This window comes from Arvicanthis niloticus, chromosome X (assembly GCF_011762505.2).
Source record: "Arvicanthis niloticus isolate mArvNil1 chromosome X, mArvNil1.pat.X, whole genome shotgun sequence".
In the NCBI taxonomy this organism is placed as follows: Eukaryota; Metazoa; Chordata; class Mammalia; order Rodentia; family Muridae; genus Arvicanthis; species Arvicanthis niloticus.
Window position 1 is genome coordinate 50,368,028 of NC_047679.1, and position 288,358 is coordinate 50,656,385.

Consider the following 288,358-nt stretch of genomic DNA (forward strand, 5'->3'; position numbering starts at 1 on the left):
TTTAGCCATAGTTGAAACATCTATATGATATTTCTGCCACCTAAGGGAACATGATGAAAGAAGGAATCAAAAGAATGTAAGATCTGAAGGACAAGGAAAAAGGCTCTGAAATGTTGTTTTCTGAATGCAGCATGGCCATATGTACATTGCACAGCTGTACCTAAACAAGACTTGTACTAGATCAAGCCAATAAGAACTCAAGCATTGATTGGGGGGTGGGCCACTCCTAGCTGAGGAGCTATTGTCAGTTGATAGCAGTTGGGAAAAGGATTGCCACTTTTATTTTGGAATATGGTTACTGCTAGTAGGTTGGCCATGCTCTGTGGACAGCTCCGCATCTGTGTGCAAATGACCAACATTCATTGGACTCATTGGGTTATTCATTGGATTCATTGGGTTATTTTTAAAAGGAGGATATGGAAGTGGGAGGGAGCTGTGTTAGAGTTGGGTAGAGTTTGAGAGGGGAGGTGAGTATAGATTATTATCAAAACAACATCCACATCTACATGTCCATCTACACTGATAACCTTACCTCAACACCAAAACATAAATAATTGTTGAAGGTGCTTGCATTTGAGTTCATCATGAATGTACGAGAGACACACACACACAAATGCACACACATGCACACACACACACAAATGCACACACACATACACACACACACACACACAGAGAGAGAGAGAGAGAGAGAGAGAGAGAGAGAGAGAGAGAGAGAGAGAGATTTATTTAGGGGGTGTATTGGTATTAGCAGGAGGGACAGAAGTGACTGGGTTCATAATGGGAATTGGAAATCCCTGGTTTGCTCTCCGATGTCCTATACTTCCTCACTTTGTGGAAAAAGCAAACAACATCCAACCATTCAAACATGTTTTTCTTTTGGATTGAATGTATTCCTTATTTCTTTTTTTCCTTTTTTAAATTGGATATTATATTTACATTTCAAATTTTATTACCTTACCCTGTTCCCTCCACCAACCAGGAACCCCTTAGCCTATCCCCCTTCCTCTTGCTTCTATGAGGATATGCCCCCACCTACCCCCCCACTCCCACCTCTCCACCCTCGAATTCCCCCACACTCAGTGTTCAGCCTTCATGGGACCAAAGATCTTCTCTCCCACCTATGCCCAACAAAGCCATCTTCACCTACATGTACAGCTGGAGTCATGGGTCCCTCCCTATGTGCACCCAGGCTGGTGGTTTAGACCCTGGGGAGCTCTGGTTGGTTGGTATTGTTGCTCTCCTCATGGGGCCGCAAACCCTTTCAGCTCCTTCAGTCTTCTCTCTAACTTCTCCATTGGGAACCCCTTGATCAGATCAATAGTTAGCTGTGAGCATCTGCCTCTGGGTATGTCACACGCTGGGCGAGTATCCCTTATTTCTATTCAGCTACCATGCTATATATAAGCATTACTCACCTTACCCTTGTATATTACAATTATATAACAATTCACTATCGCTTAATAACTATCATCATTTACAGATGAGAAGTTAAGGCACAGGAAAGTAAGATATCCTATCCAATATCAAAAACTCATCAGTGATTATGTTGAAATTTCAGCCACCTTCTAGCTGGGTATGCTTTCCCACATATCATTGGTTAAAGTGAACTGTATATAATCATACCAACAAGAAAATGCAGATTACTGTGTCAGAGGATGTTCTTTAACATAAGGGTTTGTAATGTAGCCTTGAATTAAATATGTAGCTTAGGCTCGCCTCAAACTCATGATTCACTTGCTCTAGCTTTCTGAGTGTTAGGATTATAGGCATGCACCACTACATGCACCTAGGGGCTCTTTCATGTTAACTCGTTTAATATTTACAACAATTCCAGATGGCAGAAAGCAGTGTTATTCCCAATTCAGGATAAGGAAAGCAAACTGGTAAATAGATTGCTTAAACTAACATAGCTTCAAAATAGCAAGAACTGAGATATGAAACCAGGAATCCTTGGAGACTGTCTTTCTGGGGGGGGGGAAGGGAGGTTGTTTGAGAAAGCATTTCTCTGTGTAGTGTTGGTTGTTCTGGAACTTACTCTCTAGACTAGGCTGGCCTCAAACTCAGGCATCCTCCTGTCTGTCTCCAGAGTGCTGGGATCAAAGGCAGGTGCTACCACACCTGGCTTGAAGACTGGGTCTTAAACTGCTATGCAATATTGTATTTGGGGTCCATCTCAATTTCTTGAAAATTCTGAACTAGGTATTCTGTCACTGATAAGGTTTTTACCTTTTCTACTCTGGCCTGTTTCTGTTTCCCGGAAATAGAATCCTAGACCAACTGAACACTGAAGTCCTTTCAGTAACAAATTGAACTGGAAAATTGTCAATACCTATTTAAAACAGAAAACAGCATTATTAAATGTGTTGAAAAGTGTTTTAGAAATAGCCCTGCTTTGTAGATTTTATAATAATGAGATACATACGGGGGAGCCAGCTCTCTCTCTCCCGTGCTCGCTCTCTCTCAATCTCTCTCTCTCTCTCTCTCTCTCTCTCTCTCTCTCTCTCTCTCTCTCTGAAAAATGAGGCAAACATTAACTACTGTTAAAGCAATACTGGTGTTTGTGTTAAGTTCTTTGAAATTTTATTGTATATATCCATGATGCTCATTTTCCTATAGACAAATGAAGATATTGTAATATGGAAATTTTACTCCTTAGATAACACCCTTTAGACTTGCTGCCATTGCTGGCTTAAGCAGGATTACTAGCCCCAAAGCTGCCCAGACTACCCTTTGCCAGCATCAGCTCTTTTCAATATTCATAGACAACTAGAGGAAAATCATAGATTGGTTGCCATGGATTCTAAAGGCAAAGCAGCCGCTGCCAGAGCTGCTTCTTTTTGTTTAGTTTTGATCTTTCTGTAGCTAAGGACAGGAGAGCTACTTTGAATTCCTGTTCTTCTTTCTTCCACCACCTTCAAGAGCTGGGATTACAGGTGTGTGCTGCCATCCCCACAATAGACAACACTGTTTGAAACACTTTGTGCCAAACGTTTGTCATTGCAAGTCTAAATAAATTAGAGATGACACTGCAACCATTTCCATCTTTACCGGAGGGATTGCTTGTCCCCTGGTGTTCTGGCCAATTAAGAGTTGTGACTGGTGCTGAAGAGAAAAGCTGTGATTTTTTTTCCAAAACATAAACGTGAATGACTGTGATTATTCTATGAAGGAGGTATGTGGTTGGTCTAAATGTCTCTGATTGGTCAAAAACATACGGCTATTACTGGTCCAAATATACCTTGTTGATGTATAGAAACAGGCTGCTCAGGCTCTCAGTGAGATGCTTCTACCTTCCCTAGTAATGCAGCATGATGCCAGGTAAGTCTTTTTTTTTTCTTTTTGCCTCCCTTTATTAATAGTGTGGGCTGAGCTGATAACAGAGCTCCGAGCACAGAGAGCACTAGTAACAGCAGATACAGCAGAACAACCATGGCAGTAACAGCTGAGCATTTAGTAGGCCATCTTATAAAAGCAGCAAGGCAGCCATCACTTTTCAACTGGAGACTGCAATGGTCTTGGTGGTGGGCACAGCAGCAGACATAACAAGAGCAGCGAACTCTGAGCTTCTAAATGGTCTAGTTCCAAAATTTCATTTGCTGCTGTATGGCTCCAGTGTCTTGCCGAATCCCTGTCAGAGTCTCCAGGTAAAGAGTCTTGATGGAGAACCCCCACTACACACACACACACACACACACACACACACACACACACACACACACACATTCAGAGTGTGTAGCTGTGTGGCAGGAGTCAGGTATCCAGTTGTTCTGTAGCTGAAGAATCAGCTGAGCAGTTTAAGAGTGGACAGGGCAGTAAGAAGAAGAGCAGGAAAGAGAGGACAGAGAGCCAAGACTGAGGATAAAAGGCTATAAAGAGCAATAAAAGAAAAGCTGCAAGTCCTGGTCACCACAATAATTTCTGAGTTTTCATACTTTCAGGGACAAAGATGTCAGATCCTTGGCGAAGAGCTGTAGCATAGGCTGCTGCCAAGAGTCCTGAGGCACTAAAGATGCAGATACCTAAGGGCAGTATGAGGACTTAACACTAGGAGTGCACTGGCTCCCACATCTGCCTGACTACAGCTGCTACTGCAACCAAACACACAACTGAATAATTTCTAAATATAACTTGCTCAGTCTGTAAAATGGCTACCCCTGTGTATGTTTTCAGCATTGATTGTTTGACACTGGACAAGAAATTAGTGTGCTCTTCCCTGAGAATTGCCACCTCTCCTACTCCCAGCTTTACTTAGTTTCCTGTAGTTCTTTGAGTAGGGTTGAGGCTTTGTAGGCCTTTCTTTGTTCAGTTTGGTATGTTCATTGGTGTTATCTTTGTTCAACTTATATTTGAGTTGTCAGGGTGGTGAGATACTATGAGTGAAACTTCTGATACTGCTACTACCCTAAATTTCTATCTGGATAGAGCAAGAAAACTTCAGCCAGTTGATTGTGAATAAGGCAAAAATTTTTGACTCCTTTAACTTTACTTCATGTTTAAATATCCCATGACTTAGTCATGTGCATTTCAAATCTCAGTCTATAGAAGTATGAATAGATTGCTTTCACCCCTCAAGACACAGGGTATTTCTAGGGAAATACTAATCTTCTGTTCAAAAAGGCAAGCAGAATCCAAAGAGGTCACTGATTCAATGTTTTTTTTCTGGATGATATTATATTCCCTTGTACTCTAGCCTTGTCTCAGCCCATGAATACCTGTTTGGACCACATTACTGCCAATTGCAACTGATGAGAATTTCCCAGCACTGGGCAGCTCCATGAGGATGCCAAAGATTCAGAGAGAACTGGGTACTTCCTCTGAACACAGAAGTGCTTCTTTGTATAGCTTACTCTGGGAGGCCAGGACAAGTGTCAGAGGACTATTTGATGAGCCCTGGTATGCAGAATATTGCAGCTAGAGGAAGAAAAATGAATTAGAATTATTCGATGTGCCACATGGTAAAATTTGGTTTAAGCAATTGAATAGAGTAAGTAAACAGTGACAAGAGCTCAAAGATGCCAAGGTCTAAAAGCACCAAAGTGGAAGGCTTGCTGATATCTCTTTCCACTCCCTGAAGACTGAAAGGCATTTCAAGTCAAAATGTCCATTGCCTGTCATGTAAACCAGGCCTTTGTACGTGGAATTGTAAGGAAAACCCACAGCATCATCACAGGAAGTGTAAAATCCAAAATATTCTGCTCTCAACAAAAAACATGGTTCGAGTTTGATATCTATTTCTATAAGTATCAAGACCAAGTCAGTTTGGGGAAGAAAATGTAAACTCAGCTTAAATTTCTAAGAAACAGTACATCACCAAAGGAAGATAGGACATAGCCTAAAAGCAGGACTAGCTAGAAAACCATGAGCAACACTGCTTCCTGTCTCACTTTCGCTTGTTCAGGTAGAGCCAGTATTTGCACAACCCATGATGACCTGTCCAATTGGATAACCGATTGCTATGCTTTTCCCTGGGAAGGACTATTCCATTTTTAACATTCCTTAGTTGCCTATAGTTCTTTGTGTGGGGTTGAGGCCTTGTGGTGCTTCCCAGTTCATGTCAGCCTGTATGCTGTTTTTGTTCTTGTTCAGTTGAACATAGAAGTTTTCTTAGTGAGGGTGAGAACTACACTTTCCTGTGGATGTAAGGATAAATATTTGTTATGTAGTTAGAGATTCTGCTGGCTTAGTAAAGTGGCAGTTGTAGGTTCTACTCCAAGATTCATGACTTCACTAACCCTGGCTAGTTGGCTATGTTTGCAATACCAGGTGATTTCCCTTTTTTTGAACAAATCTTTTCATCATCATCATCATCATCATCATCAATTCACTTTACATCCTGTTCACTGCCCCCTCCCAGTTACCCCTTCCACAATCACTCCCCTTTCTCCCTCTACTTCTCCTTTGAATGGGTAGGGCCCTAACTAAATATTCACCCACTTTGGCACATCAACTCTCTGTGAGGCTAGGCACATCCTCTCCCATTGAGGCCAGATAAGGTAGCCCAGCTAGAAGAACATATCCTATGTACAGGCAACAGCTTTTGGAATCACCCCTGTTCCAGTTATTCATGACCCACATGAAGACCAAGCTGCACATCTGCTACATGTGCAGGGAGGCCTAGGTCCAGCCCATGTATGGGCTGAACAAATCTTAAGCCCATTCAGAGAACTATTGGTTACTGACAAGGTATGAATATCACTACTGCACCCTTAGGTTTATCATGACATGTTGGTCATTTTTATGGTTCATAGGCATCCTAGCTGGGTAGGAGTGGTGGTTGCTTCTAAGATCTGAAGTATATAGTGTCATCAACAATAGGGAATTATCTTTTAACTCCAGTGGGCAACCAAGGGCAATAGCAATAGCTTATAATATTTGAGAGTCTTTTGGACAATGCTGACCAACAACTCAAAAGACAGCTTCTCATGCCTGGTGTTGAGATTTTTTTGTTTCTGTGTTGTCAAATAGTCTTTCTTGGAGGAATCACTGTCAGCTCAAATGAATAAACTTTGTTTAAAGTAAATATGTATATATATATACTCACTTAAATATAGATATTTTAGGCAATATGGTTTTAGGTGATTTGGGTTTCTTATGACCTTTTCAAACATCCATTTCTATTTACCCTCATTCTGCATTTATCTTCCTCCATTTCTCTATTAGATACTCTGCATAATTTCCATTTTTCTAATCTGATTTCTTGTAGTTATACCAAGATGTATACTCATATCTGAAGATTTGGAACTAGGAACCACAAATGAGACAGAACATGTAGCATCTATTTTTCTCAGTCTGGCTTACCTCACTCAATCTCACTCAATATATTATATTCTAGTTTGGTCCATTTACCTACAAATTTCATGACTTAATTTCCCCTTATATCTGAATTGTATTTCACAGTGCATATGTACCACAATCTTATTATCCATTCAATCAGTTGAACAACAGTTTGACTGTTTCTATTTCCTCACTTTTGTGAACATGGCTAAACAAATACCTATGGAGTAGGATGCCAAGTCATTTAGGCACATGCCAAGGAATGGCATACCTGGTTTTTATGGCATATTTATATTCAGTTTATGTAGATTCTTCACATTGATTCCCAGAGTGTTTCCCAAGTTTGTAACCCCACCAACAGTAAATGCTGATCACCAAGTTTGTAACCCCACCAACAGTAAATGCTGATCCCCTTTTCCTGACATTGCTTCTAGCAATTGTTGCTGATTGCTTTGTTAATCTTTGACATTTTGTTCGGCGTAAAATGAAGTCTAAAAGTTATTTTGATTTTCATTTCCCTAATTGCTGTGCATGATGAACATTTTTTGAGATACATCTTAGCCATCTTTTTTTTGAGATCTCTCTGTTTAGGTCTTTGGTAGGTTTTTCAAATGCATCATTTGTTTTTAAGGCCCATTATCTTTTGAGTTTTTAAAAATATATTCTGAATATTAACCCTTTGCTAGATATATAGATGGAAAAGCTACTTTCCCATTTTGTGGACTTCTGCTGCACCCAACTGATTGTTTCTTTAGCTGTGCAGACCTTTTTAATTTTATGAAGTTCCATTTGTGAGTTGTTGGACTTAATTCTTGAGCAAATTGACTTTTTTTTTTTAAAAAAATTGACTTTTTTAAAGACGCACTTTCCTACATCTATCTTATGCCATGTAAAGCCAAGACATTTCTTTTTTTTCTTTTTTAAAAATTTTTTATTGGATATTTTATTTACATTTCAGATGCCATCCACTTTCCCCATTTCCCCTCCCTAGAAAACCCCTATCCCATACCCCCTTGTCTTTTTTGCTTTTATACATTTTTTTTAAATGTCAACCAAAGGCTTTATAAGTTTGGTAATGCTCAGTATCAATCAGAAGTGTAACCTAATACCCAATCTTGCTATATCAACTATCTTTGACTGGTGGAGACATGTGCATATCCGCCTCTATGTCTGGCCCCCCTTTCTCTTTCTCTCTCATCACCTAGCTCCTCCTCTCCTTCTCCTCCTCTCCTTACTCCTCCTCTCTGTACTCCTCTCACCTTAGCTCCTCCTACATATCACTCTTCCTGTTTAAATAAAACTTTTCTCTCAAAATACAGTTAGAGCATTACTATACTAATTTATGTCAGTAAGGTGCAAGATAGACCTAATACCCAGTCCATCATTTTGTTGACTAAGCAGAACCTCTGTCATCTCTCCTAAAGAAAAGACTTAGTTCTGAATCTGGCTTTTTTCCTTGGCTTTAGAATGAATGTCAGCTGAAAACCATCTTCTCAAATGTTTTCTCTCAAAGTAAATATCAAGGATTGGCTATGAGACTATAAGTTTTCAACCCCATCAGAAATCCAGAATGACTGAGTTAACTGAGATTATGGGAAGCACAAAGCATAGCTTCTAAAACATAGCCAATTTATAGAGACCGCTGGACACCTGGACAGTCCCTATACTACAGAATGCTGGAGCATCTGATCTTCAGCCTTCTGGCCCAGGATCATCTGACAGACCTAGTGATGCAGAATTATTAAGGGCTGATTACTCTGTCTTGGCAGATATAATCAGTCGACTATTCTGCAAGTGTGGCCAAGACATATTTCTTATAGAAAGCAGATAGATGAATTTAGTCTTCATACATTCAGCTATATTATATCTTTTGATATGAGAATTAAGGCCATTAACAGATAAAGTTATTATTGAAATATGTATGCTGTTTATGGTTATTGGACTGTTAGTTTTTTGGTATTGTTTTTATTCTCAGTGAAACTTTGTGGTTTTGTAATTTTATTTTTTCCTCAGCCTCTTGGATATGTAGTTTCTTCTCTTCAGCCTGAAGCATTGCTTTCTGTTTTTTCTTTGTTTTTTTTTTTTTAATTGGATATAATTTTTGGCTGTTTATATCATGAGAAATTTTTATTATTCATTCAACTATGGTAGGTAATCTTGCTGGCTAGGTAGATTTGTTTTGTTTGGCTATTATAGTCTTTTAGGACTTGGGGTGTACTGTGCCAGGTTCTTCTGGATTTCAGTGTTTCCAGTGAGAAATCAACTATTACTCTGATGTTTAAAAATTCTTGCAGCTTTTAATACACTTTCTTTGGTCTGTATAATTTGTGTTTTAACTATGAGATACTGTGAGAGTTTTCTTTTCTACTCTTGTCTATTTTGTGTTCTATATGCTTCCTGGATCTGTATGGCCACACCTTTTCTCAGATTGTGAATCTTTTCTATAATCTTGTTGAAGTATGATCTGGTCTATGGTGTTGATTTGGGATTCCTCTCTCTCATCTGTGCCTACAATGTGAAAGTTTGACCTTTTCATGTCATCCCCCAATTTCTGTATGTTCCTTTTCTGTGTTTTATTTTTTCATATTCTTTGCTAATTTGGTCTAAATACTCTACTTTATCTTCTAGCCTTGATATTCTGACCTATGTTTGGTTCATTTCTACTTGTGAGACTTTCCATTGAGTTTTCTAGTTTGTTCATTGGATTTTTATAAAGAAATTATTAAATTTATATACTCTCCTATGTTGAATTATTTTTGTATCTGCAGAATAAAGCCAACTTGTTAATGATGGATAATCATTTTAATATGTAAGCATTTTATTGACTATTTTTGAATATATGTTCATCACAGTAGTGGTCTGTAGTTTTCCTTCTTAAATTTTTTTGTTGTGTTTTTACCAGCTTTTAGCATTAGAGTAAAATGGCTTTGTAGGATGAGTTTGGAAGAGCTTCATCTGTTTCTGATATTTTTAAAATTAATTTAGGAAATATTGCTTGTAACTACTCTTCAAAATTTTTTGGTAGACTTTTTTTTTTTTTAAATTTTAGAGTTGGTCTATTAGTCAGTGTTCTCTGGAGGAACAGAACTTACAGAATAAATGTAAGTTCCTACTTAATCCTTTCATTTGTTTTTATTTTTTCACATTCTTTGATTGAGTGGTTCAATTCTTCTACTGCTTTATCTTCAAGTCCTGATAATATACCTTGTACTTTATCCATTCTACTGGTAAGATTATTCTCTGTTTTTTCCTAATTGTCATTGAAAATTTCAATTCACCTAATTTCAGCTTGAGTCTTCTTCAGTATTTGTATCTGAATTACTGAATTGCCTTCATCATTTCATTCAGTTGTATATTTGTGCTTTCTTGATCAACACTTGGGTGTTTATTGTTATCCTATATAATTTTAATAAGTTATTTCTCATGTCTTCTTTAAATTCAGTGAATTCTTTGATAAAGTTTAAGGTTGCTCCTTTTTAAAAAAGATTTATTTTATTTATGTTTGTATATGAGTGCTCTATCTGCATGTACACCTGCATGCCAGAAGAGGGCATCAGATCTCAATATAGATGGTTGTGAGCTACGATGTGGTTGCTGGGAATTGAACTCAAAACCTCTGGAGAAGCAACCAGTGCTCTCTCCAGCCCCAAGATTGTTCTTTTAAGTTCCATGTCCTATAGTTCATGTAGGTAATTCTCATTGGAGAACATTTCTTTAGGACTAGTGGATTTGCTGAGAGACTTTTTTTTTTTTTTTCGATGTCACCTTGGCGTGTGGACTTCTTATTTGGATTGTGTTTGATGTGAAATTATAGCTTGCCTTTGGTTGGAACAGTGCAGGAGCTGAATGCCCAGAGTCAGTGAGACTAGGGGAACCAGAGAAGTCACTGCATGATTGGAACCAGGCCAGAAGAAGCTGGTTTGTTAGTTGCATGTCTGGAGGAGAAAGGCTTATGAGTATACAGATGGCAGAGGGGTGGATCTTGCTGCTGTAATTTGGATCTGACATGCCATCAAAGACTCATGTGTTAAACTCAGTTTGTTCAGTTTGGTGCTAATGAAGGGAGGTAAAAGGTAAGGCCTATAAGCAAGATGGGGATAGTGGGAATCTATTCTCTCCCTGCTTCCTGGCCACCTTGAAGCAGCTTGTTCCCATGTACTTCTACTCTGATACAATGTCTCACTGTGGATGCTCTGTAATCTTCAAAACCATGAGCCAAAATAATTTACCCTGGTGTCTTTGATAGAAACTGTGGTGGTATGAATGATAAATATCCCCTATAGACTCATGTATTTGAACACTTGATCCTTGGTTACTGGTACTTTATGGAGAGGTTGTAGAAACTTTGGGAGGAGGAGCCTTTCTGGAAGAGATACATTATGGCAGACAGCCTTTGTTGAGTGTTTAGGGCCTCACCCTAGTTCCAGTTTGTTTTCTTGGCTTTGTGTTTGAGGTTGAGAATGTAACCTTTTGGCTTTTTTTCTTGCCACCATACCTGCTTCTTGCTACCATTCCCCACACCTACCCACCCGGTAACCCCAATAGAGTCTTATCCCTCTGTAACCATAATCTGAAACAAACCCTTTCTTCTACAGCTTGTTTTGGTCCTGTTATTTTACCACACAACAGAAAAGTAACTAATATAGAAACAGAAAGCTGACTACCTAGTGCTTATTAGGAGAGAAGTTAGAATTATGATGAGATGACTCACAGATTTTGGTTTTGCATAATTGTATGAGTGCTATTCACCAAGAGAAGAAAAGACAGGAAGCTATGAATTGACTATTCATTTAATAGTTTTGATTACATTGCTCCCCGAATCAATTATTTTCAATTTGCTACAAAGATAATTTGAGGGTCTTTGGAACAGTGTTTTAGAACTTCCATTATTGAAAATTTTCTACCTTCTCTGGCATCTCTCTCATTTTGAGTGCTTATACCACATCCGTTTCCTCAGACGCACAAACTATTTGTCTTTCCTAAAATAAAATCTCTATTAGTGAGCATTTGTACATTTCCTCAAATTTGCTACCCATTTGGAGATTACCAATCATATATAGCTTAACATATTGCAATTCTATATATTTTTACAAGCCCATTGAAAATGTTACACTTCTAGAGATAGTCTAATTTCTAAGTTGGGATGAATATCTTTTTACTCTATATGACCATGACATTTTATCTATGCTATAAGTGAAAGTATTTACTAATTCATCCTGGAGACTGTGTCTCTCTGCATAGTCTAAGTTCTTTGTGTCTAAATTAATTCTAGATCTAAGTACTTGTCTAATTAAATGAATTCTTCCACGCGTGTCCTTAAGTAAATGCCTCCTTTTTTTTGAGTCTTAGCAGTAAATTTTGTTCTTAAACAATTTCATATAGGCACCTTATATTTTAGTCCCTTTTCTACATACTCTCTCTCACTTTCCTAATGCCCATATCAGCTTTCCTCCTCCCCACATCTCTTTCTCATGTTTATTAGTTCTAGTTCTGTTTACTGTATCACATAGTTTAATACAGGCCATCTGTAATGATCCTGAGTTTGGGACCTAACCCTCAGAGTCTAGTGGGCTAACCAGTGGGTACACAGCTGAATAGTATGATTTCTTCCCTCCAGAATCTAATAAACAGATCAGGTATATGTGGCAGGGCCCCAATGAGTCCTTTCTCCACCAACTTCTGACTGATGGAGAGAGGCAGGTCTTCTGTAGACCCAGTGCTAGCATACACGGTCATTGTGAGTTGGTGGTTGTCATGTCCCTGTACTACTTCCTGATTAGAAGATGGAATTTTGCACTTGTATTCCTCCATCTTTCTGTCTCCTCTGATTTAGTGTTTCCTGAACCTTATGTGGGGTGGTATAAATGTCTTCTCTATGGCCAAACCCTCAACTATCCTTTTTTCTCTACATCTTGAACAGCTGTGGGTTTTTGCAATGATCATAATTCACAACAAGGAGATGCTCTCTCTTTAAGGGCAAGAGTAGTTTCTGGGTGAATATACACAGATATTCAGGGGGTAACTTGAGGCCATGTCAATTCAACTAAGCAGCCATCTTAGGTTTGTTCCTTTTACCTAGGGTCTTTAAATGGGTTTTAAATGAGATTTAAAGTATCAGGAATGGAATTTCTCTTGTAAAGGAAGACAAAAATGTAATTATGGAGCCATTGATTATCTCCATAACAATGATAACACCATTTCACCAAGGGTTCATCTTGCCTGGCAGGTTGGTATGATAGTTTGTAGAGTTCATGACTAGGTTAGTCTTTTGTCACCTTAACCCCCATAAAATCCTGCGAAGCATCATTTAGCACCATAAGAGCAACCAGCAGGGAGGAAACTTTCATCAATTCTGACTTGATTTCTCGATGCTTTGCATCCATGGTGTCTGGTATCTACAGCAACAGAGACTTAGCTCTTTCACGTTGGTAGTGAAAGCCTGTATTGTTTTTCAGTTAACTGGAGTCTTTCTTATCAGTGCCTCTTCCTGATATGTTCCACACTTTTAAATATTTTAAAATATTTACTTATTTTAATTTTATGTACAGGGGTGTTTTGTTTACATGTATGTATGTATGCATACTATCTGCATACATATACAAATCGGATGCCCACAGAAGACAGAAGCAGGTATCAAATTTGTAACTAGAGTTACAGATGGTTGTGAACTACCAGGTGGGCATTGGATACTGAACCCAGGTCTTCTGAAAAAGCAGTGTGTGTTTTTAGTTGCTGATCTATCTCTCCAGCTCCAGTCTTAGGATTAAAAATTTACCCATTGCTTCTAGAGCTTGCATTGTCTGGTTTTAGGTATTTTTACCTACAAATTCTCTTAAGGTTTTAGGTTATGTTACCAGATATGTTACCAAGTATTTTTTTTAAATCACACTCCTTTCATATTGTTTGACCCTTCCTAACTTGTATTTACTTGTCTTCTCTATCCTCTACCGTTCTTTCTGTCTTAATATTTTTAGTCCCCAAATCTCCCCTACCACTATGTGATACTCTCTGTCCTGCCTTAAGGTTCGAGGCCATTGCTGTTTCTTTGCAAGTAGTTTGGGTTCATTAAGTAAGCATACAAAACAGAAGCATTTATGAGTAGGATCCACATACAAAAGAAAACATGTGACATTTGTCTTTCTGGTTCTGGGATATCCCAATCAGCATATTTTATCAAGTTCCGTTCATGGTTTTTGGTAAATTTGTTTTTTTTAAGTAGCTGAGTAATATTCCCTTGCATATATGTAGTATGTTTTCATTATCCATTTATCAGTTTATAGGCATCTTAGATAATTTCATTCCTAGTTACTGTCAAAAAGCTTCCTTGAACATGGATGTGCAAGTTTCTCAGTTGTATCATATTTGTTCCTTAGGGTATATGTCTAGGACTAGTATGACTGAGTTCTATGGCAGATGTATTTGTAGTTTTTTAAAAAAGAAATTTCCAGTCTGATCTCCAAAGTAGCTGTACTAGTTTGCACTCTTACCAGCTATGTACAAGGGTTATTTTTTTACCTACTGTGTTAGTACTTATTGTCATTTGTAAACAAGTGTTCTTACTTTCCTACCATGTCAGCATTTGTCATTTGTATTCCGATGCTGCCAATTCTAAATGCATTGAGAAATGAGATGAAATGCTGAGTAGTTTCAGTCTGTGTGGACCTGATGTTTAAGGATGTTGAACACTTTTCAAAGTGTTTCCTAGACACTTAAAATTTATTTATTTATTTATTTATTTATTTATTTATTTATTCATTATGTGTATGTTTTGCTTGCATATATTTCTGTACCAGGTGTGTGACTGGTGTCTGAGGAAATCAGAAGAAGGCATTAGATCCCTTGGAACTTAAGTTATAGATGGCTGTGAACCACCATGAGGGTGCTAGAAACTGAACCCAGGTACCCTGCAAGAGTACTCTTAACTAACCGTGGAGCCATCTCTCCAACCCTTGGCATCTGTAATCTTTCATTTGAGAAATGTCTATTTAATCCCGTAGCTGGTTTTAATTGGGTTGCTTCTTTTCTTCACATTTAGTTCTTTGATTTCTTTGTATATTCTAGGTATTAATCTTTGACTAAGTGTACAACTGACAAGGTCTCCCCCCTCACCCATTTTTGGGTTCTCTCTTTACTTGATTAACAGATCAGGATTAATCCTTTGAAGAAAGGTAGGGAAAATAAACTCATCTGAAATTATGAGCTTAACTAGAGAAAGGCAAGAAGATAGGACTAGTGCACCACCATGCAACAGTATCAAGGTAGCATGTGGAAAAAGATTCTGAGGAGTTGAAGAGATTCTGTACGAAGGCTGCAGGTATGTAATAATAACTTTTCTATGTCTTTAGAAATTATTACAATAGGTAGTAGGGCTATTTAAAATAGTGAATATGCCAGCTTCAGATTAGAAGCATAATCAGTACTCCTACCTCTTTATTGCTTTCTGTTTTTAAAAATTAAATGTCTTCTCCATTTTCTGAGACATGATACTCTTTGATACAAAAATAAACATAAATACAATAATAGGAGCCAGCATTTATTTCACAAAGACTGATAGAATCCATGTCTGCCTATCACTGAGCTTCGGCCTTTTACGGGGTGGGCCTGATTGCAGTTGTCCTGGTTATGGACACTCAGGCAGATATACAGGGCTTCTTCCTTTGTCTTGATGGAGAATTCAGTAAAACTCTTGGATAACCCTTTAAAAACTTCTTCTTTCCAATGTGTTTTTTATGTTAAGAAATGCAATGTGATTGTTCATTCATGGACAAATTATTGGTGATGGGTTTGAACCTCTCTTAAGTCCCTGACTTAGTGTGTAATCCTAGTGCCACTTTTCTCATTTTGAAATGGATAAGCACGAAGTGGTTTCATAAACTATGTGACAAATAAAGATATGTGACACAGATCTACCTTTAAAGACTTTTCTTAATTCAAATTTGAAGACTTTTACTTTTTGCTTTTAATTTGTATTTTTGTTTTTTTAAGTTTTAACACATATTAACATTGTACTCCACTCATATTCACCTTTTCTTTATCCATTCAACTCCTTCCATATGCTTATATCATGTCTCTTTTCCAAATCTGTGTCTTTTTTTTAAACCCAATTAGTGCTATTCATAAGTGCATGTTTGTAGGGCTGTCCATTGGGGGCATGGGCAAAGTATCAGGGACTGTACCCACAGAGAAAAGTGACTCTTCCTCCCCTCAAAATCATCAACAGCCAATAGCTCCTCCCGTAGGGATGGGCCTCAGGAGCCTGTCCTCCACTCCCGATGGAATTTTAAGTGGCTTGATTTTGTGCAGCTGTGAGTTCGTGAGTGCAGCACCCATGTCATGCTAGAAGACAGCATTTTGCAGTCCTCCTCGCCGTCCTCCAGCTCTTTGATTTCCTCAGGGCACACTGGGAAGTGCTTTGTTTATGACAAAAGCTTTTAATGGCTTTATTTCTAATAAAATCAGGATGTCAGAATTAGAAAGGTTTTTAATCCCATAGAACTTTGTGAAAAAAAAATATTTCTGGGCTCTACTCCATATTCAATAAATACTCTCTGAGTCTATATCTGAGTTGTATGATTTGATAAGATGGTAGTTTTGTATATTTTAACAGAACACAGACAAGGCTAGACACTGTGCATAACCATAAAAGACTAGTTAATAGCCCAGCTTCCCAGCAATTTTATTCTGGTGGGCTTTCCATAAGGAGGAGTAAATGGATCCAACTCTATCTTTATGCCTTTTCAGACTTGCTTATACTATTATATACCTTTAGTAAAATCATTATGTAGATATAATTCACACACCATAAAACACACTCATTTAAACTGTGGAATTCAATACTTTCAAAAATATACTCACAAACTATTACTATTATCTGAGTTTAGAATATATTTGTCAACGTTTCTTAGCTCTGCACCCATAAATACCCGGTAAGCCCTCTCACCCGCAACACATCTCTAAGCCCTGGCAACCACTAATAATATGCCTTTTATCTCTATAAACATTGCTCTTTTGGTTATTTCATGTAAGAAGAATTTAGACAATAATAATTGAGACAACGTTTTTGCCAATCTTCTTTCACTTAACCCTAATTCAATGGTTCAGTCCATCATGATAGGAAAGAACATGAGGCAGCTGGCCAAATTGCATCCGCAGTTAGAAATCAGAGAGAAATAAATGGAGCTACTCCCCTGTCTTTCTCCCTTTTGTTTAGTCTTGTATCCCATACTCTGAAATAGTGTTGTACATATTTAAAGTGAGTCTTCTTACCTCAGTGAATCCAATCTAGAAAATCTCTCAAAGACATGTCTAGATTTGCTTTGATGGTGATTCTAAATCCTATTAGCATGACATTTAAGAATATCCACCAGAACTCAACCTCTATTCAACTTGACATTCAAGCACATCATGTTTAATATATAACCTCCCACTCGTTGTCTCTCTAGTCTTATGGGCATCTTATAATGAAAATTGCACTCAGTCCACAATGTTTAACAGTTCCAATGTTGTTTACAATTCCAAAGCCCACGTCTTATTTATAAAAATAAAAAGCAAATTACAAACTTCCAACATATATAGCATAGAATACACTTTCCCATTCCAAAAGAGGTGAAGGGCATAGCAAGAAATGATCACTAAAGCAAGACTGTAATGCAGCAGGGAAAATGTCAAGTCCTTTAGCCTAAGCATTTGGGACTCTTGATGGAATCAATGGAGATTCAAAGGGCTTGGGTATCTGTGATGGCTGATCTTGCTCATCAACCTGACTGTACCCGAAATTGACTAAAATACAAACAGCTGGGCACACCTATGAGGGAGTTTTCTCGATTGGATAATTTGAGGGGGAAGATCCTCTCTTAATCTGGGCCACACCTTCCTGTGGCAGCCTATATGAAAGGACACAGGAGAAGAAAGCCTCTTTCTTTTTTCCTCTCTCTCTCTCTCTCTCTCTCTCTCTCTCTCTCTCTCTCTCTCTCTCTCTTGCTCGCTCACCTGCTCGCCTGCCTGCCTGCCTGGCAAGTTCGTCTATTCTGTTGCTCAGGTAGTCCTTTGCTGGTGTGCGAGCCTACTTTTGAAGAATCCTCATCTATACTGAAGACCAACTGAGACATCCAGCTTCGTGGACTGAGTAAGTATCAGATTCTTGACCTTTTTGTCAAGAGACAGCCAATACTGGACCAGCCAAACCACAGCCTATAAGCTGTATTCCCTTTAAACATATATAGATTCAGTCTCTAAGTTCTATTCCCCTAAAGAACACTGACTAATGCAGTATTATAATCATTTCAGTCTACTTACAGATACATAGCATTTGGGGAGGCATGCAGCTTTCCTCTCTAGACATTTCTTATTTCTCCAATATTCTGGGGTATCTACTATAACTTTAGCTTACCAATTTCATTCAATAGACACTAAGGGCTCCTTTACAGGGACTCTAATGCTGCCACATATTACCTTGGCTCAGTTGTTTTCAGAAACCGTGATGAAAAGCTCCATGACGCTGTCAATCCTATGTATGATTCTATGCTTGCAAATCCACAATCATGTGGGTGAAACTGCTAAATTCTACCATCTCAGTGTAATGTCTTCTTATGCTCTCCCAGGGCAAACATTTCCCAAAGCAGTTGCTTTTGATAAGGGAGTTTCTTCAAGGATATTCTCAATTTGTCTTCTTTCAAATGAAGTAGTATTTTCACAAAATGAAGCTTTTAGCGTGTGGAGTCTTTCACTCAGGTCATCTTTCTGTTGTCTCAGTGTAAAGTACTATTTTCTTTTTAATGGCTCTAATCTCATTAACAATTACAGATTCTTTGTCAACTTTGAACTTTTTGTCCAAAGACTTAAACACCTTTCCTTACTACATTTCTTACTTACACACCTTTCCTTACTACATTTCTTCCCTTGTCATTCTGTCTGCACTTTCTGGTTATTCTAAATCATTCCAAGTTGGCAAAGGAGATGAACTATCATAGTGGTATTTAGAACAGAAGAATTATCTAGCAAAGTTCAGTGTTATGTCTTTGAACTTTTTGTTTCTCACCCAATTCATCAATATAGCTAAAGTCAATGAGGATAAGGAATGGGTCTAAACACAAAGCTGTGTACGTTTAAATGTAATATATGAGCCAAGAGAAGGTATATAATTGAAGCTTTATAGTCACTGTATTTTAGGTCTTGGGATGAATTCAGGATGAAAAGATGCAAGAGTTATTCACAGAAGCCAAGTTATGGAGACAGACTAGGTGTTCATAGGTGGATGATAGAGAAGGTCTCTCTCTCTCTCTCTCTCTCTCTCTCTCTCTCTCTCTCTCTCTCTCAGTGGAGTACTATTCAGCCATGAAAAAGAACAAAACCCTGCAATTTACAAGAAAATGAATGGTACTGGAGGGCAACACATTAAGAGAAATAATTCAGATTCAAAATGATAAATATTGCATGGAGAATTTAAATAACAAATATATGAAAATAGAAGGGTGTTTCATTAGGAAGTGTGGGAACAAGTAGATGTGAAGGAGACAAGAAAGTGTGGAGGGAAGTACATATGATCAAATTACATTATATACATGTGTGAATGTGTCATGAAATCTATTATTTTGCACAAATAGAATAATATTAATCATATTTTTTAAAGGTTCAAGCTACCCTCCTTCTGCTTTTCCCTGTCAGGCCAGCAGAGGGAGAAGTTGAGGAAGAATTGCCTCACTTTTATCAGTCTACCAGATTAAGAGTAGACAAAGTTACAAAGATAAACTGGGATCAGATTCTAGAGGGAGAAACTTGTATGTACTGTTCAGCTGGAAATGACCAGTCTTTTGAGGACCAACTTCTTATTCTCAATAAGGCAACAAAACTTTCTTTTGCTGCTTCTGTCCTGGGAAATGCCTCTTTGCATTTTGAAGAAGCATGTCTTACTTCTCAGAAGCATGGATCTATCATGTACAGTTTAGCATCTGGTTTTTGTCTGTTAGTGGTAGGATGGTGGGCCAGCATTCATATTGTGTCTTAAAGTTGATTAACTTCTTAAAGATATCAGATCTCCCCAAAGTCTTTGCTTTATTCTCTGGAGATTTTTTTTTTTTTTTTTGCCTGATGGTCACTAGGAAGCCTGGACCAATACACATGAGATGCATCCAGGTTGACTACAAGTAGTCTCCACCAATCACTTCTTCCTCTACTCTAGTAGCCCAATCCATATCCAACATTCAGCCCTTTTCAAGGTCCTACACCCTGTGCCCAGGTCCAGTCTGATGAGTTCCCTGAATCCTAGATGGCTTATATGCTCTCAAGTCCACAAATATAACCCATGTAGCAAATTCTGTGTACCATCTCAGTCTGATCAGTCCCACCTGAGCTGTTCTCAACCCCGAAGATTGGCTCCAATTCCACATCCCATAACCCAGCCCAGCCTGGTCAGTTCTGACAGCACCAACACTCTGATACAGTCTGGTGAGTTCCCAGAGCCCTGGGGGGACCTGTTTTATATGCAAGCTCTAGGCCTAGCCAAGGTTGTATTTCTGTGTGTGAATCCAGCATGATGTTCTAGGAGGAACATTTCTTGCCTGTGCCAAGCAAAACTCTCAAGGTTTGCCTTGACTGAATATCCTATATGCATGCCTAGCCTGAGATACCCTAAAATCTCAAATCAGAAACATACCAATAAAGAAGGCCATGTGTATAGATCTCACCATAAAAAGTCAAACAATATGAAAGACCAAGACAATACATATTCCCCAAACCCCACCAGTTACTGTAGAAATGATCACTAATGAGAATTTCCTACATAAAAACAAAAACAAAAACAAAACAGGAATTTCCAGGACCCAGGGACAATCATAATTTTCATTTAAAAAATTTTAAAGGAGTTTAAAGAACACATAGACTCAATGAACTTAAGAAGAAAAGCAAATAAGCACATCAGTGATATACAAGAAAAGAAAAATATGGCAAGATGGAACAACAAATTCAATACAGAATTGAAAACTGAATTCAGTAAAACATAGCAACATTGAAGAGAACTGAAATTAAAATCAAGATGAAACTGAAAAACTTAGTAACTTAGAAGAAATCCTTACAAGTACAATGAATCATCAGGTAGAAGAAAAATATCAGGACCTGAAGAAAAAGCAAAGAAATTACTTCACAAAAGCACTGGAAAAAATTACATGAAAGATACATGCAGGAATGATAGGACAGTATTAGAAGACTGAACATTTAAATTATAGGCATAGATGAAGGAAAACAAACTCATTCAATAACATAGGCCAGGTTTTCACAAGCTCATAGATGAAAACTTCCCCAAGTTAAGAAAAGACAAACCCACAAAGATACACGAAACTCACAGAATATCAAATAGACTGGAGCAGAGAAGAAACTCCATGTGACACACTATAGTTAAACATTAAATATTTAGAAAAAAGAAAAGGTATTAAAAGGAGCAAGAGAAAAACACAAGTCATATAAAAAGGAAAATACATCAGAAAAATAATCGATTTCTCAATGGAAACTTTAAAAGTTGAATTTTATGTCACCCATATCAGTCTTATAGAGAATACTGGAAGTAATACTTCAAATTGAAAAGAGGAAAAAGCATGGCTGCTGAAGGACTATAGAATGAAAAAAAAAATGAAGCTATAATTACTGAAGCATAAAATAGGAATAAGGACCTCAAATAACAAAGCAATCAAAACGTCCAAACAGCAAAATGGCAACAATTAACACACACCTTTCAATAATAGCTGTAAATATCAAGGGTCTTTCCTTCCAAATTAAAAAAAAGATGTAGGATTGATTGAGGAATGGACAGGAGCCTAGTATAACTGTCCTCCTAGGGGCTTCACCTAACAGCTCACCTAAACAGATGCAGATACCTATAGCCAAACATTAGATGGAGCTTGGGACACGTATGGAAGAATAGGAGGAATGATTGTGGGATCCAAAGGGGATAGAAAATCCATGGGAAGACTAACAGAGTCAACTACCCTGAATGCTTGGAGCTCTCAGAGATTGAACCACCAACCAAAGAACATTCATGGGCTGGACCTAGGCCTCCTGCACATATGTAGCAGATGTGCAGCTTAGACTCCATGCAGGTCCCCTAACAATTAGAGTGGGGGCTGTCCCTGAATCTGTTGTCTGTCTGTGGATCCCATTTCTCTAATTGGGCCACCTTGTCTGGCCTCAGTGGGAGAAGATGCACCTAGTCCTGCAGTGCAGGGGGTGGGGTGGATTATGTTGGGTTATAAAGTGAATAAATTAATTAATTAAAATAAACAAAATCCACTTTTATGTTGTCTCCAGGAAACTCATTTTAGCTTTAAAAAAATAAATAATACCTTAAAATGAAACTATAGAAAAAGTATTCCAAGCAATTGAGACCAGGAAGCAAGCAGGTATTGCTCTCTTAATATCAAATAAAACTGACTTCAGACTAAAAGTAATCAGAAGGGATAAATGGTGTTCATTCTAACCAAGGACTAAGCCATTATAAATTAAGCATATGCATGTACTATTCTCTGGCACACGCAGTTTTATAGAAGTATACTATTGGAATTAAAGAAACAGATTAACATCAACCCAGTAACAGCTGGTGTCTCAGTACCTCTACTTTCTCCAGTAGATAGGATATTTAATTAAAAAAATAAACAGAGAAACACCCAAATTAAATGACACCATACATCAAATGAGCCTAACAGATATCTACAGATTATTTCACAAAACACCAAAGAATACATATTTTACTCAGCATATTATGAAGTTTCTCTAAAGGAGGCCACATACTGGAACACAAAGAATTTTTTTAATTAGAAAATTGAATACCTCTGTGCATCCTATCCTACCTCAATGTTGTATAACTTAAAATTACACTTAAAAAGAATCTTTAGTAATTATACAAACTCATGGGGACTAAATGATGAATACTTAACAAAGAAATTATGAAATAAATAAAAATTCCTGGAGTGAATGAAAATGAAAACACAACACAACAACAATCTCTGAGACACATTAAAAGCACCCACTCCTAAGATGTAAATGCAAAGCTCTGAGATTCTACATTAAAAATCAGAAAGAGCCCAAATTAAATTATTTAATGATGTGACTTGTGAATTTGGTAAACAAGAACAAAACAACCCCAAATCCAGTAGTTGGAAAAAAATAATAAAAATGAGATTAGAAATGAATGAAACAGAAATAAAAAACAATGCAAAGTATCAATTAATTTAAGAGTTGGTTCTTTGAGAAGATTTAAAAAAAAACAGACTATAGACAACAAAATAAAAGAAAGAAAGATATGATCCAAACTAAAAGAATTAGAGACAAATGGGAAAACATTACAAGAGACATCAAAGATATTCAGAATATTATAGGGGAATATTTTAAGAACTTATATGGCAATAAATCATAAATCTAAAATGAATGGATGAATTTCTGAATTCATCTAAACTACCAAAGTTAAATAAAAAAGAGATCAATAACTTAAATAGATCCACAACAAAAGAGGAGGAAAAGGCTTCTGATTGAGAACAGTCTAGGCATAGACAGATTTACAGCTATGAAAAGCAAGTCAGTAGGCAGTATTCCTTCATGGAGAAAACACAGGCAGTATCATACAGGTGGAGGAAAATACTGCATTTGATCAGGAGTTGTCAAGGCCAACAATTGACAAGTGGTCCTCATAAGACTAAAATGCTCTTGTAATATATGGCAAAGGGAACAATCAATATAGTGAAGAGGAAACCCATAGAGTGGGAGAAAATCTTGGACAGCTACATATCTGTTAGAGATTAATATATAGACTATACAAAGAACTGAAAAAAGTCAAGAAAAAAAGCAATCCAACTAAAGTGCTGATATAAATCTGAAGAGAAAGTTCTCAAAAGAAGAAACAAAATGGCTAACAGATCACCCAAATGCCATTCAACAATCTTGGCAATCATGGAAATGCAAATTAAAACATCTCTGAGATTTCATCTCACCCCAGTCTGAACGGCTAAAATGAACAGCAGCGGCAGCAGCAGCAGCAGCAGCAGCAACAACAACAACAACAACAACACTCAGACAACAAATGAGAGAATGTGACAAGTGGAGAACCCTCATTCACTGTAGGTGGGATTGCAAATTGGTGTAGCCAGTGTAAGCAAAATCACTGTGAAGAATTCTCAAAAAGTTAAAAATGTATCTACCATATAACCCAGCTACAACACTCATTGATTTATTCTCAAAGGATTTGACATCTTATTTCACAAACACTAAGCCATATTTAATACTTCTCTATTCAAAATAGTTAGGAAATGGAAACAACTTAGATGTCCTTCAACTGATAAATGGCTAATGAAAATATAGCTCATATACATGTATAGAAAAATGAAAACATAAACATATTCACATAAATGAATACAAGGAGAAAACATACTGAGAGGTATAACCCAGACTGAGAAAACAACCACCATATGCTCCTTTATTTTTGGTTCTTAGCTCCGACTCATCAGATGTAAATATGTTACCTGAAGTAACAGCAGAAACCAGGAAAGTAAAAAGAGATCATGAGAGTATGGGGTTCTATGAGGAGAGTAGTAGGGCACAGATGCTATGAAGAAGGAAAGAGATCAGGAAGCTTTAACTGGGGTTCAATACGTTGGGATAAAGAAGTGAGAAATAACACTAAGTATGTATGAAATAGCCAAAAGTAACGATACTATTTTGTGTTTACTTACAATTATATTATATATAATACATTATATGTAAATATAGTATAATGTACATATCTTAAATAAAATTATGCCAATTGGGGTGATAATGCTCCCCTAAAGTGCCATAGACTGTCAAACATAAACCCTAGTACCAGCTGTGAGTAACCTCTTTTTGAGTTATTAGTCAGAGGAGTCCAAGTAACTTGTAGAACAATAAAGGCTATTGTTGATGCCCTTGGTTGCTCCCCAGAAGTGAAAGTAAGTCTCTGTTGTTGAAGCCATGATTATTTCAGACACAGGACTTGGAGAATTAGAGCTGGAGCTGTCCTAAATGCCTCCTCCCTGAGGACTAGCTTTTATACTATCTGAATGTTCTATGCAAGTGGAAAAAAAGAAAAAGCAATCAATAGTTCTATTCAGCTGCCTACAATGGCAAGCAAGGTAAGATATTCTCAAAGATATAATAGCGACATTTATATTTTGGTAGTATCCCACAAATGTCTAGTTGAATTTAGGCCTGCTCAGAAGAAGAAATTCATGTCTCTTACTATAAACCTGGTCAAGAATCCATGGCTAGTGAGAGGACCTATTACTGCCACTTTTCTGAATCAGTATAATCCCTAACTGCATTCTAAATAATTGTTATTGTACTAATGACAAACATAAACCCTAGGACAGTATTTCTCTCATTGCTCACCAAAGGAGCTTTTTTTTTTTTTTTTTCAACAGAAGACCAATATAGGAAAGCACAGCTAATCAAAATGCAGAGAATAGACCATTGGGTGCCCATATACAGTTGCTATATCTACAATGTAAGTCCTGCATAAAAGGCTCAAGGAAACATCATGGAAGATGGGGCAAAACAATTATAAGAGTCAGAGTATCAATACGTTTGCTTGAAGGCTGTGCCTTCTATCTATAACAAGGAAGCCACAAACCGATAGATCTCAATAAACATGGCTTTCTAGAAAATATTTGAACAATTCCAACATCAGTTGACATTCCAATATAAATGGGAAAAAATCTCATCAGGATCCACCAATAGACAAGAGCTACAAGCAATAAACTATTGAAAGGGAGAATTAGTTGTCTCCGGGGATGAGTCCCCTGATAGCATATGTAGTACCAAGGTGCCAAGCCCTAGAAATACACACATGTAGGCCACACAGAAGGGAACGGACTCATTAGGTTGTAAATATTTGCTTTTTAAAAAAATCTATGTTTACATAACAATGGTGGTTAAAGAGGAGGAAGTTGTGAATTTGAGAAGGAAAAGGGCCGGAGGGCAGTCGACATAGGATGAGCAGGAGCGAGGAGGGGGAGGAGGAAATGTTGTAAACAAAAATTTTAAAACAGGAAAGTATCTCAAAAATCATGAGACATAGCCTAGAAACTTGGATCAGATTTCATAGGTAATACATAGATAATTAATATGCAGACTATGGCCTGTTTGCTCTGATGGTTACCTACAGACAGAAAGTGGGTGGATGTGGAGGGTTACAACAGCCAAATCCTTCAAAATATACTACTTTGTAATCACACAGAATAACATTTACTTTAAATCACTAATGATTTTAATCTCCCAAAGTTTGAAGGATAGAGAAATTCAAGATCCCAATTTGTCTACGTATTACAGGTCTCAGACTGATGTGAGTTTCCTCATATGACTCAAGGCTCAGCTATGAATATGGCTGGGTTGAGATGAGCTTGGAGGATAGATATAATCTAGGGAAAGGCTCTGTGCCATCTCTAGGAAAATTTGGAGACTGTGGCTATCCTTCATTGTCAACATTTTTCTCAGAGTGTGATAATCAGAAGAGAAAAATATGTAATTACTAGTCTGATTAATACTAAATATAGGGATTGTCAACTCCTTGATTTTTTACCCTGCAGTTTTGTGCTGAAGATGCCATTAAACTTTTGGTTACAACAGCTCCCAACTGATATATTTTGATTATATGTATATGTATATATATATATTTGATTATATATATTTGATATATATATCTCAAGACTGTATTATACTTGCTGCTTATAGTCTACCTCTCTCTCCCCAACTCTGTGTGTGTATGTGTGTGAGAGAGAAAGAGAGACAGTTTTTTAAAATTAAAGAGTAAGATCATCTTGTGATATTAGAACTGGGCAAAGGAGATCTTATCAATTTAGTCCCCCAATTTCCATCAAGTTATGACATCTGACCAGCCACAAGCCTCAGAGGGTGGTCATCGTGGCTCCAGGTTCTAAATTCAACTTGTTTTGAGACCAGAAAGTCAGTCACTATAGTATCCTAAGTTTAATATGGCATGTGGCAGCCCTGAAACACATCCTCCATCAGCAAAGTTGAATAACCTACTTTTGCTATTCATACAAGTCTCTCTGCTTAGAGAGTACATGAGTGCAAAGGAATGCTTGCAAGGGGGAGGGGATATTAGGGCACAATGTCTTGAATACATTTTGTAACACTTTCTCTTGGGGAATTTCTCTGTAGTCAATTTGAGCCACAGACTCAGTGGCCTTTGTCTGTGGAGAGTGCCAAAGACTCATTTATTCATTCTTTTTGTTTTGTTCTTTGACATCCATGGAGATATACATTCATATACATATGTTCAGTTAACCACTCCACTGCTATGATAATACAATAGTAATAGAAGCCCAATTGTAAGATAATTGAGTAGGTTACTATTTTCTGTACATAAAATTTCATTCTTGTTTTGTCTTAGCAAGGATTAGAATTGGGACATCATGCTATCTCTTGATGGGACATCATACTATCTCTTGATAGAGACTTAAAATACATTCAACCTCCATTTATCAGTAAAAATCATTTTGTTATTTTGGGGGCTCAATTCTTCTTGCAAAGGGCTGAAGACATATGTTTTTTATTGGTTTTCTTTGACTTAATTTCCAAAGGCAGTTTGGTCTAACTTGGCTTCTCTTAGATTCAGTGGAGGATGGGTCCCTTCAAGTTTTGGCATATCTTTACAATAGCAATCAACAATTTAGCTCTCCCAGAATTGATAATAGTCAGTTCTTATACATCATTAAACTAATTATTAAAATATATTGGTGTCATATACATAGGAATACTGTTTATCAATGAAAAATTTGTGTTTAGAGAAACTGAAGGCTTAGCTTAAGAGTTGCAAGACTATTAGGGTATGGTGGTACATGCGCATGATTCCAGCATTTGGGAAGCTGAGGCATGAGGACTGTGAGTTCAAAGACTGCCTTGGCTGCATAGCAAGACTTTGTCTCAACACCTCCCCCCCGCCCCAAATGTTACATAACTGATCATGTGCAGAGCAGAACTCCAAGGATCTCTTGATTAATTTTAATTTTTCTTTATCTAAAATTTGGTAGGAAATTTTATCTTCTCTAGCCTATTTATGCTTGTCATGTCTCTTACCACTTCAAAGAATTTCACATGTTGAAAAATACGAGAGGCAGAGTCCTTAAATTCCTTATCCTACAAGAAGGAGAAGACAAAAGAAACACTTGGGTTCTGCTGCTTATGAAGTAACTTGGTCATACTAATGAAAGAGGATGTAAGATATTCTAATGGAGAACAACAATAACAACAAAAGCTTCTTTTCTCAAAATGGTCTCTGTTTGAATTGTTTTTGGTAAGGCTTCCAAACAGAATATCACAGATTGGTGTCTTAGCATAAACTATCTCACTACTTTTCTGGAAGCTAAATGCTCAATGTTAAAATGTTGGCTGGCTTAGATTTTTACAAGTATGCTGTTCCAGGCTTGTAGGTGTTTGTCTTCCTAACTACGGACTCACATGGCTTTTTTGTGCACCTGTGTACCTCTTATTCTGTTAGTTCCCCTTATTATAATAACATTAGTCATATCAGAATAAGGCCCTTCCTAAGAGCCTTTTTTAAAATTTGATTACTCTTTAAAAGCCTTACCTCCGGATACAGTTATATTTTGAAGTATTAGGGGATAAGGCTTCATGCATTCATACGATGGTGAAATTGAGTCCAACCATTCTTCAGATCTGGGGATAAACTAGTTGACATTTTAGTTTAAATAAATAGTTAAAATGAAAGACACACAAACAATTTTTAAATAAATCATTCTTACTTGGAAAGGTCAGAATATTATTAATTGCCCTCAGTCACTTACGCCTCCTCTTCCTATGTTCTGTTTCTTTCACTGCAAGTAAGTGAAGAGTTTCAGTAAACATGATTATATGCTGGCTGAAAGAATTGCTCATCATTTTAGTCTTTTTCTGCAACTATCTGATCCCTTGAGAAAAGTTTTGGCTCTTAGCTGTCTAGAGATAAGTAGGGAAAATGAAAATTCTGTCTGTATATCCCAAAATGTATTTTTTTTTTGTCTGTAGTCTATGACAATCATAAAAACGGTAGACATGGATTTAGGGTTTCCTAGCATCATCTCACATTGAAATTCTTGGTCATGCTGCTCCAGTAAGTACACATAAATTTATCAGTCTGACTTTTCTAACCTGAGCCCAGATATTATAGTTTTGGAGGGTGAGAAATGGATTTTAGTATTATCTTTAAAATTTTTATTTTTTTTTAGATACAGATACATCATACCATTAAGAATTCTCAGCTTATCTATTCAGTTTTATCTCCTATTTGTTACTCCTCAGTATAGTTCCTATACTCAAACAATACAAGATCTTAGCCATAAAAGGTTGCCATCTGCTTTATGTATCCATATCTTTGCACATGATGTCTTAGGACTCCTTTCATGTTCTTCCCATCCTTACCTGTAATATGCATGCTATCTTCTTATTTATCCTTCATGTCTCAGTTCAAATCTTTTTGTAAAACTGTTCCTACCTTCACAAGAAATCCAGTCATTTTTTTCTGTTTTGCCATTGTAGGTTGTATTTCTGTCTGCTGTATTTGAACATATTACAGTGGTGAGAAATGTGGACAAATTGGAATACTCTATTGTTTTGTTAACTTCTCCTCAGAGAGGAATCTCACTCGGTAGGTTATCATGTGTGTCAAATGAGTAAATTAAAGAATGAGGCATTGCCAAAGATGTATGTCCACCCCTTCTTGTCAACATGATCTACACAGTTTCTATGATTGAGATGGTGAGATGGAAGAAGTATAGTTCAACATTTGGTTCTTGCAGCTTGACCTAGGCTTCAGCTGTAGGAGCTAATCTAATTGAAGCCAAATTTCCAAACTTGGCCTTCTATAAGTGTAGTCTTACTTGTTATAAAAACCCTCTAAAGAGATAATTAAGTTTAAAAGAGGGAAAATATTCTGACAGACATATCTCTGGACATATTAAGTACTATGTTAAAAAATATCAACAAAATCTGTTTTCTCTTATGAGATGGTTACTACCCCTAAGATCTCTAAAGAAAGGCCAAGAGGCCAGAACATTGCCACATTGCTGAGGAAATGCTAGCATGAAAATTGCCACATATAGACTCTGAGAAGATAGTGTGGAGGGTGGGATGGGGCAGAAGGGCTGATGTAAAAACCAACTGTCATTCTTGAGTAACTAAAGAGGTATGGGTTAGAAGTCCAGACAGTTGGTGCTCAGACTTCCTTTCAACAATGACTCTGCAGTCTAGAGGGTAGGAAGGCAGTTACTGAGCCACTTGGTGCCAAAACTGGGCTAGGAATAATTGTAAATAAGCCACATATCCATGAATTCCCACCCCATCCTTTTTTCCCATGTATTATTACATCGAAGCTTAATGGCTTTGCATTGCAGGCACAGTAGGAATTATGATCTGTTTTATACTCGAGAATGTTATATCTTAATAAAGTGAACAACAAGGTAGCCTATTTTTCCACACTTACCTTGTGGACCCTCCGTGCTCAAAGCTTGAGGTATGCTCTGACTGAAGTCTTATGTTTGTGAAACTTCACACGTCCTTGGTCTTTCCATACATTCAACTTTTCCAATGTAGCAAAACTATAACATTAACTTCAGTGTTGTCAACTTCCTTAGTCTAATCCATTTACTCAGAACATTTATTCACTGTAATCTACCATGTACCATATACTATTCTAAGTGTCATTTGATCCATTAATGCATAAAACCTAGTCTCTGTTGGTCACATAGTTTTCCCAGTTGCAAATACATTGTCTCTAGAACTAGAGAGGTGACAGCAAAACAACATTTAAATTAACCTAAAATAATTTTAAAATTTATATTTTTATGTATATATGCATACATCTGTATGTATGTATGTGCACAATTGTTGTGTATATGTCTGTGGAGCCCATAAGAGGACATTAGATTCCCTACAAACTGGGGATAGAGAAGGTTGTGAAATGCCTAATTTTGGTGCTAGGAACTAAATCCCAGCCTTTGGAGAAATAGCAAGTGCATTTAACCACTGAACTATCTCTCCAGCCTCTTATTTTATTTACTATTTATGTGTATTGTGTTTTTTCTGTGAGTATGAGTGACTTCAGAGGCAAGAGGAAGGTAATTGAGTATTTGGAGCTGGTGTTACAGAAGATGTGAACCACTTGACATGGATGGTGGGAACCAAACGTAGATCATCTTCAAGAAGAGTAATTGCTTAGGCATTAAGTCATTTCTCAAGCTGCAATAATTATTGTAAAGAGTAAGAATTACACTGAAGTAAAGCAGTAGATTACAAGTAGACACAAGAAAAGTGATTAGGAAATCTATTTTAACTGGGTTTTACAGTGAAGACATGCCATGAAGAAGATACTTTTAGATCTAAATGATGAGAAGCAAGAAGCCATGCATAGGTTGAATGGAATTTCAATGGCCCTAGAGGTAAAAAGGAGTTAATAATATACATAGCTGAGGCATCAGCTGTGTGGAAATATCATGGTAGCCTCAAAAATATTGGATACATTTAGACCCAACCTGCTAAGAACTCTTTAAGTGGAATGGAAAGGAACTGGAATTTATTGTTCATGTTTATGTACTAGTCTAGATGTAGTCATTTTTCATAATCAGTTTTCAAGTCTAAGTATATTCAACTAGAATAGGATGAAACATACTAATTCAAACTAGAATTTTAAGTGAACCATTGATATTTGCCTGGAAGAAATTCTAAAGTTATGGATAAAGGGACTTTGTGAACACAGAGGGTAGACATTATTTGTTGAGACCTTTTAATACTATGGATGCTTCATTAGCTATAGAAAACTGCTCTTGGCAACAAATGTTTCCAGGAAGAGTAGAAATTGCAGCATAGAGTTGTGGCTAGATAAGCCCTATTTTGTTGGGGAAAGATACCTTGAATTAGGATTGAATATAAAGTCTAATATCTAGGAGGAAACTTGATATTTCAAAGACATTTTAATTTTAATTTTAATTTTTTTGAGTAGCCATTTTGCTACTCCTAAGACTGCCCCACCTTCTGATTTTCTGGCTTAATATATTTAAAATTCATGGAAGCTATACCAAATTATAACTCTAGGCTGAGGCTCAGTTGCAGCCTAACACTCATGCTAAATTGAACTAGACTGAAAGAGAGGAGAGAAGCAGGTAAAGGAGAAGAGGAGAGAACAGAAGAGAGAAAAGGACCACAAGATAGGACAAGAATAAATGGAGAAGAAATAGAAAGAATTTGAAATGAGAGGAAGGGAAAAGGTAACCTCTCTTTTTGGCCAGTAGACTCACCAATCCTACTTCACTCACTATGGCATTTCTCTAAAGTCTAAAGAATTCTTCATAGGATAGAACTTGATGTTGATTTTAAAAATCAAGCAAATGGATAGCTAAGATCATCAAATTGATTTGCTCAGTGAATAGCCTGCAAAGTCTTTGAATCAATCTTCCAAGATCTCAAAGCCAGAAGAGCCAACAGAGCTCTTTGTACATGGGGCAGTAGGTGACTCAGATCATCCTGCTACTTGTCACCTCACCCAGAGAAATAGCTTCTCTCATATAATAGGTTAGTTATCTGGAAAAGTCCTGAAAAGATAGGAAGCCTTACCAATTCAAGCAGGAAAGAACAAACTCTCTCTGATGTCAAGTAGCCAAGCCTTTTACTTTGAGATTTGGAAAATGAAGCTTGCAGCTTCTATAGCATGTCAGTAGAGAGTCCAGAGTTGTCCTAGACTTATTTTAGTCAATTCTGTGACTGAATTCTGCAATCTGTCTTAGGTCCTAATTGCGAATCAGTAGTTCTATAAGCTCTCTAAAAAAATAAATGTTCGATTACTTATTTATTTTAATTTAGGGGTGGGAGTAGAGTCTCGCTATGTAGTGTAGACAGGTCTCAAAGTTAATTATCCTTCTGTTTCATCTTTCCTAGGTATGAGAATAGAGGTATGCAGGTGATGTTATAAATGAATTGCATTCAACTTTTCTAGCATCTTTCTAAAAGACTAAGGTATAATTGCAACTTTGCTTTGACTTCAGATGATAGATTTCTTCTCTTATGCCCATCAACTTTTCCCATTTTCCCATTTTCTCTTTCGTTTTTACACACACACACACACACACACACACACACACACACACACACACCATTCACACAGAAGAAATGCACCCAAGGCCACAAGGCTAAGAAATGATGGAACTGCTTATGAACCAGGCATTGTGTTCAGAGTCAGTATTTATAGTCAACTAAATCCTGTTTCCTTCTTAGAAGTATTAAAAACATCAGAACTGCTCCTTTATACTTATACTTAATAATATCCTTAGTATTTTTAAACATTTTTTGCATATATATATATATATATATATATATATATATATATATATATATATATCTGGAGCCATGGGTCCCTCCCTATGTGCTCCCAAGCTGGTCTCTTTGGTTTTTATTTTGTTCTTTTCATCACTAAGGGTGATAAGAATGTAACTCTGGTTAAAGTTAGATTTGTCTTTTCTTTGCAACGTGTCTCATCATGTTCATGGGAAGAAAGCAGAGAAAAGATATCACTCCTCAACAATTGCTGCACTAGTAGCCGAACGTTCACTTCCAGTTAGATCTTAATGCTGGATTTTTCACTAAAAACTTCCTATGTTCTGTGTACAAACTCTACAGAAAGAAACTCTTGCCAGTTAAAGACTTTTTTACTTCAGTAGAATTGGAGTTATTGGTTTAACATGGATGAAAAATTTTCATGAACCAAGGTGGAGCCAAGCTACAGAAAACAGTTTATTTAACAAGCATTTTAGTCAGATTTTACTAATATGTATAGACTGTCTGCTTCACACTGGGGCTTGCTTTAAGCTCTGGAACTTCAAAAATGAGTAAAGCAAGGGGGATGCCTGACAGAATACATCTTCTTGCCGTGTAATCAGTTGGCACAAATGTGATATAGTCAGGCTTTTATTTAGGTAACATGCAAAGTGAAGGAGAGGAGGCATACATAGAAGGTTCCTAGATGACAAGCAATTGAGACAATATTTGAACATGGCTTGAAAAATAAATGCAATATATCATGACATATAGATGCAAATGAACCAGGAAGCTATCCAGATTCTGAGATGTGCATATGAAAGCCAGAGATGCACTAACATATCTGGCATGAAGTAGCTGGGATGTAGGGTAAGTAAAGACAGGGAAACATATAGCTTGTGGTAATACTGTGGAAAATCCCAGTCACTAGACTGACAAATTTAGTATAACAATAGACGGCCACTGATTCTTTTAAAGTGGTGTATCAGCCCATTAGCATTATGTGGCTGATGCCAAGATGTACTTACAGACAGCAGCCTGGTATAACTGTCTGCTGAGAGGCTCTGCCAGCACATGACTAAGACAGATGCAGATACTCACAGCCAACCATTGAATAGAGCCTGAGGACTCCAATGGAAGAGTTAGGGGAAGGACTGAAGGAGCTGAAGGGGATTGTAACCCCATAGGAAGAACAGCAGTATCAATTAACCAGACTCCCCCAGAGCTCCCAGGGACTAAACCACCAAACAAAGTATACATGGGCCTGTCCATGGCTTTTGCTACATACATAGCAGAGGACTGCCTCATCTGACATCAGTGAGAGAGAAGGTGCTTGGTCCTGTGGAGGCTTGATGCCCAGAGAAGGGGAATGCTAGAGGGGTGAGGCAGGAGTAAGTGTGTGTGTGGGGCAGCAACCTCTTAGAGGCAAAAGGGGAAGGAGATGGGGTGGGGAGCTTCTGGGGGGCAGACCAGGAAATGTAAACAAATAAAATAAACACTCTGTTTAGGAGAATACCAGGGCAGGAAGACAGGAGTGGGTGGGTGAGTGGGTAAACACCCTCGTAGAGGCAGGGTAGGGGGGACAGGATAGGGTGTTTTTAAAGGGGAGACCTGAAAAGGGAAAGCAATTGAAAGGTAAATAAAGAAAACATTCAATAAAAAACCACTCTGGCAATAAATGTGAGACATTTAGGATTAATACTTTGTTGTCTAAAAAGGAACATTATAAGCATATTTTCCTTTAATTTATATCTTTGTTATTAGAACCATATCATTTTGCTACTTCTATAAAGTATTCTGGAACTAATATCATCACTGTTTATTAATATTTTCTAAATAATTATTCTGGGTAAAAAAGATCTTTAACCTTCTTGAAAGAACTGCAGGCTACTAATGGGAAAAGAATTAGGCAGTAAGAGTTATAACTGGAGAATTAAAATATTTAATGACAATAAAATATAACATATTTATAACATAATATTCTTCCATGGAGATAAGGACATGATGATGAGTAGGCTTGTTTCTTTTGTTAAGAATTTGAAGACTTGGATTCTTTGGGCTTGGATTCTCATTATTTGGGCATCATAGGACTATCCCTCTGTCTGTTGATGTTTTGAAAATCATGCCGAACAAAAAAGAAGAGTCAGTAAGTATTCAAAACAATGAGACAAACAAGGCAAAAGTTCAGAAACATGTTAAATATCAACATTAATAAGGAGTAAGGGGCCAGAATGGGTAGGGGGATAAGTGACTATGGAAAGTATAGGTACACAAATTCAACAGTTTTACTGAAAGCTATTCTATCTGAATTGAACTATTGTTCTTTGACAATGAATTGATGCTTATACCATATTGCAATGAAACTTACTTGGCTTTTGATGATCAAATTGAGTCTGAAGAGGGGTTATGCCCTTTATTGTATCATTACATATTGTATTTGTACACATGTATCAAATTGTAATACTGTATCCTATTTGCAAGTGTAAACATAATACATAAAGAAGTAGTAGTTAATTGAGATATCAAGAGGGATGTGAAGGGGTTGTGTTATAATTTGATGATACTCGATTGAAGAGTCAATTCATAAATACAGAGAACACATAGTAACTAGATTATGGTACTTTAGAATGCGAGACAATGAGACAATTTATGGAACTTGTTTTTTTTTTCTAAAAATAATGGTAATGAATCATCTGAAAAATAATGTGGGCATTGTAAGGAAAGGAATTTTTTAAATGCTGTCTATAGCTGGAGTGTGCTTCTACTCTGCAATATCAACAGATGAAGGAAAAATATAGGTTGATGTCTCAGAAGGGTATTTGCATTGATAAAACTTGAGAGAAACCAGCCTGCAGTAGAAAAAAATGATGTGAGAGTGGTGATTTCCAGTTCTGATAGCATTTTTTGATTCAATTATGATGATCTGGGAGGTTCCTAAGAGGCACTAGAGTCTTGAGGCTGCAGCTTGCCACTCAGGGAAGAACATTTGGAGAAGTAGGATTAAAGGAGAGGAAACTGACTTAAACCGCAACAGGCATGGTTCAGATAAGATGTGAGGAGCAGCTTCCTGCCAGCAGAACATGGCTCATGGAAAGAGAAGTGAGAGAATCTCATTATTTATGATCTCCACCCCCAAACTTAGAATCAATTCTGCTTTTGAAAAGAACATGTTAAGGTCTCAAATGAGGATAGTGGAAAGGAATAGTGGTCCTTGGTATGTGGTATAAAAGACAAGAACGATGATTTGAAATCCAGCTTTGTTGACTGTTGAAAGACTTGAAATGTGTTTTCACTTTGGTACTCTGAGATTCTGTTTCATGATCCGTAAAAAGGTCATAACAATACTTACCTCCTAGAGGGCTTTGAAGATTGCAAAAAAAAGGATCACATAAACCACACAGCACTGTGCCTGACATACAGCCACTCTTTAATTGTTAGTTCTTTTTTCTCCTTTTGTTCTTCTAGTTCTAGCTACACAGGGTCCTGAAACCTCTAGCTCTCTCCAGCCTCTCTCACCTCGTTTTCTACTTAAGATTATTAGTAGATTAGGAAAAATTCATGGACTTATGGATGCTAAAGATTCTCTGGATGTCTAAGAGATAACATTTTCCAAGATAGACCCTTGCTTGCCAGACAGTCTTACAAAGAGTCTTCTCTTTCCCCTTCTGCATCTATTGCTAAGCTTTAAGGACCCACCAGAAAATGTACAAGCCACCCAGGAACATCAGTAAATCACAGGGATAGGCCTAATGTGTGGTTAGAGGCTCTGCTAAATCCTGGAACTTAATTTTCCTCACTAGGGATATATGACTACTACTTGCACTGGTAGGTTCTTGTATAATTCCCATGAAAACAGAAGATTCAGGCTTAGGCCTAGTCACTAAGATCTCTTCAATGAGGGCTATCAAGGAAATACACTAAACAAATCTATATGTGGACCAAAATACAAGATAAAATATCCCTCAAAATTGTGTAATCTTTTTATAGCCTTGAAAACACTTTTTATAAATGTTAAGATATGTATTTAATTTAAGTACTGTTCATAATAAAATTATTAACTATATAGAAAAGAAGCAATACTATTTATTATAATAAAATGAAATAGCATATATGAAAAAGACAAATGAATACAATTAATATTAATGTTTTATATGCATGTCATCTTGCACACACATACAAGGTTCTGAGAAATAACTTAGTCTGGCTCAACTTTCAGGCCTGAGTTTTAAACATTGATAAAAGACTTTCCTAAACTCTCTCTCTCTCTCTCTCTCTCTCTCTCTCTCTCTCTCTCTATATATATATATATATATATATATATATATATATATATATATATAGCTATATATATATAGTTATATATATATAGTTATATTATTTATTATTATATTATTTATTATTTCTCTTATAACTCTCTATAGTTAGCCTATATAACACATTTCTATTGCTAGATTATTTGATATCTGCTTCTTTTCCTCATTCTAGAAGCCAGAGTTCTGATTGTGCTTGTTGTCTTTGGTATCTATATCACTCAAATTGATTGCCAAATTCATCAGTGGGAGAAGTCCGGTACCCAGAACAAAGAAGGGACTTTCCAAATTTCACGCCACAAGCTATGACATAGATGAAGCCTAGAATTCAGGCCTTCTCATACTGTATATACAGTTGTTCTTACTGAAAAGGGTAAGGTGGTGTGACAAGAGCTACCTAATGAGTTACTGTTTTGGAGGGAAAGCCCTTCAAATTCTTTAGTTCAGCCATTTCCCTGAGCTCTAGAGAAAAGGGAGCTCTTCCAGTAGATCATAAGCTCTGCGAGGGCAAGAATGGTGTCTGGTAAACTCAGTTTCTATTTGAGCAGATAGTTTCTTTTTTCCAAACTGATTTTAGTTCTTTGTTAAAGAGAAGGTCCCATTGTACCTAATACATACAAGCATTTCTATCACCTGTCCTTTCTCTTACGTCTTTGCTTCTAGTTTTATATTTCCAAGTGTTCTCTATGTCTTCTACTAAAAGTAATCTCATTGAGGGTGATGATTTTTTAAAACATATTTTAAAATAGTGTGTGTGACATGTATGCATGACTGGAGTTTTCAGAAGCCAAGAGGCATAGGATGATTCTGTGGAGTTTGAGTTTGAGTAGTTTGTGAGCCACTTGACATGAGTGTTGAGAATTAGTCTTCACTCCTCTGGAAGAACAGCAAGAGCAGCAAGAGCTATTAAACACTGAAACGTATCTGCAGCCCCAATTATTTTTTATCTTACTCATAACAGGATGCCTTCTGCCTACTATTGCTTTCCCTATAGTAGATGCTCAGTTTTTATTGGTAAAAAATAACTTTATTCAATTTCTTTGAAATCCTATTATATTAGTTTGCTTTCTTTTGCTGTGATGGACAACATGGTTAAAAGCAACTTGGTGAGGAAATGGTTTATTTTACCCTGTGCTTCCACATTACAGACTATTATTGAAGGAAACCAGGGTAGGAAGTCAAGACAGTAAACTGGAAGCAGGAATTGAAGCAGAGATTATAGTGAAATGATGCTTACGGGGTCACTCCTCATGACCTCCTCAGCATGCTTTCTTATAGGACCCAAGGACCAGCCTCAGGGAATGTCATTGTGCACAGAGAGATAGCCCCCCCAACATCAATAATTAATCCAGAAAATTCCTCACATGCTTACCATTACAGGAGTATTTTTTTTTTTTTTGACAAACCTGACCATGTATTTTGGAAAGGATTCTGGAAGACTTCAGATTTTTGGGCTAGAAAGCCATTGAATGGTCAGATCTCAGTGGGGTGTTCTGTGTGAGCTTGGAAGATAAGCATGATGAGACTGGTACAGATGGTGGAGGCCTGGCTTGTAAAGTTTCAGAGGGAAGTTTTGAGAGTCCCCAAAAGACTCTGTTGAGGCCATTGAATTACAAACTCCTAAACTGAAACTTCTTCTTTACTGGGGCAGTTGATACTGGTCAGCTGGGGCTGAAGAATGAGGCGAAGCCTTCCGGGAAGTATTTCTTCAGAGTTAGCACTCAGAAGCAGTGTTCCAAAGGTGGCCAAAGCTGTATATACATACATGTATGTCATGTATGTACAGCCAAACTTGGTAGTGTAAGAGTCACCCAGGTAGGACTATTGTTTTAGACATGAAGGGGGTCATAGCAAGTAGCTGAAGCTTGGCAGTGTGTGGTGGGGTTGGAGTCCATGAAGAGAACCCAGGAGATACCATTGGTAAAATTGTAGTCTTAGTTGCAATAAAAGGCCTAGGATTGAAAGGGTCATGGAGAGAACTTGAGGCATAGCATCATGTAGCAAGATTAGAGTCCATTAAGAGAGCTGAGGAGAGGCTTATTGGTGAAGGTACAGCCTAGTTGAAGTGAGGACCCTAGCACTTTGGAGATAAGAGTACCATGAGATGATCTTCAAAGACAGCATCAGCTTTGGAATAGAGCTGATCTGAGCTTGGAAGACAAGTTGAGAGTGCTGTGATAGCTCTCTCTGCCCAAGCTCTATGGAGGAGCTCAGAAGTTTATAAGTGAATCCCAGATCTTGGACACTACGTATTTACATTCATCGAGTTTGGTTTTGCTTTGTTCCTATTATGCCCGTGTCCTGGTTGTCCTTGGAGTAATAAAGATTTGAACTTATTTTGCTCTTATAGTAAGCCACAGTTGAGAAACTTTTGGGTATTAGAGAGACTCTGGATACTTTGGAGACTTTAGCTAGTTTAGGAAGCCTTGAAAGTAGAATGAGATCTTGGATGATTTAAAGAGATTGATTTTTTTCTTTTGGCAGGGAAGTAGTTTAATTAATGATGACATATAAAGGCAATGGAATATAAGACAGTCATTTAAAACATGATGTAGACTGATTTGTATATACTGAAATTAAAGGTCTTCAAAAATACACTGATAAACCAGGTGGGAGATGAACACACATGATCCCACCACTTAAGACGTGGAGGCAAGAGGGAAGAAGCTCACAGTCATCCTCATCTATAAAACAAGTTTGAGGTTAGTTGAAGCCACATGAGACTATCTGAAAACAAACCATACCAAAACAAAGAAGAAAAACCATTCATTGAATTTTTAAAAAATGCATCTTGGGCTGGAGATTGAACTTTTAAAGTGTTTGAATTTGTAAAGACCATGGTACTTCAAACTACTAGAATGTTTCATATTATGATATTAATATTAAACATGAGATCTTGGGGATAAACAAGGGTATAAAGGTTATGGTTTAACAGTAATGTATTTGTATGTAGCATTGACAAGAGGTCAATCGTGCTAGCTAGTTTTTATGCCAAGGTAAAACAAGCTGGATTTATTTTGGAAGAGGGAACCTCAATTGAGAAAATGCCTTTTTCAGATTGACCTGTGGGTAAAACTATGGTACATTTTTTTGATTGATGCTTGATGTGGGAGAGCCTAGCTCACTATGGTCAGTGACACTTCTGGGCTGGTGATCCTGAGTGTATAAGAAAGTAGTCTGAGCAAGCCAGGAGAAGTAAGCAGTCCTCTATGGCCTCTGCATAGGTTCTTGCCTTTAGGTTCCTGCCCTGTTTGAGCTCCTGTTCTGACTTCCTTCAGCTGTGGAGTGTGACCCCAGGATATGTAAGCCAAAATAAACACTCTCTGCAAATTGTTTATGGTCATGGTGTTTTGTTACAGCAATAGACATTCTTAACTAACACAGAGGTGTTTTACTCAGTTGAGATTTTTCTCTTTCTAGATGACCCTGGCTTGTGTTAAATTGGCAAAAATATCTGACATACTCTAAAACCACCTGTTTATTTGGAATTGATTGCCTCTTAAATCAGTGTCAAACTGAGTTCTAGCAATGGTTAGCTATGGTAAGAACTCAAGTGTGTAGTCTGTATTTTCCTTCTGTTCCTTCAAAGGTGCTATTTTTTCCCTTCTTTCAGTAAGAGGGAACACAAGAGAAATGAAATAGTTTGCATCAACTCATTGATACAAGGGGCACCAAACCCCATCTGAACTGGTGAACACACACACATGCTTTTATTGTAAATTAATAATTTTCTGTATTTTAGGGATAAAATGCTATGATTTATAAAAACTCTGTAGAATAATTGAATCAGACTAACTACCATATTTATTACCTTAAATATTTACATTTTGACTATGTGATTTGACATCTGGTTTTTGTGATTTTAAGAAACACAATAATACTACATTTAACTGCATTTATACTCATTCCTTTGAGACTTGGTGTATTTTGGTTATTTTTTTTTCTCATCTCACATGCCAAGACTCTATAAACATCATTCTACTCTGTGCTTTTGAGTTTGATTGCTCCAGATTCTACAGATAAATGAGAACATAAAGTAGTTGCCTTTCTCTGCCTGGTGCATTTTATTGGGCATATTTTTTTCACACTATGTGTTGTAAATAATAGAATTTTATTCCTTTTAAGGTTGAGTAGTAGGAGGATATATTTTAAAGTAATGCAATTTTTGAGGGGAGGAGCAGCCTAAAAATTGCCACTCCTAGGTAAGCAGCTATTGACAGTTTGATGGACACTGGAGGAGGGAGAGTCAGTTTGTCTTTAATAAAAGTGTGGCTCTAGTTAGGTCTACTGTGCTCTGGAGAATATCCCTAGATCCATGAGTCTGTGGGCAGCAGGAAATGGAATCAGAAAGAGAGAGAGACAGAGAGAGACAGAGAGAGAGACAGACAGAGAGAGAGAGAGACAGAGAGAGACAGAGAGAGAGAGAGAGACAGAGACACAGACACAGACTCAGACAGAGACAGCCAAAGAAACATAAACAGACACACAGAGAGAAGCAGAGGCACACAGAGAGACATAGAGAAAGAAAGTTGGGAGTGGGTGTGTGGGGTGGACTTGGGCAAGCTGAGAAGAGGAGTGGGGAGTAAATATGGCCCAAATCAAAATTAATTGAATGAAATTCTCAAAGAATTAATTGAAAATACTGTATTAAAATAAAATTTTCCTCTTGAAATATTTGTAATAGGTCATTGAATGTTGGTTTTTGTCTTCCTTCCCTGATAAAGGCCCTTTGGTGGACCTTTGTAAGAAACAGATAAGCCTGTTTGGCTGGGACTCTGACCAAGAATATAGGGAGAGAAGAGTATAGTCAATTCGTTTTTTATTTTAAAACAATTCTCCTGACCCCTTTTCTTTCTTTCTTTCTTTCTTTCTTTCTTTCTTTCTTTCTTTCTTTCTTTCTTTCTTTCTTCCTTCCTTCCTTCCTTCCTTCCTTCCTTTCTTCTTTCTTTCTTTCTTTCTTTCTTTCTTTCTTTCTTTTTCTTCTTCTTCTTTTTTTTTTTTACAGCATTGAGCATTGAACTCAGGAATTTTCACATACTAGGCAAGTGCTCTAACACTGAACAATAATTACAGCTCTTAAAAACCCATTTTATTTGCTTCATTTATTTTGTCCTTTTAAGAAGCTAGGCAAAGATGAGCTCTAGCAAAGCTCTTACTCTAAGAATCATAAATTAGTGAGGCTTTCAGTATATGACCATGTTTGTAAGATAAAAGAATAACTGACCCCAGTTTCACATTTCTTAGCTATAGCTAATATGCATATTTATTTACATTACTGCAAGATTCTATTCATTCATGGATTGACAAAAACCATTGAAATCCTGCCTCTTCCATTTGCTAGTTGTGACATTACTTACTTCTTCCATTAAATAAAAATAGGGAGGTGGAGTAGATCTGAAAGGAGTTATAGAAAGGGAGTGAACATCAAGCACATTGTGTGAAATTTTTAAGCAAATAATAAATTATTTTAAAGGTATGATTACCATATTGCTCTCAAAAAGCTATGGTAAAGATGGTACTAGGCTAATACATATATAATATCTCTATCTTTCTATCTATCTGATTGATGCAATGGGCTCATAAAATTTGTTCATTATTGTGATTATAGTTTCAAACAATTGTTTTGGCAGATCCAATGATTTACTTGGTTTCACCAAGAAATATAGTTGTATTAGATTTGCCTTTAGTCAGGTCTTCATTATTCTTATATGTCTATAGGTATCAGTAGCTCTTTTACTCACATAAGCTAGTCATTCTATACAGGAACTTTTTCATTTTTGGTGCTTTGGTTGGAACCTAGAGTATTGGTTATACTAGGAAAGCTCTGAGCTATAACCCTCAACCCTCCATCTATATTAAAAATAGGATGTGGTGGTAGTTCATGCCTTTAGTTCTAGTACTCAGGAGGCAGAGGTAGGCAGATTTCTGAGTTCAAGGCCAGCCTGGTCTATAGAGTGAGTTTTAGGAAGAACATCCAGGGCTACACAGAAAAACCCTGTCTCAAAAAAATGAAAAAAGGTGTGGTTATTAACATATTACAGCTTACATTATATATTTCTAGTAAATATTGTCTATTTCTACTGTTATGTATTATTTTCCCTTGATATAAAATGCAAAACGTTGTATGCAGTAAATGTCTAAACACCCATTTTTGAATAAATTTTATCTGTTGTTAATGAGTTAAATACCGAAATTTATTTTATTGGTACCACTGGCTGTGTATGGACCCTCAGTGAAACCTCTGTTCCCAGACTCAGGTGTAAAATTTAATTCTTTAATTCTGATCCAAGTATACCTTACACATTGCGTCAGCCTGTAGGTTTCCTCTCACAGGAAGCCCTGTGCAATCCTGGACAGAGCAATCATCAAGGTTGGGGTGGAGTGTGTGGACATCATTCATCTCTTGCACAGGAAGTGGCCATAACATTGCAATTGTCTTTGGGCTCAAAGGTTTCTCAAAGTAAGTGGAGACAAATGCCCAAGGAAATGAACTCAAAGTAAAAAAAAATGTGCTTTCCTGGTTCCCACATACATGTAAAGAAGCTAAGGATCCTGGGGAGTTAAGGCTTATGTACTTAGTCATTCACTTAGTCACTTGATAGTCCTGGGGAAACCTTTTAACCCTTTGCTTTGGGAAGACAGTAAAGGATTAGAAGTAGTCCTGACTTTGGGTTCCTAATAAAAATGGAGGCTTAAGGGCAGTGTAGAAAACTACCGATTTTGCTGGAAGGGATCAAAGATTTTTCTTTTTTCTTTTTTTTTATCAAAGATTTTTTTTAAAAGACAAACAGCATCAGTTTAATCTCTCTATCTTTTAAGAGTAAGATAAAACCTTACTCTTCTAAGAATCCATCTAATTTGTCAACTCTTTATCCCTTGTCCTGGAAGAATTATGTATTTTAATCTATACTTCTAATGACACTTTGTACCTTCATCAAATAATTTGTCACATTCTATAGACTACCACAGGTTCTGTCATACATTTTTGTTTTCCCCTTTCCTATACTCTGAGAACCCTCAAATCTAAATAAACAAAAGTCACATAGTTAATGAATCACAGTGCTGAGGTGAAGGATTCAGTCTCCGTATTCTATCTCATCTAGCACTGAGTGAATATATGAACATTTATGCAGAATGGGTCTGCATCACAGCCTGTAAATTCCCCTTCTTACTCTCCTTTCTTTTTTTCATCTTCCTTTCTTCCCAAACACAGCCATGGAGGAAAGAATCTCAAATAGGAATCTCTTTGACTGTTCACTGCTCTGAAAAAGTGTGGACAACAGGCATAATAAATGAGGACACCTTCACTGGGTGTGGTGACACATCCAAGTAATCCTAGCATTTGCGTGGCTAAGGCAGGAGATTGCTGTTATTTGAATTTAAGGTTAATCTGAGAAAGGTCCTGAAAGCCTGAGATTTAAAAGAAGACTTTGTCTGAAAAAATAAAAATAAATTAAACAGCCCTTTGTGCTGTTGTTGCAAGTTTGGCCCTTACCAATATGTTTTGTGCTTGTGGAATAAGAGGAACTCTCAGGCCTTCAGTACCCTTTGTCCTAATTTATTTTCTTGTCATAGATGGCTTTTAGTTTTTAACCTATCTGTCCCCTAATAGTACCTTTTCTGGCCCTTCTATGGGGCTGAAAATGGACACCATTAATTATTCTTTTGTAGAGCCATTGTCTCCAGAAGATTCTTGTTTAAAAATCAGTGGTGATGGCTGGGAATGTAGCTCAAACAGTTTGAGCATTTTTAAGCATATGAGAAGTCAGGGCATTAATCCCTAAGACTACAAGAAAGACAGAATAGCCACTAGAATATTTTAACTTGGGGCATATAAAAGGAATGGGTTGCTGAACTTTTATTTTTCCAGAGTTCATTGAGAGAACATAGCCCCTTCTTAGAAAACTGCTGTATTGCTTTTCTTCTACTCCAAGACTTAGTCAGAAACCCAAAAGAAATGGGAGTCAAATCATTCTTGAACCCAAATCTGGAGAAATTAGTCTCAGGCCCTAAGCTAATAAATTATTTTGATGGAAAGAAGTTATTTGCAAAATAGTGTTAATGTGAATGGATCCTTATTGTAGGCTATCCTCAGAATCTTAGGAGCTGTAATCACAAGAGAGTATACAATAAATAATGAGAATCAGGGATAGAGTCATTGATAAAGGAACCATGCAATGCTTGAGTGGGAGAGGCTATGAACAATGACTCCCACCTCTGCTGTTTAGAGAAAAAAAAGACAGAGTTGAGACTAAGTCCTCACACTCCCAACTCTTAGGATGGTATCTTTTTGCTTGAGTCTGAACTTACAAAATTTTATATGACATGAACAGATTTACAAAAGCTTGAATATTACCCAGGGCTTTATTTCCACTAATTTAGGTGGAAGGTACTAAGTACTAAGTTAGTAAGTACTGCAAATAGTCAAACTTATTTCAAGAAGAACTTGAAAACATCACAGGACCTGCTACCATCTTTTATCCTCTATGTTGTTAGAATTCAAAGTCGAAGAACCTAAATAAGAATCCATCATCTTTCCTGTTGTAAATGAAGACTTCCTGGGGATTGTGAACACGGAGCTTCAGCATACAACTACCTTATTGTCTTCTCAAATTCTTTAGTTTCCTTTCTCATCCTGAAGGTCACATTGACTTAAAGATGTATAATTATCTTTTAGTTTAGCTACCGTTTAACTTTCTTTGTTGTTTATAAAATAGATTTTAAACCATCCTAACTTCTAGAGCAACAATTGAATGAAGATTCTGCTTTCACCATTAGTTCCTGGTGTTGTTTGCTTAGACAAGCCGTTTTAGTTACAGTATGTGCCAGAGACTTAGCAGCATATTCACTACATTAACTTGGTTAGAATGTGGCTTGTCCCCCTTGTGGTTTGGTATGCATTTGGAGTGAGAATGCAGACTCTCTGAGCCTCACAGGAAGGGAACAATACACTAGCAACATTTCTGACTACCTCAAGCCATGTTTGAAGTCTAGATCAAGCTGCATACTGGGAAGACATTCCACGTAGTGTTGAGAGGTCCAGCCCTAATGTTGAGAGCTCACCTACATCCACAGTGGATACATGCTAAATTAGATGATCTTCAAGATGACCCAGTAGGTGCTGACTTCTCAGGAGAACTGCCCTTTGTGATGTACTCAGGAATACATTGGGCCCCAGCCACCTGTGGCCTGATATTTACTTCCACAACTGTGCTGCAGCAAAGATGGAGCAAGGAGGAGCTCCCATTTCTGGAGATAAAGACCTAAAAGTGTCTACGTTCTCTAATTGTTAATCTTTCAAAACTTTTCTATAGTTAGGGATCTAGAATCATGGGAAAAACAGTCATACCCCAAAGAGAACTAGCTTGTTTTTTAAAAAGGGGTTGAAAGTGAATCTATTATGTTTAGTTTGTGCTAGGCCTTGGCAATTATGTAGCTGGTTCTGTATGTCAGGAGAGAAGTAAAAGTGCTATTCCAGGACCAGAAGGCATGTTCAAGGAATAAGACTAACACAGGTTTGATGGAAATGGTGCAGTATCAAATTTCAGATTTGCCACGTTTGCTTCAATTTTTACATTTTGACAATAAATTTTCATTAGATAGTGTCATAGCTCCAATATTTGAAAATTCCCTCAATTGCTCTAGGGAAACTTCCTTGCCCCTTGGGCAGAACCCAAAGGCAACTTGTAACTTCCCACTTTCCCACTCTGCAGCATGGGAAGTCAGTGTTTTTGGAGGTTGGTTGAGAATGGGTGGGGACAGAGCAGTAGGAGCTATTGCTGCACTAGCAACTACTCCTTTCACAATAGCTCTGTTTTGTCACTTTGTACCCAGATTTCCGTTGGTTAGCCTCAACTTTATCTTCCTCATTTCTGTTTCCTCTTCATGACACCAAGAGTCCTTCAGAACATGTGACCTTCCTGCTCACAACATAAAACTCAGCTTTCTGTGGCCTCTATAGTTCGGCTCAACACCTATATTCCATCTAAGACAAAGGCACCACTTCAATGACAGGTATAGTATCTACTTGTTCTCTTAGATTTCCATACTGAAACAGTGCCCAAAACAGCTAACAGTGTTCTGGATATGCCTAACTGACTCTCAGATCCTAGTTATTGATAAAGGGTCAAAGATAAGACTGATGTTTTCCATTGGCTTTCTATCCTAGAGTGTGTGATAGAGACAAGGGACACAATAACTTCTAACAAATAATGGCTTTTAGAAGATAGTCATATAAAAGTTAAATGCTCATCAGACCTAGGAGCTAGGAGTTCTGAATAGCATTTTAAATTTTGTCCTACATCTGTTACTTTTTTGGGGGGTGAGTTGTTTCTGCAGTCTAGCACTCAGTGCTTGAGTCTCTTTTGCAAAGAAGAGAAAGACAAAGGTGAGATGCTGTCTAATGTCTTAGTCTCTATGTCACTTATTTTGAAGATTACCAGCCTTTGGCTGGGAAAGATGAGACTGCTGCTTGAATGTAGACCTCTAGGCAGAGCTGAATATCCCTTAGAAAACTACTGGTGGGCTAAAAGGTATGACTGAAAGATGAAAGATTCTTTCTTTTCTAGTCTTATAAGTCACTACTCCAATTTAGAATTAAAAAGTCATATAAAATAAAGTTTGGAAGTATAAATAGAACAAAGGTCCAGAGAGAAGAAAAGGTAGTTGCCTAAGACCACACAGAAAACCTGTAGCACAACTCAGTCTAATCCCAGGCTGGTGCTCTTTTTATTCTGCTTTAGGAGGACTGAGATACCAAGAAATAATGGGTATTCTGCAACTGAGGCAGGTGACTCTCCTTATAGTGGAAGAAATCTAGATATTTGGACATGGTCCTGAGTACTTCTTTATCACCAAATATATTTTTTGATATGTGGCTTATTCTGGACATTTATAGATTTTTGGTAAAATCTTATACTTATTTTACCAATCTTATGCCTTGCAATTTCCTTCATGAAGACTGACTATTCTAGTTCTCATTAGGAGCAGCTTTGTGGAGCTATCCAATGAAATACTTTGCACTCTCATGGGAATAAATTCTCATGCCATTTCAAATCAGATAAATGACAAATAGAAGACTTTGGAGTCCTCCAATTATCACCCCATGTAGTCATCTATGTCTTCATTTGATGGGTCTGATTAACCTTAATCAACTAAACTTGATTTTCTTCTATGTATTTCTCTGAATAGGTGTGAACTGGAACATGAAGATTGAAAATGAAACAGGCATATATCCAGCTTAAGGACTGAGTCCATCCATCAATCCTGGAAAACAGTATTTATAATAATCTCTTAAGTCAATGCACTAGGACTCTTTAGCCCCTTTTATACGTAGCTCTTTTCTATTTTTTGTGGAGTATATGAGGTCACATAGGGCAATTGAGAGGCTATGAATACCTCCAAAGGGTCCAGCTCTTCTTACAGCAGGTGATATGCAGAAATGGTGACAGGAAAACCAAAACTAATAGTCCATTACTCCTTTCTCTTTTAATCACTTTTCTTGGCTTTTACTAGCTCCAGAGTTTGAAATAGGTCTCTTTAATCACACCTATAAAAAGCTCTAGAAATCTCATCCAACAATTTCCAAACACCTTGAGATGTAAAACTTCTGTCTCCATTTCTAGAGAAGACAATTGAAGCCTAAGAAAACATTAGATCTTGGTAGGACAGAATTTGATACTGTCAAGCATTTTAAGTAACAGGATCATGAGGTTAAATAAAATATCAAATAAATTGTGACGGCTTGGGTCTTATGGCAGCTACTTCACTGCCCTGGTAGCTATGAGTTCAAACATCTTAGTGCCGCCCTGCAAAATCCACTGCCTGTTTTGCTCTTTGTTGCTCTTCCTTTCCCTTTTTGCAGGGAAATATAAACAGCAGGCAAAAACAAGTGGTGGGGTGGTCAGCCAAGGGACACAATGAGCTGATGGATGATACAACTTCCAAACTGTAAACAGCTTATTTTATTTCCTTTCGCAAGTCTTTCCCTAAACATCAGACTTCATTTTCTCATTTAGAATCTTGAATCTGTAAAACTAGGTGACTTAAAAAGGCATTTTAATAGTATTAATTCTTTATTATTTATGAGAAAGGGCAGCCAAGTTAGACAAAGCCAGCTAAGGCCACAAGAAATTATTGTTTCAATTCTGTTAAATAAATTATCAATCGTTTTCTCTGTTATTTTTTGTTTATTTTAATTTTAAAATACATTTTAGCCACTTTTTTATGTATGGGAGATACAAAGGTACATGTTAGGTAAGGATTCTGCCACTGAGTTTTATCCCTAGACCTTGGTTGTTTTCTTTTTTGTTTGAGAAAGGGTCATATTACATAGTCTAGATTGACTTTAGGCCTGAGGTTCTCCTACCTCTGTCTATGAAAGCTTGTATTCACACATGTACTATCATACCTGGCTACAACCACAATTTTTGAGCATTTGTTAGGTAACACATACTAAATTAATGGCTTTATATGCATTATCACATATCCTCACCCTGATTTCTAGCACATTTTTGTGGCTATAAAAAACCTAGGTTTAAGGGACATAAACTCATTTATTTAAGGTGTTCAGCTAGTTAATGGTAGAGATCGAATTTAAGTATAGTTTTAAGAATCAATATCTAGGTACATAACTAAGATGAACATGGCATGAGAGAAGTTGGTAGGAGGAGGGAACACAGATATTGTCTCTGAGGCTTTTCACATCATGGAGGCAGAATGATGACAAAATTTTCATGTTTCACCTAAATACAAGAGCTAATTGAGGCATGGGCACTAGAATCTCCAGACAAACACTCAGGATCCTTGTTTTAGTTTGGAGCTTTAGCCTGTTTTGTTCACTTCCCTCTTTTGGTGTCTTAGCCAGTTATGTTAGTGTCTGCCATTTGTCTCACGCTCAGGGTAAGACATAATTGCCCCATTTTTTTCTCTTTTCAGGTGCACATCTTCCAGCATGTTCTTGCTGCCCAGTGGAGGCTCCTGATCTGGCCTTCAGCAGTGTCACGCTCCGTGTATTTGACAAGCTGAGTTGGACACTCTGTGTGGTAGAGTGTCAGTTTGTCAAATACCCCAAGTGTGGCTCATGCCTATCAGCTCCAGGTCCAGGACAGAGCAAATAGACTGCTGACTATATACAAATGCTTATGAAACATGAAGCTCTCTGGCTTTGAGGGAACTACAACATTTATTCAGAGGACATCAGAATAAGAGCGATGCAGCTTTGGGGGTCTACCAGTCTTGTATGCATCTCTGTACATTGTGAAGATGCACAGTGGTCTTGAAAATACATAAGAGATACTGGTAATGAGAGTATTATTTGATTTAATATTAATGTCTTCTTTCACATTCCTCTTCTTGCAGCCAGGACAGGAGAATTTTCATACAAGCATCATGAATTCCATGAGAAAGTAGGAAATAAATATTCACGGTCTGGCCTTTGGAGCACATCTTAACCTCACCTACATTTTCTCTTTTCCTCTTTGCTTTTATCCTCCTTAAAACAACCTTCTTATTTCTCTTCCCTGGACTTTCAGACCCTGCCACATTCTAATTTCTCTGGGCACTATTGAAAGTTACCCTATACTTTTCTTTACTCCTTGGCTAAATACATATTGATATGTGCTCTTACATGTCCTACCATCCAATATATCCTCTGACATCAGTGAATTTTTACCATGGTATGTTCTTGAATTCCCTATTATATTGTAAGAGTCTAGACCTTATTATACTTGCTTGATTGCTGTCTCTCCTACCATTGTCCAACATTTTAATTATTTAATAAATGTTTACCAATTAATTGATGTTTTACTAGTTCATAACTTTTGGCTATATAGGTCAAATACCAATCAGGGTCTTGTGAAAAAAATAAATCAAACTGTGGCTATTCCAATGCTATAGTGCATACAGGGTAGTAACCAAAAGGGTTTTTTTTTCCTCTGAGAAAAAATAATTAGGTCTGGGGCAGGAGGGCAAAAAGAAAAAATAGACTCAAAGGGAAATAGATTTTGGAATTATTTGTTCACATAGGTCTTTTTAAACAGAATTTTCTGAGCCTTTACTATTCTAATGCTGTACTGGGGTGAACTTCTAATACAAAATATAGAATGAAGCATCTTTAATAGCTCTCTGCAGAGTTGAATATATCATAACATATATTTTGGCAAGCTTCTCTAGAGAAATTCCATACTCTCCCTTGGTTCTGAAGATATTTACTTTCATTCTTTAACTTTTCACTCACCAATCAGTGACCTAAATAATAAGACCCATATTGTCAACCCGTTTTTGCTCAGAATCGTCGGAGGGGTGCATCTCTATCTAGGGACGACTTACTGGTTTACTCTGCATGGAAAGACATCATACTTTATGGGCAAAGACCATTTTCAGAAGATATCTGCAGCAAAGTACGTATACTGCTAAAAATCCATGAGTCTGACTTTCAGTCTTTGTTCTGCCATTGATTTAATATATGTTACTTTTGACAAGCCATCATTTCTCTCTGGACTTCAGTTCCCAATTTGTGGTATGTGAGTGTTCAGATAAGTAATCTGTAAACATTTTCACATGCAAGAATAGGAGACATTTCTGGTGTTTCCAGTGTAGGAGTTTCCCTGAATTTGTGACTCACTTTACTATGGCAATTTCAATAAAAATTCTCTCCTCAAGCCTAGTGATTAATTCAAAAGAGCAGAATAAATGGTGTTTTCAAGGCTTGCAGGGCTGGATGCACAGCTGTTTCATGAAGGAAGCTGAGGTTTCTACTGGGTAGGACCCAGGTTGTGGAGGCTTGTGAGTGAGATGGAGAAGAAGAAGTTGTCTCTGTCACTAATTATGTGTAGCTAGCATTTGTCAAAGAAAAAATGCTGAGGTTTCGATCATGGACTTGCAGCATCAGTGGGGGTGAAATAGGGAGGACTGTCAATCACTTTTGTGTACTATTTTGACTTTTGACTTCTGGAGTCATCTCAAAGTGGGAGCACCTCTTGTTGAAACCTGATCTGATCCTATGCATATATAGAATACACAGGCAACACGGTAGTTCTCATGAAAAGTAAGGAAGATGATTTGACATAAAATACATGGGGGAAAGGAAGCAATGCAAGCCTGGCCCCAAACAATTTCATTACAAGGGAGTTTCATTTCGAAGTACATAAAGAGTTCCTTTTCTCCTTTCTCCTCCCCTCTCATTCCCTCCACTTTTCTTCATTTCTCCCCATGCCCTCAATTAACAACAAAGAGAATCTATTACTCTTAACCATCTGTCTTCACAGTTCTTGTAAAAGAAGATGACCAATGCAACTAACCCAAAAATTTCAGTGGTATTATACACAGACTTTGAAAAGACAGAAACTACTTCATATGTACATTCATAATGCTTTGAGAAAAAAAGTGAGGTTTCTCAACAAACTTCCTCATGCCCTGAGAAGAGTCACAAAGTAGATCTGAAAGAAAGATGGAGTGGAGAGTGGACATTATGTAGAATACTGTTTAAGTAAAATTTGATTTGCTTTAGATAGGGCTATCCATGGTATGAGAAGGGAAGTGGCATGAGTTGGAAGGTGAAAGACCAGCCAACATAGAGACAGAGCCAAAAAAAAAAAAAAAAACCAACAACAAAAACAAACAAACAAACAAAATAAACACAACAAAACTTGGCTTAGAGTTACAGGTCTAGCATTCCAATTACTTGGGACTGTAAGGCAGGTGGCATTTTCAAAACCTACCTAATTTAGAGGGTGAAATAAAGGTAAGCCTGAATAGGTTAGTATGCTATCATCAAGATAAAAAGTAAAAAATTACAATAGTATAGTTCAGTGGGAAAGTACATGGTTAACTTTGGGTTAAATTTCCTGTAAAACACACAGACACAGACACACACATACAGACACACAGACACACGCAGACACACACACACACACACACACACACACACACACAGAGAGAGAGAGAGAGAGAGAGAGAGAGAGAGAGAGAGAGAGAGAGAAGAACAGAAAAGAGTATGATTTATATTTCTAGGGGTGCTTACCATTTTAACAATTTTGGATAGGTCCTACCATGTACTGAGAGAAGACCAACACAACTGAGGCTGCCATCATGATTAAATATTTATTAACATCAAAAGAATACAAGTGCAAGTGCATTAGATCCACAGTGTAGCAATATCAATATCAATTAAAAGCCATCTGGCCCCAGAGAAAGGGGAGTGATCCTAGATATGGGCATTTGTCTGAGTTCGTAGGACTGAGACTTATCTGATTTTATTCTTTCTGGTGAAGTCTGGAGGCATGACAAAGAACCTCTAGTGCTATGGGGATTTCTCTGGTGTTTGGAGAGGACTTGTGAAGGCCCCAGAAAGAAAAGTGTCCTGGGCCAAGCCCAGAAGCTAGATTCTAGAGGTGCATATAGTATATTCTTAGCCAAATCCAGGATTTCTCAGTGGCCCCAGAATTGGCAGACTAGATAGAGACTTTAGGTTGTCTAGGAAGAGAGGAAGCCAGAGAGAAAACTACATTGAAGGCAAGAACAGAATAAGTCACAGGCAATTATGCCAGTAGACCTTGACTTAGTGGGGGCATTTTAGCAGATGTTATTTTCTTCAGTAGCAAGAACTTCTTAGTTTCTGGGAACTGTGTTCAGCAGGCAGGAATAGTCATTGTTGATTTGGTGGTTATTTGGTACTCCTGGCTGAGGCAAGGATTATCAGAGTAGTCGTTGATCAGAGCCTGGGAATCTGATTCATTTCTGAAGTACTCACTTGCAACATCAGTCACCCGTGTGGTTTCTTCAGAGCTGCTTGTCTTCCTGGCACATACCCTATGAACCAAGACCCAGTTACTCATGAGAAAGGTCTTAGAACTTAGATCCTGGTTTTCTAGCATTCTACCACCTATGTTCTTATTCACTGAATCACAGGATCCTGCTAGACAGGAATTGAGAGAACAGAAATTTGGTACACTTAAATCATCTTGTGTGTTCACTGATCCAGGACATGATATAAGGACATTTATCTGAGAGGGTAAAATATTTTCTGATCCTTAAAGACTCTATTAGGACTAGTTTCCAGGTTTTCTGCCAATGACCAACAGAATAGAGGGAAGGCAATGGTTAATAAGTTAGAAAAGGAGATGATATCTTACCTGTTCACTTCATAGACATACTCTAGAAAATAAGGAAGATTCAGGTCAGAAACTTATATGGAGAGTATAATTGTAATTATACTCTTGTAATTATATTACAAGAGTATATGTCTTGTAATTATATTACAAGAGCTAATCATGAAATCTGAGTACCCGTCCAAAGACAGTGGCAGGAAACAGAAGAGAATTCTAAGTATCATCTTTCTAATATTGAGAGATTTTTGTCAGGAGTTGAAATACAGGCATGCAGATTTGTTGGGGAAGTGGAAGGTATACATGTTTGATTTCCATCCCCTTTGGCATTTCTGACTCAGAACACCAGACTGAAGATACTGCTTGGTGTTGGTAAAGAGAGAACACCAGACTTGTTCTTTACCCAGTAATCTCATCAAAGATTCTCAGAAAATTCTGTGGGAAATTTGATTGCCCAGGTGCAGCCCAGAAAAAATGCATTGAATTTGGCTCCATGTCAGGGATCATAGCTCAATCCATTTTCAGGTGCACTTATGCCCACTTAATAATCAAGAAAGGGTTCAGTTTATATATATATATATATATATATATATATATATATATATATATATACAACTGAATATATATATGAAAGTTGATGTTTCATTGAATTAATAAAATATAACTACATAAAATCTTAAAACTAAAAGGGCCCTAATTAGATAATCATCGCCCCTTAGTGTCTGTGGAGAACTGTCCTCTATTCCATAGGATTAGCTGGCCACAAGGATGGCCATTTCTTGATACCCCAATCTGCTCTCTAGCTAGTTATAATCTTTCAGAGTAGCAACTGTAAATTCATGTACTAGATTACAAGAAAGCTAACAATGTAATGTATGAGACCCCTCATTTTCATATTTTGTCTTTCCCACTGATTGGGAAATTCTGTATACCATATCTGTTCTTTGTGTCTTTATATACTCAGAATCTGTAATACAAACTATTCTCAGTAACTACAGACTAAATTGAAGTACTGCAGTGAAGCTATCTCTTTTAAAGTGAAGGGAGCCTTATAAACAAACATTCCAATCTCCCTCAACCCTATGTTTTCCATACTCAGTAAATAACTTTGACAATAGTATTTTCATCAGGCCATTTCCCTGATCAAAGCAATTAAGTTAATCTTAGAAATGTTGCAGCATCCAATGAAGAAATGATTTAGGCTTGAATTTAAAACCTGCTATAATTATAAAGGAACTTTTATTCTCCCGTGCATTTTATTATCACTTAACTATATGAATTTTTCTTTATGATGATCCACACTCATTTATAGTTTAGGCCTTTGTACTTACACTTATGTGGATTCACTTTCCTGGAATACTGTCCCTTCACATATTGTCTTCATTTAATATGACCTAGTTCTACTTAGACCTTCTGAAAGACTTTGTTGATTATTCTAGCTTTGACTTCTCTTCAGTTTTTGTTTAATATTTTCTTCTTTACATTTTGGATCACTACTCTTTCTGCTATGTGTGTTGCTGATAACTTCTATGCTTCAACCAGGAAATCCACACATAACTCGCAAGCAACTTAAGGGAAGCTTCTTGTGCATTCTCATAAGGTGACTTACAAAGATAATTGTACTTGGTTGGGCACACTGGACTTTTATATTCGGTTCCATAAACCTTACATCATTGTTTGCACGAACAATGAACATCTATCTCTTTTTATTTCTATCATTACTCTGAGACTGGTCTAACATTGGAATGTTAGACATAGAGCATCATCAGAATGTAGATCAATGTAATGTTGGAAAGAATGAATAAGCAAAAGCCAACTCTCCCTACTTATCACTTACCTTGTTGGAATGTCCTGCGGCAGAACATGATATAAGCTATGATGACAACTACTATGCAGCAAAAGGAGATGATGAAGATTATGGCAAAGATTGTCAGGTTCCTTCCTAAAAGATTGACCCGACCCGCGGGCCTAGTTATTTCGTGGGCACGAGAAGGACCGTAACCTGAAAGAAGAATGGGCAAGAGAGAGAATGGACTCAAGGAAGCAAATGCTTGTCAAGAGTCATATATTTGGGCGCAAAGCGCTTTTTTATAATACAGTTTGCAAAGGGAGGGGTAAGAGGGATCCAGGTGGTGGGAAAGTACAGAATCTTCTCGGCCTGTGCCCTGAAACAATGGCGGTCTAACTGCTTTTCTCAAAAGATATGGTACACCGCTTTAAATCTATAAGTCTATCTATAACTGTCAAGCAGGACCTTGTGGTTGCCAGGCAGAATGAAGCTGCAGAGGACATTGTGCAGGTGGGGAGAGGTAGGGGGTGAGGGTGAGAGGGGAGGGTCCTGGTTTCTGACAAAAGATAAAATAAGACTAAGTGCTATTTGGTTAAAAATTACATCAGTCAGTGGTCTTATTCACTGCTAGACCTTGTGTGTCATAATACTAACATAAACAGGCAAGATGTGCCCCTGGTATGATAGTAGCAAGACCATTATAGAACAACTAACAGCTTTCTGATTGGAATTGAGCACTCCACAGGAGGGAATATCATGCCTGTTACTGTAATCCTGGTCAAAATACATGACTGTGACTGTCATAGACTCTAGAATAGAACTTGCTTTGTTTATTTTATAAATATTCAATTTGCTATTTGAAAATTTATAATTATACCCATAGACAATAGGCTTCTCTCAATATTGGACAGAGAAGCTTATTTTTCATTGGACAAAAATCAATTCAGAGATGCATAACTGGTGAAAGTGCTGAGAAAACACTGAGTGCCCATTGCAAAATGGTATACCTTTATTAGCACCCAGAGAGGGGGAGAGGGAAGGGGACTCAGAGAACATCAAGAAAGAGAAAGCAGAAAGGTTAAGAGCCAGGCAGTGAGGAGGAGTGTGTGGAAATGTTGTTTTATAGACATGAAAGGGATATTGCATCCATGGATTTATAGTAGCTGGGGTTACCTGCTCAAGATGGACATAAGATCAAGCCAAAAGGCTTGCATAGGTGGCAGAGGTGCCCTTCAGTCCATACTCCTTACTGAAGAGCTACTGACAATTGATATATTCTGAAGGAGAGATATTCATTCTTTTTTTCAGTGTGATCCCACTGAGAGGTCTCCCATACCCCCACTGGATGGCCCCAAACTCGTGCACTAATAATATTTAATAGTTTATCTAAAAAGAAGACATGAAGTTAGAAGGAAGAATGTTGTGGAGTATTTGGTTGGAATTGAAAGAAATGTGAGGTGTATATGGTCATATTTCATTTTATACATGTATGAAATTATCAAGGATAAAGAAATTAAAATAAAAGTATTGAATGTTTATATAATATCTTTTAAAATACAAAATTTAGTGGAAATGGTGGTGCACATGTTTAATCTTGGCATTTGGGAGGGAGAGGCAGGCAGATCTTTGTGAGTCTGAGGTCAGACTGGAATACACAGCTGGTTCCAGGACAGCTAGTGCTACATAATGTCTCAATAATGCAATATTGTTTATTCAAGAATTATTAATAATGGCCCAAATAGAAAGTCTTGTAGTTAACATTCAAGAATAAAATAAATACATGTATTGTTAAACACACATACATACACTAATTACCTAGCAATGGAAATATATTTGCATATAATATATATATATATATGTATTCATATGAGACCACCATTGATTATGACAAACACCCTGAGAAAAAGAAGTCTGGTAAGAAAATGCATTATTTTATTCCTTTGTAAGAGTGTACAAAATAGTTTAAAATAAGTCATGGCAATAGTGTTTATGAAAAATAAATATTTTGGTGAGGATTAGGCCGCAGGAATTGTGGTTGTGAAGTATGCACATCTTCTCAGATTTTTAAATACTAATCTAGCCATATATTATTTGTATACTATGTTTCAGTAAAAGTTTACTAATTTAAAAAAGCAGCCAAATAAATGAATAAAAGTTGAGCCCTGGGGGAAACTCTAACTATTAGCCTAGAATGTCTTGAGGTTCTGGGCGAGCCAAAGAGTAAAATAAAATCCCACACTCTTAAGAAAATCTAGATAAGAGATTAGTGGGCCAATACCCTCCTATACCCTACAGCCTTTATTACAGCTTCCAAGGAGGCAGGCTCCAGTCAGAGACATCTAGGCCAGTTAACACCAGAGATAACCAGATGGCAAGAGGCAAGCACAAGAACATAAGTGACAGAAGCCAATGCAAGTTGGCATCCTCAGAACATAGTTCTTCCACCACTCTGGGGAGCTGACAGAAGACGGCTTGTAGCCATCTTGAGCCATATACCCTGAAAAGAGACTTGATTACATTAGCCTACAACAGCTGAGCACACTCTGATAACATCTTGCTTTAGATACCCAGGATTTTCCCTTGGGTGTGTGAGACTTAAAGGTGTGTGACTTAAGGGTGTGGCTTAGAGATCAGATTTAGAGACAAGCCCTAAGGGCATGATTAAAGGCATGACTTAGACGCATGGCTTAGAAGTGAGACATATAAAAGGCGAGAGGCAGACAGGAGAGTTCAGAACGATTTGGAGGAACAGAGAATTAGACACTTCAGACAGCACAACTTGGAACTAGGAATTAGGTTAGAGAGTACAACTTGGAGTACAACTTGGAGTAGGAATTAGGCATTGAGGAAGAAGACACTTGGACTAGAGAACTCAGAAGTACTAGGTAGTAGGCATTAGGCACTTAGCACTTGGAACTTGGAACTTGGAGGCACTAGGGACTAGGAACTAGGGACTAGGAACTCAAGACTTGGGACTTTGACTAGGAAGAGAGACTGAAGAATAAATGGGATTGAATCACACTCTGTCTGGTCTCCATTCCTCGAGTCTGTCCTCACTCTCTCTCTTGCTGAACCCTGACCTGCAGACTGGAGCAGCTTGAGGCAGTGCAGGCTCTAACAGTTTAGCCCCCAAGGCTTTTGGCAGTGTGGGTCCCAACACTGACAGAATGGTCAGAGACACTTGGGCCCCCAAACGTGGGGCAGCTCGGGCCGCAACACACCACAGCAAGCCCTGAATACCCTAACATTCCTGAAAATCAAGATTCTGACCTAAAATCTGATTTTATGAATATAATAAAGGCCCTTAAGGAAGATATAAATATCTTCCTAGGGTTGAATTAGGAGAAGGATTGAAGAAACTGAGAAGGGTGACCTTATAGGAAGACCAGCAGTGTCAACTAACCCGGACCACCCCTCCCCCCAGGGAGCTCCCAGAGACTGAGCTACCAACCAGGCAGCATACATGTGCTGTTGTTCCAAGGCCCCTAGCTCATCTGGCCTCAGTGGGAGAAGATGCCCCTAATCCTTGAGAGATTTGAGGGAAGGGGGACCAGGAGAAGGACAAAGGCTGGGATATAAATAAATAAATAAAATAATTAATAAAAAAGAAAGAAAAAGAAAATCTAGGTAAATGATCAGAGATACAAAGCCAGAACAATTTCTTGTATACCTCTTGGGGTTTTGTGTGTGTGTGTGCTTGTGTGTGTGTGTGTGTGTGTGTGTGTGTGTGTGTGTGTTGGCTATAACCAGATTTCCATGCTTTCCATGGGGCCAAGATAGGGGCCTTTCTTTTACCTTGCTTTAAGAAGAAAAAGTAGTATCAACTCAGCAGCTTTTGAAAAATGCTATGTTCATGTGATTCTGGCTTTAAGCCATAAAGGCATCTTGATAGTACTCCTCAGCCCAATTCCCAGCTTCCTCTTTTCTCAAAAATATTTCCACTCAGAAATCTAGGGCACCTTGAGAGTTAATACTGTCAATCTGAAAGGCTCTAGATGCATCCAGAAGACAAGCCTCTTGGCATTACCTTAACTGTGGGCACCGGTCTTCCAGAGCCTGGCATAATGAACAAAAGCAAGCAAGCTGAACACCAGCATTCTCTGCTGTCTGGTTGTGGATCTGATGTGATAATCTGCCATGACTTCTTGCTATGATAGACTGAACCTTTGAGCTATGAGCCCGGACAAACCTTTCCTTCCTTAAGCAGCTTTCATCAAATCCTTTGTTGTGGAAATAAGGTAAGTAATTAATACAGGTGTAGAAATAGATGAAGGAATATACTGTATAAAGATTCCAGTTCTAAGTCTTTTTTTTTTACTCCCTGGATGATCATATAGGCAAGATAATAGTCCTTCCTTCAAAGGTGTTTGTACTTCAAATTCTAGAATTGTATGTAATATGAAGAATAATTAAGTTTAAAGGCAGAATTAAGGTTGATAGCTATCTGCAGTTAAAATGGGAGATTAATAATAATATTTCTGATGGGCTCAATGTAATTATAAGAATCAATTTAAGAGTGGAGGTAGGAGATACAGGAGAAGATAAGCATCTGAGGGAGATATGAACCCATTATATTGCTAATTTTGAAAATACATAAAAGAGGTCATAAACCAAGGAATGTGGGTAGCTTCTGTACAGTAGAAAGTATCAGGGGATGGATCCTTTCACAAAGCTTTCAGAAGTAATATTGCATTCCTGCCACCTGATTTTATCTCACTAATAATTATGTCAGACTTTTGATTACCATACATATATGAAAACATATTTCTGCCACTTTAATATACAAAATTTGAGGTAAGGCTTTACATCAGTCACAGGAAAGTTAATGCAGCGAATTTAGTCAAATCATTAAGTGTCACTGGAATTTAGTTTTCTCATAACTTAAACAACACATTGAATGATGTCCAATATGCTTTGTTTTTTACTTTAATTTAGTTATAATCAGCATTCACAATAACAGATTCATCATATTTTGTTTTGATTGATTTTTTTCTCTATTACTGCCTGCTGCTTTCTTGTCACTTGTATCCTCCTCCTAGTAGTTCCCATTTCATGTTACATGTCCTTACCTCCTTCCTTAAACTAGTGTTTTTTTGGAGGCAGGGGTTAGGGAGATGGCTTGGTGGTTAATACACTTAGTATTTAAGCAACACCAGATTTTATATTCCCATCACCCACATAAAAGTCAGACATAGGAGAATCTGTAACCACAGTGTTCAGGGACAGAGACACATGACTCCTCTGGTCTTGTTGGCCAGCCAGTCTAGCCAATAAGAGACTCTGTCTCAAAAATAAGGTATAGAACAATAGAAGGTGCATCTAAAGAAGACCTTTTTTTCTCCATATGAGCATATACAGGCAAACCTGTGAACTATGTGCATATACATGTGTATTATACTAAACACATATATTCAAACACTACACACACACACACACACACACACACACACACACAGACACACACCTGCTTTTCTGTCTCATTAGCCTCTGAAGTGGAAACTTCTGGTTTCTTTGGGCAGTGAGTTATGTCAAATGATTTGCTGGGGCATATACATGAAAGGATGTTCTGCTAATGCAGACATATGGAAAAATGAAGCAGACACAGGTAAAAGGATGTTTTGCTATAGCAGATACATGAAAGAACATATAATGAAGGAATATAAATATGACCCCACAGACAGTGGGAGCTTGAGCATTGGTTTGGTTTGCTCCACCTCGCTATTCTTCGCTAAAGACATCCATGTATTGGTAGAGCCATGCGAGCTCTCTGACATCAGACGTGGAGCTATGGAGTTACAGAATTTTGGAGTTTGTCCTTCTGGGTTTCAGTCTTTCTTTGATCTAGTATTTCCTTACTCTGCCCCATTTCTCACTTTTATAATGTTAATCTATATTATGTGCTATTGTATATTCGATATAATTGCCTTTTGATTTTATAGGGCATTATAATTAAGAGATTGCCTTAAGTCTCAGAAGAGACTTTGGACTTTTAAATAGTGTTCTGACTGTTCAAGGCTATGGGGACTTTGGAAGTTGTACTAAATGAATTTTGCATTATGATGTGGCCAGCAGACTATTAAGGTTGTGAAGTAGAATGTGGCAGCTTGAGTGATGTTCCCCATGAGTCTTGGGAACAGGAATATTTGTTCCCCAGTTGAGTGCTGTTTGGGGAATATTAGAAGGGGTGGTCCTGCTGGAGGAAGTATGCCACTGGGGATGGGTTTTGAGGTTTCAAAAGCCATGTGCTATCTCCAGTTTATTCTCTTGGCTTCTTGTTTGTGGTTGGACTGATGTGATATCAACTGCCTGCTATGTGCTACCGGCTCCACTCCAATATCACGGGCTCTAATCCATTATAACTAATCTGAAACTCAATCCTTCCTTCTGTAGGTTATCTTAGTCATGATATTTCATAACAGAAAACTAATACACACATCAAGGTTCTAGGGAAACAAGAGGTCAATCCCAAACCCAGTGTATAACAAGAAATGATAAATATTAGGTACTGCCATAAATAAAACAAAGAATGAAAGGACAATAGATAGCATTAACCAAAAGAGTTCATTTTTAAGATAGATTAAGATTTATAAACTCCTAAGCTAAGCAAACCAAAAGAAAGCGAAAGAAGCTTTAAATTAATAAAATTAATGATTAAAAGAGACTTCAATGAAATTAGAAGGATCATTAGATATGATATAAAAACCTGGAAAACTTTAAAAATTCGATTAGTTTCCAGACACATATGACTTATATTAATAATTACATTTCTGTTGCTGTGATAAAACACCACGACCAAAGGCAGTTCTCAGAACCAGGAGTTTAATGTGGCTTATGGTTCCAGATGGATTAAAGACGGTCACAGCAGGGAGCATGGCAGCAAGCATGGACGTGGCAGCAGGAGCTGGAAGCTGTAAGATCATATCGTTCAATACCAAACACAATGCAGAGAAAGAAATCTGGAGCTTGGTTGAAGCTATAAACTCTAAATGTGGCGTACTTCCTTCAGAAAGGCCACAGTATTTCTTTAAATAGTGTCATTAACTGGGGACCAAAAACTCAAATAATAAACCTATAGAGGACATTGACATTCAAAACACCACATTTCACTCTCTGACCCTGATATGTTTAAAGGCACATACATCATAATATAAAATTTGCTTAGTCAGACTTTAACAGTCCTCACAATCCGTGACAGTCTCAAAATTATTTAAAAGTGTCTTCTCAGACTCAAGAAAAATTTCTTAACTGTAGCTTCTTGTGAAATCAAAATATATCACATACTTTTAAGATAAAATGGCACAGAATACACATTATCATTTCAAAAGGGAGGAGACGGAGTCAGGGCATAGTGAGAAAATAATGGACCCTGCTAAAACATAGCAGGGCAAACATCAGATCATTTCTGGTGTTTATCATTTCAGGGGTTATCTGACTCTGTCACTGCTGCTTTGCTTCCTACAACAGGCATTTCATTCTTGGGCTGTATCTACTGTTCTTCTTGGCAGATGTTTCATTGCTCTAGTGTCACCAGGATCTTGGGGTATCATTTAGGCTTCACTTTTATAGCATTAGACAGTGTACTTTGGGGGTGGGGGGGGAGGCATGTTGCCTCTGAGGCCGTTCATTCAGGGACTTCCCTGCCAAGCCATTTCCTGGTCTTAGTGGCTTTTATTTTCAATCAAGCCTAAGATATAACTTTGCTGACTACACGTATCTCAGTTGGAAGTGATTACTTTCAGAGCTGGAAATATATCATTCTGTGTTCTCCTGAGTTTTAGTGTTGCTGATGAATGATCTGATGTTATGTTTGATGTCTATGCGTCAATGCTTCAAATTGAGGTCTCTGAAGTAGTATTTTCGATGTACATCTTTTAGTTAGTACTTTTATGTGTATTTCTTTCTCTGGGTTTGGAAAATTCTTGGGTATAATTTCATTGAATATGATATCTAAGCATTTTTTACTCTGTCTGAGCCTTTTGACTTATTTCTGTTCTTTCTTTTACTGTATGGATTATTAGGTTTGATCTCCTGAATATATCTATGACTTCTCAAATATTTTAGTCATATTCATTAATGTTTCCTTTATGTATATTATTATGTTTTATTTTCTTTACCTTGTCATCCATCCTTGAAATTCACTTTTCTGTCTGGTCTTATCTTTTTATGATGCTTTCTGTTGTGCCTTTTATTATATTTATTAATAGTAAATTTGCCTAGCATGTTTGAGATCACTGGTTCAATACCCAGCATCACAAAAAGAAATATGCCTTCAATAATACAAAGGCAGAGCAAGAAACAGTGAGTTATAGTTATTAAACTATTTCATGATGAATAATCAAAATAGATACTTGATGGGTACCTGGAATTATAGATGTTTTGTAGTATATCTAGAACTAACAACTGCTTGTAAGACTATGAAAAAAGTTCATTATTTTAAGAATCAATTTAGGCATGCCATTGCAAATTAGCTGACTATCTGTTTGTGATGAAGTACACAACATTTTCTCTGGGATGTTAATACCCGAGTTCCTGACTTGGGAATTTTTGAGACTTTTGAGGAATAAAAATTAGCTGCAAGCTGCTGAAGAAGCCTTTAATCAAAAGTTAAAGTAGTGGGAGGGGGAGACTGCTTTGATCTTTACCCATTCCATTACCTGTCTCCTTAGGAGAACTGGCTGAGTTCATAACTATAGTTCTATGTTTTTCAGTGTTTGAGAAGTATATTGCCATGTCAATAGGAAACAAACTAGCAATGCATTTATTTCTTTCTTTAACCACAATCTGACTTTTTATGTTCTTGTATCTGTATCTTCCCCTTTCTATCTTACTTACCCAATTCAGCTCCTGGGATCTTCATTGATGATTTGTGGAGCTGAATTCCACTTAGAGTTTATGAATCACAATGTTCAGAGTCAAAGTAGAATGATATAATTTCTAATGTTACTCTTACCTGGGCTAGAAATGGTCTCCTCATGTTCTCCAGTTATGTTAATGATCAAGTAGGAGGTTGAACTCATTGTAGTTGTTGCTATGAAAACAGAGAATCAAGGTCAGAGGCCTCCCTTGCACTGAAGAGCTGTGAGGGTAGGAGATGGTAGAAAAGGCTTTATGTCTTTGCTAGAGAACTCTTCTGGGCTTTCAGGGTATCTGGCCATATTATTGATCTATACTGTACTATGAGGTAAAACATTTTGCTTTCTTACAATAAGGGTGGTCAGTAGTCCATAGTCACGTAGTCACGGTGCTTTCTTTTTGCTTCCTGAGTATACTTCTTCACTCTCCTTGCTACATTCCTTTATTACCATTATCTCCCAGAGTAAGACAGTAGTCTCTTTGCCAAACTCAGTGGAATTTCATATCCTCTGTTTTCATACATCAGTTTAAAGCACTGCTGTAACAAAGTCCTAATATAACTTACCTTCCAAAGAGAATTGCATGGTTGTAAGTGCTTCAGTATTGATTATAGGTGGATTATCGGGGTCTGTAAGGAAGAGAAGCCTGGTTAAAGAATCTGGTGACCTTAGATAAACAGTTGAAGATACTAGAAAACTTTGGAATTTTAGGTAAACATAGTCAGATTCATAGTTGGACCTCTCATGATGCTGGTAAGTGCTATTGCCTGTTCATTAGTCATTGCACATCACTCCAAGCCTGGGTTCATAAGCCAAGCTTCATAGACTTTCAATGAACCAGAATCTAGAGCGGAGAGGGTGTAAAAATTTGGCAGAGAACATGTATTTTAGTTTTCACGGACTTTAAACTAAAATATAATGATTCATTCTTGCTTAAGACTTCAGAAGTCTAACAAAGGAGGTGATAGTGGGTGACTTCAATAAAGATGGTGAAGTAATGACTTTAAAAAAAATTACCCCTGCACAGAAGTAAAGGCATAACTGAAATAGTTTGATTTTGTCACTTTCCCAAGAATTTTGAAATTGGTTCATAGAAATTCATGGTGTATTTATGAAAAAGAAACAGCTGGTTTTTGTAATAACATGAAGCTTTGTGGCATTTCAACTTACCTCACAGGTAATAAAAATTAATACTCTATTCCAGACGTACAAGTAATCATTTCATTCCAAAAATACTGTCTTTATTTGCCTTATTTAATGATTTTCTGGGGAAAAACATGACTTCAAAGGTTTGTCTTATTTAGTACCTATAGTAAAAAGTCTTTCCCTATGGCTAGAAGAATACTTGTTACAGAGATACCTAAGAAAATGAATATTTGTTTGAGGAAAGAAGATACTAACCAAGAATTTTTAAAGGAAATGCTCACAAATAGAAATTCCCCAGGAAGTTTGAAGTCTGATGACTTTCCAGAGTGAAGGATAATATATTCTTTCATAAAGTCTTTTGGAGATTCAGAAAAAAATAAAATAAAGATATAAGGGCACACTTACAGTTAGCCTTAGGTTTCATATTAGCAGAAAATAAAAATGTGCCATAACTGAAATGTGGTTGTACACTGATATCTTAACTAAACAAGCATCATTGCTCTCCAGTAAATAATACATGATCTATTTGCTCCTGGAAATTAAGAAAATCTCTAACCAGTCATTAACTGATATCTAAGTTAATCAAATAGTAAGTTCAGTGGTAACTTATGACAATGAATAAGCAAGACTATACAACATTGGTTTTTAATTTTTAAAAATCACCAAGTCCTGAACAATCAATCAATCAATCAATTGATGAATCAATCAAACAAACAAACAAGCAAACAAAAAAAACAGGTAAGAAGAACATGTACTTGTAGCTCTAACTACAAATATGAATTTAGTTTGGGCAGTATAGAAAAAAACCCGTCTAAAGCACAAAAAAACCCAGACGAAAATGAAGGAAAAAAATCAAGACATTTCCTAAATAAATAATGTGCATGAGAATATTCTCTAGTACATTTGACAAATAAGAAATGTTAAAAGGCATTCTTTAAACTAAAATAAAGGGAAATTGAATGACACTCAAAACTAATATGAAGAAATAAAAAAGCACTGGTAGAGATAACTATAGTTAAGTATTGAATCTAAACACATTTTTGTAACCTGACTTAAAGAACACTTTACAAAACAATAATTCAAAATCAATACTTATACCATTATAGTACACTAAGATGTAATTTACATTAATGGTAGAATTAAAAGGTAAGAAATTGAGCTGAATAGAAACAACCTTTTGTATATTATAAAATTAGATTGAAATAAATCCAATAAATTAAGAATTCACGATATCCCACTGAGAGAAAATAATGAAAATGCTTAGTAAATGTCTTAGTTAGAATTTATATTGCTGTGATAAAACACCATGACTTAAAGCAACTTGGGGGCAAAAAGTGTTTATATCAGCTTAGAAGCCTCAGGCCATACTGTATCACTTAGAGAAGCCATGGCAGGGACTCATGTTAGGATTTAGAGGTAGGAATTGAAGCAGAAGCTATAGAAGAATGATGCTTACATACTCAACCTACTTTCTCACTGCATCCAGGGATACAAACTCAGGGGCTGGTACTGTCTGTGGTAAATTGGGTCCTCTCAATCAATCCTCAAGCAAGAAAATATACCACAGGCTTTACAGGTCATTCTGTTGGGGACATTTTGTCAGTTTGAGGTTCCCTCATATAAAATGACTAGATTGTATGAAGTTGATATGAAACTAGCCATCCCAGTAAATTAAGCAATAATTGAAAAATATACACTATAAATTATTTATTAAACATCAAAGGTAGAAGCAATGGATGAATAAAGAAATAAATATAAAGGATAAAGATTACAAATATAAAATTGTAGACAAAATACTACTTTATTAAGGATTAGATTAAATACAAGTAGAGAATCTCAGATTTAAAGGCAGATTCTCAGATTATCATATCTAGCTATATAATATCCTTGCTTAGTGGTCAAAGGAAAAAAGGTTTTAAAGTAAAAGAATATCAAAAAGCATACCATGCAGTCTTTAGACAAGCTATAGATAGAATGACTATATAAAACAAATTAATGATATAAAACAAATTAAATTTGAGAAAAACATTTTATTAGAAATAAAGAAGTACAATTTGTAATCCTAAAAATTTTTTTGTGAAGGAGACAATTCACTTGTAAATATATACTGTTAGTAATACAGCCACCCCGAATTCATGAAGAAATGATTAGTAGAATAGGAAGGATGCATAGTTAAATACTAATAATTTGAATTCAACATCTCATTTTAAATAGTTTGCATAACAATGAGAAACAGGTTCGAAGTTTGAACAACACTGTTAACCAATAGTGACATATATAGAACATTAGATATAACAATAGCAAAAGTAGATACTATTAACAACTACATATGGAGAATTACTGGAAAAAGACCATGTTCTGTGTATAAAACATATCCCAGTAAATTTTAAAACTATCTGAAATAATGCATCTTCTCCAACTGAATGAAATAAAACTACAGGTAATGCCTAGAGTGTTGGCTCAGTGGTTAAGAGTTCTTTATGCTCTCACAGAGGACCTGGTTTTGGTTTCCAGCACTGACATAACCACACATTATCATATATAGATCAAGTCCCAAGGGAATGTATGTCATCTTATGACCTTCACAGGCACCAGACAGGTACTTGGTACTCACATATTATGGTGGCTTGACTGGAAATGGCCCCTATGGGCTGAGATATTTGAAACCTTGATCACCTTGGGTGCAACACCTTGGGAAAGATTAGAATGTGTGGACCTGTCAGAAGAAATATGTCTCTGGAGGGTGGGCTTTGAAGTTTCAAAAGACTTATGCCATTCCCCATGTCCTCTCTCTCAGACTCCTGCTTTTCAGATCAAGATGCGAGGTTTTAGCTGTTTCTGCAGCCATACCTTTGCTTTGGTGTCATGAACTCTAACCCAGGGAAGAAGGATGTCTGGAGTTGGGAGGAAACACCCTCTCAGAGGCAAAGGGGTTGGGGGATGGGGTGAAAAACTCTGGGAGGAGGTACAGGGGGCAACATTTGAGATGTAAATAAATAAAATAATTAAGAAATTAGTAAAAAAAGAAGTTATAAGTTCAAACTATTTACTTCATAGATTTGTTAAAGTATTTTATCACAGCAATAGAAAAGTAACTAAGACACATGTACATGTAGGTAAAACACTCATATGTATAAAATGATAAATAAATCTTTAAAAACAGAGATGTTAATTTAAAAGATGAACCAGGAAAAAATTACATAATTTAAATAAGTGAAAAATATTTGGATTGCTAATTAAACAACTACTAACAAAGAAAAGATCAAGCCCATGTGCCTCCACTACTCAGTTCTGCCAGACTTTATGCATGTTAAGAAATGTTTGCTGGGACATGCTACAAAACACAAGTACTAAGATAAAAAATGGGTTAGAGTTCAACAAAATTAAAAACTTTGGGGCCTTACAGGGTACTATAATAAAAATAAAAACACAACATGTTGGGGTAGAGAGATGGCTTAATAGTTAAGAGCACTAGCTAATCTTGTAGAGAACCTGGGTTTAGTTCTCAACACCCACATGGTGGCTTGCAAACATCTATGACTCCAGATCTAGAGCTTTTGATCCCTCTTCAGACTGCTTTAGGCATGAGACATACATATAGTGCATGGGCATAGGCAAGACACTCGAATATAAATAAATCTAAAAAACTGTAAAAAGACTATATGAGGAATGGAAAAATACTTACAAATAGTGTATTTCATAAGACCACAAAGTTTTATGGTGAACCGGGAAGTGCATTTGGTGGGAACTACATCCATCAGAATGACTTCAGTGAATATAGGAGAGATAGGGCAGCATTTTACAAGGAAATGCAACTGTATTTACCAACACTTTTTAAATTTCTAATGAAGCGGTGACCTCAAGGTGCCTGTGATTAGCAAATAGAATTACAGAGAAACAATATACATAGAAATCAAGGCTACTCAATTTCTCAGAGGTGTCTAGGATTACACTACTCTACTGTGTCTTTACTTGCCAGTGCATTTCTACTCTCACAGTGACTTACATTTCTGAACACGGAGCTCAATGATCTCATCTCTCGTTACTTGGTATCCATCAGGAGTCTGCCAGGTGACCTCACATGTGTAACGATTCCTGTCATCCATCTGTAGGGTATTCAGTTGGAGGGACACATCTCCTAGAACTTTTTGGCTTACTTTCAGGCGGCCTCTGTATTTTGCCTGCTGGATATGATCTCCAGTGGAGTCATGTAGGAAGATGGTGACAGGGTCAGAGCCACGTTGTACCAGCCATTTCACCAAAACTTGCCTGTAGCCTCTCAGGGGATCATAGGTGCACGGAATCTTCACATCTCCTTTCCAGGTCCCTGTCACACTCTCTGGTGCTTTTAGAATGGGATGGCCTAAAGAAAGAGAACAAGGAAGCAAACACAGACAAGATGTTCACTAGAGTGAGGGTGTGAGTGACAGGCTCAATTGGTTTCTGGGAAACACCCTTCCTTCAATCATCCTCTCTTCATCCCTGTGCTCTTCTGATCTGTTAACTTTCCCATCAAAGTGAGTCAATCCCTAGGACGAAGACTTGAAAACACTCTTTAGCTCTACTGCTTTCAATCTCCTTTTATGTCACTGTCTTGCTAGGAGGTGACCCTTGGTAAATCACTTCCACCATGAAGGATCCATTTTCCCCCTAAATATTATGTGGAGATTTAGGATAAATTAATCTTTAGAAGTTCTATAATATTTTACATATATATGATTTTTTTTTCAAAATTTTTAAATAGGAAGAAAAATGGTGAATAGTGGAAACCGAAGTACTTCATTTTGTACAGCTTGCTGCTTGAAGCAGACTCACTTAAGAGAAAGGCTCAGTGACTGGGACATAAAATCAAGTTCTTTTCCAGAAGGGTAAAGGAGATGAGCAATAGAAGACTCTAAAGGTGTAACATAGGGTGAAGCAAAAATCCTGGATGTATATTCCTATTTAACCGAACCATTAGCTATTAGATTTGAAACGTGTACTTTGAAAGCAAGTCTAGCTGATTTTTGTCCTTATTTCTCCTTTCTCTTTGTTTTTTTTTCATTTCCTTTAGTTCTTATCAAAAAGATAGTAGAAAATGATATCCCGAGGGGGAAAAGAGTTCATCCATGCTTGGTCTGGAAAAAAATAAAGAGCCTGAGTAACTCTCTAGCACTGTTTGTGCTAGTCATTGTGTGGTGAAAAAAAAAAAAAAAGAAAAAGAAAATTGCTTCTTGATGGGCTGAGGAGTTTCGGGGAAACCAGAAGCAAAAAGAGATGAAGGCCCATTGCATTAGAGTTTTTCATATGTGAGCGCATATCTTAATGACTTTGTTATTTTATTCAACTGGGGCAGTGGCTGTATTTCGGCAATGTCTTTCCTGGTAGATTTAGTTTCAAAATGAAAGTTATCACCCACAATTTTTTTATTTGGCACATATTTTAGTTAAGCAGGAAGAATATGATGCCTTATGCATGGAGAGAGGTTATGTTATCCAACTTCCAGGATACACTGCTAAGTACCGGAGCATCTACTAATGAGGACACTGAAGTTGAATCTATGCTCTTTGCCTCACCAGGAACTCTTAGAACATCCATGGCATATTTTAACCATTGGAGAGGCCAACTTTCAGTGGAAAACAAGCAAATAAACATAGCCCATAATTGCTAAGTATTTCAAATTATGTTTGAGCCAATGTTACCCTATAGGAAGATGAAGTAAGTAGAAATTCAGCAAGAACCTCTTTTACCTTATACTGAGTCTTCAGTAGTTATTACTTGTACTTAGTTTCCTGAAAAGGCATTTCATTTCCTTGAATAGAAATGAGTCTGAAAGAAGAGTTACAGAAATAATGCTATTATGAGATGTCCCAGACTCTGCTGGGCTGTGTATCTAGAATTAGATTCTTGCAAACAGATCCTACAACTGGGCTACTATGTCCACAGGGAAGTGAGTTATCTCAGCAGCTAGTAATATACCACATCCTGTAGTTGAAGAAGCTAGAGATATTTAACATAGAGAAGAGAGTTAAAAGGACAGTTTCTTTTCTGCTTCAGATGTTTTCAAGTGCTCACATGGAATAAGAAATAATATATGTTCTGGGTTGATTATGAGAAGTCCTAGTGTAGCATGAATATCAGTAAATGTCTGTGTTCTAAAAGTGCATGAATAGCAAATACTGAATGCTTGTAAATAATTGCATTTTTATTGAATATTTTATTTACATTTCAGATGTTATTCTGCTACCCTATTCCTCCCCCCTCTGCCCAGAAACCCCATATCCCATCCCCCTCCTCCTGCTTCTATGAGGATGTGCCCCCATCCAAACCCCCACTCCGACCTCCTCACCCTTGAATTCCCCCACACTCAGCACCCAGCATTCATGGGAACAAGTATCTAATCTCCCACCTATGCCCAACAAGGCCATCCTCCCCTATATATAATGATGGAATCATGGGTCCCTTTCTATGTGCTCCCAGGCTGGTGGTTTAGACCCTGGGAGCTTGGTTGGTTGGTATTGTTGCTCTCCTCATGAGGCTGCAAACTCTTTCAGCTCCTTCAGTTCCTTCTCTCTAACTCCTCCGTTGGGAACCCCATGATCAGTTCAATGGTTAGCTGTGAGCATCCGCCTCTGAATATGTCAGACTCTGGCAAACCTCTAAGGAGACAGCTATATCAGGCTACTGTCAGCATGTACTTCCAGACATCTACATCAGTATCTACCTTTGGTGACTGCAACATGGGGTGGATACCCAGGTGGAATGGTCTCCAGACAGCCCCTCCTTCAGTTTATGTCCCAAACTTTGTCTCCATATTTGCTCCCTTGAGTATTTTGTTACTCCTTCTAAGAAGGACCAAAGCACCCACACTTGGTCTTCCTTCTTCATGAGCTTCATGGGGTCTGTGAGTTGAATCTTGGGTATTTCAAGCTTCTGGGCTAATATCCAATTATCAGTGAGTGAATACCATGTGTGTTCTTTTGTGATTGGGTTACCTCACTCAGGATGATATTTTCTAGTTCCATCCATTTGCCTAAGAATTTCTCGAATTCGTTGTTTTTAATAGCTGAGTAATACTCCAGAATTCTATCAGACTTTCAAGGAAGACCTAATAACAATTCTTTTCAAACTATTCCACAAAATAGAAATAGAAGAAACACTACTCAATTTGTTCTATGAATCCATAATCATGCTCATACCTAAAACTCACAAAGACCCAACAAAGAAAGAGAACTTCAGACCAATTTCCCTTATGAATATCAATGCAAAAATACTCAATAAAATTCTCACAAACCAAATCCAAGAACACATCAAAACATTCATACATCATGATCAACTAGGCTTTATCCCACGAATGCAGGGATGGTTCAATATTCAAAAATCCATCAATGTAAGCCACTACATAAATAAACTCAAAGAAAAAAAAAACACATGATCATCTCACTAGATGCTGAGAAAGCATTTGACAAAATTCAACAACTGTTCATGGTAAAAGTCTTGGAAAGATCAGGAATTCAAGGCCCATATCTAAACATAGTAAAAGCAATATACAGCAATCCAGTAGCCAACAACAAACTAAATGGAGAGAAACTTGATGCAATCCCACTAAAATCAGGGACTAGACAAGGCTGTCCACTCTCTCCCTATCTATTCAATGTAGTACTAGAAGTCCTAGCCAGAGCAATTAGACAACAAAAGGAAGTCAAAGGGATACAAATAGGAAAGGAAGAAGTCAAAATTTCACTATTTGCAGATGATATGAGAGTATACTTAAGTGACCCCAAAACTTCCACCAGAGAACTCCTAAACCTGATAAACAACTTCAGCAAAGTGGCTGGCTTTAAAATCAACTAAAACAAATCAGTAGCCTTCCTCTACTCAAAAGATAAACAGACTGAGAAAGAAATTATGGAAATGACACCCTTCACAATAGTCACAAATAATATAAAATACCATGGTGTGAATCTAGCCAAAAAAGTGAAAGATCTATATGACAAGAACTTCAAGTCTCTGAAGAAAGAAATCAAAGAAGATCTCAGAAGATAGAAATATCTTCCATGCTATTGTCAGGATTAATATAGTAAAAATGGCCATCTTGCCAAAAGCAATCTACAGATTTAATGTAATCCCCATTAAAATCCCAAGACAATTCTTCACAGAGTTAGAAAGAAAAATTTTCAAATTCATTTGCAATAACAAAAAACCCAGGATAGGGAAAACTATTCTCAACAATAAAAGAACTTTTGGAGGAATCACCATTCCTGACCTCAAGCTGTATTACAGAGCAACAGTGATAAAAACTGCATGATATTAGTACAGAGACAGGCAGGAAGATCAATGGAATAGAATTGAAGATCCAGAAATGAACCCACACACCTATGGTCACTTGATCTTTGGCTTGTAAATAATTCTAATCAGTTGTATGTGTTACTTTTATCTGTTTGTTTACAAATGGAGTCTTAACATGTAGCCCTAGATGTCCTGGAACTTTCTATGTAGACCAAAATCTCTTGAGCTCACAGAGATCAGTGTGCCTCTACCTCCCAACAGCTAGGATTGAAGCAATCATCCTTGACTACAGGTTACTTCTAAGGTCACATCTATTAACTCAACAACATTTATTCATTGGGGAGGTATATACTGTAGCCAGAATCAAAGTTTGGAAATGGGAAGTTAGTCAAAATTATAGAATTTCAAGGGAAAAGGAGAACATGGGAGGTTTGCATGCCATTGGCATCCCTGAAACACTAGACAGCTATGCAGATACTTTCTAAGAGAAGAATCCTTTCAATTTCTATCCAAGGCAGCTTCTGGAACCTTTACCAGACTTTAATGACTTCCCTCCCTTCTGCCCAACATTCAGAAAGCCTGCAGAATTACAGGTAACTGACTGCCTATGAGAAACAAATTTTTCTCGGTAAACACTCAAAGTCAACACTCACATTCTCTGCCAGAGAAAGAAGAGTTAGTTAGATATCAATGTCCTGCCTTACCATAGGTGAACACTATTAGGTAGCCCAGGAACAGCAAGCCTGATGAGATCTTCATACGATGTGATGCCACTTCTATTCGTCCTTCCATCCTGCTGAGGAAGAGCCTGGAAATGCTAGTAGCTGCCAGTTTCTACTTTGCTTTTTGATTTTTTTTCTCACAATCGTAGTTTCATCACACACTACCCTGCCTTCCGTATTTTAGAGTTGTCAGGGTTTTTTCCTTTTACCCTGCCTAAGGTTGGAGATTTAAGAATGAATGAAAGTGTACCTCATTCTGGTAGGCTTTGACTTTCTCTGGGACCAATGGTGCTCTCTGGTCTTTAATGTTCCAGATTTTTGAGTCTGTTCAAAGTTTACCATACAGGGATGCTTTACTTTCTGGTTAGTCTAGGGAAATTATTTGTTCTGGCATATGCAGATTCCACCAGTTGTACCATTAACCCCATACCAGTCAATATAAATGGACAGTGTGTAAGTTGGAGGCACCTGAGTGCTTCATAGTATGAATTTAGTGCACTGGAAGACTTTCCACACAGAAAATTTTTATTAATTATCAAACCTAGGGATATAGTTGCTTTGAGAGGGTGTCCCATATCTCACAGTGGGAAAGTTTGTTGACTGACTTTTGCCAGTAGTCCTATCTCTGATGACAAGAAATGATTAGTTTTAATTAGTACTCCTCATGATGCCTTTGTATAGACATCTATATTTTATTTCTTTAAAGAGAAAGACAAGCCCTATTTGTAATTTGCTAGACTTAATAGGGGTATGCTTTATTAGCTTGAAAGTTTTAATTGATTTCACACTGATACAGGACAATAAAGAGACATTTCCTAAGTGTAGTTGCTGTAAATATCATCCTTCTTCACAGACTCCAGAGTGACAGTAATTTCATATACAGTATAATTATATATAAGTTTATAATGACCTTCAGACATGCTTTGGAAATGTAAGCAATTGCAAACCCAGAAATTAATGCTTCGTTGTAGGCAATGTCTAACATTTGTTTTCTTTTTTATTGGTTGGATATAAGAGGTTATGGATACAGACTTGTACAGAGAAGATTGAGAGTCTGTGGCAAGACTTGCTTGCTAAAAGATAGTTGCATATAGATGATGTGAAAATAACCTTACTATCATTTGGAATTCTTTCCATCTTGTGTTCATATAGAACTAATCCCCTTGGCTGGGTGAACCTCATGCTATGTCTAATACAGTCAGTCTACCTCACTAGAGTTTTTTTTTTTTTTTTTTTTAATTAACAGCAAACTTTATTCTAAAAGTTTTTTTTTTTCCCATTGAGTCTTTATGTATGGAATTCTGACCTTCAAAGAAACTTCTTCAGTAATTTAGAACCATTACTCTCTACCAGGACTACAATCACATTCTTTCTCTTCCTCCTTCTGACCCCCCTCTCTTTCACACATGCACACTCATATGCACATACACATACACACACACACACTTTCATTGTCCTAAACTGGAAGTCCATTGGATGGGCACCAATTTCTGGATGACCCTAGCCTCTAACTCAGCTCCTGTCTCAGCTCCAATGCTGGGCTTACAGCTTACACCACCATGTCTTATTATGATTATGTGACTTTTGTGCTACATCCTGCATCTTTTTAGGTGGGCTTGGATCTAAAGCTAAAATTTCCTGGTGCTCATGCATAGGATAGGATTTCCCAAAATTTTCAGTTATGCAGCAAACTCATCAGCCTGTTGATCATAAAAGAAATAGTTGGAAAGTCAATAAGTATGAAGATAGAGCAAGATACATAGCACCATATTTCTAGACTTCAGAAAAATAAAACCCTTCTGAATATTAGCTTTTTCAATTGTAATATGAACATGTTGAGACTTGATAATTGTATATTATAAATTAAAAAAATCAAACCACATTACCTATACAATATTAGCTATAGCAATAACAACTGGCATTTCTTCACCTTTTATTCATCCAGACACTGTAGTAAGATTAGTATTAGTGAACTTACTCTTGTATCTTTATCCATTTTATCTCTATTCTCTTATGTTTCTTCTCCTTTCTCTGTAGCGCTTATACCTGATATTTACTGTCTCTCTAATTTTTCACTTTACATTCTGTAATGTAGGTATAGCAAAGGCAGGACTTTTATATGGTCATGTTCATTAAAGATAGCAAAACATAATATAATTGATAAATATTATTGACTGAATAATAATTTATTGAGTTGACTGAATTAAATAAATTTCTATTCTAAAAATGAGCATAAGGACTAGAATTGTGAAATCATTAGAAGTAGTACCTAAATATTTACACTCAATACCTCTATATCTCAAAAATGACCTTGCCAAGTACCACACTGTTATGCTTGCTTCATATTTTAAATGACCATTTCCACTGTGAATGATCTGGTGGATAGAAGAAGTTTTAGGCATAGTATAAGTCTAAATAAGATTTAATCTAAGTACATTTAGATTTTAAATATAACAAACAATCTCACATATTAGTATAACAGCATACAGAAACATACACATGCTAATAGAAGTCAGATATTAATTGAGGTTTAAAAACTATGAAGTAAATAGAATCTTAAATTAGAGCATAATAGTGAAAAAAGGCTTCCTAGAGGAAATGATACTGAAATTAACATTTACAGGCCTGACCAAAGAAGTGATCCCTAGGCCTTACCTTGTAAGAAAGACATTGTGAATCTTTTTATTTGTGTTGCAGGGCATTGAAACTAGGGTCTTGCACTTTCTCAGCAACACATTGGTATGCTGAGTTACACACCAGTTCTTGAATATTCTTTGTTGTTAGAGGAAATTTATGTAGAGAACCTGTGTATAGAACCTATACACAGTCAAAATGTAATGGTAAATTTGCTCCCAGATTTGGCCTGATCTCAAGAGGTATGCCTTTTTTCTTCAATATAGCAGGCTAGTACTTGAGCTAGGTTAGAAAGGAAGTGGTATTTGAGTAGGAAAAGGAAGGAATACTTTAATACTTTAATCCAGAGAATTTAGTATTTCATGTTCAGTTCTAGCGCTTCCAGGGGTAGTGGTGCATGTGTTGAAAGAAGTCACATATTGTAGATGAGCAGCAGAGAAAATGATGCAAAAACTTCAAGCCTAGTATCCAGGGATCACCATGGCCTATTTTTACCCCTATATTTTACACCTAGAAAAAAAATTGAAAGGGAAGGCTGAGGCAATACCAGCAAGCATTAGCTGAGACTATTTCCTCTGTCTATCCACTTTTGTCTTGGCTATGCTAGAGGGCAATAGCAAATAAAGGCCCAGTTTATGCATATATATACACATTCAAGAGCCAAATTCAAATGAAGATTTAAATACATATGACCATATAAACTTACCTATAAAGATGTGTACATATATAAAATGGCCCCAAGTATAAAATGTGACCTCAAGGAAACACAAAACTCAAAACATGAACAGGCATAATGTAGGACACAAAATAGACATCTCTCCTTGCTTAGGTGGATCACTTTTCTGTTTAAAAATCTCTCTCTCTCTCTCTCTCTCTCTCTCTCTCTCTCTCTCTCTCTCTCACACACACACACACACACACACACACACACACACACACACACAGAGTCTTTGTGTAATGTTAAATCTAGGGTCACTATATGCAAGAAAACATGGTGTATGACTTTCAGATTCTGGCTTCTTTGCTTAAAATAATGGCTTCAAGTTGTAACAATTATACAAATTCAATTGTTTTGGACAGTTGAAGGTGATTTAGATAAGAGGATAGTAAGGCACAGATGCTATAAGATGAGAAATGGGAAAATGGGGGAGAGTGAGGGAGAGCAATATTGAAGTAAATGGAGAGGGAAGTAGAAGGGATAAAATACACTAAAGATGATTTTAAAAGTTATTTGGAAATATCTTATGTATTAAAAATACATATATGATATACAATTTACTTAAAAGTTTAATTTACTTAAAATATGTATATATGTATGCATATGTGCATGATAATGTTATTAGATTTAAACTTTAAAAACTTAAACTTTGCTATGAAAAATGTTGCAAACAAAAGAGCATCACATGCCAAAATTAACCATGCTCAAAGACTGTATAGTTCAATGTATTATTATTATACAGTTAAAGTGCTCATTCAAAACAGACACTATGTGCCTTAAAATTAGATTTTATACTTTGTAACTTTAATTTTTTCAAATCCTATTTTAATGATGGTTCTTAAATGTTTTAACCTTCCTTCTAGACCAACACTCACCAGGGGTAGTGGGAAAGAAAGGATAAAGGGGAAATGGACCTGTTTAGAAAGGTTCTTTGGAACAATTCCTGTCTGTGTTGTCTGGAAGTCAGCAATTCAGTTCACAGGTCAGCAGGCACTGGCAGCTCAATCCACTCAAAAACTCTTCACAGATTTATCAGCAGTCCAGTTTGGTAGAGTAGGCATTGCAAACATGAATCAGCAGTGGTGGCATTACCTAGCAGGTACAGCCAGGCCTTAGACTCGGCATAAGTCCGCAGGAGGGACCAGAGCCAACACGAAAGCCAGGGAAAGTTCTCAGCTGTGCTTCTCTCAGTGAAGCGAAGATCAGGGAAGACACAAGACCCACAAGCAGTGAACAGCTAGCTTTACATACCAGCAAGCCAAGCTCAGCCTCTGTCACTGTCCATTGAGTTCTATTTTTACTCCTTCTAAACATTGTGTGTCCTCCCTGGGTCTTGATTCAGCATGTGTCTTGTCTCAGCACATGCATCTGTCTCAGTTGACATCACTCTGCCAATCAGTCTGAGTCCATGGAAGTAACAAGAAATTTCAGTACACCATCAGAAGTTTTTTTTTTTTTTTTTTTTTTTTTTTTTTTTTTTTTTTTGGTGTATTTCTTTCTATGGAGTCCTGATAAATGCACCACAACTACAAAATGTAAGGCAAACCAATACATGCATGTCATTAGCAAACAATCTTTTATCACGTGTCCTCTCATGTGCTTGCTTTAGCAGAAATGTTCCTTCATGAGTCTGCGTTAGCCTTTTACCTGTGTCCACTTCAGGAAAACACTCCTTCATGTGTTTGCCCCAGCAAAACACCATCCAACACAACGGACTTTCCAAAGAACCCTTATGTTTTCACATCGATATTTTACCCATGACCCAAAACAAAACGCCCATGACAGACTTAGAACTAGAAACATACTTAGAACTAGGAATCCAAGTAGGTCTTTCATAACTTATGTTCTATACTTGCATTCTGTCCTTCCTCATCCTCTAATACTTAGACTTTCATTATGTTCTTTTAAAATGTTATACTACATGCATGTATATGTGCCATGTGCATGCCTGGTGTCCCCAGAGGTTAGATGAAAGTGTTGAATCCTCTAGTATTTTAGTTACAGATGGTTGTGGACAACTGTGTGGGTGCTGGGATCAAACCTGGGTTACCTGTAAGATCAACAAGAACTCTTAACCACTGAGCTGTCGCTCCAGCCCCATAAATGATTTAAATGAAGTTATACTATTTGGGGGTGCCAATTCTTCCCCCAAGCAGATATGTGGTTCTTTATTTTGTAGTAAGACATTCTCTTTCATTGAAAACAATTCTCCCAATATATTCCTTAGCTACTTTCACCAGAATTATCAGCCATATATACTCTATCTCTTTGCTTTAAAGACTAGAAATTGCAAGTGAAATTCCATTCCTGGGCCGATTTCAGATGTTGAGAACTCTTATGTAAACCTAGTTCTTATGTTTGCCTTGTTTGGGAGAAAAGGAGAAGCAGAAAAAGCTGACAATGCCAATGGATGTCTAAATGACACAAGTAATGTCCTTATGAATGTGACCAATACGAGTATTCTAAATTTATTCTAGTTTTTATGTCGCTACATTTTGCTGCGCTACATTTAGCTCTGGAAATAGTCTTCCCTTACCCTTTCTCATACCTTTCAGGTCTCTCATTATGTTGATCTCTTTTCTTGGGCATTACATTCAAATTTCTCATCGAGGTTATCAGCAGCTCACAAGTGGACCATTTCTTCTCATGGGCCTAACTATCTCAAATTTAGACTTAAATTTGTCCCAAAATTATTTGAGACAAATATATTATTTCGATAGTTCTTTAGGCTTTCTCAACTTCACTAACAATTAGTCCTCACAATCTATTTGCAATCTAAACACTTAAACATGGAACTAAATATCTCAGAATTTTAGTGGAAAATTAGGTGGGAGTGGCTAATGTAATTAACTTCCCTTTGAATATTTGGTGCTAGTGACTGAACTTGGTACCTTGAGAATGCTGAAACATGCTCCATCACCAGTCTACATCTGAAGTCCCATAATTTGCTACTGATTTTTATTGGTTGATAGACTATAAGTGCTATGAATAAAGTTACAGAATAACTTTACATATGTTTTTATATGCCTAAGGATGGTGCTTTGCTGACAGTTGAATAACTTATTAATCGAATGGATGAATGAGTGACCATTTTTATGTGTTGTGCTTCCTTTACTTTTTTGTAGTATTTAAGTGGGAATTAAACAGTCGTTTTAATGTTTATAGGATATACATTCTAAGAAAGAAGACAACAGAGAATTTCTGTGTCTATATGGTAAGGTGTGATCATGTGTGCATAGGTGCATAGGTATGAGGGTGTATATACACATGTGCATAAGCATGTGAAGGCCAAAAGTCAATATCTGATCTTTTGTTTAGATGATATCCCTCATTATTATTATTATTATTATTATTATTATTATTATTATTATTATTATTATCATTATTTTGAGACAGCATTGTTCATTACCTGGAACTCACTGAGTAGTAGGAAGGACTGGCTGGCCATTGAGTCTCATAGATCCTCCTATCTTTACCTCACTAGACTATTTATGGGCTTGAAAATTCACACCATCACAGCTAGCTTTTTTTAACACAGATTCTGTGATCAAGCTGTGGTGCTCATGCTTGTACCTCAAGCACTTTACTGATACAGCTCACACAGGTCCCTACAGTTATATGAATCTTTTCTAGTTTCTAAAGCTGATGTTTAGGAAATGTATTCTACGGCAATATGAATGTCACATATTCGTACTAATGGGAAACCCAGAATTCAGAATAAACATATAAAAGTGAACTAGACTTCTTGGCTGCATATATATTATTTTGTAATATATACTGAGTAATCCAGAAGTACAAAAGAAAGAGATTATTTGCAATTCTGCTATAAGAAGAGAAATGTGAGTCTGACACGGTATTTCATGACTATAATCTTGCCATTTGTGAAGCTGAGGCAGGAAGATCATGGGTTTTAGATCTGAGCTACACAGGAAACTTAAGCCAATCTGGGCCATGTGATAAGACTTTATCAGAAACAAAGAAGCATGGGAAGCAGGGAGAGAGGGTGGCAATGAGGAAATGAGGGACAAAATGGAAAGGAATCCAGACAAAAGATGTTTATTTAGCAGCATAAAATCTTAACAATGAATAGTTTAGATGCCATTGGTCTAATTTCTAAACTTTACAGATTGACAGCACGATACTCTTATATTTCCTTAAAGTTTTCTTCTGATTTACACATAAAACCATAGTTCTATTAGCGTTACTTCACAAATAATGGTCTCATGGCTTCATGTACTTCAGAGTAGGTCATTGGTTTTCTTGTTAATCACTATATTCTAGTGAGATATAACTGTCAAGCTCATGACAGGGTTGTTGGGAAATGCAAACACACCCAGACAGTATGCTGCTGACAAAAGTGGAAAAATGGTCTTGTTGACATAATAGCGAAATCAGAACTGCATTTCTATAAAAAAAATGAAGCAATTATAGAAGTACAGCAAGAGGATGAACACTGGGCTTCAGATGGGGCAAGTAAAAAAAGGAAATTAACAACCAACCAAGACTTGATAGGGGTCATCAAAGCCCTTAGAGTGGCAGAAGTCACCATCACTTTTGTTCCTGATTGTTTGGTTATTGTTACTTTCTTAGGTTTTCTATTGCTATAATGAAACATTGACCAAAAGCAAGTTATGGAGAAAAAGGCTTATGTAGCTTACACTTTCAGGTAATACACCATCACTCAGGGAAGTTAGGACAGGAACTCAAACAGGGCAGGAACCTGCAGGGAGTGATGCAGAGGCCACGAAGGGGTGCTGCTTCCTGGCTTACTCCTCGTGGTGAGCTCAGCCTGCTTTCTTATAGAACTCAGGACCACCAGCCTAGGGGTGTCACCACCCACAATGGACTGGACCCTTCTCCATCAATCATTAATTAGGAAAATGCCTTGCAGCTGGATCTTGTGGGGGCATTTTCTCAACTGATATTTCACTTTTCAGATAACTCAAGCTTGTTTCAAGTTAACATAAACCTAGCCAGCACAGGTACCAAGAAAAAAGTGGTGGTCTTAAACTCATGTGGCAAAACTGCTGAATCATATGTGGAAGTAAAATCTTATAGCAGATGATTTCTACTGTATATGACTCATATAACAACTAAATCTAGCAGTTGCCTCTTTCTACTTTGGAATCCAATGAAAGAAAATAATTTTATCAAAGCTTTATATTTTAATACTTCCGCTGGGCTACTTTTTAAGTTGTTACTAATCTTTCCAAGTGAACATTTTGAGATGGAAAGAAAGAAAGAGAGAGAGAAAGAAAGAAAGAAAGAAAGAAAGAAAGAAAGAAAGGAAGGAAGGAAGAAAGAAAGAAAGAAAGAAAGAAAGAAAGAAAGAAAGAGGTTTTCAAGAACAGTTTCTTTCTTTCTGTGGCTGGGTTAGTGTTGATGGTTCTTCTTGGTAGTGTGCAGAGTAAATCTTCCTATACTAAAGACTAGAATGTAGGGGCAATGCTCTATGTAGGCACAAATTCTACTTGAGTTGTGTAGGTGTTGTCTTCAGCAATGAGACCTTATTAACAGTTTGTAGCCTGGGTTGTTTGGGAATTCCCATGGAAAACTTTTAGCCAATAACTCAATTACATGTAATCCAGTCCCACTGGAAGCTTTATTTGATATCAAGATATGGACAGTTGGGGCTCTATATCCCCCATTATATGGCAATTTCATTTATAGATTTTTAGGAAGCTTCTACTGTATTAGGCTTCCATACCACTCCTCAAAAATGGCCCTTACTTTTAGAGGGCATACTCCTTGTATGCCCTCCTTGGTTGCCACTTCCTTTCCCCTTCCCCACTTTATCCTCCTTTCACTCCCCCCATCCATAACTATTTATTTTATTTTAGTTTCCTGGGAAAAATCTATCTGCAATGCCTGGTCCCTTACTGTATACATAACCTCTGTGGTTCTTTAGAGTACAGCTGGGTTTTCACTGACTTAAATGTTAATATCCACATATAACTGATTTGTGTTTCTGGATCTATGATACTTCTCTCAGGATGAACTTCATAATTTCATTTTTTATAGCTGAATACTTTATTTTGTAAATATACCACATTTTCTTTATCCATCCTTTTGTTGAGGGACATCTTGGTTGCTTCCAGTTTCTGGCTATTATGACTAGAGCAGTGATCAACATGGTTGAGCAATTGTCTCTGTGGTTAAATGAAGTGTCTTTTGGGTATACACAAGAGTGGTTTAGCTGTATTTTAAGGTAGATCAATTCTCAACTTCCTGAGAAACCGCCACACTCATTTCCATAGTGGCTGTCCAAGTTTGCATTCCTGCCAGCAATGGATAAGTGTTCCCCTTATTCCGAATCCTTGTCAGTGTGATCTGTCACATGCTTTATTGATATTAGCCACTCTGCTGTGTGTAAAATGAAACCTCTAAGTAGTTTTGATTGGCACTTCCCTCATGACTTACGTTGTTGAACATTTCTTTAAGTAAAGAACACTTTCTTAATGGCTTGATAAACATTGTAATGTTGTAATTCATATTCATTGCTGAAGTAATCATAATACCTAAGACATACAGTCAGCCTATATGTCCATGAACAAGTAAAATGACATAAAATGTGGTGTACAATTGAATTTAATTTTATGCAGTGATAAGGAAAAGCAAATAATAGCATCTAAAAGCAAATGGTTGTATCTGCAGATCATTACCTTAGTGAAATTAAACTCAATAAGTCAAAAAATTCTATAACACGTGCAAACTCTGTTTCTGTTTCTCTGCTTATCTATCTATCTATCTATCTATCTATCGTCTACCTACCTTCTATCTACCTACCTACTATGAGGTATAAAGTGAGGAGACAGTGAGGGAAAATGAGTATCAGAATATGTATGACATAGAAATAGATTGAGGGACAACTTGGAGGAGGAGGAGGAAGAGGAGGAGGAGGAGGAGGAGGAGGAGGAGGAGGAGGAGGAGGAGGAGGGGGAGAAGATCAGAAAGACGGTGGCTTGGGTAATAAGTGATGGGAATGAGTAAGGAGGATGAATAAGAATAGAGTAAAATAATATATGTGTATAATATGCATGACTAAAACATGTTGTATGGCAAATTAAAATAAAAACAAGGTTAATGTTAAAGCATGTTTAACTATGTGGTTTAATACGGGCAGATTTTTAATTTGTGGGAAGTTATGTCTCCTAATGTAATTGAATTTCTCTTCCATAAGAACTTTTAATCCTTACTTAACTACATATCTGACAAAAGATTAGTGTCAAAACCCCCTAAGAATCAAAGAAACAACCCAATTGAAAGATAATACTTAACTGAAGGGAGTTATCAGTGGCTAAAAAGGTGATATATATATATATATATATATATATATATATATATATATATATATAGCTACAAAACAGTCAGAATGGCTAAGGTCAAGAAAGTAACTGAAAACAAATTTTCAGAGAGGATGTGAGGAAAAGAGAACTCTCATTCATTGTTGATATGATTGCAAACTGGTACAGACACTCTAGAAATAAACATGGAAAATATTCAAAAAGCTAAAAATAATAATACCATATAACCCAGCTATCCCACTCCTTAGCATAAGCCTAAAGGACTCTGCATCCTACTCTACATGTAGATACTTGCGCATCCAAGTCCATTGCTGCTCTATCTACAACAGCTAGGAACTGGAAACAACTGTCCTTCAACCGATAAACGGAAAATGCAAATGTGGTGTATACATACAATACAACAGTATTCAACTCTAAAGAAAAATGAACGCTTATGAAATTTGCAGATAAATGGATGAAAATACCATATTTGGTGAAGTTAACCCAGACCCGGATAAAACAACTAGCACAGGATCTCTCTAATCTGTGGATTGTAGCTCTAATCATAGGACACAGGTGCTGTGAAGTGGAAAACAAGAATAATTGGGAGTGTCTTTATCTTGGGGGATATAGAAAAGAAGGAGGAAGGAGTGATAAATGGCACTAAAGAACCTTGAAAAAGCCATAAGGAAGCATTATTTTGTTTTCATACACACACACACACACACACACACACACACACACACACACACACACACACACATATATATATATATATGATATAAGTATATGTACACACACATGCAAGCACACTTAACTTACATCACTGGGATTGATAATCCTCCCCCCACCCCTGCCAAAGTTCCATAGACAATCTATTGAAATCTTCAGAGCTAGGCATGGAAAACTTTCTGAGTAGTCTTTATTCATAGGAGTTCGAGAGCCTCACAAAATAATATAGGCTATTGCTGTTACCCTTGGTTGCCTTTTAAAACTTGAAAGTTAAGTTCATATTGTTAAAGACACCACACACTTCAGATATAGGACTTGTAAGACTTGAATTACAACTGACATGGAAACCTCTTACCTTAGCACTAGGTCCCACTATAAGAATCAAAGTGCCATGTTAGAAAAGCAATCAGTGGTTCTATCCAACTATAAAGCCTACAAAGCACAACAGTGATCAACAGGGCAAGATACAGCCCAAGGGTGCAAATTACTAACAGTTGTTTGAATTACTAACAGTTGTCTAATTACACTTAAGGGCAAAAATAGAGAACTGGATTTCTCTAGGTTTGAAGTCTTAACCCAGCAGAGGCACTGGAGTATGAAGGGAATTAGGAGATGTGGAGGGAGAGAAGACTAGTCACAAAGGAAGAGGGTATGACAACTCATTAGGAAATCTACCATATCACAATATAGCTAAAACAAGTTAATTGGAGAAATTATAGAATATCCAGTATGTAAAATGTAGGAAGAGGGAGAAATATTGGGAATTAAAGAATAAAACCCAAACCCCAAAGAATATGCATGTATAAGTGGATATAACCCTAAAGTAGAGGATACCCACACTACATTCCACAGACCCAAAGAAGGTAAATAACAAGAGGGTTCAAGGGAGGATGCTTGAATCCCACTCAGAAATAAAATAGTCATCAGGGTGGATGGAAGGAGGAAATTGGGTGGGAGAAGGTATGGGAAGAGAAACAGGGGTGGGGTGGGAAGCAGGTGTAGGGAAAGCCAGGGAGAAAGGGCCAGGAGAGTGAATGGAAATCAGAGGTGGGCAGGTGGGTTAGGGGCCATTTCTAAGATGTGCCAGAGATGGGGAGGCTCCAGGGAGTCTATAAGAGTGATTCTAGCTGAGACTCCTAGCAGTGAGCACATAGAACTTGAAGTGGCCACTTCCTGTAGCCAGGGAGGACACCAATCCACCCACAAAACCCTTGACCCAAAATTTGTCCTGCCTACAAGAAGTGCAGGAACAAAATGGAGCACCAACTGAGGGAATGACATACCAATGACTGGTTCAACTTGAGACCCATCCCATGGGCAAGCAACAATCTCTGACACTATTAATGATACTCTGTTATGCTTGCAGATAGGAGCCTAGCATAACTGTCCTCTGAGAGGCTCCACCCAGCAACTGACTGAAACACATGCAGATACCGCAGCCAAACATTAGACAGGGCTGAGGGAGTTGGAGGAAGAATTGAGGGACCTGGAGGGGATAGGGATTTCACAAGAAGACTAACAGAGTCTACTATCTTAGACCCTGGGGGGCTCCCAGGACAGAACCACCAACCAATAAGCATACATAAACTGGACCTAACCCCCTCCCCCCACTCCTTGGACATATGTAGCAGATGTGCAGCTTGGCCTTCATGTGGTTACCCCAACAACTGGAGCAGGGCTGTCCCTGACTTTGTTGCCTGCCTCTGGATCGTGTTCCCCTAACTGGGATGTCTTGTCTTGCCTCAGTGGGAGAGAAGTGCTTAGTCCCGCTGTGACTTGATATGTCAGAGTGGGTTGGCATCCACAGTCCCTCATAATCAGAAAAGAAGGGGAGGGGGCTAGATGAGGGAGTGACTGGAAGAAGGTGAGATGCAATTGGGATGTAATGTGAATAAATAAATTAGTTAATGGAAAAAAGGAGAATTAAACAGAAATTGGGGCCCAGTGATTGTGAGGGCAAAGAATAGTGAGTGGCTAACTCATAAATACTAAGGATACATGAAAAAGCCTTATGCAAATTCATTAGTTAGAAAGCTAATTTCGAAATATGATGAAAATGGAGTTGGTGTGGATGTCTAGAAGACATGGGTTATGAAGTAAAAAATCACAGTGCCAAGTACAAGTTTCCTCCCTATGAGTTATAAGTTCTTTGAAGTGAAAAGAAATCAATGTGTGTATGTAACGATTTTCCTTAGTACATGTACATGCAGCCTACAAGTTTCATTCCTTATTGTTACAAATCCTGGTTTACAACAAAGGATATGATGCCATGAAAAGCATGCTCAACTCTTTATTGACTTATATAACATTACAATGACAAGAGGTTTTTCAGTTTTTGAAATACTCTAGTTCACTCCTGCATGTCAAAAGCTCAATCATCACTAAATGTGATCTGGACTTTACTTAAGAATTCTCAAAATTATACAAACTATTTTATTTAAACAAATATACATTTAAAAACAGATACTAAACATAATGACCTATTCCCTCTTCCTGTTAAAGCTGACTTCATTAGTGAGACTATTGAAGAACATGTTAAACTTTGAAAAATAAAAGGAGTAAAAACCAACTAAATTTGTAGACCATTCTAGCAGGTGGAATAAAGCAGTAAGAAGGCATTACAAACTGAGCCCTTTAGAAGCTTGATATTTTAGTATTCAGCTTACTAACATAAAGCCTTAAACATATTCTAAAGTGCTTCTTCAACTGAACAGATAACCTTAGATTCTAAGTGCTAAGAAGCTCAATGTTTAGCCATGTATGAATGTTGGTGTTGGAATAGTTTGCATGAAAACTGCTCCAAGGTTTGATAAAACATACTATTTTTGAAAGATAACATCCAATCAAATAATTACAGATATGTCAAAGAATATTGATATGGCTAGAGATTGCTGTGGAAATGATAGATAAATATAGTTCAGAAATGGTTGTGAATTTTTAACTTTAATTTCAAATCACTTGCTCTTGGGTTTCGGCATGCTTTTTTTTATATGAGAGTCAATATGTTGACTTTTATTGTTTATGAGATGACCATTATACAGAAAAAAAATATCACATTCTGCTGAACTGTTAACTTTCTTTAGGAATTAAAGATAGTGTGAGACTGAAACAAAGTGGAACGCTATAGAATAAATATATCTGCAAAATCTAGGAGTAACATCATTTTCTTAACTCTAAACATTGCTTTTAAACCTTGTAATAATTGTTTCTTTACTATAAACAAAGTCTAGCTACATAAAATTTCTAATTACTTAGAAAAATGCAATAACACTAATATCTATACTAGTAACAAATAAAGTATTAGAACATTATTAGTTTAAAATGATAAAAGCTAACTTCTTTTATATTAAAATTTAGATATGTTCCTTATGTTTTCTTGTGGTCTGAATTTCATCCTAATTGCCAAAGCTTGTCTAGATTCTGGGAGGCTGTAATTTTAACATATTTTTTTAAGATACAGAAATTTCCAAATGAAGATACATATACTAGCCAGCAGCCATGGAATATCTATTTCCCCAGAGGAAATGAGAGTCATTGAGACTCAAAATAAATTGTAACAAAATATTGGTTTCAATATGCTCTTTAAAAAATGTCATTAACAGGGTTGAGAAAGAGAAAAGGAAACACATCAGATTCCTCACTGGCTTCCATACATAACTGGGGAATAACATTTTCAATACCATCTTCTTGTGGAGTAGAAATATTGGAGGTTGCATAATCATGGTCACATAAAGCTGATATGACATTTGGTGGGTTCTTCAGATGTTCCAAAAGTATGTCATAATCTTGAAGATTTTCTCCAAAGTCACACATTGGTGTCCCATCCAATAGAAAAAGCTCAGGTTTTTCCATGTGTTGTATCATATGTTTGTCTGTGGAGAGATAGTGCTTTGTTACATATAATATAGGAGGAGAAAATTTAAAACAAATTATAATTCACAAGTTTTACACTGTTAAATGCTGGGTGGGAGACATTGTTATCCTGCTAATCTTTTGAGTTACACACTCTTCAATTTGGTTATCTTACTCAAGAAGAATGTAGTATTATTCTTAGAAGTCATTATCAGTCCTTCTATAGGCTATCAAATTTGATACTTCTGTATAGGAAAAGAGATCTAATTACATCCAAATACATGTTTAGAATTAAGGATGTACTAACCAATAGAAAGTAAATTTGGTAGATTACAGAATTCATAAAATATAAGGCTAACTGTGAATGACTGAGCTTGGTAAACAGTAAACGACTTATTTTCTGAAAAAGAACTTTTAATGTCATGTGAAAAATAAAAAAAAACCTTATACTGTATTCTTTTGATGTTTTGTCATGGCTTTTAAAATAAGCCACACGACAATATATTCTCCCTTAAGTTTATATAGTCATCATCAGGGTTCTTTCATATATATAATCTTATTTAGAATAACTTATAAAATGAAAAAAAGTAGTTTTTACAGTAGTTGACTGAAGCTTTCCAAAGGTAAATGGCTTGCAAAGAATCATATGGATAGTCGTTTGTAAGCCTGAAACTAAGATATATATTTTCTGATCATTCTATAAATATTCTTTTGTACCTTTTCCCCCACTGGGATCAAGCAGACTTTTCTCTTCTTCATTTTTCATTAGACTTAGACTCTGGGTAAAAAGAGAAAACACTAGAATCATTATCAGCATATCATTTTTAGTGAAGTTAAATAACTGAGATAAAATATTTCCCTTGAGGCTCTGAGTGTATGGTGTGTTTTGCAAAATGAGGCTCTACTTTCAATTCTCTGCACCCAAAGCATATTTCTTGTGAGATTAACACAGTTAAGAAAAGACATTACTGTTTATCTTGTTTTCTAAAAGTTGGTTTTTCTTTCTAACTGCTGTTTAAACAGAAGGGGAAAAAAAACCAATCCACAATTCACAGTACAGCCAACTGTAACATGTAGGTTTATTTTCCACTTAACATGAACTAATATCCACCAATATTTATTGGACAAAAAGAAACAAACACAGTATGTCCTGTATATATGAAAATGCATGTTTTAACCTGAATAATGAGACTCACCAAAACAGACTACTATGCTTGGCACAAAGGAAACAATGCTTCTTTCAAGTCATTCCTGTCTAAACAAGATAACAAGAATGAATTCCCTCAGACTCTGGTCCCATTATTGGTTAATGATGAAAAATAATGGTCCCATTTGTACAGTCTCCCTAGTTGAAGAAATCCTTCTGAGAGAATAAGGTTTTATTTTTCTCTTGAAGCAGCAACAATAAGAAGATTTTACTAAATTAAGAGAAAGATCTGCAAGTATACTTTTAAAGACAGTTGTCTAGGAGGAATTGTGTTTCCTTATTATTTGCAAGTTCAATGAGGCTTTTCTTTTAATTTTAATGTCTTATGTATTTTATTATATTATTATTATATGTAATTAATATATAATTACATGTCTTACCTTCCTCTAGCCCCTCCCAAGTCACATCCCTTTAACTCATTCCATGCACCCACCCATACTCAGCAAGGAAGATTTGTTTTGAGGCGGTTTTTCTATGTAGTCCTGCCTGTCCTAGAACTCACTCTGTAGACCAGGCTGACCTCGAATTCACAGAGATCCTTCTGCCTCTGCCTCCCAAGTGCTGGGATTAAAAGTGTATGCCACCATACCAGACTGAAGAAGATTTTAATAAAGACAGCTTTATAAAAACTAGGTGTTCATTTTTTTTGTATTTTTCTTTTAATTTCCAGAAAAAAACCCCTATGGCTATTTCATAACCCAATTTATTAGCCCCAAAACTCAGGATACCCACAATACAACTCACAGACCATACGAAGCTTAGCAAGAAGGAAGGTCAAAGTGTGGATGCTTTAATTCCACTTAGAAGGGGGGAACAAAATAATCACCAGAGGCAGAGGGAAGGAGGGATCTAGGTGGGAGAGGGGAGGGGGGAAAAGAAGGGAGGCGGGGCCAGGTATGGGAAGAGACAGGTGAAAGGTCTAGAGGGCCAGGAGAATAGATAGAAATAAGTAGCAGTAGGGGTGGGGAGCTTGGGGAACCACTACAAAGTCCCATACACCAGGGATGTGAGAGGCTCCCAGGACCCAATGCAGGTGACATTAGCCGAAATACTCAAAAGCAGGAAGATAGAACCTGAAGAGTCCACTTCTAGTAGATAGGCATGGCCCCCAGTTGAGGGAAGGGGCCACCCACCTACGTCAAAAATTTTAACCCAGAATTGTTCCTGTCTAAATGAAATACAGAGACAAAAAAGAAGCATAGACTAAAGGAGAGGGCATCCAGAGACTGCCCCACCTTGGGATCCAACCCATCTGCAGATATCAAACCTCAACACTATTGCTGATGCCAAGAAGTGCTTGCAGACGGGAGCCAGGTATGGCTGTCCTCTGAGAAGTTCTGCTAGCACCTGGTTAAGATAGAGGCAGATACTCACAGCCAACCATTGGACTGATCCCAGGGGCCCCAAAAGAAGAGTTAGAAGAAGAGCTGAAGGGGCTGAAGGGCATTGCAATCCCGTAGGAAGAACAACAATATTAACTAACTGGAGCCCATAGAGCTCCCAGGGGCTAAACCAACAACTGAAGAGTATACATGGGTGGGTCAATGGCTCCTGCTACATATATCTGGGATCAATGGGAAGGGAGGTGCTTGGTTCTGTAGATGCTTATTGCCCCAGTGTAGGGGGATGCTGGAGGGGTGAGCTGGGAGTGGGTATGTGGATGGGGGAGCACCCTCTTAGAAGCAAAGGAAAGGTGGGGTGGGGAGAGGGTCTGTAGAGAGGAAACCAGGAAGGGGGACAACATTTGAAATGTAAATAAATAAAATAATTAATAAAAATTCAGTGTTTCTTTGATAAAATTTGCATTAATCCAATTGCATTGATCCAATATTAATACACAACTACATTTATATTCTGATATTTCGCTGAGTCAGAGACTAAAACACAGACTTTCCCTTGAAATATTTTCATACATAATTATAAACTTATGGCATAAGAAAAAGGGGTAGTATTCTGTTTTTTTTAAATCATGGGTAAAAGATGGATAATGTGGTGATACTAATGTTATGTTATTCTTACTCAGTCCTGTTATTTCTTCCCACCCCCACCTTGGCTGATGTGTCTTTCAATGAATTACCTTGGTGATAAAGAATAATTAAACGTATAAGATATATAACTGGAAATTCAAATATCACGTGATCTTTTTCATATGTGGATCCTTGCCTCTAACTGTTAAATAGATGTGTCATAATGGAAGTAAATATTGGTAAAAGCCAAGAAACTAGAAAAGGTCCATTAGAATGGACAAAGCAATTGTAGAGTCTTTAAGGGATTGGCATGGGAAAGACAATAGAACAAAGTAGAATAGGAATGCTAGGGGCAAATAGGGCACAACAGAACAAAAGAGAGGGAGAGAAATGGAAGGGGAGTGTGGCAGAAAGAACTAATCAAAATTAGATGAGTGTGTGAAAGCACCAGGGTAGAGAGATACCCAGGGGAGCCCCACCTTCTCAGAGGCAAAGAGGAGGGTAGATGGGGGAAAGGACTCTGTGAGGGGGGACTAAGAGGGGACAGCAGTTGGGAGGGAAATAAACAAATTAATTAAAAAAGAAAGTGTCACATGGAAGCCTGCAACTAATAGCTGGTGAAAAGAAAATTAACAAATATATCAGTTTGCTTTTTATCCCTCCCTTTTATAAATGAGGCAAGTTGTCAAGAAAAGTGTGTTATGCCAGGATATCAGCACTGTAAAAGCCAATTAAATTGAACATATTGTCCAAGTTATGACCATATAGATTGGAATATGGTAAGACTCTCCTTTGTATAACTTGTAAACAAATCAATTGTCAAAGAAAACAACAGTTCATATAGAAGCATATGTCAGAAAAATTTTTTTGAGATAAGTTCTCACTGTATGGTCTAGGCTGGACTTAAACTCCTAGACTCAAAAAATTCTCCTGCATCAGCATTCCAATTAGCTGGGACTATATGTGTGTGTACTATAAATAATTGTGACATTGTATAATGCTTGCTGATTATTAATTACCTGTACTTATTTTGTAAATGTGTGAACAAAGGATTTGTCCTTGAATAGACAGGTTTCTAATGTATCTTATAAGTACCTTAAAGTATTAAAATCTTGAAAACACAATATGGTGGATAGGTTTTGTAATTAATCTATATTAAGGCACTTGAGAAAACTAAAAATAGGTCAATGAGAGAATACAGTGTACCTTAATCTTATACCATTCATTTAATTGAAAAGATTTTCTGCTAATAATTTACTATGCCAATATTCACCAGTATGAACAGATGATGCATGAAAAGGAATAATGAGAAGAGACATGGATCTTATATTGATTTCTGCCATGATATCCATATTGAGTAAAGTTTCATATTTGTTATTAAAATAGAAAGTTCATAACAGACATGCTGAAAAGAAATTATAATAACTACCCTCAAATGGAATGACATAAATAAACATCTAAATATCTAGATATCATAATAAGGGATTTTATACATCACTGGTATATACTGTGAACTTTGGAATCATAAAATTACTATAAACAAAACATCATAATTTTATATCATGGAATACTTTAATATTTACTATTTTAAGTTATGAGAGAAAGGAAAACTATCATGTAAAGACAAATTGTGATGTTGCTATAAGGAAGAGAAAGAATGTTTTCTGAAAACTAGGCATGCATGAAATATACTGAATTGGAAAAGCCAAGATACAATCACAAGTATTCTTACATTCAAGGCTTGATATTTTCAGTGCTAATTTCTATATATCATTCCATTTTGGGGGCAATCAATAAAAAGGCTGGAAACTTAGAAATCTGAATTGACAAGCTTACCTCACTGAAATGATCAGAGTCATAATTCACTGCCTTCCTAGATAGTAATGAATTTATCTCTAACAAATTTTCATCAGTGTGATGCATGTTCATTTTATCCCTTCAATGAAAAACAGAGATGGGTAGTGAAGGTAAACGCAAACCATGGTATTATTACTTCTAAGAAACAAGCACTCAGAAAAATCTAACAGACAATAAATTGAAAAGATTATGCCAGGTTTTCAACTAAGAAACCAAAAACCAATATGGTACTTTTTGTATTTTTCAGTTACAGACATCTCATTTCTAGACTGTAAGGCCCACTGCTGTAATATTTCAGAATAGACACAGCAGCTATAACACAGTTTAGAGTAGCTCACTTCTTAGTGAAATTCCAGAGTTTTCAACCTGGTGAACTCCAGAGAAGGATAGAAGAAAAAGATCACATTATTACATTTCTAAATAGAGAGTAGTACTTTTCAACTCAAGAAAGCTGTCAATAGCCACAGGACTGTATGTTTTGATCGTTTAATACAAAATAAAGATGATAAATCACTGTCTCAGAAAGCTAAGATCCAAGGCACCACAACAATATTACTAGCTGATCCAAAACGACTAGAATATCTTTATATTTATGAGATTCTAAACATTTAAATTTAGGCTTAGAAATGGTTTGATACCTATGAAGAAATCCAGTCTGAATCTCATCAAAAGATGAGAGTCACATACTTGAGTAAGTGGGACACGCATATTAGCTGTCAGTAAACAAAGTTGTTACATATTTTTTACTTTCCTTCCTAGGCTCTCAACTACATTTTGTCATTCATTAGGAAAACCAGTGTTCTGAGAAACATTTGTTTTTATATCAATTATTACAATCAATATTGATACTCAACTTGACTTCCAGAGGCTATTAAATTTCTGTATGCCAATAGCAGAGGAACCTTTTGTTTCTCCCTATATTGTTCCTAATCTTGTAGATCTTGGACTCAGCTTTAATGGCCAAATCTATCAATGTTAATCCAGCTGAAAATAATCATCCTAATCAATACTGTCGTTGCCGTGGTTTGTTATGGATCTGGTTTGTTATGAATTCAGTACACTAAAAGGTAGATTATTTTAGTGTCTAGAGTTGTTACTTTATGTACATGTCTAAGAGTCAACAGTTTAGTTTGGGGTCAAGCTGAAGAAGCTCTTTTTGGTGTTTGTCAAGAAGATATTTATATATCATGTCTATCAGGAACTAGATGTGACCTTTGTCCCTCTAAGATTAGGCAATAAATGAGAACAAGTAATGAATTATACAAATATAAGATGATAAAGCACTCAAACAGACAATCGTAAGCACTGCTGATGAAGGTGAAACTTAGGCAGACATTCCCAGGACAGTGTTGTGCTGACAATGGAGCCTTTGTGGCTCCAATTTAGTAGGATTTTTGCTGAAGCATACACAAACTTCAAGTTTCAGGAAATGAAAGCAGTTCTTTTTTCTTATAGTTCTGTTTCAAGCAAGAAGTTTCACTTTAATATCAGGGCTAATATTGGGTATAGGATGTAGTACTTTACACTGACAATGCTGGGTTCTCATTTAACACCAGAGGAGAAACAGTCAATGTATTATCAGTGTATCTGTAATACATGAGAAGCAATGATAATGTCAGGAATTGAAGTACCTAAGGGAAATGCTTCTTTAATCACATCATGTTTCTCTTGGCATACCATTAAACTTTCTTTTCCAAAACCATATAAATGAGTACCTAGATTAAATATGGAAGACACTGAATACCTGTTAATTATATTGTCATAAAAAATGTCTGATTTATCTTTCATCAAAATTGGATCCTGAGAAGAAAGATCCAATTCCAAAGAAATATCCTTAGGTTCTTGTTCAATTGATTCTTCAGTTATTTGTTCTGGTAAAACTGGTATTGTCAAATCCAGCTGAATAGTCAGTGACTCTTCATTCATAGGTTTATCCTGAACTGACATTATAGGGTGTTCTCTGAAAAATAGTGCAGAGAAATATTAAGCCAACATATTGCAAAATTCAAACCACTTTGCTCTAAGGAAACACATTTCTTAGACACAAGTGATTTAGCAGCTTTCTAATTTCCTTTGTAGTCCTAGGAATAGTATACTCATGCTCACTGCTATAATGAGTTTTCCTCAAATATTTCACTCCTACCAAAATAATCTACCTCTTGAGTTTCCTTTGGACATCACCTTAAGTTATTTTATAAACATATGCCTTCCAAATAGTAACTAGAAGGCCTTTCCTTCCATAGTCCCCTTGCTAGACATTCTTTTATAAAACCTTTTTTTCCTGTACTAGACTTATAATACTCCATCTGGACTTCCACGTATACAAATAGGTTTTTTAATGTCTAAATAAGGCCAGGTATGGTGGAATATGCCTTTAATCTTAGTACTTGGGAGGGAGAAGGAGGAAGATTTCTATGAGTTCTAGGCCAGCCTGATAAACAGCAAATTCCAGGACAGACACAGCTACATGGTGAGGACCTATCTTAAAAACAAACAAACAAACAAACAAACAAACAGTCTAAACAAATGTCTAAACATTTACTGTTTTAAATGTTTAAAAAATAAACCTCAATATCTAGCTGTCTCCCATCAATAAAACATACTTAAAAATAATATACACAAATAATCTTATTAAATATTGGTTAAAATGTTACATTTAAGAAGAAATCATAGAAAAGTATTCATGGAATAAAATGATGCAAATCCTGTATCCAAAGTAAGTGAATATCCCTAAAGGTTAAATAATGGCACCCACATTTTGGTGGTTACTAAAATGTGTTTGATTGGATTTAAGGCTTACTCTACAGGAAAGAAATCATGCCTGGTATTAGAAACTTATCCAACTACCAGCTACCAAATAGCAAAGTTATGAATCATAAAGGAGAACCAATAAGCACCAGTTTACTGAGCCAGCATCATTTCTAACTATATATTAAATACCTAATCCCACAATGCTTATAACTTTAACCCCTTATCAAAGGAGCTTCTCTGTGCAACAGAAGGAAACAATTGCAAAGACCCACAGTTTTTCAAAATGCAGAAAACTGACTGTGGGTGTCCAGCCTCAAAGGATACATTTGTAACACAATGCCTGTACCTAAGGTTCAGGGAACACTGTGAAAGAAGGGGTCAAAAGATAATAAGAGCCAGGGGACCAAGAAATATTATGTGAGACTGTGTCTTCTAGAAATGACAAGGAAGCTATACTCATGATACCTTAACAATAATGGCTGCCTAAACAACACTTGAACAAGACCATCACCAACAGACTTACTAACAAAAAGGGGAGTGGAAATCTCATGGGTCGCAGTTTAAACAAGAACTAAGGACACCTAATGGCTTTTGAAAGAGAAAAAAATCAGTCCTCCCCAGGTATGAACCCCTGAATTAATTATCCAATACCAAGTGTCAGACCTGAAACCATATACATACAAACAACACTAAATGGATTCAGCAGTTTGTATTTATATATTAATGCATATACAGATATAAAACTATTAAAGAAAAAGAAACCAGGAATGTGAGAATGAGAATGGGAATGTGGGAGGGGTTAGCAGAATGAAAGAGGAAGGGTATGTAATTATAATACTTAACATGTATACAAACTCTAATAACAATTCAGTAGGTATGTGGTGTATGCATGTGTATGTGTGTATGCATGTATGCTTGCCTATGTATATAAGTGTGGAGAGCAGAGAACAAAATCAAATGTCTTTCTAACTTGTTCTTTGGGTATAGTCTCTCCATCGAATATGGGGCTTGCTATTTAAACTATACTGGCTGGTCTGTGAGTCTGTAAGATATGGCTGTTTCTTGTTTTTAGTGCCAAGGTTATGAATTTTTTCACTATGCCCAGCTTTTATGTGGATCTTGGGGGTCCAAACTGAGGTCCTTAGGCTTCCACAGCGAGCACTTTATTTACTGAGCCAGCTCCCAAATTTCTGAAAAACTCAACTTTGTTGGCTTCCATTTCATTCAAATATGTACTTGTTACATTTCTTAAATTTGTAATGTGTACTAATTTATTTTTGTAGCATTGAGTCATTCAAGTTAAGGAAATCTGTGTGCTAGGCAATTATTTTACTAATGAACTTTATCTTTTGTATTGGATATTTTATTTACATTTCAGATGTAATCCTCTTTCCCCCGTTACTCCCTCACCCAGAAACCCCCAATTCCATCCCTCCTCCTGCTTCTATGAGGATGTGCCCCCACCCACCCACTTCCATTTCCCGCCTTTAAATTCCACCACACTGGGGAGTCCAGCCTTCATGGGACCAAGGAATATGCCCACCTATGCCCGACAAGGTCATCCTCCCTTACATATACAGCTGAAGCCATGGGTCCCTCCCTATGTGCTCCCAGGCTGGTGGTTTAGACACTGGGAGCTCTGGTTGGTTAATATTGTTGCTCTCCCAATAATGAACTTCATCTTAAACCCTTTAACTTATTTCCTTTTTTGTAAGTGTCACCCTTTTTCCTACAAGAATTTCAACTGGTTATCATCAACATGCAGAAAACACAAACACACACACACACACATCTCCTGTTGTCATAAAAGAACTACTGTAGTAAGAAAATTCAGGTCAAAAACTACCTGATTTGTAGGTAGTTTTTGTTTATGAAAGGGAGTAATCGTTTAAATGGATTCAAGTTCACTATATAATAAATATATAAAAATAAACAATATATTGCTAACATATTATCAGTATTCTGTTTCACTACCAATAAATTGCCCACAAAACCTGCTTACCTATCATCTCCACTTGGCTGGTCTGCAGATGAAATTAACTGTTCGGGTTCTGTCAAAATTGGTAAGACTCTATCAAGGAGACTTTTATATTTGTCTTCAACAAGTTCGTAACCATCTTTTAATAGCTCAATCTAAATAGAAAGTTTAGAGAAAATGAGAGTTGGCTATGCTTCTATGGATATCTCATATTTCTTGGACCACATTTGCTGTAATTCCCATCAAAATTACTTAATAATTATACAAAAATGATAGGAACTAGGCATAGAAATTTCATTGACAACAAATATTTGTTTTGAACCCATCCGCTAACATGGTTTTGCTTCAAAATCTTACAGCTTCCTTCTTCTTGTCCTCTGGAATACGGAAATACTGATGATCTGATTCAGATTCTGAAGCTTCAGATATGAATGATAATGACCTGTAATGAGACCCACAAACTTGTCATAAGCTATATTAATGTTGTTATTGTCAGCCAGCTCTGTTGTATAAAACCTGAGTTTTATTCATCCTTTGTCATCATGATTTCCATTGGAAATTAGTGCTTTAGGTCTCAGAATCAAAGGTAAAGGTCACTTAAAAGGACCAATGATCATTTGGAATTATATCCCTGTATGTTAGCCACCTGCCAAAAGGTTTAAAGTTTTTAGAACATCTTGCAATCTAAAACTAAAGTAAGCAGTAAAAGTTCCTTGAATAATGACTGATTCTAGACGTGGAGCAGACAAAAAACAGATAAAGCCTGTGGCATTTTACTATGTTCAAAGTAAATATTAACAATAATGATGTCTGGAAATACTTATTAATGGATCTATTTTAGTAAGGATTAAAATCCCTCAAGTAAATTGTGAATATATGATTTTATTCTGAAATCATTAACTGGATATAATCAGGAAAATGGAAATATTCCTTCTCATGTAGAATACAAACTAAAAAGAAGAAAGATGTAATTAGAAAGCCATCACCATACACAATGATAGTATTATAAAATTTAATTAGAAATCTTCAGTTAGAGACTTTAGTCCCACTGTCAGCTAGCCAGTGAAGTGAGAGAGCAAGTTTGGATTTCCACCCTTGCTGCAGATCTTCACTCAGTCCTCATTCTCCTGTATTTAAGTAATATTCAGGACAATATAGCAGCCAGCCTGATCCCCCACTGTTCACATTCTGTATTCTCCCATTCCCACCCATTTCTCTGCACACTTGCCTCCTTCTTTTACCTCTTCCAAAGAAGATCATAACATGGCTTGTTTTACATGGGTTTCAGGGGATCTACCTCTTTGGAAATGAGACTCTTATACATTATTTGGGTGCATATTTATAGCCTTCTTTTTTCACTTTATCTTTAACAAAACTCTTATATCCTTTCCTTTTCTTTCTTCTTGTGTTGCTTCTCTCATCCTCCTTTCTGTATGTGCTCTACTCTTTTATTTCCTACATAGCAACCTAATGCTAACCACTAGTCTCAGTGTGATTTCTTGCTTGTTTTTATTTCTATTAATTCTCACAATAACTAATATACTAATTTGTAGAGTGTTATGTGTCCACTTACTTCCTAAAATGATTCATTCCTAAGGAGAAAGGATTTTGTAATTTGTAATCAGCAGGTATTCTATTTTATTTTGGGTTTATTTCTGGATAATGGTGTGTTTTGCTTTTCTTAGTAGGTATTTTTTTCTGTGGTGACTCATACTTATTCCATGAACTGAGATATTTGGAACTAAAAAAATAAAACCTCAGTAAAAGAAAATGTTTTAGCCAAGAGAATAAAGGAGACTCTCTTAGCAAACTCACCTTTTCCTCTTTTTAAATACTGTATGGTTTTCGCTCATCAAATCCAAGATAAAATGGAGTACCTGAAAATAGCAGAGACTATTTTTTAACTATGACACCATTTTCAGTATTCAGGGAATCAACAATAAAACAGAAAACTTGTGAGAGGTTCCAGAAAGTATAACTGTAACTTTTTATAATTACAATTTGGTTTTCACATGACTTCATATTGTAAATATTTTATGTTTAAGCACAAAGTACCAGAAAATAATGATTCCCAGAAAAGAAAAACAAAGACTCCTTAAAAAAACCAACTTATACCTGTGTTAACAGTTGTTGTTGCTCACAGTACTTCTTTCTTATGTTTGTAACTTCAAGACATAGGTTTGAATAGTCCCTGAAACATAAATAGATTACTTGAATGAACAAAGATATATTAGTGTTCCTTAAATGTTTGAAAATAAAATACCTAAAATAATGCTGAAGTGTCTGAATTAATAGTATTTACTGTGTTCTTCACAAAATTATACCCTTGTTGTCCTAGTGGAATATTATTACCTTTTTATTGAAAATCATTGCCTTTATTAGTTAATTAGTTCACATAGATTTCAGAGCTCTGAGTTTTTAGTGGTGCTGATAATAACCTAGGACATTGCACATGCTGGGAAATCATTCTACCACTAAGTTGTATGTCCAGCCACATACACTTATAGGCTTGAAAGCTCAGATTAACTCGATACTTTTGAACTTCAGTGATCAATACAATGATATACATCATACTTAGATTGCTTGAACATCCAAGATCTTGAAAATAAAAGATCATAAATTTCTTACTACTTCTCCACTTACTGGAGGAGAAAAAGATTTCATGTAAGTATATGAGAACAAATTATTTTTTTCTGTACTCATCTTTTCACCTAATTCAGCAGATAGAGTCTGAGATTTTCAGTTTTTATTGTGGGCACCTAATTCTTCTAAGAATTAGTTCTAAATATGAAATAAAATAATGAAAATTTCATAGTAGGAAAGTGTCACAAATATTTGCTTAGAAGAAACCTCAGAAGACTATATTGTTCACTATTTAGGAGTTAGTGATTGGACTTGTTTGCACATAAAACCAGGTAGAACACACTGGAACACTGTCACCCATACGATATATACATATGCAATGGTTAACATTCAACAGCAGGCTGACATCCAAAATTAATATTAAGGACTGGCTCACGTTCAATTTCAAAGAAAACCTTGATGTCTTTTCTATGTTGACTAAAAATACTTCGTTCTTCTACATTCCTTCTCTCCTTTCTCTGTTGCCATATATGAAAAGCTTAATTTACTAAGTCAAATACCAATGATAGACTCATCAAATTAAAGGTTAATTTATGCTTCAGTGGAAGATTTTCAGACAATTTTAATTTTAATATGAAAGCTGATGAATATTTGCTAAAACTTATCCACACACATCTTCTCTAAAGTAAATAATGGGTTACATTATTTTCTCAAAGTTATTACTGTGCATATTTTTAGCTGGTTAAAATTTGCCTTACAATATTACTGCCTGAATTAAAGCCTTATTGTCAGAGACATTTCATGGTGTGTTATGGACTCTGATTCTTTATAAAAAACTGAAGACTATTTTAAAGAATTTATTGTATAGGCCAAACTGAAATAAGGAAGAACAGACTGAAGGAAGAATCAGAAAGTATATTTGTTATGTACAACACAAGTATTTAGATACAGAACTTATACATTTAACACCCTTATGTCTAGTTTTCTTTCTTGGTTAAAATGGAAATTTCTATCTGGCTTAGTATTCATATTGATGTTGTTGTCTTATATCCTGGTGATTTTACTTCTGGGTTTTTCAGTGGTATGCTAGGCCATCATAGCAATATTTGAGTTACTGGCTCATTAATAGCAATTCAAGATTTAAAGCATGAATTTAAACATGTGCTGTGAAACAGTGCTGTGTTTTAACTTAAAAGAAATCACACCAAAAGTATCATTCAAAATAAGAGTGGAGCTTCACAACTCTGAAGTAATCAAACTTAAAACCTTGGTAACAGATGCTAGAACATTCAGACTAACACATACTTTTTCATTTGTGCATATTTGGTATCCATGTTACTCTGCATGTCTCTAAACTCTTGCATTTCAGTCACAATTTTCTGAAACTCATCAGAGTAGAGTCTGGCATCTTCAATTTTTATTGTTGGCACCTAAAGTGAGAACATTATAGTCAGGCTGGTTAAACTTTTGGCATATGATTAACTATCCATTATGAGTACTAATGAGAAAGGGAAAAAAAGCATGACTAATGGAAAAAAAGTACAATTAATTCTGTAAATGTACCTTGATTATAGTACTATACCATGCATGCTTTATATTATAGTTATTACACACATTATTATGTTTCCACTAAGTCAAATGCTCCTGAAAGATTAGACATATCTCCTGGGGACTGGAGAGATTGCTCATCAGTTAATAGTACTGGCGGCTCTTCCATAACACCCAGGTTATTGTGTAACTCAAGTCCTAGGGGATATGATACCCTCTTCTGGCCTGCGCAAGAACTACATGTGCATTGTCGATAGGCAGATATGTAGGCAAAATGTCCACACACAAAAATTAAATGAAAAATGAAAAAATGTAGTTTCAGATATACTTTCTCCTTATTTCAAGAACAATATCTTATAAATACATTACAGACATATGTATTATATATTACACATTATACACATATATGTACAACATACATATATCTGTGACACACATATATATGTATATCTATATGTGTATACACACACATACACACATATGTTTATCATAGTTGTATTGGCACACATTTATATCCACAGAACTCTGGAGGCTGAGGAAAGTAGATCCTAAGTTTGAGGCCAAAAATGCCTCATCCCACCCAAAAAGAAAAGAAAAATAAAAACTCTAAGTAAGGCACATTTTCTACTACTAATGAAATGACAATACCTTACAGGGACAAAATGTACAATTTTTAGTAAATACCGTAACAGAACCAAATATATTATATAGCATTATATGGGGCTTTGACAAAGAGTGTATTGATTTAGAAACGTTATGTTATACACATATCTCACTCTATTTGGAGTTCAAGTGTGAACCTTTCCCTCCATTTTTCTGTTGGGAGTGATTATGAACATAATTGGAGGAGTAGGTAAATCTCATGAATAATCTACACTGTAGTTAAATCTCAGAAATAACCTATAATAAACTATATATTCATTTTAGGCCTGCTGAGATGTAAACATATTAAACTATGAGGTTGGTTTATGAAATGAAACACCATACATACTATGGTTCTACAATGTAATGCATAATAATGGACATAATAATGTGAAAATTAATTTTGCACATAGTGAGTTGAACAGCTTTAATGATTTAGATATGTATTATTTCCAAAGGTCTAAAAGATGCATTATCCCCATAGTTAATGCAACATTGAATGAGTATCACAGTATGGGCATAATAAATTTTATTATTTTGAATAAAAATGAGATAAGTAACAAAAATAATTTAAACAAACAAAACACTATCAATTATTTTAAATTGAAGCTTTATATCATACCATATCTGTGAATAGAAACTAGAGATTCCAGTTCCCTCAGAGTAAAACTTCAAAATTGTGAATAGAAACTTCTACCCTGTTTTACCTGCTGTAAATGTGTTTGAAGAATAAGCTGATCTGTGAAGCAATGCTGTGTAATTAACAGACCAGAGAGAAATTGTATATTTTAATTTTAAAAGCATCAGCTATGAAAAGCAGTATGTAGTAACCTGCAAATGAGCAGTGCAGATAATAATATATTTATTATTAATAAAATATATTGTATTATATTATATTAAAATATAATAATATATTTTAGCAGGATTAAGAAGAGGAAGCAATTACATTAGCAATGAGCTGGGTCTCTCTTTTGATTCTGTGATGAAAAACATATTGCTTACTATCTGGATAGTTCATAAACTAGGCATCTTGCCTCCAGATAGTATGTGTCCCTTCTATAATATATACCAAACTAATGGAATAAAAGTTACCAAGCGATTGCTACATAAAATTATGTCTATGTTTTAGCTATAAGAAATTAAAATAAAAATATGGTATCTCTATTACATAATATTTCACGAACTCATCAGATATGAGAATCACTGTTCCCCATGTAGAAGTTTTAATCTCAAATTAAATACTCCTCAGGACATATATCCTGAAGTTATTCTTAATTAGACCCAGAATATTAAGTGTTCAGTAAAATCAGAGTTGTCTGAACATGACATGTCTGAACATGACTCCTTTTTCAATGTGATTTAAAAATGACTCATTGAAGCAATGTTTTTATTTTCTACTCCTAGAATTGAAACTGTCATTCTGAGGTCACTTTGACTAAAAGAGAGGCTGTTTCAATTTGGTATTAAAAAAGTCCAAATTTGGTCTATTTTGGTGGTACATCTTTCTTCTTGTGACCATTTCATACTCACATTATTTTGGTGAACATTTTGTTTGCATGGGTCATATTAATATATACCAATATTTACCATATGAAAACTTAAAATCAATTTATGTAGCTATGGAGAATTACACCTACACTGTAGCTTTTTTAATGATATGGCTAATTTAGTGGTCACCCATGGTCTTGAAACGTCCTTTCATTTTTCTTCTAGGGTAGATACAGTGATAACTAATTTATTTTCTCTTCCTCTCTCTGTCTCTCTCTTTCTGTCTCTCTCTCTCTCTCTCTCTCTCTCTCTCTCTCTCTCTCTCTCTCTCTCTCTCTGCCTGTATCTCAGAAAGCTTTATTTCTTTTGCACTTCTGGAGGATATTTGCTGAACACATAATTATACTTGTATAATTTTTTCATCAATACTTAGTGTCAAAAAGACACCTGCTGTGTTTGCAGTACACAGACACAGGTCCAGTGGAATAGGGACATGTGGTGTAAATGGGTTCACGGGTCTGCTGCTATGCTGCTCTTCATTTTATGTTTTTTCTTTCTATTCATATCTAAAGCAGCTAGTATGTGAGTCCACACACTAATATCTGTGTCCCTTTAGTTCCTAAAGTGATTGTTGCATAGAGTAACTTTTTATTTGGCTAATAGTGGACTGCTATTGAGAGCATACCCCTTGATGGAGATTTTTTTTCAGACAATAATGTAAATTCAGGGGAACACTAAGAATCAAACTTGGTGCCCTAACTAGTAGTCTTGCATATGAAAACAATAACTCAACTGGCACTCCACTTGAGAAAACCAGAGTCCCTCTGAAATAATAAGGTGATTTTGTAATAATTAGTTAATAATAATAAAATTTAAAAATAAATAAATCCAATCAATAACTAAATTCCAGATGTGCAAGACAAAATAGAAAACCATAATTTGAAAAACTAAAGCAACATTAGTCTTTCAAAAGTTGTTAATCCCATAAAATTAGTCTCCAGTAGGAATTAGTTACATGAAATTTTAGTTAGGTAATCCAAAAAGGTAATTATAACATGTTCGAAGACACAGATAAACTAAAGGAATTCTAAGAAAACTCAGGCAAATAGCTCAAGGAAATAATAAAGTAAACATAACTTATGAAAGAAGAATCCAAATATAACAACATTGGAGAAAAACCAAATTTAAATACTGAAAAAGAAAAAAATGTAAATAGAATGAAAATGCCTGTAGAATGACTCAATATTAGAATGATCAACCCACATATAAGAAGCATTTAGGACATGAACAAAAAATAAACATCACTAACTACAGAGACTCCCCCAAGAATACTGAAAGCAGTACAAGAGACATCACATACAAAGGCAGGCTTCTAAGAGTAATGTTAACAATGAAAAAGCTACTAAAAATCAGGAAATGACATATTTCAAGTTTTGAAAGACAACTTCAATTATTATACCCAGCAAAATTATTTGTGAGAACTTAAGGAAAAAGAAAGCCTTTTCATGAAAAACAACAACAGGCTAAACACATTCATGACCACAAAGCCAGCTCTATGGGGGATACTTGAAGGAATCCTTTGGAATGAAAGAGAACACAGGAAAAATAAATTATACTTCCATAATAGTTTGGCAAGGAATAAGAAAACTCCAAACCACAAAACAATATACTATCAGGAATTAGCATACATCTTTCAACAATAAACTGATTGTGACAAATATTAATTCCCCAGGCAAAGGACAAAGACTAGAAGATTAGGTTAAAAACAGGATCTATTGATTTGTTCCCTCCAAAGAAATGGCAGTTCTTATGTTGAAAGGATGGAAAATGTTGTTTTTTTTTCCTAAGCAATTGAAACAACAACAACAAAAACCCTCTACCATTCGTATATTATAATCAGAGCAACAGATATACAGAACAAAAAGAGGATAGAGAAAACAGCCAGAGAAGAGCCACACATCACATATAAAGGAAACCTATCAGAATAACAGTTGATTTTTCAATGGGAACTTTGAAAGCCAGAAAAGGATGAAACAATGTAATCCAAATTCTAAATAAATACAAATACCAGCCCAGACTATTGTACCTGGAAAAGCAATATGCTAGAGTTGAAGGAGAAAGAAAAACTTACTATATAAAATACCAAAGAGAATTCATGTCTATTAAACCAGCCTTACAGGTTATATTGTAAACAGTACTTTGAGCTGATGAGAGGATTGACCATAGCTAAAAGACCATAGAGGAAAAATGAAGATATAATTACTGACACACAAAATACAACTAAGAACACAACAACAAAATGAATACAACCAGGATACACCTTTCAATAATAGCTTCAAATATAAATGGCCCCAACTCTCCAACCAAAAGGCATTGGCTCACTGAATGGATTAAGAAATAAAACTAATTTTTTATTTAAAAACAGGAAACACCTTAAAACGAATGGATTGGGTGCTAAGAACCAAGGGGGCCAGGAAACAAACAGGCATTGCTATTTTAATGTCTAATAAAAACAGACATCAAAGTAAAATTGATCAGAAGAGATAAAATGACACATCGTTCAAGTCAAAGGAATAATTAACGAAATGGAATAAAATTCCAAACATACATGCACCAAACTCTGGTGCACCCATTTAAATAAAAAGTGTAAGATTAATATTAATGACACAGATTAATAACAACCCAGTAACTATAGGTGATTTAATACCCCTTTTCTTCCAATAGACAGGTCATCTGGACAAAAAACTTCAGAAATAAATGATATCATATGTCAAATGGACCAACAGATAACTACAGAGTATTCCACCCAACACCAAAGAATACATATTCTACTCAGTAGTACATATAGTACATAGACCAACCATATCTTGGGACACAAAATAAATCTTTACAAATTAAAAAAAGATAAAATAACTCTTTGTATCCTCGTTAATATAACAAAAACCCTCTAGTAAATACACAAACTCATGGAGATTAAACAACTCATTACTGAATGATGACTGGGAGAAAGAAGAAATCAAGATAGAAATAAAAACCTTCATGGAAATAAATAACAGTGAAAACACAGTACAATAAAAAAACCTCTATGAGGGAAATTTATGGATCTAAATGACTACACCACATGAAGCTCAAGAAGGAAGACCAAAGTGTGGGTGCTTTGGTCCTTCTTAGAAAGAGGAACAAAATACTCATGGGAGCAAATAGGGAGAAAAAGTGTGGAGCAGAGACTGAAAGAAAGGCTATCCAAAGACTGCCCCACCTGGGGATTCATCCCATATACAGTCATTAAACCCAGACACTATCGTGGATGCCAAGTGCATGCTGACAGGAGCCTGATATAGCTGTCTCCTGAGAGCCTCTGCCAAAGCTTGACAAATACAAAGGTGGATGCTCACAATCAACCACTGAACTGAGCACGGGGTCTCCAGTGGAAGAGTTAGAGAAAGGACTGAAGGAACTGAAGGGGTTTGCAACCCCACAGGAAGAACAACAATATCAACCAACCAGATCCCCCAGAGCTCTCAGGCACTAAACCACCAACCAAAGAGTACACATGGAGGGACCCATGGCTCCAGCTGCACATGTACCAGAGGATGGCCTTGTTGGGCATCAATAGTAGGAGAGGCCCTTAGTCTTGTGAAGGCTCGACCCTACAGTTTAGGAGAATTTGAGGGCAGGGAGGCAGGAGAGGGTGGGTGGGTGGAGAAACACCTTCATAGAAGCAGGGGGAGGGAGAATGGGATAAGGGCTTTCTGAGGAGGGGACCTGGAGAGGGGATAACATTTGAAATGTAAATAAAGAAAATATCCAATAAAAATAAATAAAAAACAGAAAATGCAGAAAAAAATTGACTTAATGCTGCAACTAAAAAATTGGAAAAGCAAGGACAAACCAACTACAAACACAGTTGATGGCAAGAAACAATACAATTCAGAGGAGAATATAATGATATAGGTATGAAGAAAACAATGCAAAGAATCAGTGAATCCAAGAACTGATTCTTTGAAAAGATAAGTAAGATTAATAGACTACTGGTCCAGCTAACCAACAAACCAACCACCACCACCATCACCACCACCACCAAAACAGAAATACAGCAATCTAGCTCAAACCTGTGAACTCTCTTTGTATGTGTAATCTTGCCTCTCTCCACTTCCCTCAACTATCTGCCATCTGTAAACCCACGAGCCTATTTCTAGACCTTTGGCCATGAATTCTTCATTGATGAGGCCCCCTTGTGTGACTTAACTCAGATGCACAGTATTTTCTGGTACCATGGAAACTAGATGGAAGGAAGGAGGCTTTCAAATGAGTGATAACAAACAGGTGCCTAATTGGGCTTAAGGTCTGATCATCAGGAGGGAAATCAAGCTAGGTAATAGAAACCTAGCTGACTTCCTGGGGCTAGTGAGGTCATGAACTTTAGAAAAGAATCTACTATCTGCACTTTGGTAGACCAGCATAATTCCTTACTACATTCTACATCTTATCCTTATACCCACAGCTATCACCTCTCATCAAAGAAGCTTTTCTTTTCAGAAAATGGAAAGCATCTTAGAAAATGGACACAATGCAGATATCAATGGAATGTGGAAAACATAGCCCTATAGGATACATTTACATCACATCCCCTGCATCCATAGTTCAGAAAATATCATGGACAAGGGTGGAAAAAGATTTTAAGAGCCAGAATATCAGGGAGCCTGCTGTAAAATAGTCTCTCCAAAATACAACTCCATAAAAATAGACAAGAAAAATGTCAATATTGATAAACATGCCAATGCAGAAGGAGGAAAATGTCATGGTGTCCCACCCATGGGATCCCTGGAGATCATATATATCCCTCTTCCAGGGATAAGGCACCTAATTGGTTATTTCATATGAAGCTAGCACAGAAACAACAAAACTGGATTCAGAATGGTGTGGTTATATATTTGCACATACATATGCATGTGTAACAATAATAATTAAAAGATCACCAATTTGAGAGTGGACAGAGGGTCATGGAAGAAGAGGTTGGAGAGAAGAGACCTGGAAGGTACTAGAAGGAGTTAAAAGATGGGTGTAAGGAATGTAATTCTGTTTTAATAAAAATATATAAGATAAAAATTTAAAGGCAGTGGTGGTGCATGCCTTTAATCCCAGCACTTGGGAGGCAGAGGAAGGTGGATTTTTTAGTTTGAGGCCAGCCTGGTCTACAGAGTGAGTTCCAGGACAGCCAGGGCTATACAAGGAAACCCTGTCTCGAAAAACCAAAACAAAAATAACATCCAAAATAATATTAAATGAAAACAAACAATCACTGTCATTTATCCAAAGTCAACACATCACAGACATATCTGTGCATCAATGTTATTTTAGGCCCTAGTTATAATAGCTAAGTTACAGGTCCAAACTTGGTGTGTAGCAATAGAATATGGATAAAGAAACTGTTGTAATATATATGATGGAAGTTCTTTTCAACTATAATTATGAAGTTTTGTTATTTGTAGAAAAATGGATATAACTAGATACAATCATATTTAAAGAAGGAAATTAACTTGATGTGGTCATATACATTTTAAATCCCAGCTCTTTGGAGGCAGAGGCAGGTGGATCTCTGTGAGTTCATGGCAAGCCTGGTTTGCATAGCAAGACTGTGTCTCAGAAAAATAAATAAATAACAAAGGAATGACACTAATCTTAGAAAAAAAAATATTGTATGCATTCTCTCATCTGTGATTCCCAGATTTCAAATATTCACACACACACACACACACATGTATGTGTGTGTATGTATATATATATACATATGAATGGTAGAGGGATTGGGGCAGAGGGCAGAGGATAAGGGAATGACACAGGAGAATATGCTCAATAGATAATGAGTTCTTGTAAGAAAGTATTTATACATTTAATAAAATTTGAATCAAAATGTAATTACTTATTTAAAATTTACAATACGACTGGTTCCTTCCGGTCTGGGCCAGAGCACTGAGCAGATCTTGGGTGGCAGCTCTGCCCCCAACCTCCAAGAACCCAGAGGAAGCAGGGATCCCAGGCGCTCTAACTCAGGCAGTGTCTTAGGTAAGCAGACAGCAGGGCCTGCCCTAAACAGGGAGTAACTGGGAACCAAAAGGACCCAGGAAGTCACTCCCGGCCCGGAACACTGGTTCCTTGTGGTCTGGGCCAGAGCACTGAGCAGATCTTGGGTGGAAGCTCTGTCCCCAACCTCCAAGAACCCAGAGGAAGCCAGGCGGTGGTGGCGCACGCCTTTAATCCCAGCACTTGGGAGGCAGAGGCAGGCGGATTTCTGAGTTCGAGGCCAGCCTGGTCTACAGAGTGAGTTCCAGGACAGCCAGGGCTACACAGAGAAACCCTGTCTCGAAAAACCAAAAAAAAAAAAAAGAACCCAGAGGAAGCTGGGATCCCAGGCGCTCTAACTCCGGCAGTATCTTAGGTAAGCAGACAGCAGGGTCCACCCTAAACAGGGAGTAACTGGGAACCAAAAGGACCCAGGAAGTCACTCCCGGCCCGGAACACTGGTTCCTTGTGGTCTGGGCCAGAGCACTGAGCAGATCTTGAGTGGCAGCTCTGCCCCCAATGTCCAAGAACCCAGAGGAAGTAGGGATCCCAGGTGCTCTAACTTGGACAATGTCTTAGAAACTAGTTCTCAGATCTGAGGCCTGGATCAGACCTCTGCCAGGTCTGCTGTTGTGTGGACCCCGGATTCCACCTGAGACATACTGGAAGATCCACTCAACCCAGAGCCACAGAGGAACAACTGAACTCAGAGTGTCAGACAACATATCCTGAGATATTCTAGAGGAGACACTGCACCCAGAACAGCAGACAACTAGCTGGACTTACTACCTTGGAGGCACCATATCCTGAGGCATCCTAGAGGTACCACTGTAATCAGTGCAGCTGGAAAAGATCCCAGAGACATCTGGACCCCTAGGAGATCAGACACAAGCTAGATAACTGGAAAGACAGGCTTCAGTCAGAGACAGCAAGTACAGGCAGCACTAGAGTTAACCAGATGGCAAAAGGCAAGAACAAGAATGTAAGCAACAGAAACCAAAGTTACATGGCATCATCAGAACCCAGCTCCCCCATCAGAGCAAGCCCTGAACACCCCATCACAGCAGAAAAGCAGGAATTAGAATTAAAATCACTTCTCATGATGATGATAGAGGGCTTTAAGAAAGACATAAATAACACTCTCAAAGAACAGATAGAAACCCTTAAAGAGGAAACACAAAAATCCCTTAAGGAATTGCAAGAAAATGCAACCAAACGGGAAAAGGAATTAAACAGAACCATGCAGGAACTAAAAATGGAAGTAGAAACAATAAAGAAATCACAAATACCCTGGAGATAGAAAACCTAAAAAAAAGATCAGGAGTCATAGACACAAGTATCACCAACAGAATACAAGAGATGGAAGAGAGAATCTCATGTGCAGAAGATACCATGGAAAACATTGACACAACTGTCAAAGAAAATGCAAAATACAAAAAGCTACTAACCCAAAATATACAAGAAATCCAAGACACAATGAGAAGGCCAAACCTAAGGATAATAGGTATAGATGAGGGGGAAGACACTCCACTTAAAGGACCAGTAAATATCCTCAACAAAATTATAGAGGAAAACTTCCCTAACCTAAAGAAAGAGCTGTCCATAAATATACAAGAAGCCTACAGAACTCTAAATAGTTTAGACCAGAAAAGAAATACTTCCCGCCACATAATAGTCAAAACATCAAATGTACAAAACAAAGAAAAAATACTAAAAGCAGTAAGGGAAAAAGGCAAAGTAACATATAAAGGCAGACCCATAAGAATTACACCAGACTTCTCACTAGAGACCATAAAAGCCAGAAGATCCTGGACCGATATCATACAGACCCTAAGAGAACACAAATGCCAGCCCAGACTACTATACCCAGCAAAACTCTCAATCATTATTGATGGAGAAACCAAAATATTCCATGACAAATCCAAATTTACACAGTATCTCAACACAAATCCAGCACTTCAAAGAATAATTGTTGGAAAACTCCAACACAAGGAGGGAAACTACAACCTAGAAAAAGCAAGAAAATAATCTTCCAAAAACTCCAAAAGAAGATAGTTACACAAACATATCTCCATGGATGTTAGCCCAAAAGCTTGGATTAGCGAAGACTCAACCCACAGACCACATGAAGCTCATGAAGAAGGAAGAGAGGGGATGCCTCAGTTCTACTTAGAACGAGAAACAAAAATGCTCAAGGGAGCAAATAAGGAAACAAAACATGGAACAGAAACTGAAGGAGGGGCCATCAGGAGACCATTCCACCTGGGTATTCACTAAACACTGTTGTGGATGGCTGGAAGTGCATAATGTGAGGAACATGATATAGCTGTCTCCTTAGAGGTCAGCCAAAGACTAACACACTCAGAGGGCGATGCTCACAGTTAACCACTGATATGATCAGGGGTTTTCCAATGGAGAACTTAGTGAGAGGACTGAAGGAGCAGAAAGGGTTAGTGACCCCAGGTGGAAAGCAACAATACCAAACAACCAGGGTCCCCCAGGGTCTAAACCACCAGCCTGGGAACACATAGGGAGGGACCCAAGACTCCAGAGGTATATGTAGGGGAGGATGGCCTTGTCAGACATAGGTGGGAGAGGAGTTTCTTGGTCCCATAAAAAAAGAAAATGAACACAGAGTGGGGGGGATGTGAGGGTGGGGAGGGGATAGTGGGGGGGGTAGATGTGGTCACTGCCTCATAGAAGCATGAGGAAGGGGATGGGATAGGAGGTTTCTGGTGGTGGGAGGAAGTAGGGTAAGGGGATAAAATCTGAAACGTAAATACTACAACCAATTTTAAGCAAAAAAAAAAAAGTCGTCAGAACCAACATCTTTAAAAAAAATGTCAGCCCCCTGGGGGTGGGAATTTTTTTTTCTTGGTACTAAAACTTGTTCTGAGAATTGTATATTGCAGAATACACAGCCTTGGTGTATCTACTCATCAAGCATACTGAGCAGACCTGCCCAAACCTCCGATGTCCTGGAATTCCATCTGGATTCAGTGAAGACACAGCATCAGAGGCTTATCAATTTACTCTTCCCCCATCCCTCTTCTAAAATCTCAATGCCCTTAATCAGCTTGAAGAAGTTAAAGAAGAGTCAGTGCCCTTATTCCCTGAGCTTGGGGGACTAATGTGGTTAATAATGGTCTGTCTTTCTAGGGAAAAGTAGTGGTTTTGTTGGAACAGGGAGGATTAGCTAGGACTTATTGCATAGCCATAACCTATTGGTAGAAATCTGTATAATTATTATCAAGATGAAGTTATAATTTCTTAAATGGTACAAAATTTACTTTGATTTCAAATTTAAGGTTTTCATTGGTATGAGCCTCTTATTAATATAAAAATGAGATGAATATTGATACTCTCATGGGCATTGTGCCTGTATAACACATTTAGGAATACAAGGCCTAGACACAGCCCTTTTTTAATTTTTTTAACTGATTTGGGACGGTTAACCTATGAGTTAAGGGACTATAGCAAATTCATGGTTTTGAGTTTATTGTTAGGGTGTTTTCCATATTTTATTTAGAAATAGCTGAGAGGAGTGAACAGACCACAGTCCAGGTTACCTTACATGGATAGTTGGTTTTCAAAACATCGAAGTCCATAGAACTGATGCTACAAATATTTATATATTAATGTTCATTTTGTTTAGAGACCTGTCTGCTCCTGACAGCTTCCTATATTGAATTGTAAGAAGAAATTGAGCATCCTTGGAGATACTCCAGTTGTGCGGTGACAGCCACTAGGCAAGAATTGCCTCTTTCCATCTATAGACAAATTACTGTCCAGAAAAGGACACACATGCAGAATACTCGACTGATTATATCTGCCTAGACAGAGTAATCAGCCCTTAATAATCCTGCATCACTAAGGTCTGTCAGATGATTCTGGGCCAGAAGGCTGAAGATTTGATGCTCCAAGGTTCGGTAGTATAGGGGCTTTCCAGGTGTTCAGCAGTCTCTATAAATTGGCTAAGTTTTAGAAGCTATGCTTAGTGCTTCCCATAACTTCAGTTAACTCAGTCATTCTGGATTTCTGATGGGGTTGAAGACCTATAGTCTCATAGCCAATCCTGGCTATTTACTTTGAGAGAAAAGATCTGAGTAGATGGTTTTCAGCTGACATTCATTCTAAAGCCAAAAAGCCAGGATCAAAAGTAAGTGTTTTAGTTAGAAGAGATGACAGAGGTTCTGGTTAGTCAACAGAATGATTGACTGGGTATTAGGACTATCTTGTACCTCACTGGTACAATTAGGAATAAGTATGCTCTAATTGTATTTTGAGAGAAAAGTTCTACTTTAACAGGCACAGTGATATGTAGGAGGAGCTAAGTGGGAAGGAGCACTGAGAGGAAGAGATGGAACAAGGAGAGAAGATGAAGAAGAGGAGAAGCTAGGTGATGAGAGAGAGAAAGAGAGAGGGGGCATGGAGGCAGATGTTCACATGTCTCCACCAGTCAAAATAGTTTTTATATCTAGGTTGGGTATTTGGTTACGATTCTGATTGAGCATTACCAAACTTATAAATCCTTTGATTAACATTTTAAAAAAATCGTATAAAAGCAGAAAGGAAAGGGGGGGGCATGGGACAGGGGTGTTCTAGGGAGGGGAAATGTGGAAAAGGGATGGCATCTTAAATGTAAATAAAATATAAAATAAAAAAGTAAAGTCACAGAAGTAGGGCTTAGAGTAGGGCATTTGAAATGTTTTGAAGGATGAACACCTAGTGGGGGGGGATTTGAGGGTGGGGAGGTGTGAGTGGGGGGTAGGTGGAGGCATATCTTCATAGAAGCATGAGGAGGGGGGTTGTGATAGGAGGTTCCTGGGTGGTGGAGGGAATAGGGATAAGGGGATAAAATCTGAAATGTAAATAATATCTAATAAAAATAATTTAAAAAAAGAAAAAAAATAAAATCAACTCAAACAAACAAAAAAAAAACAAAAAAAAATTTACAATACTGTGCACATTACCACACATTAAAATGAGGATACTTATGTAATCAAATATCATGTATTCCTAAGAACACTGAACTTTGATCATAAGAGAATAAGGATGGAAAAATTATTTTTTAGTTTTTTTATGATAATACTTTATGTCATAGTTCTCTAAAAAAACATCTTAGTACACATAAAGATTTTTAAAAATACATATTGAGTACCACTATTCTTAGTGGAAGTCTAAATGTTCTTTCTGTATTTGTTTTTGGTCCTGTACTTCCAGTAGACTGATAAGTTTCACATGAATTTAATTTCCAACACACAGAGACACCTTACAAGTGGAAAACTATGTTACTTCTTTATATCCAGCTTTGACTTGTCATCAGATCTGGGTTATGCAGATATGGGCTGTAATAATTTTTTTCAAAATTCAATATTCAAGATACTATTTCAAAATCTATCCTAGCTTCTGTTGCTTATTTTCAAAGATGTTATAGCACTATCTACATGATACAAAGGACACAAGAAAGTAGAACACACAAAAAAAGATGTTAAGTTTTTAGATGAACTAATACTTAATGGTCATGTTCAGAGCAAGCTGAAAGAGTACCTCACAAGCCAGTTTCCAATTCCAGTGATTTCATGCTAAGACTGAAGAGAAATCATAAAAGGTTTAGATTACTGAATGCCACCCTAAATCGCACAGAAAAGTATATAATGGTCTTCTTCCTACCTTTCGCTTAATGTTTGCAAGAAGACAGGCTTCTCCCCTTTTGAAAAGTGGATGGTGAAACTCACAAGTTATTTTATTCTCCTGGCTAGTCTTTTCATTCTGCAGTGGAAGCACCTTTCGGAAACCATCTAGTATAAGGAAAAAAATTAACAATAAGAAGAAATGCCATAATATAGATTCTAATATGAAATTTGGAAGGATCAGAACAAGTAAGTAATATTCAAGATGTTTGATTCATAAAATTGGTACTTGAATAGCTTAATTTCAAACTTGGGTAGTACTACCTCTTCTTACTGTTCTTTATGTCTGTGGCATGTGTGTGTATACAGACATATGAGCTGGCATGGTCTTCTGTGTGAGAGCATTTAGGAGGCCTGGGCTTGATGCCATGATATATTCTTTAATCCCCCTTTTACTTTATGTTGCCCTGGTTTTGAGGCAGCATCTCTCACTAAACTCGGAATTTGTTTTTCTGTCAAAACAGGCTGGCCATGTGAATTTCTTTCTGCCCCGTACTCCACAGTACTGAGATCTAATATGTGCAATCTGACTTTTATGTTGGTGCAGGGAGCCTGAACCCATTTCCTCCCACTTGCACAAGGAATTTCCCAACTGAACTGTCTTCCCAGCTCCAGAATTTGAGATCTTAATTTAAACTGCTTGTACATACTTGTCAGTGACTCTAGAGAACAAGTGAAGAATGATGGCTTGTATGCATGCATGCGTGTGTGTGTGTGTGTGTGTATGGTGTGTGTATAATATATTAATATTAAAGCCTTATTTTAACCAACATATTCCTTTTTTTTCCAATCACTGACTAAATGCCAAGATAGCACAATATGTCACTTATTTCCAAGTGGGCATAATACTACACGATCTGGATTTATATCTTCTTTTAATGCCATGTTCATAATTTGGAAAATACTGAAAAAGAAGGCAGTATGAAAATGAAAAAAAAAAAAGAAACAAAACATGGAATCAGAAAAAAAAAACAGTTTTGCTAAAATAATCCTGACTAATAAAAGAACTGCTAGAGGTATTGTCATCTCATATTTCAAATTGTACTATAGAGCTACAGTAATAACAACAGCATGGTTTTGTTAAATTCACACACCTATGGATACCTGACTTTTGATAAAGAAGCCAGAAATACACACTGGAAGAAAGACAGCATCTTTAGCAAATGGTGCAGGTGAAGCTGGATGTCTGCATGGAGAAGAAGGCAAATAGATCCATACTTATCGTCCTGCCCAAAACTCAAGTCCAAATGAATCAAACACCTCAACATAAAACCAGATACACCAAACCTGATAGATGCACTGACACAAGAGAAAATTTTCTCAACAGAACACCAATAGTACAACCACTAAAATCAACAATTAATAAACAGGACTTCATAAAGACGAAAGGCTTCTGCAAGGCAAAAGGCACCATCAATCAGACAAAACAGCAGCCTACAGAAAGGGAGAAGCTTTGTTATTTTTTTTTAAAGCGGACTCCACATTCAATAGAGGGTTAATATCCAAAATACATGAAGAATTCAAGAAACTAGCTATCAAAAAATCCAAAGAATCCAACTAAAGATGGGGTACAGATCTAAACAGATTGTTTTCAATAGAGTAGTCTCAAATGGCTAGGAAATGTTTAAAGAAAAGTTCAATGTCCTTAGCCAGCAAGGAAATGCAAATTTAAACTACTTTGTGATTCCATTTTACACCTGCCAGAATGGCTAAGATCAATAGCACAAGTGACAAGCTGGTGAGAATGCAGAGCAAGGGAAACACTTCTCCACTGCTGGTAGGCATACAAACTTTTACAGCAAGTATGGAATTAAGTATAGTGGTTCCTCAGAAAGATGGAAATAAATCTAGTTCAAGATCCAGCTATACAACTCTTGAGCATAAACCTAAAGGATGTTTGACCTTAATCATAAAGACACTTACTTGCTCAACCATGTTTATTGCTGCTCTAGTCATAATAGCCAGAAACTGGAAACATCCCAGGTGTCACTCAATAGAACAGTGGATAAAGAAAATGCAGTACACTTACATAATGGAGTATTACTCAGCTGTTAAAAAAATGACATCATGAAAATTTCAAGGAAATGGATGAAACTGGAATAAATAATCCAGGGTGAAGTAACCGAGACCCAGAAAGACAAATATGTTATGTAGTCACTTATTTATGGATATTGGCTGTTAACTAAATGATAACCAAGCTACAATCAGTAGACCTAGAGAGGTTAGGTATCAGAAAAAGACTAAGGATAACATGTGGAGCTTCCTAGGATGGGGGATGGAAGAGATTTTATGAAGTGATTGGGAATGGGGGAACTGGAATGTGAGGATTAAGTGGAGAGTATGAGGGACAATCTGATTTGGGGAGAAATTGCAGAGAAAAACAGCTAGAATTGAGGGGCATTTGAGGGGTGATATGAAAACCTAGTGCAGTGGAAACTTCCTAAAATATATAAGAGCTATTTTAATGAAGTCTCCAAATAATGAGGAAGACGGAGGCCTAACTAGCCATCTCTTGTCACCAAATGAAGCTTCCAGTACTGGAACAAGGTTACACAGAATTGAGTTGTTAGCCAAAGGGGTCCCATAAAAATCCCCAAATAATCCAGGCTTTTACCAAGATAGTAGATTGCTTTCTACAAACTGACAGCAAGGCCCCATTGTCAATGGGGTCTTGTATGCATGTGTGTGTGTGTGTGTGTGTGTGTGTGTGTGTGTGTGTGTGTGTGTGTATGTGTATGTGTGCATAATATATACAACTCATTGAACATGTAGATATTGAACTGATGCCTACATAGACACTTCACATCTATGGTCTACTGTTTTTGATATGGGAAGGTTCTGTGCTGGCTACCAAAAAATAAAAAAAAAAAAAAAAAGAAAGAAACAAAGAAAGAAAGAAAAAAACAAGTGCAAGCACCAACTTAGCAACCCAGACATAAAACTTCTGATCTATAATCTGTCCTGCATGCAAAATAGGCTAAGGCAATTGTGGTAGAAAGCAATATGTGATTTGAGTTAAGGACCACTCCACGAGATGGAAACCATACCCAATACTGCTTGTGTAACTAAGAAACATAGACTAGATAGACCAGAGACCTAGGGTAAAATACTACTTGTCTAAAAAAGGTAACAATAAAATCACTCCTAATATTATGCTATACTCATAGATCAGTGGCCTATTCAGCCAACATCAGAGAAGCTTCCTCCTGCAGCAGATGAAAACAAATTTAGAGACCAACAGGTAGACATTTAGCACACACACACACACACACACACACACACACACACACACACACACACACTATGGAACACATAGTTCCAAATGGGATGTCTGCATCAAATCCCTCCCCTCGGAGCTCATGAAACCCATCAGAAAAGGAGGCAAGAAGAGTTTAAGAACAAGAGGAGATGGAGGACAGCAAGAGGGCAAGGACCTCTCTATCAATGGATAAACGTTCAAATGAACTCAGAGACTGAAGCAGCAAGCACAGAGCCTGCTTGGGTCTGTATCTGTAAGGTTTGTATGGCAGTTACACATGTTTTCAGTCTGTATTTATCATGGAAGTTGTTTTCATTCCTCACCAATTATGACTGATAATTTTGCTGAGATATGATTGATAATCTGCTGGAAATGGGTCCCTTCCAAGGACCTCTTGGATGGTTACAGAGAGTTCTGAGGTGGTGCTTCCCAACAGTTGAAGAGTTGAGATAAGGAGATCTCTTTATCAGATAGCCTAGGACATAGGAAGGAATGGGGCCTAGCTTGAGGTGAAGCAGTGTGAGACCCCCAAAACACTTTCTCCACTCTTACTTATTGTAGTATTGAAATTCTCAGCTAAAGCAACAAGAGAAAAAGAAGCAAATAAAAACAGACATGAACATGAAAGGAAGAGATAAACTTATCCTTATTTGCAGATAATATAATTATGCACATAAGATAGTAAGCATGCTACCCAAAACTTGAACAGATAAACACTTTCAGCAAAATTTCAGGATATAAAAATTAACCCTCAAACCAGTAGTATTCCAACATACCTATAACAAATATGCTACAGAAATTTAGAGAAACAGTCTTACTCATAATTGTTGGCAAGTCCTGCCCAAATCCTGAAATAGACCCAACCAAGGAAATGAAAGGCTTGTAATGTGAAAATCTGAAAATATTCAAGAGAAAAAGAAGACATAAAAGATGGAATAACCTTCCATACTCATGAATTAGAAGAACCCATACTATGGAAATGGTCATTATACCAAATGCAACTTATAGAATGCAACCCCTATCAAAGTTCTAATATCATTCTTCATGGAAGTAGACAAAGATCTTAAAATTTATTTTAGTACACATAATACTTCAGATACACAAAAACCACTAAGAAAAAGAGTAATAAAGAGGGTACTACCATACCTAATTACCTAATTTTAAGTAATATTACAGAGAAGCAGCAACAAACCCAGCACAGTACTAGGACACACACACACAAATAAAACAATGGAAAATAATAGAAGATCCAGCTAGAAACTCACACGGCTACAGACGCATGATTAGACAACACTGCTAACAAAACATTCATTGAAGAAAGAAAGCTTAGTTAATAAATGGTGTTGGGAAAATTGGATATCTACGTATAAGCAAATGAATTTAGCATATTATCTCCCACCTTGAACAACAACAACAAAAAAAGCAACTCCAAATCAATCAAAGACAAAATGTAAAAACCTGAAAATCTGTACCTGCTAGAGGAAAAATAGGAGAAAACATTACAAATAATCAACCCAGGTAAAGACTTTCTGAATATGATGGCAGTGCCTCACTACATGAGCATGGGAATCAACAAATGAGACATAGTGAAATTAGAAAGCTTCTGTACAGCAAAAGAAACAGTTCTTTAGATGAAGCCACACCCTTTAGCATGAGAGAAAATTTTTTGCCAATAGTATATTTAAGAGTGTTAATATGTAGAATCTACAAATGACTTAAAAATCGAAACAACAAGAGAACAAACAACCAAAGAAAGAAGCTAAGGAATAGAACAGAGAGTTCTGAAAGAAGTTCAAATGCCCAATGAAATTTTTTAAATGTTCAACATCCTTAGCTGCCAGCAATGAGAATTAAAGCTGTTAAAACTCCTTTTAACCATATTCTGAAGAGTTATCATCAAGAAAACATATTACAGCAAATGCTGGTGAGGGTGTAAGGAAAGAAAAACCTTATTCACTGTTAGAAGGAATGTAAACTGTCAAAGTCACTATGGAAATTAGTGTGGATTTTTTTTTAAGGAAAACTAAAAGTATAACTACGTATGATACAAATAGATGACTCTTGGGGACATATGCAAAAAACTCTATCTTACCAGAAAGATTCCTGGGTATCCATATTCATAACTGCTCTATTCACAATAGGAAGTAAGAGGAATCAGCCTAAATGTCCACCAACTGTTTAATGGACAATGAAAACATAGTATATAAATAAAATGAAGTTTTACTAATCCAAAACAAATGAAATTATAAAATCTGCAGGCAAATGGACAGAACTGAAAATATTATATGAAAGCTGATAACTCAAGCTGAGAAGACAGACACAATACGTTTTTGGTCATGTAGACCCTAGGTCCTACTTCTTGTATTATATGGGAGTGATTATCTATAGAGAAGAGGAACATGGAGAGGTTCATGAGAGAATTAAGATCTTAGGAAAGGAGGTGAGGAGGGTAATAGAAAACATCTTCAGTTAAGAACATGGGACGAGTGCTTGTGAAGTAACAAGGTTAAACAGAATTTAATGAGCTTATCTGTGCTTAATTAATAGCAGGAAATTGCCCAAATATGATTTAAAAGGAAACATTTATTTCAAAAATTATTTTCTGAAGGATTATTTTTCTATCAATTTGTGAGAAGTATAACTTTTATTTCCAATCTCTGCATCCTTCATTAAAGCAGATAACACAAAACTAATCACATGAGGGTTCTTATTTTTCTTATAAAACTCATATTTTTACAAGACAAATACAATTCCTTTCCATTTAGAACATACTTACAAACAAACTAGTTAACACAGTCTTTGGCCGTCTGAATTTATAACTTTAAGTATTCTTATCAATTATCCATTTTGAAAGGACTGGAATTGGCACAGGTAACCCCACGACCAAGCTTTCAGCATAAAGAAGATTTATTTGTCACAGCGGGTCAAATGGTAGAGAATAATAAGAGACAAAAACAGGAGACAGAGGACAAGGAAGAATGGACAATAAACAAGGGAGATGGGGGGGTACTATTTGCCCTCAAGAGACAAAGGACTACCTCTTGATGGAAAGAAGACAGATGTGGCCTATAGACAAATGGTAGTTTATAAAGAGAAAGAGGGAAACTCCTTGCTAGGATGAATTAATTTATTTTGGTTGAGCATGCTAATTAGTGTAGTTATAAGGCAGATTTTGACTCTTCAGGATTTTCATAGCTGGGACTTGGTGGCCAGTCTCAGGAGGAGGAAGTGGCCAAGTAAGGGAATTGACTTTTTGGGGCTATCTTTAGAAATGTAATCTAACAATTTAGCAAGGCAGACGAAATAGTGGAAGGGCAAGACCTGCAAGAGCCATGTTTGCCATGCTAGGGCTTCTCGAGCCCCTCACATTTTAATGAACACCATTTAATCATAACTAGTGTGCCAAATTCTGTGGGGGATTTATAAGTCAATCAGATAAAATTCTTCTTTGTAAGAAGATAACAAAGCAGGAAATACAATTACACTCACAATTATAACATGTACTTGGGAACATATAAGAGGCAAAAATTCATTAATGTCTAGATGGTGATATTTCAAGTGTATTTATAATAAAGCCCACAAAATGTAGATAGCCCTTGTTGTGTATCTTGAAAATTAATAACAAGAATAAAAACAACTCATGCATGAATGAAGGCAGACAGAATTCAAATATGAACCTACAAGAGTGACTGCATGTATCAGACTCTACATGTGTGTATATGCAACTATCTTTATAGAGAGAATCTGAATGTTTTTCCAGAAGAGGGACCACATAGAGAGAGGTTTTGCATCTGCATACATGCAATTAAGAACATACAGAAGACTCTTGACCTGAGCCATGACTAGTTATCACAAATAGACAGATGTTGCATTTGTAGTCAAGTGAGTGACTACATAGAATTATATGTGGTACCAACAATCATCTTTCCCTTCTGTATTTCCTTCCTTTGTTCGTTCGTTCGTTCCTTCCTTTCTCTCTACCTCCCTCCTTCTCTCCCCCTCCCTCTATCTCTGTCTTTCGGTCTGTCTCTGTCTATCTTTGTCTGTCTCTGTGTCTCTGTCTCCGTGTCTCTGTCTCTTTCTGTCTCTCTCTGTCTCTCGTGTATATGCACTCCATAGCTGGAGGTCAGAAGACAGATAGCAGGAGCTCTCTCACTTCATCATATAGGTTCCAGGAATTAAATTCAGGTCATTAGGCTTGTAGACAAGTACAAATATCATTTGTTAGTATTCTGTTTAAACTCCACCTCCACAGTTACCTGGCAACAGGCAGGTATGCTCCTCCCCACAGTTACCTGGCAACAGCCAGGTAGGCCTGGTCCACTATAAAAGGGGCTGCTTGCTCCCTCCTCCCTCTTTTACTCTTACTCTCTTAATCTCTTACCCTCATATCCTCTTGCCTCTAGCTTCTCTGTCCCCTCCCCCCTCTCCTTTCTCTTCCTCACTCTCCGCATGGTTATGGCCGGTCTCTACTTCTCTTCTTCCTCTCTCTTCTTCCATCTTCTGCCCCCAACCTTTGCCCTTTCTCCTGAATAAACCTTCCCCCCCCCCCCCCCGAACCGTGTGGTCTGGAGTGGTCTGTTCTGAGTTGCGGTCGGACCTCTAACAGCAACTAACAAGTATATCCATTAGAGTTGGACATCCCATGAATTGCTGGTAAAAGATACCTCCTGCTCCCTCTGTTAGGAGTCCCACAAGAATACCAAGCTACACAACCGCAACATATATGCGGAGGACTTACTGCAGACCCATGCAGTCTCTGTGATTGTCACTTCAGTCTCTGTGAGCTCCTAACATTTTGATAAACCAACAGACCAATTTTCAAAGTGACTGCAGTACACTACACACCCACCAACAGTGTCTAAGTGCTATCCTTCATCCACATCCACACAATCATTTGTTGTCAATAGTATTGCTGATGTTGGCCGTTTGAGCAGAGAAAATTATAAAGCCATATTAATCTTTATTTTCCTGATAACTAAAATGTTGAACTTCTTTAAATGTATTTACTAGGCATTTTATTTCTTTTAAATTAGTTTTAATATTTTAAGACTAATTACATCATTTCCCCTTCCCATTCTTCTTCCCAAATGTTTCAATACACTCATCCTCGCTTTTTTTTCAAATTCATGGGTTCTGTTTCCATTAATTGTTGTAATATACATATATAATCTTGAGCAAATAAATATCTATATTTATTGTCACTCTATTCACAACAACAAGGAAATAAAAGCAACCTAGTGTCTATCAAAACACGAATGGATAAAACAATGTGATATATATACAATGAAATTTTACTGTCATAAAGAAAAAAATAAGGGAGGATGGTTGAATCTTTCTCAGAAGGAGAAATAAAATAGATATCAGAAGTGGATAGAGGGAGGGAACTGTGTGGGAGAGAGGAGGGGGAGGGTAGCTGAGTGAGAGTGGGGGCAGAAATTGGTAGGAGGGCAATCTCTAGAAAGTGCCAGAGACCTTGGACAAGGGGTGACCCCAGATGAGCAGCTTGGTCTTCATGTGAGTCCCCTGACAACTGGACCAGAGGATGTCCCTTAATCTGTTTCCTGCTTGTGCATCCTGTTTCCCTAACTGGGCCACCTTGTCTGGGTGCAATGGGAGAAGATGTGCCTAATCCTGCAGTGACTTGATGAGCAGGGGTGTAGGGTATGATAATCAGGAAGGTAACTCCCCCTTTTCAGAGGAGAAGGGGACAGGGTAATGGGGGGATGATTTGTTTGAGGGGATACAGGGAGGAAAGTGGAGACTGATACTGAGATATAAAGTGAATAAATACATAAAGAAAAAAGAAAAAATCTGCAGAAAAATAAATGGAACTGGAAAATATTATTATTAAATGAGACAATTCCATTTCTGAAAGAAAACACTACATGCTCTCACTATGAGTGATCCTGGCTTCTGAATTTTTTATATATTGGAAGGAGTACAGGTAAAGAAACTGCAAGAGCTAATGAAAATAAAAAGAGAATCATTGTCATTTCTCACCAAATATGAAAATTAATCTTGTCTGTAGTTAAAGTGAAACTAATCAGATAGTAAAGCCATAATGTTGAAAGATGAAGAGAAACAATGGGGTAAAATACATGTATTAACTTTGAGAGTTAATAAAGAAAGCTTTAAGTTTACATTTTTACTATGCATATGCCTGTGGTTGGTATACCTTAAATATTTTAAGTGAAATACTATACGTTGTTAATAAACATGAAGTTTCTGTGCTTGTTACACTGGATGCTTTAAAGTACCACATTATATACTAGTTCTCATTTGGGCCTTTAGACTAGACAGTGATTGGTCAATGAATGCACCAAAGAGGAAGTCATCAGTTAATTACAAAGTTCAGGATTGCAATGGAATGTTTTGCCCTAATTGTGACTAATGATACTAGTAAACATCAAGTCAGTCCCTCAGAGAAATTTTATTACCAAAATAATATGGTAGTAATTTAAGGATATTTTATGACAATAGTATATCATTTTCACTATAAAATAATAAATGCTCATTATGAAAATTTTAAGAGAAATAAAAACAGAAACAACTTTTTAAAAAGTGTCTAAAATGAAAACAACCTTAATAATGGCATTACAAAAATGACGTCACATATTAAATGTGGGAAATATTTATAAAACAATAGAGTAAAATATTTAAGACACAAATTTTATTCAACACTATTTTCAAATATATACATTATTTGTCTGTGCCTTTTATGTTTATAGTGTTTCCATACTAGTAACACAAAAATTATGCTGAAAAAATTAGGCCTGTGGAACAGTGTAATTCATATTTGTGCTGTATAAGGCTTTCAGAACATTAAAGGCTATGAGATAGGCAAACTAATATATATTTAATAATGGCAATGAGTTGCCTAGCTGTACAATCTGGATCAAAAATACTTAAATCTCTTTAGTCCCCATTCATTATCAGTAGCACAGTAAGATTAAACTAGATAAATCTTTGGTCACATTCAGCTGTATGTATCTATAACCCAAAAATTTAAATCAGATCTTTCCAAAAAATTTTTTTGTGTGTTTGAGACCTGTAGTGGTTCAAAAGAGAATGGCCACCATATATTTGAATACTTGGTCCCTAGTTGATGAAACAGTTTGGGAAGGATTAGGCAATGTGGCTTCTTTGGAGGAAGTGTGTCACTGGGGGGTAGGATTTGAGGTTTCAAAAGTCCACACTTCCCAGTTATTTTTCTTTGCCTTGTGATTGTGTTTCAAGATGTAAGCTCTCAGCTACTGCTCCTTTGCCATGTTTGCCTCCCTGGTACCATGCTTGTCATCATGGACTCTATCTCTCTAAAACCGTAAGACTCAAATGCGCTTTAAAAAAAAAAAAAAAAGAGTTGCTTTATAACATCATTAGAAAAATAACTAAGATAAAACTTCAGTCAACAAAAAAGCAAAGCAGGGTTTAAATAATATACTATAGTAAAAGTCTTCACTCAACTTGCATTTATATTAATTCATAGAAAATAAAACGGATATTTTGTGACAAATAGTAATACTTGTACAATTAAATAATAATACTTACACATGTTGAGTTGTCGAACAAAGCTTGATATTTTGTTATGTTTGAAGTATTTTGGTAGTAATTCTTTGGCAAAGGTTTCCTCATTCATAATCTCAAAGCTGTGACCATCCTTATAATAATGAAAAACCAAAAAGTAGTTTATTTATCAGGAAAAAAGTAAGGTTTCACCAAAGCAACAAATCAAAGTAATATCTCATGAAGTCCAAACTTGTGAAAAATTAAAGTTCAAAGTATAAAATTCTTCACACTGGTAGTATAAATCACTAGTTGAGTGTGTTCATAGCGTGCACTGCACAAGGCTCTGGTTTCAATCCTTTATTATGGGGGAAATATACATAAAGACACAGAATATGAGCAAAACAAATAACATGAAGGAAAATGTAATGGATTAATCATGAAAGCATATGTCAAAAAAGCCTCACAAATTAAATGTAAACAAGGAAAAGCAGACATGTTAGAACATATCCTAACTCTTAGAAAGCAAAAGCAGGAAGACTGAGAATTTTAAGTCACCCTAGACCAAGGAAACGTTTTTCTACAAACTTGAACAAAAAAGACATGAAGTAGTATTTTTTCCTTTTTTATTGGATATTATATTTACATTTCAAATTTTATCCCCTTACCCCATTCCCCCCACCACCCAGGAACTGCTTATCCCATCCTCCTCCTCCTGCTTCTATGAGGGTGTGCCCCTACCTACCCCCACTCCCACTTCCCCACCCTTGAATTCCCCCCCCCCACTCAATGTTCAGCCTTCATGGGACCAAAGATCTCCTCTCCCACCTATGCCCAACAAGGCCATCCTCACCTACATACACAGCTGGAGTCATGGGTCCCTCCCTATGTGCTCCTAGGCTGATAGTTTAGACCCTGGGGAGCTCTGGTTGGTTGGTATTGTAGCTCTCCTCATAGGGCCACCAACCCTTTCAGTTCCTTCAGTCTTCTAACTTTTCCATTGGGAACCCTTGATCAGATCAATGGTTAGCTGTGAGCATCTGCCTCTGGGTATGTCAGACTCTGGGAGACCTCTAAGGAGACAGCTATATCAGGCTCCTGTCAGCATGCACTTCCTGACATCCATATCAGCGTCTATCTTTGGTGACTGCACATGGGATGAATACCCAGGTGGAATGGTCTCCAGACGACCTCTCATTCAGTTTCTGCCCCACACTTTGTCTCCATATTTGCTCCCTTGGGAATTTTGTTATTCCTTCTAAGTAAGACCTAGGCATCCACACTTGTTATGAAGTAGTAATTTAAGAAAATAGTCCATTGTAATGTTTAGTGTTAGTTGTCAATGTGACAAAATCTAGAATCACCTGGGAAATGGACCTCTGAACATATCTATACATGATTATCCTGCATTAAATAATGTGGGAAGACACCTCTAATTTGTAGGTAGGAACAATTCCCTGAGTCAAAGATCCTGGGCTGTACAAGGGGAGAGAAGGAGCAGAGATGCATGTATTCATTCACACTTTACTCTGCTTCTTTATTATGGATGCAATAGGACTAGCTTCTTCAACCTCCTGCCACTGTGACTTTCTCTATCATGATGGACTGTGACTTTGAACTGGTATAAAAATTCTTTTCCTTAGGTCGCCTGTTTCAAGATATTTTATCACAACATAAGAAAACTAAGACACTAATTATATTTCAAGTAAATTACTACAATAAGATACAATTTTTCATCTATCAAATAAAGACTAAAGAAGATATCATTCTTCACTGTTTATAAATTATCAAAAGTTCAGATAAATAGGAAATCATACTGTCAGAACGAAAATTGTCATAATATTACTAACAGTAACTATTCAAAGTCCCCAAATACTCAGTCTTTAGCTTAGAAATTCTAATTCCAGATTGTATAGAGAATAATTACTGATATGTGCTAAGACTTAGCAATAAACAGTTACATAAGTATTTGTATATAGAATTCAAAAAATTAGAAACTACCATAATATTAATTTAATAACTGAAGCTATACAAATGAATATTATTCGGTGATAAAGTTAAGCTATATAACAATATTTAGTGAATGGAAATGCTCATGATATATTTCAAATGAGAAAGACAAATTTTCAAAAATTATAAAACGAATCATTTAATAAATGACAGATATATGAGATAATAATATAGATCAAAGACAGACTATGAAGATTCAATCCCTAGCATACCTGCTCCCTATAAAAGATATTCAGATATTGAAAACAATATTATGTAAACTGTTAACAGGAGGTATCAATGGATGACAGTATAACTACTTTGCTTACATTCTAAAAAGTAGACTACCTAAAAAGTGGGTCTACCTGAACATATTAACAAAACTTAAAGTTACATCTTTTGAACAACATTGGAATGTCTTAGTAAAACAATTACTTAAAAATGGATCCCATTTCAATGATGCTAAGCTACAGAAGCCTTATTCTTCTTTGTTTTGTTATTCTATATTCATTACCAAAACCAATATCTGGAGCTAGAATTGGCTCAGCAGTTAAGAGTAGTTACTGTTCTTGCAGAGGATCCAAGTTTGTTTCTCAGCACTCAGCAATTCATGATCACATATAACTCTTATTTCAGGGCTTTTGAAATTTTCTTTTGGCTTACATGGGTACCCAAACTCACATGGTACACATACAAACACATATGCATATAGGCTACATATATATAATTTAAAAATAAAATACAATAGATAAAAAGATCAGTATTAGAGTGGCCACTATTCTGAGAAATTACAGTATAAACCATCTCAAAATCCTTGTTTTCTTACACCATTGTTTAATGGCCTACTAAAATCGCCATAACAAACAAATTTTATCTATCTTCAATATTCAAAATAGAGCTTTCATTCTATAAACCAACAAGCAAATATTCTGTTTATGTATCATTGTATATCAGAGTACATTTTGCTTGGTGGTTTAGTCCCTAGGAGCTCTGGGTGGTCTGGTTAGTTGATAATTGTTCTTCCTATGCAGTTGCAATCCCCTTCCGCTCCTTCAGACCTTCCTCTAGCTCCTCCATTGGGGTCCCTGGGCTGAGTCTGATGGTTGACTGTGAATATCTGCATCATGGAAGGACCCAGGGCTCCAGATACATATGTAGTAGAGGATGGCCTTACCTGATGTCAGTGGAAGGGGAGGCCCTTAGTCCTGTGGAGGTTTGATGCCCCAGTGTAGGAAGATGCTAGAGCAGTGAGGCGGGAGTGGGTGGAGTGGGTGGAGGAGCATCCTCATAGAGGCAAAGAGGAAGGGGTAGAGAGCGTAGGGTGGGGATTTCTGGGGGGGAGGTTAACTGGGAAGGGGGATATCATTTGAAAGGTAAATGAATAAAATTGTTAATAAAAATAAGCGTACACTTTGCTTATTTAAAGAGCACACCACATAAAGTATCATACATGTCTATTGTAGCAGTTTTCTTTATTTTTATAGCATTATTTTGGTTGTACTAACCTCTTATAATTACTACATTTTAACTTCTTTGCTTTTCTATTTACAGTGTTAGTGATTTTGATTTCTGATTTTCATTTGTCCTGCTTTTGTTTATTTTTTTACAGAACACTGGTGAAGATTCCATTTACACAGGCAAAATGTTTAAGATTAAAAAACAATTGACAATAAATGCTGATTAGAATATGGAGAAGGGCATGCCTCATTGACTATTGATGAAATTGCAAACTGGTGCAACCACTCCGTAAATCAATGTAGAGAATCTTCAAGAATCTTTTTGAAAAATCTACCTTATGACACAGAAGGAGATGGAAAAAGGAGAGAAAAAAACACTAAATATATTTGAGAGGTTATGGGGAACCAAATTATTACTATTTTATGGTTACTTATAATTTGATAAAATATGCAGATAAGTATATGATAGTGTTTCCCCAAAAGCCAGAGACTAGCAAAAACTCCAGTGACAAGCATGGGAAACCTGCTTTCAAGTTATTGATAAGGAAATTCAAGTGACTTCCAAAAGAATATAGCTATTGCTATGGTTCTTGGTTGCCTCTCAGATGTTGAAGATAATGTCTTTATTGCTGACACCCCCAAACATTTAGAATACAAGATTCAGAATATTTCAACAAATATAATTGCAAACCTCCTTCTTGTGGTCTAGCTTCTATAGTACTTCCTAGAAAATACTATGCAATTTGCCAAGGGAAGGAAGTAATCCATGGCCTATGCACTTACATTGGCAAGGTATTCTGAAAGATGAAAAACTGGACTTAAATTCTGGGCACAACCAGCAGTTATCTAATTGAACATAAGGCCCACTCAAAGGGAAGGAATTCAGGAATTAATATATGGTACAATAAACTTAACTGACTGACCATGGTGGGAAATCATGGACCCTAGAGGAGAATCTAACTATTGCCACTTTATTAAGCCACTGTCATTCCTAAGTGCATTCTAAATAATTATCCATATAGCTATACATAAATGTAGCTTGTCTCAACAAAGAAACATTTTTTTTTTTTTTTAGTAAACAGAGAGCATTACAGAAAGTCACAACTTCTCAGAATGTGTAGAAAACCTGACTATTTAGTGGTCAGACCCAACTGATAAATCAACTACACACAAAGCATAGGGAACACTGTAGAAAAGAAGTTAGGAAGAGTCTAAGAGACAGAGGATTAAAATATCTGCTTTGAGATAGTGTCTTCTATAAATAATATAGAAACAGCACTCTTGTACTTCACATAAATTCATAACTATGAAAATCCTATAGTAAGGCTCAGAGGGATAGAAAGATTAATCTCTAAACTCTCTGAGCCAGCTTAATTAATAAGTAACTTATTATCAATATTTTTGTAGTTTTGGTGATGAGCCCAGAGTCTTTTACACGATAGGTGCTTTACCCCTGATCTATATCTCAGCTCTTATTCATTTCAATGTTAAATATTTACTTCAACATTTTTAAAGCTATATTCATGAAGAAGTTATAAATTGAAGATTACATCTACTATTTTCTTCAAGTGAATTACAAGTAAAAGCTGTTCATGAAACAAGAGCAGCTATTGAGTTGACCATTATTTGAAGTTAGCTGTGGTACTTGGGAGTTCATTGTACCACTTTATATTTTTGTTTGACATTTTATTAACAAAAAAATTTAACTTTGGCAGAGTGTGGTAGTACATTCTTTTATTACCAACACTGGGCAGGCTGAAACAAGGTGATCATGAATTCAAGACCAACCTGAGCTACAGAGTGAGATCATGTCTGTCTCAAAAATAAATGGACACAATTCCAAAGTGACTATCATTTTAGAGAACTGGCCATGGTCTGCTCTTAACAGATTCTTCAAGATTTTCCCCCAGTCAGAATGATTAGAAGTTAAATATAAATAAAAATCCCAGTGGTGGGGAGTAAATTTTTAATTCACTCAGCTCACTCAATGAGTGGTTAATAATATCCCAGTGGCACATTTGGCTAGAAAGCTTTCTCTGTTTACTAACCTGATCTACACAGTGACTTTCAGGTCAGCCAGGGCTAAACAGTCAAACCGTATCTTTCAAAGAAACAAATAGTAAGAGCTAGTGATGTAGTTTGGTGGTAAAGCACTCATGTAGCATACTGTATGAGTTCACAACCATACTAAGTACTATAGAATAAAAACCAACAAACCCCAACACATTCGAGTTTTGGCGGGAAATCAGGAGTATGTGTTCACTCATAATTTCATGGCGAAGCTGTCCTATCCTGAGTGACTTTTTATTTGTGCTGCACATGTTTATGGATTCTGAAGAAAAAAAAATAAAAGTAGAAAACGAGACTATTTTTTTGCCAGAAATCACAAAACTAGGCGAAGTGAGAATCATCTTAAGGAACTGAGTGTCCAACGAAGGGCTGGTGGGGGGGGGGAGGGGCGTGCTCAAAAACTTCCTGTGTTGTGTCTTTCAATCTGTCTGAAAATTTCCCACACCCTTTCTGAAGTCACATCCTTTTCTTTATGCCCACGTCTCTTCCCAGCAGTCTTTTTACCTTGCTCCAGCGAATCACATGATCCAAGACAGCATCGTCTACTAACAACCAGAGTTTGTTGAGAAACTGAGGAACCACTGTCTTGTGGAATTGCTCCATGTTTTAGGATGCCAATGCTTCTACAAGATGTCTGTCCTGGACAACTGTAGGCAGCAAGGAAAACCTAAGCTACTCCGTTAACTGGAGAACAAAATCACGTTAACTGGAGAACAAAATCACGTGAGGTCAAGCAGCAGTTTTCTGTAACAAAAAGCCGATTACCCGCCCTCCCTCAGAACTTAGCTTGGGGGCGGGTCTTGATTGCCAAAGGGAAATTCTCATTGGCTGGTTATTGTACCTTGATTGCAGCTTTTCTGGCACGTGACTATTGGGGGGATTTCCGGTAGAGGAATACCTTTACCGAGTGAGGAAAAATGCGCCATAAGCAAAGCAGTAGGGGGCACGGCTTGATGTTTTCTCTGTTGTTTTTCTGGCTATAAGTGCTTTAGTAATAGCTTTATTCAGTCACGGCTTGGCAGTCAAGTGATGTGGCACTGCACTCGGTTATCAGTGAATTAACTTGATGTTGAATATAGCTTGGTAACAAACCTAAAGGCAAAGCTTTGCAATGCGTGGTTTTGATCCGTTCTCTGGAGAGATGATGAGAACTGTTTGGTTTTTGTTTTGATTTGTTTGTTTAGGTCTTTGTGTTTATTTTTTTATTTTTTAGAATCTGACTAGTCAGCCCCACTGGCCAGAACTCATTATGTTTATCAGGCTGTCTGTGAACTCAGAAATCTACAGGCCTCTGCTTCGAAATCTACAGGCCTCTGTTTCACTAGTATTGGAATTAAAGACGTGTGCCTCCACACATGGCTGGTAAAAATTCTTGGTGAAGTGAGACACTCCAAGAATATTAGAGTGTTCACTTTTTCTAGTGATAAGGTTGGAAAGAAGACCAAGAAGAAAGTTTGCTTAAAAACATACAGAAGTTTTGTTGTTGTTGTTTTCTTATTTCTCCTTTCATTAGAAAATATTTTGGTGAGAGGCTGGAGAGATGGCACACTCAAAAAGTGATTACTATGCTAGCATGCAGATCTGAGTTCAATCCCTAGCAACCACATAAAAGGTGAAAATGGTACCTGTCCTTGTAATCCCAGTGCTGAGGAAGCATGGACAGGCATATTTCTGGGGCTAACTGGCCGTTCACCTTGGCCCATTTGGTGAACCCCAGGCCTTCGTGAGATGCCCTGTCTCAATGAACAAGGTGAATGGCTTCTGAAGAACAACTGGAACCCTGATTTCACTGTGCATACACACACATCCAAACATACACACACACACACACACACACACACACACACACACACACAGAGAGAGAGAGAGAGAAAGAGAGAGAGAGAGAGAGAGTAGTGAATGATTAGAATGCTAATTGTCTTCTGAAATCTTTTGTATCTTCTTGGGTTAAACTGAGTTTTGAAATTTTATATTTATTTTCATATGAAGATAAATTTATTATAATAGCAATGAATAGCAGTGGGGGCTATCAAACATATATTTTACATTGATTTTATTTTATTTGAGTAACTTTTAAGAGCATATGGAAGAAATGATTATAAGTTTTAAAAATCTGCAGAGAAAAATTCACATAAAAGTAATTTACCATTCAATTTTAAAATACTAGACATAAAACTACCTAAATATCCATACTTTGTTTTAAAGTTCAAGTTATAAAGAAGTTGGATTAATTGTCTAAGATCTCACAGCAAGTGGTTTGAGGGTAGTTTCATACATACTAGCTACATTTCTAAAGGAGGCACATACAGTGGCATCAATATAGGAGATTGTATTTCAAAATAATTCACAGGTTTCACTGTTAATTTAAAAATTAAAAAAATCATTATATGTGTGTGCACACATTAGCAGGTGCACTGGCTAACACAGGCATATTTGAAGAACAAGTGTTGGTATCAGGATATTTTTGTCTCAGTTGTCTCTGTACCTTAAGTTTTGAAGACCAGGTATTTCACTAAACCTGAAGATAGTCATTTTGGCTAGATTAGCGGACCAGTGAACCTCCAAGATTCTCTTGTTTCTGCTCCCCCACACTAAGTTTACAGGCATACATTGATGTGTCCAGAATTTTATGCAAATTCTACAGATCCAAACTCTGGTCCTTATGCTTGAAAAGCAAGCACTTTCCCCACTGAGTTATCTCCTCAGACCCTGCAATTCTTATATTAGAATCATAGATTATCACTCTTTTAACCAAATAGTTCTAATTATGACTTTTCTCATATGAAGAGCAAAGAGTATTTTAGCTCTGCCTGTATAAATTTTGAATATATATTAAGAAGTGTAACTACCATGAGCCTTGATGTTAACGTAATAGTGATGGTTTTAATGGCATTTTCACAAATCTTGTTTCTACTCTGCTCCTCTTTGCTCATTCAGACTTTTTGATTCTGGATAAGAAATAATTAAATTTATATTCCTGACACATATGCATGCAAAATTACTAATAAAAGTGATTTATGAAAAAGTTAGCAAAGCATTGAGGTTTTGCAACCAATTTATGACAGAATGTCCACTGGAAATTATGAAAGGCCTGGTTCTCCAAAGGTATTGGAAGAAAGTGTTAATAATGTCCAGATTAAAATGTTTCCACAAAAATATGTTTGTAATCTTTTCATAATTAAACACAGGAACAGATATGACATTAAAAATGAGTAGTTATTCTTCTAAGATCCAAAAGGATGAATACATTCAACTCATAATTATTGCAGTGTATTTAACAACTCCAAAACCATGGGCACTTCATTTGGGTGTTACCATTCAGAGTCTGTGTATGGCCATATTTATTCAAAGGTGATAAGGAAAAAGTTTTGGTTCTTAGCAGCTACATCGTCTTATGAGATCATCATTTCTCCCCACTTGGTTTTTATCAAGATTACCTTCAATAGGGTTCATGCCATGCTGATAGTGTATCATCTGAGCATCACACATTATTTCCAGGGTTCTAAGATATCACTCTAGTGGTCTGATTTAGTTCTATGTCTCAGTGGATAGGCAACACCTTTATATATGTTCTATCTACAACAGCTTCCTTATTTCTCTTTCTTCAATACTTTTTGGGCAATTTCTTGCTTAGCCTTCTATATTCATTTCCTTTTTAAATTAAAAATTTTTTTTTTATATTTTTCAATTCACTGAGAAGTTTATTTTGGTTTATGTTTCTTGAGAACACACACACACACACACACAAAATCTCAGACATTGACATTAGCAATAATTAACAAAATTTATTAAAATTAATATGATGGTTAAAATGTTAAATTTTTCCCATATTATCTGGCATCTGAATGCTTGAGTATCAGCTGCTGGTCTTCTTTGCAAAAATCACAGGATGTGTATTCTTCCTGGAGGAAATATGCCACCTGAGAGATGTGAGTGAGACCTTAAAGGCTTGTGCCATTTAGAGTTTGCTCACTCTATTTCCTGCTTCTAATTTTCAGTATGAAAATGGGTATTATAATATTACTTCAGTCAGATTCTAATATTATTCATATTAGCTTAGCTTATACTACTAAAGTACATTCTCTATTAGCCTATCATCTTTAGTCTGAAATTTCATTGGTCTTCTTTTATACTAATTGCTTTCTGATAGTCATATAAACCCTGGTCCCTATTTTTGTTGACCAAATGGTATTTCTTAGAATTTACTTTTCTATGCTAAGAATGGAATACAAGTCCTCAGACATAAAGGCAAGTACTCTTGTCACTGGGTTGTACACAAACTCCGAATGGTGTGTATCTTAAGAGCAAAATGCCACAGTCAAAAAAGCAAATGGTGATTATTAAATGGAAATCAAATTGATAATTGCTAATATTATTAAATAAAATTATAGAATGAGGTTTACATTGAAATATGTTTTACTTTTCTAGCCTTTTAACTTTTTTATAATTCCCTAAATACATACAATATATTTTTATCAAGTCCTTTCCATTCCTCCAATCACTTCATGAGTTGATGAGTACACTCAGTACCGGCACTATTTTTATGAGTGTAGGGCCATCTACTGGAGCATGGTTGGCCTGTTGGGGTCTGAATCCTTAAAGAAAGTTCACTCTACCTCTACCAGCAGCCATCACATGAAAAAAAAGTTGAATTTTCTTACTTATTTCTCTGAGTCTTTTTTATATAAATTCAAAATTATAAATATTCATATCTATTCTGTTTGCATGGATTCTCTTTGTGGTACTAGGAATCTAACCCAGGGCCCAGTAGCTGTTAAGCAAGCACTCAGCTGCCGAGCTGTGTCTTCAGTCTAATCCCTGCTCCTTCAACTAAATGAAATAGTGATTTCTGATAAGAAAAAAAAACAAGTATTAAGGTAAGACTGGAAACTAGTTATAATTTTTTGCTCAACTCTTCTCCCTACTTCCTTCTTCATTTCTTCTCTGTAGTCCCAACATTTAAGAATAAGCCAAAGAGCCCTTCCACTGCTCGCCCCTCTTCCGGTCTGAGGCCTGGGCCAGACCTCTGCCCGGCCAGCTAGTGAGTGCACCCCGGATACCACCAGACACATTCTGGGGGATCCATAGAACCCATAGCCAGCGCTAGCACTCCCCTTTCGCTGCTTGCCCCTCTTCCAGTCTGAGGCCTGCTGGTAAGTGCACCCTGGATACCGCCAGACACATTCTCCGGGCTCCATAGAACCCATAGCCAGCACTAGCACTCCCCTTCCACCGCTCTCCCCTCTTCCGGTCTGAGGCCTGCTGGTGAGTGCACCCCGGATACTGCCAGACACATTCTGGGGGCTCCATAGAACCCATAGCCAGCGCTAGCACTCCCCTTCTTCCGCTCACCCCTCTTCCGGTCTGAGGCCTGTTGGTGAGTGCACCCCAGTTACCGACGCCAGACACATTCTGGGGGCTCCACAGATTCCACAACCAGCTTTAGGTAGGAAAACCCACATACTACCCTGAGATCATAGCTGGGTACCCTGAGTGCTCAGAATCCAGTAGATACCCCCCCCCCGCCCCTGCCAGCTAGCACCCCCCTTCTGCCCATCTCCCAGGTCTGAGGCCTGGACCAGACCTCTGCCAGGTCTGCCGTTGTGTGGACCCCGGATTCCACCTGAGACATACTGGAAGGTCCACTCAACCCAGAGCCACAGAGGAACAACTGAACTCAGAGTGTCAGGCAACATATCCTGATATATCCAAGAGGAGACACTGCACCCAGAACAGCAGACAACTAGCTGGACTGCTACCTTGGAGGCACCATATCCTGAGGCATCCTAGAGATACCACCTTAATCAGTGCAGCTGGAAAAAAATCACAGGGACATCTGGACCCCTAGAAGACCAAACACAAGCGAGACAACTGGAAAGGCAGGCTTCAATCAGAGACAGAAGTACAGGTAGCACTAGATTTAACCAGATGGCAAAAGGCAGGCGCAAGAACGTAAGCAACAGAAACCAAAGTTACATGGCATCATCAGAACCCAGTTCCCCCATCATAGCAAGCCCTGAACACCCCATCACACCAGAAAAGCAGGATTCAGAATTAAAATCACTTCTCATGATGATGATAGAGGGCTTTAAGAAAGACATAAATAACACTCTCAAAGAACAGATAGAAACCCTTAAAGAGGAAACACAAAAATCCCTTAAGGGATTGCAAGAAAATGCAACCAAACGGGAGAAGGAATTAAACAAAACCATGCAGGATCTAAAAATGGAAGTAGAAAAAATAAAGAAAACACAAAGGGAGAACACCCTGGAGATAGAAAACTTAAAAAAAACGATCAGGAGTCATAGACACAAGTATCACCAACAGAATACAAGAGATGGAAGAGAGAATCTCATGTGCAGAAGATACCATGGAAAACATTGACACAACTGTCAAAGAAAATGCAAAATACAAAAAGCTACTAACCCAAATATACAAGAAATCCAAGACACAATGAGAAGGCCAAACCTAAGGATAATAGGAATAGATGAGGGGGAAGACTCCCAACTTAAAGGACCAGTAAATATCTTCAACAAAATTATAGAGGAAAACTTCCCTAACCTAAAGAAAGAGCTGTCCATAAATATACAAGAAGCCTACAGAACTCTAAATAGTTTAGACCAGAAAAGAAATACTTCCCGCCACATAATAGTCAAAACATCAAATGTACAAAACAAAGAAAAAATACTAAAAGCAGTAAGGGAAAAAGGCAAAGTAACATATAAAGGCAGACCTATAAGAATTACACCAGACTTCTCACCAGAGACCATAAAAGCCAGAAGATCCTGGACCGATATCATACAGACCCTAAAAGAACATATAGTAGCCCAGACTACTATACGCAGCAAAACTGTCAATCATTATTGATGGAGAAACCAAAATATTCCATGACAAATCCAAATTTACACAGTATCTCAACACAAACCCAGCACTTCAAAGGATAATTGGTGGAAAACTCCATCACAAGGAGGGAAACTACAACCTAGAAAAAGCAGGAAAGTAATCTTCCAAAAACCATAAAAGAAGGTAGCTACACAAACATATCTCCACTGCCAATAACAAAAATAACAGGAAACAACACTCATTTTTTCTTAATGTCTCTTAATATCAATGGACTCAATTCTCCAGTAAAAAGACATAGACTATCAGACTGGATACGTAAACAGGACCCAACATTTTGCTGCATTCAGGAAACGCACCTCTGTGGAAAGGACAGACACTACCTCAGAGTAAAAGGTTGGAAAACAATCTTCCAAGCAAATGGTCCCAAGAAACAAGCTGGAGTAGCAATTCTAATATCGAATAAAATCAGTTTTCAACCAGAAGTAATCAAAAAAGATGAAGAAATACACTTCATATTCATCAAAGGAAAAATGTACCAAGAGGAACTAGCAATTCTCAACATCTATGCCCCAAATGTAAGGGCACCCACATACATAAAAGACACTTTACTAAAACTTAAAGCATACATTGCACCCTACACAATAATAGTGGGAGAATTCAACACCCCACTCTCAGCTATGGACAGAGCATGGAAACAGAAACTAAATCGAGACACAATGAAACTAACAGAAGTTATGAACCAATTGGACTTAACTGACATCTATAGAACATTTCATCCGAAAAAAAAAGAATATACCTTCTTCTCAGCACCTCATGGTACCTTCTCCAAAATAGACCATATAATTGGTCACAAAACAGGCCTCAACAGATACAAAAAGATTGAAATAATCCCTAGTACCTTATCAGACCACCATGGATTAAGACTTGTCTTTGACATGGACAAAAACAACGGAAAACCGACATACACTTGGCAACTGAACAATGCTCTACTCAATGATAACTTGGTCAAGGAAGAAATTAAGAAAGAAATTAAAGACTTTTTAGATTTAAATGAAAATGAGGACACATCATATCAAAATATGTGGGACTCATTGAAAGCAGTACTAAGAGGAAAAATCATAGCTCTAAGTGCTCACAAAAAGAATGTGGAAAGAGCATACATTAACAACTTGACAGCAAACCTGAAAGCATTAGAACAAAAAGAAGCTAGTATACCCAAGAGGAGTAGATGGCAGGAAATAATCAAACTCAGGGCTGAAATCAACCAAGTCGAAACAAAAAGAACTATACAAAATATCAACAAAACCAGGAGCTGGTTCTTTGAGAAAATCAACAAGATAGACAAACCCTTAGCCAGACTAACCAAAGGGTGCAGAGACAGCATTTAAATTAATAAAATCAGAACTGAAAAGGGAGACGTAACAACAGAAACAGAGGAAGCTAAAAAAATTATCAGATCCTACTACAAAGGCCTATACTCAACAAAATTGGAAAATCTGGAGGAAATGGACAATTTTCTAGATAGATACCAGGTACCAAAGTTAAACGAGGAGCAGATAAACCACCTAAACAGTCCCATAACGCCTAAAGAAATAGACACAGTCATTAAAAATCTTCCCACGAAAAAATGTCCGGGGCCAGATGGTTTCAGTGCAGAATTCTTTCAGACCTTCAAGGAAGACCTAATACCAATCCTCTTCAAGCTACTCCATCGAATAGAAACAGAAGGAACACTACCCAATTAATTCTATGAAGCTACCATTACACTCATACCTAAACCACAGAAAGACCCAACAAAGAAAGAGAACTACAGACCAATCTCTCTTATGAATATTGATGCAAAAATACTCAATAAAATTCTCGCAAACCGAATCCAACAACACATCAAAACAATTATCCATCAAGATCAAGTAGGCTTTATCCCAGGAATGCAGGGATGGTTCAATATTCGGAAATCCATCAATGTAATCCACTACATAAATAAACTCAAAGAGAAAAACCACGTGGTCATCTCACTAGACGCTGAGAAAGCATTTGACAAAATTCAACATCCCTTCATGTTAAAAGTCTTGGAAAGATCAGGAATTCAAGGCTCATATCTAAACATAGTAAAAGCAATATACAGCAAGCCAGTAGCCAACATCAAACTAAATGGAGAGAAACTTGAAGCAATCCCACTAAGATCAAGGACTAGGCAAGGCTGCCTACTCTCACCTTACCTATTCAATATAGTACTGGAAGTCTTAGCTAGAGCAATTAGACAACAAAAGGAAGAAGTCAAAATTTCACTATTTGCAGATGATATGATAGTATACTTAAGTGAACCTAAAACTTCCACCAGAGAACTCCTAAACCTGATAAACAACTTTAGCAATGTGGCTGGATATAAAATCAACTCAAACAAATCAGTAGCCTTCCTCTATTCAAAGGATAAACAGGCAGAGAAAGAAATTAGGGAAATGACATCCTTCACAATAGCCACAAATAAAATAAATTATCTTGGAGTGAATCTAACAAAGCAAGTGAAAGATCTGTATGACAAGAACTTCAAGTCTCTGAAGAAAGAAATTGAAGAAAATCTCAGAAAATGGAAAGATCTCCCATGCTCCTGGATTGGCAGGATTAACTTAGTAAAAATGGCTATCCTGCCAAAAGCAATCTACAGATTCAATGCAATACCCATCAAAATTCCAAATCAATTCTTCATAGAGATAGAAAGAGCAATTTACAAATTCATTTGGAATAACAAAAAACCTAGGATAGTGAGAACTATTCTCAACAATAAAAGAACCTCTGGGGGAAATCACCATTCTGGACCTCAAACTGTACTACAGAGCAGTAGTGATAAAAACTGCATGGTATTGATACAGAGACAGACAGGATGATCAATGGAATAGAATTGAAGATCCAGAAATGAACCCGCACACCTATGGTCACTTGATCTTTGACAAGGGAGCTAAAACCATCCAGTGGAAAAAGGACAGCATTTTCAACAAGTGGTGCTGGCTCAACTGGAGGTCAACATGTAGAAGAATGCAAATTAATCCATTCTTATCCCCTTGCACAAAGCTCAACTCCAAGTGGATAAAGGACCTTCACATAAAGCCAGATACACTGAAACTATTAGAAGAGAAGTTGGGGAAGACCCTCGAATACCTAGGCACAGGGGAAAAGTTCCTGAACAGAACACCAATGGCTTATGCTCTAAGATCAAGAATCGACAAATGGGACCTCATCAAATTGCCAAGCTTCTGTAAGGCAAAGGACACTTTCAACAAGACAAAATGGCAACCAACAGATTGGGAAAAGATCATTACCAATCCTACATCCGATAGGGGGCTAATATCGAATATTTACAAAGAACTCAAGAAATTAGACGCCCAAACAACAAATAACCCCATTAAAAATGGGGTACAGAGCTAAACAAAGAATTCTCAACTGAGGAAACTCGAATGGCCGAGAAGCACCTTAAGAAATTCTCAACATCCTTAGTCATCAGGGAAATGCAAATGAAAACAACACTGAGATACCACCTCACACCAGTCAGAATGGCTAAGATCAAAAACTCAGGTGATAGTAGATGCTGGCGAGGATGTGAAGAAAGAGGAACACTCCTGCATTGTTGGTGGGGTTGCAAGCTGGTACAACCACTTTGGAAGTCAGTCTGGCGGTTCCTCAGAAAATTGGACATAGCACTACCTGAGGGCCCAGCTATACCACTCCTGGTCATATACCCAGAAAATGCCCCAACAAATAACAAAGACATATGCACCACTATGTTCATAGCAGCCTTATTTATAATAGCTAGAAGCTGGAAAGAACCCAGATGCCCTTCAACAGAGGAATGGATACAAAAAAATGTGAATATTACTCAGCTATTAAAAATAATGAATTTGAGAAATTCTTAGGTAAGTGGATGGAACTAGAAAATATCATCCTGAGTGAGGTAACCCAATCACAAAAGAACACACATGGTATTTACTCACTGATAAGCGGAGATTAGCCCAAAAGTTTGAAACAACAAAGATTCAACTACCAGACGACATGAAGCTCATGAAGAAGAAAGAACAAGTGAGGATGCCTAGGTTTTTCTTAGAAGGAGTAACTAAATACCCAAGGGAGCAAATATGGAGACAAAGTGTGGGACAGAATCTGAAGGGGGGGTTGTAGGGAGACCATTCCATCTGGGTATTCATTCCATGGGCAGTCACCAAAAATAGAAGCTGATAGGGATGTCAGGATGGGAAAGCTGACAGCAGCCTGATAAGGCTGTCTCCTTAGAGGTCCCCCAGAGTCGCACATACCCAGAGACAGATACCCACAACTATCCATTAATCTGATCAAAGGTTCCCAATGGAGGAGTTAGAGAGTAAATTGAAGGAACCTTAAGGGCTAGTGGCCCCGTGAGGAGAGCAACAATACCAACCAGCCAGAGCTCCCCAGGGTCTAAACCACCAGCTTAGGAGCACATATGGAGAGACACATGACTCCAGCTGTATATGTAGAGGAGTATGGCCTTGTTGGGCATAGGTGGGAGACAAGGTCATTGGTACCCTGAAGGCTGAGCACTGAGGGGGGGGAATCTGAGGGTGGGGAGGGGGGCTGGGGGTAGGTGGGTAAACACCTTTATAGAAGCAGGAGGAGGGGGGATGGGATAAGGGGTTCCTGGGTGGTGGGGGAAATATGGTAAGGGGATAAAATTTGAAATGTAAATATTATATCCAATAAAAGAGGGGAAAAAATAGAAAAGAGGTTAGAACCAACATTCTTAATAAAATGTCAGCCCTCTTAAAAAAAAAACTATCTTGATACTAAAATTTGTTTTGAGGATTGTATATTGCAGAATGATCAGCCTTGGTGTATCTACTCAACAAGCAAGCTGGGCAGACCTGCTCAAACCTCTGAGGTCCGGGAATTCCATCTGGAGGCAGCGAAGACACAGCATCAGAGGATTGTCAATTTGCTTTCCCCCCCACTCCTCTTCTAATATCTCAATGCCCATAATCAGCTTGAAGAAGCTAATGATGAGTCAGCGCCCCTATTCCCTGGGCTTGGGGACTAAGGTGTTAAATGTTGGGCTGTCTCTCTAGGGAAAAGTAGTGGTTTTGTCGGAATAGAGAGGATTAGCTAGGGTTTATTGCATAGCCATAACCTATTAGTAGAAATCTGTATAATTAATATCAAGATGAAGATATAAATTCTTAAATGACACCAATTTACTTTGTTTACAAATTTTAAGGTTTTCATTGGCATGAGCTTCTTAGTGATATAAGAGTGAGATGAATATTGTTACTCTCATAGGCATTGTACCAGTATAACACATTTAGGAATACAAAGCTTAGACCCAGTCCTCCTTTAACTTTTTTTTAACTGATTTGAGATGGTCAGCCTGTGAGTTAAGGGGCTATAGCAAATTCATGACTTGGAGTTTATTATAAGGGTGTTCTCTATGTTTTATTTAGAAATAGCTGAGTGGAGTTAACAGGCAACAGTCCAGATTACCTTACATGGATAGCTGGTTTTCAAAACATCAGAAATCCTTAGAATTGACATGACAAACATTTCAGTATTAATGTTCATTTTCATTAGAGACCTGTCTGCTCCAGACAGCTTCCTATATTGAATTCTAAGAAGAAATTGAGCATCCTTGGAGTTACTCCAGTTGTGGTGAGACAGCCACTAGGCAAGAATTGCCACTTTCCTTCTACAGACAAATCACTGTCCAGAAAAGGACACACTTGCAGAATAGTTGACTGATTATATCTGCCTAGACAGAGTAATCAGCCCTTAATAATTCTGCAGCACTAAGGTCTGTCAGATGATCCTGGGCCAGAAGGCAGAAGAACAGATGCTCCAACATTTTGAAGTAGAGCGAGTGTCCAGGTGTTCAGAGGTCTCTATAAATTGGCTAAGGTTTAGAAACTATGATTTGTGTTTCCCACAATTATAGTTAACTCAGTCATTCTGGATTTCTGATGGGGTTGAAAACATATAGCTATTGACCTTAAGAGAAAAGATTTGAGTGGATGGTTGTCAGCTGACATTCATCCTAAAGCCAGGTTCAGAACTAAATGTTTTAGTTAGAATAGATGACAGAGGAGCTGGTTAGTCAACAAAAGGATGGACTGGGTATTAGGACTATCCTGTACCTCACTGGTACAAATTGGCATAATTATGCTCTAATTGTATTTTGAGAGAAAAGTTTCATTTTAACAGGAAGGGTGATATGTAGGAGGAGCTAAGGTGGGAGGAGTACTGAGAGGAAGAGAAGGAGTAAGAAGAAGAGAAGAAGAAGGAGAGGAGAAGCTAGGTGATGAAGGAGAGAAAGAGGGGGGAGACAGGAGGCAGATATTCATGTATCTCCACCAGTCAAAGATAGTTGTTATATCTAGGTTGGTCAGTGGATTACACCTCTGATTGAACAATTCCAAACTTATAAAGCCTATGATTAACATTATTTTAAAAAACTGTATAAATGCAAAAAGGAAAAGGGGACATGGGATAGGGGTTTCCTAAGGGGGGTGGGGGGGAATGGGGATAGGGGATGCCATCTGAAGTGTAAATAAAATATCTAATAAAAAAAAAGAATAAGCCAAAGAAGTCTTTGAAGTTTTTTCATTCTTGTGTTTAACATTTAATTCTCAGCCTTCTTTAAAAGAACTCAGGCAGGCAATTTTCAATTTCATTATATAATTTTAAAATTATTTTTCTTCATCAAAATTTAGATTTTTGTATCAATAGATAAGTGTTATCATTACATTATGATAAAAGTGCTACATTTGCTTACTGTCTCCTAGGTTTTATGTTTATATTTTAATTGAATTATAAAGTTGTCAGTCAACACTATTTTATAAGCTATACTTTTTGTATATACATATATATGTATATGTATAGATACAAACAGGTTTGTGTGTTGGTTAATTAATCAATGTTCCCCCAAGCCATTCTTCCCTTTCCAATCATATAAATCATTTTCCCCTGTAATCAGTGACATTGTGATTATCTCCCCGCTGGTCTTTCTGCCTGAATATCTTCTTTTCAAAATCATCTTGTATGCTATTGTCAGATGTAATTATTCTGCCAAGAAAATTGTGGTGACTTCTTTTGCTAACACATATAAGTTCATTTTCGGTTACTATAATAGGAAATATGATGCTGGATACTTCATAAAAAAGACTTGAACAAAAAGAATAAAGCCCAAACAAAATGAAATCAAAATCTCACATGAAATTGAGTTTGTTTTGTATTGTCTAAGTATTTGCTCTGCAGTGTAGTTGATACATACAGTCGCATTCCACTGTAGAAAACTGACTTTTCCCTTCCCAGAAGGTATCTTTTTGTTGTTTGTTTGTTTGCCAGTTTGGGGCGGGACATAAAGTTGGGTGAATAGAGAGGTAGAGATGATTTCAGATTTGGGAAAGAGGAAGACATGATCAACATGTATTTTATAATGATTCAAATTAAAAAGAGACATTCTACAGTGGTACATTATGCTACAGTGGTACAGCATGCCCAGAGGGGCACATTTTAATGTTCAGTACCACATATATGCAAAAAAAGCTTCATTTAACTCACTTTTTTGGAGGTTCAAGGGCACAAATCTGGTATCATCTGGCCTATGATTAAGTCCCTTTGGCTATGTTATATAGCAGATATTGATAGAGTACAAGGATATGTGTCAGAGGAGATGACATGGTAAAGCATGAATGCACTAAGTTTTCTGTTTTAAAAGAAATCGCATGAGAATTATCACAAGGCTCCAAGAGGCTTTTCTTATTCCCTTCAAAGAATTGCTCTCCCAGGAAACTATTCAACTCCAGTAGCCCCACAACTCCTCTTTATCTTTCTAATTCTTTGTTTGTTTCTTTTGGTGGTGCTAGGAATTCAGCACAGAGCCTAGTAGGCAGGATCAATTTTATGGATTCTTGATTCAACATTACCTTTCTACATAGACTTGTCAGACACAAGTTTTCTCCCTATGAAACCCTGGGTTTACTGAAATCATATCCCAAAGTATACAACATGTGAAGTTAATATTTAGTACCTTCTTTGAAGTGATTTAAATTTCCCTTTCCTGTCTTAATATCCGCCATGATAATTCAAATGATCTATGTTTTAACATAAAGAAACTACACACACACACACACACACACACACACACACACACACACACCTCAAAGCCTTGTTCCTTATTATTGGTTTTATTGTCCATATTTTATGTGCCTACCAATATTTTATCATTATTGTAGAGAGGCAAGGTAACTGAGTGGCAGAATTGTGGAATCTAGTAACAGATCATATGTTATTGAATTCTTATCCAGTACTGTACTGGCTGTGAGGTATTGTATAACTTACTTCTCCACTTCAGTGTCTTTACATAAAAAGAACTAATATCACTAGCCAGTTATTCATTCATTCATTCATTCATTCATTCATTCATTCATTATTTCTGTTTATGTGCTTGCATTTTCTTGTCTATTTGTGTGCAACAAGCATGTGTGGTGCCCATGAAGATTAGAAGAAAGTTTTGGATCTTTTAAAACTTGAGTTGCAGGCAGTTATGAGTTTGAATGTTAAGAAAGAACAGGAAAGAAAGCAAGCCAGACAGACTGTTCTTTGTTCCTTTGTTCCATGTATAATCTACTTTGATGTAAGGACAGAGATAAGAAATGAGTCATTTTTTCCTATCTTTTGGTCAAAATGACTTACCTGTTATCTAGTTGTCCTAGTAATAATGTTCTTTTTGTACAGTGTTGGGAGTCAAGTCCAAGGCTTCATACAATCTGTATTTAATATGCTATGTTTCTTCTACGTATGGAGTCTAATTCTGAGATCTGTTCTACCAATTACTCTTTTCAATTGCATCATTTGCTGGTACCAAGTTTCTTTAATTGCTGTAAAGTTACATTATATTATAATACCTAGTAAATTAGGTACTGCTTTATCACTTTCAATTCATTTTATTTTCAATATGTTTCTGAGTCTTGCATGTTTATTTTTCCAAAGATTTTCTATATGATTTTTCTCTAATCTAAAATTTATCTCATCTTCATTAATCATTGATTATTAATCATTGATTAAAATACAATTTTAATGCTTCTGTGTTTAATTTAGTTTTTCAAAATTTTAAAGCCTTATATTTCCTTGGTTCATTTTTATACTTTTAGTAATATAAAGTTTTTTTAATCAGGGGGTAAAAGTTATAGTAAAAGTTTTATATCATGAAATATTTATTCTTATCTGATCTAGACAGCTCTACAATAAGTGACATAATTACTATCTTTGTATAACTGAAATAAATGACTGGTGTCTAATGAGAAAGTATTTGTAGATTAAGTACACATAGAAAATGGTCTTTGATTTGAAGACATGCTGGTTAGTTTTTGTCAAGTTGGCACAAGCTAAGGTTATCTGGGAAGAGGGTACATCTGTTGAGCAAATGCTCTATCAGATTAGTCCATAGGCATATCTGTTGGTTATTTTCTTGATAGTTTATGTGGAAGGGTCCTGCCTACTGTTGGTGGTGCCACTCCTGGACAGGTGGTGGTGAGTGGCATAATAAAGTAGATTGAACAAGCCATTTGAGAACAAGTCTGTAAGCAACATCCCTTCATGGTTGCTGCTTCATTTCCCACATATAGGTTCCTGCCTTGACTTCCCTCAGTGATGGACTGTGGTAGGAATCTCTTTCCTCCCCAGGTTACTTTTTGTAATGGTGTTTTATCACAATAATAGAAAGCATATAAGAGCAGCAGCTATAACTATTTGCACATTGGTGTTATTTATACAACCGTTTATTAGTTTATTAGAAATCTCTGTTCCTATCCATAGTCCATTTTAAACTGAGTTATTTTCTAGACTCTTTGCTTTTATTAAGTTCGTAATATATTTTGAATATTAAACCTCTATCAGATGTCTAGCTAGCAAAGGTTTTCTCCTACTTTTGTCAGCTTTTTTATCATTGGATTGATTGTTGCCTTTACTGGACATAAACTTTGGTATCATGAGATACCATTTGTCAACTGTTACTAGAAAGATGAAATCCTATTCAGAAAGTCCTTTCTTACTCCTGTATCTTGCAGGGTACTGACTATGTTTTCTTCTAGTAGTTTTACTACTTAAGGGTATATATACACACACACACACACACACACATATATATATATATATATGTGTGTGTGTGTGTATACTATATATGTATATATGTATGTGAATGTATATATACATATATATGTGTATGTATATATGTATATACATATATATGTATACATATACATATATATATATATTTATACATATATATGTATAAATATCAAAGTCCTTGATTCATTTGGAGTTCATTTTTGTTCAGGGTGATAAAAATGGTTCTAATTGTATTCTTCTGCATATGGACAGTCAGTATTCCCAGCATCATTCTTTGAAAATGTTTTTCTCCAATGTGTGTTTTTGACACCTTTGTCAAATATTAGACAGCCAATATTTATATGCACCCATGTTTGTTCCATTGGTCTACATGTCTCCTCCCATGCCGTACCATGCTACTTTTTTATGACTATAACCATGTCTTGAGGTCTGGAGAGATAATACCTCCAGCATTTTTAATATACTCAGAATTATTCTATTACTGTTAGAGTATCAATTGCCATGACAAAGGTATCATGACCAAAGCAAATTGGATATGATATTTGTTTATTTCACTTGACAGTTGTAGTCCAGAAAATTTCATCCAGGAAATTTAGGGCAGGATCCCAATGCAGGAACCTAGAGGCAGGACATGATTCAGAGGCTTGATCTTCATTGTTCACTCTGCTTCTTTCTTTTTCTTATTTTTTAGTTTTTGAATGAGTGAGGTACTTTTATTTTTTAATAATTTGGCTATTTACGAATTTATATTAACAAGGTCACATTTTCCCTGGATGTACTTAGTGCTCTTGCATATGTGTTAGCATGCTGCCTAGAGGGCATTTTAAAGTTCAAACAAATAACAGCATTTATGTGACTGGAAAGTAACTTGTGAAAATAAGATGGCCCAGAAGATTCATATATATAATGTTCCGGAGCAGTAGTCATTTATCTTCTTATTGTATATAATTCAGTATAGCTGATGTTAATACTTGTTAAAATATTTTTATTATTTATGTTTTCTATTAACTAGTTTATCTATTAACTTTACATACCTATTACAACCCCCTTCTCCTCCCAGTCCCTCCTCACACACCCTCTCCAGTTCTCCTCTGAGAGTGGGGACGTCTCCTCTGGGTACCAACCTACCCTAGCACTTCAAGTCACTATGGGACTAGGCACATCCTCTCCATTGAGGCTATATAAGGCAGTACAGTTAGGGGAACAAGATCCACAGGCCAGCAACAGAGTGAGGGTAAGTCCCTGCTCCAGTTGATGGGGGCACCACATAAAGACCAAGCTGCACATCTGCTACATGTGTGTGGTGGTGGTTGTTGGTTCAGTCTCTGGGATACCCTAAGGGTTCAGGTTAGTTGACTCTGTTGGTCTTTTTATATAGTCCCTATCCCCTATGTTTTCCTCAATCCTTCCCCCAAGTCTTTCAATAAGACTTCCCAAGCTTGTTCTGTTTGGTTGTGGGTATCTGCAACTGTTTCAGTCAGCTTCTGGTTGGAGCCTTCAGAGTGCAGTTATGATATGCTCCTGTATATAAGTATAACAGAGTATCATTAATAGTTTTAGGGATTGGTTCTTGCCCATGGAATGGGTCTCAAGTTGGGCCAGTTATTGGTTGGTTATTCCCTAAGTCTCTGCTCCATTTTGTTTCTGCATTTCTTGTAGACAGAACATATTTTGAATAGAAGGTTTTGTGGGTAGGCTGGTGTCCTTATCACTCCACTTAGATCCCTGCCTGGCTATAGGGAGTGGCCATTTCAGGCTCCATATCCCCCACTGCTTGGAGTCTCAGCTAGAGTAATCACTCTCATAAACTACCTGGAACTTCCCCCATCCCATGTCTCTGGCACTTCCTAGAGGTACTTCATGACTGCTGCTGATTTCTAGTCACTCTCCTGGCTCTCTCTTCCCAGCTCTCCCTACATCTGATTCTCTGCCCTTCCTATATCCCTTCACATCTCTTCTTACATCCAGTCCCCTCCCTCTACCAACCTCTGTTGACTACTTAATTTCCCCTTCTGAGTGAGCATCCTCCCTTGGGCCCTCCTTGTTACTTAGCTTCTTTGATTCTGTGGATTGTAGCATGGGTATCCTGTACTTTATGGCTAATATCTAGTTCTAAGTGAGTACATACCATGCATGTCCTATTGGGTCTGGGTTGTCCGACTCAGAGTGGTATTTTCTAGTTCCATTCAGTTTCTGGCTATTATGAATAAATCTATTATAAACATAGTTGTGCAAGTGTTTTTGTGGTATGGTGGAGCATCTTTTGGGTATATGCCTAGGATCAGTAAAACTGGGTCTTGAGGAAAACTGGAAACAACCCAGATGTTCCTCAATGGAAGAATGGATAGAAAAAAATGTGGTTCATTTGCATAATGAAATTCTACCTAGCTATTTAAAAAGAAGAAAATAATAAAATTTGCAGGTACCACTCCAAAATTCTCATCATTTATTTTTTTTCCTACAAATTTAGGTTTTATATACTGGTATTACAGCTCCACTGGGTCCCTTCTTCTTCACCAGGCTTTGATCCTATCTCCTATTTGCCATTTCTCATTCTTCCTTCATGTTAAAAGAACCACCTCATTCTCTAAGCTTACCAAGGCTAAATGGTGGCTCTTATACAATCTTGAGACCTTATTGCATCTGGTCCTGTGGTGGTCTGAATAAGAATAGCCCAAAGGCTCATATATTTGGATGGTTAGTTACAAGGGAGTGACTCTTTGAGAAGGATTAGGAGATGTGGGCTTGTTGGAGGAGGCATGCCACTGGGATGTAGCTCTTAGCTATTTCTCCAACATCATGCTATCATTCCTGTTTCCATGTTTCCCACAGTGATGATAATGGGCTAAGTCTCTGAAATGGTAAGCAAGTCCTCATTAAATGTTTTCTTTTATAAGAATTGTTGTGGCCTTGGAGTCTTCACAGCATTAGAACAGTGTCATAAATAGGGGCCATGGTTTCTAGCATTCTTGTTGCCCAGTGAATCTGGAGTGGGGGTTTGTCTTAATTCCTTATCTGCAGCACTAGAGAGGTCATCTTTGTTATTTCTAGAGGGATGCTTCCAACATGCTTATTGTCCTCTTTAGCATGTAAGGGCCCCATCGATTCTCAGTAGTGACATGGGACTTCAACTCCATTTCATTTCAGATCCTGTGGGTCTTGAGTTCTTCCCAACAATTTCCCTTGGAATACCTGAGAAACAACCAAGAACATTGTTCTGATAAAACTTCAATCCTTGGAGAATTTCCTCCAGAGCAGGAAACTAGCACCAACCTGTTTTTAGACTTAAAAGTATGGGCAATCATTTCTCAACCTGTGTGTTGCTAATCTTTTGGGAGTCGAACCACTCTTTCACAGAGATTGCATAATCAGATATCCTGCATATCAAATATTTACAATTCATAACAGTAGCAAAATTACAGCTATGAAGTAGCAATGAAATAATTTTATGGTTGGGGGTTACCACAACATTAAGGACTGCATTAAAGGGATGCAGATTAAGAAGACTGAGAACCACTAATCTATTTCCAAACAGTCTTTTGGCTTTCCTTCTGAAAAATTCAAATAACTGGGCCTCAAATTGGATACTAATCTTATCTTCCATTTATATCCATCCTCAAAATACCCCCTTGACAACCACAATTGCTGGCCGGAATTTGGCACATTTGATTCCCCTGCCTTTTAGGACTTCAGTTGTTTCCTCCAACGAAGTGGTAAATGGTCAGAGTCAAAGATTATCTAGCTTCAGGCCATCTTCTGTCTCTGCTTTTATCTTTCCTTCTGTTTGTTAGACTCTAGTTATCAGGCCCTGCTAACTTAAACTTCTTAACCTAATTCTCCTGTCTGTCTCTTAGATCTTGCTCTGTCAAGAGAGCCTCCCACCCATACCAAATCTTACCCAAGTCTTCTCCCCCTTCGGTGTTGACTGACTCTATGACATCTGATTCTTCTTTTTGCCCATCTAAATGTTTGCCTTCCACCTCAAAATATTTCAGCAACTCCCATCCCTTATCCCTTACCTCCACTTTCCAAACCCCACCTCAATCCTTTCAATCTATCCACCACTGCCCTCCTTCTCTACCTCTATTCTCACTTACCTGATCCCTCAATTTCAGCCTCAGACCACCCCACCATACCTTATCCCTTATCACCAATTCTCAACTCAATTCCAGTCACTAGCTCTCTGTACATAGCTCCTCTTCTACATCTTCCTGTGCCTTCAGTCTATCCATAACTATCATCTTTCGCCCTCACTCCTCATTTTTGATGACCACAGAGCCCATCTCCACCCCCACTTGTTTACTTCCGTTGCATTTCCTTTCCATGGAATTAGAAGGATTGATAGTTACATCTGGTTTTATGTTTTCTTTTCCATGGCTGAAACATCTCAAGTAGAAAAATAATTGGGCAGGCTTTTTCTGAAAATCCCCTCCAAATTTAGAGAAGTGCTTCTATGAGTAACACAAAATTAATCTGACCAGATGTTTATTATGTTCTGACCATCAAAACAGATGAAAAATATCATATTTGGCGGTTATTCAATATGATAATAACTTAAATCAATAAAATAAGTGAATAATCTCTTTGGAATGGATGATATCTCCTTCCAGGTTTCCAGTTTGAATTACCAAACAGACCACCTCAGGATATACATAAGAGAGACCATATGATTTCCTGGTTTCTAATAAGAATGTCAAAAATGCTCACAGGTTAATTATGATAAGATTAGGGAAACCATTTAGGAGGCTGATTCACACACCCCCCTTTTCATGACTCTCCTACAGAGGCAATTACTAAATATACTGATTTGGATCAAGCTTCTTCCAAGGACCAGGTCTTTCTTTATATTCAAATTATCCTCCAGCCAGTCCCTGATATTTGTAAAAACTTGAAAACCTCAAACTAGGCCACTCCCTTGACTTCCCAACAAGAGTTTCTCAATCTTGCCTCCCAGATTTTTAATAAAAAGGAAGAATCTAAAATGGAAAAGCTGAGAATCACCTTCAACTTAAATTCCAGTTACTGGCATCTGCCATTAATCCCCAACAGAAGGCAAATCAACTTATAAAACCTAGGTTTTTACTTCCCCCAAATGCTTCTTGAGAACTGCTTTAGTTGTGCTACATTGGCCAACTGGGCAAGAGCATGCCCCAATCCCAGACCTACCTCCAAGCTCTTTCCCAACTGCCAACAATGGGAACACTGGAAAATGCTATGTCCCCAGAAGAGATGGCACTGATTAAGTTGCTTGCATTCATCAGCTCCTACCACTCTTGGAAAATCCCATGAACTTAGGACAATCAAAATAGTGTTTGGACAATCTACATCCTTTCATTCTTGATGCTATAGCATCTACATCCTTGATTCATGACTTTTTAGGGGGCCTCCTCACAGCTTCTGCATCCATCATGGTCATACAAACTACACACAAACTAAAAATGACTAGGCCACTCTACTTCACTTTTGGAAATCTAACACACATTTGTTCCTTCATAAGCTTCCCCTCTTGGCAAACTCCATTCTCACTGAAACCAACACAGGAGTCAAACAAACCTTGAAACTAATGAGTCTTCAAATAATGCTAATTAAATAAGAAAAAGTTTTTGATGGGGGGTGTTATGATAACTTATTCTCACTGATAATAATAATAATAATAATAATAATAATAATAATAATAATAATGCTTTCTATGATGTTAGCCAATTCAGTTCCAAGAGGTTGGACTATAACCCACAGAATTATCTAGCTGCCCTCTATCTGTCAGGGAGCTACCTGCTTTGGGGAATTTATTTTCTCTGGTTATTCATACCTTTGTTTACAGTTGCTGCACCCATTTGTCAGAACCCTTTCTTCTCTTTAGCCACATATATAAACAGATTCATGCTTTTCCAAACTACCTAAATCAAACTCTGTTTAGCAATATAACTTTTAAAGAAACATAACTTCTCTTTACCCTGCCCCCTTATTAGGGCTGCCTCTACCTCTCTCAGACAGTGAACAAGACATTTTCCATGCTTTTTTTTTTTTAACTTGACTTACATCCCCTTTGAGTTTTTACCTCACTTGTACTGACATGTCCAAAATAAAATACAAACCAGAAGTTGACGAGGGTGTTCTATAGACCAGCACTGATTTTGAGTGATATTATAGGAAGAGCTCTGGCTCAAATAGCAAACCAAGAATAATCAATGCTTTACAACTCTAATAAAATTAACTCTCCCATCTCTTAGTGCCCATTTAAGGAACTGTACTAAAGTTATTAGCCCTAGTATATAAGGTAACTTTATGTGCTCATAGGCCCTCCTTCCTTATATCCATCTAGTGAATCCCATCAGGCCAATGTAAGTTTGCTTTCACTGTGTTTTCCCAAGAGCAATACTTAGACTCCCATATCAAACATGGTGATTTATAAAAGTGTCCATCTTTCTGGTCCATCTACCTTCAATCTGTCCAATCTACCCCAGGTTCCTATGTTGAGGCTGGGGAAAAGACCTGATTTCCTAATGTCAGAAAAGACCTTTCCAAAACCTGTGGCCTCCCAGTTAACATGTGATTCTGTCTCCACTTACAGGCTTCTAAACCCCTTCATATCTTACCTCCTTATCTTCCTTGATGTTAATGCTTTTTGTGTAATTCAGGAGAAACCCAAGATTGATTGGTCTCCTCTAATTAACTACAATATCCATAGAGGATACCTTTTTCTCACTGCACCAAAGAAAAGATGAGCTACACTTAGTAACCTGCTTAAACTTATTCTATGTTACTCCTACCAGACAAGGCTGCTCTGAGTCGTAAGGCCTAGCAGCTACGTGTGTGTGTGTGTGTGTGTGTGTGTGTGTGTGTGTGTGTGTGTGTACCTAGTAATTGGACTGGGATTTGTATCCTGGCCCTGTTATTGCCTAGCATTATTTCTCCAGATACCCCACTCATCATGCTGGTCTCTACTCCAGTAAAAACAGAGAGCCAACTATCCACCGTATCCCTTTACTAACAACTCTGGGCATCATCTCTGGGCTTGTGGCAGGGCTAGGTGTATCCTTACATCAATCAACTTCTCCGTCTCTGAGCAGTTCAACACCCTTCATGATTAACTTGGCTCTTTGGCTACTCTGGTGCTTGCTCCAAAACTGTAGAGGTCAGATCTCCTGACTTTCACCAGTAGAAGAATTTGAATTCCTCTAATGAAACAATGTTGCTCTTACACCAACAATTCAAAACTGGTCAGGACAGGGCCCAACAGCTCAGATAGCAGGAATTTAAATTCCAACAAGTCTCATACTCCAGATGGACTCCTCCATTCTGGCTTCTTTCCCTAGTTATCCTCTTTCTCCTTATCTGCCTCATACTTATAACTTGCCTGTTAGAATGTTTACAGAAATTCCTCGTGGATAGCTTCCTGCTATCACTCAGTTCATTAATCAAGACAAAGTAAAAACAGTATTTAGCGTTGTTCCAGACCCTAAGTGGTACACATTCCACTATCAACAAGTAGCCTGACAGAAAACAATGGCTTCTATCCTTTATATATAAAGGGTCTTTAATAAGGGACATCCCCTCAAAAACAAAACAAAAAATAAAATAAAATAGCAATAAAAATAAACAGCAGCAGCAGCAGCAGCAGCAGCAGTAGCAGCAGCAGCAAAACCAACAAAAACCAAGGCCCTAAACTGAGCTCAGAGTTCCAGGAAGCCAGCTATTTGAGGGTTGCATAAGAAAAGCAGCTGACCCTGCTCCTGTTCCCAGAGATTGCAAAAGAAAAAACAACTGACCCCTACCCTAGACACCCAGTGGCTGCATAAAAAGACAAGATAGCCTGAAGGGTTTTTTTAAAGCTTATCTAAGGAAAACAGCTAAGTACTACATTCTGTCCCTAAGGAAACCTTCTCCTTTCCCTATTCTTATCTATAAAACCTCCAGCATGAAGCACAAAATCTGTGTTCTCCTTAACCCAGGTCATTGTGTTCTGACCACAGTATAGCCAGAACTGTAGATGTCACTTCTCTGGCATTCAATAAAGCCTACTTTAGCTGTTGAGGTGTTCTAAATTCACATCATTTATTTTTTTCTACAAGTTTAATTCTTATATATTTTTTCTCTTTTATTGGATATTCTATTTACATTTCAGATGTTATCCCCTTTCCTCACTTCCCCCCACACTCCCAGAAACCCCCATCCCATCCCCCCTCCTCCTGCTTCTATGAGGATGTGCCCCCACCCACCCACCCACTCACTCCCACCCTCCCCACCCTTCAATTTCCCCACACTGGGGCATCTAGCCTTCATGGGACCAAGGACCTCCTCTCCCACGTATGCCCAACAAGGCCATCCTCCCCTACATATACAGCTGGAGCCATGGGTCCCTCCCTATGTGTTCCCAGGCTGGTGGTTTAGACCCTGGGAGCTCTGGTTGGTTGGTATTGTTGTTCTCCCCAAATTCTTATGTTTTGAACCTTTGGAACTGGTTTGCAGGAGGAATGTGGAACACTCAGCTAGAAAAATCCTTTGACTTTTATAAACATATCTTAACAGGACATTGACTTAGGAATTTGGAAAACAAAACTTCTGGAAGAAGTGCAGATGGTGCAGGCCCAGCTCATGAGTTGTCAGAGGGAAACAGGTACTCTACCAGAAATCTGCTAGAGGCCTTTTAAGTAATATTCTGGCAGAGAATCTGACTGCATTCTGCCTATTAAAACATTTTAGGAATTATTTTATGTGTATAAATGTTTTGCCTTTATGTTTATCTCTGGACCACACATGTGCAGGACCCAGAGAGGCCAGAAGAGAGCCAGATTTTCCTGGAATTGGAGTTATATACAGTTGTGAGCTGCCAATTGGGTACTAGGAATCAAAACCAGGCCCTCTCAGACAGCAGCCAGTGCTGAGCTGTCTCTCTAGCCCCCAGGAACCCCCTTTCATATTTACATATATTTATTAGTGTGAATGGCGGACAAATAGTGGGAGTCAGTTTTCTCCACCATGTGGAAGCAATGGACAGAACTCTGATCATCAGATTGGAAGCAGTTTTCCCTACCTGCTGAGTGAGCCATCTTGCTTGACATATTCTGAGAGTCTGAATGAAGCTGAATTTAAAACAAATAGGTTAATGTGTTCAGCAGTGAACATTTCAAGGCAAGCTAGAATTCTATGGTGTGGCATCTTCTTAGTACCCTCATTCATATCTATACTCAAAAAGAACAAGAGGGACAGAGAGAAATAGTGAAGAGTTTAGTTTATTGAGGAAAAGGACTTCAGCAAGTTTTAAATGGCAGCCAAGGTATTTATTTGTTGGAAAAGAGGCTCAACTGTTACAACAAAATCACCTGCTTTGCACTGGGACAATGAGAAAGGTGCCCTGAACATAAGAACAAACACATACAAGTTTCCAATTAGTGAAAATGCTTTTGAAAGGGGAGAGTCTAAACTAGGAATGATGATGAAGGGATCTCCTCTTTCTTGAAAGCAATAGCCTAGAGAATGTTTCCCAGGGCCAACACACAAAGACTACTGAAAATGTAAATGCAAGACAAGAAGTTCTGCCTGGATTTCCATTTGACAGCAGAACTTGGTAGCATTGTCCACATGTTACTGGGTCTTCAGGCATAAAGTGGCAAGACTGAGAGGTGTATAGAGTTTTGCATCATGGTTTCAGAGAGCCATTGATATCCAGACAGTGTATTTCAGTATCTCAGTCCCTGCAAAGAGGCCCTAAGAGGTCAAAGTATGAAGCTGTGCAAATAAAACCTAACTTGCAATGAAGACCCCAAGATGCTGTAGCTACCAGAACCATACTACATTGATGTGTAGGCATTGGAATAGAACTGAAACTTTGTAAAGAGGCTGTGTGTGTTCTCTAGCAGAACTGGAGGCAATGGGCTACCCAAACACTTTCAAGTCTACATGATTCTATCACAAGTTGCAGATGTCTGACATAAACTGTAGGATTTGGCATTTGTCCTCCTTGGTTTTGTTATGCCATTCTTTGCTATACCTCTATTCTTCTCTTTAGGAATAAAAATCTTTATTTCCTTGGCATTTTATACTGGAAGTACTCAGCATATTTTTTTTTTTTTTATTTTACAAGTGTTCACATTTAACAGATTACCTCAAGTCTAAAATGATACTTGAACTTTGAAGGTATAAAATGTGTTGGAACTGTTAAAGGCACTTTTGATGTTAGACTGAATACATTTTAAATTACATGATTGATTGTTCTGAGCTTATGAGGACAAAGAGTAGAACGCTGTTGCTTAAACGGATGCAATTGGGCATCAAATTGATAAAAAGTGAACTGTGATGCTTAGAATTTTGATTGTTAATTTAACAGGAGGGTTTTTTTTTTTAAAGTATGATAGTCTCTAGCCACATATGTGAGAAATTATTTACATTGAGTTAGATTCTTGGCCTGTCTATGAAGGATTAACTAAAGTAGGTTACTTAGGGTGGGAAAAAGCCACACTGTATGTGCTTGTCACCATTCTGTGGGCTCAAACTCCAAACTGCATAAAAAGGAGTAACTAAGCTGAGCACCACCATTTTATTTTGGTTTATTTTCTGACTATACACACAGTGCACAGTGTAGCTTGACACTGACTGCTTTTGCAGTTCTATTTTTCTTCCACTCTTATTCTACCTTTCCTTATTTTCGATGTCAACCTGAATGTATTTTGGATTATATGATAGTTCCAAGCTCATGAGGACAAAGAGTAGAAGGCTATGGCTTAAAATCGATGGTTTTTTTTTTTTTACCTGCTAGTGTCCCTAACACTATGTAGGAGAGAAAAGAAGATACAGAGGAAAGGGGGCATCATTATCTTTAGACTACTTCCCGCTGAATAAGGGCATCAAGTTCCTTGGAGCAACTTTGACTGTCACCATCAGGATATCTAATTTCTTCTTGTTGTTTCTTCTTTGAGCATGACTACTTAACAAACTCCAACCAGAAACTAAACAATATCTAACCAACAACTTACCCTGCTCTCAGGGCCCTAGCATTTCTATATCCTTTGAAAACTCTCCAGAATTCCAAATGTCACCTACTCTCAGAAAACTATCTGCTGCTGGCAAAATCATGCCCCTGCTAGAGCAGGAGGCAAATCATAGTCAGCCTTTGGGGACTGTACCAGTTCCGTAACCCACACCTGGGATTAAAATGAAACCATATTTCCAGAATAATTCTGTGTTTTTCAGTGAAACCAAAAATCTTGATAAAGACCAGCCACGGTACACTTCTGCTGCTATGTGTCGGTTACCCTGATGGATAATGCTCTCAAACTGTGAGCCAAAATATGCCCCTCCTTCCCTAACTTACTTTTGTCAGGTACTTTGTCACAGCAATGTAAAAAGTGACTAACATACTACGTAGATTATTTTTTTAAGTTACTATTTTGTGAGTTTAAATTTTGCATTCAAGGTATTATCAGAGCCATAATTTCTGAAAGCTCTAGGACACATTTTTCTTTTGCCTACTTTAGATTCTAGTGTTTACTGTACTTCCAGTCCTTGGTATTGCTAAGATTGTTGATGTACCATTTCTTCATTATGTTGTCATTTTGGAGATGCTGGGAATAGAATCAAGTATCTTGAGCCGACTGTTAGTTCAAGCTTCATCTTGAGCCCCAACCCCTTCTTTTTTTCCTTTTTTTTCCCTTGGATATTTTATTTATTTACATTTCAGATGTCACCCTCTTTCCTCATTTCTCCTCTCTAGAACCCCCCCATCCCATCCCCTCTCCTCATCTTTGCTTTTATACCATTTTAATTACATGCAAATATTAAGGTCAGTTCTAGGTTGAGGGACTAGCAATACAATAGATGCACATATTCAAGGAACAAGCAAGTCAATAAACACAAATAGTCAACAAACAAGCAAGGCAATAAACAAAACTCTGTGAACATTCCCATGATCACTGTTTCTAAGGGCTTATCAGGATGACAAAAATATCTGAGCCAACATCCCTGTCCTAGCCTAAAGTCATTTTAATGTCTGAGCCTACTTCCTTGTTCTAGCCTAAAATTTAGATTCCTATCTGAAATTATTTCTTTGTTCTAGCCTAAGATTTAGTTTCTTGCCTGAAATTACTTCTTTGTTCTCCCCTAATGTCAGATTTCTGCCTGAAGCCTACTTCCTTGTTCTTGGTCAATGTCATATTCCTGCCAAGCAGCCCCGAATGTTGTCTGCATCTTCCTCTTTTTTATTTCATTAACAAGACTGAGCCTGTCTTAGGTCTTTCTGACAAGAATGCCTCCCTTACCCATCATGGAATATGTGTTTTCAAAAGCAATATGCTTCTGTCTTAGGTTAGTAAGGCTCTGTGCAGAATCTTACCCATTCTTGTTTTGCCAGCCTGTTAATTTAATAACTCTGTCTGGGGGTCCATTTTCAGGTTTAAGCCATGTACTTTGACTGCCAACATGTTGATGTTGTTGAAGAAAATTGTTAACACATTGGGCAGGAATAAAAGTATTCCCAGGACAAAAAGGGCTAGCATGATCAAGTTATATATGCCATTCTTGAAGCTTGACCAAAATAGAAATAATGACCTCAGGCCATGGGTAATTTCATCGGTATTATCTACCGTATCAATGCTCAGCAGAGCAGCATTCTTGAAATTCATTAACTCACCATGTAAAGTTAAAACATCCAGAGAGGGGTTAGAATTATGCCAAATATACTGCAAGTAGCTCCAACCCCTTCTATCTTTGTTTTTTTTTTTTTGTTTTTTTTTGTTTTTTTTGTTGTTGTTTTGTTTTTTTTTTTGTCTTGTCATTGTATTCTCTTTTGTGTATGTCTGTATGTCCATTTTTTTCCTTTGGATGAGAATATCATTCACTGGACTAAGGTCAACTCTAACAAAGTAGGGGTTTAAGTTGATTACTACTTTCCAATAAAGACACACTTACAAGTTTTGAGCAGATGTGAACTCATAGGAGTTTTAAACTGAATTTCCAGGAAAGAAAAACTAACGATACCTATGCTGAAGAGCATTAAATGCTGATTGGCTGGCTCAAGTCTCTCAGTTGTGGAGAATTGGAATGTTGCAGACTGAAAAACAGAATCTTCTTAATTTGTCTCTAGGGCTCTTAAAAAATACATAGTACCAGACTTTTGTATCTAACCCAATTTATTTCAACTACCAAATGAAACCATTAGAATGCATTTAGTTGACAGACAACTAGGTCTAACCAATCCAAAAGAATGTAATTACATAAGACCTGAAAATATAGTACTATTTTTTCTGGTTTTGATGCTATCTGCATGTACAATGGTTACTTCAATGTATTTGGTAAATATCTTCATTTCTGGATTTCTTTTATTTCCGTAACTGAAATGGTTTACACACATATTTCTATGTTGGTACATATTATTTGGTAATATCTGGATCTGTATTCTCAGGCAATAGTCATTCATATTTGACATAGAATAAATTAACTCTTACTCCTTTTGAGGTAAGAAAATGTGTTTTGTACTAAGGAAACACTAATGAATTACATTGTGATTCTGGAATATCATGGAATTGAATTAGAATGAAACCTGCTGATACTATAAAAATAGGCTTCTGTGGTTCACTTGAGATGCCTGGCACTTCTCAAAAAATGGGACTATTGTCAAGATTCTAGAGTGATCTGTAGCATTTGCCTAACCTTAAAATATTTGAATACCATTATAGATATTGTTATCATCTGGGGATCTTGATTGGGTTTGTTTGTTATTTCTGCCAGTTAAAGAAGTAAAAGGCCTACCTGTCTCAGCAGCCATTAAAGAGCAACAGCCATGGCCCTGTGCTACTCCAATGGCTGTAGTCCTTAACAAAGGCCACAAGGTAACAAAGAATTTCAGCAAGCCAAAGCACAGATAGCACTACAGGTATCTCAATAAGCACACCAATTTTGTGTGGGACATGACCCACAAGTATACACAAGTTGTATAGCTTCATGCCCTATACTGTGGATCTGCTCTAGGTGTACAAAGACAAGCACTTGCTCAAGTATATCAAGAAGAGGGTGGGCACATACATCCACTCCAAGAGGAAGTGAAAGGAGATGAGCAATGTGCTAGTAGGTGTGACGAAGGCAATGGCCAAGAAGAACTGGTGCCCTCTTCCCCAATAAACATTTGTACAGAGAAGAAGAAGAAGAAGAAGAAGAAGAAGAAGAAGAAGAAGAAGAAGAAGAAGAAGAAGAAGAACAACAACAACAACAACAACAATAATAATAATAATAATAAAAAGAAGGAGGAGGAGGAGAAGAAGAAAAGAAGAAGAACAAGAAGAAAAAGAACAACAACAAGAAGAACAATAATAGTAATAACAGCAACAACAATAGCAAAACCAAGAAGAAGAACAAGAAGTAAACGTCCAGAAAAAATCTTGAAGGCAACAGACACCAGCAAGGGAAGTATCAGATAGAGTAAACAGAATCATCCAGGGTGTAGGAGCTATTGGTTGGAGAGAAAATCTGTTCAGGTTTTTGTTTTAAGTTGCTAGCTTTTGTATCAAGAAGTTTGCCATCTTGGAGATTTACTACTTTTATTATACTTATACTTAATAGTATAGTATAACTACTTAAATTTATCCCCTTTTGTAATCTGTGTTCCTGTCAGGGATCTGTTTAACTTCAAATCCTTCAATTTAGTTTTAGTTTGCAATTTAAGAATATAAGAAGTTTGTGCTCTATTTGAAAAGTGGTAGTATTATAACTGGATAGCATATTACCTTATATAGGAATGACAAATATGTATTTAGTTCATAATAGGCCCAACTCTTTAGTGTCACACAACACATTTATACTATTGTATAAAAGGACTGTGGTGGCTTGAATGGGAAAGGTCCCATAGGTTCATATATTTGAATACATGATGCCCAATTAGTAGACCTGTTTGGGAAGGATTGGAAATTGTAGCCTAGTTTGTGGAGGCATGTTATTGAGGATAGGCTTTGAGGTTCAAAAGCCCACATCATTTCCAGTTAGTTCTCTCTGCTTCAAGTTAGTGTTTCAAATATAAGCTCTCAGCTTTGGTCCCGTGCCATATTTAGCTGCCTGTTGCCATGCTTCCCATGATGATTATGTACCCTAACCCTCTGAAATCCTAAGTCCCAAATTAAATGCTTTCTTCTGTAAGTTGCTTTAGTCATGATGTCTTATCATAGCATTAGAAAAGTAAGATAATGACCTTATCTAGCAATAACACATTTTCAATTTTTTCTCAGAATAAGAGATCACAAACAAGTATTCCTGGAAAAAAGGAGACATTTATTTAATGGTGTAAATGAATTAAAGTACCTTTTGTCCTAAGAAAATGGTTTTTTTTTTTTTTTTTTTTTTTTTTTTTTTTTTTTTTTTTTTTTGGTTTCCTAGTCACTTCCCTGTTGCTGTGAAGAGACACCATAACCAAGGCAACTTTTATAACAGAAAGCTTTTAATTTGGGCTTGCTTACAATTTCAGAGGCTTAGTCCATTCTCAGCTTGGCAGGGATCATGGCGATGGGAAGTATGGTAGCAAGGAGCAATGCTTGTGGCAGGCGATGTGGTGCTGGAGAAGCAGTTGAAAGCTACATCGTGATCCATAAGCAATGAGAGAGAATGGGTCTGGCATAGCCTTTTGAAACCTCAAAGCCCACCCTAAGTGACACACTTCCTCCAACAAGGCCATGCCTCTTAGTCTTCTTAATTCTATCAAAGTGTTCTACTCCCTGGTGACTCACCATTCAAATATATGAGCCTATGGGTGCCATTCCTATTCAAACCACCGCATTTGATTATTTGTTTGTTTGTTTGTTTACTGTTTGAGACAGTCTTACTTTATAACCCAAACTGGCCTTAAACTCATGGCATTCCTGCCTTTGCTTTTGAAGTATAAAAACAATAACATTGATAGGGGATAGGAGATAGAGATGGGAACATTTTATTTTACATTTTAGAGGATGTTTCTACTTTAGAAGGTAAAAACAATTTGTATTTACATACTGATAAGAGTTTCATTCATTGTTGATCTTTGGCCTAGATTTTGCTTGAGAAGAGTGATAGTAACTTTGGGAATCTGTGGATCTCCATTACATAGAAAGATGACAATACAGGAAAAGTTCAGGAGATGTTAAGAGGAGAAAAAAACAATACCATGAATCTCAGAGACAAGACCAATAACCAAGGACCAAGCTGTACTACTCCTGGGAATATATCTAAAAGATGCTAAAAGATGCTCCAACATATAATAAGGACATATGCTCCACTTGTTCATAGCAGCCTTATTTATAATAGCTAGAAGCTGGAAAAAACCCAGATGTCCTTCAACAGAGGAATGGATACAGAAAATGTGGTACATTTACACAATGGAGTACTACTCAGCCATTAAAAACAATGGCTTCATGACATTCTTAGGCAAATGGATGGAACTAGAAAATATCATCCTGAGTGAGGTAACCTAGTCACAAAAGAAAACACATGCTATGTACTAACTGATAAGTGGATATTAGCCAAAAAGCTAGCAATACCCAAGATAGAACTCACATACCACATGAAGCTCATGAAGAAGGAAGACAAAGTGTGGGTGCTTCAATCTTACTTAGAAAGGGGAACAAAATAATTATGGGAGGTAGAGGGTGGGAGGGAATTAGGAGAAAGAGAGGAAGGTGAGAGGAAAAAAAGGGGGCAGGATCAGATGTGAGAGGAGACAGGGGAGATGTACAGAGGGTCAGGACATTGAACAGAGGTGTATAGCAATGGGGGATGGGGGTAGCCAACAGAAAGTCCCAGAGTATAGGAAAGCAAGAGGCTCCCAGGACTCAACAGGAATGACATTAGCTGAAATACCCCATAAATGGGAGAGAACCTGTAGAGACCATATCCAGAGGTTAGGCGCAGCCCTCTTTTGAGGGATGGGGCCACCACCCTTCTCAAAATTTTAACCCAGAATTGTTCCTGTCTAAAGGAAATACAGGGACAAAGAGTGAAACAGAGACTGAAGGAAAGGCTATCCAGAGACTGCCCCACCTGGGGATCCATCCCATATACAGACACCAAACCCAGTCAATATTGCTGATGCCAAGAAGTGCTTGCAAAAAAGGAGCCTGATATAGATGTCTCTTGAGAGGCTCTGCCAGATCCTTACTGATACATATGGGGATGCTCACAGCCACCCACCTGACTGAGCATGGGGACCTCAATGGAGAAGTTAGAGAAAGGACTGAAGGAGCTGAATGGGTTTGCAAACCCATAGGAAGAACAACAATATCAACCAACCTGACCTCCCAGACCTCCCAGGGACTAAGCCACCAACCAAAGAATACACATGGTGGGGCCAATGGCTCCAGCTGCATATGTAGCAGAGGATGGCCTTATCTGGCATCAATGGGAGGGGAGGTCCTTGGTCCTGTGAAGGCTTGATGCCCAGGCATAAGTGAGTGCTAAGGTGGTGAGGTGGGGTAAGTGGATGGGTGGAGGAATCACCCTCATAGAAGCAAGGGGAGGCGTCTGGGATAGGGGGGTTGTGGAGGGAAAACTGGAAAGGGGGGAAACATTTGAAATGTAAATAAATAAAATAACCAGTAAAAATTTTAAAAGAATAAAATACGAAAAATAGCATCTAAAAAATTTTAAACTTCAAAAAAAAAAGAAAAAAAGAAAAAAGAAAAAGACTAACACCTGATCAGAGGAACAAGAATGATTCTCCACCTTTTTTTCTGATTCCCTATAATGTATGATAACTAATGATGGCCTAAAAGTATCAATTTTGATGTAGTTACTTCTCTGGCCTTTCAAAATGCTTTCAGAGTAAAGTACATTTTAGTTAATCAGTTGCTACCTGTGCTCATTGCTGTTTGTAATGTATCACAAACTGTAATATTCTGGTTAGACCATCACACATGAGATGATTTGACATTAGGTAACAAATGGAGAGAAAGGCTTAACAATTCTATAAAATGAAGTGAAAGTGTAGAGGGAAAGGATATAAAACAGAAAGAGTGTTGGTAATGGCAAAGAATGAGGGACAAATGCACACATGATATTTTAGTTAAGGCTTCTGTTGCTGTGATAAAAAAAAAAAAACATGACTAAAATCAAGTTGGGGAGATAAGGGCATAGTCCAACAGCAAATAAATTTAGAACAGAAACTTAATCCAGAAATCTGGAGGCAGGAGCAGAAGTAGAAGCCATGAAGGAGTGTTGCTTACTGGCTTGCTCACCCTGTTTCCTTATACTGTTCAGGCCCATCCACCCAGGTATTTTTAGACCAATGTTAAACAGGTGCATCTACACCAATTAAAGAAAGAAAGACCCCACAGGCCAATCTGATAGGAGCATTTTCTCAGTTTAGGTTCCCTCTCTCCAAATGACTCTATTCTGTGTTAAGGTGACATAAAATCTATCCAGCACATATGCTATTGTTTGAATATGGTATATCCCTATTAAAATGCATATTGAGACATAATACTTCACTTCAGTAGTGCTAAGTGATAGTGGAGACTTCTGGAAGCATGAGAACACAAACAATTCTCACATAATGTATTTTTTTATTGTAGAAATTGGTTTGCTATTATGTGATTTGAGTCCCTCTTTCTTCTCTTCCACACATGCCAAAATACAACCCCCTTTTTTTCATATTGAGTTGAAGTTATACAAAGCAGTCCCCAGATATCATGCAGATATTTGTTTCAAGAAACATATTTTTGCTGGGGTGTAATAAAACACTTTCCTGGAATGTGGAAGGTACTGGATTTTAGCCTATATATAAACCTGCAGACAGAATTATCTTCTGGTTGAACTTACTAGGATCAACCTGTTGAAGAGTTAGAGTAATGTTTACTTCCTTCAGTAGGAATAAAAGATTTTTTTATGGCTCTATAAACAGTAGTGGGAGAGTTTTAGCTGCTCTCTCACTGACTGTAACAGTAGGAGGCAGCAAATGAACTCTCTCTTTAGGGTATGGGAGGCTTCCTGACCTGGCCTGGCCTGATAAAAATCATTTATTTCTTTGTGGTAGCAGAGCTAGGTGAGATGAGTTTTTAAATCACCTGAGAATGTGTTTGTGTTATTTCCATGGACGTTAGGTTAAAGGAAGATGAGAATGTGTAGGAAGCTGTTGGATCGTTAAGTGACAGTACCTATGTCTTTTATATGGGCAACATAAGAAAGGCTTGAAACTGTTTTGGTCTGTCTGTTGATAGTTCTATGTAAGAGCCTTTCGGGGTATGCTAGGAGGACAACTACAGGAGCAATCAGCAAGCACAGGGAGTTTACCATTTTGTCATCCGTCAAATCCCAACGTCCTCAGGAACCTTGCCCTCTTTCTACCTTCTGTAACTAAACAAAATGAGTTCAGATTTTTATGAGTGCAAATTCAAAACAAGGACAGCCAAAATGGAAACTATCAGAAAGATTTATTACCTATATCATGCAGGGAGAGAATGAGAGTGCTTTCTATGCAATACCCCCTCCAACAAGAAAATCAGTAAGCTTTTTTTTTTTTTTTTTTTTTTTTTTACAGGATTGACCCATTCCTAAACATAGTTAAGGAGAAAAATCTTAAATAGTCTCAATTTCATACAATGGACAAAAAAAAAAATGTCTCTGTACACTCTGATCCTGTACTGTAGTTTTAGCTTTAACAAAGGAAAGAATGCTTTCTTTTTTTCTTTGTTTTTGTTCTTGTTCATTTCTGATCCCACCCCATCTCCAAGAGGATGTCCCCTACCCCCAATCCTCCAGTCCTCTCAACTCCCTGGGGCATCATGTCTCTAGAGAATTAGGTGCCTCTTTTTTCACTGAGACCAGACCAGGTAATCCTCTGCTGTATATGTGTTGAGGGCCTCATATCAGCTAGTGTATGCTGCCTGGTCAGTGGCTCAGTATCTGAGAGATCTCAGGTCCAAGTCAGTTGAGACTGCAAGCCTTCCTATGTGGTTGCCCTCCTCCTCAGCTTCTTCCAGCCTAGAAAAGGACACTTTCAATGTTCATTAAAACAGGAGTTTCTCTTGAGGGTCCTTGCCTTCTTAAGTGGCTACTAGCACTCTCAGGTTCTAATGCTTATTTCTTGTTAAATTCATTGTTTTAAATTGTAAGTACATGCAGACACTAGAAATAGCCTAGATGTTTATCAACTGATACTTGTGAATAATGAAAATATGGCATATAATGGAATGTTATTCATCTGCTAAAAATGAAATTCTGAAAATTTCAGGTAAATGGATAGAGCTACAAAAAAAATCATACTGAATGAGTTAACACAGACCCAAAAAGACATACATGTTTTCTCATACATGTAGATACTAGCTTTTAAGCCTTCTATATGTGTGCTATAATTGATATACTCACAGAGTTTCCGTACCTAGTTAGGAACTAGAAGGGCAGGAAAGGCTCTCTCAACGAAGGGGAAATAAAATATATTGTTACCGGAATTAAGAGGATTAAATGAAGAGTTGTATGGAAGAGGGGGATAAAGGAGGAAATATGAGGAAGGAAGAAAACTAGTACTAGGGGCCATTTGAGGGGCCATGTGGCAACCTGCTAATGTTTATATAGAAATAACATTATATATTATATATATATATATATATACAAAATATAATTTTTATATTTATATTTTATAATATATATATATATAAACTTTAGGAAGTTTCTACACACACACACACACACACACACACACACACACACACACACACATATATATATATATATATATATATATATATATATATATATATATTAGAGTCATCAAATAACTAGGCAGACAATGCCCTGACTAGACAACTTATGCCACCAAGTGATACCCTTAATGTCAGGAATTGGCTAATAGTTGAGTAGTTGGCTAAACAGGCCCCATGGAAACCATCAAACACCTCAGGCCATTGCGAAGGCTGTTTGTTGGTTGCTTTCTACAAACCGATGGTAAGGCCCCATTGCTGAAGACCCATGTATATATGCCATTGAACACAGCAGAGAAGTTGAGTTTGTGCCTAACTAAAGACTTCTCCCCTACAGAATAGTGTTCATGGTACTGGAAGGTACTTCGCATGTTACTTGAGGAGACAGGCAACCATCAATCTAGCTACAGATGCTGTGTCATACAAAGGTGATCTGATTGTGAGATATCATGATGCAATAGTAGCACAAATGTCATGAGAATACCCAACCACTGTCTGGTTGGATTTAAAGTCTGATCTATGACTTGAGACCCATGTCTGATATTGCCAGCATGACCAAGAACCTGAAACAATATAGGGTATGGGTCTAGGAGGAAACCAAACACTATTATTCTGCTAAAAGAACACAGAAATAAAATAATTCCTAATAGCATTCTGCTATGCCCATACATCATTGTCTCAGTCAACCATCATCAGAAAAGTTTCTTCTTACAGTAGATGAGAACTAACACAGATACTCACAACGGAACATGGGAAGAGAGTAGAATACTCAGTCCTAAATGACACATCATCAAACCCTTCCCCTCAGGCCTCGAGGAACTATGTGGAAGAGGAGGCAGAAAGATTATAAAAGCCAGACAGGATGTATGATACCAAAGAAACAGTGTCTTCCTGACACAATGAGATTGGCACGCACATGAACTCATAGTGACTGTGGTAGTATGCACAGGGCCTGCACAAGTTCAATCAAGATCCCGGGGTCCCAGCACTGAAAGGAGAAAGTGGACATGAGCCTCCATCCTTAGTAGGACACTATCTCCAATTGACATCTGCTTCTAAAGAAAAAATTAGTTTTTTCCAATAGAGTCTCATTAGGTATAGTAACCACACTTTAGGATAGGCACCATGTCAACACAAAATGAACTCAGTGACCTTTTTTGCATATTTTGTCTCATATTTCATTGTTTGGGCAGGTTTTTTATTTTATTGGTCTTTGCTTGCATGTTTTGGTTTCTTTTATGTGGTTTTGTGGGAGCTGTATGTTCCTTGGCTTTGATTGCTTTTTTTTTTTTTTTTAAGAAAGAGAAAGAAAGGGCATGAAGTTAAGTGAGTGGGAAGATAGGCTGGATCAAGAAGTAATTTGGGAGAGGGGAAAGCATGATCAGAATATATTGTGCTCAATGTTTTTCAATTAAATTGCTAGTACATAGAAGTAGTTAAAGGTAGTTACTTCATCTTCAAAGTTATGTGTGCCATTTCCTGGCAAAAATCTTTCATTGCATCATCACCATTAGTAGGCAAAAGGACATGAAAGCAAAAGCCAAAGCAAAAAAAAAAAAAAAAAAAAAAAAAAAACAAAAAACTCATTAACTCAAATGTCTCATCAAGAAATCAACTTGCAGAACTTCCAAGATCAAATTAGCTCTTACAGAATCTACTCTCTTGTCTTTCTTTCACAATGGGGAAAATAATATTTAGAAAGATCAAAAAACTGATCTGTGGGTAAGAAGGAGTTTCCTAGTAGCTCACAAATAATTGTACCACCAGTTCCAGAAGTTTTCATACCGTCTTCTGACCTCAACAGACAGTGCACATTCTGGTGCACATACATTCATTCTGGTAAAACACTCATCTACATAAAACAATATTTTAAAAACAGAATTGGTCTAAATTAAGTAGCTGATAGGAAATGGTATTGATATTACCAGTGTGTAAGGGTTGGAGCATATACCCTATAGCTCTACAACTTATGCCTGCCCACCCATTCCTAATAAGTCTAATGAATCAGTAAAGTAATAGTGAGAAGCAGAGAAAGAATATTTATTTAATGTGGTCACATTGTGGAAAGGAACAAAGAAAGATCTTCACTGAGTCCCCAGTTCATCAATGTCTTGGCATAAAGCTTAATTTTAAATACAAGCCTTGTAGCTATCCTTCAAGGTAGCCTGGGAATTTGTAGTTATAGTCTGAAATCTCTTCCTGGGAGAACTTTGTTTGTTTGTTTGTTTGTTTGTTTGCTTGCTTGCTTTGGTTTTGGTTTTGCTGGCACCATTTTTTCCAGCATGAAGTTCTAGATTAATTCCAGTCTCTTGGGTTTTCATTATATTATTATTTTAGTTTGATATCTTTTAGTTTCCCAGAATCTTTAAACTGTCTCACCCAGTCTCACTCTATCTCAAAGTCTTTTCTCTGCCAATCCATTTTCTAAGTAGTTGAATAGTCAAAAAGTTTAGCACACATATTTTTGCACTTGCCTAGGTGGGACTAGAAATGAGACATAAATATTTCTAATTCTTTTTCTTTAAACTAATACACTCTATATCTCTTATCTATATTTTTTTCAAATATGCAGTGTTAAACATTCAATATTTAAGAGGATACTTACATTTGTACAATGCTTACATGTATACAAAGCTTGATGTGGCTCTTTGATAATGGGATGCACATTCCACAGAAAGAAAGATAATAAAGCAAATATGTTTTTTATTATTTCTTTTTAAAGAAAAATTTATTTGCTCTGGGCAATGTATTTTAATCATATTTACATTTCACTTCTCCCACTATGAACTGAATCATCCCTTTCCCTTCCCATCCAGCTTTGTGTTCTTCATTTTCAGTTTGCTAATCATTATCTAATATAACAAAGTTACAAGGGGAATTCCAGGTTTACAGCTCAAGTATGGAATTAGTCTTAAAATATACAGAGTTCCAAGTTTATTATTGGTCCCATTTCAGGATTCTCTTATTTAATTTCAATAACAGCAAACCTTAATTTTTAGGGAATTATCCTAGATCTTTGTCAGTTGGATGAGTTGCCAGAGCTCAGAGGGACCTCGAACCTTTTGTAGTTTATTGGCTTGCTAGTTGCTATAATAGTAGGGAATGGATTGTGGGTAGAAAGTGAATTCATTCATTAAACCACTATAAGAAAATTGTTTATTAACTATACTACACGAAGTCAACTGGCTGGATAGTAACTATAGTGTTACTTGCAATGCAGGACAATTGTCAATAGGGGCCTGAATTTTAAATAAATACTTTTACTGACAGAAAGAGTTTCTTTGCATTTTCCTGGCACATGATTCTTATTGTTTTAAAGGATTACAGCCCAGCTTGGCATCAGTATAGAATTCTGGAAGGTTAATAAGAGCCATTTATAAATAATTTCCAGATGTGCAATATGTTATTTACTTTTCTGGTTGTTGTGATAAAATACTTAACAAAAGTAACTTAAAGATGGAAAGGTTTATTTTGGCTCATGATTTAAGAGCACAATCCATCAGTGAGGGGAAGTCATGGTAACAGGAACTTGAAGTTGTGGGCCCCATGGAATCCAGAAACAGGAATCAAAGAAAGCTGAATGCTGGAGCTTAAAGTAGCTGGTCACATCACATTCATAAAGAGAGAGTGATATCAGTCACATCACATCAATTAAAAAAAGGGTATGACAAATCTCTGTTGCTGTTCAGTTTCCTCTGTCTACTTATAAAGTTCAATATTTGGCCAGGGAATGGTGCTACCCACAGTGGTCAGGTCTTCATACCTCAATGAATGTAACCAAAATAATCTCCCACAGGCACACCCAGAGGTCTGTCTCACAAATGATTCTAGATTCTGTCAAATTGACACTTAACATTAACTGTCATAATCCCATCCCTTGTTAACTTGGCACTTGAACATATCATGTTGAAGCCCTAATAAGTCTCCTTTCACAGTTGGCTCATGGCCGTGCTATAGTGTAAAATACATTCAGGTCAACTTTAATAATTCCCATAGTCTACAACAATTTAAATTCTTTACATGTGTGAAATTTCTTTCTGCCCATAAAATTAAAAAAAAAGTTACATCCTACCAACATACAGAGTAAGCATTAACATTCCAAAATAGAAGATTAGAGCATAGCAAGACCCCCAAACCAGCAAGATGAAAAACACTAAATCCTATATAGCTCTATATCCAGCATGTGAGGCTAAGTTTTAAAGTGCTTAGGAATCCTCCCATTCAACTCTTTTAATTCTAGCACACATAGCCTCTTTCTTAAATCAGTTACACTTTTCCTTGGTAAATATGTCATAATCCTGGCATCTTCAACATCCTGGCGTCTACCATGTAGCCTATGCTTAACTTTCACAGTTTACAGAATGACCTTTCAGGGCCTCTTTGCCTGTATTTAAAAAACTGTGTATATTGTAATTAATTAATATTATTTCTTTATGTGGTTTGTGATATAAAACTTTAAAATTAAATTTTCCAGTGGCAACATAAAACAATACAAGTGCATATTACATCTCTGTCATTCTCTACCATCTTCTTGTTTGAATATAAGAACCTCTAGAGAAGTGGTTCTCAACCTTTTAAATTCTGTGACCCTTTAATACAGTTCTTCATGTTGTAGCAAACCCCAACTATAATATCATTTTTGTTGCTACTTCAAAACTGTAATTTTGCTTTGTTATGAATCATAATGTAAGTGTCTGTGTTTTCCACTGGTCTTAGGAGACTTCTGTGAAACGGTTTTTCAACTTCCAAAGGAGTCGATATTCATAGGTTAAGAACTGCTGCTCTAGACCTACCTCTTACATGTATTCAAAACAATTAATCCATATTCGCTTCATTAACAAAACCAAAGCCATGTCTTTTCCTATCAGTAAAACTGTAAAACAGATTAAAACTGAATCATTTAAGCACGGTCATATGTATTTTCAACTTTTTCTAATGAGTAATTCTAAAGAAAGACTGTATAGGATTTTTTTTCCCTAAAGAAAATATATTGTCTCTAGTCATGATTTCCTATTAGTGCAATATTTATTCAAAATAATAAATTATATTTAAATTACATTGTACATTTAGTTAGGTAAGTACCAATTCTAATTTATAAACTTCCTAACTGTACGCTTTGTGCTGAAGTTTTAATTTGAGATATTTCCTAAAGCTATTTCAAAATGAAATTAACTGTTTTTGTAATTGGCAGTATAAAGGTCAAATGAAAAGTTCTGAGAGTTTGCAGAGATGTATTAGAAAGTTTAAGGTGTCCTTTGCATTTTATCTTACAATTTCATGCATGTATATAACAAGATTTTGTCATTTCCCCATTATGCTTTCCTTTTGAACTGCTGAGTATGTTCTCCCCAACATGTCCTGCTCCTAATTTCCTATCTTGGATAGTGTGTGTGTGTGTGTGTGTGTGTGTGTGTGTGTGCGTGCGCGCGCAAGTTTGTGTGTGACTGAGTTTAATTACGGTTTTTTACATGAGAATAAGTGGGGGATAGATCACTTAGAAACCCAGTGCATTTTGTTGTATCAATTATCTTTTAGATTTAAATAGTCTAAGTTTCAGATTGTCTCAGAAAGATAATTATGAATAACTCTGAACTATACAATTTCACTCAAAGCAAAATCAATCTAGATCATTCAGAATAAGCTTGAATTGAAATGCTCACCTTAAATCAAAGCCCACTGTATCAGATGTAGAGCATAGACATAAACATTTCTAATTGGAGGGTGCTGTTAACTATGGTTTCTGGTAGAACCCATAGAGCAAGCAGCAATGGATCATCCATTAGCCAGATTGGATCAGTGCTGGGTCCTTGTTTTTGTGTTTGTTTGTTTGTTTGTTTTTGTTTTTGTCTTTGAATATTCAACATGGAACTTCAGCATTTACTAATGACTGTGGAAGCTGACGCTCTGAGAATTCAGTCAGAGTAATTGATTTTAATCCTAAAGCATTCATGTTATGGTGTCTCAAGAAAACCCTGATTCTAGCAGAGTTACAAGCCATCAGACAAAATCAGTAGAATAAGCATTGCCTCCAATGTTTCACTAAAGTCAAAATAAATTAAATGTCATCATCTGCCAAACTCTAAACTATACATCTTGTAACAACATTTTTATCTAATATAAAAGATTTTCTAGTAGACTGACTTCAGCCTCCACAAGAAATATGAATTATCAAATTTGAGGAGATGGATTTCTCTCCAATATGTACTTCCTTATGACAGTCTTGCCAATATACAGTCAAAATCTCATCTGGTGAATGCTTGTTGGCAATCTTTTTGGCTTTCTCTTCCAAAATGATATTTTCTTCCTATTGCTCATTGTCATCACTGGACCGACTGTCATGCACACTGATAGCAGTGTTTAAAATTAAATTTCTGCATCTTAGCAGAAAAAAAAATAAAGAGGCAATGGTTCACAATACACATCCTCCAAATACACTTAAACATACAAACATATGCACACATTGTGCATGCTCACATACACAGTATAAATTAAGCATATGAAAACATTGTAATTTTGGCATGCCGCTAGTTTAAAACTATGACTCGGGGACTTTGCTATGAGCCTGTGTCTCCTAGTAATGTCAGAACTACACCCTCAAAGTCATACCAAAGTGTATGGGAGAAAGACCAGATGCCAGACATTTTTATATTTAATTTCAGTAATTCAAAAGTACATAAAGCAATTATAAAAATGTTTATTAAGGAATATAACACAATAACATTGGATCTGAGTGCATTCTTGGCAATAAAAATAAGCAGAAAACCCATATCTCCATCATATGGACATGTAAGAAGAGCTCCTTGATGCAAAAGATAAAAGTTGAAGCTTGTTCTGCAGAGTTAAGATAACAATCTTTTCCATTTTAATGCTAAATAGCTAAGTGTGAGATATGCTTGTAAATGGATATTTCTTGTTAATTTTAGGTCAAAATTGCGTTGTTTGTTTTACTATTTGTTTATAATGAGGCCAAACTATAGTCATAGTGTTTGCTTGTTCTGTCTAAAAAAAAGAAAAGAAAAAAGAGAAAATGAATAGTATTGATTTGGAGTACTCACCAAATTTCTGAGTTCCTCATCTTGTACAGGCATCACTGGCATGTGTTATATTTCCTGGATTAGACATCAAATATAGTTATTAATCTGGTACTGGCCCCTTAAGTATCCCTAGAGTCTGCCTGAGTATGCTTTATTACACATCCTTATAATAATCCAAAGACATACCTACATAGCAACTGGGTTCTAAATGTATTTATTTTGGCCTTGAATAGTTATGAAATTCCTTCACCAAAGTATCATTTGGTGAAGGGTGGATGATATCTGGATAAGAGCACATACAGCTTTTGAGGGGACCTCAAGTTTCATTCCAGACACCTACAACTGGCAGCTTATACCACCCAGAACTTCAGTTCCAGTTCTGTCATCTTCTGACCTCTGTGAGCACTGTACTCACTTGGCACAAATCCACACTCAGATATACAGATAATTCAAAAATTACAACATTTTAATATAAAAATTAAATGAACTAACATTATCTGATGGGAATTTAACTCGAAAGACATGAAATCACAGTTGGCCAAAGATGAAAACAAGTTAACAAACCAGCATAGCACTGAAGAAAAAGCCAGTAGAGTTCACTGACACTTGAATTTAGGGCTGCTAGCTTCACAGAAAGTGGTTAAAGCAGAAAAACGAGATTAAAAAATGAATACAGAAATGGCTACTCTTAATGTGTTTTTTTCTATGTTTTTTGTAAGATTTTATTTTAATTATATAATTTCTCTCTTTCTTTCCTCCGTCCAACCTTCCCATATACCCATCTTTGCTCTGTTTCAAGTTCATAGTAAAAAAACGGATCATCCTGGGGATGGCAGAAAGAAGAAAATACAGGAGAAAGACGTAGATAGATTAACAAAAGCAATATGGATACCTGAAAAAGCCAAAAGAAATTATACTATTAACTATTTACCTAAGACAAACAAACATAACCCTGTACCACATGTAATTCAGTATATAAATATACACATATAGTACTACATACATTATATAAATATACATATATAGTATTACATACATGTATACATTGCATAGTATTAACGAACTTTTGAACTTCCCACAAGAGCCAAATCCAGCTAACAAACCCCTAAAGTATTATTTGATGTATAATGTACTGTTTAATAAGGCTAGTTCTTCTTGGTGTGATCTGGAATTTTGTTTATATCCATATGGTATCAGACGATTTATTTATTTATTTATTTATTTAGTGATAAAAGAATGGCTTCAGACACTAGCGCATTACTCCATATAGATATGTCCTCCCAGGAAAAATGTGAGTTATTCTATCTGAGTCAAGAAGAGGCTGTGAATGTCTCAGTGTGAATTTGTATATTCAATACCTGTTGCACTGATTAAACACTTTATAGTTCTCTAGCCAGAAAAACAAACAAACAAAGTAGCAAGCAAGCAAATTGTAAAGCACAACAACTTAGTGACAGCTGAGGAAACTCACTAATAATCCTTCAATTGGATCTTGGAGGAGGCCTCAAAATGTCAGTGGTGATGGGGCAAAGATACCTCCATGCTGCTGCCTGAAGAGAGCCTAAAGAGTTCCTTTCAGTCAAGTAAAGCCAGACCCCTTTAGGGCAAACAAGTATGTATCAGAATTGGAGTTTATTTAAAGACATGTTTAACAGAGAACTTGAGTTAACAGAGATAGAATGACTCATACTCAACTGTGGATGCACACTGGGCTTCTCAAATGCTCCACACTTAATTGTTGTGATAAAAATTTAATGTATAAATTTGGTGGGTTTTGAAGTTATTGTCTTCAAAAAGTTAAGAAATTTAAATGATAGAGATCATAGGATGGTTCCTGAGATACATTAAACAGGATTATAATCAAAGAAGATAAAACCCTGGTTCAACTTGGATATAAAAAATTAGGATTTATTCACTGTAAACAAAAGTTAATAGTCTAATTTGTGAGAGTCCCAGGAATTTAAAATGAAAGTGAGGCTGTACTCAAGGCCATATATTCTCAGGCATTAAGCTTGGTTTATTGTTATTTAAAAATTCTTATTAGAAACTATTCTTATAAAGGTAATATTATTTCTATATTGGCATTCTTTCCAGTGAATTTCTTCCTGTGTTCTCACTCTCTCTCCTGGTTCATTTTAATTTGGTCTTTCCAAATGCTTTCTATAAGATGGGAAGACTTTCAGTTTTCATGAGTCAACAAAATTAGTACTGTATCTAAGAATGAACTTATTGCCAATAGCTACCAAAAATTTCAGATCATTAACTTTCACAATACCTTGATGTCAAATCCAGAACAATGGGGCTAATAGATGGGAATGTTTTTCCTTGTGGTTGTGATGCACATCCTGAGAGCTGATGCTGCTCAGATTCCTGAGTATTTCTTTTTTTCCTAAAAAAATTTAACATATAGTTCCAGTCTTATCAGATTTTTCACATCGTGGTGGCGGCAGAAGTTCTTCTCCACTTCTCCAACTTTTTAGGAGATCCTTATGTCCTAGAAGGTGGTTGCATGAAAGACTCCTTTTTTGGAGCCCTCCCACCTGAGGGGGGAAGGAGGAACTTCCTAAATGCTCTTACAAATAACTAAGTGAAAGCAAGAAGAAGAGTCTGAGTTGTATGTTTCTAGAAGAATCCTCTTAGAGATGTCAGTACCAGTGAAGCTTCAGTTGGTGTCCATAGCCACTGGATGGAAATAAAGCGATACATTTTATGTTTACATTCCTTGGCTGGGAAGCCACCATCCTTGGCAGTCACCCAGCAAGTACTACTGGTTCTTCAAGGATAGGACTTTGAAATTCATGTTGAGATTTCATCCATTTCCCAGTCATTTGGGGGAAAAATATGAACTAAGAATCCTCAGAAATTATTTAATTTTTTTCTTGAAAAATATCTCTCCCTTACCCCATCCTTACTTTGTAACTTTGCTGATAACAGGCAATTTATGTTTTAGGATACTTTTTAAAAATAATTATAAGTTTGTCCCATCTTCCTAGGGCCTAGATATGCTTTGACATAGCCCAGCTAATCATGGAAGTATGTAGAGGTTTCAAGTAACTTGAATTAATTTTTTTTGTGCCAGTGTAATATAAAATTAAAATGGGGAAGATATTTAAGATTTAATACTGTGCTTTAAAAAGAAATATGCTATAATTGCTGTGTATTTTGATACAATGACTATGATAATAATAAAAGAAAGTACAGATGATATTTGGGAAAAGATATTCCTTGACATCAATTCAAAATGCCATAAAGACTTAATGTAACACTTGAAACACCTAGAGGAAAACAAACATAAGTTAAACAAAGCTTATGAAATAATAACAAGAGTGAGGAGGCAGCCTACTAAACAAGAAAGACTTGCTGCTTGTGCATCAGAGAAGGGATTAGTACCTAGAATATATATATATATATATATATATATATATATATATATATATATATAGTGCATATAGAATATATATATGTATGTATATATATTCTATATGCACATTGGGTTTCTCAAAATCTCCACACTTAATTGTTGTGATAAAAATTTAATGCATAAATTTGTTGGGTTCTAAAGTTATTATCTATCTTCAAAAAGTAGGAAATTTTATATATATAAAATTTTATCCATTCTTGGCTTGCCAGCCTGTTAAATTAATAACTTTATCTGGGGGTCCATTATCAGTTTTAAGTCATGTACTTTGGCTGCCAGCCTGTTGATGTAGTTAGAGACAAGCTTTACCACGATGGGCAGGAATAAAAGTATTCCTAGGAAAAAAAAGGCTAGCCTGATCAAGCTATATATGCCATTCCTGAGGTTTGACCAAAATGGAAATACCGACCTCAGGCCATGGATAATTTTATCGGCATTATCTGCAGCATCAAAACTCAACAGAGCATTCTTTAAATTCATAATCTCACTGTGCAAAATTAACACACCCAGAGAGGTGTTAGGATTATGCCGAATATCCTACACCACGTGTCTTTAAACGTTTTTTCTAATTATAATGACAATCATTGTGAATTTCAAAAGTAACACTACTCCAATGATATTTGTCATGACACTTGGGATGGCTCCTAACTCTTGAACCCTGAACCTCCTTCAGATAATTTGAATAGGTTATAGAACATCATCCATTGTTCCAGACACCTATATAAATCCTTTTGTATACTCAATACATTAGTAACATTTTTCTGCTAGATGGTTAACAAAAATAGTGTCAATGCAATTGCAGAAGCAGTGGTGCTAGCAATTCATGAAATTAAAGCTGTTATACCAGCAATAATCAAGCCAGCTACCCTCTTGATTCTGTTTAAAGCCTAACTCACTTCTTCCAGCACTTTCTAGCTTTTATTCAGTGAATCAAGGTTTTCTAATACTCAAGGCAGTAAGACAAAAGCTGGTTGATAGACCTCCCCTCCCAACAGACATGCCAGGTTTCAACACACTAACACAATTGGAAATTATACAATCAATGCAACTTACAATAAATACTGTAGAAGAGACAAAATCAATTTTAGCTTGACAATTAAAAGAGCCTTAAAACATGCACTAGCCCTTGTTAAAAAGTGAGGAGAGGTGTAGAGCCTTTGGGGCTGCTCGGCAAGACAATGACATGGGCCAAGGACAAGGAAATGGGCTGCTTGGCAGGAATCTGACATTGGCCAAGAACAAGGAATTGGGCTTCAGGCAGGAATCTGACATTAGGCTAGAGCAAAGAAGTAATTTCAGGTAGGAATCTAAATCTTAGACTACAACAAAGAAGTAATTTCAGGCAAGCATCCAAATATTAGGCTAGAACAAAGAACTAATTTCAAACCGGAATCTAAATTTTAGGCTAGAACAAGGAAGTAGGCTTCAGACATGAAAATGACCTTGGGCTAGGACAGGGAAGTAGGCTCAGATACTTTGATCATCCTGATAAGCCTTTAGAAACAGTGATCATGGGAGTGTTCACATAATTGGGTTTAATGCCTTGCTTTTTCTTTGACTATTTGTGTTTATTGTATTGCTTGTTCCTTTTCTATTTGCATCTATTGTATTGGTAGACCCTCAACCTAGAACTGACCTTAATACATGCATGTAATCAAAATGGTATAAAAGCATAAAGGAAGAGGGGGTATAGGATAGGGGGTTTTAGGGAGGGGAAATGGGGAAAGTGGATGACATCTGTATTGTAAATAAATAAAATATCCAATAATTTTTTATATATAAAGAATTTCTTACGTTTAACAAAAAGTCCAATAAAGACAATGGGTAATGAGCCCAATAGACAGTTCTCAAAAGAAGTGTGAATGACAAATACATATTTGGAAAAGTTTTCAGCATCTTCAGCCATTAGAAAATTGCAAATTAAAATGCTTTTGACCCCAGCCAGAATGGCTACCATCAAACTGTTGATCATGACTACTGCTTGTGGAACTGGAAGATAGCATGTATGCTACCAAAGGAGAAAAGTAAACACCAATCTATCTTCAAACCTTTTGGTCTACAGTGGTGAGTTGCCTGCAAGATTTGCTAATGCAATAGTGGTACAATACTTGTGAGAATAAGCAAATACTATCTGTTTGAATTTAAGGCACAGTCCATGAAGTGGAACCCATGTCTAACATTGCCTAGGTGGCCAATAACCTTAGATTAGATAAGCCAGGGACCTAGGAGAAAATCAAATAGTACTTACTGTTTTGTTAAAGGAATGTAGCTACAAAATTACCCCCTAATTATGTAGAATTACTATACTCATACATTACTAGTCTCTCTCCTAGCCATCATCAGAGAAGCTTCCTCCTTCAGTAGATGGGAACAAATATAGAGACCCAGACATAGAATTTCCAGAGAGCAAGGTATCTTGCAATACTTACTCCTAAGTGGGATGCCTCCATTACATCCCTGCCCACAGTGCTCAAGGAACTCTGTAAAAGAGGAGGTGGTAGAGACTGACTCACTTGGGGATTTATCCCATCTGTAGACACCAACCCCCACACTATTGTGGATGCTAAGAAGTGCTTGCTGACAATTAGCCTGATATAGTTGTCTCTTGAGAGGCTCTGTGAGAGCCTGACCAATACAGAGGCGGATGCTTGCAGCCCACCATTGGACTGAGCATGTAGTCCCCAATGGAGGAAGAAAGGAATGAAGGAGCTGAAGGGGTTTTCAACCCCATAGAAAGAACAACAATATCAACCAATCAGATACCCCAGAGCTCCCAGGGACTAAACCACAGACCAAAGAGTACACATGGAGGTACCCATGGCTCCAGCTGCATATGTAGCAGAGGATGGCCTTGTTGGGCATCAATGGGAAAAGAGGCCCTTGACCCTGTGAAGGCTCGATTTGATAGTGTAGGGGAATACTAGGGTGGGGAGGCGGGAGTGGGTAGGTGGAGGAACACGCTCATAAAAGCAGGGAGGATGGAATAAGGGGTTTCAGGGGGCGCGAATCTTGGAATGAGATAACATTTTAAATGTAAATAAAGAAAATATCCAAAAAAAAAGAAGAAGAAGAGGAGGAGGTGGCAAGATTGTAAGAGTCATTGGAGATGGAAGAATCCAAGGAAACAGTATCTTCTAGACACAACAGGACAGACACACATATGAACTCACAAAGACTATGTGGAGAAGTAGACTTATTTTTAACCAAGACACTATCTTAAATTGACAACTGTTCAAGAAGGAAAAATTAGTTTCTCCAAGGGTATCTCACTGGGAATACAAACCACTTAAGAGCAGTAGTTTCTTTCTTTTTTCTTCCTTCCTTCCTTCCTTCCTTCCTTCCTTCCTTCCTTCCTTCCTTCCTTCCTTCCTTCCTTTCTGTTTGTTTGTTTATTTATTTTGTTTGTTTGTTGAGACAGGGTTTCTCTGTGTAGCCCTGGCTGTCCTGGAACTCACTCTATAGACCAGGCTGGCCTCTGCCTCCCAAGTGCTGGGATTAAAGGCGGGCACCACCACTGCCCAGCCTGCTTGTTTATTTTAGTTCATTCTTGAGGGCTTTTATTTTGCCTGTTTGGTTTCTTAAGTGCGAATGAAGGCTCAGAATTGGAAGGGCAAGGAAGTGTGGAGGATCTGAGACACAAGGGAAAGGAAACAGTGATCAGAGTGATCTGCATGAAAAAATACCTTTTTCAATAAAAAGAAAAGATAAATAAAAAGACTACAAATTCTGATAACTATTCTAGAACACAGAACCCTTATACACTGCATCAAGAAAAAAGGATATAGCCATTGTCATGTTAGTATTATCTGAACATGGAATACATCATATATTTGATCCACAGCACTGCAACAAGTATTATATAAAGGAACTATTAAAGTTACGCAAAGTTTACACATATTTCTCACTTGTATTTACTAGGAAGTTTCTAGGTATTAGAAGATGCTCCACATGGCTATCAAGTACTTACTATAAGAATCATAAAACCATTCTGAAATAGTCACTAGCATTATCTCAATTTTATAGATGAGGGAACTAAACTAAAATAATTTTAAAGTACAAGTCTAAAGTCCACACCTAGGAAGTGGAACATTATAGAGGAGAATTGAAACATTCAATTCTAAATTGTCTGCTTCCAGAGATTTGATACTTAATCAGGTTATAGGTTTGACTAGGGGTAAAAGGATAGGGGGTAGTAGAGGACTCTCTGCCTTCTGAGGTCTAGAGAAAAATTCCTCTATCTTTAAAGCTTGCAGTAGTGGATTGACTTCTTTTAATTCCTCACTTTGATTGTTTCTTTTGCTTTCTCTTCTATGTTAATGGATCAGTCAGACAAAACTTGGCCCACCCAGATAATGCAGGATCATCTTCCTGTTTTAAGGCCAAGTGATTAGCAACCAGGTGACTAGGTGATTAATTTCTTCTTTGATCTTAATTGACCTTTGCCATGTAATATAATTGTTCATAAATTTCAGGAAATGAACTGTGAGACCTTGTGGACCAGGGATTGTGCTGCCACAATCTATGTTTCTTTCTGTGCAAAGAGTAACCATTTGCCAGAGGAGTAATGGAAATAAAAGTGACTGATTTGAAAAGTATAGCTGAAAAGAAACCCAGTTTCTACTGTGTAGACCATAACCTGAGATTTTCTTGTGTTCAATTTCTTGGAAAGCTGATTGTATTAGAATGGCTGTGCATATGAACGTGTTAGTGCATGTGTGTGTGTGTGTGTGTGTGTGTGTGTGTGTGTGTGTGTGAATGCGGGTACTTGTGTGGAGGTCAGCGGAGAATTTCTAGTGTTGGGTTCCCACCTTTCACCTTGTTTGAGATGGTTGTCTACCTCTCTGCCACATATGCCAGGCTAACTGCCTGTGAGCTCCTGAGGATTGTCTTATCTCTGCCTACGACCTCATCTCCTAGTAGCAGAACTAGGATTTACAGATGTGTGCTACCACTCAGTCTTTATGTTGTTCTGAAGATCCAAACTAACGCCCTCATACTTTTGCAGCAAGTGTTTTATCCATTAAGTCATCTTCCTAACTCCAAAAGTTTCTTTCTTATACATAGAAATAAAGAGAATGAAACAAAAAATTCATATTAATTTCCCAGGTATAAATGAAATTAATTTATGAGGGCTAAAAATCTAGGTAATTGAAAATGTAAAGTGAAAGTCATTCTTCTTGGTACCACAATACACAAATATCCATGAAACATAAGAATATTTTGATTAGGATATTCATACAATAAAATTTTCTTAGAATCCCACAGGGTTCGTGAATGTAAAAATATACGTATGGATACCTATATTTAAGCATTCACCATGCTTTTTTACTTTTATCCCTTACTATATGGCGATCATTGTGCTAGGATTTGAATAAACTTTTTTTTTCCATTTTTTTTTTTTAGTCTGTTGTTGCAGATGACAGAACAGACACTTGGAAAATTCAGGGACTTCACTAAAATCACACATTTCAGAGAGAAGCAAAAAGCATCATCAGAAAGAAAGACAAGAGAGCAGAAGAAGGTCAGAGGGTCAAGCTGGTCAGATCATGCCATTAAGAGAGCACTGGAGTCATACGGGTATGTCGACTTTGTAGCTGATAAAGAAGGGGGAAGGGCATATTCACACAAGTAAGCAAGGGAATGGGCAATGGGATAACTCGCAAAGAAAATCCTTCTAAATGAAACAGCTGAAGGAAATACATTTAGGCCTGGACAGCCAAAGACAATAGGACGAGATGTGGACTTAAGCATCACACTGTACTTAGAGGTGAGATGGCAGGGAGTGAACTTCCAACAAACAGTCCTTTATAGCAGCATTAGCATCACCTGAGAGGTTGTTGGAAATGTGTTATTTTCATGTCCCACCCAAGAATCCAGATCCAAAAGTTTGTGTTTTCATAATTCCTTAAGGTATTCTGATATATATTCAAATTTGAGACCCAACTTTTCTTTTCTTTTATTAGGCATGTTTTTGCATTTTTTGTTGGCAACAGGATAGTAATCCAATACCTATATGTATGAAACAATCAACATAAGGCAATAAACATTTCCATATTTTCAAATGTTAATTTTTATGTTTTATAAACTTATTACTCTTTGAGTCACTGTTAAACTTATAGATTTTTGTAATCAAGCTGCTAAATGTTGCTACAGAAAAACATACCTGGAGTCCTTGATATGAGATTCAGACACTTGGCCTCAAGCCTGATGACCTAAACTTGATGCCTGTGATCAACATAGTAGAAGGAAAGAACTGACTCCACACCTATGAAATTGAATATATGCACACAGTCACAAATACACACACACACACACACACACACACACACACACACACACACACACACATACACATACACACACACATTACAGAGAAAGTCATAACTAATTCCTCATATCTGATATGGCTGTCTTAGTATGACTTTTTTTCTGTTCCATTCTTTATTTGCATGTCCCAGTCTCCAGTGACCACTATTGAAATTTGTTCTTCTATGATCCTTGGTCTTTCTAACTCTAAACTACTTGTTTTTCACACCAGACAATGCTGTACCTATTTTTAGTGTCTTTGTAGTCCTAACATCTTTGAAGCTACTTAAGAATCACATTTATGTGAAAGTCTGTAAACATGAAATCTGGAAATATTAATCAAGACGATGAATAAATGTAAGGGGTGGGTTAGTGATAGAGGTTAAAGTTCAAAGCCCCATTAAGAACATTTTGGTTTTGTGCTTTTTATACTTTCTTTAAATGTCTTAAAAGCTTCTTACCAATGTACCAGGGTTAGCCATATTGCCTGAAATGGTAGGCATATGACCTAAGTAGGTTACTGAATCCCTTGTTGCAGGCTCAGATCTGAGTCTACAGATGCCTACAAAAGTATTCATGTTTGTATCTCATAGCAAATAATTACAGCAGGTGCATATGATTAAAAATAGAAACAGAGACAGTTTATTAAAGAAAAGCACTCCTAACAATGGAACAATGGGTATAGGAGAAGGAAACACTCAAAACTCTATGAACCAAAATCCCCTTTCATAGCAACCTTCACACACACACACACACACACACACACACACACAGAGGCACGCACACACATGCACATGCATAATATATATATAAATATATATACACATATATATATACACATATACATCATATACACATACTCATACATATACACACACATATATATACATATATACACATATACATATATTTTTTTTCTTGAGTATATCCCATATGTTGTATAAAGCCCAGGTGAGGAAAAGCTTCCAGTCTTTTCTAACTAAATGGCTTCTTTTATGGTAATCTTGAGGTAGTTTCTTTTCTTCAATTTGTATTATTCTCATATGCCTTTAACTATGCCTACTTACTCTTCCTCCCCAAATTACCTGGAACAACTTGACTTTTATTTTCCATAGATAGGGGATGATTCTGTTTGGAGAAAGTATTCTGTTTGGAGAAAGTATGATTCTGTTTGGAGAAAGTATTCTGTTGTCAAAGTTAATTTTAAAATATGGAAACCTACAGAGGACAAACAGTATTATCAATCTTACCCACATATGAACCTGCCAATTAAAACAATGACCAACCTGGCAAGACATAGCAACTGGTGCAAAAGTAGAACTAATGTCAAGGGAGCAACCATCTACTTTCTGATTTTATTTAAATCCAATTCTGCCGTATGAAACACAAATTTGGCACGATTTGGGGGAACAAGTACTATGGCTAGACAGGTCATAGGCCCAATGAGACAACCGACTTCTACTACTCAGCTAAATGTACATAGTATGACACTAACTTGTAATGGCTTATCATTATACCCATGGATTATTACATCTTCTCAACCTTCATCAGAGAAGCTTCTATTTGTAATAGATGGTGATTAATATAGTAACCCACAGCATGTCAAGGTGCTGAAAAAAAAATGATTGTGGAATTATTATCCCTAACACAGCATTTATGTAACACTCCCTACTCCCAAGGCTCAGGAGTCATTGTGGAATAGGAGCAGAGAGATTGTAAGAATAAGAGGTGGATGATGACTACAAGGAAACAGTGTTTTCTGGACACTGCAAAAACAGTTACACAAATGAATTTACAGTAGCCGAGACAGCTTGTCCAAGGCCTGAACAATATCAAAACACAAAATTCCAGATGGAGAAGGGAGGTGAGTATGAAGTTTCACTCCTAGCTAAAGAGTTATTGCCAATTGATAGCTATTAGGAGAGTGTCGGATTTCTTTGTAAGTGCTGTCCACAGTGAATGTATGGCAGTGCCTGTATGGGCAGCACAAATAGGACTTGATGGGCTTTAAAAATAACCAAGAAATAGAGTTGAGTGAGTTGGGAAGAATGTATGGATCTGGGAAGAATAAGGGAAGGGGATGAATATGATTATAATACATTGTACAAAGTTCCTCAAAGAACAAATAAAATGAAAATAAATGTATACAATGATCTTTAAAAATGTGGAAACCTATTTATCTTCTAAATGCTACTGGTAAAGATTTCCCAGATGTAAAATGACAAGTTAAGGATCACAGTGGGCCCTTCAGAAGCATAACCCAAATGTAAAGCCAGAACTGGTGCAGCATGCTTTATTTGTGTCTTAGCTACTTTTCTATTGCTGTTAAGAGACACCATGACCAAGGAAACTTAGATAAGAAAACATTTAATTGACGGCTTGTGTAGAGCTTCAGAGGATTAGTCCATGATCATCATGGTAGGGAGCAAACAGGCATGGCACTGGGGCAATAGTTGACAGCTTTATATCCTGATCCACAAGCAGCCTGGAGGGAGGGAGGGATGGAGGGAGAGAGAGTGTGTGTAAGACACACACACACACACACACACACACACACACACACACACACACACACACGGGGGGAAGAGACAGAGAGAGAGAGACAGAGAGACAGAGACGAGGGAGGGAGGGAGGGAGGGAGAGAGAGAGAGAGAGAGAGAGAGAGAGAGAGAGAGAGAGAGAGAGAGAGAGAGAGAATGAACTGGGCCAGGCATGGATTTTGAAACAACAAAGCCCACCCCCAGAGACATACCTCTTCCAATGAAGCCATACATCCTAACCATTCCCAAACAGTCCACCAAGCACTTGAACATGTAAGCCTATGCTTGCCATTTTCATTCAAACCACCAGAATTTACCATAAATTCATGCTACCTGTATTAATAAAAAGTTATTTACTCTCATATATTCTAGGCTAGCATCAAACTCAATATCAAGCCGAAGATGACCTTGAACTTCTGATCTTCCTTCGTCTGTGTCCTGTGGTATTACAGACATATTCAACCATGCTAAGTTTTCTATGGTGGTGAAGATTGGTCAAAGAGCTTTGTGCATAGATTTTAAATATTTTACCCACTAAGATACATCATGAGCTCAAACTTTATATCTTTAATAAAAATTAAGGCACACGTTATTTTTGTTGGTTTACTATACACCAATCACCATGTTCACACATATAATTTTATTTTACTCCTCACAATAAATATTCCCATAAAACACTGTTTCACAATGGGTAAAAATTATACTTGGAAAGATAATTTTCCAAGTTTGTATTATCTTGAAATGGCAAAACTGTGATTTCAGTCAGGGACATCAGATATAGACTCCATACTTCTTGCAATGTATTTCAAATATTAATGTTTGGAAAAAAAACCCAAAAGTTCTGTAGCTCATAGCTCAAATTGTGTCTGTTGCTTTTATTTTATAAAATTTTACTGTTAATAAGATGGATCTTATTAAGGTATATTATAGTTTGAAAAGTTATACTACATGGAAACTGTATTCTAAAAAATAAAATAAATATTAAATAACTCCTTATATTCAAGCTTGCCAAACTATGGTCTATAGGCAGCTGCTTAAAATTATGTTGCAAGTGATTCCCAAGAGAAAAGCACCAGAAGCATGCAGGATTTGTGTGAGAGGTGTTAACCACTTACACTCTCTGAGAAATTTGTGAATAAATATTACAAGCCCGGAAATCTTGTCTCGCTTGCCTTCTGTAGTCTTTACTGTGTTGACTTAAGAGCATCTATAATGACCTGCTTCTTGTTGTGTTTCATGAGTCAGAGCCCAGGCCTTATCCCTTCTCCTCCCTCTTTCCCTGTCATAAATGCCTTAGAGCCTGGACTTGGATCTCAGGTTAATGGGTTTGGTCAGCACCTTCCCCCTCTAGCTTCAAGGTCCACATGAGTGTTAGGCAGGTAATCCTGTGAGCCAATTGAGCTGCTGCTTAAGTACTGCGTTTCTGAGGTAGCCGGGGCTCTAGCTCCTCCCTTCCTTTTACTGGTGCTTCTGCTTCACTTGGCCTACGCTGCAATTTGCAGGGTAGCTCCTCAGTGGCTGACTATCCTTAAAACCTCTAGTTGTTTATGATTCAGACTTTGCCCTACCAGCTCAGTGGGACTTTCTGTCTTAGGAAAGTCCTCTTTCTTGGCCCTTACTCCAGGTGCTTCAGGTTCGGGGCAAAGGAAGTGTATATAGCTGGAGTGAAGAAGTCTGCTCTCAGTGGAAATCTCCCCAAAGTAAAGTAAGGACACCAGACAGTAGACTGTCATCTTACCTGGACCCTTCCTGAGTTTCGGGAGTCTGGTGAGTAGAAATTGCTCCTCTCAACGGGGCGTTGCCTGTTCTTTACTCATTCTTTCCTTGCATTTTTTCCTCAGCTGTTCTTATTACTTAAAATGCTACTTCATAGAATCATAGATTAGTGATTTTTACAGAGATGGATGGGTTCATATCTACCTTCAGATCGTCATCGTACAAATGGACAGGAGCACAGTGAAGCAAGGCCCTAGGCCAAAACCAGCCGCGAATTACTGCCAAAGCCAGAAGAGCTAGGACATAGGTTCTACTTAGTCCAGTGACTTTTCACTGCTGTTTCTTTGCAGAAGGGACAGAAAAGGTGTTGGCTACAAAAATAAAAGATCCATAGTACAGTTTAAGAGATCTTTGTGGCATTACTATTGTCACTGTCATTATCAGCATTTTTACCACCGAGCTATACACCTTGTCCTCGTATTTCTTAACCCAGGCAGTTGGAATCTGCCCGTGGGCTTTGTCTGGCCACACCAATGATGCATCATCCCAGTCAACTAGGAAGCAACATGAACAGCCCACCTCCTTGTAATTCCTCCGGAGATCCTCACCAGGATTTGGAAAACACCCGGATATTGTTAAAGAACCACCCCGGGTTTTGTACCAAACCGGCGGGAACAGGACATTCCAGTAGTTTAGTTTGTGGAAAAGAGGGCACCCATCACTGTCCCCTCCCCCTTTCACTCACCCCAGGAATCCCCGCCAGACCGGAGCCCTAGATTTAATTCATGGGAAGAGCCGTGTTTACTAAGTAAACAGGGCTGGCAGGCTCAGGCTGGGGTCTGCAGTTCAGCGTTGATGGGCCGCTGACATGAATTTGGAAGGAAGAAAAAGAAAGGAAGGAAGAGTTTTCTCTAACAAGGTAAGCTTTCTGTTTTTGAAACAACCTCACTCGCCTTCCTACCCAAAATGCTTACTCAGGTGGGTTTAGAAAAGTCCAGGGTCACTGGGAGAAAAAGTAGGTGGACTGCAGAGTTGGAGGAAGTTTACTTAGGTGCACAGGGAAATAACAGGAGACAATAGACTGCCTTCCTTTTGTTCCTCTAGTCAAAATGGCCTGAATCACATTGGCCCCACAGTTTTCTGGGACAGTCTTGGAGTCCTAGAGAAGAGTCCAGTTTGCTGTCTAAACAGCCTGTCTGTCTTCTCCCTCCTAGGGTGGGAAGTTTTGTTGAGATCATGTAGCTGTAAATTCCATGACCAGGAAGATCACAAACCCTTAAATACAACTATGTTGGGTTTCATATTTTTTACACAAGGCAGGCACAGATTCAGTAAGTGCAAATTGAGTCACACTAAAATATGAATTATTTTTAAAGAGTATTTAGTGTTTATTGACCAAATCCTTTAGTAAGCATGGATTTGAATTCTGGCCTTGTTAACTGCATGATTTTGAACCAACCATTTCACCACTGTGGTATCCGTTTTCTAAGTATCTCACAACCACACATGCACATAAAAGTGGTTTCTAAATGTTTTATAGATATGTAAGGATATAGTGGATCCAGTTTCTCATTGCTGGGTGTCTGCTATATACTAAACAAACTATTTGTAGATTGCCTCAGATATTCAAGATTTGTTTGAGTCTCAAACCAGTCCTGTAAAATGATCAGAACCCCCATTTTGAGGATGAAAAAGCTGAGGCTCACAGAAGTGAAAATAATTTACTGACACCTCTTACAAACAAGATGGAATTTGAATGAGGGTCATTAATGTCAATTTGTTTTCTATCAACAGAGTGACAAAAAGCTCAGAAAGCAAGGAGCTAAACTGCTGGACGCAGGGCTTGCCCACTTTAGATAGTTCCAAAGTCTTATTCATTTTAGTGATTTTCTGTCTAACATGAGCTGTTAAAAGCCAGTCTAGTTAACTAACACAAGACTAATGGGAGAGAAAAAAAAAGCATCATCACATTAAAGGAGAGACTTGCAAATTCTAGGGAAAACCTTCATGCAAATTTCCATGATTCATAAGGACTGGGTCAGGGTAACATCATATGCCTAGAAAGAAACTAAAAGGAAAGAGGGGTTTGAATTTCTCCTCAGGTTGAAACAAGAAATCAGTGTACATTAATTAAATTATAGTGAATTTCAAGTAACCCTGAGCTTGTCCTTATTCTGAATGGCTCTTACTTTTTACTTCTTAAAGAGATTTCCATTTTGCTTTTACCCAGCACTCATGCCCACCTTACTTATCTGTTTCTTGTTTTCCTTTTTCCACACCAGTCTGCTTTTTCTCTGTGGCCCACCAACAAGAAACATGTCATAACTCTGATGAAAAATTTACACAGGGATTTCATGTCTTTCATCTCATTTGGTCTTCATTAGAAACCATTGAGAGGCTCAAAGTATAGGTTTTCACTATTTAAAAAATGAGATTAGTCTCAGGAAGCTACATAACTTGCTCAGTGTCATATGACGAATAAACAGTGAAGGCAGAAGTGGATTCTCTTTCTCTCTCTCTCTCTCTCTCTCTCTCTCTCTCTCTCTCTCTCTCTCTCTCATTGGTGTTTGGATACTTTCCACATTTCCATGAAATGTCCAAGTGGTTCTAAAGGAAGTTTATGGGTTCTTTCCTTTGCCCTTAAAGTGTGTGATAAAAACCAAAGTAAACAACATCAATGACAGCTTCAATCTCAAGGCAGAAAGATAGGAAGTCAGTAATTTAAAGGAAGAAAAACTAGTACTTATAAGATGTGTGGTAAGTTCCAGATACTGTATATATTTATCTTATTTAAACATAGACAGTATTAACAACTAAGTTTATCTGACTGACTCTAAATTCTGATTCCTTTAATAAATAAGCACACACACACACGTGGAGAGAGAGAGAGAGAAATTCTGATTCCTTTAATAAATAAGCACACACACACACGTGGAGAGAGAGAGAGAGAGAGAGACACACAGAGAGACAGAGAGAGACACAGAGAGAGAGACAGAGACAACTTTAGAGAACTTTAACTATATAGTCCAGATTGGCTTTTAAGTTCTCAGTCTTCACGCCTCAACCTTCACCTCCATGAGTACTAGGATTATGGGTATGTGTCATCGTAACTGCCTCAAGGACTGACTTACATCAAACCACGTTTCTTCCATGAACAGAATGCCAGCCTGAAATGTGTGTGTTTTATGCCAATATAAAAGTGCTTTTATACATTGAACATGTTACCCCGTATCAGAACATCAGAACACATGTCTATCATTATAAACTGATAAGTTTTGGGCCTGGAGTACTTTCTTTGCTTGTACTATGACTTGGATTTGATTGCTTGGAACAGAATGAAAGAAGGGAGAGAGAAAAAGAGAGAGGGGGAGAGAGAGAAGCAAAGAAAACTAAGTTTGTGATAGTGGTTGGCTTTATGTTCTAATCTATTTCCTCAATGTTAATAATAATAGCCAGTGTTACTTTTCATAACTAGCTTACGTACATATGCAATTTTATTTACACATATAGATTGTTGTTCATTTAATCTTCACAATAACTCTATGAGACAGCAAATAGTGTTAAAGATGAAGATTCTGGTGGATCCAGGCTTCGTTTAAGAGGTGTGAGTCTAAAGCCTCTGCCCTGCATGTAAAACATGGAAATGAAATCCAGATCTTACATGACTATGAGAAATAAGTTTGCAGATATGAAAAGTACATTGTAAAGTAAAACTGCTAGGTTTTATATTCTCTAGACTTTTGGAACATTAGTCACAATTTCCAACTTTAAATGCTTATTCATTCTACGCTAATGGTCTGTTCTAAGTCCCTCCAGACATTTCTAAAATTATCATGTAAGACTGCAGAAATGGAATTCTTACCTGGAATTGTTTTCTCTCTAGGTAAATAAGCTGAAGGCACAACTGCCTTGCTGGTACTTCTCTGAGAAGGAAGTTTGAACGAAGTCCAGTGTACACGCAGAAGTCCACAAAACGAAGGTCACCCCTTCCAGGTTGAGGGTCCTAAGGAATGGCTAAATGTATTTCCAGGAATAGTATTGTGTGTACTTATATGTGACTGTACCCGTGTTTCACCAGTAAATGTGAGTATTGGCATCATGTGAGAGAAATGAGTCTGAGAACTTTTTAAATACCAAATTTTTCAGTTGCACACATGTGTGGTCTATTAGATTATAAAATTTCCATAGCTTTTATCATGTCAATACTATATAGCCTGGCTCTGCATATTTCATTATTTTATGGATAAGAAACTGGGGCTCATTAAGGTAAAGAAACTTGCCTCAAGTCCCTATTCAAACTAGTGCTAGAAGCTAGTCTGGAGCTAACAAGTGGAGACATGCATCCCTATTCATTTCTCTCACTTTAACAGTAGCTGCTAAGGCCCTGCCTACTAGGCCTTCTTCATTGTATCTGCTAATTAGCTACATGGTCACTTGTATTCCAATGCATCCACTCTCAGGGATTTTACAGCACAATGTAGCAAATGAAGGCAATTTCCTAGAAGACTGCAATTTCTTAGGAGACTGCAAGATATATTAGCAAACTGTAGCTGGGAGAAAGAAGAAAAAGCAAGCAAGCAAGCCAATAGGAACTATCTCCTGTGCTCCAAACATTGGTATTACTAGGCCTTTTTTAAGTAATTTTTTTCTGATTTATTCCTCCAAGGCTGATACTAACTAAACTTATGTTACACATGAGTTTAGCATAGCTGTTAAATAATTACCAAGTTATATAACCAATCAGTGGGGCAGACAGGTTTCTGCAAGAAGTTGCTCCCCAACCCCCAAAGACATGCCTGTCTTTATACCTAGGGCTTTTTGCCAGACATAATATGGAGATCAGTGACATGATTGCTGTGCATGGAAAAGCCTGAGAGTTCATTTTTAAAAAAGTCTTTAAGTCTGATTTTAATCAGAGTAAGTATCTGGGCCTACTTAGGGTAAATACCTGTGTCCTTATACACATGTGATCTGTGCATCTCTTTTAATATTTTGTGTTATTAGGGTTTGAATTAATTAATTAACTAGTTAATTAATTTTAAAGAGTTTCTTTTCTTTATGTAGTCCAGAATAGGCTTGAATATATAAACCTCCTGCCTCAATCCTTTTGCCTCAACCTCCTGAGTACTGAGATTAGTTGTTCACCACCACACCCAGTAGAGACTGAATTTCTAATTTGGGGTAGTAGTCCCCATTATTTATGCTTTGAGTTGAATATTTAATGAAACAGGTTGTTTAATGCATTGAACATGGTGTTTTGCCTTTAGTCATATCTCACTGAAACATAGTTATTATCATTATTATGTTTATCTCCTTGTAGGATCATCTTTGTTTCTAAAGTAAACATAGCCACATGCAATTGCATATTTTAGAATGTATGCAGGTTTTCTAGCTATAGCTATGTCTGTGAGTAAATGAAGAGTTCCCCAACATATCCACGTGAGTGTTCAAATGCATTTTTGTGCCCACATCTGAGGTGCTGGCTATATTTTCTGAAATTAAATTTCAATTCTAACTTCTGTTAACTAAGATGGCCTTGAGAAAGTTGCTTTGCATCTCTTGTTTTCCACTATACCATGGGGAATAATGGTATCTACTTCATAGGGTGATTGTAAGGCTTAAAACTTTTAATTTGTGTTAGATGGTTAGAATGAGCACATCATAGACCCAATAGATATCTATTTATTGTTGTTGTTATTCCGAAGGTGACTGTGTCTCTATGTTGACAGTATGGCTTCATGTGGATGTAAATATGTACATTTGTGTTTTTAAGTAAATTCATGTGTACACATATGAATGGATGTTTATGTTTCTAGATTTGGTCACTATGTATGGTATGACTTAGTGCCTTCTGCCCAGGTTCAAGAATTCTAACCTTCTTGCTTAAAACACTGAAATAAGAGGCTAGAAAGCTGAGTAGGGCAGTGAATCAGGATGAAACTGTTGAAGTGAGTTTATATACAGAATTGGGAACCAGAGGAGAATCTAAGATGTTCAAACAACTTCCCTCACATACTTTCATTTCTTTTCACTCCTTTTTATCATTTAAAAGCCAAAATGAAACATATACAAAATGTCTGTAAATCCTATATTGCTCAGCATATTTTCAGAAACTGAACACATCCAAATAAATAGAATACAGATAAAGGAACCAAACATGACCTCTTCCCTTCACAGTCACTGATCTTTGCCTCAAGAGTGAACATTACCTTCATTTTTTTTATGGTGTTAAGGATGGAACCCAGGAACTAATGTATAGTGTGTAGTATACAACTGAGCTGTTTTTTCTTTCAGTTTTCTCCTTAAGTCTAGTAGAACAGATTCATTTTCTGTAATTTGCCCTTTACCTAAATGAAATCATACAATATGTATGCTTTTGTGGTTTTTTTTAGAGTTGCATTTACCATTCTGTTCATTGTGCTGTGCGTAGTCTTAGCTTGTTCATTATTATTGCCATTCTGAATTCCATTGTGTAAATACAATGCAATTTACTCAATCGTTTCAATATTGATTGACATTTTGCCAGTTTTTATTTTGGGTCTATGAATATTCCAGCAAATGTCTTTTGATGTTTTCTCACATGTTTCTAAATATGATTTATTGATTATGGGAAGTAGCAGCTATGAGTCATTTTTTTTGCTTAAAAGAAAATAGACAAAGGAAGAATTACTAACTGCATTAAGATACCAAGTCAGTCAGTAGAGTCTGATCATGAGTCTGACGACTGTTTCCTGGTTTGAGGGTCAGAGTACATTCTTTCTTCCATACTGCTGAAAGAACAGAATTCAGGTTTCTCTTCTGAAGGAAGCAATAGATGATTAGTAGTATGGGTGAATTTTTAACTTTGTTCTGTAACAGCCTATATATGGAGGCCACTGGATATTTGTTGGTCTGAAAGGAATCTGGAAAGGTTAAAAAACAGAAAAACAACAACAACAAAAATCTTGGGTTAATTGAGTTTTCCTTTTTTCAGCCATTTCCTGTTTCTTGCTGCTACAGTTTTCCAGACATATGCAAAATTTTTTTGTTTTCTTTTTATCTTTTTTTCCCTTCAAACCAGCATATTCCATTCCCTGTTTCTCAAAGTACTGTGGGCCATGAAGGCTGGCCATCTTCTCTGGGCTTTACTGTTGATGCACTCCTTGTGCTCTCTACCAACTGACGGGGCCATTCGAAACTACTACCTGGGCATCCAGGATATGCATTGGAACTATGCTCCTAAAGGAAGAAATGTCATCACGAATCAGACTCTGAACAATGACACGTAGGTTTCATCTTATGTATTATTAGAGATAGAGAAGAAAGAAGATATTCTTGCAGTTCAAGAGCTAGTCTTCTGGGGAGGGGTGGGGGTGGCGGGGTATCCTTTCTTAGGGCTTCCAGTCTCTTTGGACCACACATGCAGCAACAGGTTTCTTGGAAACAAATTTGACTCAGAATCCAACATCCCATTCTAAGTTTATTTTTCGGCAATGAAGCACCTTAGCATTTTTAGATTCCTAACAATAAGTACATATTTCTTTGCATCTCAGATGCGATCCATAATGTCAATCCATCAACAGCTGTTTGGTCTATTTTTTAATGAAAAGTATGTAATATTTATAAGATATGTATAGTGAAATTATGCTTTTGTACCATGGTAGAACTACCCTAATTCTAGATATGTGAAAAAGTCTTACAAGCAAGGAAATGACAGTAACAGCTACCTTGTAGACTAGAGCTCTAGGAGAGATGCCATACTACAAATATGTTATCCAATTCCTGAAAAATCTCTAGGAAGTATGACTATCATCAAAGTCAAGTGACTCATTCAAATCCTATAGCTAGTAAACGGAGGAGGAGCTGGTGGTGGGGAGTTTGAATATCTGTAAAGTGGGTGTGTACTTCATTCTGTTTTTAACCATTGTACCCCTCACATTAGTTACCTTTCTTCTATTCTCTTTTCTTCTTTTTGTCCATTATATCTTCTGATCCTCTGTCCCCCCTCTCCTTCCATCTCTCTTTCTTTCCCTCCCATCCTCTCTTTTTCTTTCTTTCTCTTTCTTACTTTCTGAGACAACATCTTACTCTTGGGCAGGCTATTCTGGAGCTCACGATGTAACTCTTGCTATATTTGAACTCATGAAAATCCTCCTGCTTCAACCTGTCTAACAAGGCAAAGGTTTAACATTACTTGATCTTAGAAACTGGTTGATACTTCACCAAAAGTTAAAAGAAAATGAATGAATGAATATATTATAGCATCTTTTGCAATGGTGGTTCATTTATATCTCCAAAGACCAACGTTTTTTATCTTAAAATACAAACAACTTTATTTTTCTCTTTCTGTTATTATAGTCTTGGTATAAATCATATATTGTAGGCAAGTATTCTCTAACACTAAGATCTATGATTAGCATAAGTTATCTTTTGATACAAACTATTCATCCAGCTTTGATTTGAAGTCAGAACTTTTCTATTAAACTTGCTCTGAAAGAGTGAAAAATAATTACCCACTTTAAGAATTTCAAGTAATAGCATTGAACTTTGGTATTTTTTCAGGTACCATCCTAAATATTCCTGAAGTTTTAGTTTACTTTTTTTCTCATGGCTTTGGGAATCAAATCCAAGGCCTTGTGCATGTTAACCATGCACTTTAACACCCAAGACCTAGAATAAAAAATTCTTTTTGTCACCATAACAACTTTCTAAGTCAGATCCTGTGATTACTTTAATTTATGTATGTAGAAGTTAAAGCAGCTTGTCCAATGTTTCAAAAATCAAAAAAAATGGAGCAGATGACATTTAATCCAATGTGGCCTGGTGTTGAAGCTTGTGGTCATGACCACTGTGATCCTTTCCTCTCTGTATATAGCAGCACGATGCTAATACATGAATGAGGAGTTGACCATTTAAAAAGAGTTGTTATACAGCTGGTTATCTTTTTGTCACTGTATATTTGTTTGCATGATGTAAGAGTAACTCTTTGGATATTAAAAGTTGGTCAAATTTCAGCAATTTTGTATGCCTCAACTTTCTACTTCACATTATATTTTCAGAAGGGCAATCTAATTCCTTTTTTCTTTGTTTTTTAGTATTCTCTGGGGAAGAAACTTCTAGTTGTTTGAAGATGGTAGAAAGGTTCTAATTCTTTCTTGTATTTTCTCAGAGTGGCTTCCAGCTTCCTAAAGTCTGGCAAAAACAGGATAGGGAGTAGTTACAAGAAGACTGTCTATAAGGAATACAGTGATGGCACATACACCAATGAAATAGCCAAGCCTGCCTGGTTGGGCTTCCTAGGACCACTGTTACAGGCTGAGGTGGGGGATGTCATCCTGATCCACCTGAAGAATTTTGCCAGCCGGCCTTATACCATTCACCCTCACGGTGTTTTCTATGAGAAGGACTCAGAAGGTAAAACAACCTACCTTTTCTTTCTTCTATTTCTATAAAGAATTGCTTTTCCTTTACCGCCATCTGAAAAGAAGAGCTTGGAACAAGAGTTACCCCTTTCTCATTTTCTTGGTCTTTTGAACAGAATCTTGTTCTGTTCTTGGGGATAGTTTAGAACTCATGATTCTCCTTCCTAGGTCTCCTGAGTGCTTGAATACTATCATACCTAGTCCAAAATTAGCTCTTTTCCTTTCTTTTCCTTTCCTTTCCTTTCCTTTCCTTTCCTTTCTTTTCTTTTCTTTTCTTTTCTTTTCTTTTCTTTTCTTTTCTTTTCTTTTTCTTCTGTCTGTCTGTCTGTCTGTCTGTCTGTCTGTCTTTCCCAACTTTGAAGCAAGCTTTATTAAATACTGTCCAGGACCACAGAGACTGGCCAGGTCCCTTACCTGGGATTCCTAGAGTATATACCCATATTACATTAGTCAGGGGTTTATAAAGACAAAACCTGCAAGGGTATGTACTTCCTGCCTGTGTACTTCTCACCTATATGTTATCAAGCACACATCCGGTGCAACTGGTTAAACTATATAGCTTTTTTCTTACTGATTTACCATAACAAAATTTTACTTAGAGTAAACATGTCTGTGTATTAATTTCAGTACTGTTTACTGAATTGTGTAATTTGGACAAGATATTGTGCATCTCTGTGCCACAGATTTTGTATGAGCAATATGAAAACACAGTTCATTTTTTATTATTACAAGGAACTATTTGAATTCCTATTGTATGCAGTACTTGAATATACTTTTGAGAGAAAAGTTCTGTGAAAGTAATGGAATGCTATTCTGAATCCGCAGCCTTCCAGAAAGTCTATTTTTTCAAAGAGGGTACTTAGTTTATTCTTTAGCATCTCCTAACATTTGAGGCACAATGGCCTAAAACAAATATTGTAGTTAGTAAGAGAATTATATTGGGAAGGCAGAAGCTATTGTTTGAAATAAGGATGCATAGAAAAGGAAATCTTTTATACTGTTAAAGGAAAGGCAAATAAGTATATCCATCAGGTAACAATATGCAGTTCCTAAAACTAGAACTATGTTACTGCCTAGAAATCTCATTATTAGGTGTATATCCAAAGAAAACTATCAACATGTTAAAGAGACATATACTTTCATGATTATTATAGCACTATTCACAATAGCCATGTTATAAAATCATCTTAAATGCCCATCTACAGATGAATACAAAGTAAATGGTATACTGAACAAAGGATGTGGGTGATAGATTTGTAAGGCTCTGCTGCATCCCATCCTCAGAACTGCAATATATATTGCATTAATGTATGCATATATGCATTAATACAATATAATGTATTAATACATATTGCATTCATATATAATGCAACACACACATGCTTATATATGTAATGTTATTCAACCTTAGGAAAAAAGAGAAATGTTTTGTTTTATGACAACATGGAGTAATATAGAAGCACATGTTGAGTGAACTAAAACAGCTACAGAAAGATAAATGCTATATAATTTCATTATGTATGGAATCTAAAATAATTGTTATCATAGACGTGGAGAATAACAGTTATCAGAGTCTGGGGCAAAGAAAGGATAAGAGTGGGGAGAGATTACTCAAGATTTAATGTCACAGATAGGAAGAATATGCTTTGGTGTTCTATGGCATGCTAGAGTAGCATATATGTAATAATACCACTTTGTAACTTATACCAAAATAACTATTACTCTGGTGATACATAACTGTGATTTTAGCACTTAGGAGAAAGATGCAGGAGAATAATGAGTTCCCTGTATAAAACCATCAAGCAACCCCTTTTACCAAATCAAAATTCTTAGAAGTCATAATTTTTAATGTAAAGAAATAAAATTACTTTCAGTTTTATTTTTTTCTACAGTGAGAAAGTAAACCCACTGATCATTAAACTGATTTTAAGCTAAAGCTCTCTGATTGTTGGCTGTATGCATTTCAAAGTAAGTGCTTGAAAAGAAGGAGTCATGATAACCTCAGGCTGGGTCTCCTTATATACCCAGGGTAGTATCTTAACTGGAGATCCTCTAACTTCTGAGTGGTAATAGAACTGTACTGTCATGACTTTTTCTGAATGTATATCGTCCCAAGTGAGTTCTATTTTTTGTCAGAACGCTTAGTGATTTTAATTTTACTTAATTTTATGTTTTAAAAAGTAAATCATCAAATTCACTTCTGTGTCCTCCAATACCTCCCCTGTTTTCACACTGCTATTCCTTCTTCCCAGCTTCACACACCCTTTTTCTTGAAGTCAACTCAGTACTCTGCTTACTGCTGCCAGTATGTGCATGGATGCAGGGTCATTAACTGGAGCACCAGTAGGCTACATTCTGAAGAAAATAGATTCTCCTTTCCCAGAAGCCATCATTTGCCATTAGCTCTTTAAATAAGGATAGAACTTCATGATTATCCCCAACTCCATCCATGCTTGCATTTTGCCTGGCTTGATCTTCTGTGGATCTTATGCATGCAGTTTCTGCCACTATGAATTCATACATGCAACTGCCTTCTGATGCCCAGAAACATCTCGCAAGCCAACAAGGAAGGTTCTTCAGTAGTTTGTGGCCATTAATACAGAGACCTACAACTGGTCTATATGCAGAGAATAAGGAACTATAGAGTGCTCAAATCTAATTGAGACATCTATATTGCATCCCATCCCCCAGGGCTTAGAAATAAGCAAGGAAGATCGTGCAGAATGATTGTACGATCCAGAGGTAGTACATGATACACAGTGTTTTTTTCTCTTTTTTCCCCATTGTTGATGTGATAACTGGTGTGAGGAACACTGTAGTATGCTTTTTGTATATTATATTTATTTACATTTCAAATGTTATCCCCTTTCCTAGTTTCCTCTCTGCAAACCTATCACATCTTCCTCCCCCTGCTTCTAATGAGGTTGCTCCCCTCCCTAACCACCCATCCCACCACACCACCCTGGCATTCCCTTACACTGGGGCATCAAGGCTTCACAGGACCAAGGGCCTCTCTTCCATATTCCTCGAGACTTGACTTAAGTATCCCACGTATCTCACACAGTTTTTATATTTTCCAACATAATTTAATTTATTATTATTGTCTAAGTGTATATGATATGTATGTGGGTATGGGTGTAAATGCCATAGTGTAAATGTTGATATAACTTTGTGGAGGTAGTTGATTTCTTCTGGCTTTACACAAATCCTAGATATTGAACTTTGGTCATCAGGCTTGCTCAGTAAGTGCCTTTACCCACTCAGTGATCTCACCAACTCATGTCTTTTTTTATTTAAATCTATATCTGCTATTCTACCTGGTACTAGACATGCATTTTTATTTTGTAGGCTCATTATACCCAGATGGTTCTTCTGGGTATCTGAAAGCTGATGATTCTGTTCCCCCTGGGGGCAGCCATGTCTACAACTGGAGTATTCCAGAAAGTCATGCACCCACTGAAGCAGACCCAGCATGCCTCACCTGGATTTACCACTCTCATGTAGATGCTCCACGAGACATTGCAACTGGTCTCATTGGACCCCTTATCACATGTAAAAGAGGTACTTATTCAGGCAACAAGCCATAAGATATAATTTGGGACAGCTCTGGGAAGTTGAGTGATACATATTTATTAGCCTGCCAAACTCTCTTTCCACTGTTGTGTTTATTTCATTGCCTTTAAAAACCATTCACCAAACAACTTCATTACTTTTCTGTTGTTTCTTATTTCATTTTTAAAATTCAAAGTAGCGATGACGGCAGCCAGCACACATGAGTAAGGTAAGTGATAAGAACTTAGGAATGGAGTTGGCTGATGGATTTGGAATGGTTATCCTCAAAGAGAAGTCATGTTTGAAGATCAAGAGAATGCAGAAGAGTTGAAGATACAGACAAGGATGATGGGAGGAAATCATTCTAGGACCTGTGTTTTCCCCATTTATGTAATAGGTTCACCTGGCAAGCTTGAAAATGAAAAGTAACATTAGAAAAATTTTCTATTGTGGCCAGATATGTAAGGTCCTCTCCTCTCTCTTCCTATTTTTTTCTTGTGAGAAACCCTTGTAGCCTATTGTCAAGGATCATTTTTTATGCTTGTCCAGGAACCCTGGATGGTAACTCCCCACCTCAGAGGAAGGATGTGGACCATAATTTCTTCCTCCTCTTCAGTGTGATAGATGAGAACCTTAGCTGGCACCTTGATGACAACATTGCTACTTACTGTTCAGACCCTGCCTCAGTGGACAAAGAAGATGGAGCGTTTCAAGATAGCAACAGGATGCATGGTGAGCTTGGAGGAAGTGGCTGCATTGTGACAAGGGAGGCTCTTATGGAGAGCTTCTATTAGGCCTAGTATTTGTTGTGTTCATTCACAAGTTTGGTCCTTTTTATACTCACAAAGCCCATGAGTAGGTAGAAAGACCAAGGGCATGTGAATTTTCTGTTTTGTCTGAAAATATTGAGGATCATAACATTATGCACCAAAAAATAGCACAACTCAAATCTCACTTCTTATCTATCTCTCCAGTGATGTAGGCTGCACCCTTGCCATTGATACTATCTTTCTCAGCATATATGATATAGTTAGCCATGGAGTGAGTTGTCCACTCACATTAGTAATTAATATTGCCTTAGTTTTAAAAGGATGCAATATAGAAGAATTATCTACTTTCTGGAGAAACTGACCATTTTCATTATATCGTACTTTTGGCCTGCATCTAATTTTTAAGTTGGGGAACACATGAATAAAGTCCCCCTACTACAAATTATGCAGTTGAGTTTCCCGTATTTGGGGTTAGCACATCCAGAGTGCAATGGATAATTGGCTTACACTAGCAAAGAATCGATTATATTGATTAAGTTAAAGATAAAAGTACAGAACCCCAAGTCATGAGTAGAACATTGATTTTAGAAATAGCTATATCCTGACTTTGCTTTTGTTAGTGAAGGAAGATATTTACTAGGCTATAGGAATGCACCCAATGTAAAAAAAAAAAAAAAAAAAGCTGAAATCTCAGTGGAAAAATATAAAGGATAGATTAGGTAGTTTGAATTTATCTTGGGTTTTTGTAAAAATGGATTACAGTAGCCATGATAGGTAATGTAACACTCGTACTGTGTAAACTTCAAAATGAAACTAGCCCAGAAAGGAAAGAATGGCTTGGAAAACACCTCACAGAACTTCCTCAGATGGCTAGATTTGGAATATTGATTTTATTACCTAATAGATGTGTAGTTCTTATATAGAAGTAACTAACTTAGAAGAAACTTCATTTCTTTATGTCTTAGTTTCCTCATTTTTTAATACAACCAATGATATTTGCCTATTCATTTGCAACATTGAAATGAAATAAGGCATATGTTCAGTGCAGTGTGCTCTTTCAAACTTCATTTGAATGTTACCTAATCTTACTGTCAGATGGTAAGGCTTTTCCCATTTAGCTGTTGTTTCCTAATTTCTGATTTTGTTTTTTCTTCAGCAATCAATGGGTTTGTTTTTGGAAACTTACCAGAGTTGAGGATGTGTGCACAGAAGCGTGTGGCCTGGCACTTGTTTGGCATGGGCAATGAAATAGATGTCCACACAGCTTTCTTCCATGGACAGATGCTGAGTATCCGTGGACATCGCACTGATGTTGCAAACATTTTTCCAGCCACCTTTGTGACTGCTGAGATGGTGCCCCAGAAATCTGGAACCTGGTTAATTAGCTGTGAAGTGAACATCCACTTGCGAAGTAAGGTCTAACCTTTTCACTCTTGGAATATATGAGGGAAATGCCATTAATGGTCAGTAGGAAGCAGAGCTTCTAGCTTGGAGCCATCTATACAATAGGTCTTCTAGAATTTTTGGTGTAAATAACTGAACTGAAGTCAGATATTTTGCCTCTGCTATTAACATGCTGGGAAAATTTAGAAAAAAATGAGCTTAACCTTCCCTGTAAAATTTAACATAAAATTACTTAAGAATGAATAAGCAGAGTTTGAAACTTCATTTTTTTTCTGAGAAGGTTAAGGGATAGGATTCAGAAGTATGTTAGTTGGATATGGGTTGAAGGAAGAATAAGGAAATCATGGTGTAGTGTGGGTGAGTAGTGGCGCCATAGTGAGGACATGGGAGCAGTTGGTCTGGAAGACTTTGGAGAAAAAGTGGTTAAAGGAATTGCATAGTATCTCAAGGGGCATCATAGCAAAGAAAAGACACAAAGAAAATGGAAAAAAACACTAGATAAGTGATTTTGAGGTTTGAGGTTTAATGAAATATCCACTATTTCATTATATAAAGCTGTGGGCAAGTTTCTTTCTAATTTTATAACTCATCTAAATAATCTGTAGATATCTTAGTTAATACTTTCTAGAAATTTTTGATATATTATGAATTATGAGGGTATTGGGAAAGTCTCATTTGACTATGTAAAAGTGGGTGAGAACAGGTGGGGACAATGAATCTTGGGTGGCTGGATTGCTATACATGCTCCAGGGACTGAAGTCTGCCCTTGGCATCATAGGTACTTGGGAAAAGGGCACAGATATTTCACTGGGGTTAGGGATGCAAAGTAATAGAACAAGCAAGAGCATTGGAATAAAGACAGCATGACTTTCTGTCACTTGCTCACCAGCTTTGGTTAGTCTTGAGGAGGGAAGTAATGACTTTTACCTCATAAAGTTTTACTGAAACTTCAGAAGTATTAAGTTAAATTTTCTAAGGGAGTAATGTGACCAGAAAAAAATGAATACTTGGCTTCTGTAATTAAAAGGTAAGTTCTTAAGTATAATGATTTCTGTCAATTATAGGTGCTTAATATTGGGAAAGTTACCTAACTTCTCTGATTTTTTACTTTTCTTCATCTTCAATGAAGGTGTTTTCCACAGGTAGGTGGAAATTTAGATGAAGATGGAATATAGAACACCTGGCATAATACTTGATATTTGTGTTCATCGGAAATGAATACCCCTTAAAATAAAATAAAATAAACAACAAATAATCAGTGTTACTTATGATTCTTTATACTTCATGCTTCTAGTATGGGAGGAAAAGTCTCCTTAGGAGTTTTTGAGACGAAAACTGTTAATGAAGCTGAGCAGCATGCATATATTGTTAAGGAAATATAGATAAGTGAAATCTGTTATCACTGTGCTTCAATGTACTATTACTCATATTTGGAGAATATCTATAGACTAAATTTTCTGACAATTACAGACATAAAGCTTAATCTCCATGTATGAGAAGTGGCTCATTGTTTTCCTTGCTTCCCAGTTTAAAAATAATGTAGCCTTCTTTTAGACTTGACGCACATTCCTGAGGTATAGACATCTTCATTGTCTTCATTTTGAAAAGATACGTGCTCAGACTGAGGCTTTACCTAAGGTCTTATAGATATTAATACATATTTAGCTTAAACTCACTCAAGTTTCTATGATGGTGCTGCCATATAGATCTTTTGCAAATGCGTGGATGAGCTCTAGTAAGTGTCTCAGTGACTGACTGCCTGGGCTCACTCTTTCTATTACCCAGGATCTTAAGGAGTCAGGAAAAGTGGCACACTTGGGAATAGAGGTAAAAAGTCTACAAGAGGATGAAAGGAGACAAAACAAGAAAAAGAAGAGTATATACTCTAAGTAGGAATCTTACCAATAGAAAAAAAAAGTTATGTGTTTTCTTTCCAGGTGGCATGCAGGCCTTCTACAAGGTTGACTCTTGCTCCATGGACCCACCTAAGGACCAGCTCACAGGGAAAGTTCGTCAGTACTTCATTGAGGCCCATGAGATTCAATGGGACTATGGTCCAATAGGGTATGATGGCAGAACTGGGAAGAGTTTGAGAGAGCCAGGAAGGTAAGAGACAGAAGGCTCCTGTCCCTACACCTATCCAAATACCTGTTATACTCCTTGAAATTTATACTTGGGTGATCACAATTTTGCCTAGATGCAGTTGCTACTATTGACCAACTTTCTGTGGCTCTTTGTTTGCAGTATGTAGTGAGCCTTTTGCAAGGTTATGTCATATCCTCAATTAATGTTCCAAATAGGATTGAAGTTGTTATCACTGCAATACATGGCCACATTTAGATGGGAAAGAGTTCCTCATCAATTGAATGACTTTTCTTTTGTCAATCAATTACTTGTTTTTATCCCTTTTTTCCCTTTAATCTGAGCATGGGTATAAAAAAGCACTTTGAGAAATTTATGGAAAAAGAGGCTGCTTGTGGTGTGTCCATGTCCATCCTTTTGTAGGAACATCTCCAGAATCCTTTGTTTTGTACATGAACCATATTTACAAAAGTTAAAGCTGAAGGTTAGTTCTTTATTTGTCTGCTAGACTTGGTTTCTAACTCATTGGGTCATTGAAAATGCCAGTTCTTTCATAGAGGTGGCATTTGGTAGATGACTAGGGCAAAACATAGGAAAGATACATGGATGATTTACAACAGAAGCAAGAAAGTATTGAACAGATTAGTCCGGGTTGACTGGAAGGTGGATTGCAGTGCCTAGCTTGAGATTCATTCACCCTACCTGCAAAGAAATCATGGATAGGCAATTTTGGTTTCTTTTAATGTTTGACAGCAGCAATTGATGGTAACAGACAAATAGAAGTAACAGAAGTATAACCCTCTTATATCGAAGTCCTTAAACTGGCTTTAGACACTGGGCCACTTAGTAGTACAGAGTATACAGATTTTTGGCCTTAGGCAACAGCTAATTTTATGTATCATGGTCCAGAATCTGAGACTCTTGACTTTAAAGATTTGGTAGTTCTTTGGAACTCGATTGCTAACCAGAGATTCTATCAGTTCTTTCTTGTAGCTTCTTTCAGCCTGCTCTCTCAGTCTTTCTACTTTTATTTCATGTCTTCTTTCTGAACTGATTACTTTCAAACCATTCAGTGGCTTCTTTAGCTCTCATTGTTCTCTGCAGAAACTTGTCCTACCAATCTCTGCATGCTGGAGCCAGGGTGTACCGGAGGCACCTGCTGCTGCTTGTGAGTCAATGCTATTCAGAGGCTGGGCATAAGGCATGGTAGGGATCATTTAAGAATAGGGTATCTCTTCTCACGGAAAACAGAATCCTGTTGATTTGTGCTGATTTATGGGGCCTCGGCTTGAACTATTAGATATTCTGCAGTTGTGCTATTGGCACCACTAGGTGAAATGTCAGGCCTTAGGGCACTGCTACTGGGCAGGTGCAAGGCTTTCACAGATGCTACTTATTAAGTTATCAAATGGCATTTACCAGTGTTCTGTACTGGGAATCCTGGCCCTGGGATCTCAAACTAGGTACTAGTTACAAATAAGTTTGTTTGGAGCTCCATCTAGAAATATGGCACCAGCTTCTGGGACTGCCTTCAAATCTGTTATCAAGCAGTAATGAAAGTAGCACCACTTAGGACTTGGAAGCTTGGTGCTTAGAAATGTATACTGGGTTGTTCAGGAGGAACCCAGTATCAGGGATCAGAAGCAACACAGGGAGGAAAGGTGGTGATGAGCAGTGTTAGGTTTGTACAGTGCCTGTGCATGACACTGTGGAGATGAGGAATCTATATGAATAATCTACTCATCTCTCAAGCACTGATTTTAGGATCAAGTTATTGTCAGAGGCAGAAACTTGTTAAACTACCAATCAGGCTGTGCACAAGGCCTATATTACCAATGTTTATCTCAAGGAAGACACACTTATTTGTTTAGACTACCACCACTGCTAATTCTTCATGCTACCACTTCAGACCACATAACAAAAACCAGTTAAAAGCACCACTTGAGAGACATGTTTGCTTGGAGCTAATGCTGCAATACAGGAGAGGAAGAACAGTGTGGTGTCTTGCAGCTGCCTTTTTGAGTAAGTCTAGACTGCCTGATTCTATAGTTTGAGGAGGTGCATTTGGACCAATCAAAACCATTGGGCAATCATAACTTCCTTTTACAACAACCCCAGTCATTTGGGCTATGTTTAAGATCAGTCTTAGTACTACATCCCCCCACCCCATGGAAAAGGACACTGTTTGACTACAGTGGAAATGGTTTATCAAGACTTCTGATTGCAAAACATCTGGAACGAAATATTTCAGATAGTCTTGGCTACAACTGAACCTCTAGGAGCCAGGACAATCAGTTGTAATCTTTGTGTCTCAAGGCACACATAGTTAGTTGGTGCTGGTACAAGTATAGTCTGGCTGGATATTCGATTGGCACTCCTTTTTCTCATGGCAGCTTAGGCAGCAAAAGCATTTAATAGTTGCTAATTAGAAAGTCAGATTGGCTCATTCCCAATGTTTTTGCTTGTTTCTTGGAAAATGAATATCAGAAGGGATCACACAATAAATTTGTAGTGTTTGTTGCCAGTAATAACAGTGACTTTTATTTTATATTTTTATTTTTATTTTTTCTTACAGGTATACATACTGTATGTTAGGTGTATGATTGCCACCCTGCTTCTCCCTAACCTACTTTTTATCAGTTCTTTCTTCTTCCATTAGTTTTCTTTATTTCCCTGAACAGTTAATTCCATTTATTTCTGATTCTACTTTTCTGTCCTATATATGTGCATGATTTTAGGTGGCTGTAAAATCTAGAAATCACAGAGGATAGAAAATGTACAATGTATGTTATTCTAAAACTAGTTTAATTTGGTTAATATGATTCTCTCTAGTTGTATCTATGCATTCTTCTGCAATTAGTGAAACTTTATTTCTGTTTGTGGCTGTAAAATTTCCATTTTGTACACATACCATACTTTCTTTATCCATTCCTGTATTATTGGGCACATAAATTAGTTTCATAGTTTAGCTAGTGTGTACAGTGATTCAGTAAACACCGATGAGCAAGTGTGTCTATGATATGTTGATTTGCGCTCTTTTGGTACAGCTGATTATATGATAGATCTATTTCTAGGTGTTGTTTTCCTTTACTTTTGAGACTCCTCCTTACTGATTTCCATAGTGGCTAGACTGGTTTACATTGCAACCTACAGTGTATAAAAGTTCCCTTGTGTTCACACCTGAATCAACATTTACTATTGTTTCTTGTCTTGAGGACTGATATTCTATTGGAAGTAAGACGGAAACCCAATGATGTTTTGAATTGTATTTCTGGGATGACTGGTGAGGAAGAGTGTATTTATTATATTTGCTTATTGGCCATTTGCATTTCATCATTTGAAAACTGTTCAGGGGGCTGGGTATATGGCTCAGTTGAGAATAATATTTGTTCTTCAAGCATGAGAATCTTGAGTATTTTGAGTTTGAATCTCAAGCATCTATTTGTGCTTATAAACCCTAACAATGGAGAGTAGGAACAGATGGATCCCAAAAGTCATCTATCCTAGTGAAGGGGCAAGATGCTATCTCAAAGCCATGAGGTATGACGACAAGAGAGGAAGACACTGGACTCTGCATGTAAACACATGGGCATATCTATTTATATACTTATATGTATCACATGCACATACAACACAACCTACACAATAAAGAGTTATTTTTTAAAAGAGAATTTGACTATTCATTTTATTAGCTTGCCTACTGATAGGATTGTTTGAGTTTTTAAATTTTTCTGTTTTTTTCTTGTTTATTCTATCTATTAATCCCTTGTGAAATGTCAGCTTGTAGGGGGTTTATCTATACTTAGTTATCTGTTTCTGTTGCTGTACAGAATTTTTTAAACTTCATGTTTTCATTTCTCAGTGTTGGCCTTTATAATCCGAATGACTGTAGTTCTCAGAAAGCTATTATCTATGGCTATATAGTTTTAATATTTTCCTTTCTTTACCCTCTAGCAGTTTCAGAAATTCGTGTCTTACATTAAGCTCTTTGGTCTGTTTGGAGTTGATTTTGTGCAGGTTGGAAAACAGAAATCTAATTTCATCTTCTACATGTGAACATTCAATTTTGCTAGCACTATTTGTTGAAAAGCCTGTCTTTTCTGTACCATGCGTTTTTGACATCTTTATAAAAATTCAAGGGGCTGTAACTGAGTGGGTGGGCTTGTATGTGGATTTTGATTTTGCTCTAGTTATCTACATGTCTGTATTTGTTGCAGTACCATTCTGTTCCTGTTTTTAAAAAATGATTGTATGGTTTTCTTTTAATTTTTTGAGATTACAATTACATCATTTTCTTCTTACCTTTCCTCCTTCCAAATCCTTCCATGTGCCTGTCCGTGCTCTTTAAAACCCATGCCTTTCCTTTTATAATTGTTATTACTATAAGTTTGTAAAGCAATTTGATATCAGTTATTCTGATACCTCTAGCACTATTTGTGTGTGTGTGTTTTCAGAATTTCTTTGATGAACTGGGATCTTTTATGCTTCCAAATGATTTTTAACATATTTTTCCTGTTTCTGTGCAGGGTGATAAAATTTTGATAGTCATTGTATTGAATCTATAGATTACTTTTGGTAGCATAGTCATTTTCATAATATTAATTATTCCTCTTGATGAGCGCATGAGTTCCTTTCATCTTCTGGAGTACTATTCAATTTCTTTTTTGAGTATTTAAAAAGTTTGCATTGTAGAGGTTGTTTGTTTCCTTGGTTACATTTATTCCAAAGTATTTTTGGAGGCAATTTTGAATGGTATTGCTTTCTTGATTTCTTTCTCAGCATGTTCACTTATGATATATAGGTAGACTACTGATTTTTATGTGTTAATTTGCATATGTTGAAGCACTACTGCATTCCTGGAATAAAGTCAAGTTTATCATGGTAATAACATATTTGATGTATTATTGAATTTCACTTTTGATTATTTTATTAAGAAAGGCAGTACCCATGTATATAAACAAGATTGCACTATAATATAAATTTTCTTTTTGTGTGTTTGTGCCTTTAAATGGTTTTGGTGTTAAAGAAATACAAATTTTGCACAGAGAATTTGATAGTGTTTCTTTCTTTAAATAGTGGTGGGTTTTATTTAAACAAACAAACAAGCAAACAGATTTTAAGGTTGCTTAACATCTGCCTAGGGAGAGTGCTCCATATGGAGAATGGTTCGTGATAGCTGTGCATTTGTTTTGGAATGAATGGCTTTTGTTAAGTGTACAGAAACTAACAATAAAAGATAAAATAGCAAGCAGAAGAGGGATGGTAGACCATCAGATCAGACATTTATATCATTGAGCAGAAACTAGTAGGCCAACCCAGGAACCAAAACAGTCACCTGGATTCTCTGACCAGTTAAGAGGGTCAGCAGGTAAAATATCTTCTCTTTAGTGAGATTTGTAATTAGTTGTTCCTAGTTTTTATATAACATTATATTTTTATATCATAGGATAAGCTGAATTTTTTGCTTTGGGAAGGTATTTGGGAATGGTTAGTCCCCCAGCTGTTTTAAAGGACACAATGTTTTTGTCCTAAGAATATGCCCTCCTATTGTTCTCAAGAGCATGGTATTTTTTACTGATGTCAGGTTTTGCTGTTCTTATTTAACTTTCTCTAGGGACCAGCCTGTCCCTGGACAAGTGGTCTTCGAAGAGACTTTAATATAACAGGCTTGTATCTGAAAGGGAAGGGGAAAGCCAGACCATCTTCAGAGTCAGTTTCTCAGTAAGCTTAAAGAGCATTTGACATTTTACCAATAATATGTGTATTATAGAGAGATCGACCCTACTTTTATGTAGAGAAGTTTGGGGTGTACTTGGAATAAAGATGGCCTTGGGATAGCAGGATGTACTGGGCCATACAGAAGTTCTTGAGAGGTTGTCTGGTGCTGAGGAGGCTAGATCTTGCTGCTTTTTCCAGCTACCTGCCTAGGACTTGCAGATTATGTTAGTGTTTGTTGGTTTTTTGTTGTTGTTTTTTGTGTTTTTAAGATCTAGGATATAAAAGATGTTTTGACCATATTCCTGCCAAAACAAAGTGAAGTGTCTAGAGGTGTATGGTCCAGTGACAATGGAGTGACATTCTTCAAAGACTTTATTCATGACAAGATAAGGACAACAGGGATTCTTTGCTAGCTGTTCAGGAGGACGCAGATGACAAATTTTAGACCTTCTAGGAGCAAAATAAATATGACAACAAACACAGATATGTAAAAATGGAGCAAATGATCATGATTACTCAAGAGACAAATAAACGAATATTTGTTGCTGGGGCTGGTATTCCCTTGGGGCAGCACCAGAGAGGGTCCACCTATGAGGAAGAAGAAGGGAGCCAGTATTCCAGCAAAGATATTCATGTACTGCTGAAGTTCTGACAAAATGCACTAATCATGTAAAACTTGTGACTTTAGAAGTTACCATAGGGATAAAAGCTACCAACACCCATCCAATGCCCAGTTTCTGGAGACTGTCCACAGAGAAAGTGCTAGTGTATTCTGGATGCTTCTTCCTAAGTGGGCAAGTGAATTTGGATACAGAAGACTCTTGGTATACTAGTTAATAGTACTACAAACCAGAGAAGGTGTCTTTCTTATTGTGAATTAATCTAGTCACCCATAAAGATCTAGAAGTCTATGTGATAAAGGGTGAGGTGGGAGTCTATTTGATATTCAATGTATTCATATAACATTTACCCTCTTACTTGTCAGTGGCCCAGATAAGTACTTTCAGAAGAGCTCTAGCCGAATTGGAGGTACTTACTGGAAAGTTCGATATGAAGCTTTTCAAGATGAGACATTCCAGGAAAGGTTACATCAGGAAGAAGAAACACATCTTGGAATACTGGGTGAGTAATCCTTAACTCTTAAATTTCATGAACTAGAATCAAAGAAGTGAGAAGAATTTATTACTTGAGTCTGGTGGTGACTCAAGGGAAGTCTGTGTAAATGGATCTCCCAAGTTCAGTCCCAAGAAATGAGTATTTGTGAAAATATGTCACAGGTCTGAGTATGTTTAAAAGTCAATAGGTTAACCATAGTTAAATAGAATTTTGCTATAAGACTTTTGAGAACCTTAGGTTTATTTTTGTTTATGATGAATGTTCAAGCTGAAAATGGAGATTCTATATCAGTTCTCAAATTTGTACTGCTAAAATATTTTGATAATGTCTCCTATTACCGTTTATATTCTGTGAATTGCCTCTGTAGGGCTATTGTTGAAGATCTATTAAAAGGCAGTAAGATCAGCCAGAATCTTGACAATATAGAGCCAGAAGTATACTACCTCAATATATAGACATGTTCATTATTATTAGTGATATAGAACTATGCTTGTTGTATGATATTGAAAACTATATTAGGAATGTCTAAAGCACAGCATTAATACAATAGAAGAAGATTAGGTATGGTTTAATCACTTCATGAAACCAAGAAATGAAACAGATCATATTGGAGAAAGCCTTGGAAATAATATAACATTCCAGGGATATTTGTGTGCAACCGATTCTGTATATAAAAAAAAACATTGTTAGAAATATGAGGAGAAAATGTCATTCCTAGAAGCGAGAGGTTTTTGTTTGGCTGGTGTTCTGAGTGTATACCTAGTTGTTCAGTGATGAAGACCATGTAGAAATTAAGCTAGGAAACCAAACTAGAAGGTTTAACCTAGTAGTAGAGTCAGTATAAGCAGCCAGGCTGATATGTTGGTAGCCTCCAAAGTGACCCAAGTCACACACTGAAGCTCAGAAGTTCTGCTTAGAATACCAATCTAGTTCAGGGCCTGTATTGTCTTTGATTATAATTTGGTTGAGATTTTGGTGAGCTCGGATCGGATCTTAGATAGAACCTACTAGGAAATGTAACTCTGGGAGAACAGAAAACAAATGTAAGACTAATTGAAATGGATCTGACTGGGATGTAAAAGGAAGTCATGACCTTAGATTCTTGCTCTGTAATTGCTACTTGAATTTTTACAGGTCACTCCTTCTTCTCTGAAGTTACTTCATTTGTGTCATGGAGGCAACAACCCCTCCTGTGTGTATATTAGAGTAATAAGTGAAGATTATGAGAGACAGTGAATTTATTATTATGAATAGCATGATTCTTAGAATAGATTATTTTCAGGAGAAGTATTCTCTATCTTGTGTAAATTCAGTTATTTCTTCTCCTTATCCTTTTGTTTATATTCTTCATCTGTTTTCATTTTCATAGTCTCACTTTCCCATTTTCTAGGACCAGTGATAAAGGCTGAAGTGGGTGACACCATCCAGGTGGTCTTCTATAACCGTGCCTCCCAGCCATTCAGCATACAGCCCCATGGCGTCTTTTATGAGAAAAACTCTGAGGGCACAGTGTACAATGATGGTGAGTTGGAAAGGTTTCCAATAATGTAGGGTATAGGTGGCTCTAGAAGGAAATAAGTGAAGAGTGGGGAGAAAGAGCAAAGTTGTGGTCATTTGAATGAATGAATAATGAAATAGTAAAAAGGAGTCCAACTCATTAATAATAAAAAAACATGACTTTTAAAGTTTTTTTTAAAAAGATTTAAAAGCATTTTAAAAGATTTTTAAAGTATTGCTGAAAAAAAATGTAGTCTTGTAAATAGTATTTTTAGAAGCCATGGGTATATGTGGCATGGGCAAAATTTAGAGTTCTATTCTCAGCACCAAAATTAAAATATATGTGAATATATTCTTAATATAAAATATGCTCATCATGAACTTTTGAAAAACATGAATATATACAACTATAAAATAATCATTCATAGGAAAATTGTCATTTATATTTTTATATCTTTTAAATATTTTCTGTAATTATAAATTCTTATTCTATAATGTATTATTAATATATTTAAAGAATGAGATGATAAGATTTGAACAGTTTTTCATTCTACTGTTGTTAACATTACATTTTATCTGTCTGTGATCATAATATAACATTTCCATGGCCTCTGTAACACCTTTTCACATGGATTTTCCATAGCTTATTTACTTTAGTGTCTATTGCTAAGGCATATAACTTTTTTTTAAAAAAAAGTTTTAAATAGCCCTAACATTTAAATAATGAATGTGTATATCCTAGCTTCATTTGGGGGGAGGGTTACATCACATGACAGAATCCTAGAAGTGAGATTACTTTGTAACTGATTTCATATTTTCTCAGGTGATACTATCATATGCTCATTCTAAGATAAGCATATAAGAAGCACTGAATGTCAAAGCTGCAAACAAATATAAAAATACTTTCTATAAGCCATTCAGACATTGTTTTTTTATGAAGTCAATATTATGAAGAAGGGGACAGAGTTATACAGATATAATCAAATGCAACCTGCAAACTTCTATTGATCCTTGATATAAAAATAGCTTGAACCAACATTGAAAACTCAGATATGAGGGTACACATGTAATACTGATATTTTAGAGGCCATGTCAGGAGGTATACAATTTTGGAGCTATTCTGGTGCTATAAAACAAGACTCTGTCAAAAAGCATAACACGTTGGGTATGGTGGCTCATGTCTATCATCACAGCAGTTAGGAAACAGAAAAGGATTGCCAGGATAAGTGAAACTACCTGGGATTGTACTCATTTCTAAGGTAGCCTATGCAATCCTAGTAAAATTCTGTCACAGAAAATTTTAAAAATGAAAGCAAGCAGAAACTTTAGGGATAACTTAAGAGGTTTGGGCATAAATTATTCCTTCCATGATGTTAGGGGATTTCTTAGTTTTAATAATGATTTACTAGTAACACAGAAGATAATTTTTAAGAATTGTTTTATTCTCACTTTTATTAGTTCTTTGAGAGTTCCATACAATGTATTTTAATCATATACACTTCCTCCACCCACTATTCCTAGATCCATCCCCATTTCCCTACCAATGCAATTTGGTATCTTAAAATGGCAACAATGACAAATCAACTCCAATTGTGCTGCACATACATTCTTGGATATGTGGCCTTTACTGGAAGGTCTTCAACTCACCAGGGCCTGTTTACTTTAAGAAAATGGACTCTTCCTTCTCAAGCAGCTAGTAGCTTCTCAGCTAATTGTGGAACTTTGTATTCAACTCCCCTCTCCAGGATGGAATTTTGTCTGGTTTGAGATTGCACAGGCCTTGTCCATTCTGTCTCAGCTGCCAAGAATTTGCATGTGCAGCTACCCTGCTGTGATCAGAAAACACTGATTCCTTGTATCTATCATCTGCCTCTGTCTTTTAGGATATTTCTATTCCCTTTCTTCAGTGATTTCTAAGCCTTGGATAAAAATATTCCATTCAGGGCTGAGTATTATCTAGTCTCTTTTTTCTCTGTACCTTGGCCATTTGTGAAGTCCTGTGTTAATCATTATTTACTGCAAAAAGAAGTTTCTCTGATGAGAGTGGAGAGATTCATGTATCTCTTCATAGAACAATAAATATGTCAGTCATTAGCAATGAGTGTAATATTTTGTCAATTTAGCAGAATGATAGTAATATGTTCTTTCCTAGGGCCCAGAACTTACCTATATATCTGCAGGTTCTTGGACCCAATAATAGTTCCAATCACAAAGTAGTTGGTTCCTCCCATAACACTATTGTGGCAATGGTATGTCTTACCAGGCTGGCCATTGTTATAGTTCACAGCAACCCAAGGTTGGTGATTCCTTTTCTCCTCTACTGGCATTCTTACTACTATTTAACAGAATGACAGCTAATGAGTGTGAATGAAGCTTCTAGGTGTATCAGCTTGATTTCTCCATGTTCTATGAAACAATCTTACCATATCTGGTGGCTTCAGTAACAGAGCTTTTCTATCCAGTTTTTGAGGGTAACCAGAAGTATTGTCAAGAGTCTTTAGTATTTAGAAGTCAATGGGATTTTATTTATCAACATCTCCAAAATAGATAACCCATACTTGTTACTCATTTGTTGGCCTGTGGTAACTAGTAGAGGCATGCTGTGCTGATGTGGGGTAACTCCATTTAAATTTTTTGTTGATGTGCATGAGTTTATTTTATGAAACCTTTATAGTACTAGGTTTTCCCTATGATCTTTTCCCAAAAAATCCGTAGTGTTGATTATATCTTTCTATTTCCTTTTCTGTGCTGTCATATCCTTCTGTTTCTCGTTTAACCCTTCCTGTACCATCATTCACCCATAGCCCTTAATATTACTGTATTTTATTTCCTCTCCCTTGAGAAATGCTCATCCCCCAGGTACCTTGCTGAATTCCTGACTTCTATGTGTATTCCAAATGCAAAATACATGTCCAGAGACTCAAAGCTAACACCAGCAAATGACAGAAATGATAATGTGTGTGTTTCTGAGCCTGAGTTTCCTCACTCAGAAGGATTATTTACCACTCTATCTATTTACATGAAAATTTCTTTTTCTAAATAGCTGTAATATTATATTATGTGATTGTAACACTTTCCACTACCCGTTCATTAGTTGATAGACATCTAGGCTGTTTCCATTTTCCAGGTAGTCTGAATAGAACAACAATGAACATGGATATACAGGTATCTTTATGGTAGGATACCAAATCCTACCATAAAGGATATCCATTGAGGATATGACTAAGAGTGATATAACTGGGTCATGTGGTAGATCTCTTATAGCTTTTCTCCACACTGATTTTCATAGTGACTATAACAGTTTGCACTCCCACCAGCAATGAATAAATGTTCTCCCTTCTATGTGGCATGTGTCCACCATTTGTTTTCATGATCTTGGTCATTCTGACTGGGGTAAAAAGAAATCTCAAATAGTTTTTATTTTGCATTTTTTTCTGATGGTTTAGGATGTTGAACCTTTTAAAATGTGTTTCTCAACCATTTGGGTAGGTTTCATCATTTATGAACTGCTACTGATTTTTGTCTGTTAATTTTCTTTTTTGCTACTTTGTTGAATATATTTATCAGGTATAGAAGATTTCTGGTGGAGTATTTAAATATGTTAGGTCAAATGTATCTATAAATTTATCTGTTTGCTAAACTTTCCCAACCTTGTGGAATATAGATTTTTAAAGTATGTCCCAATGATTCACTGAATTTCCTTGGTATCTAATATGATATTTTTCTTTTAATTTGTATTTTTCTTAATTTGGATCCTCTGTTTCTTTTGGTTAACTTGACCAAAAGTTTGTTGAAATTTTCAAACAATCAGCTCTTTGCTTCATTGATTTGTTGTATTGAATTTTTCATTTCCATTTTCACTAATTCAGCCCTTATTTTGATTACCTCTTACCATATATACATATATATTTGAGCAGTGGTATTTGCCCATGTTTTTTCAAAGCCTTTAGTTGCATCATTAACTCATTCATTTGAGAATTCTTAATTATTTTATGTGGACATTTAGTGATAAACTTTCTTCTTAAGACTGCCTTCATTTTGTCCCAATAGATTTTGAAATGTTGTCTTTTCATTTTCATTCAATTCTAAGATATTTTTAAGTTTATTTTTAAAGATTAATTTATTTTTAATTTAGGTATATGAGTGCTTTGCCTGTAGATATGTATGGGCACCATGTACATGCCTGGTATACACACACACACACACACACACACACACACACACACACACACCAGAAATGGAGGTATGATAAATGAGGCTATGAGCAGTTATGGGCTGTCATGTGGTTGCTAGCAAACAAACTCAGGTTCTTTTCAAGAACAGGAAGTACAAATAACCTCTGTACCATCTCTCTGATCCTTCTAGGAATTTTGAAAATCATCTTTATGGCTTCATCTTTGACCCAATTATCATTCAGTTGTATGTTTTTTTAGTTTCTTTGTATTTTTATACTTTCTGTCATTTCTTTGCCTGCTCATATCTGATTCTATTTTGTTGTGGTCATGTAGGATATAGGATGTGATTTCAGTTTTCCAATATTTGTTGAGTATTGCTTTGTGTACTAGTACATGGTCTATTAGGGAGAACATTCCTTAGGCTTCTGAGAAGAATATGTATATTTTGGTGTTTGGAGTGTTCTGTAGTTTTCTGATAGGTCCATTTGATTTTCTTCTTTTTTATGTAATTTAGTTTCAGTCTATCTCTGCTTAGTTTACTTCTGTGTGACCTATTAGTGAGTGTCAGGTATTGAAGTCACCCACTGTCACTATGTTGTGGTGAATCTGTGGTTTTAGTTTTAATGGTAATTTGTTTATGAAATCAGGCATCCCTATATTTGGTATGTATATTTTTCTGATAGTAATCACCTGTTGGTAGAGTTTTTCTATAAGGAGCATGAAATATCCATTTCACATCTCTGACTAGTTTTCTCAAATATTTAAATAGCTACATCTGCTTATTTTTCATTTTCATTTGCTTGGAATGACAATGAAATATATTTTTACTGGTTATTTTATTTATTTACATTTCAAATGTTATCCCCCTTCCCAGTTTCCCTTCCACAAGCCCCTTATCCCCATCTCCTTCCCCTTGCTTCTATGAGGGTGCTCCACCACCCATCCACCCACACCCTTGTCTCAGTGGCCTTCCCCTATCCTGGGTCATTGAGCCTCCACAGGACCAAGGGGCTCCCCTTCCAGTGATGCCAGATAAGGCCATCCTCTGCTACATATCCAGCTGGAGCCATAGGTATCCCCTGTGTATTCTTTGGTTGGTGGTTTAGTCCCTGAGAGCTTTGGGGGGTCTGGCTAGTTGATATTGTTGTTCTTCCTATGGGATTACAAACCCTTTTAGCTCCTACAGTCTTTCCCCTAACTTCTCCATTGGGATCTCTATGCTCAGTTCAATGTTTGGTTGTGTACATCTACATCTGTATTGGTCCAGCTCTGGCAGAGCCTCTCAGGGAATGCATTTTTAAAAGTCCCCCTATCTTAAGAAGGTGTCTGTCTTTCATGGTGAGTCATATTTCTTGAAAGTAACAGATGAATCCTTTGTTATAATACAGTCTTTCTGTGTCTTTTTGTTGTAAAGTGAGATCAGTAATCTTCAGTTACTATCACATGATGTGTGTTAATTCTTGTCATTTTGTTGATTTCGTGGTGTATTATTAGATCTCTTTTGATTACCTGTCCTGGCATTGCTTATTTGGCCCTTATGACCTCTTGGTTTTGTTTATTCTTTTCTTCAAATTGAATATTAGTCTAGTTCTGTAGAGCTGGCTTTCTAGTCATAGATTTCTTTAGTATGTTTTTACCATGGAAATTTTTGTTTCTTCTTTAATCTTAATAGTTTTTTCCTGAGTATTATAGTCTGTGTTGATAGTTGTGATATCTTGGGATTTGGAATACATCTTTCCAGGCCTTTCTGGCTTTAAAGGTTTCTGTTAGATACTTAATGTTTATTCTAACAGCTATGCCTTTAAATGTGTCTTCACTTTTCTCTCTTGCATTTTTCAGTACCCTTTCTTTATCCTTCATATTTAATGCTTTAACTTTAATATGTTTATTTTTGTCTGCTAGTCGCTCTATAGGACTTTTCTTTTTTTAACCTAGATGGGCTTCTCTTTCTCTGGGTTGGGAATTTTTCTTCTGTGATTTTACTATTCTCTATGCCTTCAATGTGATAGCCTTCTTCTGTGCCCATTTTTGGAATCTAGGTCTTTCATTGATGTCCCAAAGTTCTTCTGTGTTCCATTCATATATATTAAAATTTTTCGGGGCTGGTGAGATGGCTCAGTGGTTAAGAGCACTGACTGCTCTTCCAGAGGTCATGAGTTCAAATCCCAGCAACCACATGGTGGCTCACAACCATCCATAATGAGATCTGATGCCCTCATATGGGTGTCTGAAGACAGCTACAGTGTACTTACACAAAATAAATAAATAAATTCTAAAAAAAAAAAAAAATTTCATTGACCTTTACTAAATAATCCAATACCTCTACTTTGTCAGCTATCACTAAATCTCTGTTTTTGTTATGACACATTTTGTTGGTGAGGCCTTCCATTTACATTCCTAGTTTGCTTTTTGAGTTTTTCTTTTCCAGTATCTTTTCAGTTTGGAGTCTTTTAAAATTTTAAACTCTATTTTTATGTCTTGGATTGACTTCCTTATCTCTGGTACCTTTTTGCTTTAGTATTGTTTGAGCTGTTTACCATTGTGATAATCTTTTGAATTTTTTGTCTGAAAGTGTCTCCATTTATTTTCAACAAGAGATACTGCGGTGTGAATTTGTGTTTTGGAGACAGCATGTTATTTTCTTTGATTGTTGTTTTTCTGTGTGTGTATATGTGTGTTGTTATTCCTGCATTAGAACTTGCACATCTGGGGTTACTTTGTTGATTAATTTTCTTGCTTTTGTTTTTGTTCAACTCATTTTTCTTCTTTCAGCAGTGGTTTTTACAATGTTTTCTGGACAGAGCTAATTCCTAATAGGGTTGGAATCTTGATTTCATATGTTTAACTGGTATTTGGGAATACAACTTCCATCTAGGCTTGGATAGAGTCTTGAGCAAGTTTCCCTTGGCAATGTGGATTTGTCTTGGGTTTAAAAGCTTTGTAGGCTAATGAGAGGGTCCCAATCAGGCAGTTGCCATGGCTTTGGGACTCTGGATTATGTATGATAAGGATCTCTGTTGGGGATTGAGCTGGTGAGTGCCAGAGGGATATAGGCTGAAAGGAAGTAACTGCTACTGGCAAGCAGCTTTAGGACTTGGTGAGCTAAATGGAGAGATGCAGGAAGGGAGAACAGTGGTAGCCTACTTGGGTCCATAGTACATGAGGTAGTTACAGGGACCCTGGTAATAAGTTCAGTTTTACTATTTTTAATTATGCATGTGTGTGTTTGTATATGTACACATGAATTCAGGTGCCCTTGGAAGCTAGAGGTGTTCAATTCTTCTGGAGCTGGAGTGAGTCATAAGCTGAAGGGTGTGCTGGAAACTGAACTCAGGTTTTCTACAAGAGCAATATATGCTTTTAACTGCTAAGCCATCTGCTCAGCCCTATCATAAGGAATTCTTACTGATGTATGTTTAAATATGAGGTCATGGTGGCTTAAATTTTATTTGTAAATGATTCAGCAAATGAAAAACCAAACAAGCAAAAACCTGTATGTAGGAGAATAGATGTAAATATGTGTGAATGGAGACTTTTATTTTCTTATGGTGGTTGAGGATAAAACCTAAGACTTCAGAGACTCTAAGAATATGTTCTACCACTAAACTATAACCCTCAGTAGAGGTAAATACATTAAAGATGGCAAAATTTTATAAAAGGGCATTGAGTCTAAAGATAAGATTATAATTGTGCCTTTTAAAACATTTTTAATTGTAAAAGCTGAATGATATAACGGTATTTTCATACATGTTCAATGTTTTAATTATATTCACTTGCTATGATGTCTCTTCTCCACCATTCCTCCCTTTCTCTTATCAACTAGCTCCCTCTTCTGTGTCACATCCATTGTATTATTCTTTAAAGTTTTCTATTTATTAAAATTTAAGAAATTAGAAATGATGAGTGAATAAGAAAAGATAAGTTCATAACATCAAATATTTTCCCTTTGAAACAAATTATACTACCAATGTATATTTTTATGTTATTATAGAATTATTATGATTATTTCTTCAGGATATAATTAGTTGGTCAGAGGATATGCACATTGAAGTTTATATCACCTTCTTCCATATTGTTTTCTGCACAGATGTGTAATCTGACTAATATTTAGCTCATCAATGTAGGGCCATGAAAGGGGTCTTGGTTTTTGGCAGAAGCACTGGCTGGAAGTAGCTGGGAGACCCTGCAAGGGATGGGTATTTATTTCACCTTGCTCCCAGAATCCAGGCTCCTAACATGTGGTATGGAACTCCATTAACTTGCACTCTTCAGTCACATAGGGCAAGGCTTCTACCAGCACAGCCACAGTTAGAGTTAGAGGGCATGACTACAGGCCTCAGCCTCAAGAGATTTACATACTAATGAGATACCTGAAGGTCAGAGGGCATAGCCAATTAAGCATTCTTCCCCAGACCCTCCCCTCTTTCTCCCTCCCTATTTAACTCAGGTCTGCCCTGAGTTTCAGGGGGGTGCACATCCAGGTTCAACCATCATCCATCATGCTAATAAAGCCATTTTGGAAACACATGGACTTTCTCAGGTTATTGGGGCCTGCCGTCTTGCGGCTGTCATGGAGGACCTCTGCGTTCCAGCCACAGGGACCCACACATCAACATTATGAAAGGGTTATTTTCTTGCAACCTCACCTACACTAGGACAATCTTTTATTTATTTATTTAATTTGGTCAAAACGAGAGTCTTATAAGCAACACCAATGTAACTCAGTATTGTTTTGATTTGTATTTATTTGCCTGCTTTTCTTTAACCTTATTTACAGTAATCACTATACATCTAACTTTATTTCTGTGCATGAAGATTTTTAGGACTTTTGATGCATTTTGCCAGTATTATTTTCAGAAAGAGTTATCTCTGTTTATATCTAAACTGTAGGTTAATGAGTTAGGTAGTATTTAAACCATTTTCACCATACTGAGTAAAATTAATAAAACATTGCCAATTTGATAGATCACAAATTATTCAGGTACTTTCACTTATATTTCTTTGGTTACTAATATGCTGAAACTTAAAATAAAAACACAGTTCTTTACTTTGAGAATGTTCTGTGTCCATTTAAAAGGTCATACCCTTAAGACAGGCTGTAGTTCAGTGGTAGAACTCTTGTCTAGCATGAATAAAGCACTGCATTTATTCTCCAGCACTGTAGAAAAATAATAATTATAAAGAAGTTACAGTGTAAGTAATCTCTATGCACAAACATATACATCTATAGACATATGTACACCTTCACATACATACATATATATTAAATTTAAAAAGTGTTTGTAATAAGAATTGTTCAAAGATGAAATGGACCATAATGACAGGTAGTAAGCCTTCCCTTCAATGAAGTGTTTTAAGTAGAGGTAGGTATATAAGAGTAAATTAATATTTGTATTCTAATAAGAAATATTCCAAAGAAATATTGAAATCTCTTTCAGTAGTGAGGTCATTTGATTTAAGAAAATTGGAACTTTGTCAATGTTCATACTGACTCAGTTCATGTAATAGCTAGTGATAGAGCCAGAACCCAAACTCTGGTCTCTTGATTACTAAAGTTATTTTTGTATGTCCCTAAACCAGAAATTTTTTCAGTATCAGGTTGCATGTACTTCCAACATTGATTTGTAGTTTATAATTTTTATTACGCTCTTTGGAGCTGATGAGTTATACTCTAGCCAATGTGAATAATGATTTCATGTTTCCCTACAGGCACATCTCATCCCAAAGTAGCCAAGTCATTCGAAAAAGTAACATACTACTGGACTGTTCCTCCCCATGCTGGGCCCACTGCTCAGGATCCTCCCTGTCTCACCTGGATGTACTTCTCTGCTGCAGATCCCACAAGAGATACAAATTCTGGCCTGGTGGGCCCTCTACTGGTGTGCAAGGCTGGGGCCTTGGGTGCAGATGGCAAGCAGGTATTTCTGGGGAGTCTGGGTAGAAGACTGGCTGGAGAGAAATAAAACTGAGTTTCTGGGTTGTGCCAAGGATGGGGCTGGATCCTAGAGGTAAGGAAATAGAAGGAATATAAACAAAGCAATTATATCAGAAATTAATAGATGATGACCTCCTGTTCTTACGTATTTTATTTTATATGAAAACACAGAACTATCTTAGGTTTTGATTCTTCTTTTATCCTATCCTTCAATTATTATTCTCCCTCCTAACTCAGTGGCCCATAAAATTGTTCCCAACATAAACTTACTTTAATATATGTTTGCCTTTTTCCCATCTAACCCGTCATTTCTAACTGTATAACCTTGGACCAGTTACTTAAATTCTCTTTAACTCAACTTCTTCATCTGTAAAGAAAGGGTTAACAAAGGAAGAAGTTATCTTTGATTTCTTTGGATAATCATAAAATTAATACATGTAAAGTGCTTACTACAGTATCTGACATATAGTAAGTACCTAGTAAACAGTAGCTGTAAAAATAGTAAATAATGGTAATCCATTTCTATTGGTTTTATTTTTTCAAATTTTCTTTCATAAACCCTCTCTGCTTTCTTAGTTATTCTCCCTTCAATCCTCTCCCTAGGTGGCTTTGGGCTATCTCTGGTCACATACTGTGCTGTTTTCTTAATCCACACCTGGTGATTCTTCCCTGCTTCCTTTCATACATCACTTGCCTCCAGACTTGTTCCTTTACGCTGACCTTATCTCCTCTACAATTTTAAGTTTTCCTGATGAAAGCCTGCCTAGTAACAACTGCAGCTCTGAGCATGAGATATGAGCCTGGCTCAGAATCTGAAAAAGGACATGAGAAAGAATCAGGAATCCTTGTGTCTACAACTACGAAATATTCAACTGCTGAAACAATTGTCATTCCTCCCTCTATTTTTTTTTCCAATGGGACTACAGAAAGGAGTGGATAAAGAATTTTTTCTCCTCTTCACTGTGTTTGATGAGAACGAGAGCTGGTACAACAATGCCAATCAGGCAGCTGGTATGTTGGATTCCCGACTGCTCTCAGAGGATGTCGAGGGCTTCCAAGAATCCAATCGAATGCACGGTATGGGGAATAGTTTTTGCTTTTAACTATAGCTTTAAGGCCTCAAGCAAAATGCCATTCAAACCATACTTATAACTAGTTCCTAAAAATGTTCATCTCGTTGATCATCTCTATTCAAGAGACAAGCTAGATTGAAAGATAAAATGTAAAACAGTTCTGTTTTTTTAAAAATTATTATTACTGTTCTTCCTATTTTTTCTCTATACCCCTCATACCTGCTGCTCTGTGTTTGTAGTTATACACAGAGGTTATAAGAGGCTGTCCTAACTACTGAGCCATGTCACCACACTGCAACAGCAGCTGTTCTTTCACTGATATCTTGGGCCATGATCTGTATTACACAGTATGGGAGGCACTGGAAGATAGTGGTGGAAGATGAAAATTGTATACAAATGATATTATACGGGGTATGCCAGATTAAGCTGGAATGATATTATTTCATTCTTTTTCTTTGTTGTCCAGTAATAGAATCCAGGGCCCTTTTGCCTGCTGGGCAAGTGTTCTATCACTGGGCTACAGCTGCAACCTCTATCCAGTCTTGTTTTCCTCTACCTTTCTCCCATATATCATACGTCAGCAAAGTATGACCATTTTTCTCCCCACAACCATAACTTCTACTTATTTCATATTTTTGCATTGTTATGCTCTTTGCTTAAAAAATACATATTCACACATTTACTGTCAGCATTTGGAAATTCTTCCCATTTCTAAGATTCTACTCATAAGCTCCCTCACCAATATTTCCACTTCTTATGACTGAAGTCCAGGATGGTGATTCTCCTTTCTATGCGCCATTGTACTTTAGTAATTTTAGAAGCATATGTTTCATATAGTTGTCAACATTGTAACTGATACATAGTTCTTTACTTCCTCTAGAGTATGTTGATTATCTATGCATCTTCTACATTATTTAATTATTAGGTGAATGTTAATTGAATTACTGAACTACCAAATTAATGGTTAGGTGGATGAAAGAGGGAGTGAAAAAACTAGTCCCAGATTTCACTGAGCACCCAGCAATTTTCAATGATGTAAATAACACCCATGACAATAATTATAGAATAGTCCAGGCAGACTACTAAAAGTATAAAAGAGCCTTTTAAGTTCAAAAGAGAAGAACATTAATAAGGAACAGTAAGTGTAGATGATCCATTCAAGAAGGGGATGCTTGAGTTGGAGCTGAAGACTGAATAGGGTTACAGTCAAGACATTATAGGCAGTGGAGGCAGAAACTGAAGATTAGCAATGATCTCATCGGAACCCAGGGGGTTGGTTAAATGAATCCTGGACTCTGATTCCAGTGTAGGTGGGAGCATTGAAAGTTCTCCCTATATTTGGGGGCAAGTAGATAGTAAGAAGACATAAAATTGAATGCATTGACTTCTGCATCCTTGCTTTCCTTCCCAAGGTAGTCCATTATTGTGAGAAAAGTAAGACACTCCCATGAATCATGTCATTCCACTTTGAATTAGTTGAACTAATAGGCAGTCATAGAGAGACAGAAATGGAGATTCTTAGTGTAGGAAATTTTTGGACACTCTGGAATATGTTGTATTACAGAAATCTTCCTTTAGAGGAAGGACAGACCTATAGAAAATCTGAGGGATAGGGAGGACATGATGGATGAGTAGATTAGTAGATTACATAGAGGCAAGAATTGAAGTTTATTCTAGGCTTGAGGGGGAAGCATATAAAAATATATACTGTAAATAAACTAAGTTTAACACTTTAAAGATATAAAGATGATAGATCTCCTAGGATAATGGTGAGGGTATATGTGTATGTAAATGCTTTAGGTAGGAGTATCTGGAAAGAGGCTTTTCACCAAGAGTTGTCGGTGAGCAAATATCTTTTGTATTACCAGTGTAGATGAAGAGGAGTTGTTAACTTGAATTTGAAACTTTGGGAAATACTGTATGGAAGGGTGTAGAATTAGAACGGTGAGGTGAAAGAACAATCACAGACATTGCAAGAAAATTAGAACATGTAGCATGCAAGACAAGTTGGAAAACTAAGGGTAAACAGGAGAGTTTGAGGCATGTGTATTTGGGTGTATGCATGTAGAAGTTGAAGTAGTAGGTAATAGTTCACTGTTTCCAGAGTGTTGTAAAGAAGAGGAAAGAGATGAGAACAAAAAAAGCTAGTTGGGTTCTCATCCTAAAGAAATTCTATGAGTAGAAATTGACTATCATAACAAGAAGCAGAGATATTTAGGATGCTCTGGAATTTCAAGTTATGGGAAACTAAAATACAGGGCTGATATGCTGCTGCTGACTATGATTTGAATAGTCTGATCTCATCTCCCTAATTTGTCTTGTGTTTTTATTTTCCAGCTATTAATGGATTTCTGTTCTCTAACCTGCCCAGGCTGGACATGTGCAAGGGTGATACTGTGGCCTGGCACCTGCTTGGCCTGGGCACGGAGAATGACATACATGGGGTTATGTTCGAGGGCAACACTTTACAGCTTCAGGGCATGAGGAAAGGTGCAGTCATGCTCTTTCCTCACACCTTTGTGACAGCCATCATGCAGCCTGACAATCCTGGTAAGTGCATTAGCAGCAGGCACAAGACTTAATAGGCTTTGTTATGTAGGCAGCAAGAATGACAAGGGTTAACATGGAAGGAGGAAGGACTGATGAAAACAAAAGAATGTGTTCAGGGGGTTGAGAGAGTTTCAAAACACTTTATTTCTTCAATGTGTTGTCCATGTTCTGATTATTTGATGTTTTCATTACTTGCATAGTGAATGGAAAGTTGGAAAAGTTTTGTTTTGCAGGAAGAGGAGAGAAGTTTAAGCACTACTCAGCTTCAATATAGCAGGGTACATTAGCCACATAGCATTTTGGCCACATAGAGATAGATTATAATACAATCCATATATCTGGAAGGTCAATGTACCTGTATTTTCAGCTTTGGTATTCTGTGAAGATTTCTGCACTGCCCCTTGCTCTCTCTCTCTTTCTGTGTGTGTGTGTGTGTGTGTGTGTGTGTGTGTGTTGACTCAAATGTATTTGTAAAGAAAACAAAAAACTAGAGAAAGCTATGTTTGATTCAACTACATGCCTTTGTAATGACTAAGATTTGAGGAACATTTGTGGCCTTCCTTTGGGATATAATAAGGAACAGAGGAAATGTAAAACAATCCGAAACAAAGTCATTCTTTGGGTATGGAAAGGAACGACTGGAGATCTGAAGATCTGGAATTCAGTTCCTGTTTATATTGCCTACAAGCATGACATGAGCAATCCACTTCACTTGACTATGTGTTTAACCATCTTAGGTCAGAAACGCAAACCTCAGAAGGACCTTTACCAACATGCTAATCACTTTGCTTTAATCACTCTCCTTATTTGTACAGATTCAGCTTCTCCTCCTTTCTTCCTTCCCCACTTCCTTCCTCCTCATTTCCTTTCTCCTCTGCACCTCCTCTCTTCTCTTCTCCCATGTTCTCGACAGTAATTCTGCCCTGCTTTCTTCATGAAGAAATTTGACTCGAATGCTTTTTATTTATTGTTTCTCAGATTCCAGTAATCTCAAAGCATTTTATAATACATAGGCATTTTCTTCAGCCCCTAGGGTGTATTCTTTTTCCAGCCAGTAGGTGGCAAAAGTGATTGTAAGAAAGTTTACGCATCATCACCACAATCCTGACTCCACTTTTATTTATTTTTTTAACTTTTATTTTTGTTGTGTAAATTCTAATTATATTTAGAATATAGTTCCTTTTAAAAGTACTTCTTTGCAACAATAATTTCTTCATGAGTATGAACTTTACAAACACAACATTAAGCTATTCTCTTCACATATCTTACTGTTTCCCATCTACTATGAACACTTTCTTGGCGGGGGAGAGTTGTTAGCAAATTATAAATTATCAGTTAGTACAATTGCAAGAAGCAAGAGGAGCATGTGCTTTCAGTGAATGGAACTTGGGGCGAGGATTGGGGAAGCTCTGAATTAAAAAGATCATATTCTTGAGCTTTAATCTCAAAGCCAAACTCCACATTTAATCTCCTTTCTGAAAAATTAGTTGGGATCCCACAAAACATCTGTATATTTTCCTAAGGTTCACTCTAACTTAAATGAATGAAATTATTTTTTTATTTTTATGCTATGGACCAAATAGGTAGTTGGCTAGGTACAACAATATGTCTTTATAGCCCTGGTAACTTCATGGCTTAAGCTCATGATTTGGGGACCAGCCTGAGCAACAACATGTTCCCATCTCAAAGTTTAAATCAAAATTTTTTTGGTGGGAAGCATGGAGGGAAATATAATGGTAGGTTTTCAAGAGTAAAAGCTTAAAATGTCACTATTGACTAAGATTCCTGAATTGTGTTACTACAAAGACATAAGTCTTCCCCCACACTCCCTCCTTTTTTACACATTCATATTTTTAAAAAAAAATTGTCAAAGAAATGTCAAGTCATAGAATACTGGGACTGGTAAGGCTCCTTAGAAATCATAGTTCAGTTATTTTACTAATAGATGCAAAGAACACTTTCCTGAAAAGGATAAATGACTTGCTCAGATTAGAAGTACTTACTGTAAATTTTTGGCTTTTTCTCTGGTTCATCCTCCATCAAATTCTATTAATTCTCACTCCTGGATGGTATTTTCAATCTGAACTTTCCATCTGTCCCCTGGGCACTTGGTCTGTCATTAAGAAGGAGAGAGACCATTGTAAATAGTTCTCTAAAATCAAAGCAACATAATTACAAATCTGGATCAGAATCTGGCTTTGGAGTCTGAGGAGACTAGTGTTGATGAGCAGTGCTTATACAGCTTTATAAATGCATTGTCCACATCACTGCAGCCAGGTAGAGTGATGCGGGTCTTGTCTTCAGTTCAAGTACCTTAGAAGGCTAAGTTAGGAAAATGAATGACCTGAGCTAGGAAGTTTGACAACACCGTGAGCAACATAACAAGTCTTCCTTATAAAACTCCATGTTGGAGATACAGCATGTTCTGTCTTTAATGCTTATGTTAAAAAAAAAAAAACAAGCATCAAAATTAGATATTAAAAATTAAACAAAATTTGTAAAAAAAATTCATATGTGGGCCTATTGGTGATTGTTGCCATCACCATTGTTCTTTGCTGTAATATTTTTATTTATGTATTTGGAATTTTAATAGGCTTATATTAATTTTAATAAACATACCATCTTGTATTTAAAAATATTAACCTGACTAGTATGCCTCTGCTATTCAAACTGAAGTACTAATACTAGATTTTAATACCAGGGAAGGTGTCAAATAAAGGTTAAAGTCTGAATATATTATGTTCCATTAAAATAATTTTAGTTATTTAGTGCCATAGATTATTTTTTTATTACTTGGACTCTGATTAGGTTTTCTTTCCTTTTTGTTATTGGAGCTCTTTCTTTGTTCGTTATTTCCATTCTCCCTTTTCTTACCCATTTCCTTTGTGCACTTGGTTTGAAGACATTAATAGTAAACTCTGAGTCACCAATAATTCGTTGCTGTTGCATTAAGGAAAAAATATCAAAGCATTTCCTCTTGATGTCATTTAATTAAGAACAAATCCAGATCTGAAATTCTCTATTTTGCCTTCCCTGTGTCTTCTGTCCTCAGTCTTTCTGTTGTATGTGTGTATATCTGTGTCTGCTTGAATGTTGCCCTGTGAAATCTTCTCCCATATATATATCTGTCTGTGTGTGTCTGTCCCTAACAAAGGGCTTTTTAAAAAATTGAGCAACACAGAAAGTATCACATGGAGAAGAAATGAAGATCCTTTACAGAAGTCTTTAGCAGAGTTTTACAAGGAATTAAGTCCTAACTCCAGCTGCTCCAGCTAGCAAACAGTACTATAAGTATCATTGTTTCTTAAGCAAAATCTGAATGATGTATTCTACATTGATGGTAGATATTCATTTTATAAGAATGTTCTAAACCTCTATTTTTGCACTTTTCAGCAAATGATTATTAGAACATATGTGTTATTCTGGGTCAGGGTCATGAAAGAATGTGTAATTTAAGATTATAGCTATGGATTTATTTAGGTTGTAAATGTTGATTACATGGCAAATCCAAGGCAAGTAAGGTTGGCTCTTACATTGTTCTCTTATTAAAGAGAACCTTAAACAAACAGGATAAGTACACAGTAGGCCAAAGGTCTTAAGTCTTAAGTGATCTCAAGATATATTATTAACTCTGGTTATGTTATCCAGCAAAATTCCCAGTCTCTTGGAATCTATGAGATATTTTTATCAGATTATATCACTGCAGTTCCTCTACTTTTGTTGTGTTAAATAAGTAACACATCAATGGAGGTGGTCACTGGTAAAGAGCTGGTCAATGTACAGTGTACTGTAGGGGCTATCTAAACCAGCATCACTTTATTCTTTGTATTCCTTTTGAAAACTTGACAAAGAGAGAATAAGACTGTGGCAAAGAGGTTCTTCCTGTAAAAGACTACAGTTTGTGATTTAATCCTGGAAACCAATTAGAGGGATTGAGCCAATTAGTAACAAACATCATTTCAAGATGTTTACTTTGAGGGTAGGAGTTTATGGTTGCTTCAGTGTAGATGGACTGAGTTAAGGATACTTTCACAGTTGTAGCTTTAACTGTGCCAGCAAGGAAGCTGCAATAATCATTCCAATGAATCTTTGTACACATATGTTCAAGGGCATAATTAAGTTGTTCTGAATCAGATCCTCCATGCCAGGGGCAAGCCAGACTAACAGGTATCCAAGCATGCATGAGCTTGCTTTAGAATTAAAACCAGGAGATAAAATAATATTGTAATGAGAGGAACTTTGGTAAAGGGTAAAAATTAGAAGTAACATGCAGTTTATATGTGGTTGAAAATCAGAAAAGTGTCCCTCTTTTGTTATCAGATTGTCTTCTGGTTCTAGTTCATGGTGTGTCTTTACCAGTCCTGTGATAGAAAATAAAAATGTGAAGCTCCAGCCCCATGTTATGAAAGGAACAGGATCCAAACATGGGTTAGGTCCTTGATATAATTTATATAAAACAATGGGTTTAGATAAAACTCCTTGTTTTTTATGTTATTTTTTTTTATAGGTGTCAGGGAAAAGACTGGGAGAAACATGTTTTTAAAATTGAAAGTATAAGTTGCTTTGACAAATTTCTCCTGAGCAGTCAGTTCCTTTAAACCACCCCCACCTCCACTGCTGCCATTTTTGTTTATGCATTTGATTTTTAAATAAGAAATAAGTTTATTCAATTATGACTTGTTCTTGGGGTTATAGGGCATTCCTTTAATCATGAGAGACATGAACTTTTCAAAGTTGACAAAAAGAGATAAAAAATTTTAGATCATCAGAAAGATCATTGTTTTAATCTCTTTTGACAGAATCCTAACAGAGAAATCAGCCAGTACTAGAATATTTCTGCAGTTGATCATAATCATGTGTTTGAGCTGTGGCAAAAATGAAACCCAAAACGGTTTCAACACAATCATGAAAAAATTAAATACCCCCAAAATTAAGTTTTTGAGACCATGTCTTCCAAACTCTTGCATTGGTTTTGTAAAGCTTTAGTAACCAGTACTTACAATGGTTACCAAGAGTAGAATAATAACTAGTGAGAACTCCCCTTGATTGAAGTAGACATTTAATATCAATGAATTAAACATCGAAATTTTAATATTATATATACATATATATGTCTCATCTTTCATAGACCTTAAGTAATTTACTCAGACCCTCAAAATTCCCATAAACTTTCTAGATTTCCTGTTCATATAAAAACGCCCAACCATTTTAACCTTCTCCTTCAATCTTTATATCCATTTATCTTTTTAATTTCTATGTACTATTTTTCCCTTTTAGTACTGTGAGATATGGGTGCTTGGCTATTGAGAGTAGTCATTGGAAAGCAACTCTTTTTCATTTTTAGGCTGTGAAGGGGCGGTAAAAAGCAATCTTTAACTCAATAACAATAGCATGGTAGTTTTGAGCTTGTTTACCCATTGAAACCTATGGGTAAGTTTATTTCTCTCAGTAGGAAGCCTGTTGGTTCTAGGAGAAGGCAAAGCGCTCTTTTCAGGTTTGAAACACTTAAAGAGGTCTAGTCAGAATTTGTCTTTTCACAAATCAATGAAGGAAAGAAAGTGCCAGCAATCTCTACTATTTGTAGCAATGTTGTCCATAAATGTCTCTGTGGGGTTTTGTCTGCTAGTGGAACAAAACCCTGAGTGTATCTTAAGGTCAGAGATTTTATTTGTTTGTTTGTTTGTTTTACCTTGGGCCCTTGTGTCAGTCTGTGAGCCTGTTGGGAGACTCTACTGATATGTTTATTATTCTGTTGAGGACTGGAGGGCAACCGAGCCTCAGTTTAGATGTTTTCTTATTTTAGAGACTCGGGTAACTAAACTTTCTTTCAGACTCTCAAATTTGTATCAGCAGCAAGCAACATGGCCATCCTTTGTCTGCAAAGGCAGTGCAAAGTCAGAATGTTTTCAAGGTGAAAGCAGACATTTTAGCTATGGATGGACTGGCCAGGCAGCCTCAGGGGAAGAACTGGCAGAGGCTTGCTCACTTGCTGCTCTAGCAGCAGGTGGCCAGGCTGCTAAATTGTCTGATGAAGATAGGGGCTGGGACAATGAGGCTCCAACTGACTTGTATATTCATGCTGTGCTCAATGAAACTTTACAAGCTTGTTTTGATGTTGTCTTACATCTAATTTTTAAAAGTAAATTTGCTAACTGTTGTGCATCGATATGCGATAGAGGAATCAAGAAATTCTACATTGTGGGAAGTGTGGAAAGGCAGGCTGGACATTGATGTGCTTAAGAGAAAAGCTACTTCTTGTGATGGAATTTGAAGTAGATCAAACAGGACTTGATAAGGAATGAGAAGAGGGAAATAAATGTAGTTAGAGGGGGTGCTTTCAAGGCATAGGACCACTGCTACTGAGAGTAACCTATTGATTCTTACAGGACTAAGATATCCAGATCTCTCTCTCTCTCTCTCTCTCTCTCTCTCTCTCTCTCTCTCTCTCTCTCTCTTTCTCTCTCTTCTATTCCCCTGTGAACACACAAGGTGGCAGCTTTTGGGAGACTGACAGACCATTGTCCCTTTTTGCACCTGAGACATTCAAACTTTACATCCTTGACTTGTTATACCTACACACTGGGTGCTTAAAATGCTTCACTTACACATTAAAGGTTTCGCACACAGAACCCCAAATTGTGTGCAATAAACACATTAAAGATTCTTCATACAGGACACCAGAATGTGGTCAGCTTGAAAGTATTAATAATAAACTCTGAGTCACTAATAATGCATCACTAATATTGCATTAGGGACACATAAGCACTCACTCTTGGTATCATTTTTAAAAGAGCTGTTATCATTTAGCCAAGAGCGAGCTCAGATTTGATTATTCTGCTTCACTCTCTCTTTGCCTTCTGTCCATCTATTGCATGCGTCTGAGCCTCTCATTTTCTTTACATTTCTCTGTTCTTTGTACTGTTTTCTTCTCTCCCATTTTTGATGCTCTTTTTGCCATCTTTTCCCCTCCCCCATTTTGCACTTTTTATTAATTTATTTATTTATACATTCTGCTTGCTGCCTGCCTCCCAGCCACTGGCTCCCACAATCCCTCTATCTTCAGTCCCCTTCTCCTTTGAGTGTGTTGAGACTCCCTGGATATGCCCCCTCACACCTTGGCACTTGGTCTCTGTGAAGCTAGGCACATCCTCTCCCACCGAGGCCAGACAAAGCAGCCCAAAGAAGACTGTATTCCACATACAGGCAAGAGCTTTTGAGATAGTCCTGGGCTCCAGTTGCTCAGGACCCACATGAAGGTCAGGCTACACACTTCCTTATTTATATTTTATTTTATTTTTTTTTACCAATTTCCTTCAACTCTTGTTCTTTTTCTTTTTGATGTTATTTTAATTTCCCCCTTTTATTGAATGCAGGGTTTTTTCATGTACTCTATCCTGATTACAGTGTCCCCTTCCTCTACTCTTCCCAGTTCCTCTCCATCTCCCTTCCCATCCAGATGCACTCCGTTTATGTCTCTCATTAGAAACAAAAGCATGATTCTAGGGGATAATAATAAAATGAAATTTAATAGAATAAAACCAAAACTAGCACATTGGAACAAAACAAAACAAACAGAAGGAAAAGTGCCCAAGAAAAAGGCACAAGTAGCAGATAAAGATTCAGAGATCCACTCATATGCAAACTTGGGAATTCCAGAAAAGAACTGAACTGGAAATCATAATATACTTGCAAAGCATATAAATAAGTAAATAGATAGATAGATAGATAGATAGATAGATAGATAAAAGAGGATAAAACATTTCTTAAAGCCCCGACAAAATAGTATCTCCAAAAATTTCATTGAATTTGTTTTCTTTTGTTCATCTACTCCTGGGCATGCAGCCTATCCTTAAAAGTGGTTTGTTTCCTCAGTGAGACTCCCTTGGTTTGCAAATGGCTATCAATTGGTGGTAGCTTCTGTGTTAGGGGTGGGGTGTGTGTCCTCTTCTTGCAGCTCTAGGACCCCATATGGCTCAGACACTTGCAGGCCCTGTGCTTACTGCTACAGACTCTGTGAATTCATATGTTGATTTAGAGGGCTTTGTTTCCATGGTTACCTCCTTTGGCTCTTAGACTCTTTCCTCCTCCTCTTCCACAGGGAAGGGGAGCCCTAAGGAGAAGGATTTGATGGAGATTTCACATTTAGGGCTTAGTGTTCCTCTGTCTCCCTCTGCATACTCTCTGGTTGTGAGTTTCTGTATTTGTTTCCATCTGCTGCAAGAGGAAGTTTCTCTGATGATGACTGAGAAAGACACTGATCTATGAGTACAGCAGAATATAATTAGCAATCACTTAATTGCTAGTTCTTTTAGTAGACCTCTATTATGTGATTTTTCCCCTAGTTCCCTGGACTATCTCATCTCAGGTTCTTGGTCATCTAAGCAGTATTGAGTACAGGTTCCATCTCATGGAATGAGCCTTAAGTCAAATCAGATATTGGTTGGTTACTCTCACCAGCTTTGTGCCACCAAAGGATAGGATATCTATCCTTAGGATATCTTGCAGATAAGACAATTGTTGATCAGGGGATTTGTAGCTAGGTTGGTATTTGTGTTTCTCATTTGGTAGCCTGCAGTGTATCTTCCTGTACCAAAGACACTAGCACCTAGGGGTAAAGGCTGTCTGTAAGCACCAATTCAACTTTTCTCAGTTCATTGAGTTATGTAGGTGTTAACTATAGGAATGAGGCCTTACTGTCAGTTTGTGGAGAGCAACCTATAATATTGGGAGCAGCTTGGGTTGTTTGAGGGTTTCCATGGATGCCTTTGAACAACTCATTTAAGATGTAACTCATTTCCCAGTTATTTTCTCATACTGGAAGCTTCATTTGATGATAAGAGATGTCCAACTGGGGCTTTGTCTCCCCCATTATTAAATTTCATTTCATAATATATTTTATAATCTGAATTTCATTTAGATTAAACACCTACACACACACCGAAAATTTTACTGAATTAAGTTTCCCCATTACTTTCTCAAATGCCACTTCATTTTAGCTTTATCTTGTATTCCCTCCTTCATTCACATATCCCTTCCACTTTCCCTGCATCTACCCATAACTATTCTATTTCCCTAGAGAGATATATTTGTGCTCTCTAGTCACTTATTCTATACCTAACTTCCATGGTTCCATGGATTGTAGCTTGCTTATCATTGAGTTTATAGCTAGTATCCACATGTAAGTGAATACATACCATATTTGTCTTACTGGGTATGGGTTACCTCACTCAGGGTGACTGTTTCTAGTTGCATCCATATATCTACAAATTCCATGAATGTACCCCATTTTCTTTATCCATTCATATGTTGAGTGACATCTAGGTTGTTTCCAGTTTCTGGTTACTATGAATACAGCACCTATGAACATGGTTGAGCCAATGTCTTTATGTTAGAATGAAGTGCCCTTGGAGATATGCCTAAGAGTGATGTAGCTGGAGCTTGAGGTAGATCAATTTCCATCTTCCTAGAGACCACCACACTGATTTCCATAGTGGCTGTACAAATTTGTACTCCCACTAGGATTATGTGACTGTTCCCCCTTATTCCATCCTCATCAGCGTGAGCTACAAGACTGATAGAGACAAACCTCTCATTTGGAGGGGCTGTAGAGGGCTGTGGCTGTATGAAAGGAACCAGGGGCCCAGGAGCACCACCAAACTCCTACTTTCCCTTTAGGGTCTTCAAGGTTCAAGGCCTGCACTCTACCAGGTACCCAGCTGCCTCTCAGAGCCCACCACTCCACATTGTAGAATTAACCTAAAATATTTTATATTATTTAAGGATATTTTAAAAGGTATTGTTTGTTCCTCTGATTTCTTTCTCAGCCAATTTGTGATTTGTATATGAGAGAGCAACTGATTTTTTTCTTGAGTTAATCTTGTATCCAACTAGTTAGCTGAAATTTCTTATCAGCTGTAGGAGTTTCCTGATGGAATTTTTGGGTTGTGTTCATATACTACCATATCATTGGCAAATAATGATACTTTGACTTCCTTTTCAGTATGTATTCTCTTGATCTTTTTTAGCTATCTTACTTATTGCTATAGCTAAGACTTCAAGCACTATATTGAATAGGTATGGAGAGAATGGACAACCTTGTCTTGTTCCTGATTTTAGTGTAATTGCTTTGAGTTTCTCTCAATTTAAGTAGATGTTGGGTATAGACTTGAGGTAAACTGCTTTTATTATGTGTCTAAGCATGTCTCTATTGTATCCCAAATCTTCTGTCTCTTGTATTTGGTTGGTAAGACTTGTCTGTTTCCTATTCAAGTTCCTAAATATTTCATGTCCTGATTTCTCTAAGTTTCAAGTCTTGAATTATTTTCTTAATTTCCTTCTACTGTTTGTTGCTTTTGTTTCTGTTTTGGTTTTTCATAAATTTCTTTAAGGGTTTATTTCCTTTTAAAGGACCTCTATAATATCCATAAATGGTACTTTTAAGGTCTTTATCTTGGGGTTCAGCTATGTTACAATTCCCAAGTCCTATTTTGGGGGTTGCTGGACTATAGTGGAGATTATTATTATGTTTTTACTCTGGCATCTAGGCATCAGGGCTTGGGATGATACTAATTCTAGGTGCTGATATCTGGTTTTGTCTTTGTTCGGTAGATGTTTTGTTCCTTGGTTTTTGTTATCCTCTCTTGTTCTTAGGTGGGTGAGGTAGCTGCATGTTGCCTGATAGGAGATCCTTCTGGGATCCTTACAGGTGTGTTTGCTGGTGGTTCTATGTAAAAATGTGTTTCTAGTTATTGGAAGCTGACACTTAGGAATGGGCTAGAAAGGTGGGAGTCTGAGGGGGATCTACTAGAGTAAGAAAAACAGGCTTTTCTACAGGGATCTGCTTAATCCCCTGGGAATGAGAGACCAGAGTGAGACTAGGCCACAGCAGAGAATGTCTATTATAGATCTGGGGATGAGACTGGGGTATTGGGTTTGTCTCAAATCCAATTGATTGGATTGGACAGAGAGGTGAAAATTTGCAGTTAGCCTACCTGCTTTCATGGCTGGAGTTTTGCTTGAATTTTCCTTTTTATTCTTCCTCCCCATTTACTCCTTTCTTTTTCTTTACTTTGTTTTCTTCATTTCCTTTTTAGTGAGTTTTGAAATATTATGTTTATTCTCTATCTCTCTGTCATTGGTCATTATCTGTCTCTCTGTATGTCTCTGTCTCCCTCTGTCTCAGTCTCTCTCTGCCTCTGTGTCTCTCTCCGTGTGTGTGTGTGTGTGTGTGTGTGTTTGTGTGTACTCATGTATGCCAGGGTAGGTCAGAAGACAATTTGTGGGGGTTGATTCTCTCCTTCCACCATGTGTATCCCAAGGATCCAGCTTAGATCATGGACTTGGCAACAAGTGACTCTACCCACTGAGCTGTTTTACCAGCCTATCTTTATTTACCATTTATCTTTATTTATGTTCCATTTTCTTTCTTCCTATTTGTTTTCTTCCATTTTGTAGCTTTTCTTTCATCTATATTTCCTTCTTTCTAATTCATTACTCCTTATTGTATCTTTTCTATTAAACTTTTTTAGTTAATATTTGTTTTCTTCCTGCCTTATCTGCTAGAGTTGTGAGGGTGTATAAGGCAGCTTAAAATGGTGGGAAAGGGTGGGTAAGTGTGTAGACCAAGTTCGTGATGACACTATCTGCCAAGAACTATAGTAATAAACAAGGATCTGTGCAAAATTTTCCCAACTTACAGACTGAATGATTTCTAGGAAAGCAGACATCAGACTGAGACTGTGGTCTCAGACTGATCTTTAAAGAATGAGTAGCTATTGCCAGATGGTGAAATGAGACAGAGGTTAAAAGATCACTACAGACATCAAGAAGCAAAACTTGACTAGAGAAGGTTGATTCCCATGAATTACTTCTCTACTTGATATGGTATGGTAAAAGATATTTATACATATGGAGAAATTTTAATTGTAACAATAGCTTGAAGTGTTAAGAGTATGAAGTTCAAAATTAAAAACTTGGGACATAAGACGGTTGAAAAAGAAGTGGCTTAAAAAACAGGATTGATAGAAGAATATTTATGCAAGATCATATGACTCTTCCAGAATGCCTTCTACTTGTTTCCATAGCACCAAGTGGCCATCCTACTTTGTTTTAAACACTAGGTCCTTACCCATAACATAACATTGGTTTTTGTTTCTATTTTCAACCAACTTTATTTATTTATTTATTTATTTTGTGGGTGGGTAGTTGCATGCCACATCATTTACATGGCATGGAGGTCAGATGATAACTGTGGAGTTGGCTTTCTTCTCTTATGTGAGGTCTGCAAGCAAACTCAGGCTTATCAGGCTTGGCAGCAAGTGCCGTGCCGTTTTAAGCCACCTTACTGGCTTGGCTTTTGGGCAGTGCTCATAAATCACTCTATTTGCTGATGCATTTAGTCACTAAATCCTTACTAATTGAACCACTTCTACAGCCAAGTTTGTGATAGTGGACTAAATCAAACTTACAAAAATCTTTTTATGTATGTGAATTTCTGTAGTTTGAGACACAATTCTGCTATATAGCTGTGTTGAAACCATCTATGCTTCCTAGACCTGCTTTGAGGTTATGATCAATTCTATTGTCTCTGCATCCCATGTTCTGGGATTGCAGGCATGCACCATCATGCCTGTCATAGATATGAGGTTTTCTCTCAGAATATTCATAATATACATAAATACCTTCAGATCCTAATACAGGTCAGAAAACAGAAGGCAGTGCTGTGATAAAATGATGGTAACATATTAAACGTGTCTAAGAGAATTATTTTCTGAAAAAAAATGTGACATATAAGCTAAACTCTAAATAGTAAGGAAAAGAGATAATGTGAAGCTTTCTGATCAGAGAGTCTTAAGCAATTGCAAATATCCGGAAGTGAGAAGAAACAGCTTATTAAAGCGTCAGTAAGAAAGTATTTTGGCTAAGCATGGTGGTGCACACCTGTAGTCCTAGAACTGTGGACACTGAGACAGGAATATCACAAATTTGAGCCCAGCTTATGGTACATAATGACTTCAAGGCCAGATTTGACTATATAAGGTAACTCTGTTTAGAGAGAAGAGAAAGAAGAGAGAGAGGAAGTGCAGTAGGCTAAGGTATGTTTGACATGATGTAAGGTTATAGATTCTCTCTTCAGTGTCTTGTAATCTGTTGGCTGGACTAAATTCCATTACTGTCTCTTGTATTGCTTTCAACTCCCCTCTGTGGCCTTCATTAAATGATTCATTGGGTTTTTTTTTGTAGTTTTTGTCTTGTGCTTCAGCTATATTATATTTCTCAGGGTCTACTAAAATAGGGTTACTACTACAATATGTTGCTACTACAATATGCTAAAAGGTCTACTATGATATGTTTCTAGTGGAAGCATATTGCCTTGGCTGTTCATGCTGCAATTTTGCACTGAGACTGAGACATCTAGAGTTATGATATTTGAGATGTTTCTTAGAGTCAATATCTGGTCTTCTCTTTGTTGGGTTGGTGTTCCAGTCTTTGGTTGATGCTGGCCTCTCTGGGTCCTAAACAAGTGGTATGGCAATAGGATCCCTGGAAAGGAGTGTTTCTGTGGGTCAGTGGGTGACACAAAGTGTGGTCTAGAAGGACCAACTCAGAGGGTTGGTGTGAAGAGGATAAACTAGATTTGCAACCCAGGGTGCAGCTCCATGGAAATAGAGTAAAAGATTGATTTTTAAGGAAGTAGTGTCAGGATTTTCTGATGGAATAGATACACAGAATGATGAAATAAAAGACATAGGAAGTAGATATGGAAAAAGACAAGAGAACCGGTTTTTCATGTTCTCATGAACTAGTGTAAGTCACTAATTTTAAAGACAGGACACCTAAGTCTTTTACCATGCCATTTATGTATGAAACACACAATAATGCAGAGTCCAAGAGTATAGTGTAAGTGAGGTCCCAAGCCATTAGGAAAGGGGTTTCTAAAAGAGACAACCTAAGAGTTGGGTCTTGGAGAATGAGTGGGCTCTCAAAGATTTTGAGAACTGGAAGGAGACAGAAACTTCAAAAAGGGGTAAAACATGAATGAAAAATGCAAAGTAGAAATGAGATACGCAAGGAAGTTGTCAGAAGGATATTTAGTTGGCAAAATAATTGATTGTAGAAAATGGACTAGATGGATAGTCTAGGGACAGTTAATTCATAAGAGGCTTTGCAATTGATAAAATATTTGTAGTGGTAGGGTACTCAGTGAGAAGCAAGCTAACAAAACAGGGAAAATAATAAATCTAAGATAGTTAACCCCATTTGATTAACATAATCTGAGCTGGAGTCTATGACACAGAAACCTGTGGCTAAAGGCAGGCCCACAAATCTCTAACTATATCATAGCTATCCAAGATAGATGTCTGAACATTTTAAAAGTGGGAAAACTAGGAAGATACCTTTCAAAGATCTGCCATATAAGGTGGGTATGGTGGTGCACACCTTTAATCTCAGTGCTCAGGAGGTAGCAGCAGGTGGGTCTCTGTGAGTTTAAGATCAACCTCCTTTACAGAGCTAGTTCCAGGACAGCTAGAGCTACACAGAGAAACCCTGTTGGGGTTGGGGGAGAGACCACATAAGTATCCATGTGATCAGATAGTTTCTTTCAAATATCTATTTAAGTCTATGTGGTTTGTTTGTTATTAGTGTTTTGGAATATTTCATAGGCAAAAAGAGTAAATGCTTTTTATCAAATATTAATTATTAAGCTGTATTGTTAAGTTTTACTTATTGAACATTATATATATATATATATATATATATATATATATATATATATATTTGTATTTCTTTCTGGATTAATTACTATAGGCCCTTTATTTGTATATGATATGTATGGGTGATTGTGGTTGTATGTATGGTATGACACACATATGGAAATAAAGAGTACAACTTTTAGAAGTGGGGTCTCTACTTCCACTGTGGGTTCAAGGATTAAATTCAGTTTGCCAGATTCCTGGGGGGAAAAACAAAACAACAACAACAACAAAAAAAAAAACCAAAAAAAAAAAAAACCAGTCTTGCCAGCCGTAATATATTTGTTTGTAAAACAGCTGAATGAAGTAAGCAACATCATTCTTAATTTACTGAAGATGAAACTGAAACAACCTCTGCAGTATCGCTAGGAAAAGGGAAGTAATGCCTTCATGTTTCTGATGGGACTTCTCACTCCGATTTTGCTCTCTGGTCATCTTTTAGGGATATTTGAAATCTACTGCCAAGCAGGCAGCCACCGAAAAGCAGGGATGCAGGCAATTTACAATGTTTCTCAGTGTTCTAGTCATCAAGACAGCCCACGCCAACACTACCAAGCTTCAAGAGTCTACTATATCATGGCAGAAGAGGTAGAGTGGGATTATTGCCCTGATAGAAGCTGGGAACTGGAATGGTATAACATGTCTGAGAAGGACAGGTAAGGCTACAGAAAAGGAGTGATCACAGCTTACAAATACATTTCATGGACGAAGTTCCTAAAACTAAAAGTAGGAGGCATTTTTATAATTTCACTGAGTATGATACCAAAAGAACTGAGATCAGAATGGAGGGATCCTGAATTCCTGTACTTTGTTTCTTCTATATTCATTACCATTGAGCTGAAGAAAAGACTTTGCTACATTCTTGCCCTCTTAGCCTTGTTTCCCTTCTAATTAGCTAAAACTTACCAGCACTAGGATTTAAAGTTCATAGTGATTTATTCAAGCAATGAAATATCTCGAGGTCATTTATTAAGGTGCAGATTATTCTGTGAAACAGAAAAAATTCCCAAACAGAGTAGTATAAATAAGATACAATGTTATCTGGTATTTATATATGAACAATCTAGTTCTGGCAACTGAACTATGCTGCCCTTAATTCCTATTTTCATCTTGGGATCAAGATGTTCATTTTAGGTATGGCTATCCCCAGCTTTCAAGTTATGGAAAGCAACATTGCCTGTAACGATAGACTTGGAAGTTGTATATGTCATTTTTTTCTCAATGTCCTCTCTTTTTGTATGAGTATATGTAGCTATAGGTAAAGATGGACAATGTAACATCTATGTGAACAGCCACACGTCCCAATAAAACCTAGGTGATTCTGATACTAAAAAGAGGGAGAAGAAAACACAAACTGGGATATTATTAATATGATTAAAGTGCTATTAAAACTATTATTAAGTATTATTAATAATAGTTTTCTCTAGTTTGTGGTACTTCCATTGTCTTCTGTCAATTTTTGACGTTTATAGTTGGTTATTTATGTTGAAGTCTTCATGTGAACTTTCTGTGGGAGTCTTGATTTCATCTATCATGCATAGCTGAAAATACATTACTAGAGAAGAAGGAAGGGTAGGAACAGCAGGCTTTATTCTGTGTCCTCTCTTCCCTTCTGCACGACAGTGTCTCTGTACATAATCCTGTCAACTCTGGATTAGTGATTGTACTTCTGAGACCCACCTATTAAAATGAATGATAAACACTGTTAACTACTACATATCCTATAATGAGAAATCTGTAAGTTTCTATATCTTCCCATTTCTGATCTCCAAAGGCAACTTTTGATGCTCAACTGAAATTTTGTGCCTTTTCCTTTTGTTAAAATAATTTCAAGTCTAAATCTATTAAGGCTAGAATGAAAGTCACAGGTTTCTGCTTCTTAGGTAAGTTGGAAATATACTACAAATACCTATCTCGATGATGAAAATAATATAATAGGTTCAGAAACCTACTATTTTCAATTATGGTAATGTAATTTGACATGATAATGAATAGATCTATATTCCCTTTCATATTGAACATGAGAATAGCTGTAACTTAATTTCCCCACATCTGAAAATGAAGGTTGAAAGTCAGATGCTAATAACAGTCTTTGAATTCCTCTAGCTATGGCCATGTTTTCCTGAGCAACAAAGACGGGCTCCTGGGTTCCAAATATAAGAAAGCTGTATTCAGGGAATACACTGATGGTACTTTCAGAACGCCTCAGCCAAGGTCTGGACCAGAGGAGCACTTAGGAATCCTGGGTAAGGGAATTCTGCCTATATCCTAGCATCTAAAGACTGGGTTGATTCTAGGACATCTATGTCCTATCAGGGAGATTTTACCATCCCTCATTCTCAGATTTTCCATGTGAAATATTAAAAGTATGGTCCTATTTTATAAAATGGCCATGAATATAAATGCTGAAGGAAAAGAGGGAGGTATGAATTCTGCTGTAACCTAGAACAAAAATGTTCCAATTTTCTATACCTTCGAGACTTGGCCCCTCTGAAAGTAGTAGATTTTATGACTCCAGATGCAGGAGAATTTAAGGACTCCAACAAGTAAAAACAAAATGATAAACAGAGTCACTATTATTGCCATAAATCAATTTAATCAAAGCCATATGGTACTTTGGTACAATGGGTTTCTTTATTTTTATCCTAGAACAGACAGGAACCACTTACCTTTGAAGAGATTACAGCTATTCTATGTGCTAAATATGGCAAGATTTCAGTCCCTACTATCAACTATTCTGCAAAATTCAGATTCTCTAGAGCCTTTGGTTATTATGTAGAGAAAAATAGGATGAGAAAAGTGGAGATAATAGGAAGCCTATTTCTGTTCTTGGAGTACCCTCACACTGTGGGTAGCAATACCAATTTTAAGACTTCTGAATCTGAAAATGGTACTAGGCATGTTTTTTAGTCTTGGAAAGATTAACTTCCATTTCACTCCCCTACTAATGAACCGTGTGCCTCTTTTGTATGTATCAGGTCCACTTATCAGAGGGGAGGTTGGTGATATCTTGACTGTGGTGTTCAAGAATAAGGCCAGTCGACCATATTCTATACATGCCCATGGAGTTCTAGAATCTAGTACTGGCTGGCCACAGGCTGCTGAACCTGGTGAGTTGGAACACTCAGTGGATGGACAAAGAGAGTGCAGTCCCTGTACTTCTGGTTTATTCCTTTAAACACATTACATTCTTGGGCATGGTGGGTAGCTTAATGGAAGGTAGAGGCAATTATAACTGGTGAATTGGAGTTCTAGGAAGGTTTTCTTTTGTATTTTCAGTAGCTTTTGTATTTCAGTTAATAATCTATCATGTACAAGGTAATCTCCTTTCATTCTTTTCCAAGTTCCTTAAAGTGTAAATTAGGTTGCTTATTTGTACTAATATGTAACTTTTTGATTACTATAAGGAAATACCAGAGATAGGCTACTTTACAAATAAGAGGGGTTTATTTGGCTCACTCACAATAATGTAAGTATAAGGTCTGAGAACCTCATTCAGCAATGACTGAATTTTGAGACATTACAAACCATCACATGATGAGAAGAATATGAATGTGTATATGCTTGCCTAGTCTCCTCATAAAGCATTTCCCAGTGTTCTGCCCTAATAATTTCCCCAAGATCACATCTCTAAGTGCTATAGCTAGATCAAATTTGTGCCACTTTACTACTCTACAATAGAATGTAAATTTCAACACCTGGGGTGCTATGTGACATCAAACCATACCTGAACCATATCTTTATATCTTTCTCCCATTTAATGTTGGTATCTATGGCTATAAATGTGTCATTTGTTGCATCTCATCGAGGTTATTTTTTTCATTGTAGAATGTTCTTTAGTTGTCTTTACAATTTTTCTTTTTTAAATTTATTTTTTATTATTTTATCAAACTCTTATGCTTTAATATTACATACGACACAGTATTTTATAAATACAATGCCATGTAAGTATATACTGTACATTGAGCATATTTCTCTGCCTATATCCCTTCACTCTTCTGTCTTATCATTCCATTCATGTGCTCTTCAGGACAGTTTTACTTATACTTTTAGGTCATATATACATACACATAATTTTTATATATCTCTATAAAAATCTAAGTATGATAAATGGATGAAAGTGTATGATATTTGTCTTTCTGACTTAATTCGATTAAAATGATTTTCTCCAGTTTCATACATTTTCCTGAAAAATTACACAACCTTGTCCCTCTTTATGGCTGAAAAGGATTCCTTATTTATATATGCCACATTTTATTTATCTGTCCTTCAGTTGGAAACAGGTTTGTTATATAACATTGCTACTGAGAATAATGCTGTGATAAAACATTGATGCACAAGGATACTTGTGGCATGTTGACTTGGAGTTGTTTCAGTAAATACTCAGGAGAGATTTTCTTGAAGAACCTCATACTGATTTCCATAGTGACCAGACTACATTTCTTTGCTACCAGAAGTGTATAAGGGTTCCTTTTCTGTTTTCTTAATGACTGTTTTTTTGAGACTGGGATGAGATGGAATCTCAAAGTAGTTGTAATTTCTATTTCTTTGATCAGTAGTGAGTTTTAACAGTTTTTATATGATTATTAGCTATTTGTATTGCATATGAGAACTGTTTACTAGTTCACTTATTAATTGAATTGTTCAATATCTTACAGTTTACTTTTCTAAATTCTTTTTTATATTCTAGATAGTAGTCTTGCCAGATATTCAACTAACAGATTTTCTTCCATTTTATACTCTGTAATTTTACTCATTTAAGTGCAAACTGTGCAGTGCTTCTGAATTGTATGAGGTCTTACTTGCCATTTGTTAGCATCATTTACTGAGCAAAGGTAATCTAATTTTGCAAAGTCCTTTCAAATACCTATGCCTTGAGATGTTTTCTATGCTATTCAGATTAACAATTTCACCAGTTCAGGGTTAAGTCTTAGGTTAATTTGGGGTTGGCTTTTAGAGTGAATGCAAGATGATAGGGATATAATGTCATTCTTCTCCATGCGACTATCCAATTTTATGAGAAACCTTTTTTGAAAAGATTTCTCTAAACTGTATATTTTTGAAATTAATGTCAAGTATCTGGTGGTTATTGCTACATGGGCTTATGGCTGGGTTCTCTAGTCTATGGATTTGTGTTTCTGCTTTATGCTAGCACCATGCTATTTTCTAGCTCTCCCTGTGCAGTTTAACATGGAACCAAGGATTATTCTTCATGCTCAGGACTGCTGTGGCTATCCGAGGTATTTAGTTTTAGTGCTTTGTGTGCATGCTTTCACATGAATTTTAAGATTATTTCTTAACTATGTGAAGAACACCATTGGAATTCTATGGGGTTCATATTGTATCTGTAAATTACTCTGAGTACTATAACCAGTTGCACAGTATTAATTTTTCCATAACCATGGAAGGTATTTTCATCTCATAGTGTCTTGCTTTAACTCTTTCTTTAGTGTTATACAATTTTTATCATAGAGGTTTTTCACTTTTGATTTGATTTTTGTTTGTTTTGTTTGAAAGAAAGTCTCAGTATGATGACATGGAACTTAACATGTAAACCAAGTTGGCTTCAAACTCATAGAAATGCATCTACTTCTGCTTTTCCAGTGATGGGAGGCGGCTATGGTGCCAGAGCATCAGACATTTTATCTACAAGTGGAAAGCAGATATGTATATCTGTGTCTGTGTCTGTGTCTGTGTCTGTGTCTGTGTCTGTGTCTGTGTCTGTGTCTGTGTCTGTATCTGTATCTTTATTTATCTATACCTATACATCTATCTATCTATCTATCTATCTATCTATCTATCTATCTATCTATCTATCTATAGTGCTAACTGGGTATGACATAGGCTTTTAAAGCCAGTTTCCAGTGACTCAATTCTTCCAACAAGTCCATACTTTCTAATGTTCTCAAATTGTTCTGCCAACTGGGGACCAAGTATTTGAATATATGAGCATATGTAGTCCATTCTACTTTTCATTCAAACCTATCAAACATAGTAGGCTTTTGCTTCCTATATTTAATATGCTTTAGTATGTTGAGATATATTCCTTCTATTCCTAGTCTCAGAACTTTTATAATGCAGGGATGTTGTGCTTTGTCAACAGTCTTTTTATATCTATTTGAATGATCATATAATTTCTGTCCTTGAATCCATTCATGTGATGATATATATGTATTAAGTTATATGTGTTGAACTATTTCTGCATCTCTGTAAGAATGCTAACATGTGCTAACATGAATATGATGTATGACCTTTTGATACATTTGTGAAATCAACATTTTACTGACAATAGTTTTAAATATTTGTTCTTATTTATATGTAAGTGTATCCCTCTGCCTCTCTACCTCTGTCTCTCTGAGTTGCCTCCTCCCTGTTTTTGCTATGTTTATGCAGGTAATCACAGATGCCGGAAGAGGTTATAGGAAATTAAAAGTGGGGGTAATCAAGTGACCCAGTATTATTCTGCTGTGGTTGATCTGTGACTATATTATTTAATTGTGTTTTATAGTATTGAATGCATGTGTGTTCTCTGTATATGTGTTTACATTGTTCTGTTGATGGGATGTTCCCTTAACCAGTATGAACTAACCTTCTAATTAGTGAGGATTTTTGTTTGTTTGTTTGACATGGTCACATTATACAGCCCTGAGTAGCCCAGTACTGTGTAGACAAGAGCCTCAAAGCCACAGAGATCTGCTTGCATCTCCTTCAGCAGTTCTGGGATTAAAGGTGTGTGGCACCAAACCCAGCCTGACTAGTTTTAATATGAATTCTACTTCATCATACATTAGAACAGTAACATTTTATTGGTTCCTAGTTTAATTCACTGTAAATCCCCTTTCCCATCCTTTTCCTCTAAGATAACCATGAGATAAGATACATAAGATAATATGTGTTTTGTTTCTTAGAGGTGACAAAGAAATAGTGCTATACAGTGCCTTTGTTTGTTTGGCTATTCCTACTTGGGCAATATTTTTTATGAAAAAAATCTTAATAGAAAATTACTTTAGCTTTTGCTTTTAACACCCTGTTCCTGGGCTGTGAGAAACTTTGTTTCTTTCTGAGCTACCCTATTTTTCTACTGGGCAAAGGATATTTTGGGAGGATTCTACTACTTCTTTTTTTACCTCTAGGGCTGGTTTCTTTCTTTTTTTGCATTGTGGTTTTATTCCTTTTTAAAATTTTTTGTTGGATATTTTATTTACATAACAGATGCCATCCCCTTTCTCCATTTCCCCTCCCTAGAAAACCCCTATGCCATACCCCCTTCTCCTTTTGGATTTTATACAATTTTTAAAATGTTCATCAAAGGCTTTATAAGTTTGGTAGTGCTCAATATCAATCAGAAGTGTAACCCAGTACCCGACCTAGATATATCAACTATCTTTGACTGGCGGAGACATGTGAACATCTGCCTCTATGTTCCCCCCCCCTTCTCTCTCTCTCATCACCTAGCTCCTCCTCTCCTCCTCCTCTTCTTTCTCTCCTTACTCCTCCCACCTTAGCTCCTCCTACATATCACCACCATTCTTGTTAAAATAAAACTTTTCTCTCAAAATACAATTAAAGCATAACCATACCAATTTGTGTCAGTAAAGGTACAAGATAGACCTAATACCCAGTTCATCATTTTGTTGACTAACCAGAACCTCTGTCATCTCTCCTAACTAAAAGACTTAGTTCTGAACCTGGCTTTGTTCTTGGCTTTAGAATGAATGTCAGCTGAAAACCATCCTCTCAAATCTTTTCTCTCAAAGTAAATAGCCAGGATTGGCTATGAGACTATAAGTTTTCAACCCCATCAGAAATCCAGAATGACTGAGTTAATTGAAATTATGGGAAGCACAAAGCATAGCATCTAAAACTTAGCCAATTTAGAGAGACCGCTGAACACCTGAATAGTCCCTATACTAAAGAACGTTGGAGCATCCAATCTTCAGCCTTCTGGCCCAGGATCATCTGACAGACCTAGTGATGCAGGATTATTAAGGGCTGATTACTCTGTCTAGGCAGATATAATCAGTTGACTATTCTACTAGTGTGTCCTTTTCTGGACAGTAACTTGTCCATAGATGAAAAGAGGCAATTCTTGCCTAGTGGCTGTCTCACCACAACTGGAGTAACTCCAAAGATGCTCAATTTCTTCTTAGAATTCAAGAATCCAAGACAGGAAGCTGTCAGGAGCAGACAGGTCTCTAATCAAAATGAATATTAATACAGAAATGTTTGTAACATCAATTCTATGGATTTTGGATGTTTTTGAAAACCAACTATCCATGTAAGGCAGTCTGGACTGTTGTCTGTTAACTCCTCTAAGCTATTTCTAAATAAAATATAGAAAACACCCAAACAATAAACTAAGAGCCATGAATTTGCTATAGGTTAACTCACAGGCTAACCATCTCAAATCAGTTAACAAAGTTAAAGAAAGACTGGGTCTAAGCCTTGTATTCCTAAATGTGTTATATAGGCACAATGCTTATGAGAGTAACAATATTCATCTCACTCTTATATTAATAAGAAGCTCGTACCAATGAAAACCTTACATTTGAATCAAAGTAAATTTTGTACCACTTAGAAATTATAACTTCATCTTAATAACAATTATACATATTTCTACCAATAGGTTGTGGCTATGCAATAAATCCTAGCTAATCCTCCCTGTTTCAACAAAACCACTACTTTTCCCTAGAAAGACAACCCAATATTAACCACCTCAGTCCCCAAGCCCAGGAAATAGAGGCTCTGACTCTTCATTAACTACTTCAAGCTGGTTATGGGCATTGAGATATTAGAAGAGGGGTGGGGGGAAGAGTAAATTGATAAGCCTCTTATGCTGTCTTCGCTGCAGCTAGAATTCCAGGACATCAGAGGTTTGAGCAGGTCTGCTCAGCTTGCTTGATGAGTAAATACACCAAGGCTGTGTATTCTGCAATATACAATTCTCAAAACAAATTTTAGAATCAAGATAATTGTTTGTTTGAATTCTGGAATCTGGTCTTCTGGTGGCCTGCCTCTGTCATGTCTAATCGATATAATTCTGGGAGTTGCTATGATGGTGTGCTCCCATCATCCTCCTTTTTCTGCTTCCCTGCTCTCAAATTCCCCAACACTAGGGAATCCAAACATTCAGGCACCAAGGCCCTCAACTTCCACTGATGCCTAACCCCTTACTTCATCCCCCCTCCTACAATTACTATGTGGGTGTGCTCCCACCATCCTCCCATTTCCGCCTCCCTGCTCTTGAAATTCCCCAACACTAGGGAATCCAAACTTTCAGGCACCAAGGCTGTCCACTTCCACTCATGCCTGGCAAGACCACCCTCAACTACCTATACAGGTGGAGCCATGAGTCCCTCCCTTTGTGTTCTGGGGCTGGAGATTTTAGAATGGCTACTCCAGCTTGTTTCTTAGGACCATTTGCTTGAAATTTTGTTTTCCAGTCTTTTACTCTAAGGTAGAGTCTGGTTTTTTTCACTGAGGTGGGTTTCCTGCATGCAGCAAATTCTGGGTCCTGTTTATGTATCCAGACCATTAGCCTATGTCTTTTAATTGGGGAATTGAATCCACTGATGTTAAGAGATATTAAGGAACAGTGATCATTGCTTTCTGTTATTTTTGTTATTAGAGGTGGAATTATCTTTGTATGGTTATCTTCTTTTGATTTGTTGGAAGAGGATTACTTTCTTGCTCTTTCTAGGGTATAATTTCCCTCCTTGTATTGGAGCTTTCCTGCTATTATCCTTTGTAATGCTGGGTTTGTGGAAAGATACTGTGTAAATTTGGTTTTGTCGTTGAATATCTTGGTTTCTCCATCTATGGTAATTGAGAGTTTTGCTGGGTATAGTAGCCTAGGCTGGCATTTGTGTTCTCTTGTATGACATCTGTCCAGCATCTTCTAGCTTTTATAATATCTAGTAAGAAGTCTGGTGTAATTCTGATAGGTCTGCCTTTATATGTTACTTGGCCTTTTTCCCTTACTGCGTTTAATATTCTTTCCTTGTTATTTGCACTTCGTGTTTTGCTTATTATGTAATGGGAGGTATTTCTTTTCTGGTCTAGTCTATTTGGTGTTCTATAGGCTTCTTGTATGTTTATGGGCATCTTGTTCTTTAGATTAGGGAAGTTTTCTTCTATAATTTTGTTGAATATATTTATTGGCTCTTTAAGTTGGGAATCTTCACTCTCATCTATACCTATTATCCTTAGGTTTGGTCTTCTCATTGTGTCCTGGATTTCCTGGATATTTTGTGTTAATAACTTTTTGCATTTTGCGTTTTCTTTGACAATTGTGTCAATATTTTCTATGGTATCTTCTGCACCTGAGGTTCTCTCTTCTATTTCTTGTATTCTGTTGGTGATGCTTTCATCTATGACTCCTGATTTCTTTCCTAGGTTTTCTATCTCCAGGGTAGTCTCCCTGTGTGATTTCTTGATTGTTTCTACTTCCATTTCTATGCCCTAGATGTTTTTGTTCAAGTCCTTCACCTGTTTGGTTGTGTTCTCTTGTAATTCTTTAATGGATTTTTGTGTTTCCTCTTTAAGGGCTTCTACTTGTTTACCTGTGTTCTCCTCAAATTCTTTGAGTGTTATTTATGTCCTTCTTAAAGTCCTTTATCATTATCATTAGAAGTGATTTTAAATCTGAATCTTGCTTTCCTAGCGATATGGGATATGGGGAATTCAGGACTTTGTAGTGTGGGAGAACTAAGTTCTAATGATGCCAAGTACCCTGGGTTGCTGGTGCTTATGTTCGTGTGCCTGCCTTTTGCCATCTGGATCGCCTTAGTGCTATCTGCCCTGTCTCTGACTGGAGCTTGTCTTTCTTATTATCTTGGTTGTATCAGAAATGTGTGGGGTGGCTTTTACTACTGGGTTTAGAGCTGGGGCCCAAAATCTGCTCAGTCCTCAGGCACAGACAGGAAGGAACCGGTGTTCCAGGCCAGGAGTGACTTCCTGGGTCCCAGTGGGTCCCAGTTATTCCTTGTTTGGGGTGGGTGTTGCTGTCTGCTTACCTAAGATAAGGCCCAGGTTAGAGCTCCTAGGAGGCCTGCTTCCTCTGGGTTCTGTGAGATTGGGGGCAGAGCTGACACCCAGGATCTGCGTCTAGGACTGTTTTTCATAGGCTACACCATATGATATTTTCTTACTTTCTCATACATCGCTCCATCATGTCTGGCATTATATGTTCTTTTTGTACTTGGAGAATTGATTCTTAGACACATCTTCATCTTCTTCCATTAGTCAAAGCATAATCTGAAATGTTCTGACCCATGATGTGATTCAAATATATTTTAGCACTGAAGTATTGCTTGCAGAATTATAACCAGGAATCATTTGGTAGTAACATGAAGATTTTTATGTTTTATTGCATGTGTGTACAAACATACATATACACACACACACAAACACACACACTAAAATTACTTTACTGATAGTTTGTATCTTCTGATTGGGAAATTGAGGTCATTCATATTCAAAATTATTATTGAAATATATATATGTATATATATATATAATATATATATACAAATATGTATACTAATATCTTTTATTTTGTTGATTTTATAGTTTGGGATGTTTTCCTTGTCCTCACTTTCTTATGGGTTATTCTCTCGTGGTTTATTCTTTCCTGTAGCCTCCTAAATGTCTACAGTGAGTCCAAAGCTTTCTTTCTGTGGAACTAGTTTAGTGGTTGTGAATTCCCTTATCCTTTTTTTTTTTTTTTTTTTTTTTTTTTTTTTTTTTTTTTTTTTCATGAATAGTTTTCCTTTCTTCCCCAGTCATGACAGATTAGTTTTGGGTATAATAGTATAGATTAGTAGCTCTTGACTTTCATAACTTGAAATATATTATTCTAAGCCCTGTTTGTTTTTAAATTTTCTTCATAAATTTGTTGTTTTGATGACACTGACTTTACATATGACTTGCTGTTTTTGTCTTCCATATATTATAATAATAAAACACATACACATCTATAATGTTTTGACTATAATATGATATAGGTAGGTACTTCTCTGTTCATTTTGACTGGATGTTTTCCTACAGCTGGAGCAGCATCCTTTTACTTATGTCTATTAAATGTCTATATTGACAGTGTTTTCTAAATCTGTAGCATGAATTTTTTTCTCCCTCTAGTCCTATGATCGACAAATTCCATCTTTTCATAATGACCCATAGATGTCAATTGTTCTTACTTCTTTATCATTATCTGGATCTTCTAATTCCTCTACCTTTCTTTCCTCCATAGTATTCTTTCTTTTTCTTAAGCCTTTATATATTTTAGGTTTATTTACTGTGATAGTTTTTATTTTACTTATTTTTATTTCCAGTATTTCTGATTTTTTCAGTACATTTATATATTTATTAACTCGACTTTCATATTAAATAGTGACTTCCTTGTTTCATTTACTCTGTTCTTTTAGAATTTATTCAGGAATTTATATCCACTGTGATTTCTTTGAACATACCTAATATTATCCTTTTGTATTATCTGGGATTTTATCTAATTCACTATTACTGGAGGATTTAGCAGGTATTTGTTTGTTTGTTTGGGTTTTTTTTTGAGGAGTCCTCTTGCCTTGGTTTTTGTTTTGGATAATTTTGCATAAGATGCCATGCATTGGGGATTTGTTTGTTGTTTGGATTTAAAAAATAAAAGCTTTCCTCATTTTTTATTAGAAATATTTGCAATCTGAGGTGGTTTGTGGAGATTTCCTCACGGTGTGAAACATTTCCTTATTTAAGAGTTATTGTACATTACTGTAGTAGGTTGGCTACACTGCTCATTCATGGCTTGCTCATCTTGATTTCTTACACCATCCAGGACCACCTACCTACCAAGTGGATAAAGCCTAAAGTTGCTCAACTATGGGATTCTATAAAATAAAATAAAATAAAATAAAATAAAAGTTACATATTTTCTTACTCCAAGAGGGAAGAGCAAGGGCACAGTCACATTCAGACCAAAACAGAACCGAAATACAACATTCTGAACAGTTCAGGGACTGATGTCTGAGACAGGGTCACAATCTTTTGGGCCCCTAAAGACTCCTAAAAGCTCCAGCTCTGCCACTTTCAGCATAATCAGCTTTTCTCATAAATTCAGCCCAGCTCCACTCCATAGTTACTGCTATCCTTGGTTGTCATCCCATATTACTGGTATCTCCAACCTTCTGGGGTCTCCACTGCAACTGAGGATGAATCTTCACTAGTGGCCTCGCCTGACTTCTCCTCAGGGACTTCCAGCCCTGACCATATTGACAACCCTCAGCTGCTCTCCATGACCCCTTTAGGCCTTCAAAACCAGTACCACTTAACTCTTACATGTTACCAATTTCAGCTGCCAGCATGAATACAGCCATGGTCACCCTGGATCAGATCTTCTGTGTTTTGATCCTGAGAAAATATTCCCAGAAAATTTCTCCTAAATGATGCTGGTCTCTTCTTAACCTCAGCTTATTTCTCAGCCACAGGGAATCAGCATCAATTGCCTCAGTAAAGCAATGTTTGACTTCAGTAGTGCTAGTCTCTTTGTAATCACAGCTGAGTCTTCAGGTCTAGCTGACCAGAATCAAGGAGTCTTAATACAAAATATCCTTCAAATAGCCCTGGTAGAGTCTTTGTTTCCTTCTGAAACTCCACAAATCATCTGCATCTCTTTCAGCATTTCTATCATTCAAGCTCCCACAAGCCCAATTAAGCTTTGATCACTCAATCATTGGTCTTCCTAGCTCAACGTTCCAAAGTCCTTCCACAATTCTCTTCAAATAACATGGTCAGGTCCACCACAGCAATATCCCATGAACCTGATACCAATTTCTGTTTTAGGTTTCTATTGCTTTAATAAAGTCCAATGCCAAATCAACTTGTAGAGGAAATGGTTTCTTTCAGCTTACAGTTCCATACCACAGTTCATCACTTAAGGAAGTCAGGGTAGGAATTCAATAAAGTCAAGAACCTGGAGGCAGCAACTAAAGTAGAGACCATGGAAGAATGCTGCTTACTAACTTGCCCCTCATGGCTTGCTCAACCTGCTTTCTTATAGAAACCAGGACCACCTTCCCAGACGTGGGGCAACTCACAATGAGCTGGCTATCCCTCATTAATCATTAATTTAAAAAGCCCGGTTCTGTGGGCTTCCCCTATATATACAAAGTACTGCATATTAAACTTTGAGCCTTGATCAGAATAAAAAAAAAGAAAAGAAAAAAGAAAGCCCTATAAACTTGCCTATACTAATGGAAGCAGTTTGTCAACTGATGTTCCTTTTCACAGATAACTCTAGCTTGTATCAAATTGACAAAAACAAACAAACAAACAAACAACCAAAGCATTCTACCTTCGGGTCATTTTCTTTTTATGTGTATCTCTGTACTTCTTTTAGTTCTCCTTCTTGTAAGGATCGTGGGTAATGGAGACCTGCCCTACTAACCTCATTTAAAACTGATTTCCTTCTTTCTAATTTGACCATGTTTCTAAATGAGGTCAGATTTGGAGCTAATAGGGGTGAAGACTTCAATATATAACATTTTGGAAGGGACACATTTGAACCAATAACAGAGAGAGGATGAAGTAGTGAAAAGGAAGTGAGGAAAATGAGACAGTAAATGTTGGCAGAACTGTAAAATGCTTACTTGTAAAGGAACCACAGAAGCAAGGAGAGACTTGAATGTGGTATCTATGGGGAGGTAGAGAAGCAGGGAAGTTAAAGATCCAGGATGGAGGATGAATCTAAATCTGGCAGCACACAAAAAGAGATGGTATTAAGAGCTCTAATGAAAGAAGTAATCTTAAGTCATAAAAAGAAAACCTCTCCATCTGAGACTGAAGGGTCTCGTAGATGTGAATACAAATATGTTACTAGGATTGGTAATGACAGCGTAACAGGTGAGAGACTTCAGAGTGGTCATGTGAAAATTAATTTTGGTTCTCACTTTAATTAAACTGAAGAGGTTGCAGGGATTTGTGAAATACTTCTTTAGGTGTGTGTGTGATAGCATTTCCAGAGAAAATCAAGGCAAGAAGATCTATTCTGTCTGTAGACAGCAATATCCTATGTACTGCAGTTCTGAGTAAATCACAAAATGTCTAGTTATTACCACTCTACTTCCTGACCGCTTATATTGGGAGCTGCTTGCTCCATTATTCCCTGCCCATCATGATGTACTGAAACCATGACTCAAGATAAACATCTCTTGCTGTAAGTTGTTTATATTAGATATTTTGTCACAGGGACAAGAACAGTTACTAATCTAGACAGTAAGAGCAGAAGTCTAGAGTTAGGCTTAATAAGTTCAAATTTCAGTCTGATGTGTGACATTTAGAAAGCTATTTTAACATCTGTCTGTGACCAACCTCCACTTCATATCTACAAAGGTTTCTTTTAGAAGATTCAGTAACTCACTGTGTTATAAGTGCTATACAAGTATCCAGCAATTCCATTATCTGACTTAAAATGAGACTTTGGGAGTGAGGTACAGAACAGGTCAGACTTGAAGTATGTGGTAAAAGTTTGGAGTTGTTCACCAAGGAGAACAGGATATGGAGCCACAAAATTAAATAGCACTGGGGACATATCTGAGACTGTGACTACATTTTTTAAAGCTGCAATATGCTCTCACTTGTCACCAATGGCTTGCCTTGCCATAAGCGCTCCCACAACTGCTTCACAGAAATGCTTCAATTACTCACAGTCCTTAGCCAGATGAGATGAGTGTTCTGGCCACTGGATCCTCATCTCACTGGAGCCTATGCCAACAATGTAAAATTAGGTGTGGATGCTCAAGCCTTAATGCTTCAAGGCATAGACCTTTTAGCAGATGTTATAGCTGTTACAATGGAGCCAAAGGGAAGAACAGTGATTATTCAACAGAGTTGAGGAAGTCCCAGATTAACAAAAGATGGAGATACTGTTGCAAAAACAGTTGCAAAGTAAATTGATTTAAAGGATAAATAGAAAAATAACTTGGCTCAGTTTGTTCAGGATTTTGCCAATAACACAAATGAAGAGGTTGGGGATGGCACTACCCCTATTACTGTTCTGGCATGGTCTATTGCCAAGAAGGGCTTTTAGAATGTCAGAAAATGAGTTAATCCAGTGGAAATCCAGAGAAGTAAGTATATGTTGGCTGTTGATGCTATAATTGCTGAACTTAAAATACAAACTAAATCTGAGACAACTCCTGAAGAAATTGCTCATATTGCTACAATTTCTGCAAATGGGGACAAAGACACTGGAAACAACATTTCTGATGCAACAAAAGAGGTTGGAAGAAAGGGTGTCATCACAGTAAAAGATGGAAAAACCCTAAATGATGAATTAGAAGTTATATTGAAGGCATGAAGTTTGATAGAGGATATATTTCCCTGTATTTTATTAACAAGCCAAAAGGTCAAAATGTGAATTTTAAGATGCTTATGTTCTGTTGAGCGAAAAGGTGTCCAGTCCATTGTAGCTGCTCTTGAAATTCCAAATGCTTATCAGAAGTTATTGATCATAATTTATGAAGATATTGATGCAGGAACTGTAAGCACACTGGCTTTGAATAGACTAAAAGTTGGTCTTCTGATTGTAGTAGTCAGGGTTTGTGGACAATAAGAAGAACCAGCTTACAGATATGGCTGTTGCTACTGGTGCTACAGTGTTGGGAGAAAAGGGGTTGAATCTAAATCTTGAAGATGTTAAAGCTGCTGACTTTGGAAAAGTTGGAGAGGTCATTGTCACCAAAGATGATGCCATGCTTTTGAAAGGAAAAGGTGACAAAACTCACATTGAAAAATGTACGTAAAAAATCACTGGAGAGTTATACATCACAACTAGTGATTATAAAAAGAAAAAGCTGAATGAATGACTTGCTAAACTTTCAGGTGGAGTAGCTGTGTTGAAGGTTGGAGGGACAAGAGATGTTGAAGTGAATGAGAAGAAAGAGTTACTGATGCTCTCAATGCTACCAGAGCTGCAGTTAAAGAAGTCATTGTTTTAGTAGGGGGCTGTGCTCCACTTCAGTGCATGCCAGCCTTGGATTCATTAAAGCCAGCTAATGAAGATCAGAAAATACATACAGAAATTATTAAAAGAGCACTCGAAATTCCTGCAATGGTGATTGCTAAGAATGCAGGTGTTGAAGGATCTTTGATAGTTGAAACAATTTTGCAGAGTTCCTCAGAACTTGGTTATGATGCCATGCTTGTAGATTTTGTGAGCATGTTAGAAAAGGGAATCATTGTCTCAACAAAGATCATAAGACTGCTTCACTAGATGCTGCTGCTGGGGGTGGCCTCCTTGCTAACTACAGCCAAAGCTGAAGTGACAGAAATTCCTAAAGAAGAGAAGGACCCTGGAATGGGTGCAATAGTTGGAATGGGAGGGATATTCGAGGTAGTATGTTCTAACTCCTAGAATAGTGCTTTGCATAATATCAATGAACTGTGACAGGAAGCTCAAGGAAGGTTCCTCACTGATAACTTCAGAGAAGTCGCTTGAAGAAAATGACTGAAGAGAAGGCTAGCTGACCTCTGTAACCATCAGTTACTAGTTTCCATTGACAATATAAAATGGTTTACTGCTGTCATTGTTCATGCCTATGGATAATTTATTTTGTGTTTTTGAATAAAGACATTTGTACATCCCTGATACTGGGTATGAGAGCCATGTACCAGTGTCCTGCTTTCAGCTTAAATCACTGATGCATTTCTACTGTTCAGTTACTGTCAGAACTGTAGCTCTGTGTCACCAGATGAGATGTTCAGAAGCAGACTTTCTGTTGAGAGTGAAAATAATTGTATAAAAAAGTAGAGAAGTATCCAATTGTGTGACAACCTTTGTGTCATAAAATTTTGTTTAAAGTTAAAAAAAGAGCTGCAATCCACAAGGTATTTCATCAGCAGCTTTCATCAACTTTGTTGAGCATCTGCTGCTCTAATACCAGAGGAGGTACATTTCAAGATGATACATCATTTAGTGGTTTTCAGCTTTAGTAAATATGAGAATTACTTAAAGTTATTGAATCATATATGAACAGTGATTGTGATTACTTAGTGATGGGGAGTCAAAATCATGGCCTTGTGCATGTTAGGGAAAATTGTACCATTGAGCTACAAAAAAGTCATTGTGATTTGTGATTTTGACTTTCATTTTCCTGATAGCTGATGATGATAACATTTATTAGGCTCTTATTTGGTCATGTATCATCTTTTGTGAATCATTCAAAGTTTTGCTCATTTTAATTGGGTGGTTTGTTTTGTTTTGTTAAATTGTGAGCGGTCTTTATTATTGTATTAAAAACAAATAGAATTTAGAAAGAACACATAATTTAAATAAATACTTCTCCCACAAAAATATTTAAAAATACCAGTAAATGCCAGAGAAAATTCTCAACATCATTAGACATGAGAGAGCAATAAATCAGAATTTCAGTAAAGTAACAGATATCCTTTACCAAAACAAAATTAATAAAAAAAAATTAACTACTTTTTAATGAGAATATTGAGAAAGTAGACTCTACATAATGATGTTTGATGATTCCACTGCTTTGGAAATCAGTTTGCCAATTCCTCCAATTGTTAAAAATTGGCATTACTGTATCATTCAATAATTTCATCCTAAGTTGTACACCCAAGGTAAATGAATATGTAACTTCATACAAAAAACCTGTATGACAATGGCAGCATTTTTATGATTCTGTGGATTAAACCAGGGGCTTTATACATTGTAGGAAAGTGCTTTATCACTGAGCTAAAACTGCAGTCCTTAAAGTCAATTATATTCATATTTCTCTCAAAGTAGAAATGCCCAAGTATCTACCAAATGATGAATCGATGAATAAAATATAATATATCTATAAAACGTCATGCACTTTTGCAATAAAAAGCAACTGAGTATGCGGCAGCATGGATAGACCATGAAAATGTCATGAAAATGAAATAGTGTAGTAAGAGAAAGACAATAAAACATATGATTCAACTTGTATGAAATGTTCAGGAAAAGATAGAAAACAAGTGTGTGGTTGCATTGGGGTGGTAAATAGATTAAAGTGTGACAAGAGTATAGGGATTTATTGTTTGTAATGAGTTGTTCTAAAATAGATCACGGTAGTAGTTACAGAATTATGTGAAAGTATGTTATTTTGAGGTACAATATTTTATTGCTTTGTCATTTATTTTATTTGAATGTTTATGGCTATAATGTAATAATTCTATCTATAAATATACAATAAATTGGAGTTAGATATGAATGAATTGTATGGGGTGTAAATCATACCTCAATAAGTTGTTATAGAAGGTCAATATGGGAATAATTGGAAGTTGGTTGGAAAAGGCTAGGTTAGAGGCAGGTCACTTTTCCTATGGAGATATGAACAGAGGTCCATTCATCACAGATAGAGCAATAACAATTGCTCAAGCTAACCACTCCATCCAAATTTACTTTCTCCAAGTAGTGAGTTTATTGGGGTACTTACAGTAGCAGTAATGGTTCAGGAGTTACATACAGAAACATGGATAATCCAAACGCAGTAGAACCATGAATAAACTCACCCTAGCATAGGTGATGTCTCATCAAATTTGCATTCCTGGAGCCTTCCTGCATAGCTCCTTTTTTCTTAGCAGTTGTTACTGTTTATATAACCCCGCCCCTACAGAAGTCCCCTGTGAATGTTGGAAGTATCCAGGAGTTTCCCAAGACTTGTGAAGTTTGTTCAGTTTCTGAGCCTTACAAATTTTGTTTGCTCCCTGAGTTTTAAAAGGCCTCCCTCCTTCCTTCAGTAGGGCATGATTTATTTAAGTTCACTACAGAGCAGACCTGTTTATTAACAGTTTAAGTGGGTAAACAACAGTCTAAACTAGGATAGAGGTAGTTGAACTTGAAAGGACAGAGAGAACTGTGAACTAGTAACATACTATAGAAGGGTGAGAGATATGAGTCAATGGTTAAGAACAAATGCCGCTGTTCCCGAGGACGAGTTCAATTTGGAAAACCCACACCAGGCAACTTACAAAACATCTCTGAGTCCAAGAAATATCATGTTCCAAGAAATATCATGGTGCCTTCTTGTCTAAATGGCCACCAGCACTCATGTGGATAAGCACATACATTTAAAATAATCCTACAAATTAAATATAGAGATAGAGTCAGTGAGACTTGGTACTTCATTGGGTGTTGAATAGATGAATGTTAAAGTGGCAAAGAAAACTAAGGTTTTGAGTTTTGACAAGTAGGAAAATGGTTGTGTTATTTCTGAACAGTAGAAGCACAGATTTTTTTAAAAAATGTATTACTTTTTCAAAGGCGAGAATTAAATTTATCACCATTTTAGGTTATGCTTGGTCCTGAGGATTGAAGCTAGGGTGTCATACACGTTAAGATGTTCTACCACTGAACTATAACTCCAATAGAAAGTTTCCATTTTTATCTCCTATTAGGACATTATTAAAATAATACTTAATGTTTAATTAAAATTTTGAGATGAGAACTTAGTAACAATGGAGGTCTGGCTTGAAGCATTTAAAATTTTTCAAGACATAGATCATAATATGTGACTAAAATCTTTCATTGAGTATTGAATGGAAGGGGAGAGATGACTATGGAGCTTATGGAAACAGTTTCATTAGAAGGCAGCAGCAGGAAATCAAGACGAGCACAAAAAATGATGTAACATTATAGCTCCTAAAACCAGCAGCAGGACTACATTACCATGGGATTAGGCCTGAGTTTGGGGAGTGGAGACTGAGGTTTTTTTTCTAAGAAGGGAGAAAAACATGTAACAAATAAAATGGAGCCAGGTGTAAGTGATAGAAAAGGATCTTAAGGGTGGGTACTGAGACTCACCTACTGTAGCCTTGAAGAGAGATCTAAAAATTGAGAAAAATGACTTACTTGGTCCAATGAGACATTCCTTACTATCCTTCTTAGGTGAAGTACTTACTTACCAGTGGAACATCCCAGAAAGATCTGGTCCTGGTCCAAGTGACTCTGCTTGTGTTTCCTGGATTTATTATTCTGCAGTGGATCCCATCAAGGTAAAGAAAAAAAAGAGTATTGAAAGAAAGATCTCAGAATTGGGTAAATTACCTGGCAAAGCAACAACTACCAAAGATGTGGTTAAAAGCAGCTCTGTAATGCCTGGAGCTTGAGGAAATTTACTCAAATGCTTGCCCTGTTTTAATAGTCAGGAAGAGGGATGAAGGTAATGGGTCACACCACATACTTAGCATGAGAATTTTTCTTTCTTGTTTCATCTTTCTGGATGTCTTAAAGCAGTGTGTGCCCATATTTTCAAAAATGGGATAGTTGACAGGAAATTAACGGTCTAGTCATAAATTTGACTCTAGAGTATCCTTGGAATAACTGGAATAAAGTCATGCTGCTTCTGTCTCTTAATATGGAAAACAAATTTTGTCTATGTAGCTAGTTAATCACAAGTCATCAGCAATATATTGTGCCTACTCTATTATGGGTATTTTTCTTGGTGTTATGGATGATACAAATGTAAAATATTTTACCTTCTTTTAAAGTGTATGGTCTAGTTGAACAAATGAGAAATAGAAAGGGTATCAGAATGGAAGCTACCTGTAATCTGAACTTTGAAATCTAAATAAGAGCATGCTGGAATATATTGGAAGGAGGACATTGCAGGCATAGAAAACTAATTTAAAAGGTATCAGGTAGCTAATAATGAATGAATAATTCAATCTAGCTAAAGCATAACACCAGTTCTCAACTATGCCTTAAATGATGGTTAGAATGAATTCCGTTATCAGAATATACTTAGGAGTTAAGGCATTTATGATGAAGTGCTAAAGGGCTTGTAGTCTGCTTATTTGTGGCCCAACTCCCTATAGAATACTATCATTCAGGAATAACCTCAAGTCTCTCTTCCTTTTGCCTTTCTCATTTCCTTAGGACATGTATAGTGGCCTGGTGGGACCCTTAGTCATCTGCCGAAATGGTATCTTGAAACCCAGTGGAGGCCGGAATGATATGGACCGAGAATTTGCCTTGTTGTTTTTGATCTTTGATGAGAACCAATCTTGGTATCTGAAGGAGAATATTGCAATATATGGACCCCATGAAGCAAGTCATGTTAACTTGCAGGATGCAACTTTCCTGGAGAGCAATAAAATGCATGGTCAGTAGAAAAAAACCACTCTTATTTCAAAGTAGTTCTCACTGGTTTCATGAAATGATCTGCTAAGTTCATCTTTATCTATGGGTTCATAATTCTGGGAAAGATGAGAACGTTGGACAGTTGAATGGAAGTGATTTAGAAAATAACATATATATTTGCAAAATAGATACATGATCCAGATAAGATGAGGTGCCCAGAAGAAGGAAGCTAACTCTTTAAAGTTATTATCACACACACACACACACACACACACACACACACACACACACACACACATTTTGACATTACTAGATAAAGGAAGATGAATATTTATAACCCTCTCTATAACTAGCCACCTGGTAAGTGCCCTTCTGTTTTAAAATTCTGGGTTTGTTTTTCTTTCCAAAGCATGTTATTTAACCACCAGATTAAATTCTGGATCTGTTTTGCCAATACAGACAAATGAATAGCAACTTGTCATTTTCTACCACTTTTAGAGAGAAATTTAAATTTACATGGAGTAGTTGGAGGAGACAGCTGCAGAGAATATAGCACACTGAGCTTATATTCCATGCAATAAAGAACTTTTCATTTTTGAATGGCTTTGGGGTCAGAGAATTGCATTATCAAAGCCTCTTTGGCTCTAGATATCTGGTAGCTTTCCACAAAAAAAGAGGAAGTCTCAAGTAAGAGGGAGAGCTTAAGTGCAGTGGAATGTAGGAAGTAACCTCTCCCCAGCACTTCTTGCCCAAGATTTCTTTGATCCGAGAGTGAGGTTCAGCTTTGATAATGACGCTAATGGAACTCAAAAGTAGTATCCCATTGTCCTATAGGGTTTTATCTATTTCTCCTTGATGGAGAGATGAGTGATTCACACTAGAACAGATGATTCACAACTTTACAAAGTGAACTTTTTTTTAGTTTCTGTCAAATCAAGGAAATAAATGGGCTAGAACAAAGGAAATGAGGGCACAGTTAGGTCCTCCCCATTCAGGATTTAGCCAATGCCCACGTTCATCTACTCAGGTGTCCATTTTTCCAAACTTTAGATATCACTTTACCTAGCTAGTTAGATGGTAGCTATATTTGAACATTTTCTCAGCATTAGCACAAAGAAAAACATTGTAGTCCAAGGGGACAAGTAAACAATATCCTACCTCCTCCTTTACATTTCTTAACCAACTGAGAAAAATAAATGGTTAAGGTAAAATATGAGCCTTATTACTGAGAATGCTAATTGGAAAACTTAATTTCATTCTGCAACTAAATATGATTGCTGATACTTTCCTTACAATGGATAAGGTTTTTTTTTAATTGTCATTGACATCAATGGACAACAAACTTTCTCCACATTAAAAGAGGCAGAATCTCATCCAGAACCAATTAGTGAACCAATTTGCACCCTTTTCTGTGATCAAAGAGATAAAATATCTAGAAGTGGCTGAGCTGAACAATTTTAGTCATTTTTTTTTAAAAAACCAAATCCACAATTTTATGTTGGGATGTTGGTAGACATAGAAAAACACTGTAGCTGGTCCTTCCATTCTTTTCTCCCTTGAAGAGTAGAATAAAAACCATCTTCTACCTGTGAAAAATGAGATGTGGGAGGAAATTGTTTGGGGTAAAATCCTACCAGTATGAATTAATGTAACAATGAATAGTTCAGTGTCTTTCAAAGTTAGCATATGATGTGACTTTGGAAGAGAATGTGTTAATCAAGCAATGTATTTTGTAGTCTGAGTTATCTGCTTGTGGTTCCGCAAATGTGCGGGGAAGCTACAGCATTGTAGTATATAAATTTATTTCCATGCTTTATTAGTAATCTAAGACAAGTTGGTAACATAAGCTTTCACACCTTAAAAGATAAATAAACCTGGAAGACAGATTTTGGAAAGTTCTAATGAATCATGCTGAGGAGCATTGGAGGAGTTCAAAGGGGGAAAGTGATATGAGTAATTGAGGTTACATAGAGAAGCTTAGGAAATCAGAAAAGTTTTCATGAGGGAGGTGAAGTTTTAAAGAGAAATAATAAGGAAGCAATATTTATGGGAGGGACCCACAGAAGCCTAAAGATACAAATAACGTGAATAGACTGTATGGATGACAGTGAAAGAAAAATATCATACTAATTGGAATCAATGCTGATGGTAGTAAGAGGTGAATCTGGGAAGGTGGTGTGGAGGTGTATTTTAAATGAATTATTGGCTGATTCGTAGAGCCATGTAGTTGTTTGTTGTCATTACAATATTTTTAGCTTCAGAATAACATGGTTCAAATAACTGAGAGAGAGAGAGAGAGAGAGAGAGAGAGAGAGAGAGAGAGACAGACAGACAGACAGACAGACAGACAGACAGAACTCTGATATCATCACTGTGGACTATACATTGAAGAGAGATATGTAGCAATAGTAGCCTATTGCTGTCATCAGAAATGATAGGACCTAGGACCTAGGGCAATAGAAAAGTTTAAATAAAAAAAAGATGTGAGACATTTTCTTCTTTTACAGCCATCAATGGGAAACTCTATGCTAACCTCAGGGGTCTTACTGTATACCAAGGAGAACGAGTAGCCTGGTACATGCTAGCCATGGGCCAAGATACTGACATTCACACTGTACACTTTCATGCAGAGAGTTTCCTCTATCAGGTGAGCTGAAAATATGGTTGAGCCCCTCTGGGATAAATGAAAGAATGCCTTAAGAGCCATTGCAGAAGGTAATGGCAATGAATAAGATAATATTTAAGGAGTATGAAAATCTATGGAAAAGTTCAGAGAAAGTAGGTTTGAATCATCTGAAAGAACTGATAACATCTTTCATGTGTGGCATGTTATAAAAAAGTAGAAGAGAGGTCTGCTGTTTTAGTTTGCATGATTTCTTTCTAGAAGAGATAAATAAAAGGAGAGTTTCTCCTTGGTACAGACATTTTGTCTTAAGAACCTAATTTTGGACATCATAGACTTTCAGTTCCTATAAGCTGTACATTGGTTCCTATAATTTTCAGTTCTTCTCCACATCCCTATCTTTCTTGCAGAATGGGCACAGTTACAGGGCAGATGTGGTGGATCTCTTCCCAGGAACATTTGAAGTTGTGGAGATGGTAGCCAGCAACCCTGGGGCATGGCTGATGCACTGCCATGTGACTGACCATGTTCATGCTGGCATGGAGACTATCTTTACTGTCTTGTCTCATGAAGGTAAGATCCAAATCCCCTAAGTGTGTCATTTTCTAACCTTTTGTGTAACCTGTAGAAATCAGGTGACAGGAAGGAGCCACTTGAACTTCCTCTGCTGGCCCAAAAGAGCCAGATTTTATCATAAAGCAAGCTCCTTAGGCGTTTCCCTAATCTGCATTTCTCATCCTCCCTTACAAGTGTCATAAGCTCACATGGGGTGTCATAGTCTGAAACTGGGAGGGCTTTTGCTTGTGTAGTTTTACCATGATTTGACAAAAATATAATTTATTTACAAATTCACCATTTAAGGTTATTTCAAGGAAATTGCTAATGAATCTTTCTTTGATGTAGTCATTTTCAAAAAGACAAATGTGTGGGGCTGGAAAGATGGTTGAGTCAGCATCAGTGCTTGCAAGCAAGCATGAGAACTTAAGTTTGCAGCCATTTAATAGAAACAGTTTGACCATAAGCCCTGTAACCCAAGATCTGCAGGGTTGCTTCAGGATGAAGACAGGGAGATTCCAGGAGCTCACTGGCCAGCCAGTTAAGTCAAACAGCAAGTTTTGGGTTCAGTGGGATACTCTGTCAAGGAAACAAAGTTCAAAAGCACAAAAGGAAAGCATCCAGTATCCTCCTCTAGCCTTTGAATGCATGGGCATGAGCACACATACGTACATGTGAGCATAGATTAAAACACACACTCACAAATTTAAAATAAATTAAGAACATAAAAATAAAAAAAACCCCACATATTTACAAGTCAGCCAATTCTAGCAAAACATGTCAGAGATGCCCAGAAACCTCAATAGTAAACTCCTAGAGAAGATTATACCCAGGTAAAAGTTGGAGTGCTTCAGGAGACAAAGGCTACCCAGATGTGACCTTTCCTTTCCTTGCAGCATTTCATTTGCATACTAGCCATGAGAAACAAGTTCTCACTCTCTTCTTTATTAGGAGGCAAGTACCACTTGCCTTGTTCTTCCAGTGTAAGAGAGCTGCTAGCAAAATAATAAGCATTAAAAATAGATTTTGGATTACTGATGTGATGCAGATCTGGATCACCAATCTAATTTAACCATTATTGATCATGACTGACAAAACTACAGTGTATATGCAAGTGATTAGAATAAAGAAGTTCAAAGATAGAAATTGACAAAGACTGTACTAAAAACTAAAGACTTCCATGGATGAACATATCTAAGAGTAACAAGAAATGCTTTCGGTTTTCCTATCTGGTTAATGTCATCTCAAAGTTAAAACAATCTTTACTAAAATGCAAGAAACAATATTGAATAGCAAATACCTTAGAAAAGAGCTCACCCTCATTGCAAAATGAAAGGAAAAATTATTTTGATATAGGACTGAATATGTAGAGAAGTATATTTAACAGAGAGCAGCAGGTTTCTGAAGGGAATTTGAGAAATGATAGAAGAGAAACAGTATAATATTCAATAAAATGGGGATAGAGAAAGTGACAAGAATCATAGAAATAAAGGCAGAGGGGAGAGCTAACATATTTTGGCTTCCTAGGACTATGTACTTGTCCTCATTTCCTGTGATCACTCAAAATCAAATTAACATTTTAATATCGATTCTTACTGATTAAATTTCTTATCTGACTGTTTCATGCATGTTTATTAATATATTCTGATTATTCTCTCCCCATTATCTACATCTTTCCCTACCACCCACCTGCAATCAGTTCCTTTCTCATTTTCATGACTTTAGGCTGGTTTTGTGACATTCAGTTTAATCAGAGCTGTCTGTATGACCAGTGGATTGGAACTATTTGTTGGAGCCTGGTGAGATCATCAGTGGGCACTTAACTGAAGACAATGGCCCTCACTTTCCTTGAATCTTTCTGTAGCAAATTCCAGCCATGAGGGATAGAGACCTCTGAGCCCTTCCTCCATCTATGCTTGACTGTTGACAGTGTCACTTTTATGCAGACTCACATAGGCATCCACACCTGCTTTGAGTTTGTGATTGCAGTAACTTTGTCTTGCTCACAAAATGACATTTTGCAGCCCTTCTCCATATATTTCCAGATCTTGCATTCTTTGTGATACATCTTCCACAGTGTTCCCCAAGCCTTACAGTATATAGTATAAATGTTCTGTTTAGGGATGAGAACCATATGCAGCCATAGGCCTTGACTTTCAACACTGTTCACAAGAAAGAGATTCTTCTTTTATTAAGGCTGAGAATATGTCTCTAAGGATAAATGTATCTATTTGGGAGGTGGCTTGATGCTATGTTAATTTGCTAAACAACAGTATTTGGTACCCCCTACCACACAGGACCTGTGATTTATCTGCCTTGTTTCTGTTACTAAAAATTAGGTTTAAAATATGTGAGGCATTGGTTCTCTTGCTTTCTTACAGCAGATTTCAAATCCAATCAGAGAGACCTCAATAAAGTAGCAAATTCCAAAAAAGAAATTGCTTCAAGTAATGTAAATATTCCATACAAATATACAAATTCTATAGGTTGATACAAAGAATAATAGGATCAACCTTTTTTCTTTTTCCCACAGAACATTTCAGTACTATGACCACCATCACTAAAGAGATTGGAAAAGGTATGTAAGGTGATATATATATATATATATATATTGAAAAGTTGGAGAGAGAGAGAGAGAGAGAGAGAGAGAGAGAGAGAGAGAGAGAGAGAACAGGTAGAGAGAGACAGAGACACACATAGAGAGACACAGAGAGAAACAGAGAATGTATGTATGTGTGCATGTGTCTGTGTGTGTAATATGTGATACCTCTAATATAACTAAACTTGGGTACCATAATACAAAACCTTAAGTTTTCTGTAAGATGTCAGAAGAAAATGAAGTATGTACCCTCAATATGGTTATTCATTCATATCTTTCCTATAATGTTTGAAATTTGGGAAAACAACCACATCATAAGTTACAAAGCTGTGTTCATAGCTCACAAACTATTTTATGAGGGAGATGAAAAATCCAAATTCTGTTGGGTTCGACTTGAAAGAGTTATAGCAGAAACAAGGATTTCTACACTCAAAATTTGAGACTAGAACAAATACCAGACATCCTTCAACAGCTACTTCTATTCCTTTCTCCTTTTATCTATGGAACACCAAGCAATTTAAACTCGGGAGCCATTCATATTATTTCTCTTTGAGAAAATAAAGATGCTTTTCCTATGATGCCTAGGTCAAAATTATCATTTTATTCTTTGTTCCATTTGTGCCTTTTACTAGGAAAGATTCAGAAAATTGTGTGATGTACAAGGACTATTAGACACAGGCGTACTATCATGTCTGCTATCCCCGCACTTGAGAAGTAGCGCAGAAGAACCATAGGTTCCGGACAAGCCTAGACTCAAAGTGAGGCTGTGTCCTAAAGGGAAAAAAAAACAAACACATGTAAAATGGACACTAAAGAATATCAGTTCACTCTGGAGCTTGTCAGTGCTACTAAAAACCAACTTCTCATTAGTAAAGTCCCAATGATATACTTAAATTTCTCATAAGTTGTTAACTATGGACTGGGATATATTCTGGAGAGGTTAGAGAAAGGTAAGGTAAGTTTGAAAGGACAGTGCTTAGATTATATTTTCTTCAACTCAATTAACCTAATGTCACATATACATGTGCGTGTGTGTATGATATTATGAATATATGTGTGTATATATAATATATCGGTTTGTCAGTTATTAAATATGTGTTTATGGTCATATATTTTATGCATATTTGTTTGCACATACATGCATATCATGTGTGCATTGTTCATAAACTCTCACTGAAGAAAAATCTGTCAAAAGTGTTGATTTAATAAAACTCACTAATTTTCTAAATTCGAAGTTTCTTCAGGGTCACAAAAGAAACAAATGCCAGAATGTAAACTCAGAACCAGAATGCTTCTCAGTTTCTATTTGAACTCATTACTTTGCAGCTTTTTCCAGTTCTGTGAAAATATTTATTCATCTAATACATTCATCAAACAAGTGTCAATTACCAGGGGTACAAAAAAACAAATAAAACATAATTGCTACTTTCCAGTGCCTGAAAATGGAATGAGCCACCAAAACAATAATTGTAATGCTAGATGCTGTGCACAGAAAGGGTAAACAGTGATACTATCTTATAATTATTGCATATTTGCTGTTTACCAGGTGCCATGCTAAATATTTCATGCATATTATTAGTTCACTTAAACTTGGTAATAATCCCCTTTGTTTGTCGTCTTCATTTTACAAAAAGAGTAAACTAAGATTCCATAGGGATTTAGGTACTTAGCTCCAAGTCACAGACTAGATAAACTATAGGTTCAGAAAGAATACAGGCAATCTGAAAACCTACAGGAAGGCATTATTAATTGTACGAATGAATTTCACTTAGAGCTAGAAAGGTGAGAAAAGGGAGGAATGTATTCGTGAACAAAGACATAGCCTATAAATGCACCATCATTTGTGGGAAATAAAGATTGAGTTTCTGTGGTTGAATAATAGCAGACAAGACAAGAAAGGTAGTATAGAGCCGGAATGACAGGGTTGGAATGTAGGATTTCAAATTCTGTACTAGCCCTGTAGATCATTTGAAGAAAATGGAATGTTAACATGACACAAACTATCACAATCATCAGGAAAAAAATCAATATGAAATTACTATTAACATGATCTGCAAAGGTGGGATTCCAGACAGCACGGTGGCAAACTGTCACAGTCTAATGGTCAGAGTGAGCACTGATAAGCTGTATTGACTCAATGTTCTTCACAAGCTTTCACTTTTTTCTTCCAGTACCCACCCCCTGAGTTCATGAAAATCAAGTCTAATTATTTATTATTTTATTTATTTTTTTCTATAGCACAAGATTTTAAGTATTTTACAGTAACCCTTAGGTCTTCCCATGAGCAAACAGAATAGGTACATGACTGATTGTCAAGGAATGCTTCCATCTGTGATATTATAATTGTCTGACTATGAATTTGAAATCTATCTTAATCAGCTGGTATTTTGAAGAATCAAGACAGGTTTTCTGTCCTATTTTCATGGACTTGTTTTTCTAGGAGATGTTTGTAAAAGGTAACCTCACGTGTGGGTATCCGTTTTCTCTTCCTCTATTTCAGCAGTGATTCTAAGGGACATTGGAGGAGGCAATGTGAAGATGCTGGGCATGAACATTTCCATAAAGGATGTTGAGATTTTGTCTTCTGTTTTGATTGCTATATGTGTGGTTCTGTTGATCATTGCTCTGGCTCTTGGTGGTGTAGTCTGGTACCAGCATCGACAAAGAAAGCTTCGGCGCAACAGGAGGTCCATTCTTGATGATAGCTTCAAGCTTCTCTCTCTTAAGCAGTAATAGCTAAATCCTAAAGATATCCTCAGAAAACACATCTGGGATGTATCTCATGTTCCCAGAAAGCTGTGTACTAGAATAAAACTTTTTTTTTGTCAAGGGGGTAGGGGTGGTGAAGAGGCAGAGGATGGAATCAGAATTTTCTGGGCATTTCCTTATTTATTTACATGGAATTCATATGTTCTTACTTTTCCTTTAATTTCCATACAACTTGAGAATTAGGTAAGTTCCTTTTGTATACAAATTTCAGCAGCTAGGATATGTCACCCTTCAGTACTACAAAGCATGGAAATTCCTAGAATATAATCATTCTCACAGAATAGATGCCAAGAAAAAGCTATGAAATTAGGTTTCTAATTCTGGGACCTAGATAGACAAGTACACGTTTAATTGAGGCCAAATGATGAGCCTCAAAGGTAACCCATAACTAAAGGACAAAGAACATAAGCATGATGCAAAATGAGAGGTAGGGTGAGTAGTAGGATTCCAAATTTTACCTTAATTGTCTTTGACAATAGGAGAAATGAATGAATGGGTTGTAGTTGTCATGAATACCTACAACCTCTGGAACCAGAAGCATCTATAAAACAGTCCTTCATGTTTTTACCCACTGGTACTGAAGAGAATTTTGAGTGTCTTCTCCCTGTTTGAAATAGCAAATCTTGTTCATTAAAGTACTTATTAAAAGGTTGGAATACTGAATTTGGTGATTTTGATGATTCCTGTGGCTACTTGGATGTGGGGTTACATTTTAAACCAAAGAATTTCAGGGGTCTGTGGAGGTATATTTTAGATTTATATAGTCCTCATGGATCCTGGAGACGTGTGTGCTATCACAAAGCTTACATCCATTCTTACATCCATTGTCAGAATGGTAACATCCTAGAAGACAAGTTCTGTAGCCAGAGAAGGTACTGAAACAAGACCCATTCCTGTCCACTGAACAAACACAGGTAGGAGCAGAAATTGTGATTTTGTGGGAGGAAGTGGCTATAGGGATATAAGAGGTATGTTTGCAATTTATAAACCTTTTTATAAAACAGCAACATTCCTTTGTTCACGTCTCTGAAATTTTGATCAGGAAGTACAAACAAGAAAATAGGAATGGGGTAAGATAGTCCGTTTTCACTATAGTTTCCACATGGCAAATGGAGAACAGAAGGAGCATCATGGAGAGTAATGATAATAGCAATGGGATGGGGATATATCTCAGTGGTAAAGTGATGGCCTAATATAGGACAGTCTGTGGGTTGAAAAAAAAAAAGATCACAAAAGGAAACAAAATAAAAAACAAGGTAATAAAAGAAACACATAGTGATCTTACACATTATCAAAGAATTCTAATTCCCGGTTGTATTGGATTTGCCTTGGTTCATTCGAGTGAAGATTAGGGTGACTCAGCTGAAAATTGAATGGAGACTCAAATTTTCATCTATTTGACTCCAAAAACATTTTTTTCTCCTTTATCATGGAAACCTATACTATTTTTTGTCTTTCTTACCAACTCGATTTCAAATTATGAGGTTGCCTAGCAACTTGTGTACTTAGTTAGCAACCCACGGTGTTGGTTTCCGTTTGCCATGAAATGTTGCAGGTCAGGGGCCAGAAATAAAAACAAAGACCAGAGTAATGCATTTTGTTCGTTCATGGTCAGTGGCTTTCTGGAAAGTTTCTGGAAATCTAGGCAACATCTATGTGGAGGAGCATATTAATTACTTGTTATCCTGTTATAGAAATAATATGCTTTGTCAGTGAGAAATCACTCTGTACACTTAGAGATAAAGTAGAGGCTCTTAACCAAAGTGCACATGAATGACTGTGGCTAATACCCAAATAAGAGTTTGAAACAAATGGAATATTTTTACTAACCTATATGCCTTAAGTTTATGCATCCCCCAAACACTGTCATGCATAAATCTCTTTCAGTCCTGGCACAAGGTTACACTTTGAACAATTTAAATAGTTAGGAGACTACAAATCTGGCCACTTAGGCAGAAAGGAGATTTACACAGCAAATATATTGCCATAATTGTTTTAAATATTCCAGTATTACTCCTTTTTGAATTGTTACTACCCAGTCATTTTGTCCACATGGCAGAATTATGAAGGGGCAAGGCAATAAAGAGGTTCCTCTTTCTTATATTCTTGCTGAAGCTGTTTTAGATTTGACTAGAATTTGATCTCCTTGATGAAAAGTTCTGTGGAAAATGATGCAGTTTTGTCCTCGGAACCTGAGGTTAAGGTGTTCCAGCTAATTTATCTTGGCTTCTATTAAACTACCTACTTGTGCAAATCTTCCTGTCCAGCTAACTGCTTATCTTAGCTTCTGCTGGGCTACTAGCTTGTGTAAAACTTCTCCCTGCTGCTGAGCAAGATAGAAGAATATTTTTACCTTTAAAAGTTCTATACTCTAAATTTGTGGTGCTATTCTTGGGTCCTGAATACCCAAGGGTAGTCCCAGGTGGCTAGAATAAAGACTTTCACTTGGCTATAAACAATGTGTGTATACTCTTCTCTAGTGGGCTTCTTGTCACTGAATTACCTTTTTTCCTGATAGGAAGAGAGGGAACTGAAGAGCAGATCAGAATGTAGTGATGGCTGTGATCCTATGTTGTTCCAAATCCAGCTGCCTTGTACAAGTATACCTTTAGTATAGGAATTGGGGTCCAATGGCTGGCTGGTAAGTCCTGATAAATAAAGATTCACATGATAGCATCCTAAATATTACTTCTCTGTAACAGGCCTTATCTTTGAGATAATTTGGAGGTAGTGTTCCTGGTTCTAAATTTCACTTGTATGACTTAATCTCTCCTAAGCAAATCTATTAGTAAGTCCTTTATAATATCAGTTTTTATCACTTTTGAGTTTCTTCTACAATTTAAGTGTTAGTATTTAAAACTCTGCAAATTTATATACTTAGCAGCAACAGCTCCCCTTGCCCTTTTGGTATGTTGTTTATGTGGAGATTAATGAAAATCAAGTATATTTTCGGGAACCCAGTCATTTAACCGTATAACTTACATATAGCTGAGAAGTTCTTAGCATGGCTATGTGAGACTAGGAGGCAGAGCTATAGTATGGTGCATTTTAAAGACTTATTTTTAAAATTATTTTTAATTATGTGTATGTGTGGGGGGGAGATAGAGGAAGAGCATTAGTTTCAAATTCCCTGGAGCTGGAGTTACAGATAGTTGCAAGCCACTGAATATAGGTTTTGGGAATTGAACTCAGATCTTCTGCAAGAGTGGTACTTACTCTTAACAATAATTGATCTCTGTAGCCATCTCTGTTCTTGTTAGTAATACTGCTTCCAATCAAAATGGAATCTTAGACCCTCTGTATTCTAGAAAAAGATGGATATGAGGAAGTACTGTGAAAAAAAAAAAACAAAATAAATAGCACTCCTATCCTGTTTATTGTTCAAGCCAGAACTTTCCAACATCAACAAAACAGTATGTCTTGCTTGCTTTCTCTTCAGAACATCTTTAAAATATTTTATGTTTTCAACTATTTCTTTTTATTTATTATTATTTTGGAGTACATACCAACACAAATATGTGGCAATCAGGAAACAGTGTCTCCCCTACTGTAGGTTCTAGGGATTGAACTCAAGTTATCAGGCTTGCATGACAAGCACATTTCCCCAGTGGTCCACTGTTTTTAAAAAAGTGATTCTCTCATACATTATACCCAAACTACAGCTTGCCCCTTCTCTCTTCCCACATCTCACCCAACTCTTCCTTTTTTTATCCCTAGAAAAGGGTAGGCCTCCCAGGGATATCAACCAATACTGCATATGCAGCTGCAATAAGACTAGGCCCCTTCCCTCATATTAAGTGTGGATGAGGCAACTCAGTAGGAGAACAAGGGTCTTTAGAGCAGACAGAAGCGTCAGAGACAGCCCCTGTGTCAAGTGGACCATTGTGCCAGACTAAAAATACCATTTTTTTTTCTGTTTGTTTCTCTGTTGGTTCCCACTTCAGTTAAACTCTCAACTATTTGTTTGCTTGGCATGTAATCTCAGCACTGAGATATGAAGACCACCAGTACAAGGTCAGCCTAGAATGCATAGTGAGTTCCAGACCAGCCTGGGCTGCTGAAAGAAACTGTTTCTCAAAACAAACAGGACAAAAAAAAAAAAGTCCCAATCCTTTGTTGCTTGGGCTATTGTACTCTTTTCCTGCTGTTTATCTCAGATCCTCTCTAGACTTACCATTGATTTTTCTACACAGAAAAGTGAGGTTTCAAAAATATAATTAAGCCTCTAGTTTGAACAACACTGTGTACATTTAGATCTCTCTGAAGATAAGTAGACTCTGGAGATAATTGAAGAGGCAACAACAAAAGAAGAAAGAGGAAATCAGTAGATAGGGCAGCAGGGCTGAAAATATGTTAGCTTTGCATCATATGATTCTCTATTCAGGACAGGCAAGTTACAACATATTTCCATTCAAAAAAACAAAAACAAGCAAACAAATCCCAAGGTAGAACATAATCATGTAAATAGCCAAAGAAAAATAGTGACTCGAGTGACAGAGGGTATCTTTTATGAACTCTGGAAGCTGGGAGAAAGTGAAAGTATTTTTCAAGTGAAGAAAGAAAAGAATTACCAAAGCCAAGTATGGTGGGACACCTAGAGTTTTAGCACTTGGAACATAGAGTAGGGACGACTGAAGTTCACAGTCAGCTTAGACAACATTGAAAGTTTTAAGTTATCCTGGGCCACAGACTGAGAAGCTGACTCAACCCATCATTCAAAATTTGGTATCTCATGAAAAGTCTGTATTTTCTAGAATTGTGCATAAATCCAATTCATGTTGTGTGTACTATGTGGTCTGATTTGTTGTACCTGTTGGCATGCTATTTTAAACATAATTTCTGTGTTGTATTCTATTATATGGAAATCAGGTAATTGTTTTTTTTTTTTTAATTCACTTATTGTGGGCATGGGAGAAGGGCTTATCACAAGAAGGTGCATTGAACATTCATATACAACAAAATGAGATGATATCCTGAAGCATACAATAAAGATCATTATATAGAGACAAATTGAAATACACAGTTTATTTTTTCAACCACAGTGAATGTGAACCTGTAATCAGTAGCAGAAAAAAACAATAGGAAATCACATTTAGCACTTAAAAATTAAAATTATAATTTTAAATACTTCATTGATAAAAGAAAAAGTCTCATGGGCCCTCAGGGTATGATTGTAAGTCGTGACTTTAGTTGTGTGTAGTTTTAAATCACTATTGCTATTTGCCCAGGACAGCAGCCCAAGCTCTAGCCCCTCCCAGCTTACCTTTTATTCCACATTGCTTAGCTTCAGGATTGGCCACCAGCAGCCCTAACCCAGGTTCTTTTTCTACCCGCCTTTGCTCCAGGAGGGGTCACACCACCAGCTTCTCCCAGAGACTCTTGAATCCGATGATAAAAATGACTCGCACATAACTTGTTGTTATATATACATGGTATTTACTCATTTATAAGTAAATATTAGCCAGAAAGTATGGAATACCCATGATACAACCCACAGACCCTTAGAAGTTTGACAAGAAAAAGGCCTCTTTTTAACTTGCCTCTTATGCACAATAGCTGAGTGCAGATATCTCCTGCCTTGGTAAAGCATACCCTTACCAATTTATTATTTCCCTTTCTCCTACTGCCCTAACCTTAGTGACTTGTTCCACCTAGTCCCTGCCAAACATCTTTGGCCACCCGCCAGTAGCAGAAGCCGCAGGCCCTAGCTCCCCTTACCCCCAGGCCAAGACCTTACATAGTTGCTTCCTGTTTTTTCCTCCAAAGCATGGAAGAAAGAGATTGGGGCCTGATCTAATAGAGGTGGTCTCTTCAGGTTTCATCTCCTCACTGTTGGGCACTTTGGCTAATGTCATCCCCATTGAGTCCTGGGGCCCTCTCACAAGACTGGTCTCTGACTTTGTAGAGGTTCCCCCACCCACCCTCCCCTCCCTTACAGCTACACATTTCCCATCATTCTCCTGGCCAACTGGCTTCTCTCCTGTCTGCTTCCCCATACCTGATCCTGCCCACTTTCCCCTCTTCTCCAGGTTCTTCCTCATAGGTTCCTCCCTCCCTCTACCTCCCATAATTATTTTGTTCCCCTTTCTAAGTGGGATTGAGACATCCTCACTTGGGCCTTTTTCTTGTCAAACTTCTAAGGGTCTGTGGGTTGTATCATGAGTATTCCATACTTTCTGGCTAATATTTACTTATAAATGAGTAAATACCATGTATATCCTTTTGGGTCTGGTTTACCTCACTCAGGATGATATTTTGTATTCATTTGTCTGCAAAATTCATGATGTATTCATTTTTAATAGCTGAATAGTAATCCATTGTGTAAATGAACCACATTTTCTGTATCCATTCTTCCATTGACGGACATCTGGGTTGTTGCCAGCTTCTGGTTATTATGAATAAGGCTGCTATGAACATAGTGGAACACGTGTCCTTGTGGTATGGTGGTGCATCTTTAGGGTATATTCTCAGGAGCAATATAGATGGGTCTTCAGGTAGAACTATTTCCAATTTTCTGAGGACTTCCAGATTGATTTTCAAAGTGGTTGTACCAGCTTGCAATCCTACCAACAATGGAAGAGGTTTCTTCACAACCTTGCCAGCATGTGCTGTCAGTTAAGTTTTTGATGTTAGCCATTCTGATTGGTATAAGGTAGATTCTCAGGATCATTTTGATTTGCATTTCCCTGATGACTAAGGATGTTGAACCTTTCTTTAAGTGCTTCTCAGCCATTTGAGATTCCTCAGTTGAAAATTCTCTGTTTAGCTCTGTACCCCATTTTAAATTGGGTTATGTGGTTTTCTGGAGTCTAACTTCTTGAATTCCTTATATATTTTGGATATTAGCCCTTTATCGGCTCAGAAAAAAATTAAAAGAGGGAGGGATTCCTTTCAAAGGCTGAGGAAGATGACTCTTGCTACAGTGAGGACTTCTTTTATTATTCTGGTCTTCCAAAAAGTGCAAGGGTGCATTTAATGCATTCCTTTTTGTCTCCTTGACACATACATAGCTTAGTAAGTTTTCTACCTGCTATTCCCAGTCTTAGAAATATTATGACTATACAGGAGAAGACCAACAGACATCTGTGACTATTTCTCACACCTGGATTAGCTTTGGGACCAGACACATCTCTCTTTCAGTGAGAAAAAGTCAACTCATGACTGCCTGACATTCATAAATATGCATGAATATTTTGACACTTGAGCAAAAACCAGGGCTTTCGAGATTTGGATCCTAAACATCATGAGAAAAGCCTCCCTTGAAAAGAATTGTCCAGTGCATCATGTATAGTCTTGTAAAGGAATGAAATACCTTAGAGTCCCTGTAAAATTCATCTGGCTCTTGCCATTTTACACCATACCCAGGGATCATGTTAAGATTCTTGACAAGTACAATTTCCATCAAGCCAAGCCAAGAATTAAGCACTGAGCCATTGGTTACCCAAAGGAATACATTTTGTTGATCTTTAGGCAGTGCTTACTGCTCAACTTGGAAGTATTTCAGTAGTTAATTGGTAAATATATGCCCATGGATTTACAGTCTTGGTGACTTTCTAATCTCTACCCTTATGCATGCTACTTCTTTCAACATTTCCAACAGGAAATATTCAATCTCCACCCCCACCTCAAAGTGAACAAAATACAGACTTAGACAAAGACCCCAGACATCCCAGGAATGTGGGTGCTCCAAGGTCTACCTAACCTTGGAAAAAGTTAGTGTCAACCCTATTGGGTCTGTAAATTGTTGATTGACTAATGTGTTGAACTAATACAACATGATTATTAATTTCACCTTGGTTACTGTGAGAAAATGTGAGTGATATTTCACTTTATCCTCTTTAGCTGCTATGCATTCATCTATTAAAACCTTATAACCGGTCAAGAATGAGTGGACATCATGTATCTGACCAAGAAGCTGGTATCTTTCTACGCATTTCTGAGTTAAATCAGTTGTACTGGAGTTCCAGGGATGCTGGGTATTCTGGTTCATAGACAGGAGAAAAGCAAATGGAATGAGGTCCAATTGTAGTCTTAAGTGCTGCATAGCAAACCTTTGCCTTAGAAACAAAGCAAGCAAAGAAAGGAATGTTAAAGTCAGGAATAAAGCTTTCCAGAGTATTCAGATCTAACGTGATGGGTCAAGTACAGGCGATTAAAGAAGTAACATTCTGCATATTTTAATCACTTCCCAAGTAATATACCTCTAGCTTATCCTTCCCACACAGTATATTTTGATGTTCACAAGTTGTTTTTACACTAAGGACAGAATTACATCGTTTGACTTTGAAACATTCAGATTCTTAATTGGTTGTTAAGAGAAACCTTTTCAAGATAAGTAGAAAATGTTTCTCTGCCTCTAAATTTATAAAAGAGCTGTTATTCTGGGTCAGAAAAAAATGGTCCTTACAAATGTTATACTTAAAAATATGTCAACTTCAGAGGTTGTTGTTGCTATACTTTGTGAAAGTACATCCAATCTCTAAGGAAGTCCTTGGAGTTCTGAGTAACTGCCTGAGCAATTTGTTCAGGTTCATGATACTGAAACACATTTCATGAAATAATTTCCCAGGCCTCTTTGGATATTATATGATGGAAGAATGAGGGACTAAATTTTTTTTTAATTAATGTAAAAAGAGATGGCAAAACTAGAATTCCCCTGCTTTGGCAGAAAGGACTTTAATATAATTTTGAAGTGTAGTATTTGTGATAGAAATAAACAGTCTCTCAAACAATTAAAAATGCTGACTTTCTGCTCCTCCTCATTCAAAAGACAGTAGTTTTTTTTATTGTGCAGTGCCAGCCTCAACTCTGAGACAAAATGGTAGAAATAAGAAAATGAGCAAAAGACTTGAATAGACATCTCATCAAAGAAGACACACAGGTGGTAAATTAGCACAAAGGTATTCAATATCACATGCCATTAGGGAGTTACAACTTAAAATAACACTGTGGTAGCATTGCTGCTTTAGTTGGCAGCATAAACCTGGATTAGGGCCTAAAAATGAGGCAAACTGAAGTTTTATGCAATAGCCACTTTTATACAAAGCATTAGACAATTTATACCCTGAGAGTTAAGAAGAGTAGCCTGATTATACAGTTACAAGAACAAGCCATATGAGAGAAAAACAGCTGAAGTAAATTTACTCCAATGTGTGACACCATGGAGGAGCACAGAAACACATCTCAAGAACAATTCTGTGTTTGGAAGAAACTGAGGTCACAAGACTGTTACTTGGTTTCCTTAAACTTTCATCACAAACACTCACAATTCTTACAGGAGTCCTTAGACTGTGCTCTCACATAGTAGCAGCATGCAGTCATTTTAATGACTCATATCCAAAGCTCCAAGATCACAAAATTCTATAAGGAAATGAAACACTCACTGCAAAATGGGAACAGACACTTGATGCTTTCATAATATTTTTAAAGAAACACATCAGCACAGGGGAAAATTTCCTGAACAGAACACCAATGGCTCAAGCTCTAAGATCAAGAATTGACAAATAGAACCTCAAGAAACTGAAAAGCTTCTGTAAGGCAAAGGACACTGTCAATAGGACAAAACGTCAACCTACAAATTGGGAAAAGATTTTTATCAACTGTACATCCAATAGAGGGCTAATGTCCAAAATATATAAAGAACTCAAGAGGTTAGACTCCAGAAAACCAAATAACCCAATCAAAAAATGGGGTACAGAGCTAAACAAAGAATTCTCAACTGAAGAATCTCGAATGGCTGAGAAATACTTGAAGAAATGTTCAACATCCTTAGTCATCAGGGAAATGCAAATCAAAATGATCCTGAGAGTCCACCTCACACCAATCAAAATGGCTAAGATAAAAAACTCAGGTGACAGCAGATGCTGGGTAAATATGTGGAGAAAGAGGAACATTCCTCCATTTCTGGGGGGGTGGGGGCGGATTGCAAGCTGGTACATCCACTCTAGAAAAACAGTCTGGTGGTCCTCAGAAAATTGGAAATAGTTCTATCTGAAGACCCAACTATACTACTCCTGGGAATATACCCAAAAGATGCTCGAACAAATAACAAGGACACATGCTCCACTATGTGGATAGCATCCTTATTCATAATAGCCAGAAGCTGTCAACAACCTAGATGTTCCTCAATGGAAGAATTGATACAGAAAATGTGGTTCATGTACACACTGGAATACTACTCAGCTATTAAAAACAATGACTTCACAAATTTTGTAGGCAAATGGATGGAACTAGAAAATATCATCCTGAGTGAGGTAACCCATATCCAAAAGATATCCATGGTATGTACCCACTGATAAGTGGATATTAGCCCAGAAGCTCAGAATACTCACGATACAACTCACAGACCATATAAAGCTTAACAAGAAGGATGGCCAAAGTGTGGGTGCTTCAAACCCACTTAGAAGGGGGAACAAAATAATCAAGGGAGGCAGAGGGAGGCAGGGGCCTGGATGGGAAGGAAAAAAAGGATGGCAAGACC

The 288,358-nt window shown here is 36.9% G+C and overlaps 3 protein-coding genes, 1 long non-coding RNA gene and 2 pseudogenes across 5 annotated transcripts; 4 read left to right on the plus strand and 2 right to left on the minus strand.

The window, feature by feature from the left end:
• The first annotated feature begins 47,279 nt into the window (after nt 1-47,279).
• LOC117695317 (uncharacterized) lies at nt 47,280-51,199 on the plus strand. The gene is made up of 3 exons (XR_013106088.1): nt 47,280-47,414; nt 48,591-48,675; nt 50,337-51,199. It is a non-coding gene; the product is annotated as an uncharacterized LOC117695317 (long non-coding RNA).
• A 2,288-nt stretch (nt 51,200-53,487) lies between these two features.
• On the minus strand, nt 53,488-75,453 carry Vsig4 (V-set and immunoglobulin domain containing 4). 2 transcript variants are annotated; one of them, XM_076919130.1, is made up of 7 exons: nt 75,265-75,435; nt 70,299-70,655; nt 65,713-65,775; nt 65,245-65,322; nt 56,343-56,507; nt 54,533-54,554; nt 53,488-54,209 (listed from the first exon to the last, which is right to left on the minus strand). In XM_076919130.1, exons 1-7 carry the CDS (start codon nt 75,350-75,352, stop codon nt 54,029-54,031), a joined length of 954 nt encoding a protein of 317 aa, XP_076775245.1. In that variant the 5' UTR covers nt 75,353-75,435; the 3' UTR covers nt 53,488-54,028. The 2 variants fall into 2 exon arrangements, with proteins under 2 accessions (XP_076775245.1, XP_076775246.1); XM_076919131.1 differs by lacking the exon at nt 54,533-54,554 and having other exon boundaries at nt 75,265-75,453.
• A 13,528-nt stretch (nt 75,454-88,981) lies between these two features.
• Nucleotides 88,982-135,162, minus strand: LOC117694863 (heat shock factor protein 3-like). Its single transcript, XM_034485879.2, has 12 exons — nt 135,064-135,162; nt 129,089-129,197; nt 118,259-118,386; nt 104,150-104,274; nt 102,377-102,452; nt 102,077-102,138; nt 100,619-100,703; nt 100,286-100,416; nt 97,277-97,492; nt 95,512-95,611; nt 91,219-91,279; nt 88,982-90,521 (listed from the first exon to the last, which is right to left on the minus strand). Exons 1-12 carry the CDS (start codon nt 135,160-135,162, stop codon nt 90,232-90,234), a joined length of 1,482 nt encoding a protein of 493 aa, XP_034341770.1. The 3' UTR covers nt 88,982-90,231.
• Nucleotides 135,163-165,338: 30,176 nt separating this feature from the next.
• On the plus strand, nt 165,339-165,657 carry LOC117694960 (large ribosomal subunit protein eL36 pseudogene; annotated as a pseudogene).
• Nucleotides 165,658-193,976: 28,319 nt separating this feature from the next.
• Heph (hephaestin) lies at nt 193,977-278,541 on the plus strand. Its single transcript, XM_034485877.2, has 22 exons — nt 193,977-194,120; nt 197,085-197,284; nt 200,262-200,465; nt 202,350-202,594; nt 205,951-206,163; nt 206,704-206,886; nt 208,081-208,335; nt 210,266-210,434; nt 217,114-217,250; nt 218,635-218,766; nt 228,626-228,834; nt 229,778-229,928; nt 232,262-232,474; nt 247,670-247,883; nt 249,334-249,473; nt 250,206-250,337; nt 268,139-268,245; nt 269,129-269,354; nt 271,840-271,979; nt 272,366-272,528; nt 275,044-275,088; nt 277,610-278,541. Exons 3-22 carry the CDS (start codon nt 200,299-200,301, stop codon nt 277,840-277,842), a joined length of 3,474 nt encoding a protein of 1,157 aa, XP_034341768.1. The 5' UTR covers nt 193,977-194,120; nt 197,085-197,284; nt 200,262-200,298; the 3' UTR covers nt 277,843-278,541.
• LOC117694214 (60 kDa heat shock protein, mitochondrial pseudogene) lies at nt 262,757-264,732 on the plus strand (annotated as a pseudogene).
• Nucleotides 278,542-288,358: the final 9,817 nt, after the last annotated feature.

Excerpts from the sequence above, each read along its gene's own strand:
- LOC117694863 (XM_034485879.2), bottom strand. The coding sequence starts at position 135,162 with ATGGAGCAATTCCACAAGACAGTGGTTCCTCAGTTTCTCAACAAACTC. Across the intron at positions 102,139-102,376 it reads AACAACAACTGTTAACACAG|GTACTCCATTTTATCTTGGA; the intron begins GTATAAGTTGGT and ends TGCTATTTTCAG. Across the intron at positions 97,493-100,285 it reads CAGCCAAGTGGAGATGATAG|AGAACACCCTATAATGTCAG; the intron begins GTAAGCAGGTTT and ends ACTATTTTTCAG.
- Vsig4 (XM_076919130.1), bottom strand. The coding sequence starts at position 75,352 with ATGGAAGGACGAATAGAAGTGGCATCACATCGTATGAAGATCTCATCA. Across the intron at positions 65,776-70,298 it reads TGAGCTCCGTGTTCAGAAAT|ACCCCGATAATCCACCTATA; the intron begins GTAAGTCACTGT and ends TCTTCCTTACAG. Across the intron at positions 56,508-65,244 it reads GGAGACCATTTCTAGCCCAG|GTTACGGTCCTTCTCGTGCC; the intron begins GTAAGAGTAACA and ends TTCTTCTTTCAG.
- Heph (XM_034485877.2), top strand. The coding sequence starts at position 200,299 with ATGAAGGCTGGCCATCTTCTCTGGGCTTTACTGTTGATGCACTCCTTG. Across the intron at positions 250,338-268,138 it reads GCCACAGGCTGCTGAACCTG|GTGAAGTACTTACTTACCAG; the intron begins GTGAGTTGGAAC and ends TATCCTTCTTAG. Across the intron at positions 275,089-277,609 it reads CACTAAAGAGATTGGAAAAG|CAGTGATTCTAAGGGACATT; the intron begins GTATGTAAGGTG and ends CCTCTATTTCAG.